We start from the raw sequence: 288,358 nt of genomic DNA, 5'->3' as shown, positions 1-288,358 counted from the left end.
CAAGAACTGCAGATTATTCAGCCCTGGAGTTACTCAGAAGAAATAGGTCATCCCACACCAGTCTGGCCAGCCCCGTAGAAAAAAGGCCGCAATGCAGATCTCCAGTCACAGAAAGCAAGAGAAGTCAGCACACCAGATTTCTGAGTGCCACAGGGTTTCAAAGTGATGACAGCCAGGATAGTAAAATGAAAGAAAACTGCTTCAAGCTTGTAACCTGTGGAACCACGTGATGCAGTTTGGCTGCCTCTGAGTGACTTCCACAGATGCTAGCAGTCTTTCTCCCACTGAAAACTCGTTGCTCGCATTAGTTTTATGAACTGGGATTACACTGCTCTGCCTTAAAATAAATACGAGACAGACTGGAGATGGAGTAAGAAATAAAGCATTTTGTGTATCTGTCCCTGTTGTGGAAAGGAGTGGGAGTAAGGAGGAAGGTGCTAAAGAATTTCATTGGTTTGAAAATTTTTTTTCTTAGCTTATCATTGACCAAAAAAAAACATCATTGGACAGTTTTAACCCACAACAAACGGAAGTTAGCATGGGCTTAGAGAAGCTCCACAGGATGAGAAGACTATTGCACACACAAATTCAAGAAAGGAAGATTTTCTGTCTCAGACAAGAAATTAATGAAAAGCAAAGAAGCTCGGGGCAGGGAAAATGGTGGTAATCACATCCTAAAATATCTTGTCCAAAGTTCTTGGGAAACCATTTTCTGTGGGTAGTCGAAATAGCTCTACAAAAGGTAAGAGAATCCCAGCCTTCTTGGGATGTAAATATTCTGTTTTCCTGGAAAAGCAAGAAGAAAACATTTTCACAGTGAAATGAACAAATGATATGGATAAGCCATTGGACCAAAGATCTCTCAAACCCAGAGTTACACTGTAAGAGATAGAAACCAGCTTTTCCATGTCACTTCTCAACAAATAAATCATCACTCCAAATTTCCCCATCAAGATAACATCAAAGTCAATATCCAATTACTAATCATGAAAGCTGGCTGAAAAGATACTTCCATATTTGCATTTAAATCCCATTTTTACAATGTCTGCAGAAAACCCAGTCTGAAGTATCAATATAATGTCAAGTTCCAGATTAAAAATAACACTACTGAATTCATTAAGTAATCTCAAAGCATGGTCCAAGGGTTGCAAAGCTGTGCCCCAGAGGTGAATGCAGAAAAAATATAGAGTGGGGACTGTCTTGAAACAAGAGAGAAGCAGACAGGGTTGTCGTGACAACAGTAGGATTACTCCAGGTAACAAACCAAGGCAGGAAAAGAAAGAACAGCAAGACAAGATTTAAGCAGAAAACAGTTCATTAATTGCACAGATACTCCAGCCTGTCTCCCTGTTGGGGGTTCATAATACAGAGATTGTTTCTCGCTGGGATATGGCAAAGGGAAGGACAGTTTTTGTTAAAGGACAAAGATAATAGCCACCAACGTGACATAGAGCAACAGTCAGAAATATAAATTAATAAATAAACCCATTAAAAGTCTGCTTCTTGATTCTCCTGAAGCCTTGGAGAGGAAGGGACTGGCTTCACTTGGACTCCTTTGTTTTTAGTCAGCAGTTCAGAATTTCTTTGATTAACTCGATTTTCTTTGTTTCTTTAGGTGCCAAACATCCTGACCTCCTGGCTATGAAGAAATTTCAAGGTAATTCCTCCAAACTCCTCTTTCAAGACTTTGTCTAGAGACAGGAAGTTGAAGACCATTGGGGGAAAAAAATATTAAAACTGTGGCCAGCACATTGCTAAGAATTAGAGCAAGTCAGTTGTAGGGGCCTGAGGAAGTCCATTTGTAAAGGTGTCCCTAGACCCATGCGATGATAGCATCAGTCTGAAGCTCTGTGGTCCTCTTGGGATTATCTCTGTGTATTCACAAACACCCGAAAGCCAGCCCTCTTAGAGTTTTTTGTCCATGCGTCGTTCCACTGCTTGTAGCAATAGCTCTGAGTACTGTTCCAGCAAAGCTAGTGTCTGCTCATCTCCCAAACTCTTGGGACTCGGTAGATTGGCACCACATCCCTCATTCAGTGGGCTACTGCTATCTTGTGGCTTTGCCAGCACCTCCTTAACCTTTGGAAGCTCTTCCTCATCCTTCAGAGAGTCCAGTTCTTTCTTCATTGAGGAGAATGTCTCTGTCAGGAGGCCTGCTATTTTATCTTTGTCAGTAGAAGACTCTGTATCATTTAACACCTGAAAATAGAGGGAAAAGAAAAAAAAAAAAAGAACACATTGGGGTTTAGGTAGAGCGCCAAGTAAGCAGTTTCAGCCCTTAAAGGAAGTGAAGCCATGACGATTTGCAGACCATTCAAGTGTCTTTTTCTTCAACATTTGAGGCTGCCAATTTAGTCATATAGCAGGGCATGCATCCAACACCACTAGTCATACAAAGTCCAGAGGCATTACTCCAATAGGACAGAGATGGGAAGCACATTTTTGGGTAGTGTTCTCCTTATACTGGGCCTAAGGAGGTGCTATGTTTCCCAGCTGCAGCAAAGGGTCACAGTCTCCTTTCCTTGCTGTCTGCCAGATGCAGCTGGGCACAGGAACAGAGCAAGGTCAGAGAGCTAGTGCAAGCACTAATGCCAGAGATGCAGAGGAACACATGGCAGAAGCTCGCTGTGGAAGTTTCATGCCTATTACAGGAGACTTGACAGATCAGTGCTAAGCAAAGAAACGAAGAGCTGTTATATTGCTTTGCATGTAACTCTGGTCTGGCAGTGAGAGGGAGAGGCGAGTGGTTGCATGTTCCCTCTCACAGCTGGATTCCCATGGTATCTCACATTTGCTAATCCTTTTCCCAGGCATCAACAGAGAACAGTTGGGGATAATAAAACTTAAACCTCCTTTAATACTTCGTATCTCTGAAGCACTGTATAAATATTAACTAATTCCCTAATACCCCTTTCAAAAAAAAGTGTACTGTTATCTTCAGTTTACAGATAGGCTAAACAGACCAAAAAGTTAATTGATTTGCTCTGAGTACCATAGCCAGCCATTGGAAAATCCAAAAGTTGGAAATCAGGAGTTCCTGACTCCCCGGTTCAAGCTTAAGGAGCGTTCAAGTGGAAAACCAGTCAGCTTGTGTCACTTAACACCCAGTCAAGAGAACACTTTGAGCCAGCAAGCACATACATTTGATGCTCCCAGGCTGTAAAGCCAACCTACTCTAACAGAGCCCGTGTCTGAGGTCACTCACCATGCGGTAAAGATGAATAGCTTTGCGCATGCTGTCCTGGAGCTCGGATACCACGTGCTCACACTGCTCTACGCTGATGCACGACTCTGCAGGGAAGGAAAAAATAAAAACCCAAACTAAGGCACAGACACACTCCAATATCTGTGATCTCACAGTTGGGTAAGAAAACATTTTTTTTTAATATATATTTGAAAGACCATGTGCACATACTTCTTGTTCAATTTTTAGGGCTGGTTTAAGGCAATCATTAAACAAGCAAGTTCTACGCGAGATTTCCTTCATACCATCTAGAGATGCTGCTTATTTTAAACCCTCTTATTTGTCCAGTCTTTAGCCTCTCTAAAGTCAACAATGTTTTTTCTCAGATTGCAAATTTTTGTTACAGTCAAGGATAGTCACAGACTACCCACACCATTCTCACTTATAATTAAACGTAAGTTTGAATGAAGGCTTCCAGTGGCAAAAGGGACTGATCTGAGAAACCTCTAATTTATCCTCCACCTAGTCAGAAATCTACACACTCCCCTTAATGCATCCATCTGCACAATGTACAACAAAGCACTGAGGATGAAGGATTATACTGAATTATTATAGTGTTCTCTAGTGAGGACTGAGTTCCAGAGGAGTGTTGAGATACAAACCCAATCACAAGAGAATCACATTTCTGAGCAACCCAGGATATGCGCTGCTGATACACCACAATTCAAAAATGAAAAACAAAAGCAAGCAACTGAGGAACACTGTTGAAGATTCCTGCCTGCCTCCGCCATATATTATCTCCAAGGTATCAGAGTTGAAGGCCTGCAATGTTTTAATAAAGTTAACACTCTTATGAGTTAGACATAAACCATGAACAAAGACATAGACACACACACAGTCTGCAGTTATCTTCAATTTGCAAAGGCCTGGACAAAGGCCATTCAAGTTCCTTTAGTAACCTAAAACCAAAACTTGGTCACATTAGCACTATTATTTCTGCACTTCTAAGAATGTCATCTTTGAACAGGCTGGAGGGGACCTTAGTTAATTTTATGAATACATGTAGATGATGCATAAACAAATACAGCTAGAAAAACATCTCTTTATATATAAACAAACACATCCAGAAGAACAAAGGGGCATGAACAAATCCTTCCATCTGCTTTTTTTGTTCCCAAATCACCCAACCTTGTAGAGTTTGAGCACAGTGGGTTTCAGTCCAGTCCAAGATTCATTTCTTGCCTTTTATTTTTTTAAACTTTTTTTTTTTTTTTGGCTGCTCCCCTCCTCTCCTCTTTTTGTTTTAAACACAGCTGTTTCTTCTCATGATCATTTCTGGATTTCTCCTCTGATCATGCTTTTTATGCTGGTCTCCAGCTTTGTGAGATGCCAGTCTGGAGAGAGGTCACAAACATAATACAAATGCTTGAGTGACAGGCATTTTCTGCCTCTCGGGTGTGCAGAGCAAAGCTCTTCAGAAACCAGCACAGACTATTAAACACAGCAACAGTATTAAGCACATCTACAGTATTTTAACTGTAGATGTCAAAATGCTTTAACAAAAACAATTAAGTCTCTTTATCTGCAACTGTTATACAGGCAGGAAAACAGGACAGAAAAATTAAGTGGAAACCCAAAGTCACAGAGCAAGTCAGAAGCAGAACAGGTCTCTGTCAACACTGCAGTTCTAATTTAAACTGCCACACTATGATCCACAGAAGCCACAGTAAATTGTTCATAGCAATAGCCAACTTGGATCTATACAGCTTTTCCAGCATCTACCACTAAAAATTTGGGAAATGTGGTCTGCAAGAAACTGAAGGCTGGCAGCTGGATGTTGAGAAAAAATATAATAATTGGGGATCCACTGTGCTAAATCATCCTAACTCTCTAAAGGATGCTGCTAAATATTCAGTCAGGGTGTGTTGTGTATTGGGAGCTGCTTTAAAAAAAAAAATAAATAATCACTGCTGCAGAAGAATTGCTCTCTCCACACTATTTGTGTTAATTCTGCAAACAAAGATTCCTAGCAACTGACCAAAAACCATGTGATATGTAGCCTGATACCCGAGCCTAGAAGAGAAAACTCAGCCTAAAGAGTACAGACAACTGGATTGTAGAATGGGATACCACAGCTCCAGGGTTGCATCTGCTGTTGGAGGAAACCTCACCCCTGTGAGGGTAGGGTCTGAAAGCTTCAGACGCACTTGCTGTTCTACAGAGCAGCTACGCTATGCTATAAGAACAGCAGGTCCCTCCAATTCCTGTTTTGCATAAGAGTGCTTCAATCTTAGGGCATTTGATCCCTCTAGAAATGCAAAAAGGAAAAAATAAAAATCAGTGCATCAAAACCAGATTATCTCTCTGCAATGCTCTGGTGCAGAAATATTTCACTTAACCATTGCGATAAATGGCGGAACAGCCTGGCACCACAGAATGCTGTTGATCAGAGGATTACAAAGGCGTCACTTCTCAGGTATGAATAAAAACAGCATAGCGAAAAGGATTAAAAACTGTGCACTGTCTAGCCCCCTGAAGGTACAAGGCATCAGTGCAGTGGTTAACATCCAGCTTCCTACTGCACAACCCAGCTGAGTATTTCAGGAAGGTGTATTTTCCTTCAGGTTGTGACACAAAACACAAAAGAAAACCTTGTGGAGGTTTTAATCCCACAGCAGATGCTGTCAGACTAAACTGTGTCATTTCTGCCACTGGAGCTTTTCCTGCCTTGGAGGGCAGGATTTTTGCTTCAGTTTGAAGTTACATGCTAGTTTTAATTTGATTGAAGTACCTTAAACCAAAGCCTGTAACAGATCCAAGAGCTGTCGTCAGCATGTAAAACAGTATCCCACCTCATACCTTTTTCCCAAACTAGAGATAACTCAAAAATTAATCTGTGTTCTTTAGGCTCAAACCCAAAGGCTAGGCTTTATGTGCACTGCATACCCAGTTTGCAGACATGTCCTCAAAGCAGAGTGATAGCAGCACAGAGACTTTCTCACTCTCACAGGTGGCTACAGCAAGAAACCTTGGTCAAGCCTTAGCCCATGTGAGAAAACTGTATGCAAACCCTTCTGGATCCTGCACACTTGCACATTAACAAAGTAAAGCCTGAGCTGCCTGGCATAACTTCACTGTCGCTATCATCTGTGCTTGCTAGGTTCAGCTAGCACATGTTGGCCTGCACCTTCATCTGCTGGTCAGATATGCTCCGAGAGGGGCACCGGGGATGTAACCTACACACACTCATGGGGATTCACAGTATGTCAGCTTTTAGCATTGACTAAAAAGAGGTTTGAGCCCCTACAGGTAACTGTATGACTAAAACCACAAGAGTGCTGAAGTCTACAAAACATTCAGCTTCAGACATAAGACCCAGAGGAAATGGAAATTAAAGACTGAGAAAAAGATGTCAGGTTGAAGAAGTGTCTCACCATTGAGGGGATGGCTTATGGAACGAGACAGGTGCAGACAAGACGAGACAGGCCAGAAGCTGGACGTAAAGAAATGTGATGGGATCGTGAGGCGGTTCACAAAGACAGGAGACAGAAGGGGGAAGAAAAGAGATGGGTATCCATGCACACCTGAGACCTGCGCCGAGGCAGTTATAGATGTAGGAGACCTCGGCCTGATGGGGTCTAGTGGGCAAAGTCCAGGTTGGTTGTCTAGCACACAGGCGATGCCAGTGATCCTCTCCCTGCACCTGGGCAGCGTGCCCTCAGGAGACCTTAGGTGCCGGCCCTCTGACAACTCCCTCAGTTTTGGATTAGTGACCCCTGGCTCATCCTCACAACCCATCCTTGAGACTGGACTCTCCAGTGGGCTCTCCTTAGCAAGTCCTGTTGGGATCTCTCTACCAGGAACCAGAGACCCAGCAGTTTGATTCTCCTTCTTGGAGGTTCGGACCTCAGGAAAAGAGGGTTTCTTTTTACAGGCCCCAGCAGGTGACTGCGGAGACTGTGGCTCGAGGAGGGTTTTTGGTTTGGTAGTGGGTGAGAAGGAGGCCAGTGTGGGTCTATCAGGCAATGGCTTGGGTATGTCAAGAATCAGATGTGCTCGGTTTGATGATGCCAACTTGCTGTGGAAGGACTTGGGAGATGAGCAGTTCACAACTGGCTGAAGTGCTGGCTTCACTGGAACATTTTCTTTCACTGGTAGCTTAATCTTCTCAGCATCTGCTGTGGAACTAAACTGTGTCTTCTCTGCCACTGGAGGGCTAGTCCTCCCATCAGTCAGTATTTCAGTGGAGTAACCAAGGTACAGATTTTCCCCTACAGATACACTCCTTGACATCTTAGCCCGGAAGCTGGTTGTGGGGTTCATGTAGGACTTTGGTTTTGCAGCCCTGACATCTTTGGCCAGCAGAGCACCAGATCCATCCATCTTCAACATACTGGCTGATAACACCCTGCAATTGTTAGGTCTGGGGTCCTTCTCAACCACCAAAAGAGTCTGAGGACGCTGCTTGACAGAGGATACCACTCCAGGACCCTTATCTGTGAAAATTAAACAGACAAACATACCAAAAATAGACAAGAGCCTGCCATGAATTCCAAAATCGGAAAGTAACAGAGCTGCTCCTGTCTATATGCCTCAGCTCAGCCCCTGGGAGAGGTGTACTGAACTGCTACTTCAGGTTAGTATCACCAAGCCTCAACAACTTTCTTTTTTGTCCATCCCTCATCCTACTCACACACTGCTGCTTACCTGATGAGAGAGACTTGTTCTTAAAGCGTATGGCCAGAAGACCTCAGACCACTGTGACCATTAACTGAAGAGGCCAGAGGAAGCAGGCAAAAACTTACATATGATGCTGCAGTGATAAGATTTGGGGCTTTTTTTAAAAACAAATTGAGTGCTTATTGATGGTTCACAAGTCGATTGTTTCAAAAATTGAGTTCTTTCACACAAACTGCATGGATACAGCAAGCTCCCTCTTACTGTCTCCTCCTTCCCTTTTTCTCTCCTCCCCACCCTGGGGAGCTTCAGTCTTGGCCTGGAGCAACCACCCACAGCAAGACAGAATTTGTTTGCAAATAGTTCATTTCACCCTTGGCATTGCTCCTCCTACAGCTGCCAGACAAGTATCAGAGACTGATAATTAAGAGACCAGCATCTGCATTAAAAATTAAAAGTATTTTCCCTTGACAGGCTAAGAGTTAGAAGACATGCAAAGCCTGTAGCTCAGAACGCAGAAAGACATAAGCTTAATTTAAATTTCTACTCAAGCTCAAATCTCCCCATTTCATTCTTGGGTTTACACCATCATTCCAACCTGTGTTCTTACCCTCATGAACGAGGTCATGAACTGACTGTGCCTTTCTCATCACTGCATTCACAGGGCCTTCTGGAAAGGATGCAATAACCCGTCCAGGAGCCATACCAACTCTGCTGGCCTCCAAAGCTGATCTGCGTTTTTTCTGGACATAAACAGCCCTATTTGAATTTACACTCTCCAGGATCTGGCTGTTCTCCAATGCATCACCAGGATGGTCGCTGCCATTTTTCAATAGGTCTGGTGTAAGCCGATTGCTCTGCGTTGTTGGCTCGATGGGCTTTGAATCCAGTATCAGATTTGATGAAGAGAGTGACAACCGTCTAGAGAACACGATAAAGAAATCCCAGTTAAAACAAGCAAGCATATTGCTCTGGACAAACAGGCACATGCATTAAGCCAGCTTGTCTGGCATAAAGAGCCCTTCCCTATCTGGATTTTTTTTTTAAGTCAAAAATGTCCTAGACTCTTTATTCTACTCATCCCTGGAAGCACTGGTCTTCAGGCATTTGACCTTAGGCTATGAGACCACAAATACCATTGGGTCACTGTTTCCAGGGGGGTCACTGTAAAAGGTGAAAGCAAAAGAGAAGGAAAATTCCAGGCAGAGGGAAGACTGGGCAAAGTCAGGGCAGGTCTTTTCTCTCAGCTCACCTTACTAACAATGAAATCTTTTCAGTTCTGAGATACCCTAGAAGAAAGTAATTATACTTTCCTAACATTATGAAAGCATAATTACTAGGAAACCTGGTCAGTATCTTCAAGAGGTAAAGCCTAATTTCCTCTTCCTCTCCACTTCAGTTGAGCACAGTGGGCTTACTTCGCACAGGAGGCAACTTTCAATCTGGCATGTTTGAACAGCTGAACAGATTAAAAGCCCAGAAGTTTTCATAACCTAAAACTACTTCTTGTTACACCTCTAGAGTGTGAGTGACTTCCTTCACTCACCATTGCAACTCTCCAGAAGCTTACACAATAGCTAACCACTGGCTTTCTTCCCAAACATACAGTCCCAATGCAAGACAAAGAGGCACTCCTGGCAGCAGCAACTGCAGGTGAACACAGCAATGACAAAAAAATTTCCCTAACATGGTGAATCTAGACACAGCTGGTGAACCATAGAAGATGTACCCCAATCAGCTCAGTCCTATGCAATGAAATTAATTTGAGCTGAGATTTCAGTTTGTCATTTTAAAGGAATACAGGAGTATTTGTTTGTTTTAGACATTTATGAACCCAAATCAACAAAAGTATTTACCCTGTTTTTTCTTTTTTTGTTTCTTTGTTTTGTTGGGATTTCTTTTTAAACAACAAGGGAAACAGCTTGGAGAGGCCTTTTGGGGTGCTTTAGGATTCAAGTTTTTTTGGAAGAATAATATTTCCATGGGGCTTTGTATGAGACACCAGAGCACCCTGTGAAGGCACGGGACTGAGAAACAAAGCTGACTAAGAAAGGACTGTAAAACAAAGGAAAAGTTGACAAGCCTACTTTCATTGTCCAAGCTGAATGAAATGCAAAAGAATAAACAGAGCATAAACAGTGAAGAGTACATTAGATGATTAGCGATTCCTCCAGCTTAATCAATCAAGGCATTAATCATAAAACAATTAAGCACATTGTTGAAAAAGGAAAAAGAACAAAACAACAGTGTTGCTTTAGGAAGAAACAGAATAGCTAAAGTGACACAGGATGGTCTGTCCAAATCACAAGGGTCTGCAACCAGCCTGCCAGGTACTATGCTAACACTTTGCTGTGCCTGGGCACACCAAGGCCAGAAGTTTGCTCAACTATTTTGACCCAGGGCCTAGCATGAGACCTACTCACACTAGTGAAAATAGAAAGACAGAAACACTCAAAACAAGCAGAGCCATACCTGAGAGCCGGGGACTGGGAAAGAAAGCGAGAGGAGATGCTGAGGTTTTCAGTTCTTTCCAGATTCCTACATGAGCCGCCTAAAAATTTTGGTTAAAGGGGAGAGAAAAAGGGAGCATTTTAGTCACAGAACAAACATTCTGACACATGCATTTTCTTATCACAGAAACTATCAAATGTTCCCCCGTATCCAAGGGGATTTTTTTGAGCGAAAACCACAGAGAATGAAATAATTTCATTGCCTTTGCCTTTTCTGTTCTACTTAGATTACTCTGCCTTAAACTGCTACTCTCCCTAAGGGTACGCCTTCTCCTTTTTCACTTCCCTTTGTGTCCTGTCCTGCCTGTAGGACTGTGAGGCGCTGGCATCAAACAGAAAACAAACCAATCAAAGGAGGGGAAAAAAAAATAAAAGAAAACAGACAACTCACATAGTATTGCTGCCTGAAACTATTATAAATTCTAAAAAGATGCGCTTTTTTCTGGAATTGGTCGATAAAGAATAACAAGCTCCTTTGCCATTCTGATGTCTCCTCTTATTCTCTCCCTCCACCCAGCATTTCAGCCTTTTCTTTTGTGACATTTGTTATGCCTTCATATACCACTAGAGGCCACTGCACGTCACCTATGGGGGGGTGGAGGGGGATGGATTTGAACACACCAGTTAATACCCTCATAAACAAGAGGAAAAACTAGTCCGGGAACAAGAGAACTGCTCTTCAGAATTCCAGGGACAACACTTAACCCACACTGACACAGACCCCAATTCCATCCACACAAACTTACATGCAGACCGATGGAGTTATCAGATGTCGCTCTTCTTTAGACCTCTCTACATTGGTTCCCCATTTTTGCCCCCCTCATACGCCTTCCCCCCCCTCCCCCCGATGAAAGCTCCACAGAACTTGTAGGCTGGTTTGATTTATACAGGGGACAAATCTGGAGTGACCTCACAAAGTCCCCCCACCAAGCAGAGTGCTGTACCTTTTCCATCAGTGCTGCCCAGGGTCCCAAAATGCTGTTTAAGGAACTTCTCCTGATCAGGTGTCTGGGGTATTTCTCCCTCCGGCATGCTAGTCCCCACATCCTCCTCTCCTTCCTCTCCCTCCAGGTCTGAGACACCGTCCACACTTAGGGGCTCAGTGCTTTCAGAATCTGGGAAAAGGCAAAAATTCCAATGCTGTATTAGCATAATCACAGTAACATTAGCCAGGTTAATAAAAAGTCAGCAAATATGCTAAATTGAACCTAGAATGTTAAAGCAAAAGTCGGTCAGCATTAAGTGTAATTCTCTAATCTACCATATCCCACGAACAGCATAGCCTATGGGACAATCAGTACTAAACCTGCCTCCTCACCTAGCAAGGTAAAAGAAAGCCAAAGGTGCACAAGGAAAATGCACTTTAACCAACTCCGGTTTCTACAGTGGCTTCACTAAAGTGCCTATTCAAATGCAGCTGAATCTTCGCAGCAATGCTAGCAAGTCTAATAGGAGTGTGACCTCTGTTCAGCTCACGAAGAGGATCAAGTATTAGAGATCAGAATAGCAACATGGCACAGAACCACCCCAGCAAGTTTCTGCAGTGTTCCACATCACATGTAAGTACACTTAATACTGTATTTGCATCTTACCTTCATTTGGATGGTCTGGGCTGGACAGACGACTGCTGCTGTAATCTACAGAGCAGGCACTGTCAGGACTGTGTTTGTCTGGGCATCCATTACTGTGATATCCTCTACTTAGCTTCCCATGGGGCAATGCTTTTACCTGGAACTCACTACAAGAGAGACAGGAAAGATACAGCACTAGAAGAGATATTTGATTTACATGTAAAGCAGTACATTTTAACATTAATAAGGCCTTACCTGTGTTAGTAACACCTTTCATTACAAAAGTACGGCTTTAAAGAGAAAAAGAAGTTGATTTCTCTCATCATTACACAGTATATTTTTTGCATTTCATTAAGCTTGGACAGTGAAGTCTCAAGGGGACTGTCTGACTTTCTGGGCGTTGTCAGTTTCCCATGATTACCAGGCACCAGCGCAGCACTACCCTGGTTTGATTTCCAGCACAGGTGAGGAACAAATGTAGAGGTCTATGTAACAAAAAAAGGGACTAAAACCAGGCCTATACCTGCATGATAATAGATTTGAGCCCTAATATACTATTTTTTCCATGTGTATGACCTGCTTCTTCGGGCAACTTCTGCATTGCAAAATAGAGAAGATTCTGGGTTTGAGCAAGACTAATTTACTGAAGAACGTCATACAAAAATACAATATTGTAGGATAGGGTTCCTGATTTCTGTTGTGATTTTACAAGTCTTATTTTGTCAAATGACACCAGCACCCTTCTTTTGCCTAATGCCTGAGGACTTCAGTTTTCCACTTTATGATGTACTTTGGTTTCAGATGTACTCCAATGCAAGGTAGGATGCAGATGTCACTCAACAGAACTGAATAGCAATTACCCCTGGCAGCTTGCAAACTCGGTATACTTTGAGATGTGTCCACTCTGTATCCAATATCACCAGAGCACCTGCCTTTCTTACATGATGGAGCTGCGTACGGGTCTGCTCTGTCCAAATGTTATCATAATAAAATTAAAAATGTAAATAAAGAGAAACTGGGAGAAACCTGGCAGCTTCAACTGCAAAATCTTGGCGTGCACTCTTGCATAAAAGCCCATCTAAAGCTATCAGCCCACTCTTTGTAACAGAGCAGGAGGAGACAGAGGAAATTAAACAGCTATTAGCATCAGGTTAAGAGGGGTAGGGAAGAATAAAATTCAGGGAAGGAAAAAAAAATGGAGCACAGAATGAAACAGAAAATTAAGTGAGGTGAAATTAAAACAGAAAAAATGTCAGTGGAAGAAAAAAGGTCTCCACTGTCTCCAGTGTCCTTTTCAATTCCATCTGTCTCATGCAAGCCATTCTATTTCCCCAAAAAGGGTCATGACATACTACATTTGTCAAATTCTTGCCCAATTAGGTTTGAAATTGTCATAAATAATAGTGTCCTGTCATTTCTCCTGGGCAGATATTTCACTGCCACGTAGACACCAGTGTTGCGTGGTTTTCCAGCTTCCAAGCTTTCCTTGCTTATTTCAACTCAGATAAGGGAGAAAGCAAAAAGGTTGCTCTCAAGTTGTTGATTCAAGAAAAAAACTTGGAGGAGGCTGCTAATGTGCAGTTTCCTCGGAGGAAAGATTATTTTAATGGTGCCTTCTTAGCTGCAGACTCCTTGAGCATCAGGCTGGCATAAACCCCTCAACTAAACATGCCTGGCATCAATCAGGCAGTAAGTCAAATTATCCAAGTTACCACACAAGCTGCAAGCAAACTAAAACAGAAACGTCTAAGCCATGCTCAGCAGAGAGCTTATTTTTAACCTGCTAGGGTCTGTGGGATGGATTTCGTCTTGCTCAGGGTAGATTACACACTCCTCGCTCTCAGAAGGTTCCAGTTCCTGAGAGAAAATCCCCTCTTCACAAGACACAAGTCGAATCACTTGGGGTCGCACACAAGACCGGTTATCTTGGGGAGGTATTGAGCTGCCAACCTGGTTTAAAAAGAGCAAAAACTAGGTATTACCTGTGTTTTTCATTAAGTCAGCAAGAGCAGAGCTAGAAAGTATGCATTAGAGCACAGAATATGATCATAAATCTGAGATCAGAAAACACAGCACTTCTATGTCTTTCCTGTTCTTTATTTACTAAACTCGACAGACTACTGCCATAGTTTCTTATTTTGTTTCCTGTTTGTAATGCCCTAAAATTCTCTGGTAAAGTACCGTACTCCCCATCCCTCCTTGACCATACATCAGGAGCGTAAGCCATGTGGCAGCAGGTTCTTTCATTACCTTTTATAGACTGATCAGAGTACAGTTCAGAGAAGTCTGTGGGCCACAGCTGAAAAAACACTGATTTACTGCATGCAGCAAGCCCAATCTTCTTCTCAGTCACACAGTTATAAAGGAAGGAAAAACTCTAATGAAGTTAGGCACTAGGACAGACTGCTACTGGAAAACAGGCATTAGCTTTCTGAGGTATGAGCACATGTGACTTGCTGTGACCCATGAACACAAAGATTAAAGAGAACTTAATCTTGCACAGCGCACAACTAAGGAAGTCACATGAGCCACATTTCAGTGGCTACTTGAGTCAAGAAAATGCACCCCAGCAGAGTGAGCTAACAGGTAATCAGGTACACATCAGTAACACTGAGCTCAGCTTCTCAGCTTGTTTTTGCCATAATCATAATAAATAATCAGAGCTGAAAGAAAACATGAGGTCTTCCCTGTCATTGGAAAGAAACCTTGATCCCATATGGGCTCTGCTATAAGATAACATGTTGCAGAAGTAATGACTACAAAAGAGTTCTCTAAGCAGGTTTCTCAGAAGGCATTTAGAGCCACCTCTAAAGACAGAAAGAATGGCATCAGGTAGTAATAAATGTAGGTAATAATAAACAGAGGCAGGACAAATGCACTCAGAGTAGATTCACCTCCTCAGAGTAGTACTGCCCTTACTTTGTTGATGTGTACAGGAAGATCTGACTGCTCTTCTCTGTCGTCCCCATTGCTGTTTTGAGACAGCGAGTCTCGACTCGGAGAACGGGAAACAGAGAAAGACTCCAACTGACGCAAGTCAAGCATGGATTTCACAGTCATCTCTATGTTGCTGGTTGGCTGGGACCAGCGCCCACGTTGCCGGGGCATTTTGCTCATTGGTGCCTCTGAGCGCTGGATTGCTGCTATCTCTTTTGCCTGAAGGAAATTGAAAGAAAGACAGTCTTAGAGACTGAGTTCTGCTGATGGAAAAACAGGAAAGAAAACACAAGACCCACAGAAAAACACAATTATGGCCACCCCCATAAAAGCCTCAAAGCTGCCTGTGACACAGCTTAAAATTCCCCCCTCAAGTAAAGATAACACTTTTGTTGCTGCTTCTTGCATAACCGAACATTTAAATGCCTTGTTTGGGTCCAAGTATATGATCAGCTTCAGCACTACATGACATTCAGGCCAGAAATGAAGGGGACAAAAGCATGACATCTGATGAAAAAGATACTGATGTAAAAAACCCAGGTGAAATTGTCTCTTAAACTAGGCTCTATTTTACCATCCCAAGTTGTTCTTCACAGAGAGGCATCTCAATGGTTTCCCACTGCAACTGCACCTTTCCTACCAGTGAGAATTAAGTTTTTAATCTCCACGGGAATTTATTTTCCAGTTTCCCTATGACAAGAAATAGAACTTGAAGGTTTAGTAACTCACCCTCCGCATTTCCCAATGGGAAAGGCTTCTTGAGAGGGTAAGGTCTGGATCTGGAAAGAGGAAAAAAATATATACCTAAGTCAGCAGTCCAGCTTTTTAAAGATCTCTTACCTCATCTTTCCTCAAAGGCAGCATTCCTACACCTTTTGAACCAGCAGCCCACTGCCAACACATGCTTTCCTATAGACTACCGAATTGTTGTATCCAAATTTTAATGGAGACACAGTGTTTTACATAAGATTTTCATTGACTCAGCAGACCCACTGCAGAACACTTACCACAGTGCAGTGGCCCACCAAAGGCTTGGGAAAAAACATTGCTCCAATACACTGTAGCATCTGTATAAAAATATCTCAAGTTTCTAATGGTAGTCTCTATTGTAAGTTTTATCAGATGTCTCTAGAATCCTTTGTGAGATCTCCTTTGGCTTCTGTGGACTTCTAGTAGCTTGTAGACCGAAGGTCAGGACACTAATTCAAAATTTGATTGGCCAGTTGGAACTAGCAAGAAACTTGGCAATTTAACAACTGAATTTCTAATCGGAGAACTCTGAAATGTACCCCTCTTCAGATGCAGGAGTGGGCAACTCCACATTACCCATTGATGTTGATCCATCTGTTTCTGTCTTGGTCTTTCTCTTTCTGCCCGTATCTTGTTATCCCTAAGCCAGTGTCTCATTTTCTCCCCACTTCACATTCATGCCTTTTTTCTCCACCTCTGCCCATGCCCCTCTCCCATTTATACCTGAGTCTCTCTCAGTGTTGCAGCTGGACTGAATATGGAAAGACTGCAGCCCACGTAACTCATCTTCATCATTCCCTTCGTCTTCACCATCCTTGTCACTGTCTGATGAGAGTGCAGGCACAGAGGACAGGGCTGAGATGGATTCATGCCTGGGAGACATGAATTGGAAGGAGTATTATAGTCTCTCTCAAGAATTACCCACCATTTCAATCCCTATACCAGGCAGTTTTCCACTGTATCTCCATCCACACTTAGAAGGCTGCCTCAGCTCTCCCAAACAGCCATCGCTCCAGCAAAGCCCATCTCTGAGAAACAGGGGAAGTTAAACCCTGCACAAAGGTGTGCAGGGCCTGCCACATACATCATCTCATATGTGTGGAAGGATGACAGAAATCAGAAGTAAATGAGTGAGAAAGTTAAGCAGAATGAAACTTGGCCTTCCATTTCAGACCCCACCAATTCATAAGGTCAGGATGGTAGATCATATTTGAAAGGCAAATATTTTTCCCACCCTTAAGCATTTCCTCTTTGGAACTGTTTTACACATCAAAAATGCCATAGAGATAATCCCTGTTTGACAGCAACTGGGTATATGGCAAATTATCCCATAAGAGATAGGTTCACATCAAGGATTGCACCACGCAGAACCTGCAGGCATAGCCCACACACCATAAGAGTGCCATGCTGCCTTTTTCAGCCTTCAGGCACAAGGAATAATGTAAAATATATTTTGGGAAGATCTTTAATCAAAGTAGATAAGACAAGTGTTCCCACACAGACCTCAGAGCCACACCCAGCAGAGAATTCCCCAAAACCAATCAAGGACACTTACCAACACCAAACTCCATCTTCCCTCTTTCTTCTCCTCTTCCCCTTCCACCCCTCACCCCTTCAGTCAATAGAACCAAATAAATTAAACCACTTTGGACAGTAATTGAATAAATGAAGAATCCCTAATAAATAAATTTGAGTAGCGCCCACTCCATGGCCTTGAGATAGAGCGCCAAACTCCTCATTAGTGACATTTATAGGACATCACAGGTGGGTGTTGAGCGCCAAGCATTATTCATGAAATAAAAATAGCTCATCCACCAAACACAGAGCAGCCTGGCCAGAGACCAACTTCTCCTGCAGCTGACAGATAGCAGGCAATATTGAAACATGGTAACAAGTAGTTAAGGTATTTTAACCTTTTCTCTTCCCATATAGTGAGTGGCAGAACATTAATTTCCATTTTATTAGGAGTGGCTGAGCAATAACTACCCAACTCTTGCAGATGAGCTTTGAGGTGTTCTGGCAAAAAAAGGAGTGAAACTGACTGTAGTCTGCAGAGTCCTCCAGTGAAACAGTTTCATGTTGGCTGCCCTCATCTACTTTTGACATTTGAATTTGTCAGTCTCTTCATCTTTTCTACTGTCTCCTTGTGTGTCCATCTTGTCACTCCCAGGTTCTTGTGCCCAAGCAGGGGAATCCCAACAAAGCTCAAGCACCACAGTACTTTTGAGGTTATGCCATGTTTCATTCTATTTCTATTCATGTATCATTCTATACATGTTAGGCAGTATTAATTTTGTATCAGTAACTTCAATAGCATCCTTCTGCTTGTATTCATCATGGTTGTTTGAGGAGTTCAAGGAAGAAGGGTTGGATCATTAGACATTTTAACATCTAACTGGTTGAATACCTCACTATGATGAGGTGATATGGCAAGGCAAGGTTATTTGTTTGCAAAACTCCTGCATGTACTGTTATTGGTCTAAATTGAGAAGGGAGGTTTGTGATGAATATGTTTTATGCTACAAATAGAAAGATGGCCTCTGTCCATCACATGGTGACTGACAAAATTATTAAGGGGGGAAAAAGGGTGTTCCAATATCCTCAAAAGAGCTGAGTAAGAGAATGCAAAACATATTTTGGAAGTCAGATGGGTGTTTTTTCATACCTTGCAGGAAGTGCCAAACAAATTATGAAGTCACATGTGTCCGATACAAATGTAAGGTTATCTTGCATTATCCCAGCAAAAATTCATGCCCCCCTTCCACATCCTCCTTTTACAACTCAAATATGCTTTTCAAACTCAGTCCCGTGACTTGAAGAGAAATAACTGAATGTTTTTTTCAAAAGGATCTTAAATCCACTGAATTGAAACTGAGGTACTCCTGAAAATGAAACCTAGGTTTACAGGGCTTTGAGTGTTTAAAACTGTTGTGCTTGTGCAAGTCAGTCCCTCAATTTGGACTTCACTACTTTCTCCTTTCTTTCCCTGTCTTCCGTTATGTACTTTGGATTTTCTTCCAACCTCCTGTGTTGCACGCATCTCCTCAACACTCTTTCTCTGTTCTTGTTCATGCTTAAATGGAAGTCAGAGTAATGTAGGGTGAGGTTTCAAGCACAAGAACTGCCTGAAATAAGCTCCAAATAAGCATCCCGTGGGAGCATTCTGAAAGCAAAGGAATAAGACTTCTGGGTTTTGCTGAATTCCTGCTGAGAGCAGGTTGAGCCAAACCCCAACAAAGCATCTTTATATCAGAATGAATGTTTTAGAGTACTGTTCCAGAACAGCATGTACAGACATGTCTAACTCTCATGATACATGTGACTCAGAGCAAGGATTTTAATTTGCCCTGTCTTCTTCCTTTGCTGAGGAACTATCCCATTCTAGCACCATGCCTGAGCCTTGTTCTGTACAGATGGGAAAGATCAGTTGCACTTCAGCTACCACTTTCTGAAGGGTCTGCCAGTATGGGGTCAATGGCAGGGATGGACATTCAGTTGGAAAGTCTTCAGGACACATATATAGACTTAAAAGTGTCACATGTCTTTATGGAGTTCTAGTATTAAGACATCTGATATTAGGTACTCTCTATTCTTTTGCATGTCCTGAATTCAACCCTTCTTTCTTTTCTTAAAACAAAACAAAACAGACAAGAATGGCAACTATCCATTTAAAGTGGTATGTTGTCAGCATTCCCACTCTAATCTTGTGCTACTTCAACTCTCAGCTTTAGAGGCCTATTTATGAAACATCCTATGCGGTAGGGATCACTAGCAGATTGCCTCCCCCCACCCCCAAATGCCTAAGGGCTTTAAAAAGAAAGTTACCCTGCTTTTCCCCGCAGAAAGATCACAGTGCTGCTGACTTCAGAGTTTCCCTGGTGTTATAATTGCACTAGTTCAGCACAGACTCAGGCACCACTTCCGATCTGGCATCAAAAGACTGCCCCATTCTGAGCCCTGGAAACCTCACAGCTTTCCTGGGCTGGACCAAAGCCTCACTGAGCATTTGATAAGGAGCTCTTCTTTCCAAATATATCTGAGGGCACAAAGTACTTCTTCAGCATACGTATATTAGTTGGAGACAATTTAATTTGCGTAACATTTCTATCTCCTGCTATTTATACTAGAGCTTCAATAAAAGTCACAGAAAAAGTAACGTTTAAATTAAAAAAATATAAATGCTCAGCTAAAACATGACTATAAGCCCTACAAACATTCCACAGTAAAATCAGTTTAAAACTTTCCTTCCAAAAATTTGAGACAAGCTTTTCTAAACAGTAAATGCATACTTGGATCAAAATCAAAACTGTATTCTAAGGCTTCTACATGGTTCCTTCTCTGAAAATATAAATGCCTCAAAACCAAAATGTACCAGCAATATCAGCTGAGTACAAGCTCTATTGTCCCTAACAATCAAAGCTCCTCACGTTCATCAGATGAGAGAAAAGCACACATCTGCAATTATCACAACCAGAGGCAGAACTGAAGGCTCTCGGGGTGCTATGGAGAACTGTGGGTCATACAGCTCAGATCAGTTCCAAAATAATCCAAAGTCCCGTAAAGATGAGTCAGACAAACCCTTCAGGGGGAAACTTTAGACTCTCTACAAGTTTTTGGAGGGACTGAAAAGGCTGGGACTCTTCAGTTTGGAGAGAAGGTTGGATGAAGAAAGGTTGCAATACAGGTTTATGGAGCCATAGGGACTAGAGATAGCTGGATGCAGAACCACGGTTCACCAAAGCTAACAATATTCAGAAGCAAGGAGCTTTCAATGCAACTAGCAGGAGCATGGTTTAATATCAACATAAGAAGTCCTTCTTTCCACAGACAGCAGTAAACTCCTGGAACTTGTCACCACAGGAGGTTGCAGAGGCAGACAATATTACAAAGTTCAAAATGGATTTATACAAATTCAGTGGACGATGGGTCCCTGACCAAATACTAAAGGGAACAGGCACAGATGTACCTCCTAACATCCCTGGTAACAACAATTGAGCATGAGGTGAATGGACCACAAATGTCCATATAGCAAGGCTCACACAGTGTCTCACTAAATACCATCTTCCATTGTCACAGGCAGAGTACTGGGCTTCATGGAGAACTGGTTTGACCCAGAAAGGCATTTTTATGCTCCAGATGTTATTCACCTGGGCCAATCCCTGCCTTGCCAGTTGCAGCTGGATAGAGACAGCACTTTCTTAAATTGGAAATCTTCATCTCTCCACTGCCTCCTCAGTTCAGTTTCGTTTCCCCAGTATTATTTTGATTATGCATCTTGTCATATGTTCATACTATGAAACTAGAAGAATGCCCTACTACCCCCTCAACATTCTAGCAATACCATTCTAAAGAAAATATCATAGAACATAGACACATAACCAGGCAGGGACCTTTCTTATACTACTGAGAGTCCTTTTGATACAACAGTTTTACACCACAAGGTGCAACCCGTCTCCACTGCAACCTACACAGACAGACTTTGGAAACACAACCAGAACAGGTATAGGGCATCTAGCAAAACCAATCTTACTCAAGATCATTAGTTTTTCTTCTCCCACCTCAGTAATGCTGGTCCAATAGGCTCTTCCTCCATATTCAGTCCCAATCCAAAATGCTCTGCAGTTACGTCTGTGCTGATCTCCAGTGACCACAGCGGTCGATCAAAACTGAAAACAAGCTTTCAAAGCTGACCAAACAAGTAAATTCCAGGCTTGCAAAGAGGTTACCAAACAAGTTTAATAAAGTGCTGGGCTTGGCGTGGCAGTAACACCGCCCTTCAGCAAGCGCCTGTGACGGAAACAAGTATCACCTAATGCGGAAGAGGACTGTGATTATCTGTCACAGGCTGAGCCTCAGTAGGGTAAGGCTGCAGCTGCTGGAATAATGGAGAGTCTGCTATAAAAAGCACATTGCTTGACAGCTCCAGAATTTTGGCGAGAAAAAAGGCTTCCTGAGTTCTCCCAGCATCATTACCAAAAACATTTATTAGACAAAGACTTGTTTCCAGAATGAGCAGATCAAGACTTTCCCAACTGAAACTATGCAGACAGACTTGTTTCAACATTACTTGCTCCCAAAGGGAGTGGGAAGATCCTTGTGATACTCAACACAACAATCAGTGTGCAAGTCCTCCAATGCTTCGGCACTTTTATATCCAAAACTCAATTTGTAGTCATTTGGAGGAGCAAAGTTGTGGGACATAGCATCAAAAAAAAAAAAAAAAAAAAATCTGTTTATCCCTTTTTCCCCAATTTAATCCCATATCAGCTCAGTCAGGACTCTCTCCTGCATTGTGTACAGTCAAATTAGTCTCAGCTACTTACTAACTACAGAGAAAGCAAATACATTACGCTAATAATCCGTAATCCCCTGTCACTCTTGTTCTGTTTAAAAACAGGGTCTGTGTTTAAGCACCAGTTTTTAAAGAAAGGTCACCAGATAAATTTAGATCTATTCAGTTTGTAGGCTGCGGTAGTTTGTTTTTAGATACATTGTTTACTGAGTAAAAAATAATAATATGATTTAGCTGCCAAGAACTTTTCCCATGGAAATTATTTTTATGTTTATTATTTATATTATAATTATTTTTAGGTGACCTTTTTCAAAGCCTCTGGAAAATAGTTAACAAAGAAACAGTACAACTGTAAGGACTCTTTCAGAATTATGATCAACATGGCAAACTCATACACCTCACAGGTATACTTCAGTACTGACACTGCAGAAAACAGCCTTTAAATTGCATTCAGCCTAGATCCAGAGAACTTTATTCATGAAGGAGCAAGGCTTCCCTGATGGGATGCTGTGTACCAGCCTCAGTATTGCTAGGTAAACTGCTTATTAAAGTTTCTGACCACATCATTAAACTAAATTAAGACACAAGGGGCACTGCATACACATTGCAATCATCGGAGGAACACTAAGTAAGGAAGCTCACAGTCTCGAAGATCACAGTCAGGTTTCTATATCCAAAGAAGGGAGGCACAAAACCCATGGAAATCCAACAGAAGAGTAAGAGAACTTTTGGAAGATGCTATCAGCAAAGACACCAGAAACCTTACAGTTGAATCCCAGTGCCACACTTTTCACATTAAACCCTACAAAGCCAGCCACCTCTTCTTAGTCTACTCTACTCACCTCATGAGTCCAGCTGTCTTGTGCGGAGAAGACTTTTCTGCTTGCTTGCCTCTCTGCTTCATGTCAGACAGTCGCTGCCGCATGTTGATGGTCATCTCTGAGCTCAGACGCCAGATGAAGATGCAGCTGAAAGAGGGAAAGGTGAGGCTGGGGTCAAGTCTGAATTCAGTTCATTGATATTATCAATTCCCATTGCAGAGGCAAACAAGAGCCCTTCTGTCTGTGGCAGGGACACACACGCAGAAACAGCTTCACAGAAACTCGATCCCATCCCAAGCCTCATGACAAAAAGGTAAAACCTGCCTGGCAAAGACTCGCTGTGGGCGAGAGCAACTGCAGAGATATTTGCACAGACTCATCTCTGATCCTATACTTTTATTTGACTATCTGACCAACTGCTGAAGGAAATGCCGTAGCAAGTCCCTCCACGGTCAGCAGGATAAGTGGAGCCTGCAATCCATTGTATCTTCTAACAGCAGATAAGCTCCAGCCTCTGATTGCAACTATCCCCATGGGCAAGGCCATCCTAATGCCTGCCATCCCATGGAGTCTCTGTTGATGTAATAACAGTTAAGCTTATGTTGCAGCACCTTTTGCAGTCAGGGTATTCCTAATATTTTATATGGACCCCCTCCAGGAACCTTCTAAGGAACTTGATTGAATTTGGTCAATGGATTCAAAATCATCCAAGAGAGGGAAACAGTGTGATCCCATTTTCTTCGGAAATCTGGCTAAAAAAACCCAACCAAACAAACAAAAAAACCTCATCACATTAGAGGATACTGTATCTCATCTTCAGCTACTAGAAAGTAAAAAGACTAGCATTTTCTTTGAAATTTAACCTCAGTGCTAACTAATTCTTTTCATCTCACCCATCTTTCCTGTCTATCTGGGTATACTTACACAGATGTAGAAACAGAGGTGGTGCTTTTACTAGCATTTATAAAATCCCCCACACTAATTTGGAATCCAAAGAGAATTTCATCAAGTTCTTCGAGACCCATCAGTGCCACCATACTCATGGGTACTTCCAGTTCACCGAGGAGTTTTCAGAGAGGGGCTTCCTTGCTAGTATATTTGCTCTGCCATTTTGAATAATGGCCAGGAACTTGGTCTCCTGGACCTCAGGCAAATGCCAAAAGCAGCAGGATGCTGAATGCCTGCATCTTCTCCATTTCTTTCCTCTCATGAGAAGACATTTTAAAAGGTTTTAGTTCCATGCCACATGAAAACAGAAACCTCACTTTGCAGTCTGTGGAGATTTTAGTGAAAAACTAATAATTCCCTTCTTGGCCCCAGTGTCACTCCCTTTGCAACAAAGCTCAGGAATGTCACTCCCAGATACTGAAGTCACACACAGACAGACACGCTTCCCATCAACAGTGAACGTGCTGTCATCCTCCCTCCCCAACTTTTCAGCCAGGAGAAAGTGGTGAGGCACTGCATTTGGGAACTATGGCAACCCAGGGCAGCCAGCTGCTTCCCCTCAAGCAGCAGCTCTCGAATGTTAGAGCAACCATAATCTGCTGCTGAGAAAATACTGAAAAGCAGGAAACAAATTTCAGAAAGCAAGCCTGGCTTGTTCATTCATCCCACCCCCACAGCTATCAAACCTGGAGATAAGCAGCAGTGTGAACTTGTAAATACATTAACATTCACCACAAAGCTCTACAGAAGCATGCTTCCATCTACCCCTTTTACTGCTTTTCTTTTTCCTTGCAATACTTTTCTTACATGGGTCTCCCAGTCCTTGTGCCCATCTCAATCTCCATTTCTCTTTCTATTCTCAGTTTTATTCTTTGCACATGCTGCTGTGTGTGAACAGACTATTTTGCCTGTCCTCCTTTGAAAAACGTGCTTCCTGCCCTCCTTCTTCATGAATCCTTTCCTTACTTCTCCTCTACCTTCTCCACACCCTTAGTAAAGAAAATGACCCTTTCGCTCATGGAAATGGTGAATAAGGGAACACTGCACTAAATAACAAGGATCACTGGGGACCTTCCATGTTTCTGGAATTTATCAGAAATCCACAACAAAAGGACTCTCTTTTCTGAAACTTTTGCCCTAATGTATTTACACAAATGAAAGATAAAGAAAGAGGAAAACCAAATTATTTACTGTTTACTGAAAGACAGAAATAACTAACTGATACGATTTAAGGTGATATATTGTATGTTCTGTAAAAATTCACCCTGTAAAACTTTTTACAGTTCAATTGTGGTTTATTAACAGAAAAGAGAAAACGAGAGAGAATCTGGGTTGCTCTGGCCTCGAAATAGCACTCCAGGAACCACCTTTCTCAAAGGAAAAATTTTATTCCGTTCAGCTGATTTAAGCATTCACTGATTCCAGAAGCAGTCAGTACACTCACCTCTACAATCATCACATTAGGCATGTATTCTCCTTTTCTCCTTGGGCTCAGTATGGTGATTACCTAAGCTTTTGGCAAGCTGATTTAGCTCACTAGACCAGCAGAAGCTCAGCTGAGGGGGGGCTGCTGACGTAGTGACCTGAATCAGCTTCATAAGGGGTCAGCCACACCACAGCTGACTTAGGGGAGCAGGGAAGAGGACCATCGGGACAGGAGCAAAGAGTGGGGACAGGCCTGTCGCTTTTGCTGCTAGACAGACTCATTCACCTGGTGAAAACTTACCAAGAGGAGACACAGTTTTGGCACCACTGATCAGAATATCACAAGCTGCATTACACTACAGACCTGAAGGCTGGTAAGGAAACAGGCCATGCATCTGTCTCCTTTCCAGTAGAGAATAGAACCTACACTCAGAAAACCACAAGGGAAGCATTTCACATGGGCATCTCATTCCATGGAAGGATAATAGAAGCTCTGTGAGCTTTGCCAACAGCATACATTTAGGATTCAGAAAGCTCTGAGGTTTCTTTGGAATTCATAAAACTTCCCTTGTTATTAAAAAAAAAAAAAAAACAACAACAAACAAACAAAAAAAAAGCCCCGCCTTCCTTCAGGACACACTTTAAATCCAGCGTGAGATGGCATGAGCTGGTATCACAGATAAGCAAACCCCTCTTACCTGTCACCAGAAACGGAGATCAGATGTTTGCAGTCATTACTGAACTTCATCCCGGTTACAATCTCTGTGTGAAATAAAGCACAAGAAAAAAAAAAAAACAAAAACTTCCCTGAATTATTGCAATGGACAGAAGAGATCATTAGCCAAACAGCCTATCTGTGCTCAGCAACTCAAATTCTGATTAAAGCCAACACACTTCACAGATCAATATGCCCCAATTACCGTAACTGTTTGACAAGGAATCTAGGCTTGACATAGAAAGGGTATCCCACAGCAAAATAAGCACGAAGACCGAAGTCTCTTTTTGTCTATAACAGCATAGCCCCTGCTGAGGGTACATCATAAAGAAACTTAATATACACTGAAAAACCAGAGACTACTTTATAGACTATTAGAAAAACAGTGTAAACAAATACATGGCCTGACAGGCATGTGTGTGCTTCTGTTTTGCGATGCAAAATAAGGTCTGAAAAAAGTTGAAATTGTAATGAAATAAGCTATTACAACTTCATCCAACCATAAACTACTCTGAAATACCCATTGGGTAAACCCTGGTGGGGCAGAACCTTCAGAAAGCTTTGACTAGAATCAGACCCTGCCATACAGTCATCAGCAGAAAAAAATGCACTTCCAGAGGTTTCCGTTCCTTACCCGAATGTCCATACATTGTTGCAACACACTCGCCAGAATAGAAATCAAAGATGGAGAGGTTCTTGTCTGAACAACTGGTTGCAATATAAAGACCAGAGGGATCCGTTTGCACCTGGTTTAAGAGATAAGATAATTGCAAAGACCTGGTGAGAACGTGCCTTCAAACTGCATGAAAATGGTCCAGAATACCCAAGACAGTCATAGTAATCAAAAGAATAAAATGCAAGTAGCTCCCACTGAGTACCAGGCTATCCAGCATCCCAGAACAAATCTCCAACCTGGCTAAACTGTTAAAACTATCTCCAACCTCATCAGAGACTAAAGGCACTTAAATTAAATGCCCTCACAAATGCGAAGGCACCATCACCAACAGACAGACTTATACCCCTCTCTCCTACCTCCTTTTAACCACTGGGGTCTTACTTTGCCCCCCAAAAAAATAATCACAGCTGACAGAATTAAGTGAAATATTAAAAGACTTCAATCTTGAGGAGGGAAATAAAAAAGAACTCAACAATGCAGAGAAACTGCCTTTGATAATGGTGCTGTCAAATCTCCAGCAGTTGCAACTCCCGTGTTTGGGTTGTTTTGGTTTGGGTTTTTTTCCATGTACACCATTTTTGTTGCTTTATCTTGGATCAAATATAAAACCCCCTCCAAATGCCTCACTAGCTCTAAAGCAGTGCTACATAGCAAATACAGCTACTGTCACTAAATATCCTGCTTTGTCCTTTGTAGAACTTTAAGGAACTGAGAGTGAAAATGTCTGGTATTTGAGGGAGACATGGTATTCAAATAATGATAACTCTTTTTGGTTATGTTTATTTTGTTGCTGTATCTTTTGCTTTGCATGCCACTGTTAGGGTTCTACTTGTTAAACTGCAATGTATATTATGATCTCAGAACAACATACCAAGAAAGTTTAAATTTCAGAGACAACCATAATCCCTTGGTTACATAATTGTCCTAAAAATGAACACAGCAACATTAAAAATAATTGAGATTCCCCACTTGAGCTACACATGAAAAAAACAAAACCATAAAGCATATTAAAAAAAAAAAATCCAGCTCCCAGCAACATTTCATGGTTTGTGGTCTGAGAAAGATACAATCAAGCACCTGAGCTTACCAGCAATAAAGCGTAGCATCAATTTTTCATTTTCATTACTCTGGCTTATAAAAAAAAAAATCCATGTAGGAATTACAATAGGCAAAGAGAAAGAGAACTTATCTTTCTCTGCAAAACAGAAGACGTGACACTCAATGAAGCTGTTTGCTTTCCTCTCCCTTTTTACCCAGTTATTTACACCCGTCAATAATACTGCTGGCCTGTGCAGCAGAACAGAAATACTTGGTTTAAAATGTAGAAAAATTATCAGTGACAACAAATACAATGAAGCAGCTTGTTTGACAACTTAACTTGAGAGATATTTTGGTTGTGTCAACTGCTCTTCCCCCTTTAAAGACAAGAATGCAATTCTTCCACATCCCAATATGCTGGCATCACTCTTAACGCTGAATCTTTAACACATGTGGTTTACCAGAGGAAGCCCAGGATGGTGGCAGAAGCGGGCATGCTACCCTACCCCACGGCCTGGATGCACTCAGCAGGTGGGAAACATGAACAGAATCTCTCTAAGAGGTACCCGACTTCTCCAGCACTCCGAGTTCCAAAGAATATGGGCATTCCAAGGCAGACGCTACTTAATTTCATTAACTCGTAAAGAGTTTCATTTGTATTTGCCCTCTGGCAACCACAAATTTCTCAAACACTGATCAACAGGCAGCTCCACCTTAAAAATCCTATAGTCAAGAAAGCAAGAATGAACTCTCTGGAGCAGAAAGTAAAGTATTAAGTGGACTAAATCATCTCCTGACAGATGTTGGTGCACTTGTACTTGCTTTTTACAAGCATGGGCCTGTGCCTCACTTCAGAAACAGGACGCAGAGAGAAGTTATACATCAACTTCAGCATTCATCAACTCTTCCTGGTTTAGCCTGATGGAACCCAAATACATTACCAGCCCTTAAGGATGGAGGTAGAAGGAAGCAGCAGCAGGATAAGCAGGATAAGAGACAAAGTATGGTGCAAGCAAAAAAAAAAAAAAAAAAAAAAGTTACTGTGTTCAGATTTGTAATTCATTTTCTTAGCCCTGAGCTGCATTCAGAAAAGCTGGAAAAAAGGAAAAGGGAAGAAAGAAAGAAAACAGCTTACTTTGATGAGGGTGCCATCTTCACCTTGGGATCCTTTGTAAAGCTTCTTCTGCTTCCCACTGCTTATGTTGAAAACCCTGAGGTGGATGACATAAGACAACATTGCTCATTTTGCCCAGGTACTGCTCTGTGGCTCTTGTCACCAGGATGCTTTTCTCTTTCTGCTCCTCATTGCACATGAGATATAGGGAACAGGGGCAAGCCACAAAAAGTGGAGAAATGACCTCTACAAACTATAATCACCAATCATTTAAATGGTTCAAGAAACAACCTCAAAAGTAATGTAGGGGCACAAGACTGGATGACATGATATCAAGCATATTATCTGAATTAAAATTAAGGCTTGATTTTCAAGCCAATAATCAAAAACAAGTATAGCATCATGGCACTGAAGGAGAGGTCAAATGGGAGGGAGAAAACCTTGCCATGCCTTGTAATGGCGATGCATGGTTATGTAGCAGGAATGGATCTTAATAAGCTTCAGTCAGTCCTCCCTGCTATAAAAATACCTGTGGCTCCTTCATACTAAAGGAAAGGGTTAAGAGACCAAGACCTTTTATTTACATTAGAATATAAAACCAAATTACATTCAGCAGTGGTATTTAGCTATGACCCCAAATTATATTCAGCAGTGGTATTTAGCTATGACCAAAACTCTTGGCATCTCACCCAGATACAACAGGAGGAGACACACAACTACAGTCTTCTTTGCTTTGAAGGTAGAAGCAGACAGATTGGAGAAATGGATAAAAAGGGAGCAGAGAATGGACTCCACTTGTCCAAAGACAGTCACATCTAGCTCAATTTTAGGTTCCTACAGTCCCAGCTATTCCACAGGACCTCACAGCTTCTCACTAAACATACCTTTATAAGCAAAAATTACCACAGTGCAGAAGTTCTTTCCCCACAGCTCAACAACATGCCAAGAAAGGGGCACCTGCCCTCCCAGTAGAAAGGCTTTGCTCTGCAGAGCAACCCACCAAGAAGCCAAAAGTCTCGTGGGCATTTGCATGTAGCCACAGCTTTTTATCAGCAAGGGGAAATGCAGAGTTCAACCTTACAGAGTGTGAGTTGAGGCCTCAGATCTGCCTGAAAACACCGTGTCAAAGAACCTAGAGGAATAGCGATGGAGATGGGGCCGCCCTGACCAACTCATTTATGACTGCAAAAATATTTTCAAGATGAGAAGTAAACTAACCTGATGTTACGATCCTGGCATCCAATAGCTGCATATTTCCAGCTGGGGTCCACATCCATGTCATACAGAGTGGTCTTCCTAACGATGTGATGTGTTCGGGTAAACTGAACCCCTTCTCCTGTCTAAGCATGTGGGTAAAGACTGTGTCAAAATCAAGCAGTTAACCCATTATTAAAAACCTCTATATACAGATGAGTCCTCTCACACACCCAGCACAAACCAACCCTTCCCACTAACCAGATCTGCTAGGAGCAGCTGGGACTGGAGGCACAATGAACTCCTCTCCAGCCCATACCCTCACCACTCCTCACAGTAGCTCTGACAGCAAAAGAAAAGCAGATATCCTAACAGTTCTCTACTTTGCATCTTGCTGAGAGAGGTCAAGCTGGGAGCAGCTGCGTGCTTCACAGAAATAGTTCTCCGAATGTAATCTCTTGCACTGAGTCAGTAGGAGACACTGAAATAGCAACAAGCTCATACAGAAACTCTGATATCACTCTTTAAAGTAGTTCCTTTGTGGAGAGATTATTAAAAAAAAAGTGCACAAAAAGCCGTAATAAGGTTACCTTCTGCGCAGTGCGGAAATAGATGCTCTTGTCTGCCCCACAGCTTATCATTCTCACTTTCCCATCATTGGCTGGAACAAAAAGGCAGAAGTCAATCAAAAGATAAACACAGATACAAGATGGAGGAAACGTTTCAGTTTATACCACCACTCATTTATTCCAGTCCTGATTAGCTAAGACTGACTCTGACCAAAGCAGCAGGATGCTGCAGCAAAAAAAAGGCCCATTCTCAAGGACAGCATTTATTAATGCTATGAATGCACGAGGCCTTAATATAGAGGCTTTACACAACAGATTATGATGTAATTCTGTCTTCTTCCCCAACAGTATGCTCATGTGCTCATTCTCTATCTGCCACAACACTCTGTGGCAATACGACAAGTTCATACTCAGTACGAGCTGAAAACAGGCAATAGGCATTTTGCAGTTCTCAAAGTCAGTCACGTGTTTCTTGCTGCCCTTTCTTACTGCAGGGTCAGGCTTTCCCTCTTCCCCTAGCACTCTTTTGTAACCAATCTGCTCCTTCAGCAAAGCAACACCTGATAAAACTCCATGTAATGAAAATGGATCCAATATCACACAAGTCCACTTGAAGTCCACCCACTTAAGAGCAGGACTGCACTTAGCTTACAGACTAGCACAAAGCCCTTCCCTGCCAGGGCCTTGAGCGCAGTTCCCCCATCTCCAAGGAGTTTAGCTGGCTGCATCCAAGGCCAGCTCACTGATAAGGCAGACCTGCCAGAGAAACTTTCACTGGCCTTGGTGCTCCTTAAGAACGAACTTGAAAAAGCCTCACAGCAGCTTCAGGGAGCCTCTGATACGAAGCTTCAGTAAGGTTCCTGCCCTTCACTTGGGAGCTACTTTCAAGCTGAGGTTCTCATCCTTGAACCCCAACTGAGCTACGCTGCAGCAGCATTGCAGCCACACCTGTGCCTGGTAACAGACCCCACTGATCTGAATCCTGACCCTGACCCACACACTCAGCTTCTGGATTTGAACTTGAACCTGCCTTGCTGCCATGGGCCTGCCTGGCAGGCACTGAACTGTGGCTGACCCTGCTCACTATCTCCGGACCGATCCTTACCTTGAATTGCTGTCCACTACGGATTGTCTCACCACTACGGATTTGTCTGGTGATCTGGACTACTGGCTGGATCTAGTTACTGTCAGTGGACTTGATCTGTTCCACCTTGTTCAGGTACAGTACTGTGGGACCTTCCCATTGCCAGTGAGGCCACTACCTTTGCGTGCCTTCCTGTCACATTTGGCTACTGACTTCCCCTGGCAGAGCAGCCAACCCTTGTTGTTCCCCAACAATAGCACAATACACCACACTGATGCCTGACCACCAGTAGCAATGAGTGCTGGGGATGCAAAGCACTCCATTACCATGAATGTAAAGTCTTACAGTGGTTTGCAATGACAAATTTACTTGTCACTACTTAATCCCAAAACGTTTTTTGTGGGTTTGGGGATTTTGAGGATGACTGTTCTACAGTTCTCACTAAGAACAGCACGTAGCCATCCGACATCAGTTAAAGGGAGTAAAGGGAGTAAATCATTACAGAAAACAGCTTTCCAAAGAAATGCCGAGGAATTCAATCAGGAGAGGTTTTTTGAGTGGGGAGGAAGGAGCGGAGAAAAAAAAAAAAAGGGAAAAAGGCAACTATTGTCAAATATCACCTTCTGTTACAACTGCAGCTACAGAAAATGACAAAAAAGGAGCTGCAGCTTCAGCCTGGCCTAACCCAGTGTTTAAAGCAGTTAAAATTACTTTACAGCCACAATGTGAAAACAGCAGTGCTCAAATCCAGCTTTGGAGGGAGGCCATGATTCTCTACCTGCAAACTTCACAGCAGTGATGGAAGAAGAATGTTCATCCAGGGTCTGCTGCAGGCTATAGTCCTTTCCAGCATCCAAGACATGAATCAATCTATCCCGACTGGCCGAGGCTAAGAGTTTTAAGCCTGTCAGAAGGTTAAAAAGAGTGCAAGACCATTACCAAAAAGTCATTTGCTCCTCCAGACACTATTGTAAAACAGCTTCTCAAATCATCTTAGGGACAAAACATTATCCTGTAGATAACTGCATGGATGAACACAAAGGAACACCCCTGGATTTCACACCATAATAACAGACAGAACAATCTCAACCTACAATATTCCAAGAAAAAGCAGGAGAAAGAAGCCTTTTTCGAAGTCCAGCTCTACTGGCCCAATGCTACAAGCCTGCTCTGAAATCCAGGAGTAGCTCACCACTGGAAGTTCTGACGTACCATGGCTGGGCATTCTGACTTGCTCAACACTAGATTCATATGCAAAAGGGAAGAAACTCAACTGCATTTACCTGTATCAGGTTTGGAGTACTCCAGACACAGGATCTCAGAGTCATGGGCTTCCACCTTCAGCATTTCCCTCAGAGACTGCAATTCATATATCCTAAGACACAACACGGCTGATTTCAGTATGTTTAATACAATTAGCAAGACCTGGTTTTGATTCTCATGCCTGCCGAGCCCGCAATCTGCAAAAGAAGCTCTATGGGATTACCTGAGAGTGCCTATCCTGTCCCCCGAGGCCAGGTGCTCCCCACTGGGACTCACACAGACAGTGCGTATCCCCACCTTTGTATCCATTACTTGTGCATCAGCTTTGTCTGCACTTCCTGCTGAGTTGTAATCAGTGTCCAGAAGTACCTGAGTGTTGTCATCTACATAGATGATTTTCATCAAGTCCTGGGGATACAAGACACCCAAAAATATTAACTAGTTACAAGATATTGAAGTGAACCATCTGTCTTAGAAACTGGGCTCCTGGCCAACATATACACTTCATTGGAAGCAATGTTGTAATTGGTGGAATCTTTTAGCTAGGAGCAAGCACTCACCCCCTTCACATTGTAGGATGAAGGTTTCACAGCTGTGTGTGATGATTACCCTTTGCAAAAGATTCCCCTTCAAGCTGGAAATGAACAGTATCTCCCACACAACAGACAAGCTCCAGGATTAGTGATTACAATGTAGTAGGGGACACAGCAGGAATCTGAAAGACTTCTGCGGATCATCCAAGTCAGCCCATGCCTTTTGAGAACTCTGACAGAAAAAGGTGGAGCTTTTTCCACCATGAGCAGATTGCTGAGAACCGGCAGGTCAGTGCTGCTGTGCCCATGGATCTTCCAATACAATTGAGAATAGAAGCAAATGTCCATAAGTAACCACTGTTCTGTATGAGTATCCTCCCTGTTATATAAATGAAGTCAGTGTAAATTGTTTCGCATTCAATTCTCCCAAACCTCTGCCTCATTGAATGCACCTTTTAGAAACAAATCTTAAAGTGGTTACATATTACAGAGATGGAGAAAAAGAGAAACAGCTCTCCTGAAGCACATAGCATGAGCCATTTTGGAAGAGACTAACCTTGGTGAATCCTTGGGTGGTTTACGGAAAAAACAACAGTCCCCAGGGCCATTTCAGACAAACTGTTTTTTCACCTGATACTCCCTTCATGTTTCTTCAGGTTCATACATTTTACCAGACTTGCACTCTGTTTACAGAGAAGCTTGTGTTGACTTAGCAATCCAAAGGAGTTTAGGCCTTAACTTGGGAAAACCTGTGCATGAGGAAGAGCAACCCCAAGGGTAAGGAGGTGATCAAAGCCTGGGACCTTACATTGCTGAGGATGTTGCGGTGCAGGGCTGTGCCGTGAATGTTCGAGCTCTCGGTGTTCCACAGACGAATGGTGTTGTCAGAGGAGCAAGTGATGAAGGACCCAGGGGGTAGGCACGACTGATTGTTGTCCTTCACCTCTGGATACATCTAAAGGCAGGTAAAATCAACGCCTGAATGAGATTGTCTGGTACCTGTCACCCTAGATGCTGGTAGCAAGTTTCAAAAGAAAATGAGATACAAGGGCTGTTCTCTCTATTTTGTAAAGGCAAGAGCCAGCCAGTTCTCCTCATGAAAATCTGTTTGCAGACCAGAGCTTCATATTCACTTCAAACAAATGTTGACTGAGCTTCCCTGAACATAGAACATGAAGCATGTAACAAGCCAGCATCCTTTGTTTCTAATAGTTCAAAGAGAGCACCTCAAAGACCATGCAACAACTGCCATGCAACAACCACCTTGCACTGTTGTTCGCAACTTTCAACTACTACTGTCGATTTATATCCAGAACAAAAGGGTGAGATACAATTAATAAATAATAACAAAAAGAGTCCTCAACCTCTTCCCACTTCTCCCTTTTCTGACCACTGTTGGACATATTTCAGCATATTACTGATTACATTGTTTCCTATACCTCCTTTCCTTCCCTATGTCCCTGGGAGGGAAAGCCAACTAGAGAGACTGGAAGATGACAGCCACTTGAGAAGCTAATTCAGGATGTCCTGGTAAACAGGTTAAGAACATCAGAGTTGAGATCTTATCACTTGTTTCATTCTTTTGAATTTGGAGCACTTGCTCACCACAGACCTCAAACCATTTTTTTTTGAGGTCCTCAGTAAACTCTTGCACATTTTGTGAAAGAAGCCCCTGCATTCAGCTTTGTCCGGTTCTGCTCTTTCACCCACCTCTCACCTTTTAATGGCAAGATTTTTTTTTTCCAGTAACACACTGCATCTAATGCATTTGGTCAGCCATTGCAGTGCAGCCAATGAACTGTTCCTAGCTCCCAACTCAAGCTCCATAGCAACCACATTAACCACAGGAGGAAATTTGAGCCAATTCTTTCTCCTGGCTAAGTGTTTGCATTCAAATTTGGCAGGACTTCCTCAGCTGCAACTTGCAATCCAACCCTTGTGTCTGCAGACAACGTACCTCAATGTTCCACACGCAGGAAGAATGATACAATGCAGAGTACACCTTGCCCACTTTCTTCGGGTCTTTGACATCCCACACATACAGGCTGTGGTCATTGTATACACAGGAAAGCCACTGGTTGGTGGGGTCAAAGGTCAAGGCAATTGTGTCTGGATACTTTGCATCAGCCATACCAGAGAAAAGACGACTGCACAAAGAGAGAACAACAGCCTGGTTAATTTGCGCTCTCTTGCAGTCAGAGCAAGGAGGTGAAGCATAACAGCTCAGATTCTCTGCAGGGCGCTGGCAAGGTGAACAATACACTGTGGCATATATAGGTAGAGAGAGTAGCTGGCTCTTGAAAAAACAGAGTCCCAAAGGAAGCCTGAAAGTCCCGTGGCAAAAGTCATTTTCCTTGCCATCCAACCCAGAGTCCCACCACAGACAGGCGAATGACTTTCCCTGAAGAAGGACCAAACAGGACACTTGATCATCAGTGGAGATCATCACCATTTATCCCTGCATAACCAGGTGGTAAAACCCAAGTCAAATAATCTCAAAACAAAGGGGAGGGGCAGGATCATCTTTTAGTGGGTACTATATTTTGTTTACTGAGTGCAGCAACTACTCTTGTGTGTGACCAAGTCTTGAGTAAGTACTGCACTCAAAAGACAGAAGCACACCAGCACAAGGGACAAAGGAATGATTCATTTCAGCGATCGCTTGTCAGACACGTTTCACTTCCACCCCCACCCCCTATATACAGGCCAGCTTGGTGCTGCTTACAGCAGCTCATGCGACAGGCAACTGCAGATGGGTACAATCCTTTCTAGATAGGCAAGCTCTCTGATGCAAATTTAAAAACAGAGGAATTCTGCAGAACAAGGAAACATCTCTTTCCTCAGGTCAGACCATGATCACACCATGTAAACCCTGTATCTCCTATACAGGGGTCCTGCTGCCATGCATGTAAAGAAGGAGCTATGCTTTTGACCTGCGGTGAACACAGCCTTCCCACAATGCTGCTAATGGTATCAAGTAAGGTGCTTAGTGCTCCAGGGTGCTGAGAGCAGGTAATTTAAAAGGACCGATGGAGATACAGGGATGAGAGTCAAAGCATACGTAGCACATCAGACAACTGGAGCCTCACTTCTGCAAGTGCAAAGCTTTGAGGGCTAAAAGAGCACAGCCCTGATCCTATCGAAAAATCAAGTCATTGATATGGTTGTGGGCAGTTCGTTGCGGGCAACTGGCATCCCACAGAGAGGCTCTGGCATGCATGGGAATATAAGGAGTCTTGTGTTTTCAAGCTTCTTTGAAAGTAAAAAAAAAAAAAAAAAACATTGTTAAGATTGCAATCAGTGCTACAAATACACGTTTAAGAATCATATGAATATTTCTGCTCTACTGATGCATGAGAGCAGCAAGAGTATTTTTAAAAAGCTCATGTATGCAATTGCTTAACTTTAGCACTACCAGAAACTGGTAACATTTTAAATTGAGAGAGTTCCTTTTCCAGCTCCCTTATTGGAATATCATTATCTCCTGCTGATCTTCTGAAGGAGGACTATACAGTGCACTGTTTGAATCTTTACTTCAAGTTCTCAAGAAAAGCTTAGAGAAAACCTGTTTAAAAACAACAAGGAAAAAAAAAAAGAAGAATTAAAAAAAAAAAAACAGAAAACAGTATGTATCTGTAAACACGGGAACTTCATATATCCAGTGGAATGATGGCTGGTGGATTCATACACCTTTGGATTTCTTTCTCTACTAATGAAAGAGGGCAACAGAAGAAGATTGGGAAAGCCTCCAACCAGGAGGCATGGCTAACAACAACACATGAAGGGTTTTCTCTAGCATAAGCCTCTGCAAGCTGGTAGACAGAACTGTACGGAAATCCCATTACCCATCTCAGAAGGTGAGAAATAGAAAGCCAAGGTAGAAAATACCAGAGAAAGTAGGAAAACAAGACAACAGAATGCACAAAATAGAGGGAGAAGAAAGACTACAAACAACTGTAGGAGATTTGGGTCTATAAAAGATTGCACGGGAGCCTTTGAAAAAGTGCCCCACAAGAGTCTGAGCATCTCGTAGCAACATCACTATATTGCTACAGAGGAGAGTCTTCGGCCCTTACCAGGGATAAGGAAAGGATGTGCCATGGTACAGGACCAACTGAAGTGTGCCACAGCATCCTGTGCCCTCTGCCTGCTTGCTCATAGCAACCAATGTCAAAACACCACCAGATCCAAGCAATCCCAGGAATATGAGGAGCAAGATATGCTGTGTAGTCCAGCAACCAGCTTTGGGCCGTAGCCCAGCCATGCAAGGCAAGGCTGCAACAACTCAGGGAGATCTGCAACAGGCTGCCAACTTAAATCCATAAAAAGAGCACACTCCAGATGGCAAAGGTCTGGGGAACAGTTCTAACCCCCACAAGCCTCCCTTGCTCCCTTCCACCTCTCCACAGTACCTGGCCTCAGTGACACTCGCGATGTCTGTTCCCAGGAAGTGCGGCTTTGGAAGTGTGGTGACAAAGTGAAGGTTCAGAGGGTTAAAAATCCGCACGGTGCCATCAGCGCAGCCACAGAAGATGTAGTCATGATTGACAGAGATGCAGTTTGCCACAGTGGTCTGAGGAGGACACAGCACACAAGAAGGCAAATAAGCAATGCACTCTCACTTCAGAGGTCACCAGACACACGACATGGAGAACAGCAAAAATTGACAGACAAAGGAGTCATGGTCAGAAGAGCGGAAGTGAAGTGAAGTCAAACTCTGGGAGTAAGGAAAAGCCTAAAAATCCAATTTTCCTTTCTGAGGAGCTTCCCAGCCAAGGTCCATTGCAGATTCCAAATGGTTAAGGAAAAAGCCCAGTTCCTCTGCCACCCACTGTGGCGGGAGATCAGCAGAGCTACGTATTTTCTCCAGCTGAGTCTTACTCTGAACATTGGTTTTTGCTCCTCTATGACATTCAGCACCACTGGCAGACCAGCAGTACCTCACCCTGTACTAGCACACCAATACATTACCTGTCACAAGGGGATAAGAAAAAAATGCATTTTCTTCCCCCTCCCACTGGGATCTGTACAAATGGCAGAAAATGGTACAAAATGGAGCATGGTGATAAGGGGATGAGTTCAATCCAAAACTTTTTTCCAACTTACTGTGAAGCTGTCTGTATTCTGAGCGATAGTGAAAGGCAGATTTTAGACAGGAAAGGAAAGAAAAGAAGAGGCATTTCACTTGAGTGAAAGCATGGAAAGATTTTTCCCTTGACTTTAATACACTGGATCCTTTCAGGTGGGCATCTTACATTCAACTGAAAGGAAAGTAAGCATGATCACATTCTTAACTATGGGCCAACCTGATGGTTTAGAATAGCCAAACAAACTAGCACCTTGGGAATCTGCATTTGAGATGCCCAAGCCAAGTAAGACACTGCAGCGTGGCTACAAATCAGAATCCTAAAACTCCTACTTGTGCAGGCCAAGCCAGGAGGGACAACATAGGGGTTGCCAAAGCTACATAAGGACACTGCTTTGCCAGAAGGGCAGTAGCCGTAACGGTGAGGCTTGAGAATGAAAGAGCCTCAATGATTAATAAAATCCCTTTGCCAAGAAGTAATGCTATTTTTGCGCGGCCTTCCAGAGTAAATCACAAAGTGGCAGAGGCCCAATGACTTTCATTGCTGGTGGTCAGCTTGCACGCCCTGAGTGCCCTTATTATTTTTTGTTCCTGCTCTGCTTCAGCAGGCACAAATATTGCAGGACAGGAGGACTTAAAACTCACCCTCAGCTCCACCCACTTGTCTAGCAGCCTTTTTTCATTGAATTCACAGAGCAGGCCTGAGGATGTGATACAGAAGGTGCTGTCAGCTTTTTTGCCCCTTCCACACGCTACGTCGGCAAAGAAGTTGTTCCTCAGTTCTCCAAGCAATCCCGAGCGACCTAACAAGGGGACTGTAGCATTGACCTACCAATAAAAAACAGTACGTTAGAAACAGAGCAAGGCATTCCGGGCAGACAGACATTTTTTTAGAACATCAAGCCTTGAGTGCTGAATTGCCGCAAAGAAAGAGAGCTGCAAACAGCCTACATGGAGAGGTAGTGACCTGTTTTTACTTGCTGCAGACCCATTGGTTGCACAGTGTATGGAGACGTTCAGTATTAGCACATCAGTGGAACAGAACACTATTAATGCCAACACAACTGCATATTCAAACATATGACCCTGAGACAGCAGATGAGTCACTGGAAGGACAACCCTTCTGTGATTTATACTAAATGCCAAAGCAGGGTCCAAGCATGAAGTAGGAAGTTCATGAGCATGCAGAAAAATTACCATACGTGGATTCTGTCCCCCAGAGACGAATAGAACAGCTAAATGTTTAAACACTTTAGATGACATGTCAAAATAACATTCTCAACCTTTTGATATGACCATACCAACATCAAACAGCTCTCCCTTCCTCTGTGCTTCAAGAAGGTCAATGACTGCAGCTCTTCTCTAGTTTTTTTGTCCTTCAGTATATGTGACTACTAAAGAACAAGCATGCTGCTACAGAACTCCAGGAGCCATGCCGCTATCTCAGCGCAGGATAAGACAAGCTTTTGGTGCCTTTTGGTGCTACCAGCCCATAGGGAGATTGAGACTTAAGAGCCAGGGATAGATGGCTACCCTTGAATCCCAGAAAATCCAAAGAGTTCCCACTTCCCACAGGTCACTGAAGCAAAATCCACCCTGCCACGAGATGCAAATGCATGTTCACAGCTTGGCCTTGATGCACCTTCTCTCACCTTGGAGGTTTTGCTGTCATCCAGGTACCAGAACTTGATGTGTCGATTTCCAGCAGTGACAAAGTAACTGCAGTCTTCTGAGAATGACACAGCTGTCACTTTACTTGAGACTTTGTTGGCTGCCACTACAATGTTTTTCTGGAAACATAATTGTTTAGATAGCTTAATTTCTTTGCTCAGAAGCAAAGGAAACTCATTTCAATTACAGGCACATACTCAGTACAAGTGCTACAGCAGGGAAAAGATGAGGCCCAAACTATTCCCCATTCACCCCTGAATACAGCTTCCCCAGCATTAGCTGGGAGCATTGATTTGGCAGATAGCACAATTCACATTTACATTCAATTCCACTTCACAGTGACTGGGATCGAGAACAAATCAGCAGGCACTAGTGCCTGCAGGAAGTTGCCGTCTGGGCCTTGACATGTTGGTTTCACAATTACCGGGAGCTCAGAGCAAACCCATTTCCCTTTCTAAACAGCAAAAGCACACGTAGGCCAGCACAAGAAGGAGCTCTCCCAGCCTCTAGGCAACAATGAGGGCAAGGCACTCAAAATGAGGAACAGGTATTTTCCGCAGGGAAAACAGTACCGGTTCCTCCATAAATTCTCTCTTCTCTTTAAAGACATGACGCTTTATCAAAAGACTCAAAATGTAAAAAGACCATGCCTGTATTGGAAGGGACAAAGTAAAATCTGCTACACCTCAAATGTGTACCTCAAAATGTCAAAGAGTTTGGGAAAGGAGGAAGAACATGGCAGGGACAGAAAACAGGAAAGGAGACTGTCCAAGCAGAAATGGCAGGAGCAACCTGTTCACAATACCAATGCTCAGTTTTCTGTTCCCTGCCTTTCCCCAGGGAGTGGTGGAAATCAGAATAAAAAGTTTTCCCCTCTGCCTGTGGTGGGTTTCCAACCACTCAGCATATGGTTGACAACACTGCACCACTTGTGATTCTTGCTCTGTTTCCTTTACCCTCCTTTTAGGGACTTGGTTGTTCCTGGTCTTCCCGACACAATGCCCTAACCACATAAACCACGTCACACTGAGGGCCCCGTCAGACAGCTAACAGAACTGAAGAAACCAGTAATAGAAGAGTCTAGGCTGATGCACCATCACCACGGAGGACCTTCCAACCCAGACTGGGGAAAAGCAAGGGAGACAGCCATTAACATCATTTCTCTCAAGACAGCACACAGAGAAAGGCTTAGGACCCTTGCAGACCTCAACATCTGGACCATTGTTGTGGCTGTTCTTCAGGGAAGCAAGGGGATCCTACAGACAACATGGGTTTTCTTTTCCATCACAGTCAAATGACTGAGCAAATCTCCCAGCCAGGAAAAACAGAGAAATCAAAGCAGCAGCACAGTAGACAGAAGAAGGGTTGTGGCTAAAAGTGCAGGAAAGTGCTTTGGGAGATCTGTTCTCACATCTTTTATTCTTCTTTGACTTTGGTCGGGTAAAAGTCTCTCTAGTTTTGATACCCAGCCTGCAAAACAGGGGCTAGCTGGACCTCCCAGTAGTCACAGTCTGGAGCATATGCTTAAAGTGTCTGTTCTTCAGCACAGAAGAGTGAGATAGTCCTTACCTCACAAGCTCTCATGCACATAATTTAAATAGGATCACAGTGAACAGAAAAACCTGCATAAGCAAGGGAAAACAAAGCTACTTGTACTCAGTCCCACACATGCCATGCATTATGACCATCTCCAAGTCACTACTTTCATTTGTATAACTAGAAAGAACCAAAACGCTGAACACTTGATTTTCAACACTGACATACACGCTTAGGTTTTATCACCACACAGTTCAGCTATACAGCTATAAAAAAAAAAATAGCAAGGTCAAACTTCAGCTCATGCAGTGAGATCTTAAATTACAGCACAGGAAATGTGGTGAAGAGAGTAACATACTAAATGAGCACAGACTTACAAGCTGCAAGAGAAGAGAAGGCTCCGGGGAGACCTTATTAGCGGCCTTCCAGTACTTTAAAGGGGGGCCTACAGAAAAAACGGGGAGGGACTCTTTATCAGGGAGCGTAGAATAGGATGAGGGGTAACGGTTTTAAACTGAAAAAGGGTAGACTTAGATTAGATATTAGGAAGAAATTCTTTACTCTGAGGGCGGTGAGACACTGGAACAGGTTGTCCAGGTAAGTTGTGGATGTCCCATGCCTGGAGGTGTTCGAGACCCAGTTGGATGAGGCTTTGAGTAACCTGGTCTAGTGGAAGGTAGGGAAGGAAGCCCTAGATGATCCCTTCTTTGTTTGTTGGAAGGTCCCTTCCAACCCAAACCATTCTATGATTCTATGATCATGAGAGATTTAACCAATACATTTAAGTTTGATTTAAATTGCATCTCTTTTAGAAAGGGTTACAGGACCTGAGGTAGCAGGAGCTAAGGACGTGCTTAGCATTTATTAATCCAGAAGACTCCAGGTCTACTGACAATAAATGTTTCTTTTCTTATATACAACAGCACACACTTAAATGTTTTCTAGAGGATAAGACACGGGCTTTGTTTCCATAGAGTGCTGCCCCAACCCAGTGGCAGACAGCTACCTCCATCAGCTTACACCCCCTGCGATTTCTCTATGTTCCCGAGACCAAAGTATCATAAACCCTGACACAACAAAACCAAAACAAGCCAAGAACATCCACTACACCACAAAATAAATCCCGGGCTGATGAGCATTTCCTTCCTCAACATCATAAATTAGTTTTAATAAGCCTCTAAAAAAGCACAAGACATTGACAAGGTTTCAAAGCGCAAGCTTTTCTGACTGGACAGCAAGATGTCGCATGTCTCCAAGTATAGAGAATATCCCTTCACTGAAGTGACTTAGACCTTCCCTAAGGGACCATAGCATTCTCTCATGTCCAAACTTGCCTGCATCTATAAACGTCAAAAAACAAACAACATCAACAGCAGCAGTATTAAAACAAAGTAGAAAGCAAGATGGAACCAAAACAGCTTATGGACAGACTGTCCACTCTTTATATTTTAGCAGCACCCTGTGGTCCGCCCAACCCCTGGAGAACTTACCTTCCATGACCAGACATTGACAATCATGTCATGCTGGTATCCCACTGAAACAATGTACTTGGAGCTGGGGGAGAAGGCCACGCAGGCCACGCCATACTTGTGCTCCTGCAGCTCAGCCACCTGGGTTCTCTCGGCCACATCCCATACCCGAACTGCTGGCATATGTCCGCTCTGGAGGGGACAAGAACAGACACAGAACAGGATACGTAACCACCGAGGTCAGTTCTGACAGACTGAAGCACACAAATATGTGAAGGCTTGGAAAAAGATGTCTAGATGGTGTGTTCACAACAGGGTTAAAAGTCAGACCTCAGTTCCTTCGACTCTTTAAAGCCCAGGTTGAGACTGACAACGTAAGGAGTATAAGCAGGTGTCTGAAAGAATGAATACGATCTCCCCTGCTTTAATCTGTTTCTTATGCTACTCACAAATCAGCCAGAGAACAGAACAATACCTTTAATGCACATACCTGATCTTTACAATGGGAACTCACAGCCAGCTCATGAAAAGGATTATAATAGATTGTACCTCAGGACTCAGTGAACCCAAAGGCCCTCACATCCTCTGCTCTTAACACAACGTGGAAATTCAAGATCTCAGGCCAGGTCATGCCTTACAAAAACATGACATGACTGTTTTGATAACTATCACACACCATTTGAGAGAGGCCTCTGGGAGAATAGCAGCATCATTTCTGTCACAAAGGTAACAAACAGATGCATCCTACCTGATAGAGTATGGGCAGGGTAGCGTCAGAGAAAAAGACATTGAGGGAACAGAGCCTCTCATTTTACGCTTGTTCTCCAGAGAAACAGAAGGTCATAGACTTCAGAAATGCCAGTTCAGCACCTTCTGCCAGACAATTCTATTCTTTTAATTGTTATTAAACCAAAATAAAACAAGGTGCACAAGATGAGCTGAAATGCTGGCCAAAAATGTGCCTGAGGGGCAAATCCTACTCAAGAGCCTGCTCATGATTTCACGTTGAAGTCTGTCAAAACAGTAGCTTGCAAGATAACATATCCATGGCAACATGGCAAAATGTTACCTTTTCTGATCAGTTTTAAGCAAGTAATTTGTGTGGGAGAGGCAAGTCTGATCACAAGGAGCAGTCAAAGCTTTAAAAACTCAGAATTGTGCATGTTTTAATTGTCTTGTTCAAAAGCTTTGCCAAGTGACTGCTTGTGGCCTGGAAAATGCTGTGGTCAGATTTTTACTGCAGTTGGTACAGTTCTCCCTCCTGCGAGGCAGAGCTCAGGTCTCAAGGTGGCCGGCAAGATGTTACAATGAGCTGAATCAGGTGCTCTTCAAATCAATTGCTGTACTTAAACACATACACATATGTGTGTATATGTATACACATATATATATTTCCTAGCATCTTAGCATACACCCCAAGACCTTAATAAATTTAATTCATATTGCATCATTTAAAAAAATGCTCACCAAAAGCGAGCTCTGCGTGATTCCTATGGATAAGGAATCTATGCCTCCATGGGGAGAAAGGGGGATAAAAAAAAAAAAAAAGAGGAAAAAAAGAAAAAAAAAATCCCTCTGTATTTCAAATATTCAAAAGACATTTAGTATGTGTGTCAGCCAAGGACTAACTTCCCTGGTCTCCTTCCTGAAAAGCCAGCCATGCAGAAAACTAAGGCATCACTAAGCAGAATTACCATGAGGCTGCTAAAAGTGCGCATGACAAAGTGAATTCAGAAAGCATTTCCCTATGGAATCACCCACAGGACAGAGGCTGAACTAAGACAAGACTGCTGACACCGGCAGGGGACACTACTACACCAAGCAGTAACTCAAATATCAGACATGTGGGAGGATACTGAAAAGAGAAATGGTCTTACAACAGGGTACGAGGAGACATGTTTTGCAACCAGGCAAAAAAAAGCCTTCAAGTATAACTGGAAAGACTTTTTTTTTAAAAAAAAAAAAAAAAAAATCTTGACATTTACACCAATGAAGTTTCAAACTTAAAAGTTTGGGTTGTCGGCAAGAAAAATACCCACTTCATTTTTCACCTCTTTTCCTACTGCACATGAAAAGAATAGAGCACCAGAGATTGAAAGAAAAAAAAGAAAGAACAATAAATGAAGGCACCAAAATAATCAGAACTGAACACCAGGGAGAAAAATAAATATGTATTATATATATTTATATATTATAATTTTAATATAAAGGGGTTTTTATTACATTAAGACTTTTAGAGTAAAGAGGCATTAAAAAAAATACAGCTATAAAACCCCATGCTTTCACTAAAAAGCTAATAACAACAACAATCTCTGATGCTCCAAAAGAAAATTTGTATGTACTTTTTTTCCAGTGTCAAGGTAGCCTCCATCCCAAAACCATGTTGTTTCTATGCTTGGCCTGATCAATGCAGGATTCAGGCCCAGCTTGGGAGCCACTCAGTGACATGGCAGCTGCCATCACAGTGGCTGCACTAAGGAACCTCTGAAGTGAACAGCCTCCGCCTTGACAGCTCTGGCACAGGGCTGGGACTTACTTCTCTTCGTTGTGGCTGAGGCTCAGAAGGGGACCTGTTTCACACATGCTCCCTTCCCACGTTTTACAGATGCACAGAGACTAGTAGTAAATTACCATTAATCACACACAAGAGCAGACTGAGCCCAACCATATGGGGGACAGTCAGCATTTCTGTGGATTTCTAACATCCAGCAATTCCAACCTCATGACACATCTTGAACTTCTAACGCAGAACAGACACGAAGTGCACTCATCCTTATTTTCCCCCTTGGTCATGTTTGGAAAGAGGAAGCAATTGTCGCCCCCAGCCAAACATACAATGCCAAACCACAGGCACCAGCATCTTCTGTCACTATTCCTAAGGCTCCATTCCACATGCACTTTTCACTTTTTCCACAACACTGTTACTGGCTTCAATTACTTCCTGAAATTCTAAAGAGATAATGCTAAATTCAGACCAAGATTAAGGACCATCCAACAACTCTTTATTGATGCTACAGCAGAGCCAAGCTGTGTGTCCTTCCACTTATTTTCATGCTACCTTCAGCCCACAGACACCACCACAGAAGATCCATCCCCCAAGCTGATGAGAACACACAGAAAAGCTGCCAGCAGGAGCACCCAGTGCCACCCGTAAGCCAGTAGGTCCACCAGGAGACACACCACTGAAATAGATTTGCTTGTGTCAAGGCAGCTCACTGGCTTGTTTCTTCTAAGGCACCCTTCTGCTTGGCTTCCAAATGTGATGGACAAGGTACACCCTCTCTCCTCTCACACTTACCTCTCCTGTAACCAAATATTTTCCATCTGGAGAGAAAGCAAGTGCTGTAATTGTTTTCCTAAAACAGAGAAAATGACACTGAGAAACATTTCCAACATGTGACTTCATTTCAATACATCATGACTGGGGAGTAGGTTGGGACGAACTGGAAAGAGGCTAAAATCACACATAATAGCCTGACACAACGGTTTTGCTTTACCAGAGGCCTAACACTTGCCATGGAGATTCCCTGCTGCCCAAGTCTCAAGGAGCAGGCCTACAGCACCAGAAAAGTTACAAAAGTCATGGTTCATCATTCTGTCTTTATTCCAGATGCAGGACCACATTCTAGTCCTGGCTTCAATAATAAGGTCATAGTTTCAGATGGAGGGGGAAAAAAAACAGATACCATGGAGTTCTAGTAAGACTTCTTCCATGTGCCTGTTAGCAGTTCCTCTTGGGATGACAATGTTTACGAGGTGGTGCCTCATCAGCAATAACACCTCACATTAGCAGCAATAGCACCTCACATTAGAAGGAGCTGGAGTCAAACCAGCAGGCAGCCTCTCCCCAAGGCAGCTCTCACTGAGGGGATTTAGCCTGGAGCAACAGCAGCTCCTGAACTTCACTCAAGCCGTAAAAACCTTGAAATTCACCTCCCACAGAAAGCAAGCCCAGCTTAAAACTTCACTCACCTGGAACTGTTTAGAATATGGTGTTGCTTATTTTTTCTAGGGTTGAACAGCACAACAACACACCTAGATGGAGGAAAAAAGAACAAAAAGAGTTGACATGACCTTGTACATAAAGGAAGCCAAAGAGTTATCTCTACTGGCAGACCAGCAGCAAAAGCAGCCCCAAAAAGCTATTTCATCACCTAACCTCACAGGCTGAGCTGGGGTTAACCAGAAATTGCAAAGGAAAAGAGCAGCCCAGAGGGGAACCACAAGTCTCTCCCACGTTGAGGAGTAACATGTGCTGGTACCATAAATAACTACCTTTCTAGCACCTGGGACCCCTGAGTCTCTGATTGCTCAAGTTGGACAGAAAGGTTAACCATGAAAGTTTGTGCAATGGCCCTTATGAATTATGTCCCCTGCCATAAAAGTGACCTGGGCACCAAACCAGCATGCCTAGAATGCATTAAGGAGGTCAGGAAGAAAGAAAGAGTGGATCTTTCAGAAAAGCTCTTGGAGGGAGGAAGAAGAAGGGGAGGTAAAGGGGCTAAATTTCTGTGCCTGGCCATTACACTATGCAGGAGAGAAACTGTTGAGTATGGCACAAGAGGTGGCTGGCCTGTTAAGAGGTGAGATATATGATACCAAAAACTACTGACGCAAGACACGCATCTGAATAAACAACTTGCACAGGGGCTCTGCAGAAATTTCTCAGCAACATGAACTGCAAAAGCAACCACTAGTAAACTCCTGGTAAGCAATGTAATCACCTCCACTGGGAGCAAAACAGTTGCTGACTCGGGGAGGGGGGGCGGGGGGGAGCGAAGGGAGGGAGAAGAGGCCCCACTTCCCCACTGATCTTGCCCATGGCACATTGCCTTGGTGCCTCAGTCCACCACAAGAAGCCTGGGGCAGTCCCAAGGATTGGAGCCTTCCCTGTTCCACAAACACCCTACACACACAACAGCACTTGTCTCATAGCAGAGAGCGGTAGCCACCGGTAGCAGAAAACACGTGGCCCTTACTGCCCCCTCCCAAAAGCGTAACTGTTAAGTGAATAAAAGGAAAGGAAAACTGGTCTCAGGTAGAACAGCAATTGCTCTAATAACCTTGTGCCCTATCTCTCACTTCATCTCTGAAGCAGAAGTTGTGGGTTTCGCCTGCTAGTACACACTGCCAGTGCTGGGAGAGTGCCGGCTCCTCCTTCACTGCGGTGCCAGGGGAGTGCTGTGGGATGCCCCTGCTCCACTGCCAGCAGCCCTCGTTGCGCCGGAGACTTCACTCACGTCACCATAGCACTGGCGCTCGCCTGCAACATATGCCAGGCTACAGACATCAGTCAGGGGGAGGAACAAAAGGACTGAGAAGTAGAGGAGTTGGCTTGAGGCAAGCAAGCAGAAAGGCAAAAGCTGAAACATCACAGAAACCCATTGCAGCACCTCAACTACAGACCTCATCAACGTTTCAACACAGGCAGGACACACTCACATGCAGGGCTTTAGCAGGACTAAGAACACCTTGATGCCGTGCTGCCCGTGACAAGAGGCATGTCCTTCCACGCTCCCCTCCGCACCCCCAGCAACAAGCAGGGCAAGCAGAGCTGCAGGCATGGCTAGGGTTGACGGGGACCTACAATGTCTCTGGCACCTCCTCACCTAGCCCAGGCAGCTAACCTTTCCCTTGATCTGACTGGGCTACCCTGCCAGAACTGGTGTAAATTTTGAAATGGAAAAGAGAGCAGAAAAGAGGACTGACGCACCAAGACTTTGAGCTCAGAGTCCTTGGCTGAAGCTGTCACAGTCCATTAACATTGCTAGCTCAAAGCGGACACCGGCAGAAGGTACCAAAGCTTTAACTTCCAAAGTACCAACTATTGAACTATGCACCCTCCCATTAGACTATTCTTCTCCACCCATGCCCTACCCAAAAAGCCAAGGCAATAAAGGCACCAAACTTTCTTAATAGTTAAGGCAGACAGCCATGGTTAGAGAGGTAATTTTGTGGAAGAGCAGGGAAAGTGTAAATAAGCAGTTTTTTCAGACTGGAATTGATCCTTCTGCACTTTTTACCCTGGGGAACCAATCTGGAGACTTTCAAGTCAAAGCTATGCTATATATTTCTGAGGGATTACTGTAAAGAAGCAGGTGGTTTGTGATCCATTAACAAGTCAGGGGAGGTTAAGCCTTGCAAATCACAAGATATGAAATAGGAAGTTAGCAGATGTGAAAATCTATCTAATCCCAAGCCTCTGGCTAATCAGAAAAGCAAAGCAAAACCCCATTATGTGGAGTTGGATAGGGTTAATGGACCAAAATCTTGCCGATTTATGACAGGGATGAATTGTGCTCAAAATAAGCTTAAAAAAAAAAAAAAAAAAAAAAAAAAAAACAGAAAAAGATAAAGGAAAGAGACAGAATCCTGGCAAAGACTTTCCTGTGCAGCTCTTAAATTTGTTACTGTTTTATTGTGAGGAACTCTGCAGAAAAACAGGACTTCATAGAATTGAACGCGTCTAAAAACACAGGAAAGATGCAAAAAACAAACCATAGTCTTCAAATCAGGAGAGAAAACAAACCACTTCCTAGAATAGTATAGTGATCCATGAAGGTCCACGGCTTTGCCATTATTAACTTAAACGACAGAGCCTTTGGCCGCTTACAATCATGAATTTTAGCTCAACCACACTCCAGAGTGGGCTGTCTGCTGGCACGCATTGTCCCTGCTTCCAAGCCCTTGGCCAAGTCCAGTCCTCGCAGCGGAGGTAAGAACCACCCAGCTCACACAGCAAGGCAAATCGACAAACCAGTCCAAGAGCCACATGGCTTCTAGTGCCAGAGCAGCAAACATGGATATTTTGACTGTCTTGAGACACCCCTATGCACAATTCACTGAGTTTGACCCATAATTAAAAAACTCTATCTGGAAGGGGCCAGGGGGGAAGAGGGAAATAAACCACAGTATTTGTTTCCTGGTCAGCAAGCATTGATTTATGCCACAAAAAGGTATTTTTAACTCATAGACTCAGTGAAATAAGATTGCACATGGTTACATTGAGTTGGAAGCTAACAGCTAACATAACTTGCTAATTGGTTATGACCTTCTGTACCAATAAAGTCATTTAGCCAGGATAAACTAGTCTTCTAAACTGCTTAAATTAGCTGCTACCCAACAAAAGCTACCCCATTGCTATGCTGTCCCACGCTGATTTTCCACCATCACTCTCCTGTGTGCCATACACAAGGACAATGAAGACTCCAGCCAACTCCAAAGACACATTATCCAGCAGTATGGCAGGCCACAAACCGCAAATCTAACACCGGGACACAGATACTGTTCTGGGAGTCAGGAGCACCCGACTTCAAAAACTGGCTCCCTCTCAAAATGCTTGAGAAGGTGTCTAGTTCACTCCATCTTAGACAGCACATCTCCTCAACAAGCAGAAATTAACTATTTCTAGCAATCTAAACTCTTCTGAGTGTTCAGGGCAGGTTCAATTGACTGCTCAGACACTCACAGCTCAGCTCAGTGTGGCCCCAGAGCAGCTGCCTCCATCTCACGCAGCCAGCAAGTTGTTCTTCAGCAGAACCTGCAGCGGTTCCCCAAACAAGGTGGCTCAGAGCCCATTAGTACTCTGGGCGTGCTCTGTTTTAGCAAAGGAAATTGGTCTAGCAAAATAAAGGGAACGGAGACAATGAATGGTCAGATCACTGACCCACATACTCCACGCTGCCTCGAAGTCCAGTAAGGCTCCCAAGCCCTCAAGAGACTCAAAGTATCTACTCCTTTCTGGTTTTGCTGGCTTTAATCTTACAGCAGTTAAAATAATAATTACCATGGAAAATTAATTGCATACAAGAGCACACACCCACCTATCCACCCTCCACCTTTGTCTGCTCCTTTATAAGGCTGCATTCAGCATTTTACAGCCAGAGGGATGGAAAGGACGTGAGGGAACAGAGCACTGATGTTTTTGTTCCTAGTTTCCAGTTGTGGATGTAGATGAAGCAAAGTACTTCAAACCTGCACTTCTATAACGGTCACATCACATCTTCCACCCACCCCACCCCTTTCCCAAACTGAAGCTTTCAAAACAAATTCAAGTTCTCAAGACACCTTTGTCTGAAGAGACCTTTTTAAATGCTAGTGCCAACATGCAAACTAAGACTCGCTCCAAAAGCACCTCACATGGGACCTACAGAGAGAAACACTGACCCTGGCACACACTATTTAGAAGGCAAACATTGTTAGCACCCTTGTTTCAGCACAAACCCTACCTCCTCTGCAGTTGTGGGCAGCACTTGATGACCACAGCACCTTTTTAATCCACAAGTATATTCTGATTTCCAAGACATTTATAGAAACTATTCACTGCAGTATGGATTACTGCTGTACAAACCATCTATCAGCCAGCTGAGATCAAGTGTCCTGTTTGTTTGCATGCTGGTTCCTGCCGAGGCCGTTGTCAATGGCAAACATATTTAAAGGTATTATTTCTTCGTCTATGATGCCACCCAACCACCTTTAAGTACACCTTCCTGACGCAAGCAGCTTTTAAAAACAACTTGGCTGTGGAATCTCTCCCAGTTCTCCTATTTCTTGTGGGATGTTCAGGTGACCTCAAACACGAGGGAAGGACAGAATCAGCTCTCACAGCAATGTCAAAGGTTTTTGCAGACAGAATCAGCTCTCACAGCAATGTCAAAGGTTTTTGCAGACAACCTGAGCTCTCTCCGTCAGGGAGCCCATTTGGGACAGCCAACCAGAAAGTGGTGAGACGTTCATTGTAGAGCTTTCCATGAAGGCACAGCCCTATCTTATGTGTGCACCATACATGCAGATAAAAAACTGGTGTTGTTTCAAGGGGAGGAGTGTCAGAGCAGTTTCCATTGGCTCCAGCAAGAGGAAAAAAATAAAACAAAAAATAAAAAAGAAGCAATTTCCCTAACCTAAATATAAGAACAGGAATGGACAGGAATCGGACATCACTATCACATTTACATGAAGTATCTGACTCACTTAAGTCAGCAGCAGTGGGTGACTATGCAGCTCCCCCCACCTTTACTTCTGCCTTTTCCCCTACTGGCTTCACTCTTGCTCTTCCCCAAATCCTGGTTCCTGGGCATTTTACTCTTCTCATTGTCTTCCTCTTTCTTTGCACATCTCTAGTCTCAGCTGCCTTCCCCCAGCCACCTCCTTCTTCCTCACCCTTCTTCAGCAAGCTAATAAGAAACATATTTCTGCAGAAGTCAGTCTTCCTCTTTCCTTCCTCTGCAGGCCGGCCACGCTCTCCTCCAGGGTGCCTGGGAAAATTAAAAGCCTGTGGTAGCATTCCTTTCCACGTTATCCATCAACTCAGCATTGCCCTGTCTTGTGGGACACATGACTGGAGGCAGAGTTCATGGGTCAAGTCCTCCCCTCTCCTCCCCTCCTAAATGCATGCAGCCTATGCTATAAAGAAGATGCTGTATGGAGGAAAGAAAATTCCATTAAGATGTAAAAACAAACGTTGGCTTTCTTTTTTTCCCCACAATATATTCCTTTCATGCTGCTGCAAGAATAAATGAAAAGAGCAAACAGTCCCATCCCTTCAAAATCAGTCCATTTCTCAATTTCTGGCCCATACTCTGCTCTCTTCCCCCCACCCAGAGCTATTCAAATGAGAGCGCAATAGCTTCCTACGCACTAAATGCATGAAAAAGAAAAAAGACATTGATAAGAACAAAATCTTTTTTACACTGCACTGGTTGCCAAGGGAAGCTTGATCAGAGTGAAGCAGTGTCTACAAAAGCTGGTGTTAATTTTCTATGTGGCAACTCTTCCTGCCAAAAAGCTTCTTTAATTCACAGCCAGTACTGGGAGTGGGTTAACAAGGAGGAGAGAGGATGTGCACAGTGACTATGTAACTGAATAGGTATTTTCATGCAAGCTATATTAATTAAATGCATGCTGAGAAGAAAGATTTATCTGTTGAGAGGTTAAGATTTGGGTGTCGCTGCCTGAGCAGAAAAACCTTCAGAGCTCCCTGTACCAATCCATGATCAAGAAGATTGGAAAGGTGGGAGCCTGAGAGATGCAGCTAAATTCACGCTTCAGAAACCAACACAGGCTAATGAAAAGCCATGAATACTGAAGAAACCTACTGCGTAAAAGAAAGTGAGCAATACATTTAGAATGTCACTAGACTAATAGTATAGGAATTTCTGATTGCCAACCAGGGACACATTTGTTCTGTTTAAAAGGCTGTGTGGTGCCCAAATCTGCAGCAGTGGGAGCTCAAACACACCATAGAACAGGCTCTGCTATAAAAACCATAAGAAGAATCAGGCCAAACTAAAGTCCAGTATCTTGTCTCCAAAAGTCCAGGCCTAGGGAAGAACAGGGCAGATTTTAAGATACTTGTCCAGACTATTCTCACAGCCTCCAGAAATTTGACATTCAGAGATATCTTAAGCCAGTGGGCACGCCCACACAAGAAGAGGGAGAGCAGCACAGTAAATCGAGCAGAACTGCCAAGAAGGATTTGTAGGGATAATGCCCAAAGGGACAAGGGCAGCCTCTGCTCCCCCCACCATTTCAGCCTACTGAATTCACATCACCCATTGCATTGACTGATAGGGCAGATGTGTCCAGTATGAGGGAACACAAGATGAAGGAGCCCAACAGCCTCTCTCTGTCTCTGCCCAGTATCATTTGCTTTGCCCAGCCACAGGATAGCACTCCGATCAATGTCCTCGGCTGAGGTAAGGTAACACCAGTGACAGCTCACTTCCCATTCAGCCTTCAACAGACTGAGATAGAAGAGCAAGCCATGCAAGAGAACAAATACTATATCCCCAAATATAGGAGTCTCAAAATGCCCACCACTCCCGCAAAAAAAAAAACAGCAGTGCCTATGTGATCTGATAATATTGAGAAAAACAGGCAACGTGCTGTCCCCACCACCTGGCAAGGATGCTGCCATCCTCGTGATCTGCTGCCTCCAGAGTGGTTCGTGCCAGTCTACATGTACAGGTTCTGCTGCAGATGAGGGGACAGGGCTGAGTGCCCAAAAAGCTTCTCCTCAGTTCCTGCCTTGCACAGGGCAAACACAAACTCCTGTGTGCGTGACCAACAGCTTCCACTGGCAACTCTCAACAGCGCCTTTACACCTGCCAGACTGTATCTTTAAAACAACCAGCCATGTCTCTGACCTCAAGCTGCAGATGGCAGAGAACAGATGCACAGATCTGAAAAGACATTCAAAACACTTTTAAAAGACTTTAAAAAACGCAAGACATAAATAGATTAAAAGATACAATAAGGAGCAGAGATTGTGACTGTACACTGACCAATCCAGGCCCCTCTTCTTGCATACACATAGAAACCACTGAAGTTTCAGATTTACCAGGAACACAGAGGATAAACTCTGCAGGAGTCCTCCTGCCCACCTCCTGCCAGAGCGAAGGTGCTGCCTGCCCACAAGGACTCGCTGCTGTGATTTCAAGCGGGTCCAGCTGATTTTACTGCAATGCTTCCTCACCCCCCTGGAACTATCACACATGGAAAATTCCATCTCAGCGTGGAAACCTCCAACACTAGGTTATTTCATGGTTTCTTTTTAAGTGGGCAGAGCAGAAGAGGAGGACGAGGAGGAGTTTTAAAACCGGTGACCCTTCTGACATTGGGCAAACATAAGGCAGAGTGATAATTCAGGCTCAGACTCCATGCTTCGCACAAAATGGATGTGGGGACAAAAGACAGCCTGAGTCCTGTCTCCCGCCGGGTAAGTTGTACGCAACTCCACAGCAGCCATGCTGGAGCCAGAGACGCAGTGGTAGTGCCCTCAGGAGAGTGATGACTTTTCAGAGCCGCACAATAAGCAGGCACCTTTTCTGGGAGGCAAAGAGCTAGGCCAGACAGAGATTGTGAAAGACCTGGGCAAGAAGAGCGTGTGGGGAAAGCAGAGGGGAGAAAAGGGCTCAGAGGAAAACCACATAATTTAAACCAGCTTACCAACTGGGAATCATTATAGTTGCAAGGAAGATGAAAATGATTCCAGTTAATTGTTATGGCTCATGGCTGCCTAGTCACCAGTGATTCAGCAGGAACTTCACCTTCAAAACAGCCCAATTCCCTTTGACACTCCAAAACCAGGAAAGGAAAAAAAATCTCATGGATGAGAAACCAGGAATAAAACCCTGCACCAGCAGAACTAGGGACGGGCCATCTCCCCTGCCTTGCAGAATATCCCATCTCTCCTCCAGCCTGCAGCAAATGTAGGAGGAACAACGAAGCCATGCAAAGTGGCAGCTGCACATACACACACTGAATTGCCTATCAGCTTGCACATCTGACAAGCTTTAAAGGACATAAGGCACTGACGACAAATGCATGTGCACACACACATATATGTGTGTGTATGTAGGTATGTATTCAGACACATGCATACATATGGCTCATGGCTGACTATAACACACGCATATAGAGTCCACGTTTCTCCCTCCCTCTCTCCAAAACCACTCAGTTCCCCAGGGGCAGGGAAGCAATGCCAGCAATACACCTACATGAAGCATTAAATCAACTGGGCTGGGAGTGGGAGTTACAGAGCTGCGTTTTCTTTCAGCACTCTTGGCAAACACCCACTAAACACTGCAAGTGAGCAGCAGCCCCATGGGCTAGAGCAATGGGCAACTGATGATAGGAAAGCTGGAGGAATAAAAGGATCACCAAGACAGTTCAAGACAAGAAAATGTGCTGATCAATCACACAAGAGAGACTGAGAAGCAGTAGAAAACAGAGCCTTGAGCAGAACCTGACTGGTCCCAGGCGTGGCCAAGAGGGAGGAAACAAACAGCCTGAACATGGCTGAAAACCTGAAGAGCTTTGCATCAAGGCAGGGAATGCAACTTTTTCCAGGATGGATGCTACAAAATCACAGCATACTATGTTAATACTGGAGAAAGGACTTGTGTCCATATGCTGAGGTCTCCTCCCACAGTTACGGCTGTCACAGGCACATCAACAAGTAGAAGAGAATAACTCTCCGTTCTGACAGACCAGCCAAGACACCTGCTTCGGGGATCTCTTGCTCCCCAGTTGTGCTCCACCCCTCCACTTGTTCTCAAGGTCCAGCCCCTCTTCAATCAGCATCTGGCTGACAGCCCCTGATTTGCCATTCTCAGCAACAGGCCGTAAGCTATGTACTGAGTCTGAAAAGCCTCGAGGTTCCTGGGCTTGCTCGCTCTGAACTTTTCTTGACCTGCCTGTAGCTCTGTTTTACTTGGTTGAGCTGTGACAGCAATTTCTCTAACTGACCAGGCGTCTATGGCTAATTTGTTTTGCTTCTCTTTATCTTTGTGTGATACAACCGTAGTTTCATGTAAATAACAGTAACAGGCAGTTATTTTATGTAGACTGAGATATTTACGACTAACACCACAATGTAGTGGAAAGAAATGCAGGCGTGGTATGATAGCAGAGGCCTTGAGACGTGGAGATGCGGGATGCAGTGCAGAGGAGTACAGGCATGGGGTGATAAGAGATGAGGCACATGCTTCAGCGGCAGAGACCCCATGGCTGTGAACAACTCACCCATGGTCCGTTAAAGAAACACAGACCTGGAGCTGAAAAAAACATATCCAACACACATGAAAGACATTATACATAGTGAATTCAGAAGCATCACGGAGCTGCAGACTAACTAAGAAAGAGAAAGGTGTGAAAGTGTTAGCAAACATATAGAAAATGACCCAGTGGACCTTGGAGTGAGAAAGAATCCAGTAACATCCACATCATACTCCTCCCAGTGAAGGGCTACAAAGGCTGAAGATTTATGGTGTTACCCTCCAACACCTGACTTTAAGATCCAGAGGAGCAGCACAAGGGTGAGTGTAGCACCAAGAAAAACTAACAGAAACGAGAAATGTGTTACAGTTTTAGTTGCGTTATCACAATTATTGAGAGTTTTTCTATACAGAAGTATTCTAATTCATTATGCTTTCTTCTTCTGTAATAATTAGTGGTAGAGCAAAACAATTCTTGAATTAGAGTGGTAAGAATTCAGCTATACTGACAATACGTTCTTGCCTTTTTTATTTATATATATGGGCTGTATGTGTGTATAAGGGGTGCTTCCTCTGTACCTATAAATAAGACTGAGTGTAACAAAGCCCAAGGGGAGTGCCTTGGAGAAAAGAAAATGCACAGATCTAGGAGAAGAAGCAGCAATGAAAGACAAGTTGAAGAAAAAAAAAAAAAAGGAAAGATTTAAAAAGCCCAGGAAAGCAGCCGTTCAGAGGGAAAGGCAAGAAAGACCTAGAGAGAAGCAAAGTTTAAATCAAATCTGCCATCAAGTGCTGAGCAAATTTAGCTTTTCAGCTCAACAGTATAAGGAGCAAAGATGGAAGCCCCCTCTGAAGTAACTCTCCTGGGAGCAAGCAGCTCCCTGCAGAAATGTGCAGACCCAGCTGGGCTTACATGGGAACATCTGGCTCTATACTTCAGGTCTGCACAGGCTTCTCTGCAAGAGCAGATCCCACCACGCCACAAAGCCTCAAAAGTTGAGTAAGTGTCTTCCTTTAAAATCAAGTCCTACAGGAAAAACATACCCTGCTTGCAAGCAATTGGTCAACACTGACCATTTTGTGATTCTGTAACACCTCCGTTTCCAGCAGCAAGTGCAGCCAGAGTATTCCCTCATTGTGCCTGAGCAGCTCAGGAGCAGGGAGAAAGATCTATACATCAAACTAATCATCTGGGGGAGACAAACATGATAGCACATGGCAAATGCCTCAGGGCTTTAATTGTTTTACCATGAGCAAGTAGTGTAGTCAATATCAAAGTAGCATCAATTCAAAGGAACAATACAATTTAACTCTCTCCCTTCTCATCTAATTAACCTTCAGAAAGAAGCAGACTGAGGCAGGTCTGTCCCTCTCCCCACCACCATCTCCCTGGAGAGGATGGCTACACAGAGGGTCAGGCACTGGGCAGGCCCCTTCCAGTGCCCATTGACCCGGTGCTGATGTCTCCTGTGTTCCAGAGCAGACGGCAAAAGCCCCCACTGCAGCAGGGAAACTGGAGCACCTTTTCCCCTTGAATGCTTCAGTAAGCATAATCCCTGCTGTATCTCTGTAAGAGTGTCACAAACAAAAAACAAAACAAAAAAACCCCACACAACCCAAACCCACTTCTTCGAAAGCATGGAGTTAAAAAAAATCACCCACTCCAAACGGTCAGTTGTTTTCGGCTCCTCTAGGCATGGCAAAGCTCACAGTTGCCTTGGGCAGCAGGCTGCCAGGGCCAGCAAAAAGGCAATAAAGCCTCCTGCCAGCCCTGCCTATTCAGAGCCCTTCGAGGTCAGGCTGGCAGATGCTGGAAGAAGGGGCAGGGGGGAGCCTGCTTCTGCCCCCAGCTGTTGTCGGTGCCACAGCCCACGGGAAGCCTGCCATGGCTCCCAGGCCCAAACGCCCAGACCTCTCGCTGGCTCCCTGCCTCAGCCCCACGCTTCTTAGAGTGGGAACAGCTCAGACGTTACCAGATTGGTAAAATTCAATTCTGCCCGTGTTATCTTTTTAGGAACCTTGTGACAGCTCTAGCTTTAATGGAAGATGAAAAATTACCTCTGCTTTTCCTATATCTCAGCATAATATAGAGCATTTTAAATGCACTAAAATTTTTCTTCAGAGAAGCTAATGAGCATCAGTTGTCAGGAGATCTGACAAGACAGCTTTCTTGGAAGGAGAAGCAATCATGATAAAATCTAGTTTTGCTTTCTCATCTATCTACATCTCCTGTCACAGGGAAACGTGGCTGGGTTAGAGTCCGAGACTAAGAAGCATTAGGTCAGCATTGCAAAATCATAGCAACTGATACCAAAGGCAAGGAAGTGGCTGGTATGAGCTCTGTCAGTCCTTGACTGCCAGCCCAAAGAACCAGGTTCAGGTGCACAACAGGCCAGTGTACGTGCGTGTGCGTTGCGGGGCATGGCTTCCAGGGCAGGGCTTCCAGGGCAGGGCATGGCTTCCAGCGCTAGCCCAGCAGGGAGGGCCAAGTCCGACATCTGGTTCCTAAGCAATAGTCAGGGCATTTCTGGGCATGCTTAAAATAAACAAAATACACCGCTTCCCGGCGCTTCATAGCTATCCTAACAGGATGCTCTTTCACCTTTAACTTGTTGCCTGTCTGACACAGACTGAAGTCTGAGACCACCTACAGTGCCAGATTTTCCAGGAAGAGGAAAAGGATGGACTCCCCGTTGTTCACACCTGGTGATGGCACATGTCCTTTGGATTGTACGTACTTCTTTTAAGTTAAACTCTGTGATTTGTGTCAAGGTTGCCAGGAGACACAGGGCCTGTTTTGAGATTCTTAGAAAGGGTGGAGCTCAGCTGAGGCGGCTGGTATCTCATTTTCATCCCAGACTTTGCTATTCAGTCCCCATTCCCCCCCTCCTCGCTCTTATGCAAGCTCAGGACTTGGCTCAGGAGCAAGTCCTGTTGCCGCACCAAGGCACTGGTTGCTAAGAGGTATAACTGCTGGAAAGACAGAAAGCAGGTAGAGGAGAGAGCAGGTCGCTACCTGCAGGTACACAAGCTTTCAGGCTCTCCTGCTCTATGCCATTCCCCCTCCCTTCTCAGGCAATGGACAAACCCCAGGGGCCTGCAGAGTTTCAAACTGAGAAAAGGCCTACATATTCCAAAATAGCCAAGGCAGCAGTTTTGCAACCACTCCTCTTCCCTATTCCACTAGCACACAGAGGCTTTCCAAACCTGTCAAAGCTTCCCACTTGCAGAGCTCTACCAGAGTGTTTAGCTCTGTTATTAAATAAAGCAGACATGCTTGTTCTCTCCCTTCAATTTCTTTGTGCATAAACTGCAAGTGACCCTCACCATGGGACTGCTTTTTCTTCTCCCCTCCCCCCCCCTTTTTTTTTTAAATAATGACTTCCCTTCGGTTCACATGCTGGTTAATGCGATCAAAGCACAAAGTAACAAACTAACCATCTACATGGGTCTACATGGGATTATTTCTAGCTTGCCTCACAATTTAAAAATCAAATTGGTATGACTGGCACAGTGAAAGATTGAGGACAGCCAGCGTTTCTCTTAATAAGGCAGGTTAAAGTCAGATATGACCAATATAATCATTAAAACAGCAACTATTGTAGCTATTCTGACAGGTATGCTAACACTCTCCCTTGAAGGAACTGCAATATTTGCCCTGGAACTAGTAACAAGCACGTGCTATATAGTTCCCCCTAATACGGTTTGTCTGGCAACCCAAACAGCAGCAAACTTGCAGGACACCCCCAAGAAGTCCTACCTTTCCCTGCTCGCAGCCTCAGGAACCTAGCACAGGGTAGCTTTGAGGGCAGTCAAGTGCTTTTTCTTTGTCACAAGAATTTTCATTGCAGCTTTGCAAAGATAAAAGCATTCCCATTCCCCTGCTCTCACTTTTTTCATCACTAACATTTTTGGCAATAGCAAGAATCCACACTCTAACATAAATTTTCTTGAGAGCTCAGCTAATACTACCCCCCAACACACACTGCACAAGCAGTGCCTGGACCTGCCACACCAGTTGTGTGAGGCAGTGTGGGACTGAAGCTACCTAACGAGACTGGCCCTACCCACACTACCAAACTTTATTTACTGCTCACTCACACCACCGCAGCATCACATATGGAAAGAAACCCCCTCTCCAGGACTTCCCATCACTGGAGGTGAGAGCATATTCACACTGCCTGCACACACACTGCAGGCAAGGAGCCTTCCTTGGCCCAGAATAAGGGTCCTGCAATTCATTCTTAGACTAAAAACCATCCTTGACTTCATCGTCAGTTAAGCACAAAAGTTGCTTATAGTTAACACAATTGTGTGCCATGCTGTGGTACTGAAGGGTCAGAGTTCAAAGGTATATAGTATGGCAGAGGAGAGGGGTGGAACAAGAAAAGCTTTTACTTATTTCTTTGAAGTAATCAAAGAAATTGCAGGTCAAAACGCTCTGATGTTCAAAAAAATGTAAAATGCACCACTGAAGAGGTGCCTATGCAACCTCCATCCAATTTCCTTCCACAAAATCATCCTGGGAGCATTTCTTTCCACCACCACGCCATTGTGTTCTCCTGTCTCTGTCAAGAACTGGCCTTGCTCAGCACCGAGAACAGGTACAAAGGAGGACACAGAGGCAGTGGATTCGGCAGCATCTGATGTTCTTAGCTTTCATCACATCCTTAACTTTCTGTGCATATACCTACCACTACGTCCCCTGAGCTTATGTCCCATGTGTGGAACCAGCTGTGTGATGTTCAGCAGGAGCATCACACTACAGAGGTTCTTAAGAAGCAGCACAACACATCTTTGTGGACTCTACTGCCTTAGGGCTGGCTAGTGTATGATGTTCGGAGAAGAGCATCCAAACTAGCAAGGGTAAGGATTGCTGTAAAAGACAGCACTTTTTAAGTCAATTTTTTCTTTTTAAGTCACCTGTTTAATACCCAGGTGCTATTATCTATAGCTCTACAAGGGAGAAAATAGAAAACCGTTACTCTTATTTTTAGAGAAAGGTACAAGCTGGGAGAAACAAAGTGATTTTCTCTACCGTCCAGTCCCAAGGCAGAATAAAAATAGAGAAAAGAAGTCTCAGTTCTCCATGCCCTACAATACATTACCTCTTCCCCATTGCTGGCTTTTTTCAGAAGTCTTCCTGTCCTTCAAACAAACTCTCACTATCATCCCAAATACAGAACAACATACAGGACAAAGAACAACATACTTCTGGTGAGACCCCACCTACAGTACTGCATCCAGCTTTGGAGTCCTCAGTACAGGAAAGACACGGACCTGTTGGAGCTGGTCCAGAGAAGGGCCACAAAAGTGATCAGAGGGCTGGAATATCTCTCCTATGAGGACAGGCTGAGAGAGTTGGGGTTGTTCAGCCTGGAAAAGAGAGGGCTCTGGGGAGACTTTATTGTGACCTTTCAGTACTTAAAGGGGGCTTACAAGAAAGATAGGGACAAACCTTTTAGTAGGGCCTGTTGCAATAGGACAAGGGGCAAAGGTTTAGATTAGATATAAGGAAGACATTTTTTACCATAAGGGTGGTCAAACACTGTAACAGGTTGCCCAGAGAGGTGGTAGATGCCCCATCCCTGGAAACTTTCAAGGTCAGGCTGGACAGGGCTCTGAGCAACCTGATCGCGTTGAAGATGTCCCTGCTCATTGCAGGGGGATTTGAACTAGATGACCTTTAAAGGCTCCTTCCAACCCAAACTATTCTATGATTTTCCTGCCCTCAACCCTGTAATTTTGAAGGTGGGGAGAGGAAGGAGGAATAGCGTTACCAGCTTATCTCTGAACTGAACTCAATTTTCTGCTCAACTCAAAAGCAGGATTGCCCACATCCCAAGGAGATGTTCTCAGGCAATTTGTTCTGGGGAAAGGCACCTGCTCCGGCTCTTACACTCCCTCTCTCTACAGTATCCCTGGTGAATAAATTTGTGAAACATTTCCAAAAATGTTTCATTGCAATTGGACCACTCCCTTGAAAAATTCTCAATTCAATCTAAATGTCAAAAATCATCTAGCAATCTAACCAGGTCAAGACTTCCCGATGTGGCTTTTAGGGGGTTGTTCGGGGCTGTTTGGGGGTTTTTGTTTGTTTGTTTGGTTGGTTTTTTTTTAAACAGCAGCAAACTCTGCTACCAAGGGTCACCAGACTGCAACTTCAATTCACCCCTGAGCCTTGAGAGTGGGTACTGCCTGTCAACAGGGTGGGTCCTTCCACTGGAAAGGCTGCAAGAGTAAGCAAAGATTGCTGCTCCTCACTAGGGGAGGGTTCTATAGCAACACCAGGATGCAGCAGCACATTCCTATGCTGAGTGCATCTGCAGAGTCCAGTCCTTTCCTGGTGCCTGACAGGAGGAAGCACAGAAGCATGGATGAGCACAGATAGGATGAGGTGTACAAAGGAAGAGTTTTAGGAGAAAGGGCTCATATCATGTGGCTTCTGTGGAAGGACAGGAGATAAATGGGCACATTGGCACCTAGCGGCTTGGGGGAAGATCAGACCTATTGCTGCTGCCAGATCCTCAAATCATAACTGTGGGACAAAGCATCACATTCCATCTCTATTTGTGCTGGGGCTGTAGCAGTTGGCTACAGAATAGCGACCCATCCCCTTCTAATGTGAAGGCTGGATTAGTATATGGCACTCTGGAGAAGTAACCAGAAGCTCCACGTACAACAAAACAGCAGCTCTATATACAGGAAAACAGCAGTGTGTCTCAAAGGGAGCTGGCAAAGCCAAACATCAGCACTGCCCTGACTAGTTTTTCAATACCAAGTGTGACACAAGGTACAAAGTCACACAGGGACTGAAGCCAAGCATCCCACAAGATTCCCACTGCCTACCACGAGCTTCAACCTACTCCACTGCTGGCAAAGATGGCATTAACCACCTCCCCGGCCAGCAGCTGAGCTCTCAGAGTCAAGGGCTCACACTCCCAACACCTTCCTTCCATCAGTCTGACAGAACCCCGATGCTGTAGTCTTCAGAGCACAGACAGCAGCCCTTCTGGCAGGGACTTGGCACAGTCTCCCTCTGGTTTAAGTATGAAGCTTTTCTGCCCAGCTATTTTGAGGTTTTGTCCTATTTTTCTCCCTTTTCTGCTGAGCAGCAGGTTTGCTGCAGGTCTGGAGCTTTGCAGCTATCTCATTATTTAAGATTCTACCAAATGCTAGGTCTCCAGTTGTTCATCACAGGTAAAAACTTTAAATTAATTAGACATGACATAAAAAGCCCCACACACATACACGCCTAGGGGCTGGCTGATAGAAACTGCCTGGAAGTCAATTTGACAGACTTGACTCCATTCAGGTAAGGAACTAAACCAGGGGAGTTTGCCCACAGCTCTAGGTGACCGCTAGTACTGCTTCATTTGCTTCTTCATCTCTTCTGCCAACCCAAGTGAAGTTACTGCTGAACTGGATCAATACACAGCCGTTCAGCAAGCAACTCTACTTTTTAGGTGCAGTTTTATTACAGAGACATGGACTCAATGCGGAAGAGTCTCCAGCACTCACAAAAAGAGAGACCAAGCAAAAAACAATGTAGAAATTCTTGCTTAGCTGTATGGGCATGTGGAAACAAATCAGACTAGTAAGACTGCACCTACTCCGTTAGGCAGGGTCTTTTCTGTCTGAAGTGCAATGATGGGGATTCAGGATTGGACCCAGCTGCTACCTAGATGGGAAGAGGGCATTTGCTCCAGGACTGCATGATTGTTACCTGTGGATCTCAAAGGCCAACAGCAAGAGAGCAGGGGAAAGGTCATAGCCCCCTTAAATGCACTTCTGCAAATTAAAATATCAAAGTTACGATTCCTTGGCCTGAGAATAAAGCCCTGTTGCAAAGGGGATCTCCACTCTCTTGTCCCAAGTACAAAGAGCTTGCTCACTCCCCAGAAACTAAGCCTTCCTCAGCCCACCCTCCCTGTCCCACCATCCCTACATTAATAAAAGCAAGGAGTGAAAGGAAGTATTTTATACTTCAGACCTTCATGCCTCAGTGCATATATGCTCCTTTCCCTCCAGCGGGTATTTAAGACAGGGAGATTTAAGAGTTAAACAATGTACCCTGGCTTCTTTCTGAGAGATCTGCCGTTGCTGGAGAAGGAAAGAGAGGGAAGGGTTTGGTTACTTTTCATCATCTTTTTGGACACTTTCAGGACCCTGAAACCTGGTGTTATTCCCTCTTGGCACAGAAGAATTTGGTTGTAATGGCCCAACTCAAATCCAGCTGCAGTCACAGCTCTTCAATTCAAATTGTATTTAACAATCTCAGTGAAGGGGATTTTCTTATCTTCCTCTCCGGGTCCACCACCACAATTGTGCCAGCTGGAAAGTCTCCCCACGTGGCATGTACGAGCACAGTAGCCTCACAGAAGAAATGCATTCACAACAGTCCAGACTCCTGGGACACAAAGAGGGGAAAGAGGTCTAACCCTTGAAAGGCAACTGTCTCATTTTAAAGAGGACAAAGCAAGCTGCCTCTGGTGTGGCCAAAGGTGCTGAAATTTGCTTTGAACCATAGATGGGAACTTCTCTTCATTTTAGGGTAGGTTTCTACAGTCTTTACAACACCACAGAATTCTCTTTTAGAAAAGAACATACAAAGAAGGTCCAGAAATTCTCCTTCAGAGGTTTGGGTAAAGTAAACTTGAAGGAGCCAGCACCAGCAGAACTGGATTTATCTACTGGCAACCCAGCAGTTCGAGTATTTCAGTGCCCCTGTACCCATTCAAGCTGCATTTGGGATACAGCCCAATAGCATTAGCATTTATGCTAGGGAAAAATTAGCGAAGAATGGTACCTGCACAGAGCAGTAGAGCTTTGCACGAACTGCACGTGTACCAAAAGTACACTGGGTCTATAAAGAAGTGGATTCCTTCTGTGTACCTACAGCTTTCTAAAGACAACTACCATTGTGGCATCCAACCAAAGTGATCAATTAGTTAAGGAAAATGTGCTCTGAAATAAGGCAGGAATACTTGCCATCCTACAAATTAGGATTTCATTGTCCATGTAACCACCAATTCTAATCTGGCCACAATGGTCTTAAGTACTGAAAAAATCCCAGTTCAAAACACCATTTTGCCTTGTTCAACGGCAGTCGTCTACTAGATCTGCCTCTCACAATTCATTCCTGTACCCCACTGACCAAAACCTTCCACTTTAAAGAGAAAGGAAAGAGCACGGCAACATCATGCCTGGTAAAGTTATACAATGTTTATCCTAAATGTTATTCTTCCATTGTGGGTTATATGCAGCTTAAGGTAAAGGGAAATTGTTCTAAGCTGATAATAAATTATGTTGTGCAGTAATCTATCTATATAATGTTATTATTAAAGTTATTATAATGTTATTATAAAGTTATTATTAAAACTTTCCAAGAGACTCCACATGTGGATGGGCTGGAAACCACTTAGCCTTACAGCCTATCTATTGGATCTGGAAAGGGGTACTTGGGAGCAAACCAATGACCACTTCTGGAAAAGAAAAATCCTCACTCTTTCAGCTTCCAGTGTGATTTACCACTCAATTGTGTGAGACAGCTCCACACGTGCTGAGCAGACGCCTGGATGGATTAAAAACAATTCACTCATTTCCCGCTGTGCTCCTCCCCTTCCTCCCTTTCCTGTGACACAGACCATAGTCACTGCCCTGCCTGTGCAGGACCTGACACTTACCTCCGTGGATCAGGACAGGGAGCCAGGAGTGGTATGACTCAGAAAGGCTGACAGAGTTGAGAGGCTTCCACTCAGTACTGCAAACCAGCCAAGGCCAAGGGGTAGAACAGGGGGACACAGTGAAACGAGGAGACTGTGACTCCTTTCTGTTGCAGCACACGTTGGCACACGAGACACCACTGCGCTGACATCCAACGTGCATGGCACAGTAGCAGTAGAATAAAATGTGACCCAGACCAGCTGTGCAGTTTTCTGATTCTGAACACATCATACCACTATTCACTTCTGAATATTAGTTGTCCTATCTCAAAAAAGCCTCAAGGTGATAAAGCTGAAGCAAGAACAAGCCTAGCTCTTGAACAAGATCTTGGGGCAAAAGGCAGCAGGAGAAAAGACTTAATATCTTCGTTTTAACTTTAATCATATAGCTCCTTCTTTTATTGACCCTCCCTTCCTATCTACAAATAAGGGTGATTCACTCTGAAATGGTACAGAACATGGGGACATCCAAATAATTTGTTCATCAAATGTACCATGCACACACATAGCTAGCCAGGGCTTGTGTCTGTACTGGCTACAGTAATTTCTGAGATAAACCCAAAGAATTTCATTTCACTAGATCTCAGAGAGGATTCGCTATATTAAACTAGTGTCTGCCTTTAGCAGGAGTTGCTTTATGTGAAGAGCTATGCAAGAGTGCTAAAGAGGAGGGAAGAATATGCAAGCTGAGACTGATTAACTCATTACATGTGCTATGTATCAAATACCAATTTCCCCAGCACGGAACACTAATGTGAAAAATCCCTGACTTCTATAAGAGTGCCTGGGAATTGTTGAGCAGAGCTAGAGAGAGGCTTAAGCTGGCCAGAACACAACAGTATAGTGTTTAAAAGACACTGCACACTGAACAGCACAAAGCACTACTTTCCTGCTCCTTCGGAAGAAAAAGCACAGGCTGCTTCCTCAAGCAGGCATGTGCCTCACATGGAGACAAGGTTCCCAACCAGCTATCATGACCAACTGAGAGCCAAGGAAAGAAGGGTAAAGAGAAGCAAAATAAATCAGTCAGTCACACCAACCTACAAGGCTTAAAAAACAGCAGCAAACACAACCCCAAAACAGATAAGCTGACTCAAGCTATCTGAGCAGCTGGTCCAGAATTTAAATGGATAGACATCTTCCCCCTTCTCACCCCCTCTTCCTCCCCCTCCCCCCTTTTTTAATGCTAGTCATCCTCAGAGGATTTTCTTAGCTTTGTTTCCCTTCTTGTTTCTAGGAAACAGAACCTCCACTAGCTACTGAAAAAAAAAAAAAAAAAAAAAAAAAAAAGAAGAGAATAAACCAAAACAAGAGAAGGGCAGGGAAAAAGCAAAGGGGAAAAAAAACTGAAAGAAAAGGAAGACAGAGCATCAGTCCTGCCAAAAGAAGTAAAAAATTCAGTACATTTCTGTCCCCCCTCACTCCTCCCACAAGACTGACTTTGTTACTCACTGCATAACCCTAACAGATCAAATTAAGCAACTTTGGGGTTATTTCACTTGCCAGCATAAGAACAGGCGAGTGCAGGCAGCAGTTGCAAGACCTTCAAAGAGGATGTAATTTTCTTTCCCATGTTGTCTTTTCTCCCAAGGCAACAGCCTTATACGAAATTGGTGGCCTAGAATATCTGGAGCACTCCATGCCTTCAGCCTTTATGGCAGACATGGAAGAAAAAGCCTCTGATAACACAAGCATCCCACCAAAACAATACCAGGAACTGTTGCCACACACTGCCCACGCAAAAGCCTCATTAGGGTCAAAGAAGAGAAAGGGTAAAAGGTTCAAAAGCCAGTGAGAAGGAAAGAAAGTAATAATGTAACACTCAGCTCTTTGGCACTACTGTGGAGCTGGAATGAGCTTCGGTTGTGTTAGGAACTGCTTCTTTCAGAAGATTCAGAAATTTCTCAGGAGATTCAGAAACTCCAGGAAATAGAAAATCCAGAAAAGCGATCGTATTAAAAAAAAAAAAAATACTTTAGGCAAACCAGAGACCACAGTTAAGATTCTGGTCAAAGAACGCCAAAGCTTCTCATGCACAAGTCCTCTTTCACGTACACATTCATACGCCTGGTGTGGATGTAGTCAGGATGCCTGGGGCAATTGTTTTGATCTCAACCAAATGAATCTAGGTATGTTGAAAGTGTTCTTAGGAAAATACAGAGTTGTTACGTAAATTCAGCTTTTAGGGGTAGGACAGACTGCAGGAGCAAAGCATCTGCATGTCAGGATTGCAAAACCTCAGTAGATGAGCAGAGGACTGAAGAAATCACTGCAGGACCTAGAGGACAGCTGAAGACCACAGAATGGTTTAAGTTAGAAGGGACCTTAATGATCATCTAATTCCAACCCCCCTGCCATAGACAGGGACACCTTCCACTAGACCAGGTTGCTCAAAGCCCCATCCAGTCTAGCCTTAAACCCCTCCATGGTTGGAGCTTCTACAACTTCTCTGGGCAACCTGTTCCAGTCCCTCACTCCCCTCAGAGTGAAAAATTTCTTCCCAATATCTAATCTAAATCTACCCTCTTCCAGTTTGAAGCCATTCTGCCTTGTCCTGTCACTATATGCCCTTGTAAAAAGTCTCTCCCCAGCTTTCCTGTAGGCCCCCTTTAGGCACTGGAAGGCTGCAATAAGGTCTCCGCGGTGCCTCCTCTTCTCCAGGCTGAACAACCCCAACTCTCTCAGCCCGTCTTCATAGGAGAGGTGCTCTAGCCCTCTGATCACCTTCATGGCCCTCCTCTGGACCCAGTCCAAAAGGTCCATGTCCTTCTTATGTTGGGGGCTCTGGAGCTGGACACAGTACTGCAGGTGGGGTCTCACCAGAGCAGAGGGGAAGAATCACCACCTTTGACCTGCTGGCCACACTTCTTTTGATGCAGCCTGGGATATGGTTGGCTTTCTGGGCTGCGATCGCACATTGCCAGCTCATGTTGAGCTTCTCATTAACCAGCAACCCCAGGTCCTTCTCCTCAGGGCTGCTCTCGATCCGTTCTCCGCCGAGCCTCTATTTGTGCTTGGGATTACCCCGACCCAGACGTAGGACCTTGCACTTGGCCTTGTTGAACTTCATAAGGTTGGCATGGGCCCACCTCTCCAGCCTGTCCAGGTCCCTCTGAATGGCATCCCACCCCTCCAGCACGTCTACCTCACCACACAGCTTGGTATCATCAGCAAACTTGCTGAGGGTGCACTCGATCTCACTGTCCATGTCACCAACAAAGATGTTGAACATCATCAGTCCCAGTACCGACCCCTGAGGAACACCACTTGTAACTGGCCTACACAAGAGATGACCAAGCTGCATGGACAGGTCATGAACCAACTGTGCATGAGCCATACCCAGCCTGCTATACCAGCCTCACTTAAGAAGCTTCGTGTCCAGTAAATTCAAACAAATAGAAGGAAAAATAAACAAAATAAAGCCCTTGTACCAGAAATGCCAGGATTTGTGCAGATCAAGAGAAATTCACTGGAAATGAGAATGGGGGGGAAAAAGAAACAAAAACCAGCAACAACAAACTGAACTTGCATCAACTTAGTAAGGTCTGCACCAGTACCCCTCTCATGTTTTGACTCCTTAACTAATGCTATTTTTCTTAGAGATTGTCTTGACTGCAGCAAATCACAACAGCATCACAAAACAGGCCAGCCGTGGCAGAAAAGCAGCAAGTCTTATAGGCCATTAAACTGTTACAACACACATCTGGTATATTCCATAGGTCTCCTGCCCAGGCCCTGAGATGTTACCACCAACAAGTAAGAACAGGAATTCCCCTGTAAAGCCCTAAGGAACTACATAGCCTTTTAATTACCCAAAAGAATCCCCAGGTGTCCTCATGCTTGATTAAATCAATGTTAGGCACGCACAAGCTCATCAGAGGACATCACTATTAACAAAACTGGTCTATCTTTAGCTATGCAAGAGCCCAAAACATCTGTTAACTGCACTTGTTTTATTCTCTCTCTCCTTGCTCTCTTCAAGCGTGAACATATTCAGTGTCAGAAAAGATGCAGAGGAAGAGGCAACACACACTGGAATGTATTTGCCTGGCTCCAAAGAGTTCAAGCATAAAGGCTGCTGTCAAGTGCTGACGTGGATCTCGAATTGTCTGCAGTTTAACAGACTGCCCACTGACAGAAGAAGAGGCAACGGGTAGAAATTAAAACACATGAAATTCCATTTGAACACAAAGGAAAAATAAAAGAAAAAAGCAAAACAACCCACTTCTTTGTTTTGTTGTTTTGGGGGTTTTTTTGGTACTGTGCGAGTAGTCAAACACTGGAACATGCTGCCCAGAGAGGTTGTGGAGTGTCCATGTTTGGAGATATTCAAAAGCTGCTTGGCCATGGTCCTAGCCAACCCTCCTTGAGCATGGGGGTTGGTCTAGATGATCTCAAGAGGTTCCTCACAACCACAACAATTCTGTGAACTAGGATATCAACAGGATGGGCAAAAATTTCTGGCCAGTTTTACTTACCTCATCTCTCATTTTGGCCACAAACACAGAATCCTTAAGTGTTGCTAGCCTTGTTCTTGTACGCTTGAAAACGTCATCTATAATTATTGTGGAAGTTCCTTTATTCTAATTCCAGCTTTCATGTCTTAAGAGTACATCTGTGCAATGCCACTTGGAGATACTGCCCTTCCTCTTCCCCTTTAGCTTGCTGACCAGCAGAATAAACAAGCTCAGAGGAAGATCCAAGCTCATATGGACTTCTGCAACCCAGCCAGCTGGAGTATCCCCGTGTCGTGCTACATTAGGCAGTGAAGGCTTTTCCTGAAGAGTCGCTGTTCTCTCTTCCCAATCTATTCCCACTACAGCATCATATCTTTTCATCTAAGTCATAGATATACCCCATCTCAACAGCTACGCTTCCACTGGCATGGTAAAATGTTTTTCTTCCCCAGCTTTTTCAAAATGCCATCCATTATGAGACCTCTTCCTGCATCTCTCATGGTCCCTTTAAAATTTTTCAGGGAATACATTCTTTCAGAGAAGTCCCACCCCACAGACCAGCAACTCTGACCTGCTCTGCTCCTCCATGGATACGTGCCCTTTGGGTGAGCTCTACCTTCAGCAAGATCAGGATCTGGCCCCAGATGTCTATGACTTCGCTAAACATGTAACTCACAAAGCAACCTCTCCAGCCCTCAGCTATCTCCCTCTAGTAGCTCTTTTGCTGTCCATCAAAGTCTCCTTCTGGATATCTCTATCTGGACTTAGAAGACTGCGGTTGATGTATGTGGATTCTCTGGAGTGCAACACATCTAAGGGGCTCTCAGCCTGAAATCTTTCTCCACATTTGGGTGAGGAACATGGTAAGTCATAAATTGTAGGGCATACACAAGAAGGCTTTTGTCAATTCATTGAAGCATCACTCGCTCCATTAGGTACTCACTGGCTTGAGAATCACATTGAGTTATGAGTAAGTTCACCACACTACAGAGCATAGTCAAAAAGTCCACAATGTATTTAACTTCCATCTTAGAGCAAGAGGAAGGTGCGGGGTTCCATTAAAAGGGATCCCATTAAAACTTGACAGGTAAAATGCAATCCCTCTGCCTTGCCAATTACACTAACAGTGCTGAGTCTTGTCATTCTCTGGTGTTTAGAGAACAGTAAATAGCCTCCCTATAGAAGACCATAGTGGAAACACTCTCCATCTTTATGTTGATGCATCAGTCCTGGTTTACCTTAGCTTAGAAGAATGTGATTAGTGACTCACCCTGCCGGATAAGCAACGAGGCCAGTTCTGGGGTCACAGGCTAATCCTCTGCCTCCCGACACAGTTATCCCCAACACCTTCTCCAAAGTCACCTAGTGCATATGAAAAAGAAAACAAGAAGTATTATGAAATATGAGTGCTGTTCAAATGGACTCATTCACAGATGCGGATGGTCTGTTTCACACTGGCACTGAGCATCACAGCTCCTAGAAATTCACTAACAAGGACACAGGTACAGAAGCAATCCTACTCAGTTTTCACATAGGCACAGTAAAATATGGCTAGGGTACAGAGAAGGAGTTATCAATCCACTGATTACTTTGTCCACGCCACAGCATTGCAAAGCATTACAAAGACAGAGGATTGCAAGCAGCAGATAACACTAGTGAGAAGCTGGGACACATATTCACTGCCCACCGATTCCCATCCTCCCAGCAAGAGCACTTAACGACTTTCTCCAGAGCTCTTTCCCAAAAATTGTTTCCAGGTTGACCCTTTCTCTTTATCTCCACCATCCAGTGGTAGATGGTTCAGCCTGGTCCCGGCCTCATATTCCTAGGAACTGAATAGTCAATTTTTCCCACAGTGCTTGAATTGGAAACCACATCCAGTGGACCAGGGCATCCCTCCCCAGGAACCTCAATAGACAGAACAGCTTACATGACTGGGTTTGCAAGCCCGCATACCAATGACCCATGCAAGAAACAGTAATCCAAAATGCTTGCTTCTTTCCCCCCTGAGCAAAGATCTCAATTATTTTTAGGAAAAGAAAAGAAATGCAACTGGCAGAGTTACTTGGACGATACAAAGATTGCCAGGACTCTGTGGCAAGAAGCCATGAAAAGCAAAAACAAAAAGGGAAGGGAGGGGGACAGACAGACACAACACAATATTTCGGGGAGCACTCCTTGATAGAGAAAGCATCAGAATTTAGCAATTACCCCAAAAGCAAAAGCTTGCAGTAGGATTACACTGCACAAAATTTGGTTTGTGGCGTGAAAGGACTCAACCTCTGAGCACAAACCAGTTCTCAGCCCTGGGGTTGTTTTGACCGACACAAAATTATTCTCTTTCCTTTACATTTGCACAGCTTTTATTTATTATATATTTAATGCATACATTCCTCCTCAGCATTGCTGTCCCTGCCAAACTCATGGATTTTACTGGGTCACAGTCTTCTGTTTTTAATTATCATCATCTAAGTTATATTTGGTTACTGCCTTAAGGGCATGGACGCGGCATCAGAAGTTGCTATTGTACTAATTACTACTAACTTTAATAGCTGCCCTGAAGACGAACATCTTGTATTTATACCAACGTGGTGCACAAAAAGCAGGGGCAGGGCAGGTTCCCCACGCCACCCTTACCACACAGCTTACCAGACCTGAGGCTGTAGGGTGAAGAAACAAGGTCTCACTGAGCTCATGGCCCAGGTTACTAGGGAAGGTGACAGAAGTAACCCCACACAGAGAACCACCTTGCTTCAACAGGTAAAGCAGTGCTGAGGTGCCACCATTTAAAGTGAGCCGTCCATGCTTCATCGAGTTCAAATTTGGCCTGCCTTCAAACCAGTGACACGTAAAGTGGAAGATTTCATATCCCAGTCTCTGGAACAAATTGGTCTTTTTTTCCCTTTTAGTAATAACATACCCCAGATACTTTGAGACAGTATGAGAGAACACCAAATTGTCCCCTTCCCTTGCAAAATAAGTATATCTGGAAATATGGCTTTTACAAAACTCCACTGGATTTTTGTTAAGTATAAGAACATACAATTAAAAACGCATTTACAAATCCACCAGTAAAGAAAGGAAATGTTGGGGGGGGGAGGAGTGAGGGAGGCTAGGAGGATATCTACTCTTCCAGGCTCATTAACAATACTTATCAAAACACATTTATTTTTAAAGCAGCCTCAAATATGCACAGAAAGAAGAATCCAAAGCTTCTGCCACTGAGATTCCAGCTCATATCAGCAGTTCCCAACCCATCAAACTAAGAGAGGTTTAAATTCCTATAGAAACCACATTCTTGACAGCGGAGGAGGAAGTGGAAGAGACATGCCATTCAAGTGCTCCAATCTAGATAAGGCACCAATTACTTGATGCTGTCAGCAAACATCAATTTAGCAATGCTGTGCTTATGCTGCTCAGCACAGGCTTTAGCTCAGGCTTGCTGTAATTGCAACTATCTTAAAAGGCACTACTTGACCTTGTCTATGCAGCTATTCAGCAGCAACTCAGCAACCTCGTTTCACCAACAGGTACCTTTTTGTTCTGCAAGGACGTATATCAAGTCTCTTGGTGTGCGGTCCTACACCACAGCTGAGCTGATTTTACAGCTGCATGCTCTGGAGAGGACAGTTCCTTCCTCCCCATCCTACTCATCCCAGTGACACCCCCCACTGTTTCCCTTGCACCAGCACTGGCACGACAGCTGCCTGCCCAGCAGGTCAAACCAGCAGAAAACCATGTCAGAGTTTTTGTTTTCTGTTTGCCAGCCTGGGGAAGCCACAGGGAGCTCAAAGCCAGGGAAAAGAAAAACTGTCCCATTTCACTCGCAACTATATCAATCCAGCTGTACCTCCAAACCCCACCCTGTACTTGGTGGTATGGAAAAAATCTGCCCTCTCCTAGTCTTTTAGAGGGAGAGAAACTGAACAAGAGCACTAACTGATTCATCTTGGCACTCTCACCCCACCAACAGCAAAATGTCACGCTTGCTCCAGCGTCTTCTCTCACTCCAGGGTCTGCGGAAGCCCCATGCTGCTCTGCCAACAGACTATTTGTGGTAATGATACAAGGTGGAAAGTCTACCTTGCTCCTAGGTCAACACACAGCTTGACACAAAAGGAGTAGCTCAGACTTCAGGTCCAATTATTCTACTGCCAGCAAGCATCTTCTGGCCTCCAAAAGATCACTCATTCCGTTAGAAAAAGACAACGACTATCAAGGCATACCACTGGTATTGATAGACCTAGTGCCACAGAAACAGATACCAACGTCCAGAGACTCATAACTAACTTTCTGAAAAAGACTCCACCTCTTTTGCTCCTAGTCTTAGCTTTAAAACCTTCCCAATGTCAAGAATTTGAAAGGCAACCCCATGAGCCAATCCAATGCATGCTCTTACAAGACCTCCACATGATAATCCTTGAATATTAAAAACAACTTGCTTCGAAAAGGAGTACAAGCAAAATTTAAAATTTGGTCTTATGAGATTTGTGAGCTCCACTTCCACCACCCTGCCCAAAATACACCTCCAGACAAGGTGACGTAAGGGCAAGAGATAGTCAGCCACTTGTCACAAAACTTGACAGAAGAATGAAAAACATTCCAGAGAGAAAAAACAATAGGCAACAACTCAGTATAAATAGGATTACTCCCAACTTGCCAGCTAAAACAAAGAAATTATTAATATAACTAATTAGGGCAGGAGTACGCCAATTTTAACTTCCTAATCTGAAATTAAGATTTGTCAGCAAAGGGCAAGTTTGTTGATACAGGTCTGCCATTATCCCACTTCTGAAGTTATGACTTACAACAAGGTAGGAACCCACTTCCTCATGTGGCAAGTGCAGTCTCCCAGTCCTACAGAGCCATAACCACTGCCATTCACACAAGTCTCCCAGGTGGTACTTCAGCACATCCCAATCAGAAATAAATTCCCTGACACACCTGTCCAAGTCTAATCTGAGCTAACCACAGGACCTGGAGGGTCCCCCTGCAGATCTGAGATACCATGTTCATTACCAATAGCTCCAATGTTGGCGTAATTTGCTTCCCACGGTCATCAGACATGTCACTGCTTGCTCAGGCCTTCACAGGCAATCAATGGGGCAACTCACCACCCTCATCCAAGTCTGGAAACAACTGCAAGATTAAACCTGTCATTTTGTGTGACTAAATTAGAGGTGCAGAGAGGAGGCCGGCTAGCCACATTTGTTATTTCGTCTTGAGACTTCTATGAATAGTATTTGGCACGTGCAGTCAAGGTTCTCTATGTGATTTCCAAGTTATTGAATTGATCCATGCGCAACGTGCTCCTGCAGCTCTCTTCGCATTGCCACTATGCTACCTGTAACCACCCCATCTCCATTCCTTTGAGGTCAGCTTTTCAAATTTGAAGGCTCACTACACACTCTTAGGCACCAAAGCCAGAATCACCTGTGCAGCTAACACCTGTCTTGCAAAACCCGATATTCACCCATTTTACAGGCTCAAATCTAAATTTGGCTGCTTGGAGTTGCACAAATGCGTGAAGAAATTTTAGTGCCTAAGCAGATCACTCACCCTTTTCCTTCCACGTCAGATCCCAAGATCATCAGATAGTTCCCACACCTGGTAGGACCAAACCAGTAGAGTCCTGAATTGCAGGACTGAAGGTACCAACAGGTATTCATGGCAGCCAGGCCTTCCCAGGGACAGGGGCCTTGCTGCAGCCCAATCCCACCTGGAAGTCAAAGGGCACATCTGAGAGCAGCCTTTGCTTCCCTCAGACATGGTCCCACACAACACAAAGGGAAAGCCCACGCTTGCGTGACAAGGCCACCTCTGCCTTACTACTGGAGATGCAGATAATCCTTTTGGAAAGGCTGGTCTAAACAGCCCCTGCCAGCCCTGTTTGTCTCTTCAGGAAACAAGATGCATGACCAGCTGCTCCCAGCTCTTAAGAGTGAGGTTCATACTTGCGTGAGCTACTTCTGTTGTTTTGAGGAAGTTACCACAGGCAATTTTTTCCACATGCTAAAAGGACAACACAGAAATCCTTGAAGGATTAGCCCAACCTCACCCCCCTGCAAACACTCTCCTCCTTCCCGTTGTTTGTGTCCCTTTGGGATCGTCTACACTGCAAAGCCACATAGAGGCCAACACTGTGGCCTGCACATCTAGGCAGCACACTGTTAGAAAGCAGTAGTAAACACACCCAGCGCAGTAATAATTTCCACCAAAATGGGTGCCAAAGGGGACAACTTAGTCACAGTGACAGTCCTGCCTGACCTGAGCACACAGGCACTCTCCTGCACAGTTTTACTAATGAGCCACCACTGTTGGATAGGAGCTCCTATGTCTATGCCTGCTTGCCCACCAGTAGACTTCTGCAGTCTGACTTCATCTTAAAGAAAGAGAGGAAAAGAACATATCAAGAGGAAGTCATTTTTTAACACCAAGTATCCCTCAAAGAGTTTCAATTGTAGACTGAATTATGCTGCTACTCACACCATCACCCTCCCCAGGCCAGCAAAAGACTAAGTAGGAGTTCAGTAGTATTTTACCCCCTCTTCCCCATACGCATATGCTCAAGAAATTAAAGAGTTTTCTGACTCGATCGCCTCACCTCCTGCCTTCTAATACTATTCACGTTCTCTTCTGGGCCAAAAACCTCATCGTTCTCTACAAACAAGCTTTATTTAAGCATGGAAATAAAGAAGAAAATGTTTGTGAGGATACATGCAACTCTCCAGTGCTCAAAAATACCACCGTGGGGAGAAAAATGGTGTTACTGTACAGGGCTGCCCATATGTCCCAGTACCTACAGCACAAAGCAGGAGACTACAGTCTGGGAAAACCATGGCCAGCAAGCAGATGCATCTGTTCCAGACTTCACGAGACTGGCCATCTTGGATCAGACACCAGCATCTAGCCCTGATTCCTGGTTCCATTTGCAGCCATAAGTGAAGGAGAAAAGTCAGGAAGAACAGTATCATAAACAAATGCACGGATAAAGTACAAGAGCAGGGAAAGCAAATTTGATTCTTTCTCACCTCCTGTCAATCTCCCAGTCTCAAAACAGATATTCTGAGACTGGGATAGGTTTTTAACCTATTTCAGTAGAGTTCCCTACCATGAACTTATCCCTTATGTCTATAACAGCTTAGCACTCACCACATCTTTTGGCAAGGAACTCCACCAGTCTGGTACATGATGCAAGAAGAACCATCTTTCATTGCTTGTTTTAAACCTCACTTCTATCAGTTTCATTTGATGTGCCCTAGTTCTTATACAGGAAGAGAGAGCGAATAGTCAACCCCGTCTACCATCTTTAGGTGGCTCATGATTTTGTAAGAAGCTATACTATCACACCAAATCATCTGTGTTCCAAGTATAAGCGTCTTCACTTACTCAATTTATGACTCTCCTGAAAGCCATTTCATATCTTTGATCAGCTCTGATGCTCTTCTGTGAACCACCTTCCAGGTCCGTTATATCCTTCCTGAGATGAAGAGGAAGCACCAAGACCACATACAGCTTGCAAGGTGTAGTCACAGCAAGTGTTTACAGAGCAGAATAATATAGTCTTCCCTTTTGTTCTCCATTCTTTTTTCCCCCATTAATACCTTACACTCTATCTGCCTTTTTGACATCTAAGATCATTTACAGACAGCAGCAAAGAGAGCACCCTGCTCAGCAAAGTCACAGATAAGAACTCCTGCTGCCTTGCGCTTGGAAACTTACCCCCCATTCTCTCCTCTCTGCTCTGCTATGGAAAGGGAAATTCTACTCTTGAATCAACAGTTTGATTTCAACTTCCCCCTTCCTCTCCATACCTTTGTGAGCACTTATTCATGAACAAGGGCATCCTCAGAGGGAGTTCGTGCAGCACAATTATTCCATTCCACTCCAGAATGGCTGCTTCAATAAATGTCCACATGCAGACAAGTTCTATTTTAAAAGCCTTCCCATGGGCCTGTGTATAACACAGTTAACGTTTGAATCCATTTAATTAACTAGCAGCATCGAGTCAGCATGAAAAGACAACATCCATCAGAGTTCATCTATCATCCACTGCACAATGTGCCTGCCCTCATCCCTCTCTGCCTGAATGTGGGCCATATTAAAAATGTATGTGCAAAAGCATGTGCTCCTGAAAGCAGTGGACACAGAAATCCTAGGGATACATAACCCATGGGGCTTACTTTGGAAAGCCTTTCCTAGTACATTAAGTAATCACTTACCATCTCGGCTGAGGAGTGGCTACATAATCATCTTGCTTTTGCCTTTAAAAAAATGCTTTTATAGCTCGACTTGAGACCCCAATACTTTTCATTCCTGACAATACACTGATACAGGGAGCTCCAAAATCAAGCCCGAGCTTCACAACAGCACTGTGGTTTCCACCGTCTCCCTGTATTCTCTCAGAGTTTTCAGCACCACTGCAACAGACTCCGATGTGTTTTCTGTGCTGCAACACTGCAAAGTCCTATCAATGCACTCTGGCATCCAATACGTGAAAATGCATCCTCGCTGTACATTGTCAGCGTCAGCATTTAAGAAATAGCTGTCTATTTCTTACATAAGTGAAATTTGATACAGAGCACCAAACCTCACAGCTGGCCCTGTATGTACATCTCTCCTGCTGCCCCTGAGCCCCACCGCAAAAAAAGCACGTTCAACCTCCAGGGACCAGCGCACACATTGTAGGCTCTAATCCACCGTCTGAACACGCTGTCTGATCTCCTGTTACTGCTGCAGAAAAACAAAGGCTTGAAGTTTTACATTTAGCTCTGTTGTGCTTCCTTTGGCACATTAAACACAGAACACTTATTGCAGTATACTATTCTACTTAAGGGGCTGTCAGCATTTCCACTGCAAAGCCTTCATTTCAGGGCTTTATAACACAGCTGTGAAATATTCATTTTGCACTTGAGCTTAACATGCAAAGGCCTGGCTTTGGCCCAGGTTCCTCTGCCTGTTTGTTTTTTCAGGAGTTGGGGGTTTTGTTGTTGGTCTGGCAGGGGGAAGGCTGAAGAGGGGTGGATGGAATTAACTGCAGGGGATGTTTGACTTACAAGAGCAGACAAACAGCAAAACCATTCAGCTCCACAGTTCATTTCTGTCCCCCACCTACCCAATGCCTCCCCTTGTTTTTGTACGTGCACACAGAATATGCACTTTTTTTTTTTTTAAGTGGCTTTTCTATCCTCTCCCTCCTCTCTAGCATGAGCCTTCTGTCCCTCAGAAACCAATGCTAGCAAACACTACTGTCTTGACAAGCCTGGGGACTGAAAATATTCCACCTGCAAAAGCAACACCAGTAAGCTGAGCTCCAACACACGACCAATTCAGAACGTCTGTGTCTTGACAGAGCAGTCTCCATGCCTCTCGCAGGAAGTCTCACAAGCCTTGCTCACTGCCACCATTGCAGACTCATACCAATTCCCTAACCAACCCTCTAAGAACTACTCCAAGACCATCAAACTGGTTTCATGCAATCCACCACACAGACTTGTTGCAACATTTCAAGGTGTTTCCAGCCAATGCTCAATTTGAGGCAGCATTCGTGGGGTGAAAGGATTCAGAGCTATGTCTGACCACTGAAAAAGCACTCACATTTTTTTTTTTAAATTGGTTAAAAAGAAAAACAAACAAAACAAACACACACCTGACCAGAACATCATCATCTGCAACAAGCAGTTGCCAATTCTAGGCAATTTGATTTCAAGATAAACATTTTAAGAACATCAGGGAACAATCTCCCACAACACAAATTATGAACGATGCACCTTGGCACAAGAGTGGCAAGGGTAGAAACTGACTTGCCTAGGGCTTGAATCGCTGAGTTATGGGAAGCATTACATTACATTTGTAAACCTGCATAAAGGCAGAGGTGGGATGCAGGGGGAGGTGTCTTCTGATGGAAATGCTGAGCCTCAGCTCTAATGGCTCTGCCAGGTGTCACTACAATGGTTGCACAGGGGTGTGCATGCATTAATTAAAAATGATCCAGGCAGTTGAGAGAACAGGGAACAAAACAGGGAGTGAGTTGGAAGAAAGGGAATGTGAGCAACCCAGGGTCCCTGCAGGCCATCTTCCCATGTGCGCCTGCACACACCATGCGTGCATTTGTCCATCTCTCCACACAGCCTCTCTTGCCTGCTCTCCCCTCCTGGCCTCCCCACCGTGCTGGCTGCTTTCAGCCCGATTCCAGCTGTCAGGACTGCATTCCTGACCCATCAGCCCCAGCTGTCGGGGGCTACGTGCTGAATCTGCACTCTGCCTCCTTCTTCGTGCACCTGGAGTAAGGCAGTCCCAGGGAGGCCATAAATACCATTGCATAGCCCCGGGGAAGTGGGTGGGAAGCTATTAAAAGCACCTCTACCAGGAATCATTGTGAGGGAACTCAGAACTGACAGCAGCACACATCTGCAAGTGTCCCTGTGGCCTGCAAAAGAGGGTACATCAAGGGTTAATTTCCTACCAGCTTCTGCAGAGTCATTAAATAATTACCTTCTGTTTCTTCACTTAACACCAGACTGATCCCCCAATTTTCTCTTCCCCACCCCCACACCAAGGTCCAGTTTCTTCTAAAATACTTCAGGGATGAGAGGCACATGTAACTTTATCAACCCTGGTTAACGACATGGCAAGCAGCAACTTCTCCTCCTTCTCCCCTTCAGCCATCATCCTCATCATAAAAGCAGCCCCAACTCAGATTTTCATGACATTTCACAAAACCTTCAGAGTATCCGGCCTTCAAAGATACAAATGCGGTGAAGGGACAAGGGGTGGAGTGTGTGTAAATTGTCCACCTTTGTCAGTGTTGTGATGATGGATGATATTTTGACTTTGGTGTGGGAAATCCTTTTTGTTGATGTAAGCAAAGTTTGTAAAGATTGAGTGATGAATGTATACTTTAAAAAACAAAAAGGAACATCAAACAGGCTACAGGTTTGCCAGCACATAAAGAGTCAATCCTTATTTACTCCAGACTAAGCATCTGCACGTGGAATCAATGGGACCAGCTCCACCGGCAGGCGAGCCCTATGGGACACAACAGAGAGACGCATCCTGCGTGGGCAGGCTTCAAAGAAGCCATTCCTTGAGCTCTCAGGACCTGGAATTGTGCAGGATCACTTCTTCACAAGGAACAGATTTTTCCAATTTGCAAACATGCGTTACTTTTTCATAAGGAAAAAGAGCTGGCAAGATACCAGACTTTATGTAGGGGGTGCTTCTGCCCTCCCACATTAGGCAATTTGTCCAGTGATTTTTTTCTTGATAGTAGAGAAAAGGAACCAATTCACCTTGCCTGCACAGGGAACTACCTGTAAGAGTATTAGGTACAAGCGAGGACTTGCAACACTCCCCCATTAATCTGTCCCAACGGTGGAGATCAAAGGAAGCAACTTCTGACTTTCTGGCAGTGTTATACACTGGTCTCCTCCAAATCCATGCACGGGGCCTGAATATAGGCAAAGAAAGCGCTTCAGTGAGAAGAAGTAGTAAAAAAAAAAAAAAGTAAATACAGCTCCCTTGAGCAGTGTTTCAGTTACTCATATAAGGGTCTGAAATCAAGCAGGAACAAACGGTTCTCTAAGCGTAAGGGTCACTGTTTATCATTGTTAATCATCACTTCCCAGATAGGAAAGGCTCTTTCTCTCTGTTTCACCAAGGCTTTAGCACTCAAGAAAAGCGAGAGACAAGAACAAGGAGAAAAGTCAAACAGGGATGTGGGCAAGGGCTGGCGAGGCTGCTCCCTCTGCAGCTCTGCCAAAGTCCCTCCCCACAGCCCCGGTCCCGTGCTGGGCCTGCTCGTAAATACAAACAGAAAACAGTTAAATGTCCACAGCTTCATGTCAGAGACAGGCATCCGCTCCAAGGAAACTGTGGCAGCTCCACATAACTCCTGACTCCAGAGAAGTCAAACACATGGGCTGTAACACAGCATTTCTAACACTGATACCACCATGGCAAGGAGCTCCGTCCTAAATCACCTCCTGCTGAACTCTATAAACACCACAAATGTTCAAACTAAACTTGGACACAGGGAAGATACACTGAAAGAGAGGGCACAGAAAGCCTTCCCCACAGTTAACCCTGCCAAGGGGAGCCAGAGAAGGAAAGCCACATCTCAGCGCTTCCAGAAAAGCACCATGTTACAATTCCCTTTCCCAACTTCCTTCATTTCTTCTCACCAGCGCTTATTTTTGGTATAAACAGATCAGTGCACTGTTTGTCTGAGGCTTAGAGGGGAACCTAGTAATTAACCTTAAGAACAAGAGTAGCAACACATAAGCTAGAGCTATGCAGGTTATAGAAAAGCCTTTTAATCAGTCTGCCTGGGGTGACACTCATAATTAATTTGTGATTTCTTTATTTATGCATAATGCCCCATGCCACATCAATCTATTTTTATCCTTTACCACTAGTTTGCACAACAGTTCTGTCCTAAAAGTCATCAACTGCCACTTCTAAATTGCAACTCTACGTCTTGTCTGTACCTACCCAGCCCTCATTGCTATGCAGGCAAACACACAGGTCTTTTGGAGAAGGGGTCAGCTGTAAGTAGCATATTTATGTCCCCAGGAAAGATTTAAAGAGATTGTCTGTATGTAAAAGCCTCGCCTTTTTGTGCCCAGATTCCTTACACAGAGCAGGTATCTGTCCCCTCCACAGGATGTCAGAGCGCTCACCTCTTCCAGTTCCTGAAGGCTCCTGCCTGTAACGGCAGAACTAGACACCTTGTCCTCCCCCCCACACATCTCCCTAAGACTGCAGTGATGCTATGGGGGAAAGTACATACTCGCATCCTCAGGGGATTAGAAAATGGTTTTGTTGTAAGCCGATTTAAATTATATTTTAAAAAAGCCAAACACTTAACAGCAATTTAAAAGATGCTAAGATTGGAATAAATACAACAGGAGGGACAGAGCGAGTACACAGCATTTATCACACAGACAACACCCCTACAGAAAGAGTCAGGTGGTAAAGAGATTAGCATTCATTCTTTCCCTAAATATTGTCTGGACTATTTATTATTTGTTTCACAGTACTTGCAAGAAGTCCCAACAAACATGAAGGCCTTCGTGCTTACAGCAGGTAGGAACACGTACTCTCAAACAGCTTGCTATCTATAACCAGATATAAGAGGACTGGACGGCAAAAAAAACAAAACAAACAAAAAAAAAAAACCAGAAGCACTGAAGTAAGATGTCTTGATCATGGTCATGCAACAAATTAGCAGCAGAGCTGGGAATAACCTCACCTCCCTCCCAAATTCCAGCAGCTATCTACCGTATGGCCAAGGCCACACCACTGCTGTATCTCACTTGAGATACACTGCTTGAGGTTAGGGACAACATTTTTGAAAAATGCTTAAAAATGAATCAGAGGAAAACATGAGAGATTTCTTTTTCCCCCAAGCCAATCAGGATATACAGAAGGGGTCACCCAAGCTTCCTGCCCACCCCCAGCCACCATTCGCCACCTAGCTCTCAGCAATCTCTTCCTGCACTCCCTGCCCTCTGCCCTGAGGAATAAGCTTCTTACAGAAGAGCCTTTATCATCATCTGCCCTTCGTGCATCCTAGAATTAAGGAGCTCTTCACATCTGTCAGTCAAGATGCACATTGAGCACCCAAGAGATTTCTCCTGTCAGCCAGAAAGGAGACCATGTCCTCCAGGAGAAGCGATACATACAAACGCAGGCCAAAGACCAAGGAAACAAACCTAAGAGAACAGCACAAGCACTGGTTTCCATTGTCTCCTCAACAAGCCTGCTGCCACTTCCTCCCGTTCCACTAAGGCTGGAAAGTCCTCCACCAGTAATATGGTATCCCCATCACTGCACCTGCTGTTCAGCCACCGTCACGGACAACTCCAGCAAACCCACATGTGCTCACTCAGGTACGCACAGCAGGGCCATCCTTCTCCTTCAAAGATGCAAACTGGTACCACAGGAGAGAAAATCATGATTCACAGTCACAGCTATCCCAGATGCAGAACTTGGTTTAGTCTTTTCCAAACAGTTAAAATTTCTTGCAAGTTTTATGGCCTAAACCCAGCACCCCGAAGACGTAACTCCTCCTGCAAGTCAGCAGCAAGAAACACCATCAGATCCTCTCTCCCTTCCACACACACACACACACACACAGAGGAAACCACCACTAGACAATAAACTGCACAGACAGACAAAAGGTTATAAAGATAACTACAAAGCAATCCTAAACAAACTCATTAGATCATTCATTCAGCCCACTTTCCTTCTCCACATACTTTGCCCTTAAATGACTTCTTCCTGTGATTTTTCCCAAGCACCTTTTCAGTTTCTTTTCCTGAAGGAAACCAAGTCTGTAAACAAGAGGTACAATAGTCCAACATAAGCTGACTTATTTGAGGAGTTTGTTAAAGGTGATTTGACAAAAAGAAAAAGGGGGCAGGCCGCCATCTAAGTGACTTAAAACCCTGAAACAGGAGGAGTAACACTGGAAAAGCAGGTTCCCTCTAGCCTACGTTTAGGCTCAGAAGCATGAGTAACTGGTAGAATTACCAAACGTGAGAACTGAGGAAGTAAAACCATACTCAGAAGAAGCAATTTTTACCCACGGGCTTAAAAAACCCTTTGTTTTTGTTACCACCTAGCTCCTGCTGTACTTCAAGAAAGCAAACCATTACAACTACTACCATTTCTTTACTGCCTTTGTTTAGAAATTCAGAAAGCGCTATGTCCAGGAACACAACAAACTCCTGTTCCTTCAACACCTCACAAAGTACTTCTGGTTTTACATGTTTCGTTCTCAGCAAAAATTGCTGCTGTAAAACGCAGAACACACACAAAAAAAAAGAGATTATGGAACTCCAGTCTTCAGCAAACAGTCAATGCTATCAATGCATAATTTTCCAGTCAATAGTTTTAGACGCATTCACCTACTGAGAAGCATTTAGCAGAATCTGTCTTGGTAGGAAATAACTTTGAGTGACACATGTAGTTCAGAAATACCTAAAGTACTCATTCTAAGCACATTTCTACGGTTTAAACAAACGATATAAGAAGCAGACAAGGCAAGCAGTAAGACTGAACAGCAAAGCAATGCTTAAGAGTCAGAACATTCATGTTGACTGTCATTTGTACTGAACCACAACGCTAACCCCTGCTCAAACTGCATTCCATGTCCTCCAACAGAAAGATAGCTATGAAGCTTATATATAGTTTCTGTCCAGTCCTTGCTGTGTGGTGCACTGGCAGCAACGCAGTGGACAACAGCTGGATACAAGCTTTACTGTAATCCGTGCACAGGAACTGGCCCCTGCATGAAGCCAGGCTGCAATTCCCATCACCGACCAGAGAAGATGTGTGGGATAAAACGGAGCTGACTGTCTGTCAGAGTTGTAAGAACGCAACTGATGATTTGGACTCTTGGAAAAAAAGGAAAAACAAACAAAAAAAAAAACCAACAAACAACACACCACGTTGCAGAAAGAAATTATTGTAGAGAATTATTCATGGAGCACTGAACCCTGAAAATGTTCCCACCTGTCCACAATCTTGCCTCTCTTCTAATTGTAACAGTCTGTTTAAGAAAAGACATTGCTACCTGCAAACGTTGTCCCTCTTGCTTCCTTAGAACACCACAGGTTGATACCTGCATAAAGTACTTAGCAGACAATATTGTGGGAGGATCTGTTTACGAATTAGCGAAGACAAACAAGTACTGAGAGTTTAGGGATGAAATTAACACCAGCCACAAGTAAAGACTAAAACTGGCTGCTCACGTGCTTATCACCACTTTCTGCTATTTCTGTAGAGGTCACTTCCTACATTTCTTTTCAGCAAGACAAAAATCTGTTAGTCACAGAAAAGGCGACAGAAATTGGCACAATCTGCTACGGCAGCCAAGCTGACTGAGCAAAGACTTGCACTAAACAATCTCATACAAAGAACCAGAAAAGTACTTCGAAATTGTAGAAGCTGTTTTGCTTAACAAGCACTGCCTAGGAGAAGTCCTATGCATGCTTCACATGATTCAAAAGATGACAGCAGCGTCCCAATGTACCTGTGGAGCACAGCCACATGATGATGTCACTTCAAAATACTGCCTCCTACAATATGTCATAACATGATGACCAAGGCACCTAGAAGGTCCACATGTAACCAGACTACTTGTCTAACAGCTAGAGGACAGAAATGTCTGCCAGAAGGAGTTCAAGAAAATTCAGTATCAGTTTCGGAGTCACAAGACCCCAACAGACTGCCACAGACCAAACCCCATGGCTTTGATAGACCAGGTCGCTGCAAACAGAACTCTGGGGGATTTCTGATGGATGTTCTACCACAAGAGAAAGAAGCTGGGCAATCATCAAGCCGGAAGCCAACGCTCCAGATCAAAGTATCTCACACTTTATGCTCTTCCCTGAAAGCTAGCTGTATGGCATTTTGTTCCTGCTTTCCCCAGCCTTTTCCACTGAAGATGGAGCACCGGGAAGTCTTCTCAAATCAGCTGTAAGGAAGGGAAGCCCTGGTGCCACCCCTTTCACCTATTTATACCAACAACATTACTACAACAGTTCAAACATATTTTATATATAGCTCTGTGGCTCATTTCCAGGCAGAAGTAACTCAATGCTGATATACATATGTTTAGACCACAGCAATTGGAAAGAATGTCCCATAAACACTGTTAACTCTGCTGCTCCACTGTGACCAGAACAGGCTCTACCACTGCAGAAATACAAGCCATGTTAGGAAAATTAAAAATAAATAAATAATCCACCCAGAAGCTAAGCAAGCCACTCGCCACCTGCACAGTACTGACAGACTTCCACTATAGCCCCAACAGATTTATAGCTGTAAGTTAACAGCCAGCTCTTGTCAGATCAAGATATAGTGCCTGACTGCCAAGAGACCACATAGAGGTGACCAGGGTGTGTGCCAGCATAAGGGCAGACATGCAATACATAGAGCATCTGCCAGTATCCACTTGCATTTTAAAGTAATCTTATAAACTCAAGGGCTGGACAAACAGATGGTAGTCAGGTAGCTCTATTTGCAATCCCTCCTTGTACTGAAAATATCAGTAGTGCTACCATATTTTAATGAGTCTGACCTTAGTCCAATACCCCTAAGCTCTGAGAAGAAACAAGAAAGGCACGGCACAGGAGCCCCAAACCAACATCCAAAACGTACTTCTGCTGGCACTGGTTGCAGGGACCTCAGCGACATGTAGATGAGGAGATGCCTGCTATAAACCCACAGGATGCTGATCCCAGTGCTAGACCTAGGTTTTAACATGACCCTAGGTGAGCCAAATCCCAGGCAGCAGCCCACAGAGAGACACAGCATCTGCTATATTCCCTCTCCTAAAGGAGGGTGGTTCCACTATCACAGCAGACAACTACCAGGTGATTGTCCCTCTCATGGGCTGCAGAGACAGCTCTGCCAGTCTTCTCAGAATACATTAGAACAATCTTTTATCACATTTTTCTCTGCAACAGCTAAATACTGGGGGATACTGGGAATTAACATGTTTTTTTAAAAAAATATTCTTGCCTTCTCTTATGTCTGAATCCAATGGCACTGGACTTTAAAGAGGATGAAAGTGTAATCAACACTTCAGAAGTATCTAAAAAGGCACAGCATCTTTGGTTATATGATGTGGAAAAGTTAATGACCACCATCTCAGGCCTTTGCAGACAGGCGTCTCGTGTCCTAGGGTATAAATAACCTAGCTTTATCCTTGTATAAACCTGTTTGTAACTTCAGGGGTGAAACTGCCCTTCCTGAACACATCAGGTCAGCTTCTTGCTTGGATCAGAGAAGGCTCCTTCAGGGAGGCTCTAGCTGGGGAGAAAAGGGGAAACAACGTGCACCATTTGGGGATGATAATGGGGGTACAAAAGAAAAATGGAATTTTTCTGGTTAACTGTTTATTTGGGGGATGGGAAAAAGGGAAAGAAAAACAGTCTCTGTTCCAGGCTTCACAGGACTGGTTAGCAACATGCCCAGGGAATGTGGACAAAGTGCAGCTGAGCTGGTCAAAACAACATGATAAAGACAACTGCATGATAGACATATATGGCATGCGCACACATACAGTTATGTGCATGAAATGAATCATCATACATAGACTCTGATCTTACAGTCGGCCACAGAGACACTGATCTTTACATCCCTTGGGTGAAATGGAACTACTCACACTTATACTACCTCACACAAAATTAAGCACATGTTTAAGCATCTGCAGGAGTGGTGCAGAGTTTGCATTCAGTTTTCTTTTAAACCCTGCAAGGTCATCATGACTGTAAAAATGTTACACAAAGATTTGTGCAAGACTTTGTGTACATTACAGCTGTAACACAATACCAGTGTCACTTTATAAGCAGGGGAAAAGAGTGGGCTGTAAGTTACTGTACTAACAGGCACACTAAGAAAAGTAACATACACTCAACCAGAACAGAGTATGTTCTTCCTATTAAACACACATACACACAGAAAAATAGAAACATACTCATACCATCATTCAGCCAGGCCGCAGCATTTCAGTATGCTCTACAACGCAAAATCCTGCTTGGCAGCTGTTTATAGTACTTTCCTTTCTGGGGATCTGAGAAAAGCATCCAACTTAAATCACACTAGAGAGTGGGAGGGCAGGACGCAGGACAAGACCCAGGCAGCAGACCTGGAAGTAAATCCCTCTTCCAGAGGGACGGCCACAACACATAGGCAGCATTCCCTCTTCTGCCCAGAGACAAGACCCGCTCCCCAGAAAGGGAAATCACCCACTTTGACGTTTTATAATGGATTTTGTTTCTAGGCCCTTCCTCCTGCCCTAACTGCTTCCACAGCTTATGTAGATCACTGATGATATACAGTTCTGCCACCTCCTCAGCACAAGAGCTCCTCAACTCAACTAATCCCAAATGCTATACAAACATGCTTCACGTCCACAACTCCCTCCCCAGCAGCCCAGGGCAGGAATACCAGCTCCTCTCTGCCGTGAGAGTTACACTGTTCTTTACACAGTCTCCTCCTCTTCTCAGCCAGGGCTGCTGGCTAGGGCGGGCCGGGTTGCTCCTCCCAGGACAACAGGCCCTAAGAGCCAGAAGAAACTACCAGTAGAAAGAAAGAGTTTCTGTTGCTTGCCAACAAGCCTCTAGGCAGTAGGTGATGAGTGTTCCCTATTGTTTTAAACCTCTGGAAAGCACTGACAGCAAAACTAAATGCCTTATCAGAACAAGCACTCTCCTCTTCCCACTGGAACATCACAGGACTCTCCACAGCAAGCAGTATTTCTCCACCCCTGGTGACCTCAGAGTTCCTCGGGTGCTAGGTGTCCTGTAAAACGCTTTTCTTTCCCAAAAGAAAGAGGCAGATTTTCCTAAACTAACAAGACAATTCAGTTCCCTCAGCAGAGATACAGAGCTGGAAGCTGCCCAGTGCATCTCATGCAACCGTATCTTCTACCACAGACCTGGTGCTCTCTTCCAGGCTTGCTGGTCAGCGTGGAACCCTGGTCACCAGAGCTCCACCACAAAGGCCCAGACCCTGTATGAAGACACAGACTATGAGCATATTATCACAGAACCATAGAATGGTTTACGTTGGAAGGGACCTCGAAGATCATCTAGGTCCAACCCCCTTGCCCTGGGCAGGGACACCTTCCACTAGACCAGCTTGTTCAAAGCCCCATCCAGACTGGCCTTGAACACCTCCAGGGATGGGGCATCTACAACTTCTCTGGGCAACCTGTTCCAGTGCCTCACCACCTTCATAGCGGAAGATTTCTTCCTGATATCTAATCTAAATCTACCCTATTCTAGTTTGAAGCCATTACCCCTCATCCTACCACTACATGCCCTTACAAAAAGTCCCTCTCCAGCTTTCTTGTAGCCCCCCCTTCAGATACTGGAAGGCTGCTATAAGGTCCACCCAGAGCCTTCTCTTCTCCAGTGGGTTTGTCTAGACTGGAAGCTTGGTTTGGCTGTTTGGTTTTTTTTCGAAAACCTGTGTTTAAATTAACCGGCATGAGCTTACCCAAGGGTACAGTCCCTGGGAAGAGCATCGGGACAGCACTGCCCAGAGGAGCCCTCCCAAACCAGGGGGGTAAATATAGCGCCGCGCACATGGCCCGCCGCGGCCGTCCGGGGGCGGGGCCAGGGCGCCCACACCCCCGCTGGAGCGCCCCGCCCCCCGCCCCCTATTGGTCGGGCGGCGTCTCCATGGCGACGGGAGGCCGCAGGCACCGCCCCTCCCGCGGCACGGAGCCGGGAGCCGGCCCGGCCGGAGACCGACCCAGCCGAGAGGGAGGCAGACGGGCGGGCAGGCAGGCAGGCAGGCTGCGGCGGCCGGCGCAGCGCTGGGAACAGCGGACGCGGAGGGAGAAGCGAGGGCAGTAGGGTGCACGCCCACTCCCGGAGCTGCCAGCAAGCACCGAGCGGGCAGGCCAGGCCGTGCAACTGCAGCCCTGGCGCTGCGTAGCCCACCAGCTCTCGCCTCCGCTCCAGGACGCCTTGCAGGAGAGGCCATAAATCAGCCCGCTGGCCCTTTTATTAACGGTCTTGTTTACATTCAGACGCTCCTGGGTAGAGAGATGTTCATTCCAAGGACCTGGAGTAGCTCTGACGCACAGCAGAGATAGTCCAGGCGCTGCATCTCCTTTTTTTTTTTCCACTGATGGCTCCATCAAAAAAGTATTTATCACAGGTCTCAGACATCAAAAAGCTTATCTGCAGCCCAGCCACAGAAAGTGGGCCAAGAACTTTGCAAAGCGAACGTCTATAAGCCACCCACCACAACAGTGATGCGGGAGACCCGCTCTTCCATAAGTTACAGCCAAAAATACAGCCAAAACAGGCAGCAGCGAGGAAGGTGAAGAAAGCTACCTCTAGGCCAGAGTACCCTACCCTCATCCTCCTCCAGCGCCAGTTATTCACGCTGCTGATTGCGTGTAAAATACATCTCAACAGCTTAGCGCAGGAAGCCTGCAGAGACGTGCAGCACAAACCGTGGATTATCAGGGAGGAAGATTATCCTCCTGGTGCAGAAGAAGGTGGAATCCCAATTCCAGCCACAAAAGCAGCTCAGGATTTTTGAAACAACTACGTCCATGGAGGCTTGTCGCATATTCATCAGAAGTATTTGTTAATGCATTTCATTAGGAGTGCTTTATGTCGTCTTGTCCCCATTCCCCTCCACCACCACTCCCATAGCGGGGTTCGGGACCCTCCAGCCAGCCCTCACCATCGGGCAAGATACACAGAACCCTTTTCGCAGCCTGTCTGGTCATGATTCCATCCAAGAAAACCAAGTGAGCTGGGACCAGATGGGCTTAAAGAAACAAAGCAGATCCAAAATTTGTCAGTTCTAGTTTACAGTCAGCAATGCTTTTGGACCCAGCTGCTCGAGCAGGATGACACCCCAAAGCAGTTTTGAAACAACTGCAGTTGGGACCACTATATCTAGTTCAAAACTGGGAGATAAGCCAAATGCAAGGAGTTACACAGCTGTTTTAAAGCCCTGGATGCTGGGACACTTTGCAGTAAGTGGATAAGTATCCTCCTGTCCGTTTTACGCTGAGGAAAAAAGAGGCTCAGAGACAGTCTGAAGAGCAAGCACAGAGCCCAAAACCATTAACTGCATTTTTAAAAAAATACACAGCTCTGTTTCAAAGTTTGCTCTACCTTTACGCTTTTCAGCAGTACAGAGGCGTTGGTTAGGGGCATGAAAAATGTCACTCGGCCTAGACAAAGCTCTTGCAGAAAAACCACTAATACTGATGCAATATAACTGGCAAAAATAAGTCCTTTTACTGGTATAGCCTGTTTCTCTGAGGGACAGGATCACTCAACAGGCTCTTCTGATGCTGTGTCACCATTAAGACAGCTTGTCATGGAAGCTCAGCTTGCAAATTGTTTGTAGCACAGGCAAGTGTTTGGCCCAGTGCATCTTTACAGTCATGCCCACTCTGGACACCTCCAACACCATTCCCATCCCCTTATGGTCCAGGTCATGGCCCCATGGCATGGCCAGGGCTGAAGTGCAGAGCACAGCAAGTTCTGAGCACCAAGAGCAGTCACCAAATAAGTAGGCAGGACTTGCACACACTCCTTTCAACTTCAGTCCTATTCAGTGTTTCGGCAACTCCGGCACCTAGATTGCGTTAGGAACCATGTAAAGAACTCAAGCTCCTTTGGAGCAAAGTCCTGGGCTGAGCACGGGTGCTTTTTTTTTTTTTTTTTTTTTTTTAAATGGCAAATGAAAGCATCCCTAGTACAAACAAGACTTCAAAGGCAAGCAGCCCCTTATGCGCCACTCAAAGGTGAGCAACCCATTTCAAAGCCCTTGGGAGAGCTCAAAGGCTACCACTGTTGAGCACAGGAGACGAAGCTAACACTTCTGTACTGCCACTTCAAACAACTGCCCTGTGCTGGGCCTGCCTGTCACTAGGGAAGGGTTTCCGAACAGGCAGTGCTGTTTTTCACAGTGCCTACTTGGAAGAAAAACAGGAGCAGAGAGCTTTACAAGTCTGTATCCTTGAATCTATTGACACTGCCATAAAGTTGCTTTCTCCTTCTTTCAGAAACTCCTCCATCTGCTTGCTCTCAAGGCGTTTGTTAATGTTGTGACTCTCTACTGCTATGCAACTCCCAACAATCTACTTTATTCCAGAGAAAGGAGTTTCTCTGGATCCAAGATGGGGGAAGTTTCAGCCTAACTATGCAAAGTGTTTGGGAGATGCAGAAATTGAAGAACCATCACTGTAAGGAAGGAATGGTATTTTTTAAATTCCATCAGGTAGAAAGTCTCATATTAGTCGTTCAATCACATTAGCCTTCCTAAACAATTGTGAATTTTAATACTGTATTTGGGAGAACAAGCGGGACTGGCTTTTATTGCTATTGGCTTGGAAACATTGAATACAACAGCAGTTCATAGATTTTTCTATAGTACTATTTTCAAACAGAGTTTCCCCACAGTAACTAACAACAGTACTGGTCTCCTGGGACACTAGCAAAATTACAAGGCTTACTGGGGTTTCCAGAGCTCTAATTCATATGGTGCTTAATCTGCTTGAGCCTGTTGGAAAGTCATCATCACCAGAGCTACTGAAATCATTAGTGACAATGGAACCAAGTCAGCATTTACAACAGCACGGCTTGGGCACTTTTAAGGAAATAACCCTAAATGAACACACAGTCCTCACATGGGAGAGGTGAGAAACATCCCTGGTAATCTGCAAGAGACTGGGCTTTGTGGCTAAGGCTAAGATTTGCTCTCAGAGGATCAGGATTCAATTTCTAGGTCTGCCTCAGACTTCCTGTGGGAGTTTGGAGCAATGTCTGTATAGAAAAAGCATGTCCCACTCCCCCCCCACCTTTTTTTTTTTTTTTTTTTTTTTTAAGCCTGAAGCTCCCCTGGGCTGGGTCTACTTTATCAGGTCTGTCCACTGCTCACTCACCAAAGCAAGGTACAGATAGCAGTCTATGGTCATATAAATATTAGCAGCAACTCACCTTTATACTAATATTTTAAGACAGATCACATAGCACAGATCCACCGCTGGTTACAACAGCCGCAGGCCTCAGCTAAATTTTCCTTGCACAACATGCAGGCACACTCAGCGAAAGGCTAAGCAGCACTGTGGTGAAAGGAAATAGTGGGAGGTTTTTCTGAATTGCAGTAGCCACCCTTTGGCATGTACAGCCTCAGCAGAGCCCGCAGGATTTCAGGCACAGGGACCAGCCCACATCTGGAGCTGGAAACCAGAGCAGAGAGCACACCGCAACCCTGCTATGCACATACAGAAGCCCTCGGAAACTTCCAGCTTTGCAGAGGCAGGTACATCAGACACAAACAGAAGCCTGAAATGACCGAAACTAGGCTTGGTGCTAGTTAATTATTCAGACCTTAGCTGGGATCACTCAGCACCAATATCAGGGCTTCATTCTGCTGTTTGCTCCCCATGTAAGTGCCACTCCCTGCCCCAAACATCAAGACAAGAGACCTTTTAAAAAAGCCAAAGACTAGCTAGTACATGGCGTTTGCTTTCACTCTCACAGAAAAAAATCTAATTGAATTTGCTAATCAAGCAACTTCTTCCTAAGACCCGATGAACAGGAAGCAAACTACCTTCTCAGATTTGCTGACCACTACTTTCTCAGCTGGAAATGGAGGCGATGACCTGCAGTTGCTTTCCTCTAGAAACAGAGGACAGTGAAAAAAATATACAAGTCACTGAGCAAACAGTGGTCCAACCTGGCCTGACTCCCAACCATCACTTCAACTGTTTTGCCCTTCTGAAACAAATGTGGTGATACACCACAGGTAGCGCCAAGCACACAGCTAGTGAAACAGATGGTAGGTACACTGTCATGGTTTGGGCCAGACTGGCCACTGAGATGAACGACAGATGCTCTCACCCACTTCTCTCTCCAAGAAGAGGGAGAAGAGAAAGAAAGAGACTTACAAGTTTAGAAGGAACTAAACTACTTTAATTAAATATTAATAATAATTTATTAAAAAAGTGAAATATATACATAAACCAGTATCAAGCTCCCAGGATGACAATCACATCCCCAGCAGGCATGGGGTAAGTCCCAGACTGGACTCAGCAATGGATGGGAACTGGATTCCAGATTTGGATTCAGGAATGCACGGATCGGGATCAAAGGCAGACAAACAGACAGAGTCCTCCTCAGACGTAGGCCACTGAGGGAAGAGGACTGACCCTTTGGTCCCTCAGCTTTCATACTGGAGCATAAGGCAGATGGGATGGAATACCCTGCTGGTCAGTTTTGGGTCACCTGCCCTGTCCACTCCTCCCCACAGGTGGGACCCCTCTACGCTCTTCTGCTTCCAACCCTCCAATGGGGCAAATAACAAAGTTAGCTGACCCTGGTTGTTGCAGCAATAAGTATAAGCAAGAGCCTCTCTGCATACCATTCCCTGGCATAAATTACAGCTAATCAGGTCTTATCATTCTGAGAACAAACAGTGCCTCCACAATATGCTGTTAATTTCCAAAAGTTTCAGAGTTCAGTTAGTTAGAAGAGGTTTAGCTGCAAAGTAAAATTACTGAACAGAAAGTTGGTTCTGTTTTACCTCAAACCAGGACATACACTTTGGAGGAAGTCTCTTTCCACTGTGTCTGTGGATGCCTTTCTCCACCAGCCTTCTCTGCACCACACTGAACAACAGCTCTGACCAGCAAGCAGTACATGTACCACCTGCAACACCTCTGACCAGCCCTGACCTCTGCTATTTTACCATCCCAGCCAGGTCTTTGGCAAAACACCACATGCTTCACAGCTCACTGCAGAACAACAGCCCACAAGCAAAAGGGGGTCATCAGTCTATATGCGTACAGCTGCTCCAGCACAGCAGGGACAGAGTAAAACCTGCTTACACATCTCTCCGGCCAGGTTAGCTAAGTCCCACATGCCTTCTCAGAACACCCAGCTCATCTGAAGCAGATGAAGAACAATATGCAAGCCAAGACTTCAGCAGATCTAAAAGACCATCCAGGAAAGCAGTGTGTGACCACCCAAGGGAGGGCATAACCATTTAAACTAATTCAGCAAATGACATGGTTTGTGTTATTTATGTGAATGCATCCCAGCTGTCAACACATCATCACTCCCCCCCTGCCACAGAGGGGTCTTCCTGCTGTCTTTCATGGTAAAGACAGCACATTACTTAGCAGTAGACAGAAGGGTGGATCTTTCCAGCAATCTTGTCTCAGGATTGGCAAGAAGGGTCACAGTGGTTCATGAATACAGCTGCAGGCTACAAACCCAAACACGCTGAATTGCTATATGCTTTTATATCCACCATACTTCAAGAACCAGAAGCAACTGGTCCTGCAGTGCACCAGCAGAAAAACTTTGGCTTTGATATGCCCTGTGGCTAAGTCACATTTAACACTCATGTTCGGCTCCAATTCAGGCCAGGAGAGCTAGCCAGATCACCCTGTAATTTCAGGACAACGCATAACATACATAGAGTAGGAAAACCTGTGTGTGAAATTGTTAACAAACACAGGCTCATCTTGAGCACCATGTATTTAAAGATAAAGGAAAAGGGACCAGAGCAGCCCAGTAGGGAGGGATTCAGCCCCTGAGCTATGGCAGTCTCAGTTGTTCCACTGACTCTGTCCACAGATATGGATATGCCACTGAAATGCACATCTGGCTATGAAGAAGCTAACTAGCCTTTGTCCTCTGCTTTAAGAGACACCGTTATAAGCCTGACCAGAGACAGACGTGAAATCCCTTCTATCTCCGGACAGCAGTCCCTAAGCTGTTGAAGCAATTGGGTGTGTTTAGACTGAGTGGTGCAGAGCTGTGAGAGATCCCTAGCTATCAACTAGGGCCAAGCAACATTCATGGATAGAAGCTTTGAAGCAGAACAGGCACAGCAGCAGAAGGCCAGACCAGGGTTAGATGTATCCTCTCAGCTGTGCTACTGGCCATGCTGATCCCAGAGCTGGTGGGCTGAGCACTGCTTGGACTCTGATGGAGTGGAGAAGGGGAATATGGCAATACCGTGCTGAACAGCTCCTCAAAAGCACCATCTTTATGTAAAAAAACCTTCCAAATCCTGCCAAAACATGAGCTTGTGACAGCATGAGACAGGCTGCTCTCTACCTCACCCACACAGCCAGGCTGCTCAGCCCCACATCCAGCTCCCTGGGAAATGCTGCCCACAAGGAACCCAGCAGGCTCTGTTGCTGCAGGACCAAGTTGTTCCCGAAGACTTACAAAGAATCCCACTCCGCAACAAGCCTCAGCTGCACCTTAAACAATTTAATAAGAGGTGATGACTTTTGAAGCATTTATATCAGTGAATCAAACTTGTGTGTTTTTTGGTTCTGTTCCAGTTCAGGTTCAGCAATTCTCAGCTGATCCAGTTAAGACCAGTAGCAGTCTAAACTGATTCACGTTGGAAGCTGTATTTTCAAAGAAAAAGGACCGTGTACTGAAGGCAGAAAGCTACAGCCAGGCCAGAAACATTACTCCACTCTCCTGTGTCCAGGACATCTTGTGGTCCTAGCCAAGCTCTGCAGTTTCTCAGGGAATTGAGGAGCTGGAGAACTGTATTGGGAATGCGAGTGGCATAACAAGGCATGACTGGTCTCAAGCTTCCATGGATCTGCTTCCCTCTGAAATCTGTGCCTATGCACATCCTGCTCACCAGCAGGAGACAGAGGCAGGCATATGTGTTTCTGCTGCCCTAATCAGGGAGCTACCATCAGGCTGATGGGAGCCACCATCAGGCTGATGGGAGCCCAGAGGCTGGCAGTAAGAACAGACCACACCTCACCAAAGGAGGACAAGAAATCTTGTCCCACTAGGAACAACTTAGTCAGGGCTCATTTTCAGAACAAGAGCTCTGAAAAAGGTTTTGCAGAGCCACCCAGTCCAGCCCAACATCATGGAGTGGGAACAGGCATTCCAGCTGCACATGCTTGCAGGACACTTGGTGGGGAGAGATCACAATACAACAGCCCCTGTGCTGAATGACTTCCTGCTGGGGAACGTCAGGTTTTAGTCAAAGCGCTCTTTTAAACTGGCAACTTGAAATATTTCTGGCTTAGAAAAAACAGTAGAGATCAAAGAAACAAGCAGCAAATTCCAAATGTGCTTCCTTAACTCACTGGCTTACAGTTTAGGGAAAAGCCTGTAGCAGGTTTTGTAGCGATTTGTTTCTACATTGACATTCATAATCTGGTTTGACTGAGGATACCCCCCACACACCCTAGGTGTGTAGGCACACCTACATCACTTAAAAAGATGCTTATATTACAAGAGTAGAGCTTAACAATATGAACATCTCCTGCAGGAACTGTACTTGCTCAGATACGTTACTTCTGTGAGCAGACAAAGATTTGTGTAGCCAAGTTGCAGCGTACTACAGCAACCAGGGCATTTTAGCAATGGGAGATGGCTCAACCCTTATCTTCCCCACTGTCCTGATAGTGCCGCTCATTCAGGGTGACGGATGCTGCTCCAAAGGCACTCAGTGCCCAGTTTTTAACTCTGTGTCTCTACTGGAATCACAAGCACGGTGAGCAGATGCACGGCTGGGATTCTGGTAGGGCTAGTAATCCTCTAGAAATTGAACTCAGGCCAACCAACTTATATGAGGAAATTTTAGCTTCCAGCCACCACACTGACATGTTACAATCCCAGCAATCAACAGGCCTAGGCGTAAGTCACTGTTAAGAGTACACTGTTAGAGGTCTATATTGGTTGAACACAAAAAATGGAGATCTGGAGAGGACAGGAAAAGTGCATTCAAGCCATGATCATCAGAAGACACACACACAAAAAAAGTCTAAACACAGAGCTAGTAACACAGCAACAAAAATCAGGACTCTCACAAAACAAAAGTTATTTCCAAAAAGCAGCAACAAAACTAAACACTACATCCAATTTATCAATTTACCAATACTTAAAGAGCTCCCTTATTTTATTTATTTATTTATTTTAAAAAATATCCATGATTAGGTATTTGTTCCTCAGTTTTACTCCTGCAGAGATCTCCTGGGGCTGCACAGTAAAACCATGCATTAATTATAGGCAAGGAATAAGTCCTAATAAAAGTCACAAGACAAGTTCTCTCTTGTACAGCTCCCAAGTAACACGCTGCATGTCCTGCACAGCCCTCATGCAAAATATCTCTACTTATCCACACTCCCGCTTCCAGAGCAATGCACAAACAGGTCTCTGCGGAGCCAGCCTCCCACAGTCTGCCCACATCCAGCCCAGCATTACACGGCTGCTTCACTGAAAGAAGCCAATTTTCACAGGGCTTCTCTTCAGCATGACGAACTGCCTAAAGGGGTCTGTCCCTAACCACTGAGACAGCCTGGCATGCCTCCCACCACCAAAGGGTTGTTTAGGAAAGAGCAGGGACACTTTCCACTGGAGGGGAGAATCACAGCTCACGGAAGTCAAGGCAGTGCCACGGAGGGTGCTTGTCCATCTTAAACTGAGCAGCTGGTTGCAGTAAAAGCCTGAGGGACTCAGAGGAACCACAGAGCTGTTGAGGGCTTGCTCTCCACCTACATCTGCATGTACAAAGCACAGTATCACCTTTCAGGTATTAATCTAGGGCAATGGTCCTGCTCCATCCTGTATAATCAAGCAGCATTCAGCAGAGATGACCAGCCAAAGCTACCAGCTTCACAGGCCCGTCCATACTTCCACGTGACTGGAGTCACATGCACCTCTTGGAGCAGTTATTTCTCAAAAAGTCCAAGAGACAAAGATGCCTGGAAAAGCCCTTCCTGCAGGTCAGCAAAGATCCTCCAGGAGTGATGTGTATGATGCTCACTTTCAGTCCCAAGGAATTTATACTCATACCAAATAGCAGACTGAGAGGATCTGTTTCCTGCTATTTTAGAAAAGCAGAGCTGCTCCTCACCTTGGAAGGCAGAGGAGCACACACATGGCAGAGGGAGCATCTCCACATATATCAAACCTGGGAAGTTCTTCTGTTGGATCTTTGGTAAGGAGCCTACTCCTTTCTGCCTTGCCCACCCCAGCTGTTCCACTGAAGACAGGACAGAACTCATTTGAGAGAAATTCAGAGCAGAATGCTTTGGGAAACAAACGCCAGCACTCCTCATCATGACAAATTGGAAGCAAACTCCCCAGCAGTTCCTTTGAATCTCACTTACTAATAAGATACACAAAATCAAGCCCTCAAACCCTAATTTGATGGTGCAGAATGAATCTATGGTAACCCCGGGGGATCAGACAGCACTGGCTGCAACCTGGGAGACAGCACAAGGGATACAATGGAGCTCTTCCAAAAGCCATGTGCAAGGTAAAAAAAAAAAACAAAACAAAACAAACAAGCAAACACAAAAACAAACAAACAAAAAAACCACCAAACAGGTACCAGAGAATACCCGGGGTTTATAGCAGCAGGTCCCAACTCTGAAAAGGAGTGGGCAGACCTCAGCTCCTTTTCATAGAGCCAGAATCCAATGCCCACTGTACGTGGTGGTACAGGTGGCTTTTGGCTCTTCTGACAGGTCTCTGCAGAGTACAGATCAACAAACTGCTCTTCAGCAACAGCTACGAAGCATGTTTCACTGACGGTCCACAGTCTGCATTAAATGCAGCACATGCACACACATGCACATACCGAGGTCATGCACAAACACCAAGGACTCGACTCTAGACAGCTTTGAGGAATCCGAGCAGGTTTTTCGCTGGCTTTGCAAGGGAAGAATATTGTGTTCCTTGGTATTGAACAGCCATCTCAGGGGACCTCTGACCTGAGCCACAGTTTTGAGAACAGGATTTCATGCTGGGGACAGGCCATTTAGATAAAGCATTATTTATTTCCCCTGCAGTTTTTATACACTGTTCACTCCAGCAGCTAACTTCTGAAGCACTACTATTTTGAGACCAATGAATGCACTTTGCAGTCATGGATTACAAGGACTTCTTATTTATTAGTGAGTCTTCACAAGGGGGGAGGGATTAAGTTTTCTATTTATGGAGACAGAGAGCTATGCAAAGGCTGAGTGATTTGCCCAGGGCTACAAGTGAATCAGTGGCAGGGACAGAACAAGGTGCCCTGACTCAGAGGCGCCTGCTGTCAGCACAAGGCAATGCCACCCAGCTCCTGTGCTCCCTACAACCAGCATTAAGTCATCCTCCTCTTCTCATGACACCAGTCAATTCCCAGTGAGTGACTATCTGTCAGGAATTCTGCGCAACACCAAGAAGAATGATGGATTTTGAAGTAGAAGCAATTACACCCCAGAGAAAAAATCCCCAAGGGAAGGGGGTCTAAGGCACACTGAGGAGAAACACAGAGGAAAGTGCATCCAGGCCTGTGGAACACAGACCCCATGTGAACAGCCACCTCCAAGAGATGTCTTGCATCCTCCATCTTTCAGATCATCCTACCCTTCCCCACATGCTCACAGAACACTCCTTCGCAAGGCTGAGAGCAATTACTTGCACAGAAGAACAGGTCTTTGTGTATCGTTAGCTGCTGGTAACGCAGGTTAACAGTTGGAAACATGCAGGAAGAGGCAGCATTATGCTTTTCCTGTCAGTCATCTGTAACAACTCCACACACTAGAGTGGGAAATTCCAAAAGCTTTCTGATACAGATTGGTTACACACCACACAAGCAAAAAGACTGTGTTTCAGAAGAGGGATCTGGGCTTTAGCAAGGATCTGAAGCACAGTAAAGACCCCAACTAAAAGACAGACTACAGTCACGTATCAGTTGCTCTGCACCACTCTACAGTTACACCAGGTCTCCCAAAGCAGTATTGTTAGTGCAGATGGGACCTTAGGCAACAAAGTTAAAGCATGCTGGCCTCACCACACAGCACTCACCTTGCTGCCTATATCTTCACGCTTGTTCCCAGGCTTGCTTCTCCTCAGCTTAATGGAAGGGGAGCGAAGTAGATTTTTGATCCGACTTGTTATTGTAGACCCTTCGACCGACATCATCTCCAGGTGCCAAGAGGGTATTCACCCCCCACACAAACTGTGCCTGGGGAACGAGCCCAGGTTTGAGGCAGAAATACCAATGTGCTTAGCTTTGCTTATGCTCATTCACATATCTCTCAGCGATTCTGCTCGGGAACTCCACTCCTGTTACACTGCAACGCTATTCACAGAGGCTGGCAGACTTTCCTTTTGCAGATTCCAGAGGATCAAATCAGCAGTAATCTAAACTGAAAGATGCACCCGTGGGTCAATACGACATTCACAATAAATTCTAGCCTCATTCTTTGCAAGAAATGCCAAATGCATTTATAATAAGGATGGGCGCAGTATTACTTATTCTCAGAGGCTTCCACAAAAATTATCAACCTTTTAATATCAATTAGCACACCAAAACCAATTCCCAGATCCAAAATTTAGATGTTTTACACTTCACTATCATCTTATGACAAAGACAGATATTCCCACCATTGGAGTCCATTAGCGGGGTCCATCCAGCCCTGTGCTTTTACTCCGTACACCATCCGTTCCACCTTAGGCTTCACAGTCTGGAAAGCACAAGGCTGTACTTGGCTATTAAACACCAAGTCACAGAAGCACACCGAGAATAAACACGAGGGAGCTTTAAACTCTCCTGAATTTAGCTTTGCTTTACGTACACGCATATAGTGGGTGATATCCGATAATAAAGGCATGTAATATTTCACATCCCCGCACCCCCTATTTATAAAGGGGATCAAGGAGGAGCTGTAGCTGCTGCCAACGACTACAGACCCCCGGCCAAAACCTTCACCTTTCCCGAAGCCCCGGCGGTGGCCGGAGGGAAAGGGGGGAGAAGAGAGATCCAGTCAAAGCCGGCAGTAAATCATCCTCCCGGCTTCCGTGCAAAATGGGGGCGGGGGGAAGAGAGAGCGAGAAAGAGAGAAGGGGAGAGAGAGAGAGAGAGAGAGAGAGAGCAGAGGAGGAGATGAAGCGAGGGAGAGAGAAACGTCCAAGCCAGCACAGCCGCCAGACCCTCTCCCTGCGGCGGCGGCGGCAGCACCGCGGGCTGAGGGGACGCGTCTCTTCTACGCTCCCCCCCCCCCAGCCTAACCCGCCGCCTTAAACCTCTCCTACCTGGTGCCCAGGAGCGGCTCTGCCGGCGAGGCCGGCGACCACGGTGCCCGCAGCGCCTACCCATGCAGCCGGCCTCCCCCGAGGAGGGGCCGCGGCGCGGGCCGCCCTCGCGGGCGGGGCGGGGGGCCGTTCCCTCAGAGGCGGCGGCGGCGGTGGCGGTGAGGGGGCGGCTCCGCCAGTGTCAGGCCTCGGCCAGAAGCGGGGGTCGAGGCCGCCCGCCGCGCCCCGCGCCCGCCCCGGGAGCCCAGGGGCGAGCGCCCGCCCGCCCGCGCCGTCCAGCCGCTCCCCCCGGCGGCCGCAGCGCCTCCCGCATCCCCGGGACGGCCGCCCGGCCACGCTACGGCGGCCCGCGCGGGTCAAAAGGCAGCGCGGCGCGGCGCGGAGCTGGGGGGCGGCGGAGGGAGACGGGAGGGCGCGGGGAGGAGGCGGAGGGATCGTAGCGCGGAGGTGGGCTGCGTAGCAGCCGCTAACCGGATTTGGGGTAGGGGCTGGCGCTGGCCAAGCACTCTGTCATGAGGGGAAACTGGAAATGCATCTCCCACCCAAGAGAGAAGCGGGACTGGAGGAAGCCAAGGGCACGCAGAGACCCGCTGCTGTCTCCGCCACCCCTCGGTTGTGTCCCTCCCGCCACCGACCCCGTGCCAGGGGGCGGTTTGCTGTCGGCGGGAGTGTGGCGCTGGTTGGTCTGCCCCACACAGCTGGGCAGCCATGTCTGGCTCTGTGCCACAGCCTGCCTGTGCTGTCAGAAGCCCTCTGGGGAAGCGACGGGGCAGGGGACCCTGCCACTCTGGGGTGGGAGAGGGGACAGGGCCTGTTCCCATGTGCTGTGGGACAGCCCGGTTGGCCTCGCCACACACAACACTGCTGTGACACCCACCGGGTCTCTGAGCCTTTTTGAGCGCAGCAGTGCTCAGGGCGATTCCGGAAAGACATGGGTCCTGCATTTCGCTATGGAGGTGAAAAAGTTATTGAGTGACCGCCTTACGTCAGGGTAGCCAGACTTTGATAATGCACATCTAGCACTATACATCTGGTGTTTGGATCCTTTACTGGGGCTACAGTGATCACAGAGCTAGCTGGTGCGGCGGCTGCTGGCAAAGTTAAACCCATAGCACCTGACCTGGCCGTTACTGGATGACCATGGGACTTCACAGCCCCACGGTTGCATGGTAGGACTCCACAACAACTGGTCAGTTCCCAGCTATGAAGAAGTCCTGGAGCTCCTTCTCCCCTCAGCTCTCCAAAGTTTTTGCTAGGAGTCTGGCAGCCCACTGTCACATCAATGTGCAGGGATGGCGCCCATGGAGTCAGAAATTTGGGTGCTTGTGTGCTGGCTTATAGCAGGTAAGAGCCTAGAACGAAACATAGAATTATAGAACCATTTAGGTTGGAAAAGACCTTTAAGACCATTGAGTCCAACCATAAACCTAACACTGCCAAGTCCACCTCATGTTTTAGCTTGGCACAGAGAAAACTGAACAGTCGCATAGTGTAGATGAAATCATACACATTTTTCCCCTTCTGATGAAATACTAAAGAATTTTATAAGCTCACAACAAAACATACACCAGGCCAGCAAGAAGGTTTTGCCCTGGAGCTTCCTAATAGCCGTTCCCCATGGAAGAGTTCAGAAGCCACTAGACTAATTCTTGTGCTTCCCAAATGGGAACAGACAGCAGCCCTGCCATCCCATGGCAGGTACTAACCACATGAGAGGAGGCGGGGAGGCAGATTTCACAGGCCACCAAGCCTGAATTGATATCAAAGGGTGTACATTTAGGATGCAGCACTCTCTCTAAGTTCAGAGAGACTGTATGGGGCCACACTGGCCTAACATCTCCACACCAAAGCCCTAAAGGGGAGAAAGGTAACCAGCATTTCTTGGGGTGGAAAAGTCCTGTTAGCACCCCCTTCCTTAACATGCTCTGCTATTTATTGCATTCTGTCTTCTGAGCATCTTTTTGGCTCCCTATTTCCTGTTGTGGGTGCCCTCTCCCCCTTCCCATTTTTGGTAATTGTCCCATCTTCAGTGACTAATGCAAACCCAGAGTATTCATAGCAAATGCAGATGATCATTCCAAAAATACAGTCCATGAAAATTTGCTGAAGTTCAAGCACAGATTTACCATGACAGACGATCCACATGGGGCTGTGGTCTTCCCCTTAGCGGTGTCCATTGTGGCCAGCACACTGCCACCGTAGGCTGGTGACTCCGTGAACCTGCGCCACCTGAATTTCCAGAAAAGATCGTTTGCATTCAAAGTGGGATGCTGAGCAGGTACAAGTGCTTGCAGGATTAGGATCTTAAGGCTTGGCTGGTCAGAAACCTGCATGTATTGATGAAAACACCCAGAGGCATAACACAGGACATCTTTCTACTCTGTCAGCTCCAGTCATGCCAGAATAACCTGCAGGAATTCAGGCTAAAATGTCAGTTTCTAACCTTTGTTAGGCTTTAGTTTTGGTACACAGGTGCCATAGAGAAATCCACGCTTTGTTGCTATGTCAAAAAGTCACAAGTTTCCAAGAACTGGGGCTTTCAGAAAGATAAATTTTGTGATATTTACAATAAAATTACTAGACTTGGTCATGTTGCAATTCTTTTTAAAAGAAAAGTAATTGAAGTCCATGGGAGCTAGGAATATAAGTATCATAGTTTTCAGACATGGCCTGCAACCCAAGAAGTGGCATGTAACAAAAGGATTCTTCTAGAAAATGTGAATGTTGTCCATTCCTACCGACTCTATTGTCCTATTGCTGAATAACATTGCCCTGTTGCTAAGGGTGAGGAGAAATCCATGAAGGAAACCAGAGCTGCTGCTGCAAAAATAAAATCCCTACTCTATGAAGATTTACACATGTGCTTAGTTTCATCCAGACTAGGATCAATTCTAGCGAGTGGAACTACTCACACTGGACATGGAGTTAAAAACATGTCCCAGCCTGTACAGAACTGGGACCTGGGATTGCACAGGGGGAAAAAAATGTAGTTGACAGTTCTTAAATTTCTGCTGTTCAACAGTAAAACATCAGAGTCATCACATTTGGGAGAAACATGCATACATTTGAGAAAGAACTGAGGGATGTCTTTGAAAACAAGGGACAGCTGAGATGTTTGCTTGGGAGACGCTGCTTAAATGCAACTAGCATTGTTCTTCTGTTGAAAGCTGAGCACAGCATAATGTGATTTGTGATTACAATTCTTTGTGTCTGTGAAGCGACTGAAGAGACAGGCTAACTCTGAAACATCAGTGGACTTCTAAATTCAGTGAAAAGGAACTGGGACAGGGAATGGATGTTTCTGATTTTTTTTACCAAAGCATACTATCTTTCTAGTTATTTTTTAAGCAGGATGAAATGTCACTGAGTTTCTTCAGTTCGTCCTAAAGAGAAGGACCTTGCCAGTGATTTGATTTTTAAGGAAACTTTTTCTATAGTTCTATTAATACAAACACTTGCTCTTTTTTTTTCTTTGATCCTGTAATACAAAAGGAAAATAAGCAGGAATCACCAGATTCCTCGAGATATTGCAGTACAAGTCTTAACACACACCTGTTTCATCATTAGAAGGGCCCGATTTTCCAATTGTAATATCAAACGTACGAAAGGCTAGTGCAAAACCCTTGCACGGACTCTACAACTACTAGAGCTTTAGCTTGGGTGAAACTGGAGTAGATGATATTATCCTGCATGACTTCTGTTCTCCCAGTCCTATCCTCCAATAAATACCAAATAACTTGAAGAGAAATAAACTTCTACTTTTCATCCAGTGGCATGGTAAACCCATTGCTCCGTGACGTGCCTCCTGATGTTACTCTTGCTCGAGATGTCCAAAATAAACGCTCTCCCATGGCAGCAGTCAAGCTGGTAATCTGCTGGCCGGTCATTCGCTGCTTCTCCTCTGTCAAAGCTCATTAAAGGTACACGTGTGGCTTGTAATGGTTTGTGTGCTTCTCACTGTGCTCACCCACCCCACTGATTACTGCTGTTCCTTTTGTTGTGCCGCTATTGTCTTCTGGATGTCACTCACCTTTTTGTAGATTGCCTTTACTGCAGAACAAGGTTTGTCTTTTACAGTATGCTACTGTAGGGCCCATCTCCACCTTGACCGAGATCAGTTAACGATAACCAAAGGCAACAAGATTTTCAGCTTCACTGTGGAGGTCATGGGTTCCTCCTTGCCAGAAAGGACAACGTAGCATGAATAAATTCTATCATTTTTCTTTGGCATTTGTGGCATTTGCTCTTTAATGATGTGTTCTTAAAGTAGTCTTCTGAGGGATGTCATAAATATTGAGAGAGTTAAGTGCTGTAGTTTTAGGCATCAGGTAATGAAGTATCTCAAAATGTTTCTCTCTGTTGCAGAAATCCTCTGTACTTTTCTAAGAAATAGCATCTTGCAAATAATTCTGTGATCCTCCTGTAGGGCTCTGAGCAAAGGAACACTTTAGAAGTGATTTTAAATAAAATTATTTTCCTAGTCAAAAATGTGATAAAAAAGAGCATGTAAAAGAAGACACAAAGCAACAGAGGAGAAGTGCTACACGAGTGCTTTCAGCATGATATTAAAACCTGTCCTTGAACTTTCTCCTTACACACAAAGCTCTTCTTATCACCTGTGGCCAGGCAGGGACATGAGGTGACTCCAGCCAGCCGTGCTGACATGTGGAGGGCAGCCATGGTCCCATCACTGGATCTGCTGAGCACTGCCCAAGCACTGTGTGACAGGGACAGGAAGGTCCTCCATGCCTCGGAACCCCTGATGGGTTGATACCACACTGCAGCCGTGACCCAGGATGGTTGCTTGGTCAGCTTGTTTTCGCCATTTTTTTACTGATTTCTTAGTCAGAGAAACAGATCTGAGAAAGGATTTCATTTTTTCAGACACCGATGTTCCAGAGCTGACCTGCTCTCCTGGTACTAGAGGGAGGTCCAAACTGGAAGTTTTGGCAGCCGGCATGAGCAATTGAGGCCAGCTCAGAGACCAGGTGAGTTAGGGATCAACGTCACATTCATGCAGATTCATGGCTTCCAGACAGCTTAGAGCATGGGTTGAACTTGCTCATTTGTATCTGCAAAAATAGTGAGGACAGACACCACACCCTCATTGCCACTTTCCTGAGCAGCTTTCAGGACAAGTCAAGAGCAGAGAACACATTTTTCCCACAAACTTTGAAACCCTATGAAAGAAGAGCATTCAGTCGTCATCTGTAAGAGTCGTCTACCCTTCTGTCTCCAAAGGACCATGGTGCTGCTTTCCAGTTAGGCTAACGGCTATCATTTTAGCCTTACAGGATGTTGATTCATCAGGGTCATAACGCTTTTTTCCACCTGTTGACTTGTTAGAACAGTGAACAGCAGGTAGTCAGATGGGGAGAGAGGGTGGAGGAGGAAAGATAAACAGCTCTGGTCTAGTTCAGAGTAAAAGTAACTATATTAGAAAATAGAAGGGTAGACGGCAAGAGAAGAAAAGCAGTTACCATGCAGTATATAGAGGGAATTTTATATTTAATTTTTCTCCAGCTTTGAAAATTACTGCAAGATTAATAATAATTTCATTATTAACCTCTTAATTAGATATGAGGTTTTGCCCTGGCAAAATGCACCAAGGATTCTTTACAGGACACACAAAGGTCTCCAAAGCTCAATGTACAGCATGTCAGCTGATGAAGCCCAAGCCGACTTAGTTGTTTTTGTTGACGTGTTTTCCACCAGGGAGCTTTGTCCCTTCCTCTCTCTCCTTTATTGCCACAGCTACAAGGGATAAGCAGAATGAGTTCCTGGAAATTGTTTCCAGCTGTAGCCTGGCTCATTTTATCAGGCTCCTGGTACCTGACATGAAACGTTTAGGTTCCAGCCAGTAGTTACACAGGATCTTTCCTTCATGTGTTCCCATGGAAAAGTCATGTAGACATCTATGGTTCATAACACATCCAGGGAGAATATGCTTATATCACAGATCCCAGCTGAGCTTTAAAAAAAGAAAAATATACATGCATGAATGCCATTCAGCTGGCTGCCAGGAAATTGTGCTGATAAAGAGAAACCATTGGGAGTATGAACAAAATGTGTAGTATAGAAATCCCAACTGAAGGTAGGAAGATGCTGCTTAGAAAAGGCTTGTATCCACCAAGGATGGATAATTTCTGTAATAAGACAAAAGGTACACAGACGTACTTTGAAATCCCAAGCACAGCTACATTGATTTTTTTTTTTCTGCATTAGAAGAATGTGCCCTAAACTGAAGGAAAAAATTACAAATCCATTTAAATTTTGGTTCTGCTATTGTAACAGGTGAACTACTCCACTTATGTCTCACTCCAGTATTTCAAGGGATCAACAAAATCCATGCCCTCATTTAAAACTATTTTTAACATAATTAGCAAAGTGCGTACATGTGTCCATTCAGCCGTCAAACCGAGGCCACATTCTGACTCACCTGGTGCCCGAGGCATGTGCGCATCCGGTGTGCAGTGAGGAATGCTTCCAAGCTTGCTGTGAAGTGTTAGATGTGATTGATTAAAAAAAATCTGGGCCGGCTGATTTAAGCCTGGAGGAATGGCTGCGGGACTTCCCACAGCCACCTCTGGCAGCACGTGCTGTCAATGGTCCTCACAAGAGCCTCATCAGCACTTGGATGCCACAGGGGCGGACAAGCTGCCAGGGCACTGTGGGGGCCAGCGGCTCCCCAAGGGCGATGCCATAGCCCTGGTACTTCTGTTCCAGCTTCCCAGCTAGTACAGCACTTCGTGTGAACAGTTATCCCCACTAGCTGTGGCCTGGCCCACACGTGTGTTAGCCAGCTTGTGAAGGGAGGTAAATTATGTTACAACCCTATTAAATTTTTTGCCAGAAGCAAGACCTGTCAGCGTTCATTTTTCAGTGGCAGGGGATCAAAATACCACGCGGTAGCCACTGAATGTAAATGCATTGTGCTTCCTGGTGTCTACATGGAGGCTATCAGAGAGGACATCCAGCAAGTACTGAGGCAAAACTCAGCCCAGACACTGGCTGGGTCCTGTGAACTCCCCACCATTACAGCTTTGGCTGGTCAGATAAGCCATGATGTGTTCCCCAGGCTAATCCACAGGGGTTTCTTGAAGCTTAGATCTGAGTCTGGCCCGATTTACACGCACGACCAAATGGTTTGACAGTCTCAAAAGCCCACAGTGGAACTGCAGTCTTGCGTGAACTCTGTCTGTTTTAGAGAGTAGTTAGCTGGGACCTTAGACGTGGCTAGAACGAGAAGAGCAGCGTGCAGATAGGAGAGGGCTGTCTCTCATTGACTGGCCGAGCGCCAGGGCTGGCAGGCACACAGAGATTGCATGTTGGATACAGAGGTCCCTACTTGCAAGGGGAGTCCAGAGCTGAAAACCACATGATAGGAAAGCATTTGTCTGAGCTGGTACTTAAATAAGGGATGCCAAATCCTTGTTCCCTTTTGTAGGAGTTATTTGTGTTCCATTGTTCTCCTTAATTACTGCTCTCTGGAAATATGAAGCACAGGATGAGCTTACCATTGAACTCTGCGAGGAATGATAAAGGTTTCCCTTAGAGCAGTCACTTTATACCTTTCCCAGTTTTGGGGCCCGTAAACATTTTGCAGCGAGTGGAGGTGCAGACACCTACACACGTCAGCCTCTTGGCAGCGGGGTTAGGGGGATTGTGAAAGGTAGTTGAGAACAGCTACCTTTTGCAAACATCTTAAAAGTACTCACAAGGGCTCACTGGGCGGAGGTTGAAAGGTGCTGCCTTACTGCTCTGAGATCACCCAAGGGCCTGTTTGCTGTAGAAAGGCTGGGTTGGGTTATGTTGGGTTAGGTTAGAGAGAGCTCCTTACCATTACAGACACAAAAAGGGATCACAAGATACATTTTCCAGCATGTGTCTAAGCAACTTATCGTCCTTCACTTGTCCTCCCTGGGGCAGCATAAGAGTGTACAAACGATACCGTTTTCACTCCAGAGCTGTTCTGCATGGAAAGCGGGGGGCTGTTATTTTCCAGGTCTGCCCTGAGGCTCAGGGAAGAGATCCTGCAGCTTCCTGCGGGACAAAACGTCACAGGGGAACAATGCCTCTGCATCACTTGGCTGGTGTCTCCCTAGATGTCCTTACGTGTTTGGGCCAGCTCTGTGCAGACCGCAGGGACAGCACTCGGTGCGCAGGCTGGCCCTGGCCCAGGGACCTGAAAGGAGAGAAGTGTGCAAACCCCTCTGGTGCTGAGCTATGCGCTCCCCACCGCCTGCTGTCTAACCCCCCCCTCCCTCCCTGGGAGTATGTAGGTCACTGTTGACATTGTTTTCCTCTGAGCCCCTTCTGCTCCTGTTTTACCACTTTGTTCGCAATTAACCCGTACTTTTGTAATTGACCTAAATAAGCCTGTTTGTTTCATTCTCCTTCATCCCATGCCTTATGTTTCCAGAGAGCAGTAATTAAGAACAATGTAGCACGAATATCTTCTGCAAGCCCAAAGCAGACAATGCCCCGACCAGAGATAGTCTTGCTCTTGGTGATCCTCAGCAAGCTGTCAGTGTAAACCAGAACTCAGCCAGTGTTGGGTTTTGCTCTGAGAAGAAGGCGGCACGACAGATCTTACAGCTTGGATGTGCTGTACGGCTGTCTGGCATCCACAGATACCTTTTGTTATTACTACTGTTAGCAAAATTAAAGAACTACAGCAAAACTGTTAGCGGGCAAGCAAAAATGAAAGTCCCTCTGATGACAAGTGATGTCAAAGCGTTATATTGCAAGCTATGAAATTCACCCATTTATATTAGTTTTTGCAGCTGCTCACTATGTCTCCTGCAATCGCACTGAGCACGTTGATGATGTTCTAAATTTCCTCTCATGTCACAAGCCTGCCATTAGTGCTTAAGTATGAATGTTGGAAAATCAAATGCAGTGGAACGTGCAAGTTATGGCTCACTCTCTTCCTCACATGTTGTTGAGCAACGCTCAGCTGGACAGGTTTCAAGCACTGCCTTTTGCCTCAGTTTCCCCATCTGTTCTCATGAAGTTCTGCCTGGAGGGTGACATCTCATGAATGTTGCCTTTACTTGCTCTGCTTTTTGCCTTTCACATCCTTAAAAACAAAAAGCAAACATCAAAACAAAACATTGTAAGTTTTTTCCAAAACTCCCTGCTGTGTCCCAGACCCTCCTGCAGAGATTTCTGCTGCTTCCCACTGGGGTGCCCACCTCTGTGTCCCCCTCCTGCAGGCAGGGCTGTGTTAGTGTCCATACATCGGGGCAGTATGGAAGTCACCACGGAGGCGCCCAGGGGTTGTTACGGAGCCTGTAGGGGAGGGCTTAGCACTATGGCATCCCTGAGCACCAAGCTCCATCCTCTCACCTCAGAGATGCTGAAATGAGGCACAGGGTCCGAAATGCAAACAACATTTCATGTTGTTTGGAAACCAAATACCAGAAATGCTGGCACTGCCTCTTTGTGTTTTTCTGGACCTGTTGCCAGTACCCTGCCCAGCCCTACCTAGAAGTACGCAGTTTCTGTCAGTCCCTTCACTTGTGCTTGTTTCTCTAGAGAGATTGGCTGAGAGGACTTTGGTAGGTGCCTGATGCAAAGCACGACTCTGTCCCAGAGGAGACTCTGGCCAGAAAGCATGGAGATAAGCACAAAAAGAGCTGTGGCACTTGGCTGTGGAGCTGGAGTTTTCCAATAAGCCTAAATTTGGTACCCGACTCCAACTGCATTTCCTTGTGAAGTAGGGCAACAAATTAACATAAACCCCTTTCAAAATCCCTGTCAGTTCAACCCTGGGCTCCCTGACACAGACTTTGAGAGCCATGTTTCCCCCTTCCTCTGTAACATACCTTGGTTTGCAGAATTCACCACGCAGAATTAAATTTGACCTTTCCACTACCCATGGCAACCATAATTCAATTAAACAGGACAAACCTGGGGCAGCAGTTGCCCTCAGGACATGGCATACTAAATATGATACAAGCGGGAGAAGAGTGAAACACAAAACTCATGAAACAATCCTGTCAAAAGAGAGTTGGCAAGTGGGTGCCCTTCAGGACAAGGACACACACAAACATGCACGCTCTCTCCTTTCTTTAGGACAGTGCACTTTACATAGATGACAACAAATAGGAAGGACTGGGATTACCGGCAGCATTTGCATGCGTGTACGTCTATCTGAAGAGCAGTCAAGTGCGTATTTAACTTGCATGTATGGATGCCTTTGTTCCCACCGCTAGCGTGCAAATATTGTTCTGACTAGGGATGATTTCCTAAAGCAGTGCCAATGTGGGCAGAAAACAAATGTCAAATACAAGAAAATACAGCCAATTAGTCATCTGGCAAGATGACTGACTGAAAGAGAGGGAAACGTAAAAGCCTAGCCAGATCTTAAGTTCACAGGAGAAGCTCTTCAGATGTCATGGTGATGAGTATGGCATCAAAACCCTCAGCAGATAAGGGAATGCAAGACAGTGGTGTGGCCTGTGCTAGTATGTTCATGAGCAATGAAGCGACGCGTAACAACCCTGCAGGCAGAGAAAGAAATCAAAGTGGAAGGGAAATTCCTCTTCTGGATAGACTCATGGTGGTGAAACATAGAGCGCACAGTGAATAAATGTCAAAGACACAGCAAACCCAAAATATTATTCCCAGAATGGCTGGAATTAGGAAGGCTGGTAGCAACAGCCTAGAAACATTTCCCAGGGAGGTGGTGCCATCCCCATCCTTTGAGGTTTTCAAGTCCTGGCTGGAGAAAGCCCTGAGCAACCTGGTTTGATCTCACGGCTGACCCTGCCCTGAGCAGGAGGCTGGATTACGGATCTCCAGTGGTCCTTTCGCACCTGAATTTTCCTATGATCCTATGAGTGCCTATGATTTGTCAGACATTGCCATGACAACAAACTGGGTTTATGCTGGTGTTGCAGCTTCCTGCAAAGAGAAGAGTACACGCTTCCTTGAGAGAAATGTTCTCAAAAAAAGTGAGATTTATGGCACTAGACTCATTTGAGATTTGCTTTCAATCTGAGGGAAGAATTAATAGGTTATCAGCTTGTTACAGAGTTCGTTTCTGCTTCTGTTTCAGGTTTTTTTTTAAGATAGAGGGGAGAAAATTACATGCAATCTTGCAAAAAGAAGATAATTACATCCTCCCCCTTGGGGACACAACCAAAATGGCTTCAGATAATACTCCCAGCGCCGGGGGGAAGGTGGCCAGCCAGCAGCCCGGGCCGACTGCATGTGGCTCATCACAGCCAACCCAGCGCTGTAAAACATATTCCTTCAATATTCACCCTGTCGTCCTCCTAAATAAAAACACATGAAGCAAAACGCTGCCAACACTTTGCTCAGATACTACAAATGAAATCACAACTGCGGCAACTGGGATTTGAAAACAGGAAAATTCTAGGCTGTGGCACTCCTGCGGCACGATGTCACCCACCCGGCGAGCGGCACTGGGGAGCCCACCGCCCGCACGGGTCCATGACTTGCCACAGGAGCGCTGCACTGACCTGCTCCGAAGTGCCTGGGTCAGCAGGCAGAGGACAGGGACACGTGAGCCTGCCGCCACAGCTTCTGCCCTGGCAAACGCCCATTGGGGAGCTTGGAGACAGGAGGGCATCGGGGTCCGGGCATGACGCAGCTGCAGCGATGGCTCTCAGTCCCGCCATGGCGAGGGCTGTGCTGTCTGCCTTGCCCGCCTTGTGCCAGAATGCCGGCTGCGCATGGAGCAGCTCCGAAGGCAGAGGAGCGCCTGGTTTCCCGCAGGCTTTCCACTTGCACTGCCTCACTCCCAGCCAGAGCCAAGGATCCGGCCCCCTGGGACCCACCTTCAGCCAGGAATAACTTCTGACTTGAGGCAGTTTTAGTAGGTCACTGAAGCCACTGGCTTTTCCCTTTGGCAGTTATGCCTCTCTTTCTCACCCTATGAAAATCGAGTTTTCTTTCAAACATGAATGTGCCCCTTGTAAGCTGATCTGCAATATAATTATTTTCTCCCTTGCTCAGCAAAGTTTGTGAAACTGGACATTTTCCCCGTCAAAGCCAGACAATGAGGCCTTGTCTACGCTGGAGCACGGTAGTAAACAATTCCCACTGTGGCTGCCATCAGTTCAGCGCGCCTGGTGGGAGCCGTTTATTAAAATTTCTTCCTGGAGACTAAGCCTCCCGGTTCACATTGATTGCCCCCTATGTCAGAGCCACAAAACATTGGTGGGGTGAGATTCTGCAGGAAGACTTTTGTCTTTTCTTTTCGCCATAGCCATCCAAAAGCTGAGAAAGCAAATTTAAACCTTCACAAAGCTGAAAGTCTGCTTGAGCCATTTTTTAAAACCAAAGAGTCATTGAGACCACTGGCTGAGGAGCAGCAGTTAATCATTACTGTTGCAAAAGGTTTGCAGCCACCTCCTTTTTCTGTCATGCTTCTGCAGCCAGTCACCTTAATGCAACTTGGAACGTGATCACATCAGATGTACATCCACGTTATCCATCTCATACATAGAAACATTCATGTATGTTGGAACTTTGCTGAAGCTTGGCCCGTCCAAATTTACCCAGCCCCATAACCTGTCCCAGGCCCTCAGAGAGCAGCTACCGGCCATCAAATGGCCCCACCGCCGTCTTCTGCGCGCCCTGTATCCAAAGCCCCGCCAAGCCCGCAGCTCTTCCTCACCCCGCATCTGAGGAGCACCTTCTGCGGGGGCTCCCCACCAACCTCCCACCCATCCCAGCATCTCACTGTTGCGCGGGGCTGCCTTGGCGGGAGTGACCTTGTCTGGGCCCTGCTGCCTTTGCAGGCTGAGCGTGCAAAACGTGGCTCCAGCCAGGCCCTACAGGGACACTAATGGTTTATCGAATCCTGTTTTACTCCAGCTGCATAACGTTGTTTTACAGTAAAGTTCAGGTCTAGCACATCTCAGAAATAAGGCATAATGTTAGCAAAGGTTTTCAAAGCTCAGCGCTGCCAGTGCTTAGGCAGGGACAGACAAAGTTGCCTAATGGAGATCTGTGCCCCCATGCAGAAATAGCCATGGGCTCGCGGCTGGGATGGCACAGCTTCAGCCACGCCAAGCAACAAGCAGCTCCTCTGGGAAGAGGCTGCTGTTTACCCAAACAGCTCCAGCCTTCATTCCATACCGAAAGAAACCAGACACTTGGTCACTCTTTTTTTCCTTCAGGAGAAAAGCAACTGAGCAAGGAATTCCGGGATCCCTTCAATAATTTTATCGTTGTTTGAGGACACCTCAGGGTGGAAGATATTGTGTGAATAAAAGAGAACAAGTCATGCGGAGGTCAGGGCGAGATGGAGGGAAGCAGAAGGGAGCAGAGGGCTCACCCTGATCCTGCTGCTCCGCCAAACTCCAACTGCATAGACATGATGGAGGGATTGCACGATGCGCACTTGCTGGTTGCGGGATAGGCATCACCTGAAGGAAAGCAGGATATAACTAGATAGATACAGAATACAGAGGAGGCTGGTGCTGTGGATCCACTGTTTGCAACTTAGTGAGTGACTGGAGCTCCACTCATGGGCACAAACAGGGTTCTGCTGTAACGCACTCAGGCTGGGAGCCTGCCCCAGTCTCACTCTCAGAAGAGAAAGCCCAACGTTTGCTCGGCACTTGGCTTTGAGGCACTGTTGTGTGTGTGTCATAGCAGACCAGGGTGGAATGTAGGAAGCAGCCGGGTTTGAGCCCCTTTTCCTTACGCAAAGAACGAGGACTCAGAGGTCCAGGCCCAAGCAGGCAAGCAGAGGAAGGGGAGGATGAGGAGCACCTGCCCCTTGGGCCAAGAGCAGTTTGAGCAGCTCCTAAGAGGGAGCCTGGCGCACAGGGCACAGCGGAGGCAGTGAGGGATGGATGGTGCAAGAGCTGGCATTGACTTCCCCAGTTTCTTCTGCCAAATTACCCTGTCACCTCCAGCACAGACCCACCCTTCTCTGACTGCTGGGGGAACCCCGGGCAGGTGTTCAACAGGAGGCTACGGAGGCACGTGCTGCCGCAGCAGCCGCTCTCAGTCCTTGGGAGGAGCAGCGGCATGATGTCCTAAAAACACTCGTAAAGCTGTTACTGTCCTGCCAACTGGCCTCTCGTTAATGAGAACAATCATGTAGCTACAGCTTAAACAAGTCTTGATGGTATTTTCATGCTGCAGAAGGTCCAGGGGAAGGGCGGGGGTCATCAGAGTCGGCCAGTCCCCGTGGGCTGAACACATGTTGTGCTATTCCAGAAACCAGCGCACTTTTGTCATACGCTCATCCTCCCATTTAGTTTTTTCATGAAGATTAGATGCAGCACGGCTTAAAAAACAAACTCTGGTGTCTCTTTTTTAAGCTAATTGGTGATAACACTGTGGTTATTTTGCCTTTTTTTTTACCCCCCTCTCCCCCCAATAACAATCACAGATGACTGGATCCCAAAGTCCAGGGATCCAAAGTCCGTTTTCCAGGTCCTTTGGCACCTCTGGCCATGTGAAGCATTTGATAGCCTCGCAGGGCTCAGGCACCTCAGCTGCAATCGCAGCCCGTGGCTAATGCCAGCGGTGCGGGGCCACGCGGGCCTGCAGACCTCGTCCCAGCGCCCAGTGCCACCCCTGCACCGGACAAAATGGGGGTCAGCGCCACCCACCTCACGCCCTTCCCTGTCCCCAGCAGCTGGTCCTCAAGCCCCGGGTTTGGGCAGAAGAGGAGCAGCTCGGGAAAAGCCGAGTGGTTTCATTACAACTGTTGTCCGAGGAGTTAATCAAAACATAAGCCGCTAAAAATGGCTATAGGTCTTACGTCCGCGGAGCTTTTTTTAGCTGCCGTTTAATTGCCGGTGGCTGGCGCCCCCGGGCGCGGCGCTGGCGAGGGGCACCCCTGCGCGACGGACGGGGGAACTACAGGGGCCCGACGGGGCAGCCCCCAGCCCCAGCGCCCGCCGGAGCCAAAAAACAGCCAGAAAAGGCCGTCATCCTCCCCCTCGGGGCTGGTCCCAGCAGGCTGGCACAGGGGAGGGAGGGCGGGCGAGCCCTGCTCTTGCAGCACCGCAGCCCGTCCCGCCTACAGCCACGGCGCCCGTGAGTGCGGCCGGACAGGCACGGCTGTCCCCGCTGACCCCCCCTCCGCCAGGGGGGTGTAGATACACAGCCCCCCTTCATCTCCACATCTGGCACAGGTCCGGCTGGCTGCTGCCCTCACGCTGAGAGCCGAGGAGGAGCAGAGGCTGCAAAGACAGCCTGTCAGAAAGTCACCTCCGGGTTCAAGTCTCAGCTGTGATTTCCAGCATCTGCTCTTCACTGGAGAAGAGTCAGGGCCAACAGCCGTAACCCCGGGGAACAAAAGTCCTACAAAAAACAGGGAACCCTCATGAGAGCAAGATGGAGCAGGTAAGTGAACACAGTTAAAGCAAGGAGAGATCTTCCTTTCCCCATGCTCCGTATCCCAGGAATGCTCTTACCAGCAAGGGGCTGTTGGAGAGGACCCTGGCTGGCCCAGGGGAGGGCAGGAGCATTCACCTACACACTAATGCAGGTGGGACACTCCAGGTTGGTGGGGTGGACATGTAAGTGGATTACCGACAGACACAACTGTGGGTCCCCGAGGCCTTGCTACCGTAGGGACATGCTGGTGCTGCTGAGCACACTGGAGGTTGTGTGGCTGCAAACGTGGGGCAAAAGGCTTTCCAGTTGCTTGAAGTGCTGCACAGTCCGTTTGTGCCAGCAGCCTGTGGGGCCCAGGTGGGTGGCTGATGAGAATCATAGAATGATTTAGGTTGGAAAGGACCTTGAAGATCATCAAGTTCCAGCCCCCCTGCCATAGACAGGGACACCTCCCACTAGACCAGGTTGCCCAAGGCCACGTCCAGCCTGGCCTTAAACACCTCCAGGGATGGGGCCTCAACAACCTCTCTGGGCAACCTGTTCCAGTGCCTTACCACCCTCAAAGTAAAAAATTTCTTTCTAATGTTTCATCTAAACCTGCCCTCTTCCAGTTTAAAGCCATTGCCCCTCGTCCTATCACTACATGCCCGAGTAAAAAGTCCTTCCCCAGCTTCCCCAGAAGGACAGACTACGGCTTTCTTCATCAGAAGACTCTCAAACAAGTGGAGACTCCAAATCTTTCTAGGGGTAGAATTGCATTAAGAGGAGAGACCTCCAAAATAGCTGTCACAGGCCTCCACCTCCCAAGAGACCCAAGCCAGACAACAGAGGTGCCAGCTGAGGGAACACAAAATTAAAATGCACTGGAACAGCCAAGTATATATTGGTGTAACAGCACCTTCTTGGTCTGCAGCAGCAGTTAAAAGGCAAATAGATGATATATAGAGCTTAAGTGCTTACAGACAGCACCGCAATTCCTCCGCTACCATGATCCCAAATGACAGCAATTAATTTAGATTCCATTCATTACTAATTATGGACAAACTAGTCTTCCACACATTTTTAGGTTGCATTTACGGACTCAAGTCTGGCCTTAAATCAGTTACTGCAAAGGCTCCCTGTAAGTTTTCATAGTCAACTGAGTTTATTTGTACCATCATCTGTGTCTCCAAGAACACAATATGCTGAAAAACACAGGTCCCCAGCACAGACCATCATGGGACTGCCGGCAAGTTCTTTCCATCGCAAGCCTGACTGGATGCACCTTATGCTTACACTTCCTTTCTATTCCAAAAAGCAACTTTACCCCATAACATAACGAGTCACGGGATAATGCCTTGCTGAAGGGTTTCATCACAAGTTTTCAAAAATACATTACTTGACTGTATCGCCCATTTTTATTCTTTTTCTCCTGTGAGATCTGATCTTCCTCTTTAAAAAAAGAAAGTAAATCTGCGACATATTTTCTTCAGTCCATCACTTACCCTCATGCATAATTGTTCTCTTAATTTTCTTTTCACAGGTCTGTAAGACAAACTCACTCATTTGTAGATGTTTACTACTTTAAAACAAACAAACAAACAAAACAAATCACTTAGCAACTGTGTTATCTTCCATTCTATGGATACGGAAGTAAGACTTACAGGCATTTTGTCTATTTCTTCTAAAAAAGTGTCTCCTCTGACACTTTACTTAGAGTCCGATCTTCCACCTTGTTCCCATGCAGACAGCTGTGTTGTGTAACTTCTCGAAAGGAAACACAAACAAAGGGTTAACCTAAGTTTGGGGTTGGGGGAGGGAGTCTGGAGAGTGATCTTATGTGTACTTACATTTTCAACTGTTGGGTTGGTTTTTTTCTTTTTATGCCATGATGGAATGCTAACCCCATTGGCTTTCTGCTTAAGATGCGGTTTGGTGAAAATAAAACCCCTTAAGTACCTTTTCTGCATTTAGCAAGTCAAAATCCCTCTTTACAACCATTTCCTGCGTACTGCTCAAGACTGAGGAGAGAAATCTCCTCCAAGTTGTCTGATTACTTGAACCAAAACCCAGATGGTTTTGTTGCCCAAACACCTGCCTCAGAGCACAGGTGTGTTATTTGCTCAGGTCCAATGCCGCGTGCCACCAACAGCACACCACCATGTCATTTCTGCTCCCTCTCCCTCCCAGTAATAAACTTTCAAAGCCAGTTTCTAGTTGACCTCGATTGCTTTATTTTAGTTTTACACTTTGTCCCTCACATACAGTTATTTAAGAGTCCTGTACTGTTAGATTTCTACAAAAATATCAATTTTTCAAAAGCAGAAAAGAGGGAAAGATATATTTTAATATATAAAAGGAAAAAAGCTAAATCTGACATTTCATTATATTCTTAAAAACATTCCAGTCTATTTACAGATGTGTAAAAAACAAAGAAAATTTCCAGGTCTCTTGGTCTAGTGAGAACGTGCACCTTGAAGGGGTTTCCTTTGTTCTCCTGATTCTAAAAATCTTTTCCTTATGTGTCATATTCTTGCATTATTGCCTCAAAAGACAGCATATATATTTTTTTAAAAGGTTTGTTCCAAACCAATGGGAGCTTGAGGGAAAAGTGAAAAGAAAAAAAAAAAAAAAAAAAAAAAAAGAGTCAGCATTTAAATTCATAGCAAAATATTAAGCTGCAGACATGAGACGGTGGAACACAGAGAGCAAAAACTAAGAGCATTTCAAACATGCTTTGTTGCCTGGTAGAACCCATCATAGATCCTTCTTGGAACTGCACCAACTACCCCTTCTCACAGCCAAATTTGGGGTCTGTTCTTAGTTAATTTAGTAATCGTGTTCAGGAACCAAAAATTTTTGCTGTCTTCTTTATACAGTACAGTTTTGTTGCAATAAAATTCCTAACTGCCCAGTGCCAAACAGAAAATAAATCCAGGCATTTTCCATTACCTTGAGAATGGACAAAACATCTTCAAAAGTACAGCATTTATTGTAATAGTATTTGAATGGTTTTCATGTTACAGCTTTCTCTGTCCCACAGAAGTGTGCAAAGCAGACCTACTTTTTAAAAGTATTCGGCTACGATTACCACACAATTCTGTAATTAAAATTAGCCACTCGGAACCATGAAAGGATGGGGTGCAGAAAGAAAGGTCAGTGATGAGGAATTTGAAAGGAATCACAGCACAGTTCTGGTTGCTGTTTCACGCATAGGAGGAAAAAAAATAAGCAACTTCAGCCTATTAGAAATGCTCAGAACCAGATTCCCAGGTAAATAAATTTAAGTCTGATGTAGTGCTACTGAACTAATTTAGTTACTCCAAGATTTCCACTGGTCTAAAATAAGGTTAAAATTCTTTAATAATAAGCAACGTATGTCTAAATACTTATTCATATTGTAAATTCCCTTTTCTAAGGCATTCAGTGACAACTCTAAGACCTTGCATGACTCTCAGGCTGACCCATATTCTCTTTTCCAAATGACTAATACAGGACTTGTATCAAATATTAAAATAGTAAATATGCAAAAGGCAATAAAGAGTTACATCTAACTCCTTTAAAACACACCATTTAGAATGGCCAGGTGAAGAACCTTTTTTATATAGGCTCTGGAGTAACTTTACGCATACCAAGCTTGAAGGGCTTCTCTCCTCTGCAGCATAATATAAAATCATAAAAAGACGAGGGAACACCCAAGGTACGTGTATGCCCTGGTGGATCTAACCTAGACACAGATCCAGAAGATCCTACTGAAGAGGGTGTGTGGTTGCACAGTGTACAAACACTGCTCCCTACCCCACTCTCAACACTTGCACAGCCTCAGTGCTGGAAAGATGAAATTCCTGCATTACCAAAGATGGGGAATTTCAGAAGGGAAATCCCAGCTGCTGTTGCTGGAACAGTAAGACAAGGGATTACATTTCTAAACATAAAGCAAAATGCATGACCAAATTCTGTGTAATTTTCATGGCAATGTTTTTTACCTTTTTGGAGCAGTTAAGAAGCCCCCAAAGCGCACCATAACTAACTCTCATTTACAAACTTCATAGGAAAAGATTGTGTATACACTCATTAACAAATCACCTCTCCTAGGCTGAAAATTTGTCAAGAAAACTATGAAAACAAAAATTGTGTACAAAAATATAAATATCTTTACAGTCTGTAGACCCTTCACATCCAACAGCTGAACAGTGAAGAGAATCTACAGGTTATTGAGTAAGCAGTGGCAGAGAAGAATAAAAAATACATCTTGTGATTCAATACTGCCCTATTTCCCTGGTAATGAGCATTTTTGTTGACTTTTTTTTTTTTTTTTGCTATACACAGCTTGTGCAAATGCAGTGAGAAACCTCTGAGTACCTTTCCTGAATTTATAAAGAAATGGAAGGTTTGAAAGATATACACATATTTTCATATATACATTCACATATACACCTCGCTCATTTATGCTTAGGCTACAACAGTCCTGAAAGCGTTCTGTATTTTTATGAAGCAACACTTCTATGAACATTCCTAGCCAGCAAATACATCTTCAAGAACGACAGGAGGAAAGAAAACAAGAACTGGGAGAACACTCAAGCTACTTCAGCAATGTATTTAAAGACATAGAAATAGGGTGCCCAAATTTCTTTCTACTCTCTGTAATTTTTCCTTCCAGTTACCCTATGCCTCAAAGGAGGGAGTGTTTGTATAGGGGCAGGAGGCGAAAGTGAAGGGTTATTTTTAAGTAGTTTTATTAAAGTTAACATACTGTCCTACTGCTAATTACACTGGGAAATATAATTTTCTTCCTCATGTAGTGAGTTATAGATGTTTATTATAATCTGTGTATAAGCTCCTAAAAATGAGTCTCTGCCAGAGAACTATCTAGCACCAAAGAACAGAAACCTTTTTACTTCAGCCCTCTGCACAGTCTCAGATTTCCCTTCCACTGCTCTAGGTAACACGTTTGAGAGTAACTGCAATCTAATTTCTGCACATTCATCATACTCTGCAAACATTAAAAACAGCAAATGTGAACAATCCCATTTCTGCATAGATAATTTGCCTAGTACAAAACCAAGGAATCAGATTTTTCCCCAACAAGACAGCTGCCTCCTTACTGGGGGGGGGATCTCTTTCAATAGCCTCGTTTTCTCAGTCTTTTGACGAACTATTTCTGTGAAGGACCCAATTTTGGAAGGATACCATGTGGCCAGCAATGGTTATAGATCATCTTCCTTGTTTTTTGAAGGGGAAGGAGAACACCCAGAATACAACAATGAGGTAAAAATATGACAACATGCTTAAAGTTTCATAGCGCTTATTTCTTAATTTAGGGCCTGCCCTCAGATGAAGAGAGTGCTGATGCCATACAGAAAATGAGTGTTGCAGATAGGGGAGGTTGCTGAACTCCAACACTGGTTCACGCTGCTCCAGATCTCCACTCCGGTCTCTGATAAAAAAATATATGCCTTTATTTGCCTGCTGAACTTGAAGGCAAGGTCCCAGTAGTATTCAATTTTGTAACCACAGGTGCTAACGTGGGCATCACTTTGTTATCCTGTCCTTCTTGAACAGTTGAAGGTAATGAAGTTTTTACCCCACTGGGTGCCAGTTTTGCAACTACAGGTGCCAATAAGGGCATAACTTTATTACTCTGCCCTTCTGAGTCCACTGGCAGACTTGCCACTTTTAAGCCAAGTGGTGCCAGCTTGGGCATGGGCCTCCACAAAGTGTCAGCATTATTAGATTCTGGATTAGTTTTCATCTGCAAAACTGGTGGAGTCACATTAGTGGTCTCTGCCAAGGTTGTTACGGTTTTGCCATTCCCACCACTGGTTACGGACAGATTGGGAAGGGGGTCCTTCATTTCAGCACCTATTACTATCTTTAACACATCTGCTTCAGATGAAGGCTCCCCAGAGTTCTTATCCCCGTCAGTAAGGTCATCATCTTCCAGGTGCAGCAGGAGAGGGCTTATAGAACCACCACCCTCTGGAACTTCAGAAAGGTCCTTAAAACTGCCTCCCAAATGGCCAAACTGGAAGGAAGACCCATCTGCAGCAGCGAGATCACTGGCTGTTCCCCGACAGGCTTCTGCATCTTCATGAGAGAAATCTGAGTTTAGAGTGCTGGGCAGTTCTGACATGGCTGAAGCATCATCGTTCAACTGCTGATTGAGGAAGGCAATCTCATTGAGCAGCGAAGTGAGGGTTTCATCAGTGTCATCACTCTCCTCAATGCTGCTCAGTAACTCACTTGCATCCAGTTCTGCTTCCTCCATCGCAGATGCTACTTTCCTCAATTCCATTTCTATCCTGGAATCTTTGATCTGCAGCTTGCGGAATGGCAGTTCTTTAGATTTTAATCTTTCCCCTCCAGGATCACCATCTTTCCTCCTGGCTTGACTTCCTACAAACTCACCAATGCAAAGTTTTTTGCTAAAGGACTCTGGAGGTTCCTTTGTACTCGATACGTTCCGGAGCTGTGGAAAGGCATCTTTATTTTCAAAGAAAACTTTTGTGGGACCTGTGGTATTTCTTCCATCTCCGCCACTGTCTCCAGGACATGGTTTGGCTTTTTCTTCTGAAAGGATGTTATCACTCTTCCTACTTTCAGGGGATGCTACAACCAAAGACTTCTCAGAAGCCTGAGCACCTGCAGCCGTTGTTGTATTAGAATTTTTGTTTCTGGTCAGGTTTAGACTCATGCTTCCCTCAGCAGCCAGTGATGTTACATTAACAATCTTTGGCATCATGAATGAATCTTCACTTTCTGCAAAAGGAAACACAGCAGCATCCATCAGGATCTATGCTAATTGCAAGGTAATTACTAATTAAATACAATTTGTTCACTTTCAGGTCTTCCTCGAGTAAGCTGCTATTCACAATGTAAACCGCTTACGGAGTTTTGGTCAAGTGAAGCCTTAAAACACTAATAGCTTAACTTTCAACTTGAAGAAAAAGAGCAAACTCCACCCCTACTATCCCAGAATCCAGTCCCTTCCTTCAGCAGGCTGGCACAAATGCAAGCAACTGTAATTCTTACAGTTCTGATAGTGATGCACAAGGAAAAAAGAGGAACAATCTTCTCCCTTGCTGTTTTTCACACTTTACTTTTATGCGCATATTTTGCAATGCTGGTTTTGTGCACAATACTACAGAGGCATTTCAGGGACTATGTGATTACTTACTTTTTGCCTCCAAGCAGGTTCCTATTTAGCACTCAGATTTTTCCCAGCCCCAAATCTGAGGTGAACTTTCCTTTTTCACGATGACCAAATGACTACAATGAAGTGAGTGGCTTGCTTTTAACGCAGCAGACAGCAAGCGGCACACTACTGGCAGGAACCACCCCACACCTAGACCCAATGTACAGTACTCTGTCTTGAAAAATCTCTCTCCAATGGGCAGCAGAGCTGGCAGGGTGTGGGAAGGGGTTGTGCCAGAGTAAGAGCCTGGATGTAACAGGCAAAGATTTTCAACAGCCCCACCACCACTTTGCACTGCAGCTTTCCCAGTAGGATGCATTACACTACAGACACATTCCAGTCCCCACTTATTCTGATTTGGCTGAGGGCAAGGAGGCTCAGCGAGTTGAAGGAAAGTTAAAAAGTTCTCATCTATAATCCCCTAGAGGCCTCTCTAAACTGTTCAAAACATTTAATAGTGATTTTCTTAGAATACCCAGACAATATTACCTATCATTCCTTCCTAGTGAGAAAACAATTTACCTTCATTTTTGCAAGGGTAATGTTCCCTGGCATGCAAGCAAAAAGATCCATAAAAACCAAAGATCCCACCTGAATGGGGCTCTGTAGCTGATACTACTGTTGAGGGCACTGGGTTTCCAGCAACAGTTGACAGTGTAATGGGAATGGTCGAGTTAGTAAGGATTCCTTTTACTTGGACAGGAACTGTTGATCCTGGCAGCTGAATCATCACAGAAGCAATACCTTATCCAAAAAAACAGAAGGGGGTGGCGAATAGGAAACAAGAGCCTTTCAGATACTCAGTCAAGCCTGGAAAATAAGAGCCTTGCACTTCTAAGCAAGGCTTTACACTGTAATACTATATCAAAGTGGTAAAAAATAGAAATATAGATTGGTTACATGATTAAGAAATCTTCCCTATGTTTCCCTAATTTGGGAATAGCAAAAATTTAACAGATTTTACTTACCTGTTGATAAATTGATAGTTTAAGTCAATTATATCAAATTTCTTATCTGAGTCAGGTTCTACCTCAGTCAGTTAGGTTGCAAAAAAAATTAAATAACATGTTACTTTTTAAATGTCTATGCACATCTATGAACAGTGTTATACTGACTTTCATTAACGTGTTCTCACATGGTCATACCTGGCTGCGCTGTCATGGTAGTACCGACAGCTCGAGGCTTTAATTCAGCTTGCAATAGTGTGGAAGGAAGAGCTGCTACCTGCCCTGGTACCAGCGGGCTCTTCAGCGTAAGCACCTGCCCCTGTGGAGTCATCACTAGGCTTGCAGCAGTTAGTGTAAGAGGGGATGAGGTGTCCTCTGTAAAAGAGAAATACATAAATCAGTGATTTGTTCTGGCACAGCACCCTTGATGGCAAATGATATCCTGCAATCCAGTGTTAAGTACAGTTGTGGAAGGAACTCCAGCTAGAAGGTTTACAACCACTAGGTTAGAAAGCTGTTACAAAAACTACGGAAGCTCCAGGAACCTCACCTATCCAGCTAGAGACAGGCTGTCCTATCTCTTCATGCAGTGTAACATAATCCTAATTCTCTAGAGTGGCATCCTGATCAAGTATCAGAGCGGTCTTGCTGAAATTACAAAGGGGACTCATTCAGTCCAAACAAAGAAAGGAAGTTCTCTCACCACATTCAAATTCTGATGTCAAACTTCCCCAGGACTGGACAAAAAGGAGGCTTGGGAAACCAGAATGACTGGTTGTTTATAAAAGTCCAAGATCACTTCAAGTCAGGTCTGTTTATTATTACCAAAAAAAGAAACATCACAAGATCCTTACCGAGTACTACAGTGGTAGTACCATGAAAGTTTGGACTTCTGCCATTCTTTCGTTCCTTCCTACATTTAGGGTGCAGAAGTCTCCATTAACACCGAATACTTCTCCACAAGTTCTTAGCTCCAAAAAAATTCTCAAGTGTCTGACAATTCTGTCATTTAATTCAAGAGCAAGTCTTCCACTACCTTGAGAGCTACCTTGCTTGGGGAGGGATGTTTTAAAAACTGAATCTATTCTAGCAACTCCAGTATTCTGGGGGTTGAACTTCAGGTTTTGAGCCATCAGAAAAAGCAGCACCTCTGACTCTCAGAAATTACTGCAGGATTGCAGTGAAACTCCATGAGACCAAAGGGCAACTAAATAGGAATTTACTGCCCAGCCTTCTGAAACTCTAAAGTCACGTTCATTTGAAGACCTCAGTAGAAGCCTCAGTAGTTTCATCCTTACCAAAAATAAATGGTTTCCACACCTATTGGATGGATGCTTTGTGGTCCTATACTCAATTCTGCTTCAAGAAAGAAGTTTCCTGCACAAGCAGGCTAGCATTTTGCCCTCCCATGGGGTGCTGCTTCAATGTCTGTCTCCCCTTTATGCGAAACGTGCATCGCTTTTAGCCCACCTGTGGCCCGGCCTCCTTTTCTGGTGAGTATCAATGGCTTGCCTCTTCTATTTGTCATAGCCATTTGGGCCAGCTCTCTGGAAGGAGCAGAAGATCCTTCTTGCTGTGTGCTAGCAGTTGAGGTTACAACAGATTCCTCTGGCTCAGCTTGTTTCTTCTTTTTTTGTGCTTTTTGTTTGGCATAAATATATTCTAGCTTCTTCAGGACAACCTCTTCTGTCTTCCCTACAGAAAAATTATCAGAGAGTCAACCTATCTTCAAATTCGCTTTCCAAAACTAAAGAGCTGAAGACAGAACTAAAAATCTTTTAAGTTGACACCATTCAACTAGGATACAATAGATAACCACCACCCCCACAAAGTAAATAGCAAACTTAAAAACAGAGGGAAGTAATTACCTATTTATTCCAAGATATTTTTTTTCCTTCAGAAACATCCGTATGCTTTAGAATTTATCTGCCACTTTGATGAGCAGAAATCAGCTTGGACAAGCACTAGCTCTTGGTGAAGAAGTACCATTTGAAAATACCCAAAGCTGTGAAAAAACCTCACATCCCTCCTAATGATAAATGTATGACTACCTTTACACAGTATGAAATTCCTTGGACTAATGGACCCTGTTATTCAAACAATATTTAGACTCACAGTTTACCATTGACGTGAAAATTGTAACAGTGAACAAACCCAAAGATTTTATAAATAATCTGTTTTCTGCAGATGCACACAATTTAATATGATCGAATTCCTGATTACTATTTGTTCTAATATCATGGTCTATCTTTAATTAAGTCTATATTTAACTAACTCTCCTGAAAGAGGATTCTTTCCTCATCAATTTTGAGGTACTTCACTAGGAATGCAAAAGAAAACTACTTTCTGAAGTTACTTGGCCAAGAGGCCTATGATACATTTCTGGATTAAGACGAGGGTTCACTAAAACACTAAGTTTTGGGTTGGTTTTGTTTGTTTTGGTTTTTTTTTTTTGGTTTGTTGTTGGTTTTTTTTTTTACCAAGTACCTCAAATATACATGAGCTGATTCACATAAATACACAAGATTTAAGTATCTTTAACTTCTACTTTACAGGTAGCGTCCTGTTTCTATTCTCAGACAGTAAGAAGATTACAAGAATAATTTCAATGTTTTGTTTCTTCACACACATTTTGGCACTGGCTGAGCACGTGTCACAGCTTTCCTACACCTCCCAATGATACAGAAAGACACAATAAGTATGACATGGTTTGGTCTTGAAATGCCTAGATGAGTAGCAGCTCAGAACATACTGCAATTTTGTTCTATGGACACAGCTGCCTTATTCTAGACACTACTAGCGCTAGTTCTCAGAAAAGCAGTACAAGGATAGTTATTTGCAAAGTTGACCAAAGGAGTCAGAGGTTTTGGTACGGATCAAGGACAGCTGTGTATACTTGCGAAGCACTGAGCAGAGAAGCCGTTTTGAGGAAAAGACCAATGACAGAATGAAGTGACTCCCCCCCCCACCCCCCCCAAAGCATACCCAATGCACAGGAACCCAAGCCTGTGGCTTGCAGCACGGAGATCATTCTACACTTCCTTTAGGCATAAAGAAAAATAAAAGCAGTTCTTATCAGCATGATGAGTGTATCACTGAGTCAGAGCTTAGCAAGTCTTTGTTCGGCGTCAAGAGTCTAAATTTTATGTGAACTAATGACTCACCCGGCTCCACAGAGGATTACTCCACTCGCTCCCACACTTAAAAAAGTCTTTTCTTTCATTATTCCAGCTAGTTTGTAACCAAAACCAGTCTCACCTGAAAGCGTGGATACTTTACGAATCAAACCATCCTGTTTGCGTCTCAGTAAGTTCTTCTGTCCAATTAGTTTATCTGCCTGATCAGTCAATCCTTGGATTTCTTCATAGGCCTAGAAAAGCGTAAGGAAACGGATTTATAAAGCAATGATACACAAAACAATAATGTAATTTTCCTTTGCAGAAACCTTTACAAAATTTTTTTTGACATTTTCATCATCTTGAAAAACTAGGATTCAGAGAAAGCATGTGAAGTTCCACGTAATGCTAGCTTTCCCTAAATGCAAGCTGAAAAGTGATTAACACTTTGTTCATCCTTCCTCTGAAGTTCAGCTATTTTAAAGAAAAAAACCCCAGCTTTTATCCCACAATTTCAAGGTACAGCTGATAAGCATAATTATATAGCTACAACTTATGTTTTGTTTCCTATCATTTACATCTTTACAATTTAGTTTTTAATGTCAGCATAATACTTAATGAAACGCTATCTTCTCCTGCATTAAAAAAGTAAGTCTTCAATGTATTTCAAAATTGCCCGATGTACAAAGTAAACCACTAAGGAATTAAGACATAACCTTCCATGCTTAAATTCACAAAGAATACAACAAGGAGAGAGCTAATCTGAAAACATGCACCTGTGTCACTAAGATTAAGCTTTTAGGAATCCAGATTCTTTCAGATATTGTTTTCTTCTAGAGAGTCCTGTAAAGGTGACAGTTTTCTATTCACAGTATCACTGGGATTCACTCAAAGAGTTCATAATAGCTTAATTACTCCATGCAGATTAAATGATTCTCCTCCTCACTTAAACTTCAAAATACCTACTTGCTTGAGAATGTAGCATTTGGAGACCTTGGGAAGGTTGTGTAACCCCAGAGTTCTCTTCAATTTTTCAAAGAGATCTCTCATTTCATTACGGCGCCGGCGTTCATTTGCTGTGTGTGTCTGGCGGTAATGAGCGAAAGCTTCTGCCTCTGTCTTCAGCTTTCTCTTCCAGAATTGAGGTTTCTGCTGGAGAAGTAACCACATTGACCAGTTTAAATAAAAACGGAAATGTAGTGGCAAACAACGTTCAAAGGCATGCCTGATTTACACGGTTTCTACAGAGACCTGAAGGTTTCACGTTGTATTATTCTGCTATTACATCTTCATGAAAGTTCAGTGTCAGAAGCACACACAATAAGCATGAAATGCTGACCAACAATAAACGACCACCATAATCACATCAACCCTAAACAAAAAGATCACGAGTGATCCCTTCTATGCATAAGCTTTCATTTTTTGCGATGTAAGACTACTCAGATAAACCACAGGATTACAGCAAAATCACATGTTTGAGCAAAATTTTTTGTTATTTGCTTGTAAAAAAAGTCTACTAATGAATGAAACGATCACATCAAATATAGGACACTTGAATTTTTCCCTGAAGTTAAACTAGTTTGATTTCTATTCTGTTTCACGAGTACATACCCATGGTTGGGGCTAAGAGACTTTGTAGGTAAAAATGTGAAAGATGGCATTGGAACTTATCACCCAGACATCTACCAAGAAACCAAGTGTTAAAGACAGGCTGATTTTGAATTTGCTTTCCAAAAAGGTTGAGTGGCAATAAGCATAATTACTAATCTCTACAGATTTGAAGTTTTTTTTTTATTTCATCATTACTTTTACAGGTTTTGTACAATTATGCTATTTATTTCATGGTGCGGTAATACTTAAAACGTAGCATTAACACACTTTTTACATCATTTTAGGCCTGCTCCAAACCCCAGCGAATCAGTGGAAAGACCCCCCAGGTCCAGTGATACTATTTCTGAGCCTGCTGGCCTTAGGAGGAATCTGAAGGCTGTCTCCTGAAACCTGGCTCTTGACATCCATGTTGCTCTCATAGGCAGACTGAGCACAGTAAGCCTGCAACTGCATCTGCTCTTGCTTTGGGCATTAGGTTCCTTTCAAGGACGGGCCTCATGTTGTAGCTTCAAGGGCAGAGAGAAGAATACATGGAGAAGGTGAGGCAGGCAGAGCATCCTGGAACCCATCTCCATTTCAGGCAAAAGCATACATACCAGTCTGCACTAACATACAAAGCATACACCAGGCTCACAGCCCACCTCAAAGCCCCATCCCACCAGGTAGCTCTAGACCTGATATAAGTACACCACAGATAGTTGTCACGGACAGTTAGCAAAACTGGCTTCAAAGCTGCCCTAAAATACAGCATAAGCTTCAGAAGGATTGCAATGAGTTTTGGTTTGAAAGGATTCTGTGTTATCTTTAACTTGTCTAAATACATACTATTTAAACTACTGTTTTCAGACATCGTTCACCCCGTACTGTGCCTATATAATCCTACATACTGTCGTCTTCAACACATAAAAACATTTCTCAGTTGTTAATTATGTTATGTGTGCTGTAAAAATTATTTATGCCAAGAACACAAAACCTAAGCAAACATACTAAATAAAGGCAGATATTCCTCCCATACATAAAGCTGAAACCCACTGATGCCAGTAACATCTCTTTAATGACATTTGGACTGAGCCCCTTCCCCCCATATACACATTTGGTTTCTTGCATTTAATCATAAATATATGGAAGGTAGATAAATCGCGTTAAGAGTTGCACTTGAGATGAAAGTTTATCTTTTAAAATGGAGGTGTGATACCAAAAGGAAAGAGGAGAGCAAACATATACCTTCGTAGGTTTTTCTGATAATTTTTCATCCGAAGAATTACGAGCATGGTATCTGGAAGAAAGGTAAAAAGTTTTTCCCAACACTACTCATCTCATGCACTCTATCCTCATTAACTACATTCCAATAGCCTAGAATTGCTCATTTTTATCCCTTTAAATTAACCCTTCCTTGTATAACTACATGAAAGCAGGATACCATTGACCTTTCTCAAGAAAGTGAACACTTATCTCCAATGCCATCATCCTGGAAAAAAATCAGCTGTTCTCAAAGCTGTAAAATTATCCTATAGTGCAAAAGACAAAAGTATTTCACTATATGCCAACGAGAATAAATTCAGCCTGTGACTGTTAGCTGCAGAAAATATTTTTTTGTAATTACGTTTTGGTTCTTTTTTAAAAAAACACAGATTCAGTACAGATGGCAGAACAATCCCTCCCCCACCAAGAACAACGATCCAAAATCCTCACATTTATTACTATCCTAATATATAATAACAGCTTCCTCATATCTCAGAACCTTCAAGAAAACAGAGAACGATACACATTTGAAAGAATTATTTTTTTTACAAAACATGACATCTGTTTTTTCTCTCTCACTGAAAGATCTTCACATTTTATAGCAAAGTCACCATCTAAGGATAAGGATTTTTTTTTTCCTTTTAAGGAAAAAAAAAAAAAAATCTAACTACCTGGGAGATATATAATATCACCAAACAGATTTTTCAAAGTTTCTACAAAAAAAAAAAAAATATCTTCAAACTAAAAGAACTAAGGATGTGACATTCCCCATTCTCTTATTTGGTGCAACTGAGAAATAGCCATGACCATCTTTACATATCCCAAGCAAGCCATGTTTTTACTTTGCATTTTGTCATTATAAATGCAAGAGCAGCAACATTAACAAAAACAAACAACAAACAAAAACAGAACAACAACAACAAAAAAGCCAAGCTATCCAACCATGGCAGACTATATGTAAATAAGAAAATACTTTCTTCACTGGGGCAATGGTCCCAAAGACAAAGCTTTCATTTACAGAATCAGGGATTAAGTCAACAACTGCTCCTGCCTAAAAATAACAAGTCCACCAGCAAGAATAAACAAAGCTTCCAAAATCACATTTAAAACCAAGATGACCCTGCTCATATTCAGTTTGCAGGAAGGGAGGCGATTCACTCATAATTTTGCATTACCAGATACACATCGTCATGAATACATTAATTTGGGGGAGGGGGGGAGAAGGCTAAGACACCTCAAATCTACTCTTAGTTCTAACAGCCCCGTCCTCACGAACACTGGGAAGCACCAGTGCTCAGGAAGACCTGACACAAGCCTTGCTTTATCTTACCATCACATTAAACCTGGTGTTTAATGGGTTCGTTCAATGCCAGCTCATCAATAAAATAGAAAACTGTAATGCTCTCCAAGGATGCTTACTTCTGTTTGGAAGGTCGGATATTAGCAGCTGTGGCCTTCAGACGGGCAATGTTAATCTTCTCTGAAAGCTCCTCCACGGTCTCAATGTCCACCTGCTCGTCATCCTCACTGTATTCACACGCATCCTGGAACAGTTTTTGTTTTGTTTTTTAAAATGAGTATCTACTTAGCAATAGAGCTCAGGCCAAAACAGTTTCACTTCAGTCTCAGATTACATAACAACATTAAAACCATTAAAGAATCAACATCTCCAGCTGCACTGGCCAATAAACAGTGCTAAGCAGGTGGCTGTCTTAACTGTCACCTCGAGGAAGTCTTCCCACTAGCAACTCCGCAAAATGAATTCGGGTAAGGGCAAAACCCATCTCTGTCATTTATGCTTTTACTATGGGTGAGATAAAAAGCTTTCACAGGGCAGAGCCTTCCTGCCTCCATTTTCAAAGATTAAACTGCCTTTACAACCTACTACTGCAGACTCTTGCTAACTAACATTTTTTTGACATAAGTTGAGGTAGTTATCACCTTGGTAAGGGTCTCTCACACCTGAGATAGCAACAGTCAGAACATACAACCAGGCTTCTTTGGGTCATACAGTAAACTGCTTACATGATGAAGACTGTGATTTTGGCTCTTTCCAAAACGCTGCCCAATAACTATTTTAAATATTTATGATATTCTGAAAAGCACTCTTACTCCATGCTTGCCTGGCCAAGAAAACTTGCTACCATCTGTGAAGAGAGTGGCAGTGCTGTAGCAACTACAAGCGTTAATATCAATCTTGTGGCCATTTGTAGTATCAGGTGATTCCCTGCTCCCCCCAAACAAACCTTATTGAAGCACATTTTTGTATTAGAGTTTTTATTGAAGTTTTTTTATAATATAATCTCTGGTCTGCTTACAGAATGCAGAACTCTTTCTCCTCAAGTAAGAAAATGTGATTATACTTCTACTCTGTACTCTATTTCACCCTGTTCCCTGAACTAACCCAATCTTGTCCTTGTCCTATTCTTCTCTTGTCTTTAATTCTTTCTCTTTGTCCTTCTTTTCTTTCTTTTTGAGGAGCTGCAATTTCCTTCTTCTCTGAACTGCATACTTACCTGAAATTGATGTAAACAGTTAACCACAGAAAACACTAAGTGCAGAACAGGAAAAAAAGGGCAATGTGCAATACCAGATCAGAAGTGGCCCCGAATAAATGTTTTTCATGGTACTGATTATTTAAAGTTATCTGCAACTCACACTGCTGTTTTAATAAATTCCAATTAGAAAAGAGAAAGTGTTCACTTACTCAGCTGACCACAGATTAGGCTACATATAGCACTATAACAAAAACAAACAAAAGCAGCCTAAATTACCACACAAGCATCACTAACAAGTGGTTAAGGATGCACATTTCCAATCAGTCATGAAATTTACACCTGTGAAATTTGCAGCTAAGTTAGTTTAAAGGGACTCAATTTATATCCTGACAGTAAATCTTAGCTGATTATTTCCTTTTTGACAGAGAAGCGCGATCTCTAATAACCTAATGTTTGACACAGTATTTGGCTTCTTCATACTGACTAAAGACAACCTTCTCTAAACCCAAAAAAGAAGAAAAGCACAACCCCGAAACCCACAACTTTCAGCAGGGCCATCTAAATTTTAAAGAACAACATAAAAATTGCCACCTTAGTTAATGACACCACGGAGCGACCACTCTCATCATGGTGTCAGAAAAAACTATCGGTATTTTTTAAACCTTGTGTAATACATCATCTCCCATGGATGTATGATTGAGGCTACAGAAAAGTGAAAACAGAATCTGTATGAAAAATTAAGCAAGTTTGCCCTCCTTTACTAAAGGCTACAGTGGGGATATAACCTTTTTAAAGTATAGCAACGTAGCAATGTGGCCTTTACCAAAGTATATAGTGAGTGTACGTGCACATATATTTACAGAAAAGAGCATACATATAAAAAAGTATGTGTGTATAGTACATATATTTTAGCGCCTACAGACACACACACGTATGCAATACTGCCTGTAGAATCTTCCAGTCTTTTAAGAAAAATGAAACCATGCAGCATCCTCCCCCTGTTAAACCACTCTCAAATATTCCCGAGTCTTCCATCACCTTCCATTCATGTCATGAGGGGTCCTACAAATTGTTGGTAGCATAGATTCTGTGTAGAAAGAGGTATAAACTGCTAAACTACTCACTTGCAGAGAAGCTGACACCTCTTCCTGTACTATGAAGTATCGAGATATTACTGCTGAAACAAAGAAAAGTGATGCTCAGATTATTAGCTATAGCTTCTAGATCTGAACAGAAAAGCATCGTTACTTCTACAAGTTGCTGTGCACACTCCCATGTTACCTACTATGTCTATGCTTGTAAAAAGTCACATCTTTTGAAAAAGAAGAGTAAGGAGAGTGACCTTAGATGAGAAAGTACTAGCCTTAGAGAACAATCTCACCCATTCTTTCAAAGATATTTTTAACATGTGCTGACTTTAAAGACACCACTCTTCTCTGCCCAGAAAAGCAGCTCTGATCTCTGGAGAGTTCTGTCTTTAGTAAGGAGATAAATAAATTATCCTACTACTACTAACTCCTGGGGTTTCTTGCAGCTTTCCTTCAGAGCGGCTATAAATCTGCATTATGCCATGACAGTTCTCGTTATCAGTATAAAGAGCAGCATGGACGTAAAACAAATTCTCAATCTGACTTTGAAAGTATGGTACTGGCCCTGGCAGGAACTTAAGAAAGTGCTGTTTCTCTCTGTGCATGAAAGCCCATAAAAGATTTGTTCCATCTTGTAAATATTCTCCCACACAGCAAGACTCATTAGCACCGGGATCAGGTGCAGCACAGAGAAAATGAACTGTCTTTACCAAGGAAGCAATGCATCATGTTGAACTTGACAGGCTGCTCAGAAGCTACATGCCACCACAGCTCCCCAAGACAGCAGGAGAACAGAAGTCAGGAGACACCACATCCCTGGGACCTTGGTGAGGTCTAAGCAAATACTGCTTGCAGTCTAGATCCAGAACATATACGCAGGGGCGACTGAAATTGTGACCGAGATAAGGTTATGCTGCCTTTCAGCATAGGTATTTCAACAACTTTCAAACACTGCTTGTGAACAGTACCCAGCTTTGTTTCGTATCTGTTGAGTGGCTCTATATGCTTACAGAAACTTAAGTTGTACTATATAAAATCTCACCTGGAGAACACCACTTATGCAAACAGCCAGCTTTTTTTAAACAACTCCTCCTCACACTTGCTTTACTTGGTACATACTTTGTCAAGATCCAGTTTTAATGAACAGGAGCAACTTTTTGGATGCATTTTTTTACCAAGCCATTAGGTTCTTAAGACAAGAGATGCATCCAAGTTGTCTTTAAGTCAATTCTGTAGCTTCCCCATTGAAAAGCAGAGACAGACCCACTTGCACAAGATCACAGAAAGGTAGGAAAATCAAAAACACAACTGAAGATTTCCGAATTCTCTAAAAGTCCTTAATTGCTATGCCAGGGTTCACTGAGCGAAATGGAGGATGTACTAGAGGGGCCAGAGTGCTGAAATTCCAAGAATTCCTCAGCTGAGAAGAACATAAGCTTCAATGTGTGATTAAAGTCTACTAGCTGATAAGAGTGGAGGGATGGGAAAGCAAAAGAAAAAGTTGGAAAATATCAAAATTACACCATGTCCCCAGACGCAGACCTTCCATTGAGCTATAACAGCTGATGTAAACATGTAGCATAGCTGCTTCCACAGCCTTTTTTTAATCCTTCTCAGGGCCTGACGAGAGAAGGAAAAGCATCATAAAGCCAGAGGAAAAAGAAACAAAACTGGCTGAACAAAAATTATTCCAAGAAAGATATTATTTAAATGACAGAATTACTGAATAGATACATGCCATTATGTTGAAAATATTACACGTGCGAGAGGTACAGGGTTACATAGTTTTAGCAGGTCACATTTTATGATAACGCAGTTGTATTTCATTATACATAGGGCACTTCTCATTCTTGCCTGCTCTCCTGGGTCATCCCCAAAACCTCCTTGATGCTGGAAGCCTCCTGATATTTCCTCTAGCTTTTCCATTTTATACAGCATCATTGCTGTGACTCTACGTGCAAGAGATGCATATTGTTTTTCTTCAGTGGGCAAGACTACCCTGTCTAAACTGCATTTGGACATCATTACACTGAAGGGAAGGGGGACATGCAGGGTAGTTCAAGAGATGCTACAATCCAGAGGGGGGGGGGGGGGGAGAACCAAACCCAGGTAATTAGTTTACTGTAGAAACACTATCATGGTAAAGCATTTGAGTCAGTCAGTCATTCCAGCTCAAACCACGACAATAAGTTACGCTGGGCCAACCAAAGGGTTGACAGTAATTACCCAGCTAGAGCTGTTCTCATGGGAGCTTTCTACATGCTATCGTACTAGAAAAACAGTGTTCAAAACCAGAGATGTGGCATTTTTTTTCATGAAAGACACGGAAAAAAATAGTAGTAAAAACTCTCCACTGCCCACCATGAATTTCACATCTTTAAGTTTAAAAATCCTGAATGTGGATATAAGTAAAACAAAAAACATTACTTTTTTCATTCTTACATCTAGGAACAAAGGAAAAACCGCTTCGGAATGGTAAATCTTTCCTCTCTACCTCTGACTTCCTAACAACAGGAAAAATATCACAATCATGAAAAGGTCAGAAGTAAGTCCACTGAAGTTCTGCCATAAGAACAGCTATTCCTATGTAAGTACTGCCAGCCCGTCATAGGCTGAACACTATTCGTTGCCTAGCATGACTTCTTGTCAAGGTGCAAAACTTAAAATGCTTGTGGAAGTCCTACCTTTCTAGCATCAGTCCTTCCACAAGTCCTGTAGTTACAAAACTTCTAAATGCCTTTGAGCTTGTAAGAGTAAAATACCTTAAGGAATGGAGACGCAAGAGGAACAATCCCACACAAGAAGAGAAGTTCCAAAGTTGCTACAGAAACGTGAGCACTTTTCCCTCTCTGCATGTCAATACCTGTTTCTAAGCACTCTCTTCTTTAATTTGTCTGTCCCTGGCAGCCTACACCCCTGTTGCTGGTTCCTGAAGAGCAAATTGCCTGATGGCAAAGGGCCCTCAGTGACAGTGCTGAGAAAGAAGGAAGGTAGATGACAATGGATGTCATTAGACTTTACCCAAGCAAATGCCTTATTTCTGGATCTGCCTTCTATGCTACAATGTCTGCAGGTTTCACACATGGTCTGTACTAAAAGCTCAGAACATTCAAGAGATTGTTAGTACTTAATTCATCCACAAAATATGTCACTTGCGCATTTTATTAAACTTACAATGTTATAATAATTCATAGTAGTTCCCTATCATTTTGATGTTCAGCTCAGAAAAAGAACAACTGAAAAACATGTTTTAACAACATTTAAAATAAAATAACTCACCAGACACAGAAGCTATGTTTAGACTAGTAAGTTAAACGGGACCACGTGACTATCTGTAGCATTAAAATACTAGAACCACCCCTGGCATGGTTTTGGCTTAAGCCAAAAAGCACTCACGTGAACAATTCACAGATACAGTCTGTGACTTAGCCCAGGCCAAGCAGTCATTCTCAACAGGAATTCTGTGTGCAGTCATCATGCCTTGGAGATCAGGAGTTTAACATCATGTCCCAGACAATCGCACTTGAATTTATTCAGACAACAGGTCTGATTAGTTTGATTATATAGATATTATCAGAAGGTTTTAATCATATAACTAACCCTCCTAAGCTTCTCGTGATGTAATTCAGGGTAGGAAACGCCAAAGGGCAACAATATAATCTCAGGAAGCTTCTCTCTTTTTGTTGAGTAGAGGAAGAGTCTACAAGAGTCTCTTAAGTCAAATACACAAAGTTAGCACAAGCTAAGAAGGCCATCTGAAGACCATTGATATGCAAAATTAAGAACAATGAAGTCATTATTGCAATGAGAACCAGTGTGGGGAAATGTACTAAAAAAGAAACAGTAGTAACTACTACAGATAAGTAGCAATCATCCTGACTCTCACTGGAGTTTTCTGGGTTTTTTTTAATGGCTACTTCCTTAACAACTGAAACCACTCCACATTCCAAACTAGCAGTGGAAGAGATGTCATTAGGATTTCCACTAAATAAAAGTACTAGTGGACACGCGTGTACACTTTGCTTCTATATTTCCACTAGCTTAATGAAACGGATAAATGCCCTCTAGTACTCTGTTTATATGATCCGACTTCATCAAATCCGACAAACAGTACCAGTGCAGCCTGTCTTATAAGCACTACGCTGATAAAACAGTACATCCCAGTGAAAAACAACAGAGATTTAGATATTTAGATTTAAAACTGAATTCTCCATTAGGCTAACTCAACTTGAAGGCAGCAGTCTAACAAACCAAGAGCTCACCCAAATTCCAGACAGGTTTTTACAGTCCTCTGAGATCTCATTCCTCAGCGTTACTGCTCTAGAACCAAAGCTAGCTCATACTCAGGTTTGTGTGAGCTCATGGTGAAGAGGTATACCCTTATATGGCTTACCAAACCATATTAGTCAAAACCTGCATAGTATGTTTCTTCCAAAACAAACACTTCTTAGAAGCCCTGATAATTATTTTTTCATTTCATCATCCTTTTGCAGGACAAAAGAAAATCCATCTTCAAAACATCACCCTGACAACAGACTACTCTGTGATCTAGACAGCTGTTGGCTTACCAACAGATTGCTACGACTACCTTCTCTGGAAAGTTTAACTGGGCATCGGGCACAAATTAACCCGGGTTCTCAAAACTTGTTCATAACTCTGCTGAAGTTATTGAAGGATACACTGTCACCATCTGACTCAAGACAAGACAGCAACAGCTCAGTTTTCAGCTTGGAAGAACTTCCAAAAATTTCACCTGCTTTCAGTTTCTTCACCTTCATGCAGATGAGATGCTACCATCTTGCCCAAGAACAGCGAGCTGACTAGTCAATTTTTCTGGAAGCTAAACAGATTCTCTAAAAGTCAGAGTTGCTGACTTAATTGAGTTACTCTGGATATGGTCCAGAAAAAGAAGTCTGCTTTGGTTTCAAGTGAGAGGGCTACAGTAACACAAAAGGGCTAAAAGAAAGAACTATGTACTTTCAAACTCCCAGAGACGCGAACATAATCTCTCACATTGTTCATTTCTTTGTTCTTCCATTCTCCTAGTTTAACCTTTCTTTTTCCACTTTTACCTCATCCCAAGAAACAGCTACCTTATGTCCATTTGACTGACTCATAAAACCACGACTTCATAAATGTTAAGTAACAATGCACTGTTTCTTAAGTCACATACTGATATATAAAAAGTACATCAAGGAGATACATGTGGGAATTTTTTCCTTTATTTTTGGGGTGAAATTTGATGGAAATTCTATGAGCCTTAAAATCTAAATATATCTTAATTACACTAACCACAATGTTTTACCCTTATTCTGTGACTTTGGAGCAATTTGTTTTTTAATGAATATGGAATGACAGCTTTCACACACTACTTAAATGTATTACTAAATATCAGGAGGAATTTAAGGAGAGATTTAAACAGTCCGTCCAGAAATAAATGTTAACTAAGGGCTACAAAAATTAAGTAGAAGGAAAGAGCTTAAAATAACAGAAATACTAGATTGGCTACTACATTTTAGGATCACAAGTCATATTACAAGGAACCAATTTGCTTGAGTAAATACTAGAGGAAGACAGCATGCAATGGTTCTATTACAGCTCACTCAATAAGTCTTGTTATCTGAAAACCAGACAATTTCTAAAAGGCCACTACCATACTACCTATAAAAATGCATGCAACTAAGAAGAAATAAAAGACGTTTCCACTTGGAACTCCAATCTAGACTTTCTAAAGGAATTGATGTCCAGAACACAAATATCATACTGTGTCGTTCAAATCCATGGATTTTGACATGTTAGTTGGTCAATTAAAAAAAAAAAAAAAAAAATCTTTTCATAAACAGTTAAACGCTTACCACTTTTTCAACATCTACTTCCTCTTCACTTGGGAAGTCAGAAGCACCATCCAGCATCTCATCAGCAGAATCATCAGTTTTTTCATCATCTTCATCCTCATCATCATCTTCCTCTTCTTCCTCTTCCATATCATCAGCAGTTATATCAATAGTGGCCATATAACCCTTTTTGTGATGCCTGGCCTCCTGCTCTGGTGTCAGGAAGTCACTTTTCTCAGATGTATCAGCTTTGTTATCCGCCTCACTTTTATTTTCTAAAGCGGGTACAATGCTAGATATTTTGCTCCAAGAACTGTTGACATGTGTTACAATGTCATGACCTGTTTTTATTTCTTCCTGAGAATCAAAAGCATCTTGCTCTTTGTTGTTACTGCCTTCCTGCCCAGCTATGTTTGCTTTACCCTCCTCGGCATCGACTGTATGCTTTTCTCCTGAAACATTATCCTGCTCTTCTGCAGAACTGATTTCAGGTTTACTTCCTTTTTTTTCGCTTATGCTTTCTGCTTCTGTAGAGCCCTTGTAGTCATTCCTTTCCATATCTGGCTGCACAGCATGGCCTTGGCATTCTTTTTTCTTCTGAGACAGTTCAGTCCCTCTCTGTTCCTTCTTGTTCTCCAGCTGTGTATCTTGCTCTTGTTGACTCTGTGACTGCCCAGAACTTGCCTTGTTCTCCTCCTTCATCTGTGTCTGTGCATCTCCTTCCTGCTCTTTCACTAGTTTCTCTTCCTGTTCAGCCTTTATTTGTCCCTTCCCATGGTTCTTTAACTGTGCAGTCTCCTGATTCTTGAGACTCTGTGGATGTGCACTATCTAGAGGAGCAACTAGAGACTGATCTGAAACTGTTTGTGGGTCATCAGAGTTAGCTGAAACAGCCTCCACTACAGTTTCAGAACTGACAGAATCCTCTTTCTCCTCAGAAGCCCCTTTTTCTTCCTCATCATTTGGCTTCTCACTGATGTAGGAATGGTCAGAGGATATGACATCTGCAGAAACATCATGCTGAGAAGAAGAGCTATCATCACAAGAAGTCTCTAGCACCTTTGAGTCCTTCTCCACCATCTCTAATGTAGTGGAATTTCTCTCAGGTGTGATTGTGCCAGATACTGACTCTTCTACATTATTTGACTGGTTAATTGACAACTCATTTTCTTCCTGTTTCCCATCTGACACTGTGACCTCGGACTCTGTAACTTCAATGTCATCTGAGCGTGAAGCCTTCCCATCCTCCTTCTGCTGAACAGCATCCAACTCTTTCTTGCATATTTTCCTGTAATCCTTCTTCATCTGAAGAGATGCAAAATGGTGAAGAATGGAGTTTGGCACAGTCTTCTGTCCTGGGAGCTGAAGTAAAGCAAAACTACCGGATTGTAAAGGTATGAGATTAGCAGTGGTAGCTGGCAGACCACCTGAGCTGCAGGTTATTTTAGACTCGGAGGCTGTTTGATTTGTCACGCTGCTAGCAGCAGGAGGAGAGATCCTCAGAGTCAGAGTGCCAGCCTGTGACACAAAACTTGTTACTGAAGGAAGAAGAGAAGATGCTTGAGTGGCTAGGTTAGATGTAGGGGATAACTTGGGTACCGTGGTTGGTACAGCTGAATTTGGGGCAGGAGAAGTGGAAGACACAGAGGAAGTGGGAGACACAGGTGATTCAGCAGGCTTAGAAGGTGCAGGCAACCGGATTCCTACAACAGATCCTGTGAGGAAAACAAAACATCAAGTAATACTTCCTCAAAATAGGTTTTTTTCTTTTAATTTTAGTATTTGATGCTGTACTAGAAGTAGCCAGCATTCTCAAGGATCACATTGTAATCGGGTATTTGATCACAAGTTCTCAGTGGAAGAGCTGGTACTGCATAAAAACATATAAACTGTTGAATTTCTATATGTAACACCCCAATAAAATACATGAGGTGGCTACTCCAAAACTAACAGATTTAATGGTAAATTCTAGCATTAAGCATTTTAATCAAAAAAGGCATTGCATTTAGGTGAAGTCCTCTGCATTTTACTTTCCTATTTAGTGGAAAACAGGAAAACTGGGATTTTCTCAAAAAAAAGAAAGAGATATTTAATTTTAAAATCCCTCCTTTTTCCCCTCAAAAAAGTGTTCCAAAAAGAAAAATTAGGACAAGATTACATGATTATACCACAATCTTTTTCAACTTAATGAACTCTTCTGCGGCGTTTCAGAACTCCATAAAACAAGGAGGAAAAACACCACCACTAGCAAGGAGTTTCTCTTGTACAGCAGAAGTCCCACAGCAGAAAGGAATTCAGTGAACTTTTTGACAGATTCTTTACTACACCTTATGCTCAAACCTCAACTAACACACAAGGTTATTTCCTCTGCTCCCCACAGTTTTGTCATGTACTGTGCTTGCTCTTGCCTCTCTCTTTTCAACACTATTGCTTCCCTCTCCTCAAGATGCTTTTTTATAAAGGGAGAACAGAAGATAAATCCTACTGGAAATGAAACATGCATTTATTATAAACATGTTTTATTTACAAATATGTACAACAGTATGCTCAAACATCCTATTTTCTGTCAGATACCTGCAATTTCTAACTCTTCGAACCCTGTCTTCAACTATGCACTAGAGAAACAGCTGAAAATAAAATTTTTTTCTTCTCACGCTCTAAGAAGGAAAAAACCCACCAATTTTGTACTGTAGCATAACATTCAATCTGAGTATCTACTGTAAAGGCACTAAAAAACCTGCAAACCAAACAAAAACAAAGCAGTGCATCCAATGAGATTCTTTTTAAGAGAATCTCCAACAAGAATTATTTTTAAATCACTAGATCAACAGAATTTCTTTTAAGTTATAATAGTACAATGGTCATGGCTCCATCGTCACACACACAGAGGCCCTTTTACTTGCTTCACACAAGTCCCAAATGTTGGTGACTTATTAACTGCACTTTCTGTGTTTTACACACATGGTATTTAAGTTGCTTTACACCTGCATAGTTACACTATGTTCAACTACTTACAAAGAACCAAATTAGAGTATTCAATTACTTCAGCAGGGGAAAGGAGCATCACAGAGACATTTATTACATTGTTCATTTCTGGGTAACACATCAGTCAGCCAAGAAAGAAACACTGGACTTTGTACCTGGATTGCGGAACATCACTGGCTGGACACTGGGCTGGGCACCTGCAGCTCGAAACTGATGCAGAGGGACAAGCTGAATTATTTGCCCATTAGGATGTCTGAACAGGTTCATACCACCAGTGTTCCTGAGAGGCTGAAGGATCATCCTCTGCCTCTGAGCAAGCTGTGTGTTGTTTACCGGTCGCAAAGCAGGAGATGCACCGGTCTGATGCACCGGAATCAGCAACAATCGAGGTCCTACACGTTTCTCTGTTCCAGGAGACATCTTCTGGGGAGTCGTACTTGTAGCTTGTGGAGTAGCGTCTTCTGAAACATTTTAAAAGTTATATAAAAATCAGCTTGAGATCAGCCTACATATCAGGCACTGTCCTTAATGAAAACAAGCACAAATACTTTGGAAAAAAAATGGATCTCTAAATTTGTTAGAAAGCATTTTTTTTTCTTTTTATTCGCAGAACACACATAGACCCAACCAGGCCAGAACAGTCTTTTTCATGCAGTTCCATCAACATTTCTTAACCATGACTCAGAAGACTTCCTTGTTAACAAAGACAGAGTAATTGCATACCTACTTCTTGGACTCCATGCCAACAGTGAAATTCTAGCAGTCATAACTGTGCTATACTTTTCTATGGGCCAAGAAATGATGTGAGGCTTCCAGCCCAATTCATAGGAGTCACTGACCAGATAGCTACATTTTTTTCCTCCTCTACCAGCTCAGGCTGGAATAAAACAAGCAACTTAAGAGATTACATTTCTTACCCTATTTTGGAAAGAAGGGTGAGGGAAGTGAATCTGTATTTAAATTGGGTTCTACAGCTGCAGACTGTATTCCAGCTATGAAACAGGCAAAATAAAAAAAAGGAAGTGTTTGCAGTAATAGCCCAAAGCACCTAAGCCTTACCTCTTTTTTGATTCAGTGAAGGACTTGAATTAACTCCTGATATTATAATCGGAACAGAGCCAGCAGAGGAAGTTGGTGTGGTCACCACAGATGTAGCTGTTACAGTTGTTGTTAGCACAACTGTAGAAGTAGATGTCGTGACAACAGGACAAGTAACAGTTGGTGGTGTTACTACAGTTTTAGGGAATGATGCGGTTACTACTGGTGCAACAACGCCTGTTGCTTTTGTTATGTTCACAGTGGCAGTAGGAGTGGTGGGTGAGGGAGTAGTACAGGTGTTGATTCCAGGTGTTGCAGGAGCAGCTGTGACTGTAATTGCAGGAGGAGAGCTGGCAGGTTCATTAGCTCTTGTTTGGCTAGGAGTGGTCACAGTAGATGCTGCCACACTGGTACTTTCCACAGTAACTGGAGTAGTGGTGGTGGCTGTAGTGACCCGAGGGGAGACTGCGCATTGAGCTGGAGATGGCCTTGAGGGAACCACAGGAGCGACAACCATTATCGGCATAGGCTTGATGCTGAACTTCTGCGGCCCTGATGCAGGCTGGCGTGTGCTTGCTCCAGGAATCTTCTGCTGTAGAGCTCCAGCTTTGTTCATCACAAACTGTGTGAACACACCACCAGGTGAGGGCCGGGCAGCTGCAAATAAAAACTTGCAGGTCAAAATTGTAACAGATTTCCTCTTTGCCTTTCATGATGTGCTACAATTGTAATTTCAGCATGAATTTGAGCCTCCATTTTCTTTGTACCTTGTAATTAAACTGCAACCTTTATGGCAGTCCTAAACATGCCTTACAGATTAGAAATATGTCTGCTTTCTTCCAGTTCTATGGCTTTTTGTTACATTTCTTCCTGGCCACACAACAGGATCAGGTCTTGAGGGGTTGTTCTTTATTGTGAAACTATGAACAGACAATTCTAATTACAGTATAAGAAAACAACACCTAAGTGAAATAATGGGCTCAAATTATTTTCTAAACCTCAAATTCTTCCTGTAACAGCTTGTGTGATCTTCCTCTCTTCACTGCTTCTTGGTTTTCATCCCCCTTCTACTGTGTCCACATCTTACACAGCCATGGGGGAAGAGGATGGGACGCAGATAGAGTTTGCCACGTCCCCTTCTCATTGCAGTAACATTCGTGCAACTGAGGACTGAATGGGACGCATTTAACCAATGGGAAGTAATGAATATTGGGAAGATCCTTTCCCTCATCCCTTGCTCTGCAAGGGTTCAGAATACTACACCTACATCACTCCAGATGCCTACAGATGAGTACAAGAGCACAGAGATTATGAAGCAAGCCCGACTTAAATATTGTAGTTATTTATGCGTATAGCATTTTTAACCCAGAATACGCCAGAATACTTAAATCATGTATGCAACAATCACTTCACCCATCAATGAAATGCAGCCAGCTCTTTAATATTGCATAAACACACAAAACAAGAAGTTTTATTACAGGACAAAACACCCAACACACCCATTTACATGGCAATGAAAATTTAGGCAGAAAGAAACAAAACAATCAATCAGAAATTAAAGTTTTGCCAGGACACAGGTAACATCCTCTCTTCTTGCAAAGCTTCTTCAGATCTTTAATTAACATGTGGGAAAATGTGGATGGGCACTAGTAAAGTGCAAAAGTGTAATAGCTAAAGGCACCTTCCTCTCTTGCCATGCCGGGGTAACCATTTCAGTACCAACTCAGACACAAGTACCACATGCTTCTTCCAATACTTTTTTTTTTTTTTAAACTCAAAGTGCTGACTAAGTCCAACCCTGTTTAGCTTGTGAAATCCAATGAGATTACAGGCCAGTGTGGTTATTGGCTGCACACCTGTTGTTTTGCTAATCCAGATTTGGACCATCTTGTCTTTCACTGCTGCTTTCACACATCTTTGGTGGTTACAAGAATTCCAATTATAAGTGCAACTTCATCAGAAAAAAAATAACAGCGAAGAGAACCACAGATTAGAGTGATCCTTTACTCATATTAAGTTAAATCTGTGTTTGATGAAAAACAATTAAAAATTATAGTAAGGAAACTCTCAGAACAAAAATCCAGGCTTAACATTCAGCATGCCTCCATCCACTCTTCCTTGTCTCTTGAAAATATGCTCTAGTAGCATTAATAAAAATAACTAATAGTCAACACCTGTAACCTTATTCTGAAGTCAAAATAAAACGTTCTGCTATAAAGAGATTATTTATTGCAGAGGCAGTTTAGGTAGGCAATGCAGCCATAGGCAGCATGCACTGTTGGATAGAAATCAACAGCAATGCTGTACACTCACTTTTTACTTCAGCTTCACGCAATTTAAAACACAGTAATAAGTTCCAACCTACCTATCTGTCTCTGTGCTGGGACATGGGTTTTCAGAGTCGTCACAGTGGGGGTTGAAGTAGTGCTGGTGGAAGATGTAGTTTTGGGAGTTGATGTTGTGGGCACCTGGACTGATGGTGTCCCAGAAGCAGCTGCTTTAGCATTGGATGCTACCTTGGAGATCACAGTACTGAGGATTGAGACACCAAGTACTGTGGGTCGCAGCCTGCCTGTGATATAAGCTGCTAGCCGACTGGCGGGATGTAATGCCCCCATCTGTCCCAAAAGCAGTTTGGCCTGAGGAAAGCTTTTATCATTAACCTGAAAAAAGTGGAAAAGGGAAATTTTGTGAAAAGAATGCTAATTCACCACCTCTGGAGAGGTGTTTCATTCCATGGGATTTCCAAGTGTCTTTTTCAAAAAAACCATTGCAATTCAGAATGGGAACTCCTCATTTCCTTGCTGCCCAGGAGAACTTCAAACAACTCTGTTATATCTTTATAATACAGATTTTAGAAGCTACTTAGACTCTCACATAGAATCACAGAGTCCAAAGGAGCACGTGAAATCACTGAAATTAGACCGAGTGAAGCTAGCACTTATTTTTCCTGTCCCTTACTTATGCTACAATTCTGAATAAAAACGGGTCCCAAATTCGAGGACAATTTTGGATAAAATTCTCAAACCTAATTAACACCTAGCATCACAGAAGAAAGAATACTTATGTCATATACATTGGGACAAAACTCTAAAGAGCATGTAAAAGATTTATCAGCTTTTTTCTTATCTGTACTGCCATTTGATACTGCAATTGAGGTACGATGAGTTGACTAACTTCAAATTCAGAGTTGTAGTGGTAACTGACTGCATGGGAGAGATTAAATAGAACATCTTTCTGAATGTTAGGCTTTATGCCTACTGGTCAATGGGAAGGTTTGGCAGTGTTGCATTTCACTTTCAGGTTGTAATAGCTTTTAAAAGCCAAATACGTTTAACGCACTACTAAATAAGGTCTTGACTCTTTTTATTGATCAACCTTTATTAAAAATAAGAAATCTCCCCCTACATTTTTCTCTCCACTAGCTTTTCTTTGTGAAGATGCCAGATCTTCAAAGTATCATGAAAATAAATTTTACTCTTATTTTCAATTTGTATGCCTTCTCTGGAAGTGGTATTACTATAAATACAAATACCTTTGACTAAAAAAGATCTTCATCCTAGCCCTACAGTTCCTATGACCAATTCATAATACCAAGTTGGCAGCATGAATCTGCAGGGAAAGAACTCACTTTGAATTCAGGATGATGAAGCCTCTTGATGAACAACATATATTCTATTTGCAGGCTATTAGTGAAGATTAACAGCAAGCTGTATCAAAAAGCAATTTAATGTTTACAGTTCCATTTTAAAGCTTTGTCCCAGTGTACGCTTCCTCAGAAAATATTCTTTTGTGGCCTCTAACAGCCATTCATTTAGAAGTATTATCTGTCAAATGCATCTGCAGGGAGTTTTCCAAAGCACCAAAAAGATCTTGAAAGAGATGCTGTGCTTGGGCCAACAAGGCCCAAATAGCCAAAAGGACAAGCTAAACCATCAGATTTCAGACTTCCAATCAGATTTCCTGTTATTGAATCAATGTTGGAAGGGACGCGCTTATGGAGAGGCAGGAATGCCCCCAGATACTAGGAATCCTTGTCTGGACAGGCAAAAGACTAGGTAGACAAATTAAAGAGTGTTCTCCCCTTCAAGGAGTTCTGGGATACTGGATGAAACTGAATCTAATCTCCACAGTAAAGGCAGAGAGACCCACCTGAATCAAGCCTGAGGGGCTCATATTAGCTTTGCGTTTGTAGACGACCAGCTTTCCCGCAGGAGAAATCCCTGCATAAAAAGGCAAGCCTTTGCCCCCATGCAACTTCTCCCGCAGTTTGTCCAATGTGTCTGCCCGCAAGAACTTTATATTTTCTGGGGTTTTGTGTGACGGCACTCTGCTATCAGGAGTCTTCAAGACAGGTATCTCAGGCTTCTCATCCTTGTCCTGGTAGGACGGCACTGAAATTTTGACTCTGGAGGAGTAGACAGGAGGGTGGTTCTCATCCTGGGCCTTGTGTTCCGAAGCCAATTCAATAATGAAGCTACCAACTTTGAGGCAGTGTGGCACGTTACTGTTGATATGTTGTGATAAGATGGTCAAGATCTTACTGTGATCTTCCTCCCAGTTGCAGTCAGAGATAATCTCGATAAGTTTGGTTGGTCCACCTGGAGTGGTGTGATGAACATAGGAGGTGGAGGAAGAGTCCCCCTCACTACGGGAAGACCACCAGCTTTTCTCTGAGAAAGAATTGAAATAGGTTTCTGCAATACTATGGCATTTTAATCACCTGGATATTAAAACAGTTTTATTCTGCCCACACCTCCACCCTTGTCTCAGCTGCAGGGCAACAATAAGTAAAAGAACTGTTCAAAGCATCACTTCCCCTTGCAGAGCTTCACAAGCAAGTAAAAATTCACTGCAAAACTAAAGTAACTTTCTCACAGTTCATTCCCTGCAGCCATACCATCTCAGGTTGTATCCCATTGCATCACAAGCTAAACAAAGCTGGGTTGTTTCAGTACATGGATGAAAGATCTCCAAGCAACACCAACATGCAGTAGAAAGCATCGCTGGTTATTCAAGAGATGGCACTTTTCTCTTGGAGTCAGAAAAATACCGTTATTGGACACTGGTCCGAGGGGCAAACATGCCACTAGCAGAATTGTCTTTTGCAGGAGATGTATAACAGAAGCATGACCTTTTGTTGTCATTAGAGATCCAACGTCACTTTTTGCAAAACTGTAAGGATGTTGAGCCCTGTGTCCTGGCCATTTTAATTTCACCTATCAATTCACCAGCGTTTTCAACTAGTTGTATTATCTTCCCATTCCCATCCTTAAATGTAGAGCGTGCTGTTGTATATATTAAACTGTGAAAAAATTCAGCTCAAAAAGACAGCTATATTTCATTAGTGGATGACACAATGCCTCTAGTATACGTCTCATTTTAAAGTTCTTAACATGATTTGGGCCACTTCAGACTGAATGAGAACACAGATGTCTAGCCTACTTCTTTATGAACTAGAAACTCAAACCCAGTATATATCATGTAGCAAAACTTCAATTCAACCTTTCAACTTGAACTAAAAGAATTCAACATCAAACAACTCCAAATATAGGCGCTTCTTTGTCCCATATGGTTCTAAGCAGAGAACATGAGGATCCCGTCCTTACAGGATCTCATCCTCCCACTTGGATCATTATTAATTCTTCAGTAACTATAAAATAATAGTAAGGAAAAAAAAGAGAGGGGGAAAAAAAAACCCAGACAAACCACGAACAGTGATCTCCATTCCTTCCCAAGTATCTGATTATCACTCTTGAAGACAAGTCTGCTGTACAATATATTTTATTGCTAAATAAGCTACGGCAATACTGGTCATGTTAACCTTAGAGCAACAGCAAATAATAGATATTTAGCCTACTGTATCTCCCATGTGACACACACACACAACTGCTTAAGAAAACAGGAAACTGTAAGCACATCATAAGATCTTTTATTGACAACTGTAATAACTCCCCCAGCAAATGGACTTTTGTTTCACCATTAGCTGCAACTTAAAAAAAAAAAAAAGGCAGAAAAAACACCCACAAAAATGTGGAACTACCAAGAAGTCGAATTATACTCAAGACTCGGCTCTTACCTCCTGATTTATCATTGTCTTTGTCTATCTCACAGGTTGCCTTCTCAGGAGGCTGAAGCTCTGGTTCATGCTCCTGCAGGAGGAAAGAAATGGAAGAAAAATATTCACCCTGTGTTTCTCTCTTCTACACTAAAAATCACATCACAAAATAAACTAGTTCATCATACCGTCACCCTGAATCATAAAACATACACTAATTTGACAATGTTACAATTTTCAACTTAGAACAGCTCTTTTAACAATGAACTTTTAAGCCTTACTTGATAATGCACTTGGCAACCAGGAATTTCCACATACAAGACAATTTCTATCATAGTAAAAAGATACATCTACCAGCACTGCCAGGCGATTTAGGCTCCGGGCCCAACAGCCCTATCACCATCAAATGTAAGTCAAGCCCTCACGTCACGTAGGAGTTCCTGGGGAAAAAATTACTTCAACATTTTCAGTATCTCTCCCTGTTCTATGATACGTGCTATTCACAGTGTAACTTCTTACCTTTATACTAGAACTCTGTGAATCACTTTTGTCTTTCTGTTGCTTTTTCTCCTCTCTCCTGCGTTCATATGCTCGGACCCTTGCACAAGTCATCATACTTTCAAAATACAAGTAGACAGGATCCTTGTCCTCCTCTCGAATCTACCAAAAAAGAAAAGAAAACCTCTTCATTCCATATGCACATTAGAAAGCAAAACTTCTCATGAATCTAACAACACTTCAACATTAATGCTTCAACAGTAAGTGTCAAAAGAAAAGTCTAGCATGTGAAGCTGAATCTGCTCTCTTAGTATCAGATAGCCCAGTCTACATCATGCTTCCAAATTACATATTCAGGGCAGTGGGGGGAACAGACCACCACCCTCAAAAACCCAAACCCACTCATATACTCTTTTAAGTGGGGAAAAGAGTCTTAAGTGCCACGTGTTGTCTAGCATTATCTGGTATACGTTAAATAGCAACACTGGAATGTTTGTTCTTCAGACATAATTAGACACAACTCTACAGATGTTGTTGCTTTTGTTAGATACTAAGGTGAGAGGAGAGGCAAATACAGATTCTTCCAACATTAGCAGTGAAGCCTCAAACAAGAACAAAAAAAGAGACTCCAGAACTACACTGAACACTGTGTGTCTTTAACCCAATTTTTTTTGCAAGTAACTCATTAATCAGAGAGACTTCACTACGCAGTTAACTTTTACAAACATTACAGGACCAGCAATCGTTTTTGCCAGAAAGAGCATATATTATTGCATTTTTTAAATGAGTCTATTAGTGAATCATAACCCCCTTTCACCATCTGTGTATTGCTCCAGTAAATTCTCAACAGAAGACAGACAGTTAAAGATTTACACACACTCAATTCATCCTAACTTACCAACATACCTATGGGCTGTCAGTCTTAGGCTTTCATCTCAAATTTCATACAAAATGGCCTAGCACAGAAGCTTTTGGCAGTGTTTGCTTTAATTTTCAATACAAAGAAAAACAAGTGCATCTCTTTTCCTTTCTTACCACTGGATTGGGTTTAGGAGTATACACTCTGCCTGGTTTCATTCCACTGGAAGATCTATGCTTAGTAGAAGGCAAAACTTCAGGGTTGGGCAGTACTGCAGATTTAACGGGTTCAATAACAGATGGCGTTGGTATGTAAATTGGCTCTGGATCTATTTCACCTTCTACTTTCACCCACAACGGGCAATTCCTAATAGGCTGTTCTGGCTCCGAGTCACAGATAGCTGAAAAAGAGGAAAAAAACCCAGCACTTACTTATAAACGAAACACCATTTAACACAGCAGCAATAGAAATTTTTGTTTGAGCCTGAGGTGTAGCCATGTAACAATCACTAGTTCATACTACCAGAAAATACTACTGGTGGTTTTTCTTGCCTCAAATTCTAGCCAAAATTGACTGGGCTTTGTCGACAAGAAAGAGGCAATGAAAATAGAAGTGATTCTACACTAATTATTCTTTCTCAGTTGTACGGTGATAGCAGATACGAAAAAAACCTTGAAGAATTAGTGATCTTCATTGATGCTGTATACTTAAAAATTATAAACACCCCAAAAAAAACCCAGACATTATACTACAGCTCTATGGAAGAATTCATTTATTCCAGTGGAACGCGAGATAACACCATGTTTGTGTTTAGCTACTGCTAAAAGTACTACTAGCAAGAAAGTAAAATGTAAAGTTATGGTCAATTTCTACCAATTTAGGTTTCTGAGCACACCTTAGGTCAGATTTGAAACTACCGTAAATCACTATATTTCCACTGAAGTCAATGAACTATGCAGCTATATACAGCAACTGATACTACAGGTCTAGATACTCGGTAAGAGGGAAAGGAAACAGCGCTATGACAGTGAAGATTACCAACAACGATAGCAGTAATTATATCCTTACTCTTTGAAGATATTTGGAAAGGTTAAGCAAGAGTTTAAATTATCAAAAAGAAACTCCAGCTACTTGACCACAATAAACAACTAAGTAGCGCTCAAAATGCTGATCAGCTAAGAGTTTAAAAAGAAGGAAAAGGTGTTATTTCCTGCTACTCTGCTATACAAAAGCAGACGTTACAGCCATCTCTTGGAATTCACTCTCAATTTCTGGATTTAGAAATGGCATCACTACTACATCCTAATAAAAACGTCCACCAAGATGAGTGGTTTCTCCAAAGCCGCAAGTAATCACTTTTGCCCAGCAATACTCACTGTATTCCACCCTTTTTCTCTTCTTCTTATCTTTCTGCTTCAGGTCATCCTCCTCCCCGTCACCCTCTTCTTCCACATCTTCATCCTCTTGCTGATCTTCTTGTGTTCCATAGAACACAAGATTTCCACGTACAGCCTTTTTCATTATTTTCTTATGTTTTGATCCTCCCTTCACCAGCAACACTCTTCTTTTCAAGCAAGTGCAACCAAACATACAATCTGGCCTGCGGCAGTGGGTAGGCTGACGTTTCTCCAGTGCTAGACTTGCACATATGCAACCCAGTCGACAGAAATCATTATTGCAAGGAGGTGCTCGTCGTCTTATTATTTTGTGGATAGGTTTGTTTTTGAGAGAAGCCTAAAAAAGTTTTAAAGAAATATACACTTCAAATTTTAGTAAGAGGAAATTTTAGTAAGATTAAATCAAGCATATGCAAAAATGCTATTCAAAGTTCATTTAGAATAACACTTCCAACTACATGGTTTACATATGAAAATTTGTCATCTATACTGAAAAAAAGCAGAACAGACAAGAGTTTGCATTTGAAGTCGTCCGAGAGGCAATATGAGACAGCTAAACCATCTTGGTAAACTAGGATGTGAAGAAATCAAAAGAGTTTATCAACATGGCCAGCAGGTAGAGGGAGATATTCTACTCCACTCTGAGATCACACCTATAATATTGCATCCAGCTCTGGAGCCCTCAACATGGACATGGACCCGTGTGAGAAGGTCCAGAGGAGGGCCACGAAAATGATCAGAGGGCTGGAGCGCCTCTCCTATGAAGACAGGCTGAAAGAGTTGAAGTTGTTCAGGCTGGAGAAGAGATGACTCCGAGGAGACCTTAGAGCAGCTTTCCAGTATCTGAAGGGGGCCTACAAGAAAGCTGGAGAGGGACTTTTTAGAAGGGCGTGTAGTGATAGGATGAGGGAGAATAGTTTCAAACTGGAAGAGGGGAGATTTAGAATAGATATTAGGAAGAAATTTTTCACTATGAGGATGGTGAGGCACTGGAACAAATTGCCCAGGGAAGTTGTGGAGGCCCCATCCCTGGAGGTGTTCAAGGCCAGGCTGGATGGGGCTTTGAGCAACCTGGTCTAGTGGGAGGTGTCCCTGCCCCATGGCAGAGGGGTTGGAACTCTATGATCGCTAAGGTCCCTTCCAACCTAAACCATTCTATGATTCTATGTGACAACCAAATTACCTGACCAGTATTTTTCTCCAGTTAGTTTAACCGAAAAAAAAAGAAAAAGTGACAAATAGTAAGGAAATGCAGTTACTGAATAGCAATTGTATTAACCAGAATTTTTAATAGTGAAAATTTGAGGTAACTCAAATTATTAATGATTCATATCAAGACACTTATCACAATTAGTTTTTTCACGTAATGTTAAGTCAGCACTTCTCAACTTTCACTACAAAGACTACACCACAAAGGAACATCATGCTTTGTCATGCTCCTTAGCAGCTTTAGTCTTATTTTCTGCATCTATATGCAACATCAACAAGTGCACAGATTTGGAAAAGCAACAGTACAGAAAGGAAGGAAACCATTACAGACATACCTGAGCTGTAAGCAGGGTTGCCAGAGAGATATCTGCTCGTTCTTCTGTAATATAGGTCCGTGGTTTGCCATCCCAGAGAGCACAGTCTTCTAAGTCCATTAACTTCACCTGAGATTTAGACAAACCTGGTGGACGAGTTGATTGTTGCTGTTGTGGTACTTGGCGCAAACTAATCTGCTTTGGAAGTACATTTTCATCCAGAGCTGGCACCACAAAACTATCTGCTTGGCTAGTCAAACTGCTATTTGAGACAGACTTAGCAGCCTTTTCCCCTGATGCTGAAGAGTTCTGTTTCTGCTTTGCAGGAAAAGGTGAAGGCAGTATAGGCTTGTAAGATGATTTTCCTCTGTTTGTAGATGTCTGTCTGTTTTGAGCCTTTGTCTTCCTAGAGGAAGATGACAGAGGAACAGGCTTGAACGTATAAGATGTTGATGGAATTATGGTGGACTGCTTCTTTAAAACACTGTCAAGTGTTCGCACATAGCTAGTGCTCTTAGTAGGAAGCTGATACACCACAGGAGAAGTGGGAGTGCTAGAAGAGAATCCCATACTCGTTTCCATCAACTTCCCTTCATTTTCCAGGTACTCATCCAGCTTGTCACTACAGAACGCTGAGCGATTCTTCAAGGAACCTTCTGAACTGCCACCTAAGCAAACAAAGAGCACTTTAATTACCTCCTGGGAAAACATACTGACAAATCTTGTAATAATTAAAAAATACAGAAGAGGTAAATACCTCTCTAAAATATATATATACACACAATTCTTTTAGAAAAGTACAACACAGGCACGCCAAATATAATCCACTCTGAAAGATGACCAGCTGTCTGAACAACTGTTTTTGTGGAGATTTTACACGTGTATTCATTAATGAAAATAGTAAGCCTTCAACAGGCAGTGCTTCTAAGCAACACACTTCGTCTTTCCTGGACATCTACCCTACCTGGTACACCACAATATATCTGGAATATCCCAAGACAACACTGTATGAAAGGGCAGAAAGTACAATATAAATATTCAATCTAATTATAAAGTAAAAATTGATGTATTGCCAAATATCCATTTCTCCCTGAGGCAGGGTAAAGTAATCAAATACGTAAGGAATATCTATTCTAACTGGGGTTAAAAACAAAATGATATAAATGAAAATCACTCTAGTTCATTAGGGTCCCTGGGGCAACAGAATTCTGAAACTACCATACTTCCAAGTAAACTCAAAACTGACGAACAAAATCAAAACTATTACAGCTCTGATCTCCCCTCAAGCCTTCAGTGTAAAACATAACACGCGTTTTTTTTGTTTTTTTCTTAGAATAGGTTTCTCTCTTCCCTATAAACCTCCATTCTGACCATGGATTCAATGCAACAACAACAAAAAAATCTTTATTCATGACAGTTTCAATATAAAAAAAATAAAACCTCTCATTCAGACACACACAATTACCAAACTGCAAGACCTACGGAACGGCAAGAAAAAGGTCATGTGTTGGAAATATGTACATTGACCTCTTTTTTTTTTTTTTTTTTTTTTACCTTCATTTCTAGAAGCACCGTGAAGCTTCCCTCGCCAGCCTTTGATTTTCGTGAAATCATTTGTCTTTCCTGTCCTGGAAACAAAAGGAAATCCGGTATCTGGAAAAGAAGAAACTAGCCTCAGTTTATGAACCAAGCTTGATTTCACCAATGTCCTAGCAAACTCTGCTTATTTCTTGTCAGGGACAGACGAACCATAGTAAATCAAAAGGCTGAATAAAGAGACTTGATCTTTGCTTTTTTTTTTTTTTTTAATTAACAGAATACTTAACAAAGCCAAGCTTCCTATAGAGTTCTGCTGCATGGCCATGCATCTGCTATCCCATACAAAAAAAGATGTCTTCTCCTGTATTTTCAGTTTTAGTCTCCTTAGCAATGGTGCAAGCAGTTGATTCCAAAACTCAAAACGGGTAAATCAGCAAGTTAGCAGGCTAAAACAGAGCAGGCAGGTTTTAAGCTGATCCTACAACCTCTCTCAGTGAGGAAAGTAATTTGAGTGTTTCCCCTCAATAGAGCCAATGACTTTTATAAGACCTGTAAAAACTTTTGATGTTTGCTGTTCTGCCAAATTCAGCTGAGTATCAATTAAGGGTAGAAACAAGGAATATTCACAAAAGGCAAACAGCAACACCTCTGTCAAGTTATCCATCAGCTCTGGGAGCTAAGTTGGAATGCAAAAATACTAATAGGGATCTGTGTGGCTGTTTTACATATTGCTAGGCTAGAAACAATCGCGTTTGACACTGAGCTGACTGAGGTCTTCTGAATTGAATCTACCTCTTTTCCAGTGTAAACAAAGCTGAGATACAACGTCTGCCTCTCTATCAGCTCCCAAAAGCAGCAGACACAGTAATCAGAGTATTAAAGTAGGAGGAGGAGGTAAGCAGGAGAAACATAAGCACCCCTATACTTTGTCCAGCCAGTTTATTATTAAAAACAGTATCTACTAACAGTATTAGACTCATACTTGTTTGGATACCAAATAAGTTTAAAAAAGCACAATTAGTCAGCACTTTTGTAATAAATAATTATCATAAAGTTATCAGTTAGCCCTCAAGTGGCACTTCAAGCTCTTCTGGAAAGTTCTGATGCTCAGCTCTGTGAAAGACAACTTTTTTGTTTCGCACGTGAGCAACATCAGAAAAACATAGATTGCTTAGGCTTTTTCTGAGCCATTTGAGAGTAGTTAGTGTGCACATTTACATTTAGAAAAAACAGCTCAAATTGACAAAACATGCCATATAAAATAAGCTAGACAGATACTATTACTGGATCACAACCACCACAAAATTGAAGGCTAAAGACAACTGGCCAGAATCACTTAGGACTCCTTGGCCAGTAACCACATAATGATTTAAAGAAATTCTCGCATTTTGTCATTTTAGTCTGCTTTAATCTCTTTAAGATATCAAGTTCAACCAAATGTCCACTCCCTCCTCCTGATCCTTGACAATGAAAAGTTAATACTTGAGATTTCAGCAAATTCATATTCGACCCACCTGGAGAATTGGGATTGGTCCCTGGATAGCTCCACAAGGAGTAATTTGAGTAGGAAAGAGGAAGCTGCACACCCAGGTATTTCAAGTCGATGCTCATGGTTGGGTCCACAGAATTCAATTTCAGTCCCACTACAAGAGGCAAGTATCAGTAAATGTCTCAATGCAGCAAGATGTTAGGAAAAAGAAAGTCAAGGTATTTACCAAAAAATAAACCGGCAAGTTACATACAGGGTTTTCTTGCATTTACCCATCATTTTAAGAGACCTGAAAAAGAGCAGTAGCAACTATATCTGTTAGTTACACTGGATTTGCAGCAGGTACAAACTAAACAGTATTTTAGGGAATGTGAAATCAAGAAAAAGATGGAATTACTTTTCAGTTTTCTTGATTACTACTGAAGTTTCCACAGAAATTTATTAACGACAGTGTCAGTGTTGTAATAACTCTTGCAATAAAAGTTTTTTGCTTGTTCATTTTTTGAAGTTAGCACAGTTTACATCCTTGAAGGCTAGAGTTACTGCCTGAACCCAACCCAGCTGACTATTTGACATTTCATGACTACATAAATTATCAATCCTGCCAGTGATACTTACACATCCCATTCTCTACTGAAACCTATTCTTGTGTAAGAACATATACCACTCATGCTTCAGTTTCAACCAGCAATAAAAGACAAGAGCAAACCACATTTTAGTTCTGAAGAAGTGAGTGTGCATGTTTTCAAATTACGATATAAGCCAAGTTGTATTCTGACAGTGCTCTCAGGACTAATTCATCATTCATCAAATGATCCAGTTCTCAGTAGGTTATTTTATTCTAGGCTTAGCAGTTCATAATAAAACACTTTTTTCCTTGAAGCATGGGAAAAAAATGCTATAAAGAAACTAAACAATCCATGTTGTTGATGCCACTGCAAATGCCTGTAACATCTTCCTTCATCAACTCCCCCAAAAATACTCAATTTGAATGACTTCACTTGGTCACAAAAGGTATCTTTGTCCATGGCAAAACAAATACAGAAATGCTGAGAAAAAAGAAGCTAGCAAATTTGACTTAGTAGCTTTTTCAGAAAATACTGTTACACTGAATTCAAGAAATGACTTCTCAATCAAATACAGCTTACAGTCTGGAGTTGAGAACATCTGTTTTGCTTTCAAGCTACAGAAACCTACAAATGTTGCTCCTGTTGCCAACAAGTCTGAAATTCATGTATTAAATATGTGAGTTTTGAAATTGAAAATGTATGACTTGACAAAGGCTCAGGACGCATAAAGTAGTATTTTCACATACAGTAGAAACCTTGTGTTGGTAGTACACGTTTATGTTCATAAGTGGCAACACATTGATCTGATTCCTGGCAGCCTAAAACCAATCAACATGCAACAAATCTCAGATGTGGTTGTTTAAAGGGATACTGTTATCAAAGACAGTCTAGTGAGATATAATTTTCAAATCTACATAGGGAAAAAAGCAGCAAGCAACTCAATCCAGCATTTTGTATAAAAACATGTCAACTGCCAAATGTCAAGATGCCATCCATTTCTTTTGAAACTCAATTTAAAACAAAATGTAAAGAGCACACAATTTATTCTTCTTGATGCTCCATTTGAATTATTCTATCTTCAAAAACAAGCCTAGCTTTGTTTAACACTCAAACAAAAATAAGAACATCACCCATACACAAAATTGACTATTTCAGTTTAGGATCATGAAGTAGAAAGCACCCAGAAAAAAAACCCAGAGGATCACTCTAACAAATGCAATATGGAATGAATGCAGACAGCCTAAAGAGAATAAATGGTAACAGTAAGTATATGTCAGTACAGACATCACTATACGTGAAACGCGAACTACCATTTTTATCAATTTCTACCATCCCCAGTATTGCTAAATTTCAATTGTTGTAATCAAATAGTAGCAAATGAAGAACCATCTCCTTCAAAACTTTCTCCTCTCTATCAGATGCAGCTGCTAAATCTGATATACAATGCTTGAAACAGTGCCTTTGATTTCCAGGAATATAATAAGGAATTCAAATCAGCTCAGACAGAAGAGACATCCCATAGCATCCCAGTACTCCAGCAGGAGCTTTTCTTCTAACACGCTTAAGTTGAATTCCCTTCTTTTTGATGCATCTTCTTCTTGCAGTCCTGGTGTCTCTAAAGATCTAGTTAGCCTCAACCACCATTTTCTTAACTTCACAAATCAACAGCAATTGTGGGGTTCAGATACAGCTCCAACACATCCTCAGTGAATCTCAAAAAGAAACTTAAGCTTCTCAACTACACTGTTTAAAACCAAAAGGAGAGTTAACATCAAAATTGCTATGTCCATTTCCCATACTGCAGTGAGGGCAAGAAAGCCAGTAAGCTTCTACAAAATGGCCGAAAGCACATTGAGAAACACACGCTTCACATCTTCCAGACCGAAGAGAACCATGTCTCTTTGCCTGTTCTGTAGTAGATGACAATACTGATTAGTCATGATCTGTGGCCAAGAAATTTTGGAGAATAAGTATCAGAATCAAGAAGGCTAATGAGGCTGCACTAAGCTCCAGGATGCTACTTAGAATCAGTATGTCTGGGAAAAGATACAGCCCCTAAGTCTGGCCTAGAGGCATTCCTCAGCCGCCTTCTTATAGAATCAGAATTGTCTAGGTTGGAAGAGACCCTTGGGATCATCGAGTCCAACCATCTACCCTACTCTACAAAGTTCTCCCCTACACCATATCCCCCAACACCACATCTAAACGTCTCTTAAACACATCCAGGGATGGTGACTCAACCACCTCCCTGGGCAGTCTATTCCAATGCCCGACCACTCTTTTTGTGAAAGATTCTTTCCTAATGTTCAGTCTAAATCTACCCTGTTGGAGCTTGAAGCCATTCCCTCTTGTTCTGTCATTAATTACCTGTGAGAAGAGACCAGCACCAACCTCTCTACAGTGTCTTTTCAAATAGTTGTAGAGAGCGATGAGGTCTCCTCTGAGCCTCCTCCTCCTCAAACTAAACAGTCCCAGCTCCTTCAACTGCTCTTCATATGATTTGTTTGCTAGGCCTTTCACCAGTTTCGTTGCCCTCCTCTGCACTCGCTCTAGCACCTCGATCTCTCTCTTGTATTGAGGTGCCCAAAACTGGACACAATACTCAAGGTGTGGCCTCACCAGCGCTGAGTACAGGGGCACAATCACCTCCCTACTTCTGCTGGCCACGCTATTTCTAATACAAGCCAGGATGCCGTTGGCTTTCTTGGCCACCTGGGCACACTGCCAGTTCATATTCAGCCACTTGTCAATTAGAACCCCCAGGTCTCTTTCTGCCAGGCAGCTTTCCAGCCACACTTCCAAGCCTGCAGCGCTGCATGGGGTTATTGTGGTCCAAGTGCAGAACCTGGCACTTGCCCCTTGTTGAAACTCATACCATTGATGTTGGCTCAATGATCCAATCTAAGTCTCTCTGTAGAGCTTCCCTATCCTGCTTAACTTGGTGTCATCTGCAAACTTGCTGATGATACACCCTATGTCCTTATCAAGACATCAATAAAGATGTTGAACAGAAATGGTCCCAACACTGAGCCCTGAGGCACACCACTTGTGACCGGCCACCAGCTGGATTTAAATCCATTGAGCACCACTCTTTGGGACCTTCCAGTTAGCCAGTTAGCTGGATCAAGCCAGTGCTTGATCCAGCGGATCGTATGCTCATCCAGGCTGTGCGAAGCCAGTTTTTCCACGAGAATTGTATGGGGGACAGTATCGAATGCTTTTCGAAAGTCCAGGTATACAATATCAACAGCCTTTCCCTCGTCCAATATTCTGGTAATCTTGTCATAGAAGGAGATCAGGTTCGTCTGGCAGGACCTGCCTTCCATAAACCCATGCTGACTAGGCCTGATCCCCTGGTTGCCCATTATGTGGGTTTTGATGGCACTCAAGATGACCTGCTCTATAACCTTCCCTGGTATGGAGGTTAGACTGACAGGTCTATAGTTACCTGTATCCTCCTTTTTGCCTTTCTTATAGATGGGTGTTACATTTGCCACCCTCCAGTCCATTGGGACCTCCCCAGTTAGCCACGATTTGGCTATGATTATGTCTTACTGATGATGTTGTGGGGAAAGAGAGAGAAGGGGGAAAAAAACCCCAACCAAACACAAAAAACAATCCCTCTTCTCTCCATTAACATCATTGTCTTCCTTCCCCGATCTCAAGTCTGCAATGGAAGGCAAAAGATCTGTAACATTTTGGAAGGAGAAGGTAATCCGAATAAAGATTGATTCCAGTTCACATGCAGCAGCTGAAGTCTAACAAGTATATGTATTGTAATTCATTTCACAGCCTGATCAAATTACATTTGTATCTGCCTGTAGTAATGCTCTCACTGTGAATAGTCTTCACATAACTTCTTTTCCCTCTAAAAATTAAACAGGTGAGGGTCATTCTCTTCATTGCCGAATTACAATTTCCCCATTTAACAGGCTCAGCAGATTACCATTCAGCACTGGAAATGATGGCCACAAGTGGTCAAGTCAAAATTCTTTAGATCTTTTTTTCTCAGCCTGATGCTTGACTTTTCTTGTCCATTTTGTAGTATCTGTGACCTGCTCAACACCCTTCAGAAGTCACCACACACTTAAACCACCACTCATCTCGAAGCTAGAGCTAAAGCACGTGCGTTTTACACGTTCCCAGTTTCAGGATCACCTCATGAGTAAAACAGCCCTCGGTAGTGTTGTGGTTGCCAACATACCATAATTTTATTATACTTTTCTTGGTGAAGATAACACCTAGGAGGCCCACAATGTAATGCTGAAAAGCCTTAACATTGCTCTAACATTTGCTTAGCGCTGTATCTAGCATTGCCAGCAGCTGATCGCAAAAGGGATTTTACCACCATTCTTGAAATATGACAACACATGCAGACCAGTGAGGGCACGTTGGCCAGTGAGGTCATTAGAAAGCAGGGCCACCTATTTCTGGAATCATAGGAGGGGAAAACTGCATTTAGACATCCACAATACAATCATCAACATGGATGCTACACCACTGAGGTACAACTTCACTGGGGATAGGTTATCTTGTTTCATTCCACCACATCCCCGACAGAGCTTAAAGAGCTCTCTACTACCCTTCTTTGACTGCTTTGCAAAGGTGGAAGATAGGAACATCAGCTCAACACTAGCAAGATGCTAAGGCATCCCTTAAAATGGTTGCTTGCTCTCATCATACCCCATGGATAAACCATTCAAGATAATCCAGGGTTCTTCACAGTAGAAGCTATGTGAGGACCCAAAATAACGAGTATCAGAGTCAAGATCAGTACTTGGAGTCTGAATCCCTACAGCATTACAGTTATATGTTTGGAAAATTCAGGGCCAGAACCTCAAGAGCGTGAGGCAAGATGCTTCCATTTGGATCAATTTCTTCATCATCTGCTCTGATGCCTTCTTCAAAACCACTGGTCTCAGGACTACTATGGCTGAAGATTCTCAACAGCAGAGAGAACGCTAAGTTCTGCTGTGTTGACCCTTGACTTTCTTTCATCTGACCTCAGGATAATATTGTATATAAATGAAAGATCACAAACTAGGAGTACCTAGCTTGGCCCTCTTATGTGGCTAGTGAATGTGGATCTACAGTGACTCAAAGAAATATGGACTCAAACATTGCAAATATAGCCTTAGTTAAGTGTTTCTGGATCTCTAGCTCCTCTACTACCAGGAAATGGCTATTTTCTGTGGAGGAGTAAAATCAGCTCCATCTGCTCTCTACAAGGATCAGCTTATTACAAAACAGGCACAGCCTCAAGTCTGAAGGCTCAGCATCTTCTGCACAAGGCATACAATGACATGCAGCCTCTTGCTCTGCTGTTGGAGAATTCAGGATTCATCTTTTGCCTCCTCCACCTCTTCCAGTTTGCAACATGAATGTGTGAAAACGGAAACATCTTTGTTGGCTGGCTGAACCTACTTTTAAAGCCTCTAAGAAAAAAACTGGGTCAGACACCACAGACTCTCTCTCGTTGCCACAAGTGACGAAGAGGGAAACTAACAGTTTCACACAAATTTCCTTTTATACTCTCACATTTGTACGTACACACCTATATGCTTTCTTGCGTTTGGAAAAAAAACAAAACAACAAACCACAACAAAATCAGATCCTGGCTGCATTGGGCATGCACAGTATTACATCCAGTAGGAAATTTTCAATTCAGTATGATTAAGTATAACATACAACCAGGTGCAACAATATGTACACTGCCAGCTTACCTTCCTGAAGGCTAGGATGTATTACTTGCTTATGCCTCAAGGTCTTCAGCTCTTCCATCAATTCCTTTTCCAGTACTTGTATTCTTGCTTGACAATCTACTCAAAAAATAAAAAAGAGATAATATATAAAAAACATTTACCATGCAAAAAAAATGAGGCAAATGATTAATTTGCAGTGTGTTTTTACAAATTCCCTTATTGCAGGGAGTGGCCGTGTACAAAAAATACAAAAACGTACCTGGATCATTTGTAGCCAACAGGGGAGCCTGAAGATTCTGCGACTCTTCTCCTCCAGCTCTATCAACAGTGTGAATGTCAAGAGCTTCCTACATACGTAAATAGCCTTGGATAAGATACCTTAAAACACTGACTTAGATGCAAACTAGGCCACATCAAAATATCACTGAAATACTCAAGATCGTTTAATAAACAAGTATTCTTTTATACAGAACTCTAGATCCCAGTATTTCTCCCCAGGTTGCTAAGAAGTAAGAAAATGTTATGATTAACATAGGGACAAGATAACAACAGATTTGGGAAGAGGCCATAGATCTCAAAACTCAGTTTAAAAGAAAATATACCTTCAGCTTATACGAACAAAGGGCTTAAGAATGAGACATTAGAACATGTTTTGAATTTTACTCAAAACAGTTAGGTTTTACCTTTGATGCAAAGGACACAAAGAGGACTCCATCAACATCTTCAAGGTCCGGCTTAACATCTGGAAGAATACTCCCAGGCCCCAGAGAGGTGTTCTTGCTTGTTATTACAGCTTTTCCTATACCTTTAGGTGGTCGACCAGCCTTGGAAATTTTCAGTTTCCGTGGCCTTCCTCTTTTAGTTGTAACTGATGACAGGGTGTTTTGACTGCTGCCAGAGCCCTTCAGGGACATAGGATTCTTCAGTATGCCAGGCCTTTTTCTTCCACAGATCTCTTTAGCTGAAAAGTGACAATCTACTGAGCCCCTGAGATTAAAATTAGATGATTTAGATAGAGCCCACTGGGCATCTCTGATTGAAGAGTATTTCTGTGACATTTTATTCCCAGGAGATTGTTTTTTCATAACTAACTCCTCAGTTACAGTGGCTGTGCCTGAGCAAGAGCCTTTGTGATTTTCAAAACACACAGGCAAAGAATCCAGTATTGCACTCAAAGGGGATTTTTCCTTCTTGCAAGAGGAGAGCATGGTCTGCGGCAGCTCAGATATTTTCACTGTGCTCTTTGTGACTGCACAAGGTTCCAAATAGACCACAGGCATCTTCCCACTATCCAGTTTTAACATTTTTGCTTTGGCAACACCTGAAGGACTGGTTAGCACACGCTTCCTAGACCTGAATTCTCCATCAATTCCATCTGTTTCAGTGCGTCTCATCAGGTGTTTTTGTAGGATGGGATCATCATCATCAGTGTTGGAATACTCATCAGTTTCTTCATCTGTGTCTTCCTGTTTCACACTTATTCCTTGTGTGCAAATACTTGACTCGTAGTCATAGTCATCTACTGGTTCCTCTTTAATGACCACATTGAAGTGTCCATTTGGGTCCAGTGGGGATGCCACACGGGAACTACTTTCATAACTGCTAGCAATGGGACTGGGGTGGGAGGGAGGGGAGAAAAACAAAATACAACACAAGATCTTTATCAAAACCCTTCCTTTACCGAAATTCCATCATCTCCCATAATCCTTGGTTACATATTATAAAAGACTTCCAAAACGGCCCAAGACATGAGTCTGCTAAATAAGCTGTCATTTACAAGCTTACATTTTTAGAAGTAAGGACTCAAAAAAAAAAAAAAATATCGCCATGATTAAAAACAATCCAACTTCTTATCTGAAGGCAGCAGCACAGTTTCCTTCCCTAGTGTAACAGCAGGGTGACATTTGCACTTTTTCCTATTTGAGACTCATCGCGAACTCATGCTAAGCTATCATGTTCTAAATGCTCAGAAGTAGCCTCAGTTTGCTGTGTATCTCATTAAATCACCTTACTAAAGCCATTGTGCTTGTCAATAAGAAGCCAAGTGAGTACCTAATGCACTTCAATTAACTAAAATTTTAATTAATTCATCCTGAAGCCACACACAGACAATTCCTCAATTCAACTGTTGTGGTAATGCTTACAGAATGTTAATATCCTATTGAATTATGCTCCATCTTCCACTAAGTCAGAGTATTAACCTAACCAAAACTTGACATATCTTGCATTAGATACTGGAGATTAATGGTACAGACAATTACACTGATGATGGGCTTCACTGAGAGACAGACACATCAGTCAAAAAACTGCAGTCAGCAGTTTTGTTAAGCGCATCAGAAGCTGGCTCCTTGTCATAAGAGGAAACAACTAAGATATGAAACATATCCGCAATGAACCTCAGATAGTAAGTCAGAACTTATTTACTAAACATATCAGAGTATTCCAACATTCCCTTTATATATATTTTGTAAGATACTATACAGAAGTTTAATTATGTTAAATTATTATTCAAATTCTGTTAACCTTATGTTATTAAAGCGTTATTAAGAAAAACAATATTTGTTAAGGTTAGTTAATACTAACATAATTTCAAATAACTTAATTTTAATAACAATATATTATATATGTAGGGAACATTGCTTTATATATTGTGCCTGTATGTGTGTGTATTTTATTATTATTATCCACCCACCACTCACCCTCATGGCCTTTAAAGAATGACTATGCTCAGTTGAACCCCGGACTGGGACTGAGGAAGGGGAAGATATGGAGGGAGAGGCTGCTTCTGCCTCTTTTAGACTGAGGACATACTTAAGGGAGAAAAGCAGGGACACACAAGAGTCACAACATGGAGCTGGCAGTCTCCACCTCATGAAGACAGACTGCACTGTTAAAACAGGGAGCCGACAGTCAAGACACAGATTTATATATTTGCACATAAAATTCCTAATAACAAGACACAACCTATCTAGAAAACCTGTTGCAGTTCAGAAGGACACTAAGTAACCAGAATTAAACCTGAAGCAAAAACTTGCCTTGTGAGGGAATAGCAGGCAATGGGAGAGTGGCATACCAGTCCTGCTTTGTCTACTGGGTTCTCTGGCCAATGAGTTTCCTATTAGAAAGTTTCTAGCTTTCATTTAATTAAGAATGCCAGATGTAAGATTAAAAAGCCTTTGTAAGATTAAAAACCCTTTCTTCTTCAGTGAGTTTACTGTGAAAGAAATTGTAAGACAATCCACTTATAGGTTACGGGCAACTCAAAATCCTGTCGTGTTACAGCGAGACACTGATTCGGTACAGCGTATCTGCAATTAAACTGAATGCTATTAAGAAGACTGAGTCATCTGCTCCTCTATCTTAAAATGCTCTAAAATAAAGAGACAAAAAACCCTAATAAACTTGCTGGCCAGGAATAAATTTCTCATCTGAGTTCTACTGTTTCCAGTTGGAAGCCCAGTAAAGCCTCGACTTCTCTAGCCATTTTCCTTTACCTATTGCAAGATGTACCCTCAAGATAAGGATTACCTTTCTATTAGGGATCTGGACAGCACCCAAAACAAAGAAGCCCTGCTGTAAAAATGAAAATTCTAGACACAAGTGTTATTTTACTCTGCATATTACAACCATAAGCCAGATGGTGTTGAAGTGAGGTATTGCCCATCTATGTGTATGTATGAGAAGACAAAGTATTTGCACAAAATGCTGAGCAGCGTTTTTCTAGATTTTTAAATTCAGATGCAATTATCAACTTTTCAAACAATAAAAAAAGTTGCTTTTTAGCACTGAAGTAACTTTACAAACTAAGGACCAATTGGAATTATGTGCAACATAAGCAGTCACAGAAACTTAAGAATCATGCAAGTTTGTCCTGTAAAAATCCTCAGTTTAATCTGAGATTAGGTAAAAATGGTGTCTTAACTAGCTCGCTCTTTGCCTGATATGAAACAATGCTCATATTTAAGCAAACCTCTTTACACTCCAAGTAATGTTTTTGGTACCCTCACAGTAAAACAGCAAAACGAGAGAAATCCCTTTCTTGCGTTTTGCGAAATCAGAAGCATTTAGCTGCTCACTTATTGAAAGTACTGACATACGTGGAACTTTTTTTTTTTTTTTAAACAAAGATCACTTTAAAATACACCGTGGGGAAAAACAAGCAAACAAAAAAATCAAAAAGCCACAACTGATTTCTTTTGGAATTAGTCTCGTAATCTGCAGCTGAGGTTTGAAGGATGATCACTTGCCTTCCTCTTCCAAAAGGAAAGCAAGGAGGGAAGAAAAGTAAACTGTCAGACTAAACACAAGACAACTACATTAGAAAAACAAGACTACCAGAGCATTAAAAATCCCACAGTATTCGCATTTTTGAAGCGGGAAATTCAAAAGACTTTGGAAGGGAGAATGGGTCCATTACCCTGTAAGACTGAAGAACCAGTAAAGTTTACTTGTGGTTCCCTCCAAGCCCCTGATGTCTGAGTAGTTCCAGGCATAAGCATTCCTATATCAAGTGTCCACAACTCAAATTAAACACCTATTTTCTTTACAATAGACGTGATGAAACTAAACATACTACCAGGTCACAGGAAAAAAAAAAAAAAAAACAAAAAAACAAAACCACCCCACAAAACCATACCACCTTGCATAAAGAAAACAGTCCTTTATTTCCAAAGTGTGCTAATAACTCAAGATTAAAGTTATTCTCAGGTACCTGCAACCTTTTACATAGTTCCATTCTCAAACATGTCAGAAAAAATGAGCAGTGGTGGGAAACATCACACACAACATCACTAGGAACTCCACTTCCTTTGGAGAGCATTATCTGATCGGCAGCAGTTCCCACCTTCTAAACCTCACCCAAATCTAAACTCAACAGAAATCACTACCCTGCATAAAAGCAAGATAGTGTCTATCAACTACCAGTAATAGCTTGCTCATGACAAAAAAAAATGCCCAGTATTCTTTAATATGTAAATATTAATGTATCTAGTTTGATAAAGAAAAATGCCACTCTGCAACGCTGTCCTTACAAGGCTGACATATTCATGAATGGATCTCAACTGCACAGCATGAAAATATTGCCAACCGATCTGAAGGAAAAAGGAGAACTAATGTTCTGAAAAACTCCAGCACATAAAAAGACATTTCTGCCATTTCTTGGATGAAATCCATTTTTCTCTTTCCAAGTTCAGAATCTGATTTTTTTCACATAGATTACAAAAACATAAACCAAAAAGCTGGACAATGCTTGAGGGTGATTCTAGGACTGTGGTAACATTTATTCATCAAATGATAGATGCCTCCTAGATCAGAATAGAGAAAAACCCTTTACAGTCATTCTCTGTCTGTGCAGCTTTTAGCACATTTCAGAGATAAATTGTCTTGGAGGTGAAACCAGGGAACGCCTCTAACATGCTTTGGACCAAAAGAAATTAAGTCTGCCAATTTGCATCATCTGTTCTTAAGGAAGGTCCTTGAGTCCTTAAAACAATGGGGTTTATTCCTTGGGAAAGAAAGGAACGAAACCACCTCAAACTGTCCAAACAGTTTTCCAAATCATTTGCTTCAATGACCCCCCTTCAGGCAAACAAAGTGATAAAAATTTTAACTTTTTGAACTGCAGCTGACCCCAAGGAGAGAAAAAATATCACTTTGAAGACAGAACAAACATCTCGGTAATTATTTTCAGAGTTTTACTGTTTTACTTCCAATATGCAAAGTTATCCAAACATTTCTCCATGCTGTATTCTTAGGAACTAAAGAAAGCCCATCCTCTCTGATATCAGTGTAGCTTCAGTCTTCAAGATGTGTTCCTCTAGAACAACATTTTTGGAGAATATAAGAAGTCTAGAAGACGTTCTTCTTCCTAATACACTGACACTGGAAAATACTGCAAAAGAAAGGTTAGGGCACTAGATGCCAAAGCAATTGCAGTACTCTTAAGAATTATTAAAACTAAACTCAATGAAGTCTCAAAGAATGGAGAACTTTGTAATTTGAAGTTTTTCAGTAACTCAAAAGGCAAGGACATGCTTTCGGCAAGGAAAAAAAAAAACACAAAACAACAAAAAACAAAACCAAACACAAACAATCAAGGAAAGCCCTGTCCACTCTAAAACACATTGAAGTAGGATAATAATACAGCCTTTGAAACAAACTGTATAAATTATTTCATAAATACAACTCTTTTTTTCTTTTAAGAACTGACCTCTAGTTACACCACTAACATCACCCTGATACCCTGGAGTTAAACAATTTCTTGGTGTACTGATCCACGTAAGGCTGCTTTTGTCACTAAATCTTCAGCAAATTAAGTCTGGTATTCATAGACAGACATGAAGAAACATGGCAGGAGAGAAACCTCTTTTCTAAAAAAGAAAAAAGTCACTTCTTCAGGTTCAAAATATCTCTAGCATCTCTTGACACAGATTAACTATTCACTAAATCTGCTCTATTCTATTCCTTAGATTTTGGAAACTAAGTGAAATTGCAGAAAAATAATAGGTTTCACCAGGCTTGCTTTACCAACATGAACGCTTACTGGTTAGCGGGTTCCATACTACAGGTAGGCTCTCAATATACACTACATTGCTTTACTCCTGTTTGTGTGATACGAATAAAATGATTCAAAAAGTCAATACTGGGTAAGTAGGTAGACAAACTCCCACAGAGTAAATAAAGGTCTGAACAGTGTAACAGTTATTCTGAAGTACTTTCGCAGATGCAGACTCTCTTACCTCACAGCAAACATGAAGCAACTGACTACTGACAAGCAGGCCACCTCATACTACTTTGCGGAATAAAAGAATTCACACAAGCAGTTATTGATAAACAGGGGCATGCTGCCAGTTACAACTGCCTTGTAGCAATCCCTACACACACCCAACCTAAATACTCGTACACACCACACATCCTCACCTATCCACAAATGAAAACTGAAGATATAGAGACAGCACGTCGCTGCGCTAAGCAACCCTAAAAAGAAAGGTGATGTTCTGGTGACTGCAATGTGCTCTGTTTAAAACTCTGAAAAATTAGTCTTCTGAAATGCTAAGAGGGTTAAGAGAAATCCCCCAATGCTTCTTTAGAAAGGATGTTAAAGAAACATAGAAAAAATTACTGAACTCTTACACTCCTTGGACACATTAGAAAGTCCAGACTGATAGATGACTGTTTAAGCAAAGAAAAGCTTTAATAATACTAAGTCTTCTGCCATTTCAGGTCAGGCAAATTCGAGCTATAAATCTGTATACTGAGCCTCATAGTATTTAAGGCTTTACCAAATACGCCACTCAACCAGTATTTATTTGTATTAAAAACAGAATGTTAACCTACCTTTCAGAGACTTCTTGTTTTAGCTTTGGCATATCACCTAAAGACAGGTCAGTGTCCAGGAAACGCAGGAAGTCCCTTTCTGCATTAAAGGACTCTTTTTCCAGATCAATGTCTGATGGATTTTGACCAATGAATGAAGAATCTAAACTTCTCTGATGCAAACCTAACGCATCAACTTCAGCTGGGCGACCACGAATGCTAGCAGCACTAAGAACACCACCTCCTTCCAGTTCTAAGTTACTGTTTTGTTTCACGTCACGCTGAGATCGACTATTCAACCCATCATCTCTGAATCCTTTAGCAAAAGGATTGTAATCTATTTTCAGCTGGGTAATCTGGATGTTCTGGTAGGCTGTAACTGCGAAGAACTCTGTCTGTGGAAAGGTAAATGTATGGACATCAGGGCCATTCAGCTGAATGTATTCTGTGGCTCTGTCTGCAGGCACCAAGTGAAGTCGTGGTAGATAACGGTGCATAGAATGCAAGATTATATGACCTTCCTGGTCCAGGGTATTGTTGGTAAGTTTGAGTTTGTAGAAGGATACCGGCCGGTGCATCCAGTACTGGCCAGTGGAAGGGGATTCCGGATGAATAAACACTCGACCGAGAACATGCGGTTCTGCCTTCCCACTGGGCTCCCACCAACGGCCATTCCATTTGTATCGGTGATTGTCCACAGGGGATATGTCCATGACTAGGATGTACTTCTGACTGGCATCCAGACCTGTAATCCAGTATCGGCAGTATGGGAACATGCGCCTCCCCTGCTTTGTCAGAATCATCTCTGTGTTGCGATGGTAGAATTCATTCCACATACTGTTGTTATCTAGGGTGACAGTAATGCCCCCTGAGACACAGTCAGCTGGGAGGCAGGTCTTGACTTTGGATTTTATTGGAGTTGATACACTGCTGGCGAGAGCACAAGCATCACGGTTTGCTACTAGGATTCCTTGGTCAGCTTTACCGTTTCCCTGCTGTTGTTTCAAGATGACAAAAAAAGCAGGCGCTGCACCAGACACAGTCCCACCGTCCCGGCTACCCAAGACAATCTGCTGTTTCTCCATGATGAGCACTTTTACAAGCTCTCAAATCAAATGCAAATTCTCACAGTTCTGAAAGTCTTCTATGTGTGTTCATCATTCTGGAAAAAAAGGAAAACCCAGTTAAAATTATTCAAATACAGCCTAAGAAGGTAATTAAGTCTCAAGAGAAATCTTTTCTGTAACAGTTCTCCACATGAAAAACTTAAAAGATAATCAGTACTGTAAAAATCAAACACAATAGGGATTTATCAAATCAAGGTTGTCTGTGTGTATACAATTTAGGCCTTATAGATATGGAGGGTATGACATCTTTAAACTGCATTTTTCATGTAATGCTTTGCCACAACAGGACTCCTTGCTTTGCCTGATATTTCAAAATGCTCTTTGTTTGATATTGCCTCAACCCTTCAGATCATTTGCTTAACAAACAGCATTTGGCAAAACTGTGCAGAAGTTTTCAGAAGAGCAAATGGCACATCTCTGACACAAAAGCAGAATTCATTTGCTCTTGCCAGAAAGAAAGAGTTCCCAGAGGTCCAAAACTTCTCAAAAATGAAAAGAGGGAAAGAAAGAAAAAAGAATGTTAAAAAACATTTTCCTCAAGTTTCTTTATTGAAAAAGACTAAGTTTATGTGGTTGGGATTTCTTTGCTCCCCGCTGACCCTAAGAGCTTCTAAAGGTCTGTCCAAGGCAACGACAAAAAACAGAAGGGAAAAAAATAGTTCAAACAGATAAGCTTTGGGGAGAAACAGACAAACTAACCTACCAAAAGGCCATGCAGAGAAGATTAAATGGATGAACATGAAGCACCAGGCAACCTTAGCTACCTCTATCTTCTAAATTATGGAAAGAATTTAAATCAAACAAGAAAACATTTGTACTGTTATGATTAGCCTAATCACTGTTTAGGGAACTAAAAAAAATACCTTTTTCCGCATATACACAATTCCACTTTTGTGTGTCTACCTCACAGGTTAAGTATTATGTCAACACTCTAACAAAAGATCATTAACAACTTCATTTTTTCAAACAGCCTGTATATTTTTCAATGTGAGAATTTAAAGTAAGCACTTCTGGTAACTCACAAGAATGCCATTCTCACATTCAGATATTTGTACTTTGATCGTTATTATCTATAGAATACAACACTGACAAAAAATGATTGATTCTTGTATCAAATGTCTAGTTGGTGGGAACCAGAGGCAAGAGTGAATCACTAGCAATTAGCTGCTTGAAAACAATCATATTTCTTTCCAGAGAATTAACTTGGATTCACAAGTTTTAAGTGAACTGGATATTCAGTAAGACACATTTATTTTGTTAGAACTGGGATACTGTAGGAGGAAACACCCCTCTGTGCAAAGCAGCTGCCACACGCATGTGGGAAATTACCTCAAAGCTCAGGAGCCAAGCAATTTATACTCAAGTTCTTGACACCTAGGAAGTACAAGAGATCTACTTCCACACTTTAAACTTTGCACTTCAAAACTGCATGTAAAAGTTAAATTGGAGAAAAAAAAACCCAAAACTGTTCTGCACAGGTTTTGGGTCCCGTGAAGTTACAAGATCTGGTTTTCACTTCTACTAAGAGGAGGAAAAACTTCCCCACAAACACACCTACAACCACCCACCCACCCAGGACTACTTAATAGAGTCTGGAACACAAAATGAATTAGCTGTTCAAAATCAGCTTCATATTTTCTATTTTAAGAATGTTGCCCTGCTTTTTCAACAGAGCACATCTTAAGAGTCCCAGCAACACAAAAGCCTGTCCCCAAGAAGAGCTTTTTCACGTTCATCTATAAAAACACAATAGAAATATAAATCCCTACAAAAAATCAGATACATGGAATAGGGAGAAAGAAATCACATCCTAAGTTGTACGCTATTTTCCACCAACGTACCGTACCCTCCCTACATACACATACAGCATGTTTCTATGTATATTGAACATACAGTCATAAAGTGAGTTCACATTAATGCTGTGCAATATACATCAAAATTTTATTAGCTCATGAAGGAAATACACTATCAAAGCAATTTCAAATCTGGTCTAATATGCGCAGGAAGCCTGTAACTAAGTTTACTTGAGGTAGAACTTAGAAATAAATTCAAGAAAAGCTCAACAACCATGCATTTAGCAAAACTTCTACGCATACTGAGTCACAGTTTGTGTTTTCTAACATTTACAGCTCTTGCATAGCACTGTTGTAGCTACTTCTACCATAAGCACCGCTCACAGTATCAAGTCAAAGATGTGTGTGGTTACAATGTGATTATGTGCAATTACAGTAGCCAAAAGCTACATTATTTCAGCACTAAGATGCTGTATTACAAGAACCATTTCACACGTTTTATTGCACTTGGTCATACGCACTAGCCTATTTTATTATAAGCATGGAGTTTCTAAACTAGTATTTCAAGGAAAATGTGGGTATTTGTAGAAGTTGAAGTTCTAATCAACTTATGATACTTCATTTCTCTACCCATATACAGGCATTTGAGGAGCAACACCTAGCTAGACAGCACTGGCCAAAAGTACTTAAATTTGCACCGAGATGTGCTAAAAGCAGGAAGATAATCAGATGTGAAAAAAATCCGTTAAAAAGAAAAAAGAAAAAAGAAAAAAAAAACACCAAACACCACGCGAAAAAAACCACCAGAAACGCCCCAACCCAGACACAAGACCGCGACTTATGTACACCACGCTCACAGCTGCGGGGTTTCTCGTGCCGAAGGACGAGCACCGTTAGGCACGGCAAACCGATGACGACATCTCGCTGCCCGCATGAGGAGAGCCAACACGCAAGCGGAGGGGAGCTGCGGAGCGCGAGATCCGCGGCACAGCCCGCCAACCGCCGCCGCCGCGTTGCCGACGGGAGCCCGGCGCCGGGCCCAATGGCAGCGAGCGCTGAACGCGCGGCGCTGCCGTTCAACACCGCGGCAGCGGTGCCGCTCGCCCGCCCGCGCAGCCTGAGGAGCGGCCCCGGCCCGGCAGTCTGCGCCCGGTGCGGCGAGAGGCGAGCGCCCCGCCCGGGGCAGGTGGCGTCATGGCCACGGGCCGAGCGGCGCACTTGTCGCTTTTAACGCTCCCCCCTCCCCCTCCTCCTCCTCCCCTCCCCCCGCCCCGCCGGACGGCCCCCAGCCGGAAGCCTCGGGATGGGGGCAGGCAGCCGCCGCCGGGAGCCACCCGGGCCTTTCCGGGGCCGGCAGGGGCCGGAACCGCCGTCTGCGGTGGCTGGCGGAGAGCAGCGGGACCGGTGCACGTGGGGAACCCGCGCCGCTCTTCGCCGGGACCCGGCCCGGCCCTGCCCGGCGACAGGGGCGCGGCGCGGCACCGCTGGCGCTCCCGAGGCGGCCCCGCCCCCGCGGCGCCTCGCGTCGCCGCCGGGGAGCGGCCCGCAGGCCCGGGGCCCGTCGCCTCGTGGCTGCGCCTGGTGTTAATTTTCGCAGTTGGGGCGGCGGGCGGGAGGCGCGGGGGGGAGTCGCGAGGGGTTCGCGGCCGGCGCGGCCCGCGCCCCCGCCGCGGCCCCGCTCCCCGGTAGTTACCGTGCGGCGAGGCGCGGGGCCTCCCCCTTCCTTTCTCCTCACGCGGACCGTGTGTCCGCCAGCTGGGGACAACGTGCGTGCGCACCGCGGTGACGTCATCGCGCCGCAGCGCGCGCAGGCGCGCCGCCAGCTCGCGCCCCCCTCCCTCCCGCCTGCCCGTCACGTGCCCGCGCCGGGCGGCAGGGCCCGGCGCCCGGCCTGGCCCGGCCCCGCGCAGCGCCGCGCGCGGGGAAGCTTCTCGAACGGGCACGGGCGCGGCGCTCCGCCGCCGCGCGCACCGCCGGCAGCCGCCGCCGCCTTCGAAGCCCCGCGGGGCTCCGAGCGGCAGCGCCGCCGCCGCGGCCCCGCCCCCCGCCGCTGCCGCCCGACGAGCGCGGGCGAGGCGGGCGGCCGCACCGCACCGCTCCCCTCCCCCCGGCGGAGAAGCCCGGCCCCGCCTCGGCTTACGGCTCTGGCCCGGGGCCCGCCGGCGGCGGGGCCACCTTCCGCGCTGGCACTCGACGGCCGGGGGGCGGCGCCGGCGGGATGCGCGCCCGGCGGCCGCCCGGGCCGGGCAGAGCCGGCGAGCGCTGCGCCGCGCCCCGGGGGCGTTAAGGGAGCCTCCCCCAGCGGACGGGCCGGAGTGGCACCGCACCGCCATCCCCGGGACAGAGGCTGCCTCCTCCGAGAAGCTGCACCGTTCTCCTCCGAGTGACCTCCGAGTCACTTGGGAGAGAGCTGGCGCCGGGGCACGAACGTGGGTACCCACGCCGCCCGCCTCCCTGGGGAAAACGCCAGCCCGGGAGGTAAGGCTACAGCCGGGATCGGCATCGCCGTCCCTCTGCGTTGAGTTTCCACTGATCTGCCAACAGTCAAGTCAGAATTTGACCTGACACCGACACGGGTGCAGGAGTGCCCCGTGACTCTCTGACAGCTCACACGAGCTCGTCAAACCCTGCCCCAGGGGAACCGAGCTCCCAAAGCCTGGTGCCCCATGGGTTCTCTGGCAAACCAGGTACCAAACAAAACCTGCCTCTGCACAGCCTCAGCATAACCTTAATGCAGTCTTCCCGCCCTCAGCACCTAACCAAGCAGCTTGCCACCCACCCCTAGGCTGGCAGTCCTTCACGTACGTCAAGGAAATTACATTTTATAAACCAGGCACTTCTGAGGATAAGCCCGCTAAAACAGAATTCTGAATGTTACGGGTATTCACACCAAAATGCAGCACGGCTGCAGGTAAACACCTCCATGAAGCCACCCAACGCCCTTTTTCCATTAAGGATATTCATTTTACAACACCACATCCATTATGGAAGGACAGATGTTCAGACAGTGGTGCCAAAAAGTCAAGGCATGAGGCTGATGCCAAGGCCCAGAGTCACCAGTAGACCAGAATTCTGTACTGACTGCCGCCTACCACAGGCTGTAACTCCACCCAGGCAGCTCCTCAGTTTAACTAACACAGTGGTGCCTTTGCTGTCAGGATGGAGAAAATGAGCAAAACAAGAACAGCATTACAAAGGCCAGCACACCTTTGAAGGTTTCTTGACAACAGAAATTTATGCTGTGGGAGCTGTGGGAGATCATCTCAGAACCACATAGCTAAAGAAAATACACTTATAAGACACTTGAAAAATGTGCATCCAAACAGTAATATAGGTGAATCCGTACAGAGAAGACCATGAAGTATTTTTTCCCTTTTAACTACAAGAATGAACTCAGGCTGAAAAAAAAAAAAAAAAAAAAAGAGGATTAAACACATTTGCCGTACTGCTTAAATACAAAATCTGGCAAATATGAAAGAATGTAAGATTGTGATTTTGATACTTCTAGCAGTTTATAAAGGAGAGGTATGGCCAGAGGCCAAAGGGAAGCTTTAGGCCCATTGTGCTGGTTTTGGCTGGAATAGTGTTCATTTTCTTCATAGTAGCTGGTATGGGGCGATGTTTTGGATTTGTGGTGGCAACAGTGTTGGTCACGCAGGGATGTTTCAGTTATTGCTGAGCAGCACTTAGACAGCATCAAGGCCTTTTCTGCTTCTCAAACCACCCCACCAGCAAGTAGGCTGGGGGTGCACAAGAAGTTGGGAGGTGACACAGCTGGGACAGCTGACCCCAACTCACCAAAGAGATATTCCATACCCCAGCAATAAAAGCTGGGGGAAGGAAGAGGAAGAGGGGGATGTTCGGAGTTATGGCGTTTGTCTTCTCAAGTAACCATTAAGCATGATGGAGCCCTGATTTCCTGCAGATGGCTGAATGCCTGCTTGCTGAAGGGAATGAGTTCCTTATTTTGCTTTGCTTGTGTGAGCAGCTCTTGGTCTACCTATTAAACCATGTTTACTTCAACCCACAGGTTTTCTTACATTTACCCTTCTGATTACCTCCCCCCTCCCAACTAGAGGGAGCAAGCAAGCAGCTGTGTGGTACTTGATTGCCAGCTGGGATTAAACCACAACATCCATATACTAGATAAGGTTGGCACGGTGGAAGGGAGACACCCAAACGCTGGCAACAGCAGGCTTGGAGAGAAAAAAGGTTCAGAGGAATTAGAAGTAAGGAGATAAAAAAAAATAAAAATAAAAATCATCACACAGAGATGGTATCCTTTTTAAGGGTCATGTTCAGTCATTCTTGACAACAGCTTCACATTATGGTTCTCTCTCAGAAGTTTCCAAAATATCTTTGCGCAAGAAAAAGCCAAGGCTAACAGCCAAGTGTCTTCACATGTCATATAGCAAAAGGCAAGTAAAGGGAAGAAAAGAATCAAGAAAGCATTCCAGTTTAGCTATAAACACTGGGGGGGGGGGGTGGGGGGGGGGGGTGCAGCTCGACAAAGGGACCAGGGGAGTGCCACCAGCTCTGTGTGTGTATGCACATCTGTGCCTTTAAAGAGCAAGGTCATGTGGGGAGGAGGGGTGTTGGACATCAGGGAATCACGGCAGTCCCAGCCAGCCAAGAAAGAGACAGCAGGAGAGAGAGACAGCACATACCAGCACCTGGAGCAGGGCTGTGGCCTTGGAGGCTTAAGGATCCAGAAGCCAGCAAATGGGGATACTGGGATCCAGGAACCAGCTGCTGGGCAGACTGAGCATCAAATCACAGCTGCTGCAGGGAATCTACCTTGCACACATCTATACACATACATATGTGTGTATATATATAAAAAACACACACTCTCACTAGCAGAACTCCAACCTGCTCAGATAGGGAAGGGAGCAGGACAAGGTGCTGCTGCCTGTGTGCTTGTGAGCATATGTATCTCTGCCTGATCTGTGTGGCCAGACATGTATACATGTATATGTACGTATACATGTGCTCGTGCCTACCAGGAACACATTTTTAGTCTTACTACTGGTTACACCTGGGGGCACGGAGCTGCAGCAGCCTCAAGCTGTCAGATCCAGCACAGTATTCTTCCCCTTAACAAATCCAACCAGAATTAATTACACCAATTAAAAAAACTAAGCCATGTTGTCCAGGATTGATCAGGAACAGTCATTTTATACCTACAGTAATCACATATTAGGTACAGCAGTTGTCAAATTTTAGGGTCACATGATACATCGACGCTCTATTTTGTATTGAGCAATATGTTTCTCAACAGTGACAATACAGAAACAAGTCAGTTTTCTTCAGCAAGAGGGCCACTTGTACGACTAAGAGCAGCTGCCCAGAAATTAATAACAGACAGCGCCACATTCATGGCCCACAAGCCACATGTTCCACTGATAAGAGAAGCAACAGCAGAGATTGGTGACATTGCCAGGGATTGCTACCATTTTACCTAATGCAGGTAGAAGTCCTTGCCTGCAGCAAAAGTAGAACCTCTAGTCTGTCACAAGAACAGATCTACCAGTAGAAGTCACAGCAGTACCACAGATTCTCACGAGCTTAAGTAACCTGGTTCTGAACAGGTTATAGCTAACAAGAAACAGGAGTACTGCAATAAAAAACTACATAGAATCATAGAATCCTATTTAGGTCAGTACAAACACCAGTTTTAAGGCCTTGTTTGTGCTAAACACCAGTTGGCAGCACAGAAATGAACTGGTTTGCACCAACTGAATACTGCTCTCCACGGTCAAAGGGAGCTACCTTATACTAACGAGTGTTAGTGACAGTCATACTTAAAATGCTGAAGTCCACTACCAAGAAGTACCCTCTTCCCCCTAAATGCTTCTCTCAGACATATTCCTTGCTTTGCAGCATCTTGAAAGTATGAAGTGCAGTCTTTACAAACTATTTTGGTATCCAATAAACCACATTCCTTCTTTCAGTAATGCCTACAAGCATAAAGCGCCAGTTCAAGCCTGCACACTACAAGTAACACAGAGCCTGTAACTTTCACCACACAGCAGTCCAGAGCTTTTGCTAGTTGGAGCTGTAGCAAAAAACTGTGTTCTTCAGCCACTCTTATTTCTAAACTGTCTCAAAAAAAAAAAAAAAAAAAGAGATTCAGTAACAGATCAGGAGCTGGAGGGTCACACGGCCCAGGCTTTGCTAAAGATCTGTATGTAGGAGAGCAACATATGTTGCAGACATAGTTAAACAGAATGTACAGTTGCCAACCTGTGGAAAACATAAAAGAAGTGCAGATCACATTTTTTGTTAGCAATCCCCTTTTCAGTTCAAATACAAAGATCGCTACTACACAAGTAGGTACACGACAGAACATTTCTGTCACACAGTATACTTTGAATGGCACTACTACTGGAGCATTACTAGCACATAAAGGAGCCTTTCAGCTCTCAAATTCACTAGCTAAAAATGAGCACTAGCTGAAACTAGACTCACGAGCTGAAAACAACAGCTATCAAAACCCACAGAGGCAGTCAGTCAGCAGAGCCTGGTCTACAAGTTTATTACTAACTACCGCCAGGCAGCCTTGACAATCAAAGTCCCAAGTTTTGGCCATTAAAAAAAAAAAATTTAAAGACCTGAAAATCTAGTGATGCTATAGTCAGAAGTGTTCTGCAATGTACACACTAAAAGGGTTAAAATACAAAACCGTCCTTTCTTTAGCCAATGTTTTGCTACTTGGGAGAATGATTAACACAGTAGCATCCCCCAAGAAAGTCTGTTAATTCTGAAACTCCATATTGGATTAAACTGCCTACAGAAAGGTATCTAGTCTCATTTTCTATATCATAACCAGCTCCCCCCAGCCTCCAACTGCTTCTCCAGAAGAGTACTGGCCTCCCAGAGTTGAATGTTTGCTCTACACAGATGCCACTAGCAACTTGCAGCATCTATGACAGCTCCAGATCCCTGCCCTCAGGCAACAGAATCCTAGCCCAAATCTCCTTAAAAGAAAAAGTTTACATCATTTTATTTATGATAGAGAAGTATCTTATGTTCTTCCTTTAGCTATAGCGAGGCAGTATAATCCAGTGTCAAGAAGATTAAAGGTGTAAGTGGTGGCAGAATCCAGCTAAAAAACCTGAAATTAAAAAAAAATTAATACAAGAAATGGACTGTTGGGGGGCGGGGGGGGAGGGGGGAGAGAGAGCAAGAAAAATGCTTTTCCAGATTTAGGTTCTCTTGCCGATGCAAACATGCTAAAACACATGCTCCAGCTGCACACTGAGCGCACTATCCCTACAGCAAGTATGACACAGCTTGTGGGCCAGCAGACTTCAGCCCAGAGCATTACTTTATACTAAAACCAAATTCATTTGATTACTTTATACTAAAAACAAATTCACTTATTAACACTCAGAGCCAAGACTATTGCAGGACGAATAGGTGGTCGTTCAGAAAGTGCTACATCAACTGCCAGCTACACCCTTGCAACAGCTTCTATTGGAGGAACAGGGCAAACACTTTAGGGGGCAGAGGGGAGCACAGGGGAAGGAGGAGGGAAATACCTGCTTTACCTCTCAAATACTAATGCTTTGCCACAAGAGCCTGAACTTTCATTCCCCTGTGCAGCTGGAGCTTTGTTTACCAGCATTAATCCTGGAATGTACAGTGCACAATATTGTCCATCCCCCAAGAGTTACCTGAACATTGGGGAAATGCAGAAATCTTCCCAAACACTTAAGATTACAAAATGGAAACACACAATCCATTTATATAAAGTATGAACCACCAGTGAGAGGGGCAGAAGCCAGTGCTTGATACAAATAACTGCACTTTTTAATCTGTATACAACATATTATTATTTCAACATTTAAAATAAGGTATATTGCATTACTTCCCGTATTTTATCAGAAAGTTGCTGATATGTCCACTACTCATACGTTCAATGACTGCTGTATTTTGTTCAATACACTATTATTTCAACTACTGAAAATTACAAAATAAAATAACAAAGCAATTTTTCATGCTTTTTGCCACACAACAGTGGCAGACACAAGCCATAATCAGCAGGAGTAACACCATTTTGATGAATTTCATTCCCTTTATGGCCATCATGAGGAACGTTCATCACATACAAGCTGGGGGTCTTGTCCACATCACAGGAAAAAAAAAAAAAAAGAGAGAGAGCAAAAAAATAAGAAAATCCAGCAAAACAACTCAAGCAATTAAAAAAAGCCCTCACCTGAGCTCAGGACTATCCTACTCATTCAGATGTTGTCTTATAGCAATACTCATTGCTATAGAGTCACTGATGGTTCATCAAGTTAGAACTGCCATGGAACCTCTATTCCCCTTTTAAGTTATGGTAAAAAGGAAAGTAATACCAATTAAAGTACCAGACTGTTGGTGATGGGTTTATAACCATCTTCATTATTGACTTACACTGTGGTCAGGCAGACCACACCATATTAGCAGAAAGCACTGTACTGCAAGAGTTAGCAAAAGAGCACAATTCCATCATCACAAGTATTTATTTAACAGTAATTAGGTCACAATCTTGTCATTCTCCAAATTGGCTTTTCCTGAAGATAGCAACTGCAACAATGAATGCAAACATTTTTATTGTAGATATGTTTTATCTGGCTCCCACATTCATTTTCTGTCTTCTGTGCTGTTCACATCCCTTACTGCCTTTCTGTTTTGGGCTTGATTTAAAACAAAACAAACAAACTTTCTTCTGGTTGCTTCCTTCTCATGACAAGCCTTCATTATTCTTCTTACCCATATCATTCTCACTGCATTCTTCCTTATCCAGTTCAGAAAAAGATATATCAAGGATTTATCCTAGGTACTAAAAGCAGACAGAATTCAACAGTGAAAGCACATTCCGTCTTTCTGCAGAGACAAAAGAGCAACTCCACATATTTACTCACCCAGTATTAAAAAAAAACCAAACACACACACCAAAAAACAACGCACATACAAAAAACCAAGCAAAACACACAGCACACCACATCCTTAATTATAGAAGGACAAGACATCAAGGAAGCCTTGCTGGTGTCACAGCTAATGTCACTGTTTCCTATGTGCTGAATTTTTTAGTAGATCCTCTGCTGTCTATAAAACAACAAATGGACAACAGCCTCTTCTTAGATGACAGTTCCTTCTCACTCCTCTAGGCAGAGATCTATTTCATTGTGTTTGTAAAAGAATGTCTTGGTCTTCCCATTCCTTTGGAAATTAGGTTTTAAAAAGTCAACATACACAATCACCTACTAGAAGCAATCTAGTTGATTTGAGTGTAAATGAAGAAGTGGCATTAGCTCAAAGAGAAAGAATTTCAATTTTTTTTTTTATGATAGGTGACCAAACAACTTTATTCACAAGTGGGACTAACATTGGTTTCCTCCAGTTGCACGTTTCCCTGCGTGGCAGGCACAACAGCATCTGCACCAACATTGAGCAAACAGTAGGTGAGGTTAATAGTCAGCTGCTGCCAGAACACGTAAGTGAATGAATGCTGCCCATCTCCACCAGACCTAAGAACTATGCTTTTTTCCACACATAAACACACACACGTGCCTACAAAAATGCTCACCTACGGCAACATTTTTCAAGCAGAACCAACTCCCCTTCCAGTTCTCAATACAGACTCAAGGAACTGTGCCTGAGGGCACTGAAAGGGTGCTGCAGCCCTTAAAGTGGCAAGACCAATTCATCAGCCTGCTCTCTCGTTTACACAATCCTTGGTTTTCAAAGGCTGGAGCAACTTCAAATCTTGAGGGCTTTAGTCCACTCCGTCAAGTGCAATTAAAGACGACCCATGAGTTCGGCCACTATGTGTTAGGAGTAAGGCAGTGTCAGCTTTGACATCTAAGAAGCTAGGCAAGAAACTCAAGCCACATTATTGGAAACCACTCATCTAACCAGGTTGATGAAATAGCCACTAACCCTCATGCGTACCAACTACAGACTGAGCTCACCTTACCATTTTTTACTCCCCTTTTAAACTGCTTATCAACTACCGGGATACCGAGGGCTACCACCAACCGCCGAACCCACCACCGGCGCCGCACCGCCCTTCCAAGAAAGCACCATTGTTTATTTATCCGGTTCCCCTCGGCGGGACCGGCAGCGACAGCCCCCGGCCGGCCGATCCCGCCGGCAAACCCCGCCACACGAAGCGGCCTCCCGCGCCACGCTGACGCGTCCTCGCCACGGCGGCGCTCGGCCTCAGCCGGGGAGAAGGCTGGAAGATACCAGAATGACGGCAGGCGCGCAGCCGAGCCCCCGGTAAACGAGCGCTTGGCGGGGCAAGGCCGGGCACGGCGGGGCGGCGGGTGAGGCGGGGGGAGGGGGGGGGGGGCTGCCCCCTCCCGGCACCAACGGCCGCCTCACGCGACGTGCCGAGGCTCACGCGCGCCGCCGCGGGCCAGCGGCCGCCCTCGGGCCGCTCCGCCGAGCCGTTACGCTCCGCCCCCGGCGCGCCTGGCTGAGGGGCCCCGCAGTCGCCGCCGCCACCCTCTCCCCTCACAACCCGCTCCACCCCCGCAAGCCGCCCTTCTGTGGCGCCAAGCCGGCGGAGGGGCGGGCACGTCCCCCGGCACCAGGGCAGGTCCCCAGGAAAGGCTCTCCCGCCGGGGCGGGACGAGGGGCGGGCAGTCCAGCCCCGTCTCACGGGTGGCGCTGGCCACGCCCCACCGGGGGACGGTCCCCAGGCGCGCGATGGCTCTGGGAGGTGGCAGCTGCTCGGGGCCGGGCCTCACCCGACCTTTCCCGGCCGGAGAGCCCGGATGCGGAGCCGCGGGGCTGCTCGGTCCCTTTAACCCCCCTCTCCCCCCTCGCCGCATCAGGTGACCGCCAGCCACTGCCCAGCCCCCCGTCCATCCGCGACCCCGCAGGAAGCGGCACGGGGCCGTCCGAGGAACGAGGGCAAGCTCCCCCCGCTACCCCCCGCCCGCCGCTCCCGTCTGGGGCCACCCCGGCGGGCCCGCGGCCCCCTCGCCTCAAACGCGAAGGGGAGGGAGCGCGCACGTGTGATTGGGCCGCCGCATTCACGTGATGTGCACACCTCACGCCACCTCCTCGAATAAAACTTCAAAAACGGGGCAGGGGAAGGGGGGGGGGAGGGTAAAGGAGGGGGTGAGGAGGGGGGAGCGGGCAGCGCCCCGGGGGCAGCCGGTTCCTACCTGCCTCTCGCCGCCGGCTCCACGCGGCGCCGAGCAACGCCCCGGCCCACGCGCCCCGCTCGCGGCTCCCGCGGCCTTCGCCTGCCACGCGCAACCTCCTGCCGTCCTCATTGGCTGCAGCAGCCCATCACGTGGGCCGCTCCCGTTTTTCCTGCCCCCTCCCTTCCTTTCGCTTCCCCCCCCCACCCCACCCCACCCCACCTCCGCGGCGGGGCCGCCCCCGCAAGGCGGGTACCGGCGCGGCCGTCCGGGAGGCGGGCGGTGCTCGCGGGTGGGGGGGGGGGGAACCGCAGCCGGCGGCGGCCGTGGAGCAGCCTCGCGACGCCCGCCAGCGGCGCGCTGCTGATTGGCCGGGGCCGCCCGCCGACGCAGTTCCGCTCCCCTCCGCCGGGCCACGCCCTTCCTGCCCCTCCCCCGCCCGTGTGCGAGGCAAACACGCTGCTCGCGCGTGGGCCGCACGGGGCGCGCGTACGCCGTTGGCGGGCGGGCGGTTGCCCTCTCCGGGCCGGCGCCGAGGGGTGACCGGCCACCGGACCGGCCCTGCGGTCCCCGCCGTCGCCTCCCGTGGGCGCTCTCCTCCCGCGGCTGCAGCGCTGCCGGCAGCCCCCTCACAGCGCCCGGGGGCCGCTGCTCGGCCGCCGCCGCCCGCCCGGCCTGGCGCCGCCTTCCTGGGGCCTCCCGCGCGGGGGGGCGGGCGGTGGCGAGGCCCCGCAGCAGCAAAGCTGCCCCGGTGCAGCAGCCGGTACCTCCGCGGCCTCGTCTGTCCTCCATCCTTCCGCCCAGCGGCGCCTGGAAATGGCGGAAAACGGGGGTTCGTTGGGAGTCACAAGCAAACGCCCGCGGTGCTGTGAAACGCCGTTTGTCAGCGTTTCTGTGCGTTTCCAGCGTTGCTCGCAGAAAAGCTCTGCGCCCAGCGGAACTACCCGGGGGCAAACCTGCTGGTGGAGCGTCCGCAGGGCTTAAATTAGTGGTGCCAATTACAGAGTTGGCGGGGAAGCTGCTGACAAACAAAGGCTGTACAGTCTTTGGCATGGGGACCTGTTCAATAATGCATCCAACACCCCTGTGCCTCTTACACAAAAGGTAGTTCTGGATATTACCATCCAGAAAGTCTATATTTGGTCCATGGTAAAATAAGGGAACAAATGCAGAAGGAAAAAAAAAAATTAATAGGTAAACAGAACCTACAGAGCTGCAGGCAGCGTGGGTAGGCGAGGGTGGATGAACTTGGTGGCAATTGCAACCAACAGAGTGTGGTAACTGTGCCGATGGAGGAGAGACATCTTGCACAGGCTTGAAAAATAATTTCAGGTTGACTTGGGTATCGGCAGATCACATGGAATGGAAAACAGAAATGGAAACAAAAGGTGAAGGTAAATGGCATCATGATGCTGCCCTGGGCTGAAATTTCTGCAGTGGAGGTCTTGGCCTGGAAAGGCAGCTCCATTATGGCAGCAGTCGGCATTCCCCAGGCATGGTAACGTTACTGAGAATTTGTGACAATACGGCTTAGGTGTCCCCGAGGGATGTAAAAAGGGAGGTGTCTAATTAGGCACTTTTACAAAATTGAACTTCCATTGGAATTGAGACTGAATTCCAGTGGAATTAAGTGGGTGGTTCCCAGATCGCCGAGAAGCTCAAAAATACCTTCTCTCACCTATCGGATAAATATTTTTGAAGAATCCATGTACAAAGGTTACAAACATATTAACTGGGGCAGAAGCTAAACCTTTGGTGGGCTTTTGCAGTCTTGCAGCCAAGGTTTGGGAGCGCTTGGGTGTGAGCTGCGTACACACTGGTGGGTTTGGGTCCTCTCTTTTTGGAGTTCCCGTGCAGATCAAGGGAGGGCCGAGTTTCAACCCCCTTCTGGGAAATTCCTGCTGCTATAAGGGATGCGGTGCCCAATTCCAGGCTGGGAGATGCGTTTGAGTTAACAGACCAAGCAGAGGAAAAGTCACACAAATGAAATACCATTTGACATTAAATGTAATGATGTTGCAAACCCAGGAAAGAACACAGAAGCAATGTGAGGGCAGTCGAAGATGCTGCGGCTCTGCACAAAGATAACACGTGCAGGGGAAGCGGGTCATTGCTAGTCATTTCTCAGGGGGAAAAAAGACATTTTGACTGGAGCAGTTTTGAAGGAAACCTGATGGTGTTTATGAATATTAGAGAAATGAGCCAACGGTGGGATATGGCTAAAAATAAATAATAAAAAAAAAAAGTGTTGTTTTGGTCTCTGAAGTGCAAAACCCATCCTTTATCTGAGAGAGGCAGATCTCATGACTGCCCTGCTGAAGACGTTCCTATGCAAGTCAGATTTGGAAATCACAGAATCACAAAGTGGTCAGGGTTGTAAGGGACCTCTGGAGATCATCTAGTCTACCCCCCCTGACAGCGCAGGTTCACCTACAAATTTCAGTTTTGAAAATGTGTGTGTAATTTGAAGCAGAGATGCCCAAATAAGGTGGTGAGGTTTCGCAGAAAAATTCTTTGCTGCTGGTTCTGTCTGCTTTTTTTTTTTTAACAGTCTCCTGTTTGTTGGCTGATCGGGGTTTTTTTGAAAGCTGGGTATTGGGAAGCTAGAGTTCCTTACAGATTCAGGGAGCTTAAGTAAGTGAGAAAAAGAATATTCCTCCTCTCTCACTCCTTTCCTTTCTGAATAAACCCCTTAAAAGGGGAAACTGGGGGGAAGAGCAGTACCTGTTCTTCCAGGGGTGTGTTTGCCTAGGGACCGCACTGCTCTTCCCCATCACCAGCTCCCCACAGGCTCCCGCTCACTTACTGTCCCACTTCTCCCTGCTCTCCTGGGCACAGATGGCCCACTGTGGGCTTCCTCCCCAGCTTTTTCAGCTCTTCCATTCCTACCCATCCCAGTAAGGGTGATAAAATGGGCCTGGAAACCCATTAGGAGAGTTCCCACTGAGGAACATATTTAGGAAATAAAGGCATATGCTTATGAAAACTGAGCAGAAACAGGCACATCCTTTTATAGGAAGAAATTATACAGGTTTTGAGTGGGCTGAACTCGTGGGAGGAAGGAAGTGTGATACAAAGAGAAAGGGCGGCGCTAAATCTGGTCTATGCCTAAGGCTGGCATTTTATTGCCAAACTCATTACCTGGTGTGTTTATTCCTGATGACTGCAGAATTTAAACCCCGATAAACAAATTTTTTTCTTCCATTAATAATATCCATTTATAATTAGTCATAATGTAAAAATAATTACATTTAAACAACAATAATTACGTTTAACAACAACCACCACCCTTATGTTTGAAGTATGTTATTTAAATGCTTTAATCAATCATTCAAAGTCTGCAAAATGTCAGAACTAAGGATGCAACTTCCAGGCACCAAATGAGTCAGGATCATATGAAGAAAATAACGTGTGAATTTTTCATGAAATCAGCATTACGCACATGGGAGCCAGATAAAGATTGCTGAGATAATTGTGAAGGCTGGCATTTCCTAGCTTTCTAGTGACAATTTTGCATCCCAAATAAGGACTTTCTTATCTGAATACATGGAAAGGGTTCACTGGTGGTGGTTGCTTTCCGAGAGTTCCCTACTGTTGTTTTTATTGGGCAAAGTTTTAAAAAAGATCAGTTGTCTTGGTTACGCTTGTGCATCATCATTGTGATTTAAGCCTGAACCTTCCCTTTATGCCTGTCACCAGAGCTGCACAGGTACCAGTGTCATTGTACAGCAGGAAAGGCTCTTCTTTCCAAAGCCTGAGGGCAGGGATCAGCTGCTGGGACTGGAGAAGTGAGGTTAGGAAGAAGGCCTGTCTAGATTTTCCTAAGTAATTCTGCAAGGAAAAACTGGCGGGCAAAGCGGAGGGCCTGCCCCTACCTTTGTTGTTGGCTTAGTTTCACCGATGTAAGAAAGCCCACCAGCCGCTCACCTGAGGTCTCCAGATCGCTTGCCCCAGTAGCCTTCCTTCTTCTGTCTTCCTGACCAGTTGTTGGTGGTGAAGACACCCCTCTGTCTCTGGACACACGCGAGAGCCCATGCTGCTGAGTCCAGGCTCCTGCTTTCTCTTTTACAAAAGACTGCAAGATGGCCAAGTCCTCTCCTCCACAGGAGGTCTTCCCATCCCAGCTCTCCTACACAGGGACCAGGGACAGTCGTGACCTCTGAATTCCCCAACAGTCGCCCTTCCCAGTCCAAAAGAGGCTGAGCAGAGACAGAACTGCCCTTTAGCCCCTCACCCTCTGTCTTTCCAGAGAGAGGAGAGGTGCCGCAGCACCCAAAGGAGGGGAGCTGCTGGCTGCCGCGCATCTCTGCACTTCGCTCCTGACATCGTGTTTATTTAAAGCAGAAACCTCCTGGGAATGTATCTGTGGTGAGACGCTTAGACTGGGCTTTCTTGCTGTGGGCCAGTTCCTAAGGGGCACAAGCTGCCTTTGGGATCCGGGAACATCCAAGGACCCTCCCAGCGCTGCTCTCCCTTTCACCGGAGCTTTGGGTCCTCTGCTGCCGTGAGCCTTGCCGAGCCCGGTCTTTTTTCCTTCTTTTTCCCCCCTTTTTAGGGACCACATCCAAACCAACCCTTCCCTGCCCGACTGGCTAAAAGCCACCGCCCCCCCGGGGGGGCAGGGGCTGTTCTTGTGCTGCCCCTTCCCCGTTGCGGTGGGCGGCCCCGGGAGAGAGGGGTTAACCCTCCCTCCCGCCGGAGCTGTGGGGGAGGAGGATGCGGGCGCAGCTCTCCGCGGGCAGATCGTTATCGCAACCGCGTAAACCCGAGACCTTTTAATAAATAGGGGCAGGGCGGTGGGAGGGATAAACCTATCCTGACAAACACCGCGGAGGGAGGCCGGGTCCCCAGCCCCGGCCCGGTGAAGGCACACACACCACACACCCCCCACCGCCCCGGGAGGGGGCCAGGCGCTGTGCGCCGCCGCTGGGGGCTCCATCCCGCCCCGGGGTATCTCCGTGCACAGGTCCCCTCGCGAGGGGACACCGCGGGGACCCAAAACGCTGATGGCTCTTGGTCCAAACGAGTGGGAGACCCGGCAGAAAGCACCGGCTGCAGCAGCCCCGACACGCATCTGTCGGCAGCGGTGCAAAAGCAGCTGCGGTTTGGAGGCACCTGATCCCAGCGCTCCCGGCTGACCTTCCCGTCAGCGCCAAAGCCGCTGGCGGGCTCCTAGAATTATTTCCCTGTCAGCTGGAAGCGCTGCCGATTTCTCAGATATGTGAAGCCGGCAGTTCTCATGCTGCAACATCCTAATTTAAAGCAGCTTAGAGAGCCACAAATTATATTAAAGATCTAAATGGCACTAAAAGACAGATTATGTCCTCGCCCTGCAGCCTCTCCGTCCCACCTTACACCGGTGCAAGGAGACATGAAGCGGGCACAGCTCATCCCTCCTGCGAGGGCCAGAGTTCTGCTCCCGCAGCGCGGGCTGCCACCCGCCAGCACGCTGAGGCCAAGGCTTTGGCTCTTCCCCAAAGCGGGAGGCCTCCCTCAGTGTGTAACAGGGAGGAAGGAAAAGGGAGAGAGAGGAGAAAGGGAAAGGGAAGGGGCAGGCGCCAGGGCCTGGGGCACCACTCAGAGAGGCAGCAGTGAGGGCACCAAGTTTGCTGGATGGGTTGGAAACCATAGAATCATAGAATGGTTTAGGTTGGAAGGGACCTTGAAGACCATCAAGTTCCAACCCCCCTGCCCTGGGCAGGGACACCTCCCACTAGACCAGGTTGCTCAAAGCCCCATCCAGCTTGGCCTTAAACACCTCCAGAGATGGAGCTTCCACAGCTTCCCTGGGCAATGTGTTCCAATGCCTTATCACCCTCAGAGTGAAAAATTTCTTCCTAATATTTAATCTAAATCTACCTTCTTCCAGTTTGAAGCCATTCTCCCTTGTCCTATCACTACATGCCCTTGGAAAAAGTCCTTCCTCAGCTCTCCTGTAAGCCCCCTTCAGATACCGGAAGGCTGCAATAAGGTCTCCCCAGAGCCTTCTCTTCTCCAGGCTGACCAACCCCAGCTCTCATCCTGTCTTCATAGGAGGGGTGCTCCAGCCCTCTGATCATCTTCGTGGCCCTCCTCTGGACCCGCTCCAACAGGTCCATGTCCAGAACCATCTTCAGACCGGGCTATCTAGAGGCTCCAGCACATTTGCAAAATTTTTGCTGTCCCCAAGGGTGTGTGAGCAGCCAACAGTAGGCAGGGGGACCCCAAGGCATCAGCCATCCCCCTTGTGCATGGGAGCCCCCTCTACCCTCCCCTGTCTCCCAGCCTCAGCAGCACTGTCCTGGCAGAGCTAAGCAGTGGGACAGGCAATTTTGCCACCCAAAGCAACTCACTGCCCTAAGCACCTGCCTGCTCAGCTGCCACCCATGTCCTACCCCAGAGGCTGATGCAAAGGAAAAATAAAGCTCCTGAGGCAGGTGTGTAACCCAGAGACCAGCTTAGACACCCAGCAGCAGAGCAGCAGCCCACACCGTCTCGCCCGAGGCAGGGAAACTTGCTCAAAAGCTACCTTTGCATCAGTGAGTAGTGCAGCCAGAGTGTATTCATGGACCAAATCAGTTGGCGCTAGCAACCCGCTGCTTGTGCTGTACCCGTTTGGGGCAGGGATTGTTGCTGCAGTCCAGCTCCTCTCCAGGCCTGGAAACCAGCGGCCCTTTGGCATCCTGTGAGCAGTAGGTGCATTCCCACGGCGCATCTCCCAGCGGGGCTTCAGCCAAAACTCCTCAATGTGTGGTGAGGAGGGACCAACAAGACATTCACTATGAAAGCCGCATCCTTATCCAAAGCAATGACACACTAAGGTGTCCACTTAAAGCCGGTGCTCTCACATTATGTATTTCACCGAAATGTATCCAGAGAAATTACAAAGTGGCACAGACAATGCAACCATCAAATATGCCAAGCACTTTCCCCATAGATGCTGCTGATAAACAATATAACCACGTTGCAAAACTGCATAAGCACCCTCGGGAGCAAACATCCAACAAACTCTGCATGGACTGAGAGCTGGCACTTGTCAAAGGTGTTTCTGCATCTGTCCTAAGCCTGTTTCACTGTTGGCTTCACAAGGGAACTCCCTAACTGTACATCCAGAAATCTCAACAGGTTTTGCATGCCGAATGTCAATGCAAAAGCAAAAATTACTAGTTTGGGGCCAAACTCTCATTCCAGTTGCTTCCTGTAGTTTTGCAGGAGTCAATAGGTGTAACTGAGCAGAAGCAAGTCTGGCCAAGAAAATCACCCAACTTTCAGACTTTGTGGAGCCAGAGACCAGAATTTTCTCTCTCTCAGCAATCTGCTACTCCCTCTTGACAGCTGAATCACGTTAAAATATATATTCAGAAACCTAAGCAGGATTACTCTTCACTGTTCACCAGCAAGACTGCTAAGCAGAGTGGAGCACCGAGGCCAGCCAGGGGAGCGTGCCTGCTGCCTCAGACCCCCAGGACAGTTCAGTGGCATGGTGGAAGAGGTTTTGAATTTGTCAGCAAGGCAAAGAATCCAGCCAGGCACACACACCATCTTCACAGGTGGAAATGCTGCTGGGGCTCAGGGGCTGCCATTGGTGCTGGGGCTGCCCCAAGCCCAGCAGGATGGCTGCTGGCTGTCTGACTTGGGGCAGGGACATGGATGAGAATGTGGCCGAGGTGTTGAATTTGCATTTGCAGGATGCGAAATAGGTTTTTGTGGCCGGACAGGCAGGAAGGCAGGCTGGAAGGAGAGCTGTGGGGGAAACAGGACCTTCTGGCCAATGGTGAAGGGCTTCCCTTATAGACCTGCAGGTCATTAAATGAATGGCTTTCTGAAGGGCCCATGTTCAACCACCTTTATGGCCGCATTTCTGAAGAATGTAAACAATGCAATGTGAGGGATTTTAAAAAACAGGACAAAGTCTGTTCTCAGCCAAGTCCGTAGAGCAACTCTGATTCCTACTGTAGGAGAGAAGGCCGGCATTTCTGAGACACAAACGTTGTGCTGCAGAGGACAAAAATGTCCCCCATGGGCACATTATCCCATCACTGCCCTCTCTGAGCTTTCCCGACTCTCCGCTGAAGCAGCTGACGCCAGCTTCCTGGCTGGCCCTCTGCAGCTGGCCCTGGGGGGCCAAAACTGAATTTGATCCCAAATATCCACAGGGTAAAACCTCACCACTTCAGGCTGCCCTGGGGCATTTCTGTGCACCTCAGGAAGGATCCCACTGCCAGTGCTGGCACAGCCAGTTCAGCTCCTGCTTCCAACATCCTCCAGGCAAGCAAAAGCTCAAGTGGGAAGAAACCAGACAGTCGCCATTGTCCGTGCATTCATCTGCACCGAGGGAAAGGTACATTGTGCCCTTCCACCACACCTGGTGAAAACAAGGCAGCACTTTGCTTCCACCTGCGATAGCAGGTCCAGGAAAAGAGATTTGTGGGGGGAAGAGAGATACACCTCACCCTGCTAATGCACAGGAAGAGCACAGAAAGCCTTGTCTTCTTTTGGTTTTTACCCGCACTCGCACTAATTTTGAGCTAAGAACATCTTTTGCTTTATTTGCCAAGCTCACTGTCAGCAATGCTCTGTTGCCCAGACCATTTGTAAGATGTTTACTGAGAAAATAAATCCATTAACTTTTTCTCATGAACGTCTAGAGCCTTCCTGGAACGAAGGCAAGTGCAGATTTTCTACATTCACAGATTTCTGATGCCAATAGAAATTAGTCTAGAAACAGGCAAGCTGTAAAGCACGATGTTGAACTCTTGCCAGCCTTGTGACGGCATCATCCCCTGGACTTCCGTGAACTGCTGTGCATTGCCCCTGCTGTGGGATCAGGGCTCAGCGGTGCTAAATAATGCTTCAGCGGCTGAACAGGCACGAGGAGGAAAACTGATGTCGTCCCAGCAAATCATCTTTACCCAGGAGAGGTCAGGGCACGGTATAAAGACAGGCTGGGTGCATTTCCAGATTACAGACTACATCCTTCTCTCAGTTGTGTTGTTTTCTTGCTAGGGAACCAACCTTTGATGATCTCAGTGCTTTTTTCACTGATTTACACCAGTATCAGCAATGGGTGAGTCAGGCCCGTGGTGCAGAAGGCCTCTGGGATAAGGTCTGCTCCGCTGACACAATGACAGTCGAATGCGAGAGCATAAATCCCCAAATAAAGTCCTCCTGGGCCAACTGTTGCCTTCAGTTACAGCACTGCAGCCCCCTACCTACAGCTTGACAGAGCTCGGGCGACTGGCAATATTTCCTGGAGTATATTAAGAGAGAAAAAGGAGAAATACCAAGCCATGTTATTTTCTGCTATAAATAGGTTCAGCTCCTCTCATTTGGATCCTTGCCTGATGATGCCTGCAGAAAACGTTGGCCTGCTGGCAGGGCAGCAACCCTCAGCAATTTCAGTGGTGACCCAGAGCGATTTCTTCAATAGGTGGAAAATATGGCAAATATTTCACACAGGGAGCCCAATCGTTGCCTCGGGTACAGCCCAGCTTACCAGCTTCAATGGAAGCGCCTCGGCGTAATTGGGAGTGTTGGCAGACACGCTGGAGTGAATCAGACTGGGGGGAGGGAGTGCGAGAAGTCACCGGCTGTTTGCTCTGCCGGAGATTTCCACCCCCACAGCAGTGCTGGTAGAAACATGTGCCTGTGCTTCATCCCTTTTCTGTGCATCGTCTGCTGTCTTCGCTACCTTCAGCAGTGCCAACATGGCTGTCCCCAGCCGCCAGGATCCCAAATTCCAGCAGAGGGGGAGCAAACAAATACTGGGGAGATGGGTCTTAAACTGCCCCAGATGCTGAGTTAACGCCAAGCCTTGAAGTCGGGATTTGACACAGGGTTTTTTAGTACCAGGGGTTCTGGAAACAGCTAAGTGCCTGCTTCGTTCCGGGGGTGCAGTTTGGGTCCCCTTGCATAACCCCCAAGTCCGCATCTTCCTTTGCCCTCACGCCCTGCAGCTCGGGTACAAGGTTCACAGGCACTGAAGGGCTGTTAAAGCTCAGTCGCAAATCGTTCGCCCAGCTGCAAGCCTGCAAAATATTTCTGCTCCTGTTTCTCTTTCTGTATCTTTGTGCAAGAGGAGGGATAACGTAGTCAAATAATACCAGGAAACGCATTAATTAGGTCTGAACCTTACCTGATGATAGTGCAGGCATGCTGCTTTACATCACCCAGCAACGTGGACCTTGGGGTTTTTTAGCTTCTTTTAAGGTAATTTAATAAGAAGAAACAAGGAGAGGCAGCAGCGAGTGACCAAAGGGCTCTGCTCCAGCTAACACCTGTGCCACACCAGCAAAAGTGGTTGTTGCAGAGGCATTCGTTGGTGCAGCAGAAGTAAAGAGGCAGCAGCCATCATCTCCCACGCAGCTCGGGTAATGACAGGGTAGCAGCCTGGATGGTTGTTTTATATATTAACTAAGAAAGCAGAGACCTTCTGAATTGGCTGCACTAATTGCCACGTTGCAGTGCACAGAGCGTGCCTCTCTCCAGGGCCCCACCATTTCTCTCCGCTCCCTCTTTTTGTCACCTTTACTGGCGATGTGTTTATCAGCATGTAGTGCAATATCTTACATTCCCAATTAGACCGTTTATACATGCAAACCCTCTTTCCTTTTCACGAATTCCTGCTTCCTCACACCGCGGGCTGGCAAGAGCCAGCTCCTATAAAGACTCTTCTGGAAACTAGTCCTGTCCCGTTAAATCCCTACTGAACTCAACAAATCTTAAATCAACAAGTGCCATCCATTTCCTGAGGTCAACTGTTTCTTTCAGTTCTATTTTAAGCCAGTGAAAAGAAACTGGAGGAAACAAAAGCTGTTCAGATACTTTCCAGGCTGCGACTGATGGCTCATCGGAGCGACCGCCTGGAAAGCTGGGCTCAGCGGGAGCCAGTGACCGTGCTGCTGAAACACCCAGCTCCTAATTTCGGTCCTATTGTCAATGTGACCAAAAGATGTTCCATTTCGCCAGCCTACCCGCATTTTGGAATGAATGGGCTTGGCATGCCTCGAGTTGGAGGATCCACAGAGTAATTAGTAAGTGAGGAGCTGATCATATTTGTTTTGTCACTAGACCTCAGTGCAGTGACTGAGGTCTGATTCATACTGACGCTGAGTTCCTTTTATACGACAGAGCAAATGCAATCAAAACCCATGTCCGTCAGTCTTTTCTCTTCTTGGACTAAGTAATTGATTTTTAGCTTGGTTTCCCATGGTAACAAGGCTTTCTGATCATCAGCTGCACGTGTTGGCCCTAATAGCTTTTGAATCCACTGCTTCATTTCAGCCAAATGTGACGGCAAGATGGAGGTCTGAAGGATAATTAAGTTCCTACAAGTTTTCTGAAAACAGGCTGCATGTGGCAGACCCTGTTAGTGCCACATCAGTGGAAATTCGGTGACTTTGTACTGGACACCAGAGACTCCATCAAGGGAAAAGCTCTTGTAAGTACCTTAACTAGGGGCAAGCTGTGCCCGGGGCTTGCAGTCACCTGTGGGATGCAAATCCACAGGAGACCAGGCTTCCTTCACTTCAACTGTTCATAGAACAACTTGCTATTGTAAAGGAGCATGATGGGTGTTAAAATAACGACTCAGTATAAAATTAGGACTGTTTATGTGGGTCCCTCACAGAAATCCCCGGTAGAAAATATGGGAATCTGCAAAAACTGGTGGCTGTCTGGGCATTAGGGGAAAATGAATAGTGCCAGCAAAACAGAATGTGGATCAGAAAAATATGTATGTGCAAACACTGTTCCTTTCTCTGGTCAGCCAGGCTCAAACTTTTACACAAAATTAATTGCATTTTGCTTCAGGGAGGGTTTTTAGTGAGTCAAGACTGCAAAACTTCCCTCAAAACACAGGTCAAGAAGGAAGGTGGAAGGTCCCAGGGTTGGTGTGCCTTAGCTCCGAGGTTTATCCACACACTGCAGGCACCTGCCGAGCCATCAGCCCTGAGCTTGCTATTCCCCATGCCATGCAGGTATTGGATCGGGCTGGAGCATCCCTGTATCTGCAGGCTGAGCTGCCAGCACAGCCCGTGGTCTGGGGCACATCACTCAGGTCTGCCACTGGAGCTGACTGAGGCATCTCTCCTCGTGGATTAACTACCCCTACGCGACACAGATGGTGCTGTGTGCTTCTGCTGTGCCGTTGAGGCACCATGGGGTCATGCTGCCTCACAACTGAGCTGGTAACTGCCCCAAGTGGCTTGAGCCTGTGTTAGAAAGGAGGAGACCCTATCCCATCTTCAGGAAGGTGTGGATGAAGGAGTGCGGCCAGGCTTACCAGTGTGGGACAGAGGTTGCTTCGGCAGAGATGTGCAGTGCCCCTTGGCTGTCCCACCGCTGGGAATGGGGCAAGGTCTGCTGCTTGGGAGGATGGGGGGGACTGCACTCTTCTCCTAGGGCAGAGGGAAAAAAAAAGTGGTTGTGGGGGAAATCTTTGGTTTAGTTAGGAAACCAGTGTGCCAGACCAGTGGCTAAATCAGAACTTTTAGGCTAAAGTTTCCTTGGGGTCAGGGTTACAGGGCTGTCATGAAGCCGACGCAGAGCCAGGCCAGTTGCATACAGCCTCTTCATGATTGAGGAGCAACAGACTGCAGGGCACTTGTGCTGGACCAGACCATCTCATTCTTTACCAAAACACAAAGCCAGCCCCTGCCTCAGACCCCTGCCTGGTCCCAGCTGGAGCAATGCCTTCTCTGTTCTGGGATTTCATATGTAAAATTCCCCATCTCTGCTTTCCCACTCCCTTGTTTGCTGTCTTCACAGCTCATCCCATCTGTCCCCATTTCAAAATCTCCTTCCCTCCCTCTTTTCTCACTAGCTCTTCTTCTGGTGTCACTTCTCCCACCCACAACACAGCCTCATTTGTACCTGGTCTGACCAGGCTTGTGTGCAAAAAGATTAAATCATCATTTGAACCAGATTCAAGGGACATCACTGGGCAACGGAACCTTAAAATCTTAACTAAATCAGCCGCTTTGTGCTTCGGAAGTCATTTTTCCTGCATTGCAGATGGGGGGTGAGTGCGCGTACGGTTTACAATCACTCTTCCTCTCTGTGTGAGCTGGCAGGCAGAGGGCGTGCAACGTGCTGTTTGCTGATGAAGAATAAAAGTGTGAGGTACACCTTTTCTTGTCTGCGAGCTGGAAATCCAGGAGCTCTTTTATGTTGCGCTTGGAACATTTGACTCAGCAGCTGAATTCTACCCACCGCCTCCAAAACTCTCTTCCATAAAGAGCACTGCCAGCAGTTGGATGGGTGGCAACAGTTTTCAGGGAAGAACTGGTGCAGAGGTTTCGCATTCCCAGGTAGGATGCAGCACATCCCAGTAAGGGCTTGTCTCCAGATTCCTGCACAGCGGTGGCCACAGAGCCCGTCTCTTTGTGGAACCACTGGCCTGCGCCCATCAGATTTCGGCCTTCACAGCCTCAAGGTTGGAGCAACGCAGAGTAACTGCAGCCTGTGCAGGTCAAACATGTCCTTTGCCTCCTGTCCTGTGCTTTGTCCTGTGCTTGGTGAAGGGAGAAAGACGGCTTTCAGCTGGGGCTGACACATTCGCTATGACCCCACCCAGTAAGTCAGAATCATCACAAACTCTGCCACAGATAAAAGGCTGGGACTCAGACACAGTACATGTTTTATTATTAAAAAATGCATAAAAAGTAAAGACATGCTTCCCAAAGTGAGAGTCTATATGTACATCTGCGCTTCCCAGGCAGCTGCAGGGAGCATAGCCTTCTGACCTCACTGAAAACGTGCACCACACAGGTTTTTGTTACCGCTTGTTAGGTGTTATCTTCTCACCTGCTTTTACAGCATTCCAGCTAGATGAAGAGAAAACTGTACTGCCTGGGGTATAAGACGGTGCAATTTGTATCTGCAACTGAGAAACTGTACTGAACTTCGGGAGCCATCTGTAGGACGTTGCTGTTCAGTGTGAAACTTTACAGAAAGGACCCATGCCCACACCCCAGGCTGAAAGTCCCCTTCCCTCAAAAGTGTTCTCATTACGGGCTGAAACTGGACCCGAATTTTGTAGTTAGCCCCAAACCTTACAATAAGCAAATATGGGGCATCGAAAGGTGGAGAGTTCTGATATCAAGTCTGCAATCTCGTTTGACTTATTGGTCCCACCTTTGCCAACTCAGCAAATGATGACATTTGTGGAATTAGTTTCTGAGGAAGAGCAATGTGGAATCCTAAGTCTTGTGATACTGCCGAGTTTTCAGCGCGTTGGAAATAAAATAAATTAAGATCTAGCAAATATTTAGGATAAGTAGCATAAGATGTAACTGCACTTCCTTGCTGGGAACCACTGCACAAAACAAATGCTGATTTACAGTAAAATATTAAATCATTAAAAACCACACAAGCGCTTGCAGTTATAGTGAGTAGGACATGCTGATTGGAAAACAAAACAAAACCCGAAGGGCAAAAGCATTAATTTTGCCCTGTCTGGAATGCTGCAGTAATACTAGTCTATGTTCTGATGTGACTTTTACAGCATGCCAGAAGACCTCAGTAGAAAGGCCAGTGGTTCTCAAGCTTTTTTATCATGAGGACTCTCTCTTCAGAAAGAGATCTCCCAGTTCATTCCTTCCTTGCAACTCACACACCTTCCCAAAACCAATTTCACACCTTCACTACAGCAGCTACAGAACTTGGTTATTTGAAAAAGTCATAGGACTGTTAAAGACTAAACGAATCCTATTTTAAAGCAAATGCTGAGTCCTGCTCCCGCTGAAACTGAAGCAAGTCTGCCATTCTGTAGCTATGCTGTCTCCTTCCTCTCCTGGAGGGCAACACTTAGCGTTAATTAGCACTGTTTCCCCATACTGCTGTTAAGTCCTCTCTGCACTGTTTCCTTTCCATCCCTTTGAAGTTGGATTTTGTCCTCACACATGCCAGCTGCTCTCCCTCTCTTTGCATTTTAATGCCAGCTGAAAGTCTGGTCAGGCCTGAACTGGCATCAAACAGAAGAAAAAGAAAGACATAAAAGAGGTATGTGGGGTGAAGAAGGATGCTGGGTTTTCATTTTTTCCAATTTCATCGCTCACCAAAACGTCTGAAACTCTTAAAAGAGCCCTGGACTGAGGCAGCAGCAAGTGTCACTGCATGAAATAAGCCAGATGTTCAAATTCAGTGCTGGGCAGAACAAGATCCGCAGGTCAGTTTGAGAACCACTGAGGTAGGCAACAAGTCTAAGCAGTACTGCTGCGTGAACACAAGGGGCATTTTGCCCTCTTGTCTTGAATGACAGCGTAAATACCCACTACTGTTTTCAGAGGTACCAGTCCCGAAGTCACGCAGCCAGGATCGAAGACAACATCTACACAAGAGCAAGCATTGACTGAACAGAAGGTGTATACAGCTCTGCTCCAGCAGTCAGTGAGAAGGAGAAGAGCATAGACTCTGACTGCCCACCTTAGCTTTGAACTCCTCTCAGCAGGATGTGATCAACCTGTAACCCTATTGCCCCCCTCCCCCAAATCTAAGGGGTTGTCAGGGTTGCGATCCTTCCAAGCCATCTGCCACTGCAGCCCACACAGATGGTGAAAGCTTCAAAAGCTGCCCAAGAGGTCTGGCCAGTGCTGTTCAAAGCCATTCCAGATCTGGCATCAGAGCCCCAGGCGATACGGCACTGTGGCTGCACACATCCCATCCCAGGGAAGCAGTGTCACTGCTATGTACAGGCTAACAACTTTTCTCTCCTTCTGTCTCCAGCTCATACAGAAGGCTTTTGTCCTCCCCTTCCTGCCCATCTGGATGCCTTTCACCCTCAGCATCATCTCCAAGGCACAAGGGGCTCATGATGTAGCGATAGTCACTTGTGACAGCAGCAGCTGCCCCAGCAACAGTCTCTTCACCGTCCGTGTTTCCAAAGGAGGCATGTAGGGCAGGGTCACTCGCAGACATCTCTTTGTCCTTCCCAATGTTGACGTAGAGAGGATCTTGACTGGAAGAAAGTATGGACATCCTGCCCCGAATCATTTCCAGCTGAGACCGGAGCACTGCAAAGCTGGGGCGTAGCTTGGGCTCAGGATGCCAACATCTGCACATGAGATCATAGCTGCAAAATAGAGGGAGACAAGAGCACTGAGAAGCAGAGCAGCCACCCCCTGCACCTCTGAAGAGGGGCTCTGTGCAGTGGAGCTTAAAAAGCACAGACACTTTCCTGAAAACCTATCAGCTTTGGCCTTGTACAGGTGACAGCACGTGGGCAGCCATTATGGATCTAATTCCTTGTTCCTTCCCATTTTCAAAGGCATTCTCATGTTGGTCAAAATAATTATTTAGGCAGTACCAAAAAACCCAAAAGCCCTGTCAAAGGATGCTGAACTTCTTGGTAAAAACCTTTTTCCACTGTCTCTGGAAAGCTAGAATAGGACTTTGAGTGTGACATCACTTAGTAATAGCTTTCGAATTTATTCACAAAAGGCATCCTGACAACCTCTGCTGCGGCTGAAGCCATCCCTCCAAATTCTAGTTCAAGAGCAGATAAAACACAGGAAGAAAGAAAACAGAGGTCCAACTGTGGGAGGTGCAAGTTATTTCCAGAATACTCTTTTTTGACACTGTCTTAACTCAGCGCTCCCAGCGTAATGGAGGTGTGCTGCTATTGCTGCCCCACAGGTTGCCAGTGGGACTGGAAAAAGGCACAGTGGGTTTGTTTAGAGGGCTGCAGAGGAATGGTCAACAGCTTCACTGCTGGAAGAGGGATGCTGAAACGGCCTTTCTGCTACAAAGGCACCACCCCTACACAGAAGATGTGTTCAGCGCCATCACCAGCCTCAGGCCCCGTCCTGCCGTGTTTCTCTTGCAGTCAAACGCCGGCCACATCAGCTCTGGTTGACCCAGGGCCAGTGTGAGGATACTGTCACTGGCTCCGATGGCCTGTGCTCAGACAAGGGGCAAGGAGCTCTGCTCCCCAGTGGCCACCTTTGCAGCTCAGTGCCTGTGCTGGCTGGCCTCCCGCCGGCTAGGCCTCCCGCCGGAGCCCACTGGGCTGGAGCGCGGCCAGAGCCATTGTCCTCCTCCTCTCTGTGCATCACCCACAAGACTGGCAGCTGCATTCCTATGGCGTTATTGTTGCCAGTTCTGCAGGGAACGGGAACAAAGCACAGTACTGGCAGTGAAAAACACCGCAGACAAATGAACCTCAGTTAAACTTGTAAATGGAAAAAATCTGATATGGCCTTTACTGGGAAATAAAGCATTTCATGATGGCTTTTATTTTACTTTCTGTGTCCCTTGCTTGCTATCAGCTTTACAAGACTGTTTTTGATCTCACACTAGTTTTACAGAAAGCTTCTATGGTTCAGTTGTCTTAATCCTGATTTACGTCCCTCACAGACAGTAGAAATAACTCTAAATGCTCCAGGTAAAAGAGAAACTTTCTATTCTGTAGCAAAAAATTAAATACTTTCTTTTACTGTCTCTGGCAAACAGCAGAAATTAATTTGAAAGAAAGCTAGAAAACTACTGGCTGTACTCAATTAGCCCAAAAGTTCATTTGCCCCAGTACCCCGCCTCTGACAGTGGCCAGGAGCAGACGCTTGGGGAAAGCACATAAACTGAGGGTCAGCGTGTAGTGAGATTTCTGGTGTATTCTCTCAGGTCTCCTGAGAACCTGTAGCTCAAGAGCCTCTTGAAATGGAGGTTGTACCTTTTTAGTAGTTTTTGATGAATTTTTCTTCAATGCCTAGAAGCTTTTTGAATCTCTTTTCTACTCTTGGCATCTATAACAACCTATGGCCATAAGCTCCCCAATTTGGAACCAAAGCTACTCACAGCAGTCAAAATGCAGACATATAATGAATTTAAGCAGTGGTATAACGATGTTTTCATTTAAACTCAGGAACAATTACAATGAACTGCTGAGAAGATAGACATGTACAGCTTTAATAACAAGAGTACAGATTATTCCCTATGTGGAAAAAAGGCTGGAGAAAGGAAACCACACGAAATAATCCACTATCACAGCAGGAGGAAAGAGGACTTCATGTTGTCCATTTTACACACAAGGAACAGCTTGAAAAGGGCACTGAAGTTAGTGTTCATAGTTGTCTCGCTTTGGGCAGGACAGGGAAAACAGAGACTTGCTTGAGCACTCAGTGAAATGATTTCACCTTGTCTGGACTAGGCAAGCTTTTACCCTGGGAGAAGTTATGGTGACACTCCCTGGGGGACCTCAGCCCCACGTGTGGACTCCAGGAAACTCCAGCCACCACCCATGCAGCAAGGGTTCCTCAGCAAACATTTCATGTAACCTGCTGGCCAAGACTGGTCCCTTGACCACAGGACTAAGGCAAGAGCACAGGCTGCAGTATGTGGCTGCCTGCTCCCTATTGGGCTGCCTGAGTCCTTTCCGCAAGTCTGAAAATCTCTGAAACCAGTATCTGCAAGATTGGCCCAGTTTTGTTACCACCTGTAGTTTAAGGTGGGACACTGATCTACAGAACCTTAGATCCTCTTATCTGCCCTCTTCTCTTTCATCCTGCTATTTCTGTGAGTAGTAGATCCAATTTTGAAAACTGGGCCCAGCTTTGAAAGACACACGCAGGCCACTGCCTCTGCAATCCAGTTTCCTCATAGTCTTGCTAGACTGCTTTTCTATTCAGCCTTCAGGGTGTGCCATGAAACTCATCTCATTTCTCAGATGCTGGCCTGAGAACCTAGGGAGCAGTGAGTTTCTGGAAACACAGTTATAGCTTCCACAAAGCCAAGAGCTGCTAATGATGACACTGTTCAAACCTTTGAGCCAAGTTAGCTGCTCGTGTAGCTACCACAGGTTCCAGGAAGCTCTGCCAGCAGAGAGTATCTGGTAGCTAACCCAGAGACTTTCTAGTGAATGCCTCTGTGTACTGGGAAGTGGATAAATTCAGATCAGCATCCCAGCCAGCTGCCCCTGTTACCTTCCAGTGAGCCAAACTTCTCAAGGAATCACAGGGTGAGGAGGTACTCACACATCTTCCAGGCACTCCGGTGGCTGCTTCAGCCTGTTCCCGCTAATGAGGTAGTTGTAGATTTCTGCATTCTCAATGCCAGCATAAGGGGTTTGCCCTCGGGTCACAATCTCCCACATGGTCACCCCGAACGCCCACTGAAAGGGAACAGCACACAGAAGAAGTGAACAGACAGTTCCCCGATTGCTGGGGTGGGGCTTCAGTATGCTCAGATGGTGCCGACCCTCCCAGTCCAGGGTAGTGCCTTGTGAGCAGCTATGATGCAAGGACTATCCAAACTTTAGCTAGAAAACAAAGAAATGACCCATCAGATGCTGCTGATCCTGACACACCATCTTGGGAAGCAGCTGAAGGCCCTGCCTGGCCCCAGCCTGCAGTGGAGCAGGTGAAGATTTGGGAGCTACTGCTGTCTTCCACCTGCCAGCCTCTCCCAAGCATCTCCGACTCGTGGTTCTTTAAGGTATGTGCTATTAGTTTTGTGGTTTCCACCTACAAGAAGATTTTGGTTTGGGGGTCACAAATCAGTTTCTTAATTCATTGAGCCAGATTCTGAGTTCCTGGAAATGTACAGGCACAAATGAAAACAGAGTTTAGCCAATAAGCAGGGCAAGGAACAGACCCCTCATGGCTCATGTTCATTTGTGCTCTACACTGCAACAGTTGTACTTGTACATTTCAACTAAACTGCAAGGTTTGTTAGTTGCAAAAAATCATTATTTTCATAAGCAAAACCCTGTCTAGTGTCTACTGTAAACTGGCTAAACTAGCGATCACCAATCACTTTACACTCTCTCCAGTGGTTACAGCAATCACTGGCAACACAGCAGCCAAGTTACAAGGCACTTTTGGTACTCTTCAGAGACACTGTGACATGGATAACCGGGAAGGCAAGTCCACAAGCCTGAAGGACAAAACTAGTGTGAAACCAGATCAAAAGGCAGCAAGGAAGAGAGGAGAAAGTATCAGAAGAAAAAAAAAAAAAAAAAACAAACAAAAAACCAAACACAAATGGAAAGGAAGCAAAAATTTCAGATGAATGGGTTTAGCCTCACCCACCAGGGGCGAAGTTATGGAAAGGAGTGTCTAAGCACTGATATCTTTAGAATTTATGAAGTTCCACCAATGCCTTCTGTAGCATAGAGTACCTTGGCTGCACTTGTACATAAGTGTGTGGGTTATATGCATTTCAAATGTCACCTTCAAATTGTCATGCAGAAGAGAAAGGAAAAAGAATACAAGTAAGAAAGAAGAGACTGCACAAAGAGAGAGGAAAAGGAAGAGGAGAAGGGGAAAGGTGAAGGAGGGGATGGGGATAAGCATTGAAAAATGAAGGAGCAAAGGACAAGAGCAAAAGGGTTCATATCTTCTGCCATAAACCACTTGCACATATTTTTAGGCTTGAGCCCTGACAGCACCCAATGCAGCACTGTCCTTCAAACACAAGGCAAACTCCCTTTCCCATCACCAAGGCATTTTCCCACCCTCAATGAATACAGGATTCCTCCACTTCACCAGGAATACAGGTGGTCCCCAAATGCACCAGAGCAAAACTCACCACATCACTGTGTGTTGTGTACAGATTATCTGCCAGACTTTCCAGAGCAAGCCACTTCACTGGCAGCTTGGAAGCACAGCCCTGACGGTAGTAGTCTCCACTGTAGATTTTCTTAGAAAGTCCGAAGTCTGCAACACTCACGTTCATGTTCTCATCCAACCTAAGGGAAAGTTTTAATGACTGAGAGAAGCATTTACTGGCTACCTCAGGCAAAAAAGAGGTATGTCCAGGACTGTCTGGCCAGGGAACTGAGGTATATTGTTCACCAATTATTGCCCAGAGGGATGACTTCATCTACTTGATGAACAATGTGAAATAGTTTAGTGGACTCAAGTCAGTTCCTTGAGACTAACAGGGAGATAATAAGGACTGAGGAAGTAAGGAAACAGCCAGGCTCAGATGGTCTACTCTACCAGCCAAAATGAACTCAGATACTTTCTGTAGTTCCCAAGATTACCAGAAGACACCTGTAGGGCTCATTGCTACCACTAAGGCCTACACTCTGTAGAGGCAATCAAAAAACATAGGTGCTTGCCTAGACTGCCTATTACAACTGCTCAACCTACATCTGCAAGGTCTTCTCTCCAGACCTGGTTAATGGTCTGAATTGCTGTCACCCACTTAAAACCTAGACACCTTGGTAGACAGTGCAAGTAAAGCCCACAAAGACTTCAAGCTCCCAGGTCTCATAAAGGACTCCCTGCTTCTCCCAGAAGATATGATGGAACAGGCATTCAGCTTGCTCTGAAGAAAGTCTGTATTAGTTTAAATGTTTAAAAAAAGGAAATTGGTGTGGATTTCTCATAAATGTCAAAGCAGGCAAACCTATCATTTTTCATTATGACTGTAAGGCTCCTGCCTGTACATCTGGATGTACAAATGCCTTTGGAAATCTGTGTCTCATTGCGGATTTTAGTGGTTATCGTGGTTTTCTTCAGAGGCTGAGTTCTGCCTGCCAGAATGGGTTGTTCCTTACTCCACTCTCAGGGAAGAAGCAGAGGGGAAAGGATTAAAAAAGGACTTTTCTTCCCTTCAAAGCAGGCAAGGCAGTCTGGGGACAAGAACAGCAATGTGGAATCGTACAGTGTGTTCACCATGCAATTATTTCTAAAGGCATTCTCCACATAAGCCAATCTTACAAGCCTTTAGGGAAATTCTACATTTCTTATATTGTGATAATCAAGTCCTCAAAATAGATACAAAAAATACAGACTTCAGGCTATAATGAAAGTTCCTTTCTCCTAACACAGCCAAACCCATTCTGTCCTGTTGGATACATTACATTGTTGAACAAATAGCCTATGCTGACACACAGCCATTAGAGTGACTAATTACAAACACATATTGTAATCAACCCTAGGAAAATATATGTGCAGACCAACGATGGAAAAGTTCTTTATAAATAGGGTCGATTTGGAAGCTCAGTGGGACATTAGGGGTTGCTCCCTGCCCCCAGCACCACCACCACACACCCTCACGCTCATGGCTGTGGCTCCCCTATGCCTATTGTCACTTGAATGCAAGGATTGGCATCCTTGGACAGGATCCCTCCCCATTTCTGTCATGTGAAAGGCTTCTCTTCCCTCTCTCATCCTCTTTCTTTCCTCTAAAAACTCATGGGTCACTTACATGCAGTTCCGAGCTGCAAGGTCCCTGTGTATGAAATTTTTTGAGCTCAAGTACTCCATGCCGCTGGCAATGTCAATCATGAACTTGAGGAGTGTCTGAACAGGCAAATTCTGAAAGAAATAACAGTATAAGTTCTGTTCCTGGAAGCTTCCAAGCGTGTATGGCAAAACTGCAAGATTTGCTGCTAGATTACTGAGCAGGGACGGGGGATACAGGGAGAGGACAGAATGGAGGAGTTGGTCCTCAACACGCATGGAATTAAATACTTCAACATCACATCCCACAACTTCCTCTGGTACCAAAATCCGTGTCATCTGCCAATGCCTTTGGGAAACCAACCCTGAACTGACCTGAGTACATTCTCTGAAAATCCATACCCTCCTAGAAGGAAGTATACAGCAAGACGGACTTACAAAAGGGTTTTCCCCAATCCGTGACATCAACAGAAAAGCATGAAGGTCTCCATGCTTCATGAAGGGCAGGATCACCATGGGAATTGGGAGACGGCCCTTGGGACGGCTCCGTAGACTGACTCCTAATGAGAACACACACAGCAAAGGGGTTTTTAGCAGATAGGTCAGTCCCGAGGGGAATGTTACGGGCTGCTGTGGCTTTCTCTTACAAATCTGGAGGAAAACATGCACTTTTGGTGGGTAGGTTCCACGCTTCAAGCTCCGTTGCATGGCTTCATGGAGCAATGCTGATATATGCAGGACTCCAGGCAGCACAGGCACTGCTGTTGGACAGCAGTTGGGGTGAGTATGTGAGGCTGTGTGGGATTGTGCAGGAACAGGAGGTGCTCTGTGTCACCACAAGCAGCAGTGCTGGCTTACCAATCAGTTTAGTGACATGCGGGTGGTCAAACTCCTTCATACATGCAGCCTCTCGCAGGAACTCCTCAATGTCAGTTGAGGTAAAGATGTCCGCTGGAAAAAAAGTGACTGTAAGTTTTCTTCCTTTGTGGGTGGCTCCAAGGGACTTGACAGATAATGATTATCAGCAGCTTGTTCTTTGTGGCACAGCACATCCTCTCAGACCTACAGCTACATGAGCCAGTTTACAACAAAGCAGAGCCTGACACTTTCTCCTGGGATGGGCCGCAGTAAGCACACATCAGGGACATCTGGTAAATTGGTTCTTGGCAAAGACCTGCTGATTAGCAGCTCTTTTCTCAGTAACAACTTCCCTTGTAAGCCATGCAAATCATGTGTGGGTTAAAGATGTAAGAATTAATTAGCTAAGAGGACCTAAACCACAATGTTGGGGAGAGGAGACGTCACACAAAATTAAAGAAAACATTGAAACTGAGGAGATGGCACAGCAGACCCCAATTCATCTCTGACAAGGATGGCATGAAAGATCAACGTTTTTATGTCTCTTAGCATGATTGAGTCTTCTACAGTGCAAGAGCTAAGGCTTCTTAAATAACCACACTACTGGAGAGCTTGGACCGAATTCAGCAGTGACAGAAATCAGCATAAATTTTCAGTAAATTATTTCTCATTGCTATTATTCCAGATTTATGGAAGTATAGCAATATAATCAAGAATTAGTGCAGTGGACTACTTCCCCTACTGGTGCTGCTGAATTTGGCTGGAGTCCTCCAGTCCTGCTACAAGATCAGACTCAGACCTGTAGGTTAGTATTAACATTATCTGCTTTAGGCAAGTAATTTAAATATGATTCAGAAGACAAAAGTAGCTTCCCTTTTTACAGTCAATGGAGAAAGGAAGGTGCCTCTGGAGTGTGACAGAGAGTTACCAAGTTAGATGCCTGACGGTAGACAGTCTGACTACACAAAAGCTTGCAAACTGATTAGAATTATTGTTGAAACTGGATAAAATGATGCAACTTACACTAATAAGGTACTAGTATATTTAGTACAAACTGGTAGTATGTGGCAGCCAAACTCAGCTCCAGAGATAAGCGAGTGTGACACGGCTTTAAGTCAGTCACAGTTAATTGTTGCCTTACAGACAACAGGGGTGAAATAACACAGGCTAACACATATATACATACATATACACACGTACTTGCTTTGACTTATACCTATCTATTAATTGCTTTTCTTGTTACAGACTTCTGCCTGATGAACATGTTAGTTGCCCTTATTATGTACACTCACCAAATGACAAATCAGAAGGGAGTTAGACTACTTAGTCAAATACACCTGACTGAGAGGAGTTAGCTTGTCACTGCGTTAAGCCCAAACACTATTCTGTTTATTCTAGGATATATGCTCGGAGGAATACCATCTTTCACTGCTGAATTATTAGGGCAAAGCAGACCTGTCTGAGCTGTCTGTGCCACATAAGACAGTGCTGTGTTGAATCAAACCACTGAACAAGATCCTCTATACACAGAAGAAGCTGTAGCTATGGCTCGGTTTTGGTTGCACTCACCATGTGCTGGGTGCTGTACAACCCACTAAGGTGGTATAAGTCCTTCCCTGAAGAGTTTCCACTACAAGAAGACTGACGTGAAAGGGATGGGAGACAACATGGGTAGAGTGGTTGAGTGGGAAGCTCAGAGAGGAGTAAAGAGCATCAGGGAATGTTTGCTGGAGAACAGGACAGACAGCATTTAATCTTTCCAAGCTCTTTTCTCTTAAGTACTTCAGGTAGCCCTGCTTCCACTTACCTTTCAGCATCTTCACTGCCACTTTCTGGAAAGAGCCATCATCTAACTTCAGTAGTGCCTCTCGAACTGACCCAAACTCCCCTGTGAAATGACCAGAGCAGGCAGTGAGGTAACAGCTTCTTGTGAAGAAAATATGATTCACAGCAGGTTCACTCCAGATGTCACTGGCAAAGAAGCTGAATAACCACAAGAAATGCAGCTACCAGCTTCATTTTTCACTCTGCAGTTCCATCCAGCAGCATTCAGCATATGTGTGCCTAGAAGAGCTAACACTCCCAGCAGACAGAGGCCACTGTGCTGGGAGTCCATAAGGCAAAGGAAAACGAGGGAAAGAAAGCAATCCGCTACCATATGGACAATGCAGAGTCAGTGTATAAGCTGGGATCCCAGGCAGACATTTCTGGGGAAGCCATATCAATGTGGGACAAGTCTGAGTGAGGCTCTGGTCAGAGAGGGGGCTATTAGCTGGAGCAGCGAGTGGATGGGTTGGCTGAAGAAGCTCTGAGCACTGACAGCCATCAGAGCTGAGTAATGGTGCCAGGACTCAACCATTTGAGACACAATCAGGCCTTATCTCTCAAAACTCAGGGAATGACTTCCGTGAATCACAGCTGACTAGACAAAACATAGAATACCTACTTATGCGTGCACAATATGCTAATTCTCATGTGGAAATGTTTACCCTGGTGTTTTCTCTAAGTGAGATAAGAGGAAATGCAACTGGCCAAACCCTTTTCAAATTATTTTAGCCTGAAGTGACTTTATACCACAGCATAACAGCCTCTTTGCATTAGTTCTGGCTCTAGATTTGCTCTCCCTAATTTTGTAACTGCTTACCCCAGCCAACATGCATCAGTATAAGGAACTCTGGTACTGAAAAGAAGGAAGCAAATACAGCACTCAGGACACCTACCCCAAAAGCATTATCTTTCCACTAGCTTTTCACCAGTGCCCTTCACTACTGTATGGCACATGCTTATTTCATAATAACCATGAACAGTGGATCTGACCACAAGAGAGGAAAATGGGAAGAAGCAAAGGCAATTTGTACTGCTTCCATATTATGGAGCTGTTGCTCAGCTGCAGAGTCAGCAGAGCCCAAGGTAATGCAGTCATGCCATCTTATAATCTGTATATTGCGCATGGGATTGGGGGAATGGGGCTGACAACACAGACCAGATCCTGCCAGCTAGCATCCTCTCACCAAGGCCATCCCCAGGGGCCCCATTGCAGCTGACTTCCAGTTTGTTACCTGTCATGGGGACAGCCCAGAAGGCTTGAGGCAGGATCCCAGAAACTGGCCAAGAGCTGACCCTCACAAACAGATGACACAGATGTTTAATTACTTAGCATTGTTAAGCCCTCTGAGACCACTTCTGCAGGAAAGTCATTTTCCTGCTCTGAAAGAAACGCATTTGTTCTAGGAGGGATGGAGTGGAAGAATGCTCCCAGTGGGAAAGGGTCAAAGAAAACTGCAATAAAACTAGTATTATAAAGAAAAAGGAAGCCAAACACTTCAGCTTCCTTTTGCTTATGACCCCTGAGTTATGCTCCTCTCTTAGTGGCTTTATCATTACACATTTTCACTTATTTCTAGAGATTGCCATCAGCCTGAGAAGTAGGGAAGGATGATTCAACAGTTAGCACAGTGGCCTGCCATTTGGGAAATCTAAATTCAAAACCGTCTTTTCACACAGAGTTTCTGGGCCAATCTTTTAGCTAAAGTTAAGTGAGAAGCATCCCACCTTTACTCTGCCCATCCCTCCTGACCTGAAAACCTCAGAGAAATGCTAGGAGCACCTGTGTGGGAGATCCAGATGGAGATCCACAGTCAGAAGAGCTCCTAAGAACCTGAACTAATGAGGACAAATGTCAGCAAAATTCAGTACAGGTTCCAAATATGCCTCTATAAGAGCCCAAACTAAAATCTGGAGTCAAACCGCCCCAGATGTTGAGAATATTTGAAACTGAATCAACAGTTTTTTTGAGGGGTGGAGTGTTTGAGGTAGATCATCTCTGTCTCTGTATTGTCTCAGCCTGTTTAATACTTGACGCATGCTTATGTAAATGGAAGGAATTCTATAGCACCACTCTGTTAGTAGAAAGAGCAGAAGTTTAATTGAATATTCCTTTGTTTAAATCTCTGAAAGAAATTCACACACCAGTGAATCAGCAGTACTTAGGAAAGCTGAGCATAGACTGCAGTTCATGACTCTGTAGAGCCATATTATAGAAATGCCTTAGCCAATATCCTCTTAGTTATGCTAAACCTTTGAAATGTTTTATCCCAGCGGAAGGGAAAGTTCCATTTAAATTGCCACCTACCAGCAGAGGGAGAGAAAACAGGCTGCTTAGAATTACTTCTCCCTACTCAACAGTAAAGGTAACACAAGCGGGACTTTCAATGCAAGGCCTTGTCCAGTTTTGGTTCTTACCTTTGCCCAACATTCTTCCCAAGGTGAACTGCTGTTCCTGGATTAGGACATCTTTGAGTTTCGTCTTCAGCTCATCACTGATCCCTACACTCTCCACTGGAGAAAAAAAAAAAAAAAAAAGGAAGAGTCACATAAGGGATACTTAAATATTCTGTCACAATGTCAAGAGTCACCTGTTCTAATCTCCATCTCCAATCCAATTCTCATACTGTAAGCAGGAAAACCTGAAAAAGACAGTTCCTTTCCATGTCCTCTAGCCTCACCACAGACAAGAGGCCAATAACTTTCAACCACAAGAAAATGCACCAACAGTACTGAAAGAGAGAAGGTGTGATAACACCACCCTCCAACACACCAAGAGCAACAGGAATACAGAACTATTGTAAATAACGCTGAGACGACAAAATCCAATTGAAAGGTACACTAATAGATACTGGCTCATACAGCTTCATTTAAGTTGATGGAGCTGCACCAGTTTTCAGTGGCTGGCTCTCAGCCTATTTTAAGTACAGTTACAAGTCTCACAGTACCTGGCTGAGAGGGTAACATAACGTTCAACAGTTTGTTTGGTTTTTAGTTAGATTTAATGGAGAGATGTCCAAACCCAGGGGAGCAAGTCAAAGACAGCTGGAGCATCATCCTAACCCAGCCACGGAATGCTGCTACAGAGAGCCGTGCCCTTGCTGAACCAGGAGACAGAAATGGATCACCTTAACTCTGGCCATTCCTGGGACTCAATCTCCTGTTTGAGAAGTTACTAATTCCTGGCCTTCCAAAACTGATTAATTGGTTCATGCTTGTAGCACAGCTCAGCACACTGAGTTTAAAGCATACTGCTAATATTGTTAAACCATATTTTCTCACTGTTGCATAATACTACAGTCAAAGGAGTCCCTGTAGTGTGAAACTGGGGCAAGGGAGTGGCAAATTTATGCCTTGAACTAATATACATAATGACTGTAGCTGTAATTAGCTAGTGCTACGTAATTGGTATGGCAACAGCAATTCTGGCCTTTCACCTCTGCCATCCACAGTGTCTAAGCCTCCTTGTAAAATCATCCCATGTTCTTGATCCAAAACATCAGTTTCAGGGAAAACAAAGAGAGAGCATAGTACATGCATGAACACAGCTTCTCAGGCAGAATCACTCAGGTCATTTTACTTACATGTCGCTTCAATGAGCTCTGGGCCCTCCCTGTTGAAAGACCTGGCAGCTCTGAAATGGACTGCTGGATCGCCTCTGCCAACCACACTGCCAAAGGCATGGCTAGAAGGCAGAAAAGACACACAGGGCCACGATTACATGGGCCGTTCACTTCTGAAAGGGTGTGTTGAACAGTATGGATGATTTCTCACCCCTTGCCATATATATACCACAGACCGTTTTGTTAAAGAGGGTGTAGCTGATGACGAGGAACGATGGGTTTATGCTGCCTTGCTGCTGCACCTAGAGAGGGTGGGAGCCTTCCGAAAGAGGGGAATCACTCCTCCTGAGTGCCCGGGAGAAGATGCAGGTTGAGGCAGGTTGCAAGAGTCACATAAACAGAGATGCCGCTGTGGGAGGGAGGTATGGGAGACTCTGAAAGAATGGGAACCTTGCTTGCAGCAGGGAGCAACCCACAGCCAAGTGTCAGAGGTGATGGAAAGGAGACTCTTGGGGATCCAGAGGGTTCTGGGCAGTCAGGAAGTTACAAGCAGCTGCTAGACTGACAACCAGCATGGAATAAAGAGCCCAGCCCATAAGAACATGGGTGATTAATCTGTGGGTCTTTTCTCTTTGAATATCTTAAGCTGCAGTGCTAAGGACTTACAGAATTATCTTGATCTAGTTTATATTACCATATTCTAATAAAGCCCAGCTATCGATATTTTTCTACTGTATTTTTAGTGTTCTCATTTTGAAGAAAAGGTAGCGCACTTTCCTGCTAGTCTTTAATCCAGGGTTACCCCCAAAATTGTGTAAAAACAGTTATCCAAAGAACGTGCTAAAGGTAATAAATCCACAATGCTTTTTGAGAAATAATTGAGCCAGAACAACACTAGAGGAGAAAGCAAAGATCTCTCTAATCAGCACAAGGAGAACATCCCTTACCCAAACCGAGTTTCCTTTCTTCTTTTTCGAAGGAGAATAAGAGCCAGGGCAACAGCTGTGACCAGAGCTGTCAGAATGCCCAATGCCACAGGAACCCAGGACGTCCCATAAGGAGGTTGTCTCTGGCCACCTAGATGATGGAGAAAACACCAGTCAGGAAATAGAAGACTGTCAATGGCAAACAGACCATACTAGGATATTTTTTCTTTTTGCTTTTAAATGGAAAAGCCATGCTGCTGGATCTGGTGTACGCAGTGGATCACTTCTACACTGGAATTTGGCATAAACAGCTACTCAGTCAATCATCAGAAAAACTAGCTGTTTCATTCAGCAAAGGCAGAGCAGATGCATCCAGTTATCAGAACCTATTGTAGTTTTGAGCCTCAAGAAAGTAAAAGGCACTGCTCCAGATTATACTACTTTACATGAGCTCATGATCTGAGGCACTTTAAACTGGAGTCTCAGGACAAAAAAGTTGCTTAATACATGCATTTTCTGTGCAGGTTTCACCTTGTCCTGTTTGAGGCAGCCAGCAGAACCTTGACCAGGCTACACAGTATTGCCTGAATGCCAACCAGATAACATTTTGAAAGACAATGGAGAAAGACAATTGCCTCATGGCAATCTGGTTGAAAATATTTACATTTCCCCTCACAAAGAGAAACACCCTGTGGGACTTGGTATTGGCTGTAACTTCCCAATGTTATTCATTGGTTGTAACTTCTCAATGTCCCTCTACCAAAGAAAAAGTGAATTTTAAAAAGTGTCTTGCGAGTCAAGAAATAAGTTAGCCAGCATGCAGCTTCCAATTCTGGTCCAGTATTTGCTCCCAAAGTACGTATATTTTTGACTACAAACTGTCTACAGAAGAAACAGAGATGCTGCCAATCTGAGTAAGCTGCCAGAGAAGGAAGATAAGCAATATGGTTATGAATAAAAGAGTATTATCTATGCTTGGCAAACAACAGATAAATTAATCCAATTCCCTGAGAGATTTCTTCTCCAAACACAATTACTAAAGATCAAATGTGATTTGAATGGGTTTATTAAAATCTAGGATAACCCTCATATCTCCAAATTGTTTAAGAGCAAACAAGAACAGGTAACAAGGCCCTAAGCACCTCCTTCATCTGCATACTCCCTTGCTCACCTTCAGCAGTTGACTGTGCTTTACCAGAAGCTAAGGAAGAATTCATCTCTGATGATGTAAATAATACTATAATGTTATATGTCATGAGAGCATAAGTAAAGCTCTCTTTAAAAGAGATGTTATGTTAATGGGATGAGATTTGGATGAACCTTTGCACAGATGTATGTGAAAAGGAATCAAACGTCCTTATTGGCTAAGTCCTGGCAGACAAAAGGCTTCTAAGGCTTGATCATGAGTTACCTTGTCAAGCCTTATCATCTAAGCTTTTAAAGAAGCAACGTTAGTATAATAAACAGGTAGAGCTTAAGGAAACAGAATTCTGGACCATTGAGGGAGCAGACTAGTACTTCTCCTCTTGAAACAAATTATCAGAGCTTTAGCACCTATTTTCCAGCATCTTATCTCCTTCAGTGTCTCATATATTTTCTTCCCACCCAGAAGGCTTTATAGGCTCTGGGTTTTATGATACTCCTTCTTACTGCACCTTTTGACTTGGCCTTCAAGGCTGCTTATGAGGAGGGAGAGGGATCAGAAACAGAAGTGGAATGAAAATACAACGAAAGGCAACTCCAACCCTCTCCACAATTCCCAAGCCAATCACTTGGGCTGTTCCTGCCAAACAATCAGGGTAGAAACAATAACAGTGATGTAAAAGGTCTTCCCTGAGAGTTAACAATAAAGTTTCCTTCCCCCTATGGTGAGACAAACCTCTCCTGGCCTATTTTTCTACTCTGCCTAATAGCTGGTCTGGTGAGAGAGCAGGGATTTAGGTCACCTTCTGGGGGGTCCCTCCAAAAGGAGGATGGATGAAAACAAAACAAAACAAAACAAAATTATTCTCCCTGTTTCTAAACCAGTAGGAATCAGGAACCCATCCCACAATTTATAGCAAATGTGTCAGAAATAGAAATGAATGTTGAAATTCACTGCTGCTCCTCCTCTGCCCCACAGATCATTGCTTCCCACTCGTGCCACAGAGCTAGAAAGGATGGCTGCAGCCCAAGTAAAGATCGAGGTGCTTCTCCTCCCCCAAGTCTGTCTCCTTCTCATCTCCTGCACCTCCCTTTTCAAACTGGCATATGCCTTAAGACTGCACAAGGCAGAGAGAAGACAGTATTAGATGAGCTTAAATGAGTATTTAGGAGCCCTTTGATGATGAGATAACCCCTTTTATTTCTGTAGCAGGTTTTACATCACAAAGGTGTGCAAAGAATGCAATCTAAGAATCTTCTCCTGCATATGATCATGAAGATTACAGATAGGAAAAAGCTATTCGACCATTCTGTTCCTCTCTCTGCAACGAAAGAGAAAGGTTTCTACTGAAAATGTTTCTGAAAATATTAAAACAATCTCTGTTAATAGTGCACAAGATCTCTGCATAAGCTGGGTGGAGCTCCCACTAGCTTTGCTGTGATGACAAATACGACTTAAAGTTTATACAAGCTTAGTCATCCTTACTGCCGCACTGGGAGCTGGTCATAAACCACCCCTGGCATTTCTCACATAAAGCAACCACTGCCAGTTTGCTATTTTAGGAAAGGAAGCAACTTATATTTTCTACCAGGCCTGAAACAAAACTGCAGTCTTTCTGCAGCTCTGCTGTTTAAGGCCTGTCAGTGTTTCCACAGTGAACCTTTATTTCCAGGCTGTTATGCTTGTGAAGAAATATACGTGCTTTCAGACAGCATTTGTCCAAAACAAGCACCACTCCTGATGCTACTTCTTTGAAGTGGTTTGTAAATAAAAAAAAGCAAACATTTTGTGCTTTCAGGATTATCCCGTTCCAGCTCCCTGCAAAATTCAAACCCTGTACATTCCCTGGGGTTTCTTGCTAGTGTTGGTCATCTTCCAAAGGGATCTTCTAGTCCTTTCAGGTACTTTTCTCTGTATTTGGGTGCCACAGAAAATAACTGAGCAAAAAGCAGGAGAAAAAAATTGATGGAGCCAATGCTCAACCTCTAGTAGAGTCAGCTCTGGACTTCTGCACCCCTTCATTCTGCTTTAGATAACTTGAGGGCTTCAATCCCACAGTGACTGTGTGCTCACACATAACCATCAGTACTGACTTTATCACAAGAACTGGGTTGCAAAAGGGCTTTTGTGAGTAACATGCATTAGATGCACATTAAAATAAACCCAGCATTAGATGCACTACTGCAAGGTAAGGCTACAGTTCTCTCCTGGTTACTCTGCCTCTATCCCCCACCTCCTGCTTCCCTGGGAACCCCACTCTAGGTTCCCCCTGCCATCCCTAAGTGTGGAGGGATCAGGAGTGATCAATGTCCATGTGATTTCTCAAAGATATATGGGCTGGGAAGACAGCAGTGGCAGGTGGGTCAGCACCAGAGATTAGAGATTGTTGTCTCGTCCTGCCACATGCGCTGGGAACAAAACCTCAGGAGATCGTGGGATTTTTTCACAATCACACCTCACTGACTTCTTATCACCAATCTGTATTTTTATTCTGAACATCTTCCTCTTAGTTGTTTTACAGTTTCCTTCACAAGCAGCATTCTTCTGTCTCTTTTACACATCTCCCCATATAACATCCTGCCCTTCTCCATAGCCTGACTCCTATTTCCCATTCACTGTGAAATACAAGCAGCAAGCAAACCAGCACAGATGAGCCTAACTGCCATTTATCACTAGGAATGCACTCCACACATGCATGTTCTTTGCTCCCAACAAGCCCTTCCACATGGTCCAGATTGCATGGTATAGCTTCTGTACCATCATCTCCCTCCTCTACGAGTAGCTCAGCTTTTCCATGGAGAGAGCTAAACTGGTTTAATATGAAGACGTTCAGTAAAACCATTACAAAACCCCATGTGGCCATGGTTTAAATCAGGCTCAACTGAAACTAGTCAGGAATGGCTTAAAATTAAATGAAAGAAGAGAACCTATGTTAGAGGAATTTTCTGTCTCATTTACTCTTGTAAATTTGTGTGACTTAAGCCTAAATGAAAGATTTAAAACCTTCATTTGCACCTTTTCTATTGTCTCCCCTTGGCCTGCTCTGCATGAAGCACAGCAAAAGCCCATTAAAGAAGACACAGTAGTGGCCAGAAGGTGTTCTGTTTATACCAGCTCTTTAAATATTATTTAATTTCTGTTCTGCTTGATGAAGTGTGCTGTTGTATAAAGCCAAGTGTCTCAGTCAGCTGTAAGCACTGAAAGGGGAAGAGTCAGAGAAAAACAGCAGTCCCAGCACTTCTGACTTTTTTTTCCCCAAAGTGAAGGGAAGGCAGTGGACACTCACCCATGACCTCTTGAGCTTCAAGCAGGAAAAGGTCACTCCAGGGCCCACATCCTGCAGAGTTCAGCACACACACCCTGATGATCAGGTCTTTGAGAGGATTCCACGTTGTGAGATTAGCTTTTGTATCCTGTACGATCATCTCCCCCTGAGAGCAAATGGCAACAAACTGTAAGCTGTCTTAAAAGGAATCTAGTCTAAAACTTCACCTTTAAAACTAAACCAGAACATTACTGTGTACTTCATTGGTGCTATAACAAGGGTTGGGAGTTGTGACTCCTGGGTCCTAGTCTCAGTTTTGCCACTAACTTGGGCTATCATCTTGGGTTTCTCTTCTCAAAAATTGCTAACAGTTTCCTAGGGCATAGGGAAGATATGAGCATCTGACAGTTTTAATCCAAGGGAGGAGTCTGTCTGTTTTAATTAGTTGACCAAATCCCAAATAGCTTCTGAATTTCATGGCCAGTTTTCACTTAGGATGAGCAACGCCAACATATTTTCAGTAATTTTGTGGATCTTCTTCATACACATCATTTGCAGTAAATCTACGAAGATTTGGCTGCCACCATGGACACAATGTAAATTCAATGGGAACTCAAAATATTGTCCTTCAAAGCCACTGACGCTGACCTAGTATGAAATGGGTCATGCACAAAAGGAAATAAGTCTATTCCCTCTAGCTGTCTATTATTACAGGTTTGTTCATCATTAATAAGCACTGGCTAAATACATATTAAGAAGCGAGAAACCACAAGAAATGCTGTGAACTTCAAAGGCAGATAGATACCTGGGAAAGGTCAATGCTGAAGAACAAATGAAAGGCCTTCTACCCTAACAGGGTCCTTTTAACTCCCTACATATTGAAAATGAATTAAAAGAATCCGCAACCTTCTTTCTGTGATTTACAGTATAACTCATTCACTTGTTAAATACACCTTTGTTGTTAGGATTTGGAAAGCCAAGTCCCAGTCATAGGAGAAAGCCCAGATCCCGCACTGTCTGAGCAGCCTTTGGGACAGCACTATAAAGAGGCAGAGATGAACTGGATTTTCTCTATATTGCCCTCACTGTACAAGGAACAGCAGAGAACTGGTCTGTCAAGTGAAGGAATTCGCTTCCACAATGCCACAAACGGAGAAATGGGCCTAAATCTTGAGGCCCAATACTAAGGAGTTGTTGCAAATTAGAATAGATCAATTTACACATAAGCAATGCCAGCAATTCAGTCCCCTGGTACGGATAAGGGATGAGGGACCCTAATGCCTAGAAAATTTAATATGAACATTCTCCGACTCTGTGCCCAATGGGTCAGCTCCCCTCTCAATCTGTTACCTGAGTTACATTATCCTGAATCCACTCCAGCCTGTATCCTAGGACGTTTTCTTTCAGCACATCTGGAGCTACACCTTCCCACTCCAAAATCAGACCAGGATCTCTTTGGATAACATGGATATTTTGTGGGGTGCTGCTTGGAGCTGAAAGCAGAGGACAGAACACAATCACTCTGTGCAGGAAAATAAGGCACTACCCACAGTGAAAATGGATGAAAAGGCAGATTCTCCCTCTTTCCTGAGATCAGCTGAAAGAGCAAGCATGAAGGGAGAGAACAACTTCTGCAAGCCATCAGCACTGTGTTTGCTTCAGGCAAAGAAGAGAAGGTTGGTTAGTGTCTCTCATTTCTTTCTGAGATCCCAAGAATCTCAGAGAGTGAATGGGACATACACCCAGCATGCAGAAGCCCTGTGGCTGGATCAACTTGTGTATCATGCATCATTCCTGTAAACAGCATCTGACTGCATATTATTAAGTGTTAGGAGACCCTTAGAGTGGACAAGCAATCTGACAGTATAACATTTCCTGCATTTCAGAATTAGCAAGGAGGAGTTCAATGCAGTTTATCACTATGTCTTTTTCAGATTCAGAACTAGTTTCCTGTTCTTGTCTGCTATTTGCTTACTGTTATGGTTTGAGGAACCTACAACAATTTATTGTCATTTAGACAATTATTCTCTCACCCAATGACCCCTCCACACCCAGGAAGGGGAATGGGGAAAAAACAAGTAAACCTGAGGGTTGAAATATAAACAGATTTAATATAACAAGACTAGATAATTAACATTAATAACACTAAAGAATCAATATTGATCCCAACACCAATACAAAATATACAAGGACTATACTCAGCCAATTTTGTCAGTAGGAAGCTGTGCACTACAAGCAGTGAACAGCAAATGTCGGACACTGCGAGCACTATGGCTTCGGGAGCAAGGGAAGGGCTCAGGAGTCCAGCATCGGGGCAAGAAGTTCTCAGGATGGCAGCCATCAGGGAAGAGAGAGAACTTTTCAGCAAACTCTCTAATTTATATTGAATGTGACATTCGTGGTATGAAATAATTCTGTCGGCTAGCTTGGGTCAAGTGCACGGGTCTTGCTCCTCCTCATCTCTGCATCGGGCTAGTTCAAAACACTGAGACCTTGAAACAATGAGACCTTGAAACCCACAAATCATAGCTGTCTATAACATAAATATTTTCACAAATTCAGACATTAGAATCTTCTGAAAGCATAATTTTCCCAAGCATTAGAAAAGACTTTACTGAAAAGCAAAATTACTGAAAGAGAAATTAGTCCCATGTCGCTCAAACCAGGACACTTACCAAGCTCCAGGGTCTGGAAATAAACCCTGTCGGTGAAAGGGGAGCTGCCCATCTCATTGCTGCACTGCACACGAACACTGTAGTTGGTGGAATGCTTCAGGCCTTGCACGCCGTAGGCAAAGGGCGGCACTGGGGTGACTTCAGTGGAGACCTCCTGGCCATCTGGTGACTCAGCTACCTGTGCCAAGGACGAAACAGAAAAGACTGTTACCCTAAGCCATATGACTAACAGGTCTATAGGGATAAGAATCCATTTCATGGTTAGTTTAGGAATGTGTAAAAATAGATATGGTACCAGTACAGTTTAAAATACTGAAAAGGGAGTTGTCACACTAAGAATCATGAGCCATGCCTTTATTTGATTTAAGTGACATCACTCTCCTAACTCTGGCAGTGCAATATTTTCCACCAGCTGAAAATTTTGTTCTATATTTTAAAATATTTCCTACCTATGTTATAAATTCTACAGTTGATTATTATTTCCTTTAAGGAAAACCAAATGTGCTTGTTGCTTTGAGTGCTAGCGGCTGGCTTCTGAGGCTTGTCTAAATTCGGGCAATGGAAATTGGTAGATCAACTTCCCTGTTGCTTTTAGTGTCACCTTTTTCTCAACTCCTTTTTCAGAAGTTTGTATACTGTCAGTTTTGTAGTGGATTAAAGACATGGTGGACATTGGTGGCTTGGTTCTACTAAACTGTTTCAAATTAAAGTGAAAAGAAACTTTTTACCACTCCTGAAACCCCCCTTTTTTTTTTCCCAAATCTGAACTTTTAAGCAACATGAATGTTAATTTAAATCTGGTATCACTGTGTACTTTTAATGCATAGACAGGTTCAATGATCCTGCTTTTGTACTGAAAATAGCAGAAATCACTGCATAGCTCCCAGGCTCAGCCTATTTGTCTCAAGTGCATATGAAATAGCAAAGCTGGGAGTAAAAGTAAGGTGTACTGACAAAAGTGAAATGCTCATGTGGACTTTATATTCTTTATATAGCAGTCTTTCTCCCTTTCTCCCTGCCCTTCTGCTCATTCTCACACACAATTTTGGCCCACTGATTTATTTGGCTAATAAAAAGGAAGAATCTCAAGTTTCCAAAACAGAAAAGCATATTGTTGTCATTATCAGTGTCATCCAAAGAAAGGAAAAAACAAGCAGCCTTTTGTGTAAAACCCTGTCAATTTGATGATGTGTTTCTGTTCCAACAGTCTGAAGAGTTGGTGCTCTTACATCTGCCCCCTTTATGCCCTGGAACATGGCTTGTGCTAACAGTCAGTAAACAGAATGATTCCCCACCCTGTCCCCAGAAGCAATCTGCCTGTCTGAACATGGTGCTCTCGGGGCACCCGCTGCAGTTCCCAAGTGCTAGAAAACCACAGGCAAGTTTCAATCCCCCTTCTCTTTCTGAGAGGCTCTGAACAATTATGGGGAGCCAGGAGCATGTGCATTTTCAAATGGAAATGTGGGTCAATGTCTCTCACAAAATCTCTCAATGTGGGAAGCACGACTTCCCACAGTGGAGGGTTATTACCAAGTCAGCCTGCTCCCAGATCCAAATGCAGGAACTTTGTCCTCCCCAAACAGAACAGAAAAGGCTTAGAAAAGGGGCGAGAGACTGCTGAGTGGACAGAAACTGAGCTGCTCTGATTCAGCCTCTTTTCCACATGTCCCATCCCCCCCACCCCTGCCCCTGCCAAAAGTGAGAGGGAGAACTCGAAACCCAGGGTGATTAGCATTGCAGCATGCAAGCCAGGGAGAATAGGCTGTTCCAACTGGAGATAACTCGCATTGTAAAACAGCGGAAGAAAACAATTTTCGACTGCGAACAAGAACAGAAGCAGCAACAAAACTCAGAGACCGAGGCCAGCTATATTCAGACATTCTTTCTGCCAGTGAGTTAAAACAAGATGATGGTTTCTTTTACTTATGAAAGGGAAAAAACATCAGAGCATGAAATATCTGGTTTTCTCCACAAATAAAAAGAGGACTACAAGTAAATTAGCTAGGCTGCTTCCAGCATACCTTGTGTTTACAATCATCCTCTCCATAGTTGGCAACACCCCACAGAAATTCCACTCCAGCTTACATTGCTGCTGAAATCAGGTAGGGAAAGCATAGGGGCCCAATATTCACACCTGGCAGATAAATCTACGGGGAATGTGCCTACCTGTGTTTGCACAGCCTGCTTCCGGAATCACCATTTCTTTTTGACACTCAGTTACCAGCTGTTTGATCTGATTTTACAGTTAAGTGTGCAAAGCAAGAAACTAATTCTGCCTGAAGCTGGACACATACCATTGTTCCCAGAAACCTAAAGAAGCAGTCCAATTTTTCAGAGATGTTGAGTACTCAGCACCCAGTAGAGCTGAATGGTATTATCACCCTTGATTTCCTGTGAAGAATTGGTCTTTGCCAATGGAAAACCAATCAAGATTTAGAGGCAGGGCTTAAAATTATTCTGAAACTTGCAAATAGGTCTGACTTTGTATCCAGTATGTCTGGATCTCAGCGCTTCCTCTGGCACCGCAAAGCACAGGGCTGAGCTGACATGGGAGCCACAGGCCACTGCACTGGAACAAGTTGGCATGGGCCACCTGCTCCACGCTAGCAGGATGCGTGAGCACCCTGCTGCCACACAAGGGCACTTCCCACACAGCAATATCTGCTTCACATGTGGTGCAGTGTACAACTCTGCATGGAGTAGCTGCCACAGATAACCTGCCATGAGGGAGAATGAAGCCAGTCACAAATTCTCAAAAACTCGTCCTGCTGTTTGGCACCTACTTATGCCCCGAGTTGCATCCTGTTAAGTTGCCATCTTTTAAAACTGTGGAATAAGAATTCAAACACTGCTACAAAGCAGCGAGGAGAACAAAAGATGGTCCAAGCAGTGTCGTGGCTCAGGGGAGTCCCACTTGTCATGCAGGGCAGGGGACAATCCAGAGGGGCCATACCTGAAGAGTGCAAGAATGCAGGGGTGCACGGCCATCAAATCCTGGCACCCAGACCACGCTGGCATTGCTGCTGGTGACTTGGCTTACAGTTACATTGAGAGGCGGGAGAGGCATGGCTATAAAGGAAACAAAGAGACCTTTCAGTATACACAGGACTGAGCAGGTATTCACATGGAAATGGCAAAGGTTTGAGGTTAGAAATTATGCAGTGAAATGACTAACAGAAATGGTACAATATCACATCTTTAGAGAGCATCTCTGACTGTTGTGAATGAAACTATTATTTTAACATTGAACAAGCTATTAGCATCCATTCTTTAACAGTCCAGCATACTTGCTTGATGCATACAGGCGGTGGTTGATCTCTGATAGCAATGCCAGCGTGTGATGTTTACACCTTTGCTACTCAGCCCTCTTCCCTGCCCCTCCATTGCAATGCGTGACCCAGCCCTGCGAACACAACTGCCTGTGAACCTACATTGTGAACCAAATCAGGGCTTTAAAATCCCTTCCCTGGTTCTCAGTCCAGCCCCTGAAACCAGCTCTGCCAGCACCAATCGATGGTGGTTTGCTGTATTAATCCAAATACGCTGCAGCTGGATTTGCAGTAGACTTCTTGGTGTTCTGAAAGTGCCTCCTCCAGGTGTCCATCACAAACCCTTCCTAAAGTACCCTGGGATGGAGTCTGGACTGAAAACTGAGCCTCCTTCAGGCTTGGGATGAAAAAACTCAGAAAGCACTCTGTTTTATAGAGTGGCAATTTGAGGCAAAGGGAGTGCCTATTACATGGCTGATACTGCATTACAAATTAAGGTCAGATCCAGGAACAAAATCAGGATTCCCAGACTGGCCGTTTAATCAGATGTTTGTGCTTCCTACCGCCACAGAAGAGCTCCAGAACGCTGCCTCTATGCTCTCACTCTGACCAGACACCTCCATCACTGCAGGGGCCTTTAGTATGTTGTCACATTAACCTGAGCTCTTTGGCTTCCTTTTAGGATCCTCAATGCTTCCCTTTGCCTTCTCTTTTCCTCCCACTGTAATTCCACATGATTACCTCCTATTCTTCCCGATATAACCCTCACCATCTATCTCACCATCTCTTTCTCGCTCCTGAGTCTGTTTTTATTTAAGCACCTCACTCCTGAAAAAATTGCCAGCTTCATGAATACTAACCCCTCCCCAGACCTTTTGCTGATCTAAAAAAATCCTATGCTGCTGCCATGAGTAATACTTTTCCTGCAGCACCTTGACAGATTGTACCCTCGGGAGTCCTCTTTCAAAAACGCAAAGGTCCTCAGGACAAGGGTCTGTCTACAGAATGAATTTTCCACCTGTCCTGTAGCCAGTGGAAAGGAGCAGTGGAAAAGTAATTGCAAACCAGGATTCCTCCAGCTGCATCTTCTACTCTGCCAGAGAACACCTTTGGCTCTCGCTGCACCAAGGACCACCACAACACTGCTTTCAGCATCTCTGTAGGGCCATCTTGCAGGAGAAATGCTTAGACCAAAGCCCCTCCCCAGGTCTTTATAGAGGGCCTAGAGGAGAGGATGGGGCAGGGAATAGATGCTGCCACAGATTAACACTATAAAGCCTTTGTTGTCTGGTTAACTAGTTACCAGGACTCAGGGCAGGGGGCTGCCACCTAGATAAGAACAGTGTGAGCGGGTGGGAGGTGGGGCAGCAGAGCACAGGTCTGGGATGGAAAATGGGCAATGAGTTCTTTGCCTTTCAGTGAAAGGCCTTTGCAAGTTAACTTAGACTTTTCTGTGTCTTGGTTTCTTTCCATTTTGATGTTGTGTATTCAGGTTTGTAAGCTCTTTGGGGGGGGAAAACAGCTTGCTTTCACTGCTTACTTGGGTATCATTGAAACACTGCCCTTAACTCAAGTCTTTTGTAAACAGGCTCATTACTTTTGGGCTCAGCGACATGCAATTTTCAACACTGGATAGCAAGGCCAAGGGAGGTAGGGGCTGTACCACTAGAGAAAATAAATGATCAACTGCCAACACATCCACTCTGTAACGGAGACAGCCCCTGAAGAGGGTCGGCTTGAGAGCACCTTCCCCTAACTCTGCAATTTGTAAAAGGGACAGATGCATTTCCCCACCAGGTGCTGGAAAATACCCTCTGGGCGGCTGTTTCCTGTTGTGCTCTGAAACAGGGGATAGAACCATAGAAATCTTAGCCACACACACTGAAGGAGAGCAAAGCCAGTCTGAAGACAGGACCTTTAGTGTTAACATAATGAGAGTTAACTTCCTCCATGCATGTAGAGTGTCTGGAACAACAGGGCTTTGTACACGGCTGGGGACTGTGGGCTACAATAACAGTAATTTTCTGCTTGGAGTACACCCAGCACATTGTGGGCACTACAGAGAATAGATAATGAACAACAGCAGCAAACAGGAAGAAATGTTAGCAGTTTGTAAATGTCCTAGCAAAAATATTTGCCTCTGGAAACACAGAAGAAACAAATTGTTTAATAAATTGTAGAAAGTCTTGAGAATCCTCATTAGCAGATGGTTCCGTGTAAGAGAGGAAGGCCCTGATCGTGCATGTACAGACAACTACTCCCAGGAGTAATTTCATTGAAGTCTACATGTTCGTAGAATCAAGGACTAAATAAACATTATCTGGGCCTGTTCCTGCTAATGTCCTTGTTAGGAGCTTTGCTTTAATTTCAGCAGGGGCTATATGAGATCTTCAAAACTTTTGTTGCTTAGATGAGCGTCATCACTTCACGGAATCACAGAGTTTTCAGAGTTGGAAGGGACCTCTAGAGATCATCTAGTCCAACTCCCCTGCTAAAGCAGGATTGCCTAGAGCACATTACTCAGGACTGCATCCAGGCGGGTCTTGAAAATCTCCAGGGAAGGGGACTCCACAACCTCCCTGGGCAGCCTGTGCCAGTGCTCTGTCACTCTCACCGTAAAGAAGTTTTTCTGTGTATTCAAATGGAACTTCCTATGTTCTAACTTGTGCCCATTACCCCTCGTCCTGTCACTGGGAACCTCTGAGAAGAGCCTGGCTCCATCCTCCTTCAACCCACCCTTTAGATACTTGTAAGTATTAATAAGGTCTCCCCTCAGTCTTCTCTTCTCCAGGCTAAAGAGTCCCAGCTCTTTCAGCCTTTCCTTGAAGGTATATCTAAAAGTAGTTATAAACTTGACATATTACAGTTAGAACTTTTACGACTACAGCACTGGCCTTGCTCTTTACAACATCTTTTTTTATCTCTAGGACATGCCTTGTACTGGTGCAACATTTGTCGAATCACTTAAGCTTGCTCTTCCTCAGCTCTAAAAAGTGGGTGTGTACATACACCAGTATGTGATGCTGATACATCCCTCCCAAATAGGTTGTGTGGATTCATTACCTGATGATTAGCCCCTATAGAGCACTTTTGGCTAAACGTAATTGCTGGGAAATGTGAGAATTCTGAGGCCTTTACCCCATTATCTTATTAATGGTTAAAAAAAAAAATAAATCTGTGTTAACATTAAAAAAAAAAAAAAGCTTGTTTATACTAAATGTTATTTCGAAGTACAGCTTGATGAGATGTTTTAAAGCATAACAGCTTTGTGAACTAAATTCTATCCCAGGATAAAAATATCCATAGAAAATATATACCACAATAACTAATTCCCCTGTGTAAACAAGCCTTTAAGGCAACAACTCAAAATGATTTTAAATTAAGTTATAAATCTTACTAGTCCAGCATACTGCATTCTTGGCATAACAATGCCAAGTAACCACAATGTCCTGAAGAAAAATACACCGTAAGAGCGGTAGATCTACAGCTGGATTTTAAGCTATTCTTTAATGAATATTAGCTAACACAACTGTGAGTTCTGATACAGACATAAATGCTTGCTCTTATTTGCACTGAGCCATAAGCTACCACTTGGAACAAATTATTTTTGTGACATGCCTCTCCTGAAACTGATAATCATGTCATTTAATGCACATTAAAGCACGACTAAAAATTCAAATGCAGAAGCATCTCAACATGAAGAGGAGGGGAAGAACTGATTGCTCTGATTATCCCCATTTCAGTCACCTGGAGGAACAGAGGAAACGTGACATCAACTTAGGGACTTCCAAATAGCAACTGATCATGCAAAGGCTAGGAATTAGTTGTTTTGAAAGAGTTTTTAAAGAGCAAAGAATTAAAAAAGAAAACAAGAAAACAAAATCCATAAAAACAGGGTGGATGAGCAGACTTTACTAGCCACTGGTAAACAACTTCCTTGTCTTTTTTCAGCATCTAATGTGATGCCCATAGAAGCAAGCAGGAGTCATGGCCTCTTTAGCTCTAACAAGACCCGTCTATCTCCAAGAAGGAAAGATTTCCCCAGCTACAGATTTATACCCAGTTTTGTCTCTCACAGACAAATTGACTGCTCTGACTCTCTCCTTTTCAAGGAAAAAACTGTTATTTGACATCACATTTCCACTCCTGGATCAGATGTGGTTTATTTTCAACAGCCTGGGATACAGCCCTTCATAGCAAGGGGGAACTGCTGTTAAGAGCACAAAGCATTATTTCCAACTGGTCTGGTTGCCAGCAGCTTTGAGACAGCCCCTTACATTAAGGAGCCCTTACCTTCCCTCCCCAGAAAGCAAACCCAAGTCCCTTACCCATTGTCTTGCACTCTCTCACCTTTAATTTGAACAGTGGCTGTCCGAGATGAAGACAATCCCTTTACGTTGTGAGCTTCGCAGGAGAAAACTGTGCTTTGATTAATACCTGGAGATCAGCCAAGAAAAGGAAATGAAACACAAACATCTATATAATCCAGCTTCTACCTTCAGCAGAATTTCAATTATCTGTGACATCCAGCTCAAGCTGTACAGGCACTTGGAGGGCTGAGCTGGGTGTCAATCAAAGGCACATGGAATTCAATGTAATTAACGTGCTAAACACATTTTTAATGGAGAGAGCGTGGCAATGTAGAAAAGCTTCCATGCAAGCTTCAGAAAGCACTGAAAAAGAAGGAAGAATCTGGCAGAATAGCAGCTCATAGTGCTTAGTTAATAGATGTCCACTTGTCACTTTCCGGTGAACATCTTTCAAGCAAGGACTGTGCTGAACCATGGGCTTAGACAGTGCCCAACCCTCTGGACCTCAGCCTGCCACCTGAGCAAGAACCAACTTCTACCTGACTATAAGCCCAGGCAAACTTCCAGCCAGACACTGCAGATTTCAAGCTAATGCCCACCTGTCCCTCACCTTGCATTGGACTTTTGAAGACACACAAAGGAAGTACAAGTCAAATGATACTGCATCAGCGCTGATGCACTTTCCAGGGGTGATACAATGCAAGTGAGGATTATGCTCCCTCTCTTCTGTGAGCATCCATCCATCCCGCAGGGCCTGAACACAGCATCACACTGATGTCCAGCTGCTCCAAGTTGCATACAGGTATTGCTAATTAATCAGAATTGAGAGAGATTTGAAAAGCTGTCTGGAGAAGTGTGTCTAGCATACATTTTCACTCGACTTGGCCCTCAGTTGCCTTATAGGGCTCTATTTGAGAAGAGTTAAGGATTGGCACACTAATTTAGGAGCAAATAAGACTTCAGAACTGCACAGAGCAGCTTGCGCAGTGTCTGTATTTGCCCTTTGATTCATCTCCCAAGCCTGAGACTAACAACATTGCAAAGAAGGTGTAGTGGAAGAGAGGAGGGACTGCTATAAAACGAAAGAGCAAAGTATTTTAGCTTCTTCCACTCACACTAACGAGCCAGAGGAAAATGCTGCCAGCAGGCTGAAGCCAGGCAGCAGAGGAACACCTGATGTGGTAGGAATGTCCCAAAGACAGAACCAAACACAGTCCTGCCCTGAAGAAGACACAAAACACACCACAACCCAAAATCTCCTTACTCTGTAGCACTATTGCTAGCACTGCTTTCCAAGTACAACAATCTTTTTACCAAACCAACCTTCTAAATGTTTGCTTTCTAGCCAGTACTTTATTATTTTCTTCAGAATTTGATACTTTCTTTAGCTAGAAATGCTTGTTTTCTTGCCAACTGCCTTTTTTGACATGCTTTGGCAATGTGACCATGCAGCTTGTGTCCTGCTACATTTTTTCCATTGCAAAGACAAGATCTGCCCAAGGGACATTGCAAAGAACACTGAAAGAGGCAAAGAAAGGCACTGGTGACGAATATATACAATAGCAATTAATTTGGAGAATCACTAGGAGCAGATGCCCTTCTTCAGGCTCCCATGCCGCTGCCCCACGCGACATAAGTTTTGTGAGGCACCCTGGAATGAGTTCAGTGGAGGAAGGGAGACTTTTTTTAATTGTCTTTCCCCTCTCAACTATCAATCTTTTCAGTTTCCATTTCAACAGGCAGATTATATCATAAGGGAGCAGTTTTCATTTCCAACTTGGAATAGCATCGAGTGGCTATGCAAGAGAGGAAGCAGATGATAAAACCATTCCGAATCACAAACCAGGATTTGATTTACATATAAATTAGGTTCTAAAAGCTTCATATGATTTGATAGCTCAAAGGATGGCCAAAGATATACAGAAATAAACTCCCTGGGTGTAACTGTATTAACAGTGATGAAGAGGCCCCAGAGATGACTGAGTTGTAGAACAAGCTATTTAGAAAGAAAAGGTTTAACTTTGGCTCAGAGCTGCTGAAAATAACAAAATAGCAGCAGAGAGAAGAAGTAATACAAAGCTGTTGGACAGCTAACTAGAACGAAATTAACCTTAGGAGGTAACTACAAGAATAGCTGTGGTCAGGTCCTAGTAGGGATACATCGCCCCTTCCCTGGAAGTGGGCCGAAGAGAGGCCTGAACATGTACTGGCTCCTGAGTTCTTCAGCTGATGCTGCTGGGGAAGGCAGTCTTACCACCACGCACCTAGTGCCCGCTCTGGGGCAAACCCTGGTCTCAGGATATCAACTAGCCCACTTCAGCACCAATACGATGACTCTAAAAGTGTCAAACAATTACACGAGGCTGTCAGGTTTTAACGATAAGAGCATCCAGCAAGCCTGCAACAACACACAGGGGTAAGAGAGGAGAAAGCAGTGCGTGACATGGCAAAGAAGGAGGAGGTGGCATCTGTTACATGTGAACGCTTGGAGATTTACAAGCCAAACGTCACCAGAGTCACTTAATATAATGATGAACAACCTCCACGAGGTGGAACAAAAGAGGCACCCAATGCATCATCTGTCCTGTAGCATCTTTACCACAGTGCCAGCCCCACCCAAGCTCTGGAGAGCCTGTGCACCTCAAGCCAGCAGAAAATACAGAGAGCAACAATCACCCCTCAAGATGACCTAGCTTTGTATGTGATCATGATCTCTCAGCCCTTAATGTACAGTCAAAGACCATTCTCACACTATGTGGCTACCCAGTGCCACTTAAGCACAATCAGAAGAGAGCTCTCCTCCTCTTCTGATGCTCAAAGTGCTCCCCTGCGTTGGCAGCAGCCTTACCTGACACATTTAAGATGGAGGGGGAGATGTCTGGAAGCCCCACTCTAGAGTCTCCCATCCACCAGACAATTGTCACTGGTTCAGGGGGACCAACAGCAGCACAGGCCATATGAAATGGGGCATTAGGGGACACGGACACATCCTCAGGTTCCACAGTAAAGTACGGCACACCTAGAAAAGCAACAGACAAGTGATAATAACTGGAGAGACTCCTTCCGTCTCATGTATTTCCACTAATACCAGTGCCCAACACTGGACACCCACCTGCCCTGCCTCTATGCCTAATCTGTCTGCCTCCAAGCCCTTCACAAGAATCAAGGGTCAGATACGCTGGATCACCTCAGGACATGAATGTCTACATAATCCCACTAGAAGTCAGAGAGAAAAGAGTGTTTGCTTCCCAAAATGCCTTTGAAAAACCTCTTTCACTGAGTCTCCTTCAAGACTGCCCTGTGAAGTAGCTTTTAGTGGCAGTATTTGCTCAGTTTTTCAGCTGGAGAGATTAAAGAGGCAACGATCAATAACTTTAGCAGTGGCAGACACCACTTTAAAAGATATCTAATCCAGCTGCAGATAATTCTTGCTATGCATTAAAAACTGAAGCTTGTGAATGTGTTGAACTAGCAGCTGTAACAAACCCATGAACAAGGAAAGAATCCCCCAGGTGAGAGACTGGGATCATTTACAATGCTCTCTCTACAGCTTAATTGACTGGAGCCACCTTCAAGCACGCTCTGACACCACAAGAACCAGGCTGCCTTGGAGTTTGGGGTAATTTGTTTCAGAGCTTAAAGCTATCCATGAACACAGCTCTCAATAACTATCTGTTCCCCACTATGGAAAGACTCCTGCTTGGTACAACAGGCCTTAGATCAGGTCCACAGGGAGCAAAACATAGCTGCAATACTAACTACGACAGGTCATCTCCTAAGTGGCAATAGCTAAACATAACACAACACCACCAGAGATCTGGTTCCTCTTTTGGGCAATGCCAATACTCTTGTGGTTTCAGTACTCCAAACCAGTAATACAAAACTCACCAGCCATCAACACCAGCGCTGACCCCGCAGAACAGCCAGCGTGCACTTCTGGCGGCTGGTGGAAGAGCTGAAGGCCCAGAGAAATGCTGAGTTCCCTTTCATACTCAAAACTTTGGGTGTCAAGCCTAGCCACTACCCACTGCATCCACAGCAAAATCAGATATTCTCAGCTGGAAAAAGTGTGCTCAGGAAACTGCTGATCTGCTGCCTCACAGAAAGAGAGGAATCAACAACATTGTGTATTCACATGCCTAAATTACACTGTCTGTCCTTGGCCAAAGATGACAGGCCCAAGTGGCTCCAGTTGGTGTGGCAGATACTGAGCACCTCTAACAGCAGGCAATTAATGTAGGTGCCTAAATAGGGATCTAGAAGCCTAAGGCTTGGCATTTCCCCTACACTCCAGCTGAAAGTGGTGTCCTCAGTCTTTCACCGACTGTTCAGTCACTGTTTGTGTCTTTCAGGTGGCAGTTTCTCTGTGCCTTCCTCACCTCCTTGCCACTCCCTTTAGATGTGTAAGTAAACAAACAAACTAAAACACTTCTAAAAATAGGTCACTTCAGGAATGATGTACAAAGACTATTACTCAGGACAGGTATATTCATCATCATGATTTACTGCCAGTTTTTGCTTATATGTTTTACTTCTTTTTTTTATTGCAGTCACACAAACAATAAAAATGAATAAGCTTTCCAGATACCAGCTGTGACACCTCTGCCTGCTTTACCCTCCTTCTCCAAGGAAGATTAGAAGGGAAAATATCATCGTTTCTTCTACCTGTGAGCAGGATCCCTGCCTCCTGTCCCTTTGCCATGGCACCCGAGGTAACCTTTTGGGAGGATCCTGCCCAGCTCAGCAGGTTTTCTCACTTCGGGAGCAGCTAGCCAGATTAGACAAGACCACAATTAAAAACTCTTATAGTTCAGGGAGTACAGCTGACTCATCCAGGAACTTGCACTGCCCCTGTACATATGTTACCTGGATACCTCACTGTCTGCAACACATTTAGCCTCCCAGTTACTGGTACAAGAGACGAGTGCTGGCACCCCTCTTTCACAGATGCACCATGGAGGCACTGAGAAGCCAAAATCCAGGAAATCGTTGGCAAAGCAAGGAAATGAGCCTGTCTATTCCCCGTTCCAGGCCAGCATCCAACCTCTGGGGCTGATTTTTGTTCCTACAGCTCAGTTTTTAGACAGTGTTAATTCAGGGGGACGTGTCCGTACAAGCGTGGCTGGGGCTCTGACTGTCGCCACAATAGGGGCTAGCAGCCCCAGGAACAGCTGCACGGCCAGAGGTGTAATTACAGAGGGAAAGTTCTGTAAGAAACATAATCTGTATTTTTCAGGTGGTCACGGTCCACAGTGTGCCTCTTAGATTACCTCTCAGAGCATCAAATGCTATCATGTTCTCGGTAAGGTCAGAGTCTAGTTTCTAAACTAGAAAATAGTTTCCAAATAATTTTGTTTCTGTAAATTCTGAGGAGTGTCTCATAAGATCAAGTGTTTTAGCTGTATTACAAAGACAGTTCAAATACCATTCTGCCTGATACAGACTATGTAAGTGGGTCTCATTAGACAGCACAGAAATCCATTCGAGCTCACTTTAGTAGTTCACACTTGTTTCATGTGGCTCACTGAAGGCTATCAGCACCTACCGAAGGCTGCAAAAGACCAGAGTAAAGATCCTCTCTCAGTCAAAGAGGATACGGTTGTTATGAAAATAACACTTCTAGACAAAGCTGATACTCCCAGGGAAGAAATACATACAGCGGTACAAGTGACAGTGGGACAGATAGGCTTTTGCATTCCCCAGTGTTTTCTTACGCTAACAGCTGACACATTTTTAAAAGTCCACCCCTTATCATTACTTGTTATTTTTTAATTTTTTCCACTAACTCCCATGTCACGTGATTACATGCTCAGTTCAATTTTAACTAGTTTCTGCTGTACTTGCTTCTTTTCAGCTTCTGCTGTAAGCTTTGGCATTCATTCTCAACACTCCCCCTTACCCAGCCACAGCTGTTTTGTGACTTTGATATTTCTTGCCTGTGCTATCCAGAAGGGCTCCTTTGTTTTTCACACAGCTTCACACACAGAGCTACCCAATCACTCCTAACGCACCCATCACACAAATGCAGCCACCTCTGGAGTGGGCCATGGTAATTGGACTAGAAATAGAAACCTTGCACAATAGAGAGCATTTTAAGCTGTAAACAACATTCTCAGTTGAATCTGCACCTGAAAATTTAGGTGGCTAAAAGCCTGGGACTTATGGAAGGCAGCAGGTAAGCACTCCTCTTCCCATAAGAACTGCTACGACTGTTTCCACAGCTCTGAGTGAGTCCTTTGCTGTAAAATACCCAGACCATGCCACCTCTCACGACATCCCCCCTACTCCCTCTCTTTAAGACTGTCAATTCAGCTCTGGCCCAAAATGTTATCAATTACATTCAAAAAGCCACTTCTTGCTGCAAATGCACTGTTCCTGTCAACTTCCTCACCAAATACTAAGCCATCCTATGACTACTAGCTTCTGAGGATCTAACACAACCATGGCTCAAGAAAAATGAGACAGTAAGAAGCCACTAATCCACACTGCCATGGGCAACTTTTGGGCAACCATGTAGAAGTTATTCTGTATCAGACAAGACTGGGCAAAACAGTGCCACATGGAAGAGTCACAGCTATGAAGTGCTGATGTATAGCACTTCTGAAACTCAGAATTGGGCTAAAACTGTATCGTGCCCTCAAAGACCTGTTTGGTTGATACACAGAACCAGGCTGTGACACTGCTTTTGAGAAGTTGGTTGGATGAGATGATCCCCATGGATCCCTTTCAACCTGAACCATCCTGTCATTCTACAAATTATTTGCAGACCAAAGCAACAACTGACTAAGGGGCTGGAAATAAATGTGTGTGCATGAAAGGATCTTTCACTTGTTTCCTAATGTGCCAAAATAAAACCAGAAGGTAATAAACTGACAGGTCCTCTCCTTGAAGCTACTCTCCTACCACTTCTTACTCCTGCTCTGTAGTGATCTCACTGCAGTTAGCAGCAATGGTTCAGAGCCAAGAAGCCTGTCACTGGAGCAATCTGCTCTCACCACTTCCACCTAGAGCATATTGGTGGGTCAGCCCTGAAAGGAAACCAGCACCACTACTACTACTCCTTACCTTCCACTATGAGCCACACTTGCTGTGATTCTTCCTTCTTCCCCCCGTTCTCAACCTGGCACCAGTACTTCCCAGAATCTGTCCGCTCGACGGATTTCAAGCTGAAAAAAGTCAAAAGCCATATCGATATTTTATGTGGATAAAGCATGTTTTTGCCCCCAAAGGACCCTCCAGTGTTTGGCAAACCAGAGGCATGGACAACACCCACGGAGACGCAGCCAGCTCTGGGGAGGAGGACAATAGCTAGCCACCAGAAAGCGCGTGGCAAAACAGCGGAGACAGGAGACTCCTCTCTAAGTGGGTGGAGGGAATCCTCAGCAGAGCAGACAGCACAGCCAGCCTTCCTCCGAAATGTCATCACAGAAAACCTGTTGTTTGTGTCCTTTGAGGATAGGAAGGGGTTGGTCATCTTGATCTTGAATCGTGACTCTAGCTAGCCTTCAAGAGCGGCAGCTTGGCCTGCAACATCTGAGCTAGCAGGAAACTCCAAATCACAAACCTCCAACAAGCCCGACTGTTTTGCCTCAGTTAAGTGACAGGACTGGTGACAGGCTCATACGGGAACAGATGGGTCAGAAAAGCCCCCCCATCTCAACTGCACTCAGTGTTATCCCAAGAGCGCTTCACACTGTAAAACTCTTTGAGCCTCTCGATTGGTAGTTTCAAAGGGTTATGCTGCCCTAGTCCAGCACAGGACCTCACCCTACGAACTCTTCTGTGCACTCCCTTGCTCAGCAACAGCTCCCCTCCTGACAAGATGCATCCAAGCAGGGGAAGGCAGCCACAGGGACTGAGCAGCATTCAGGTCACAGGCTTCCTGTTCAATGGAGGAATTCTGCTCCTTGCTCCACTGCTGGAAGCCTGCGGTATCCTCACTGCCATTAGCAACACGAGGCTAGCATGGTGAGTAAGGGCAGAATTTGGTCCCAAAGCGACATGGTCTCAGCTACCAAAGGCATCACTGTGACTCTGAGAGCCTGTCACTGTACAAACACTGATTGCCCCCTGTGGGATGTGCAGCCATGCTCCTGCTGCCATGCAGGGATCCTCAGCAGATCTGATGCCCGCTTTTCTGACACTAGCAGTCCACCTTGAGGAAGAGGAAGAACATCCCAGGAAGGAAGACAGAAAAGGGAGAGTGTTTCCTGAAACACACAGAATAGACCCACTACAGCCTGATTTTCAGAGCTGTACCTTCACATGGCATCAGCTGTCCTGCCCATCCAGCCGCATGTTCTGAAACACAGCAATCGCAGCAGAGTCACACAGTGGGTGGTAGAAATGATCACTTTAGGAGAAGAACGGAAAAAGGAGAAAAAGATACAGATACATCCAGGTTTAGCACCGTATACTTAGACCTGGTGCTGCAGAAAGTTCTCAGAGGAAGAAGATAAGAGGTGAGAGAGAAAATCAGACTGAGAGACTGTGAGGGGCAAAGAGTTAACTAGGGAAACTGGGAGGGAAGTAAATGGTATAGTTTCAAGACAAACTGTTTCCACAATGTGATGTTATGCAATAGTTTTACTGGGAACAGATCTTTTTCCTATCAAAATGTTTGTTACAGACAAGCTTTAGCACAGAGACTTTTAGTTGCTGGAATTGAAGAATCCATGCAATGTCAATTCAAGAAACCTAAGAGGAGATGAAGCCAGAGCTCAGGGAAGAGTGGTTCTCAGTCAGTTAACAGTTTTGAGCGCTCATAGTGATGGCACGCTTGCTTGTACAAGCTCTCTTTATGCATAGAAAAAGCCAGAACAGAATCTTTAGTCTTGTTTAACTCGGTACTTCCAGAACTACCTGAAAACAAGGCACAGAGAGCTGCTTTGCAGAAGAGAGTTTTTGTGCCTCTGAGCGGGGCAGGACTGATATCGTAGTGTAAATGCATTAGGAAAGTCTCTGCAAAATGACTCAGGGATGGTTCAGGTGACAAACACTCCTCCCCAAAGAAAGGAAGGGGATGTAGTCCTGGGAGTCTCATTTCAATTAACAATCCTCACCCTTTAGGCAGACTGACAGCTTGAGAGAGAGTAAGAGAACAGAAGAAGTATGAGAGGGAAAACCTATTTACATAATTCAGACCTTAGTCTTCCTGGTGCATGGCAGAACAAGATGAACAAACAAGGCAAGAACATCCTTTCACCTTGAAGTCACATCTCAAGCATCACAAGCATTAGCAAAGCACCTGTCACCACAGTAGTCAGGAAACCAATATGGTTCTTGTGCATAAAATCTCAGCCCTCAGTGGCTTCAGTTCTGCTTTCAGTTATGCCCTCGCCATGCGCTGAACTGCAGACCCAAGGACCCTGCCCCGCCAAGGGCACAGTAGTTGCATAGATATAGCTGACAGCAGAAAACTGTACAATAGTTTCCGCGAGACTCTTCCTTCTCTGTATCTGTTGTACCTGAGGAAGCCGATCCAGTGTTCTTCATCTACTGGAATGTACACCTGGTCTACGCTTTGCACCACTGCTCCGTCCTTGATCCACAACATCTCAGGATCTTCCATTCCCTCGAGGCTGCAATTTAGTTTGACGGGTTGACCCTGGGACACCTTTAATTTGATTGGAGATCCTGTAAATTTCATACCTAAAAAAAAAATACTACTCCGCCCCACCCCCAGAAGAAGGGGGGTTGGAGTACAGCAAATTACTCTAGGTTGGTGGTCTGGAATTACATACCCTACCAGCACACACTGCAGAGGGGTCTGTTAGTCTCAGTACTGCTCTACTATGTCTGCTAAGCAATAGTCAAAGGCAAGCACTGAAAGCACGATTGCTGGAGAAAAGTGGTGGCTCAGTCCGTACGTGGGGCTTTTTTCAACTCATGTAACAGCAGGGTGAGCTTCTGCAGAGCAGTGCCCAGGCAGAGCCAGACAGAAACACTGGGAGCTTCATTGTGTCAGTGATCCAGCACTGCTAAGCGCGTTCGCTCAACACGGTACCACAACTCCCTCTTTTCCCCAGGCTTGAATTTCAGCTACAGTGTTCCAGTGCTGCTAAGAAATCATCGTGCTTGCTCCATTGTATGCATTTGTAAAGAGCTGGGATATGAGAAAGAATCAATTATGTCTCATTATTCAGCGTACACTGTTCCTCTGCACTACAGAAAGCTTCTCTGCAATTTGCAAAACCCGTGAAAGCAAAGCCTATTCCACAGCATACCTCACCGAGGAGCAGAACTGTTTACAGAACAGATATTTCTGTTGCGTGATGTGGGCGTGTGCTCAGATGAGCCTCCCTGACCCTTCAGTCCAGCCAAAGGACCACGTTATACTCAGAGCTATGTAGTTGTGACCCTAAGGCAGCAGGGCCAGAGTCAGTGGAGCTGCTCAGGTTTACACTGACACAGAAGCGATCAGAATTTGGCCCGGAGCACTGTTACATGTGTGGGTGGATGGGGAGTGTTTCCCTCAAGCAGAAGCGAATATATGGAATGTGTTACCATGAGAAAACACGGAAGCCAACTACATAAGTGCATTTAAGGAAGAAAGGCATATAAAGGAGGAACCAGAGGATCAAAAGAGACCGTGGGAAAGCAAGAAGGTGGGAAATAAATGTAAGGCTAGTTCTGTTAGGGAGAGTGGCCATTTCCTATGCCGTGGCACAGGACTGACAGACCAGAACTTATTGAACTAGCTTAGTTCAATATTATGCCCTAGCAGTGGCCTTCACATCCTTCAGAAACAAATGACTCCATCACTTAGCTGCCCTTGCAAGGCCATGTATCACAATACAACTTCACCCAGTTCACTGGCTGGTCAGCTTCTCACAGGATGCATCGTTAGCCTAGAGTCAGACAGAAAAACGCCAATTGTGAAATCCAGAGCGCTGCTAAGTAAGCAGCCCTGTTGCTCTCAAACTCTGTTACAGCCTGACGGGTGATCAAGTACAAAGATTCCTCATGTGCCACTTCTCTTCTTGCCAACACACCACCCTCCCACAGCCACGAGGGCACCACCTCACAGGGCAGAACAGCAGTGGAGTTACTCACAGTGTGGTTGTGGCAGCTGGAAGAAGTGGGAGCCAGCACTGAGAGACCAGCCGGTGCTCTGCCACTGGCACCTGGTACCCGGCAGAGCACCAGTGGTCCAGGAGCAATCCCAGGCCAGCAGGACCTTATTCCTTTCCTTAACAAGATCCCCCAGCCTGTTAACAGCTGGTTTCCCACACTCAGTCTTCAGCCTTTCTATCTGCTGTTATTAATTTAGGAGATTCACAGAGAGCACTGGAAAACTGGTAAGATGATAATTTTAGTTTAGTTGCTACAGCTCGTTTGCTGGGCTAAGGATTTAATCACCTTGGGTGAGGATCATCTAACCTTGCATTACTTAGCTCATCTGTAACACAAATTACATGTCCCAGTGCATGCCAGAAAGCATCCTCCCCTTCACCACTCACAATATTGGAATAAAACATGAAAGCTTCACAGCAGTTCCCTCTGTGTTACAGAAAACTGATGTAGCCAGGCTGCTGAACACGCACACAAATTGACAGACACTTTCGTTACAGGTGCCTTCACGGAAAAGCAAACTACTCTGCTCTCCTCAAACTGCCCTCCTGAAAGAGTTGGCCATAAACTAAACAAAGAAGTGCTGTTAGAGACCTTTTATGGTTATCAGTTCCCATACAAATTAATGATGTAGGAAATTAATATAGAGTACAAGTGTTCAGCCCAAGTTGTAATTCTCCACATCGCCCAAACATAATCCCTCTGTCAAGATCAACTGAAATGAAGAAATACAGATTAGTGATTTTTAATAAATTCACAGGTTTTTGACAAAGATCCAGTTTTAGCTGCAGCATCTCTTCCTGCAGGTATCAGGAAGAAGCACATAGGAGGCCAATATGGATTTTAATTTCCATCTATTCCTCCTTCTACTCTCCCACTCATGATTTCTCATCTGATAACATTCTTGCCAGCGCATGAAATAATCTCATCTGAACAGGCTCCTCCAAGCCTACCTGTAAGAGCTGCAGGAGTTGAAACGCATAGCTAATAAATAAAATTGTATTCAATTTCTTATCAACCAGTTGTAAGCCAGAATTGACAGAAAATTAACATACCAGTTGTCAAAAATAGATGACATATTTGTTTGTGGTTTGTTTTTTTTGTTTGGTCCGTCCCCCCCCCCTTTTTTTTTTTTTTTTTTAAACTTGTCACCTCTGAATGATTCCTAGGCACGGTAGCATGCTTTTTGTGAAGTTATTTGGGGAGTGGAGAGAGGAGAAGATGTCTACCAATGCACGGCAAGGGAAAGGTTTTTCACTACTCAGGTTCCCTGGAACCCCGATCTAGCGATCCAAGCCGTACCGCAGCCCCTCTAGCTGGGTGTCACCCCATGCACGTCGCTCCACAGGCACCGGCGGAGCCCAAACTCCCGGGGCAAGCCGACGGGAGGCTCTCCTGGGCGCCGAGCGGCTCTCACACGCTACCTCTCCCTGCCGACTCGGGGGGTGAAACTTGGGAAAATGAGTTCAGGAGGGACGGGAGAGGAAAAAAAAAAAAAAAAAAAAAAACCACACACAAACCAAACACACAACCAAAACAAACAAACGACAAAAGCCACTCAGGAATGCGTTATCGCCCGGCTTTCCTCGGCGGCGATCCGCGGTAGGCAAATACCAGAGCAATGCCTCCGCAAACAACGAGGAGGATTACCCAGGTTGCCACTTAATACTCTGTGCTTGCCGGCGGGCGGGCGAGGCTGGCAGCACCCCGCGCAGCCCGGGCTCCCCGCCGGGCGCCGCCGGCTGCCGAGCGCCACGTCGCTGGCCCGGCTGCTGGACCCACGGAGGCGGCGGAGACCCTGCGCCCAACCGCTAAGCGGGAAGGGGAGGTGAAGGCGGGGGGCGGCCCAAAACGGGCCGACCCCGACCCCCCACCTGTGGCTGCCCGAGGCGCCGCGGCCGCCACACCGGGCGGACCCAGCGCCAGGCCGCCCCTGCCCGGCCACCGGTCCCCGGGGCACCCAAGCGGCTGCCGGCGGAGCGGCCCCGCGCTCGGCCGTCGCCCTCAGCGGGCTGCCGACACCTGTAGAGGCGGCGCGGCGGGGGCTGCCCGCGGGGGGACCCGGCCGGCGGAGGGGCAACACACCACCCCCCCCCTCCGCCCCTCACGGCCCGGCGGCGGGAGCCGTGCCCCGCTGCCCGTCCCAGCGGGGTTCGGGGGAGCACTGCCCCGCCGGCCCCGGCCCTCAGCCGCGGCGACCAGCAGCGGCCCTCCGCCCTCCGGCGGGTTGTCCGCCCCTCTCACCTGCCACGGAGGCGATGTCCCGGAGCGCTGCAGCCCACAGTCCTAACAAGAAGAGCCGCGGGATCGCCATGCTCCGCTTCAGCTCCATCGCTCCCGCACCACCATCCTCCCCACAGCTCCCGGCGCCGCGGGGGGCTCCCACCGCCCGCGCAGGCGGCGGGGACGATAGCGGCTCAGTCAGTCCCGCGTCGCCGCCCGCCAACCGGACTCCCCCGGGAGGCTGAGGGGACGCTCAAACTTCTGACTGCGGTTCCGGCCGGAGCGAGGGGCGCGAGGCCCCGCCGGGGGCGGGGGGACGACGGCGCGGTCGCTCAGGTCCGGTGAGGTGAGGTGCGGTGCGGTGCGGTGCGGTGCGGTGCGGGCGCCGCTGCCGGGCGGTCTCCCCCTGCCGGCGCGCAGCCGCCGCGGCGCCGCTCGGCGGCTCCTCCGCGCGGGTCCGTCCGTCTCTCCTCAGCCGCCGCCGCCTTCTCCTCCAGGAAATGGCGCTCTCGGGCGATCACCGCCCGCCGTGCTCCCCCTCTGACATCACGCTCATGCATATGCATGAGCCGGGCGCCCGCCGCCCCCGGAGCGGCGAATCACCGCGCCCACCGCCCCCGCTCCGCCGCTCCGCCGCCCCGCGACGGGACAGGACTCGGGGACGCCGCCGACCCTGCCCCCCCACCCCCACCCCGCGCCGTGCCCGGGGGGTCGGACCCCTCCGGAGCGCGGGCCGGGGCCGGGGGGCGGTAGCCGAGGGGGTTTCTAGAGGCGGTGCCCCCACCGGGAGCTGCTCCACGGGGCGGCCTGGTTTCCAGAGCGCCGGCGGCGGGTGACCCACATCGGCGGGAGCTGCCGGGGCACTGGGCGGGGGGGGGGGAACCAGGTCGCTTCTTCCCCTACCTACATATGGAAGCAAGAGGCCAGCCTGGCCCCTCAGGAGGCCCCGTGCGCCCCGCAGCCCCCCTCCTTGGGTGGTGGGCTTGGGGCCACCACCACCGGGGCTCAGCGCCCCCCACCCCAAACCAAGGCGAGCAGCACCTCGCCTCGTGCCCACAGCACCCACAGCCCCATCATCTTTCCTGAGCGGCCCTCTCTGGCTCCTCGCCTCGGCCGTGCTCTCCCCCCCCCAGCCGGACCCCGGCTCCCGGGATGTCAGCCACCTCACGCCGGTGCCTGATGTGTGGAGGAGCACTGGAAAACGTGAGGAGATGCGCCCGTGCCCTTCAAGCAGCATCGGCTCGGCCTTGCCCTCTTTTTCCACTTAGTGGAAAAGTAGGGAGAGGTCTGAGGAAGGAGATCTCTGCTGCCACCGAGTTAGTAGCACGGTGTGGAAAAAGTCACCGACAAACAATTTAGAAAGAAAAAAAGAAAAAAAAATCTGGTGCTGCCTTTTCGTAGGAGTTACGGTGAGAATCTGGGTTGAAAGGCACCATAAGGAGCAATATCATTACAACACGACACAGCTTGCAGCTCTGCCACAGCCATCGGTGTGCAACGTTTACCCAGCGGCTCCTGCAGTTCTCTGGAAACCTGGATAAACGGAGGAGCACGGGGAAATGGTGTTAGCCCCATCGGCGGTGGGGGGTGGAGAAACTGAGGCACAACAAGCTCTAAGTAGTTCCCTCCCAAGCTCTGATCTACACCACCACTACCCCACCAGCCATTTGCATTTCTAATAGGAATTCCTAGGGGACTGGAGCAGCCAAGAAGATTTAATGACTGTAATGGAAACGTCACTCTCTCCTCAGTGCCCCTCCACTGCAATGTGGTGGCTGGGAGGAGGCACTGACAAGCCATCCACCTGAGAGCTTGAGGGAAGCCTGGGTGCTTTTGGAGGACAGGAAATCGTGACATGCCTCTCCCCAGGATCACGACAGCTGTTGGGCTGAGAGCGTTTGCGCTCGTGTTTGCTAAAAGCTTCACGCGCACTTGCTGTTTCTGCTCTCTCTCCCCCGTGTATCCATATATACCCATCCAGCCGAGTGCGTGGAGTGTTTCTGCACTTACTCATGGCGGTAGCGCCTTCCAGAAAGTAGCTACTTTTGCAGATTTTAGTTGTCTCATGAGAAAAAAATAATGGCCATTAGCATAACACTGTGTTTCTACGGTGTTTTCCTTCTAAGGATTTCTTCCAGCCTCAGAATTACAGAGGCTTACAACCCTATCCTGGCCCTGTGGGCTCAGGAAACGCTCTGGTGTACAAGCAGGAGAGAGGAGGTACAGGCAAGTGCTGTGACTTGGCCAAGACCATCCAGGGAGGCAGTGGCCCAGAGCTTGACTTCATGCTGCATGCTTGGAGCATGTCTCTACCTCGATGGGTCCAAATGTCATATGCAGTGCTCCCAAAGGCTTTGGGAAGCAGGAGAACAGGAAAGAAGTTTTCATCTGCAAAGAGGAGTACGGGATAGGAAGCTGTAGCACAGCACAGACTCTGAGACTCTCTTGTAGAGGCCAAACTCTGAGAGGAAAGATGTGCTGGAAGCAGTAGGGACCAAAGGGAATTTTCGCCAGCAGGGAATCTGGCTTCAGCTCTTCTGAGAAGGGCTTTGTGTCAACAGTGATAGGCAGGAAGAGCCATATGAAAATTGGACTGAAATCCTGCACGCGTTGCCAGTTGGAGTGCAAACTGCTGTGGGAAAACTTACAGAGGAGTGCAATATTACTATGCAGAAATCAAAGGAACTGGTGATTCTGAAAGGCTTTTAGGAACTGAAGACAAATAAACTCTCCTGGCCTCTCGTGCCACTGAATTAAGCAATGTGGCTTTGTTCTACAGGCCAAAACACCAGTGCCAGTGCTCACTGCTCACACGCACAGGACATAGCACAGTGGCTTATAAATAAGCTTCCTGGCTTACATCCTTTCCTTACTACTGTTGTGATAGTGTGTTGTTACATCTCACTGGACCTGCTGGGTGGTGTAGTCATGTTCTGGAAAGTGCCTGAAGAGCTGCACAATAATTAAGAGGTGAATTCCCAGTGCTGGGAGACTGCTGAAGATGACGGAGAAGGAAAAAGGAAGAAAGAAAGAGAGGGAGGGAGGGAAGGAGGGGAGAGAGAAGGCAGGAGGGAGAGAAGTATTTACTGGACTTCCTCACCTTCCTCTGCTGTTCAGATTCTTCTAATTATTGAGACCCAACAGGACAAGGATGGGTTATCCCAGTAAGAAAGCACCCCAAAACACTAATTTCCACATGAGAAGACATAGCCCTAAAAGTTCAGCAAAAGCTGCTGGCGCACGCCACTACTCCATTGTCGAAGTAGCCTCAGTCTGCAATTGGGTAAAAAATTCTTCAGGTTTTGTACAAGGCATTTTCCATAGAGCTGCCTGGTTTGCACTCAGATTCAAGAACCTGTCTACTCCATCCTCTGACTTGGGATTTGAAGAGCAGCGTCACCATTGCTAGGGGGCAGACCCCTCATCCCTCATCAGGAAGCTGTGGCAAAGGCAAGACCGATGATGAAGTGGCATTCAAGGGTCACAGGAGTAGTTCTGCTTTACGGTGTGGGAGTCCCAGGATGGCTGTTCAGGTGCTTCCTGAGTGGGTGATCTGTTGAACCCAGCATATTCAGCCCCAGGCCAAAAGAGGAGCTGCTACCAGCTTTTCGGTCACCACCAGAGGTTACAGCAAGTGACAGGAGGGAGCTCCATGTGTGAGGGCTTTTGCAGCTCAGGGATGGCTTCTCAAATGAATGCCCCGAAGTTGGGCCAGAACACAAAGAGTGAGGAAGCAGAAACCCCCTGGGCTTTCCAAACCTTGCCAAGGACACAGCTGAAGAGCTGCTGGATATTACAGTGGCTTTTGAGGACACTGAAAAGGTTACACTGGGCATAAACTGTCTCCATTCTCTGCCCAACCCATCATAATAATGGGATTGCCAGACCTTGTTCATGTCAGATAATAATACTGTTTAACGTGGCCACTTCTGAAGACCCAAATATAACTCTCCATCTTGAAATATATATGGGACCAAATTGGCCATGCCAAGACCTTGGACATGGCATTTAAAGCCACAGGTGGCTGCAACAACTACACAAGAAGACTGAAGCTGCTCCTGCCTGTGTCTGGGCTAAGCTTGCCATAACTGAGTTATGCTGCTCATTTGGGAATTATCTTAGTTGCAGCTGACCTCTGTTCTTTTCTAATTTATATTATTTTACCATCTCTTCCTTTCTCCTTTCTTGTCTTCCTCCCTACCACCTCCTTCAGTAAGAAAATGTGTTGAAATATTCCAGCCTCTCTGTTTCGTGAAGTTTCAGCCTCCTCCAGCTCTTGCATCTTCCATATGTGCTGGTTTTAACTTTCTGTGGAAATAAAGGTAAGGGCAGGGAACCATTTTAAAGACTTGCATTTACTTCGTCTTCAGAATACAAGTAACTCAGGGATGAGTCTGAGCTTTGAGTTCAGGCCTGATCCTTTCCGAGTTCCCAGACTCTGCCAGCTCTGTCTGGGGGTGGTAGGTGGCACAGTGTAGATGGGGGACTCGGACTGGGTCACTGTAGGGTGGATCTAAGTTTGGATTTTTCTCTAAGTTTCAATGTTATCTAGTTTGGCCCCAGCCCAACTATAATCATTTACCCCAAGCCCAAACCTGGTTCCTCCATGTTTCTGGGATGGTTATTTTTTTTAGAGGTGATAAACTAACACATCATATGTGTTATATATCTTTTGCAATAAATGCCAAGCTGTCATAATGAAAATGTCACATAAATCATACATAAAGTATTTACATTAAAAAAGATCAACTGATATGAATTTAAACAACCTTTTTCATGGTGCCATCATTTGCAGCAGGTTAGCCAGGTATTGCCAATGTTTCTATTTCTAGAGTTGAAATAAACACAGCACATGAAAACCGAGTCAACAAACCAAAACAAAATGTATTTAACATGGTGCAACAGTCAATGCCATAAGAAATCACCATATAAGTATGCAGAGTTATATATAATCTACACATACTAATATGACTTTACAAATCTATTACATGTAGATACACACAGAACAGACTTGGGAGGAAGCATTTGTTGCCAGCCCCTCTGGGGGCTCGGTTTCTATCCTACTTGTTGTAGGGAGTGACACCACTTTGTTTTTGAAAGTGACTGTATTGCGATCGTATTGCATTCTCCTGTGAGTCACGGTGGATAACAATCTTCGTCATCCACAGGAAAAAATGGTAGGCAGCTTGCTCAGCATATCACCATCACCTGTGGGATAGAGGTTTGGCAGGTGCGAGGTCCCTGGTGGGTCCTCAGTGTGGCCATAAGCTTCTTGGGTCGGTCCCTGGCTCTCAGGGGGGTCTCCGTCTGTGCCAGGAGGGCAGCCCACACCCCAGAGTGCAGCGATCCGTTCTGCCCCGGACTGGACACCTTCTGTGTTTGTCATTGCTGAGACTAATCCGATAGTTTCTGGAAGGTGCTGCACCTTCCAGGGGAAGCCTTGCGAGAAGAGCCGGCAGAAGCGGCCGGTGAGGCTGGCTCCAACCTGTGCTCCCTGCCCGGGGCTGGGGTGGCACCGCATCCCGCCTGGGAAGGTGGGAAGGTGGCAGTGGGCTACTGGCCAAAACCCCTCCCCAGGGCACAGGGAAAGCTGAGGGTAGCGTAAAGCAGTCCTGCAACTGCTCCAGTAGATGCTGTGGGTGGAAGAGCTTCCTAACAACTCCAGGCTATTGGTGGGAGGGTTAATACCATATTTACCTTTCCCTTGCCAGCCCCTCTCCTCTTGTCCAGACCGCGCTGCTCTGAGCAAGTGGTAGGAATGAAACAACCACAAACCAGACCCACAGTCCTAAAGATAGTGGCACTAACAGGGCACTGATCTACATTACGGCTCTCAAAGGTTGCTAACAGGGGTGGAGCTGGACAAGGTTAACTATGGCTGGAAACACAGCAGCGTCTCCGCTGCAGACCAGGCAGGGCAAGGTGAGCAAAGGGCTTTTTGCTTTATTGGTGTATGACACTGCTCTGGAAAGAAAGTCCTCATCATCTCTCCAGGGTGTAGCCTGTGGTTGTGTCAGCAATCAGTGACATTTGTGCCATGAATTCCCTATTTTTGCCCAATGGAAAAATAAGGAAAGACATCCTCACCAGCAAAATCCCAGAAAAATTGGAAAGCAGGAGTAAGAAAACTGAAAAAAATGAAGATGAGGGTAGAGTGAGAGGAGAACATGAAGAAATGAGAGAATAAATGACAGAAGAAGAGGAAAAAAAGACTGGTGAAAATAAAATAAATAAAAAAGCACCTCGTTTCTGGTTTGCAGGAGGTGACTCAGCGCCTGCAGATCTGACTTCTCCTTCTGACTTGACTCCGGCTGGCCGCGTGCCTTTCGCCTTGCTCTATCTGAGTGTCTTATCTTGCAGGGCATCCAAGAGGGCAAATATACTGCAAAGCACAGGCTTTATAAATCCTCCAGTGGCCACAGCAGTCAAACGCTGTGACTGAAATGGGAAAAAAAAAACAGACTAAGGGTGGGATGGGAGGAGAGGCAGTGAATGGAGGAGCAGAGACAGGGTGAGGAGTGAAAGAGTGAAAGGAGGAGGGGAACAAATGACCAGGGAGACCAGCCGAAGGAGGGGAAGAGGGTCTTCGAAATGGGGTTGGCTGTTGGTCGGAGTGACCGCATCCTCTTGCAATGGCAGAGGGAAGAGCTGAAGCCCATCCTGCCAACCTGCTGTGGAGATCGATGCTTGCAGGCTCCCTGCCGGCGGCACCTCTGCAAGCCCTGTCCCGGGGCAGAGGAGCCGAGAAACCATGGAGGGCTGTCACAGAGAGGTTTCTAGACAGGAGGAGCGCCTGACATAGAAATGCCGCCCATCGTGCCCCTCCGGCCTGTGCACGATCAGGACGGGGAAGAAGCGGGCGTCATGGTAGGTGGGGGGGTTCTCATTGACAGCCAGCTGGCTGGAGTAGGAGCAGCACTGCTCGTCCTGGCAGCCCCGGTCGGCGATGCTGCTGCTGCGGCTCCTCCAGAGGCCTGTCCTGTGGGAGCCGTGGACGCGGCAGAGGGAGAAGCGGCTGGTGTTGAGGGAGAGGCGGGAGTTGCCGCTGCAGCTGTGGAAAGCGTGGCGTGAGAAGATGGAGGAGGTGCTGGAGGCACGGTTGCAGCGTTCGCAGCCGTGGGCTGTTTCGCCGTACCGGCACACCGCATAGCTGTTGTAGGCCGGGGAGTTGGCCAGGTCCATGAGCATGGCCTCCGAGTAGCTGGGGATCAGCTGCCGGTTGGTGCAGATGTGCCACTCCAGCTCGGTGCTGTCCTGCGTGGCGTCTCGGGGCATGCGGTAGCGGTACAAGGGCTCCTCTGCTGCCGTGGGCACCGTGTACTCCAGGCCCAGCAGCTTCTCCACGTGGTAGTGGACATAAGCAGTCCGATACTCTATGAGTACCCTGAGCGGCCACGAGATCATCAGGATAGCTGCCACCCAGAAAGCATAGTGGGACACGTACCACGGGAGGTGATCCGGGTCCCCGTAGGCCATCATAAGCTCTTTGAAGTCCACGTTTTTGAGCTGCATGCCTTCCCTCACCTCCATGTAGTCATCCAGCCCTTCGATCTCCGTGAAGAAGTGAGCCCTCTGAGTCAGGTAGGAGTTCTCAGACTCAATATTGGCAAAGCTGAAGCACTTGGTGAACCTCAGCTTGGTGGCTGTGTAGCTCTCCAGGCCCAGAAGTTCCTTGGAGATGTCCTTGTATCCACAGTGAGAGTAGTCAAACTCAGCTTCAGCCACGTGGGTGTTGACCCTCTCATGGTAGACTTGTGTGGTGGTGTAGGCGTCGCCATTGCGGTACCGGGTCACCTGCCGGGTTCGCCGCACGAAGTGGTAGCTGATGGCCTTCCACCAGATGCATGGAGTGGCTTGCTGCATGCGGTTGATGCACTCATAGACACTGTCCACATCTGCCTTGTACTGGAGCTCTCTCTTGACGTGGCAGTGCCAGCACTCCACCAGGTACACCACATACAGCATAGAGAGGAAGGCCAGCGGGATATAGACATAGCCATCCGAGCATGGGCTGTCATGGTAGATCATGGACTTGCCCTTGAAGGAGCTATCAAAGCTGAGCTTGGTGACCCGGGCCAGCTGACACCAGGCCACTGCACCCAGGCAGCCATACATGAGGATGGAGAGGAGGAGACATTTCCAGTGGGACTCTCGGCACATGCAGGCGCTCAGGGACTGCTTCACGGGGCGTTGCTTCAATCACACCATCGGGAAGGGGGAGAGAAAGACAAAGAGATCAAGGAACCTGTCAGTCACACCACTTTGCACTATGCACATGGTGACTGTTGCCTTCAAGACTGTGTCTGGCTTTGCTCTCGACTGCCTGATGACTGGGACACCACCCTGTTTCATATGAACATCAATATAAACAGAAACACAGTGCTGGGGACAGAGGTCTCTGGACAAAACTCCTTCCTGGCTTCTTCCTGGCTCTGGGGAAGGAAGTTGTTTGCGCAGCAGTGACTTGCCGTGACTGTGCCCTGGTCAGACAGGCCCCTCCGCAAGGGGTGAGAGACAGGTCCCCATCTCCTTCTCCCTGCCTGGAGCCAGCATCATCTAAGGCTGAGGGCTTTGCAGCATATGAACAGCAGAAAGCGTGGGGCTGTGGACTTGCCCCTTTGCTTTGCGAGTGCCCAGCACCTGGGTTCCTGCACCGTGCTGCTGGGGAGGCTCGAGAGCAGCATCTGTTGCAGGGCTGCGGCCCCACGGGTCGTGCCAGCACAGGGGGACCAGCACTTCGTGGAGCTGGAGCTGCTGCCTGACTCAGAGCTGACTCACACCCAACCCTGAAACCTACCAAATGATCGACACCATTTTTCTTGGAGGTGAGCCATCGGGAAAATTACTAGATTCAAGCACATTTAGTTGAAAAAATTGTCAGGATTACCGCACAGTGCAGCATAGCTTCAGGCTGGTTAGAAGACTAGCTCTGACCTAAAATACCTGAAAGCTTAAGCGTTGGAGCTAAGGGTGTATGCGTGAATATTTAAAACACAGCACATCCCTTTCTTTCAAGTCCTGAAAGTTGGGCTGGGAGTAGTGCCAGAGTTCGCACTCTCGTACTCTCACTGCATCCCCGGAGATGGTGTGATTGCAGTCCTTACCCTCGCCATGGTGCAGTGAATCAGCTGCATTGTCATGCTATGTTGGGCTCTAATAAAAAATGCCAAATTGAGCCAAGCAGCTAGCGGATATGGAGTTGCCTCCTTGCAAAGAGCAGCAGCAGCATGAGTTACATTACTGGCTGACAGCTGCCCGTCTGTAGAAAGCACGTGAAGCAAGACCCCCCACTGCCCTGATAGGTAATGTGGAGGGCTGTCTGCATCCTCCTTGTTAGCGCCATCTCCCCACTAACTCTGAGGAAACGACAGTGAGAAAACAGATACACACTGATATTCATGCATCATCATGCCCTCTGCCGAGCCTGATTTCATGCAAAAATAGAAGCACACTGTTTCTTCTTCTCCCAAGGGGCCACCTCTAATGCATCAAACTGCTCTGTAGATGCCAACAGATGCTAGGTTTGGGAAATGTCTTCTCTTTCTTTCTCCAGGGATAAAGTTCTCTCCTAGTATAGCTTATCCCAGACCCACAGCAGTTAGGATTCAGTAAGTAATCTTGAACCAGAAAGGAATTTAAGGAGCAGCATCTTATGACTCACGAAATAAGTGCAGCACCACTAGAAAGAAGAGTTTACTGTCTTCTGAATTAGATGGAAGCATTGGCATCTAACCTTGCAGGGCTATGAGGTCAGATTTAATACTGCTTTTTTTTTTTTTTTTTTCTGGGACAGAGAACTACTTCCAAGTAACCATAGAGGGTTTTTTGGCTTGCTGCGAGCACTGCTAAACTAGACTTGATGCGGTTTGGTTTTGATTTCATAGCTTCTAATCTGACACTGTAAGTGCAGAGTAATTTTGTTGATTTTAGGGAGCTACACCAGTATTCTTCTGCAGGGACGAAGGGCAGAATCTGGCCCCTGATTCTTCTTGATGCATCCAGAAGGAATCTGTAAAGAATTTCTATTCTTATCCCAATCCTTTTGTATGTGTGTATGTGTCAAAATAAAGAATAATTATTCTGGGCTGTATCCTCTTTACAGTGGCCAAAATGGGCGTAGAGAAGCTAAGTGGGTTATAAAGGACATGGTACATAACTTCTCTGTAGGTAGGGCAGTGAAAAGACTGTAGTATGGGTAAGAATAAGGCTGTTTTCCTTAGCCTTTTGCACAAAACCTTGAGGTAAGCCACAAAGTGGCTTCAGGAAGTCCCTAAATCAGATGAAAAATAACTATGGGAGTTTTGGGGGTGAATCCCTGAATCTACGTGCAGTCACGGAGAGTTTCATCTCTTGAAACTCTTGTCAAATACCCACTGCTCTGTCCCAGTGTGGTTACTGCCCCAATGCAGGCTTCTGCTCCAGCCGTACACTGGACCCCAGGTTAGAGCCCTGGGCCCTCCTGACTCCTGGAAACTCCACCAGGAATTAGTCTTCTATTCTTTGTCTTTTCTTGACATGGACCTAGAGTTTTTAAGTGCTATAGTAATGCAAAACTACAGACTGCAATGAAGAATTGCAAACCTCTACCCTTTTTTTCCCCCTGAAGGTTTTCTGACGTAAAGAGAATTCTAAAAGTGAACATATCCCCACTCCAGTCACTGGAACTGTGCAGAAGAAAACAGCTGGGCAATATTCTAACACGGGAATTTAAGTTCACAGTCAGGTTTCCACAGGTACTTCTCATGTAAAATAAGATATGGTTAATACTGTGAAGAATGCCAGTGGACCCAGCAAAAGATGTCCAGCAGTCAGTTTTAACGTAAGGTGGTTACTTAAGTACTCCATGCAGCTCTGGGAACCCTGATTTTTTCTATGACTTGTTCAAAGTGCTGTCAGCCTGGCCCAGGGCACAGCCATGTGAGAGGGCTGTCCCACGTCAGTTATGACACTATTTGCCAAAGGCACTGCACTCCCCACCTTCGCTTTATCTCACTTCCCTTGACTAACAACTCCTCCGCTCTCTGCAGCTCTGTAGTCCAACTTACAACCCACAGGTTTTCTTCTGCCCAAGGGGTGATTCAACCAGCCTTACTGGTTAGGGCTATCAGTGGCCATATCGGAGTGGGCAAATGCCTCCTAATGTGCTTATCTCCATTAAATGCCATCTCCCCTTTGGGGGAGGAGGTGGCTCTGGTCTCACCAGTCCTGCAGCAGCACTGGGCTGGGTTGGCAGCAGCTCAGATGCTTGCAGGTCTAACATGACATTTCTGTATGCAGCCTCTGGAGAGACTTCAAAAATGGTCTTCAACCCAATGCACTGAAAAGGCTGCATCGGCCCAAACCAGGTTACCTCCACTATTCTTACTGCAGCCTATAAAAAAGGCAGCTTCTCCTTGAATTAGTGAAAACATGCAGCCATAGAGCCCACCGCCACATCTCTGATTCACACACCTACCAGTCCAGTTCAGCAGGGCCTTCATGTTCAAAACCCTTTGGGAAAAACACTTTTAACACTTTTTTTTTTTTTTTTTCTCCTGGCTCTTCTGATCCACTGCCTCATACCCTCCTTTGTTTCTAAGCAGATCCCACTCTCTGCAGGTCCTTGGTTATAAAAGGATCTCTCTTCCAGGGTCTATCCCCACGGCTCTCCCTGCTATTTCAAGTTCTGAATATTTTCGTCTGGTCTATATTCCCTTATTTCTCTTTCCCTTTGCTGAAATAATTATCTAACACAATTATACTGTTAGAAACATTATTAAAGTGTTTGTAAGAAAGACACGAAATAGAACATAATTACAATAAAAATATCAGACATTCAAAAATCTAATAAGGAAATATATCTTTCCATCTCTCTCTGCATAGCAAATTCATTAATATGTTAAACTAGTGGCTCCCAGACTTTATTAATTAACATACCACCTTCTTGCAAGCATGATGTTTGTGGTACTAAGTGGAATTTTCTCCTTTCTGTGCATAGTGTTTCAGATCGAAACAGGGCAAGCTTGTATTTCGGGATGAGTACAATAAATGCTTAAGGAAACTAATAATTTCCATGATAACTCGGGCCAGCCAGTGAATGGGAGTTGGGTCCTTTGAGGAATGCTGCGGGATCTGTGTTGTTTGATGTGGAATAAAAGCATAACCCCTGGAAAATGTTAATAGAGAAACATAATTGAAGAAAGCAAAGACAGAGATCCTGACAGAAAGCCAGAGCCAGAGACCATCCCAGAATAGATGGAGGCTCAGTCATCAGGTACTTTCCCTGTGAGCTAGGACTTGTGGATTTGGATCTCTAACCCAAATCAAGAGAGGTGTCCTTCCTCTCCTGCTTGTTGGGGGCTTCGCGCTGGGGGGCTTTGCTTCCAGCATTGACCTAAGAAACCTCCTGACAGAAGATAAAACAAGACACAGATTGCCAGAGAAGTTGTGGATGTCCCATCAATGGAAGTGTTCAAGGTCAGGTTGGATGGGGCTTTGAGCAACCCAATCTAGTGCAAGATGTCCCTGCCCCTGGCAGGGCGGTTGGACTAGATGATCTTTGAAGGTCCCTTCTGACCCAAACGATTCTGTGATTCTACAACCACTTCTGTGAAGAGGGATGGCTTTGCCAAATCAAATGTTTCACCCAAAAGGTCCCAAACAGCTCTGATGACAGTACAAATTGTAAAAATCTCCTGTTTTGGATGCAATATTGTGAAGAAGTTCTGAAGAATACTGAAGCCGAGCTGTCAGTATTAGTGTTTATGAATTTCAAGTCGTGTTAAAAACGCATGCTGTAAGTAACGTCTTGCTATGCTCTGGCATGCTGCTGAACAGCTTTCAGAGGCCTCCCTTCTCATCACACCTGATTGGATTGGGAACTCCTGCTAACTCTCACCCAAGCTATCCATAAGCACAAGCCAAAATCCACTTTACTCTTCCACACTTAACAACAAAATATTCCCCAAATTCTTTAGTAGATCCCAGCATGAATGAGGAAAACGCCATGGTTAGGAAATGACAGGGAAAGAGGTCGGCAGGGCTGGGGGTGCCTGTGCTGGGGGCCTTATGGAGAGGGACAAGGGTTGGGGACAGCGCTGCACTGAGCTGTCCCCTGCCCCAGGCGGTTGGCTCCGCAGTGCTGCTCCATGTTTGTGTTGGGGTTTATTTGGCCTGTCATTCCCAGAAAGCTCGGGCAGAGCATAGGATCAGCGTACCAGGTAAAAAGAAGAGGCAGCTCCATGTCCTCCCATGGTGTGTTTTCTGCCTGGTGGCGCGGAGCCTCCTGAGACACTAAATGATAGATGCTATTTAATTTGTTGCTAGAAAATAGTCTGGAAAGCCCTAACTGCCAACAAAGAACTGGAATTTCAACTGACACCTGTAGCAGACAGGAGTTTCCAGGCTGGCAACATTTCGATTATTTCTCTTTCAAGAAAGTTCCGTGCAAAACTTAGTTTGCAAATGATAAAACATCCAGGCAGTGGCTGAAAGGGCCACTGCCTTCAAAGACACCCTCCAATGGCAGATGCTCGAGATCAAAAGCAGGTATGCAAGGACTGGCGTGGAGCCTCCCTCACGCAGGCACACACACCCAGCGCTCGCCCTGGCTCATCGACAGCCAGGTCGGGTTCTGGCGGCAGCAACCATAATTAAAATCATTAAAACGTGCTCTGTGTTGTAGCAGTGTGCAAATTTGGACTGTTAATTTCCCCTACTCTAAAGGGGTGGAGAGAGAGCTGAGAGGGAGTGCACGGTCCCCTGTTTAGCAGCTGGAGCCGAGCGTGCTCTGGTGGCAAGAGCAAGGGACTGGTGGCCAGGGTTTCGGCTCTCTGACCCATTCCTTGACTTCTTGCAAGTGACTAGAATTAAGATGTAGGCAGGTAAGCTGTAGCTGGTAACCACTCTAAATGAGCCTGCAAGTGACTTCATTGGGGGTGGCCAGGAATGCAAAAAATTACCTCCCCTCAAACCCCGAATTTCTCCTTAAAAGGCATATTTGAAATGTAAGACTGATGCTAGAGAACCAGAACAACATATTTCTGGGTGCAGAAATTGTGCTTGTGTCTCTAGATCCCTTCCTCTTCACGAGTACCTAAGAACTACGGTACATAAGAACCACTGAATTTCCTGGGGCACAGGTCCAGGTGGTCTGGGTGTTCCCATTCTTCCAAGCAAGCCCCCCTGTTAGCAGGAGGAGGAAGGGCCATGCTCAGAGAAGCTGATTCCACCAGCTGAGGTTTTTAGGTGCCTAACCTGAAACTCTGGCTCCTGTTTTGCCAGCGATGGCTCGCTGCTTTTGTTGACCTCTGGATACAAGTACGTCTGATAGCAGGACTCACCCACTAGCCATGCGGCTGTCCCTCAGTGATGCTGGGGATCCTTGTCATACAGTAAGCAGCCAGACGGCTCTTTAGCACTTACAGGCAATCATAGAAATTTCTCCTCTCAACTTTTCAAGGCTATTCTGGGTCAGGAAGGTTCAGCTATTACAACACAAACTACATTTACACCTCAAGACTGGGAGACACTACACCTTCTCCCCGTAGCTCCTGTATCCCAATTTCACTCTACAGTCCTATGTACAGCCCAGTAACTAGTGGTTGGTAAAAGCTCATCCTCCATAAAGACACTCTGCTTTAACTGATAGACTAAAAGAAATGAAGAACCTGCAATCCCTTTTGTAATTTGTTCTGGCGATGACATTCTACTGCCATTGTAATTTTGTCTCACTTCAGCCCACATTCATGGCAGTGGGGATGCCCATTCTCTGGGTGACGAGACTGCCTTGTCTTTCTGAAGATACTTCTTCATTCTAATTATGACACCTCTCAGCCTTCTTTTTGACAATTTAAATGGGTCAAGGTCTTGAAGTCCTTCACTGCACAGCCTTTTTTCTAGCTCTTTTTGGTACACTGCTCTCTCTCCAGCACCTTGAGATCCTTCCTAAATGTGTACCCTGCAAGTGGATACAGGACTTCAACACTTATCTCACTGGCATCATATCAAAACATAAAATACCTCCCATTCCCACTCATCCCCTTTTTTCCTGTCTCCAAGAGTTACATTAGTAGATTTTTGCCCAGCACCTCTCTGGGAGTTCATGTTTAGCCATTCACCTGCCTTGCTCTCAGGTATTTTTTGAGTCACTGTTTCTGAGGACAGCTGAAGGGTTGGCTGCACTCTCCACCCTGAAATGTGTAACTTCAGATTTGGCTTTGGATTGAATAATGAAATTACCAAATGAAGCAGATCCCTCTGTAGGACTGTGCTCGTCTCATCATTATAGACCAGCCTGCTAATGTTTGTGCCAACTGTAAATGTTACCAGCAGTGATTTTATGCTTAATTCCAGTGGATAGTGTCAAATCTGGTAATTATTCTGGCAGAACTCTGCCAATCTAATGGCTAAATACCCCATTAACTTATACAAGACAGCTGTCTTCACAGAGCTAAGTGTCAGTCACAAAAACAAGGCTGTGGGCGTTACGTGGACACTGAGGCGCTCCTCACACTTCCAGTGCTCACTGCCAGGAGTAATCCCACATGCAGCTCTAGATACAATACTAAGAGAAACCCTCCCAAAGCTTCAGTGGAGCACATTATCACCTAGCTTGCTGTTGCTGTACGCTCTTCATCAGTAACTGCATCTTACCTCAAAAGTAGCTGTATGGGCAGTGTGGGCTTGAAGCATCTCTTCTTTTTCTAGATGCCTCAGTACTGCTTACGGCATGCAGATGGTTATGGTGACAATGATAAACCTCTTGTTTTGTCCACTTCTGATTTTGACTGGCAAAATAAATTTGAACTGAAAGTTGCCAAACTGACCCCAACAGAGGGGGAGAAATAGTCTGCAAAGTCCAAAGGATATAGACCAATCTATTTTGGAGTTACAGTCTTTAAAAATTTGATACATAATTTTGCCTTATGTTTACTATTTCTCTGTAGCTCCTTATTGACAAAATGGATTTTTCCTCTTCTGTCAGACTTCATGCTTCAGTCTCCTTGAAAACTCCAGCATGAGCTGTATAAGCAGAAAATATGCTGCCACAGCATGAATTTATTCTAATGTTTGTTTTGTCGACAGTTTGGGGCCCAAGTTTGACTGTCTCTGATTCGCAGAGAGATATCTGGGTTCCCCAATTTCAAAAGCATTAAAATTCTCCTTCAGGGAAATCATCCAAAAACATTTCCTGTCCTTCTAAACCCCACATGTAAACGTGTTTGCCCTTGGTGGCTGACCTCAAGAGCTGCAATTTTGCTGGAGCAAAATGCTATCATGTCTAGAATGAAAGAATGAGAGAAAACAGAGGTTAGCGGAGATGTGGCCCGAATGGAAATAAAGAAATGAGAGGGAAACACAGGGGGTGCCACCGAGGCAGGGGAAGGGCGCTGGCAGGTGAGGATGAAGACCAACCATCCTGGGCAGGGGCAGGAGGGAATCGGACCCAGAGAAAGGACCTGGGCAAGGTTGAAATGGGGGAAACACTGAACCTGACAGCACCAAAGCATCATACGAGCCAGCAGTCCTCCTGGCCCACCTATGACCTGGAAAGCAGAACTCCTTAACAGCTGCTTTCTCGCCATTGGCAGCTTCTCCAAAAAACAGATCTATGCCCCTATCTCACAGCCTGGGTGGTGGGATAAGGTTGTGCTAAATTGAGGTAGGGACTCCCATGGAAGCAACAGCGTGTTGCAGGGCTAACACTGCAGCTGCGTCTCAGCGAGATGTGCAGCATCACAGCCTGCTCCTGCTCTCTGCCAAGACCTGGCTTCAGGGCTACAGGGTGACTTTATCACTGTCTTCAGCAACAAAATGACCCCGCAGCTCAGGATGTGAGCAAAAAGTCAATCTTATATTTTATTTTTCTCTTTTATTTAGCAAGAATAATCTTCCCGTTCATGGGGAAAAAGGAGTGGGGGAAAGACTGACATAGGGCTGGAAGAAAAGAAAAAGAAGTAGAGAAGCAAGAAGACAAAAATATGGATAAATTAATGCCAGTCACAATTTCATTTGTCTCCGCAGATCTATATAAGTGAGGAATAGATCCCAATGAGATACATGAAAGGGAAAGAATAATCAATAACCCCAAGGCACACACTTTGGCAGGTGGTGACCTGCCTGGATGAAAGCAAATTTTTGTCTATACCTACGAGACCTCTTCCATCTTGATGAAGAGAGAGAAGTGGAAAATATTCCACCTCCTGATGGACATGGCAGGACATAACACAGAAAGGACCACCAAGTGAGTCCTTGCTTGGCAAGCCCTAGGCTGTGCTGTTAACTGTAACTGAGGTGAGCTCTGACACGAGGACCAACCTCTGGTGCTGAGAAAAGCTTCACCATTTGTGCAGTGGACAGGGTGATGCAAGAAGAGCAAGGAGATCTCTACCCTCCTTCCCCAAGCAGCCATAACAGACATGGGTGCAGATATCTTCCAGCTCCTGAGGTGATCCTGGTGAAAGCCTGGCGCAAGAAGTCTGGGGTGTCCAGGGAGGAGACAATTGCAGGACAAGAGTCAGAGTACAAGCTCTTACTGCCTTCCGGGGCCAAATGAACTCCTAGGTTAGATACTCATTGGTATGGTGAAGAAGGAGCCTGCAGGGCTGTGCTAAACCAGACGTTGGTGTATGATGGGCAGAAGTGCTCCTCTCCACCAGGTGACCCGATCTGGGCTCTGCATGGGGCATTGATAATAAGGCCTGGTAAGGGAAAAGGGAGATATTACAACAGTCACCTCATAAATCCCTTCCTGGGGAGCCTGAAACAAAATTCCTCCTGCTATCCATCTTGAATGGCAAGAAGCCCATTACCCCTAGCTCACGCTGAGCCAGCAGCAAGTGCTCTCAGCGTGGCTGCCACCAGGGAGGGAAAGGAAAATATAAGGGATAGAAGGCAACAGAAAAAGCCATTTTGCATCAAAGAGAATTCCCCTCCAGTCCTTGAACACGTAGCACATTTGTTTGCTGCATGCGTGGTTTGGGTACGCCATTTGTTCTGCCATGAAACCTTCTGTGAGAATGAAAACTTCCTGCAGGTGGGGGCCATGACGTCAATGCCAAGCAGAAATGATGTTACTTGGTTTAAAAAGAATAACCTGCATACACTCCACGTGTTTGTAGCATCACTGACGCAGGCATTCGCTTCGGCAGTTGCCCTCCTGTGGTGAGCACTGATCACTTGGTTTCTTGTTGTTTAAGTCACTGCAGAGATTTAATCTCATATTTCCATTGATGGAGCTGTCAGAGGGAACATCTCAGGGTGGGAAGGTGCACAAAATGATAGCATTAAATTCTCTCCCCAGCAGAGCCTATTGCAGGACAAGACAAACCTTGAAAAGGCACAAATCTTGCTGATTCATCTGAATTTCAGACACTAGGACTCCCCCTGAAGTACTGTACAAACGCAGCCTGTTATTTCACACCATTCACCCTCATGAATTCAAGCCACCATCTGAAGAAGAGGAAAGCAGAGGTCAGGACAGGAGGAGCCTTCAGTCCTCTAAAACGTCAGATTCAGCAGTAGCTCTTGCAGGATACTTTTGCATTCTTCAAGCAGAAATAAAGGAAATCCCCCCCCAAAAGAAAGACATTTGGATCCCAGCCAATATATCGCAGCACAATGGGAAAGCTGCTCAGTAAAATACAAGGGTACGTATGTGAGTGGCGTGAAGAATTTGGCCTTAGCCACATCTGCTGGTGATGCTCCCACATGCTGCTCCAAGGAAAGCCATGCAGTTGCATCTTCAGTGCCAAGGAGCCTAGCAACACAGTGGTCACCGTTTGCAAAATAGAAATCAGGGCTATTTTTGTAGCAGCTTCCTACAAGCTCACAAAAATGCTACACTAACAAAATTCTCCCTTTTCCCCCCAAATTGCTGATGTTGCTGCCACTGGCTTTTGACTCAGCAGCAACACAAAGAGCATATTCTGGGGGCAGAGGATTTTTCCCAGTACCGTTAATGCTGGGAATGAGTTCACTGGGAAAGAAAAGCTGGGATACGAGCTGCTTTAGAGCAAGTGAGAAGCTCCAAGAATGGTTCTTTTTCCTACACTTTAAGCATACCCATCAGACTTAGCTCGTATTCCCTACTCCCCCACCTTGCGTATCAGTGGTTCCTAGTAGACACAGGGTAAATTTTACAGGTATAACAATGTGGTTTACCTCAACCCTTATCAGTCAACCAATAAAAGCATCACATATCCTCAGGAAAGCTCCTGGGATGCAGTTCCCAGCCACTGCCAGATTAGCAAGACCGAGTCACTGGCATGAGCCATAGCTGTGCCGCTCGGTATTTTGCAGCTTGCCTCATGCCTAGCCAGCCACTTGCCCCTCACCGTAGCCAGCGGCCAGCCCTGCTGCACGCAGGTTTCTGGGCAGGTGCCCTCGCCCCTGCTCCTGCACTACAGGGAGCTCCTGGAAGGGCTGAGGGCAGTGTGCGTCCGTCCATCCATCCTGCAGCTGAAGAGCAGAGTGATGCTCACCTCGGCAGGAGCAGGCTCCAGTGTGGTCCAGCCTGTGAAAGCCAGACCCAGCTCCCTGCACCCTTGGACAAGCCACAGGGGACAGAGAGGTACCACAGCCCCTGGGGATCAGCTAGGTGCAACGTGCTGATGGCACTGGTGTTACCCACGGCTTCGTAAGGGAAAACTGACACCAGCAAAGGGAAAACAGGAGGGGTGGTGGGACCAGCTCCCATCGCTTCAGTCTGGGATGGATGGGGACAGCAGGGACGGGAGAAGGGCAGAGTAGGTAGCTGCCGGCTTCTATGTGCTTGACGAAGTCCCAGCTGGGTTCAACAAGAATCCTGTAATACCTATTCTGCACCCATCTCTGCTCACAAGATGCAGCGCTCTGAGGGAGGAGAGAAGCAAGCGGCGAGAGGAGGCTGGTGGTGCTTGAGCAGGTGTATTTTCTCCTGGGCTGTGCAAACAAGCAGCCTGCAGTAGTGGATGTTAGAGCCATAGTTCAGGGGTGTACTAAAGCTTGTTCCTTCCCAGTCCTGGGTCCCTACGGTCGCAGGTGCTCTCCCCATTTTTGCAGAGTGTGTGTCCTCTGCTCTACTGTTCTCACCACTGCCACAGTGTGTCCTGATCAACCTTCCCTCAGTCTCAACATGGGGAAGTGAGGGACTGACCTGGAACCAGGCTGGACAACAGCCACAGACCAGTTTCCGGAGGGGGAAAGCAGGGGGGCGGGAGGAGACAGCCTTGTGAGGAGGAAGCCTGAGGAGTCTTAGTTCCTCACCAGCTATTTGCAGCTTAGTCATTGAATGCCTCCGTTTAGAGACTGAAAATGAGAAAAATAGTTCATCATTATTAATAGCATTTAATCTTTGCTTACTCTGAAGGAACACTTTGAGATTTAAATGGGGGATAGAAATATCTCTCGTCATCTGAACAAATATGAGCTGGGATTGATCCAAGCTCCAGGGAAGTCAGGGGAAGTCTTTTAAAGTGAACTGTGAATCAAGCTTTGTCCAGAACCACAAAGTTTTGTTTTTATTCTCACTTTCTTGCAAAGCTGTCCTTTTACCTAGCAAAACCAGAACAACGTGGCTCTGTGACTTGACCTCTCAACCTCCAGCCTTCCCATTTCCCACCTGTGACCTCCCAGTTGGAGCCTACCAGCCCCGCTTCAGCAGAGGACCTGCCAGCCCCGCAGTGCTGGGCTGGTGTGGCTCAGGCTGTGGCCGTGCCAGGTCCCTTGCACTGCTGAGCTGAGCATCCCTCACAATGACACCCAGCCGCTGCTCAGGCTTCACATGCTCTGTCAGATTTGGGGAGTGTTGTTTTCCCGTCTCAGCACCTTTTTGAATGCAGCTGGGACCTCAGTGCCATAATTTTTTTTTTTTTATAATGATGCTCCTGTTAAGATGAGGTAGTATCCCAGCAGCTAATGCTTCCCTGTGAGAAAAGAGGCTTCATCATAAATACCACTTCTCTCTCCCTCTTGCTTCTCTCTTCTGCCTCTGCAACACATTCTGCAATAACATGTGACAGCACAGCAGGTGAAAGCTTCTCTGGAAATTCATTTAAACACCTAATGGTTAAAAGGGATCCTGGGAGCCAGGACACATGGATTTTATTTCTTGACTTGACTTTGACCCATGGCATGGTTTCAGCACACCTTTTTGTACCCCCTGAAGACACTGAAGAAACAGCATTTATAAAGTGATTTCACATGAGCATTGCAGCAGCACTCTCCAGAAAGACGTCTCATCTGCATGTGAGCTGTCACATCCTGTGACTCCAAGTACCAGCTGGTGGCAATCAGAGGATTTAGCTCCTGCCCTGGCCTGCTGACAGACAGTCCCCTGCAGAGGACCAGGGCACACCTCAGGCCTGCAGACAGACTGTCATTCCCACCCTTTCAGCATGTGCCCTCACTACCCTCTTCCTCCATCAGGCACTGGCACTTCTGGCTGGCCACCTCACCTCCAGGCAGCCACAAGGGGGTCGTTCTCCATCTTTTTGGTCCTCAGAAGGACCCCCATACTGGCAGGACCCTACTGGCAGGTGGTACCACCCCAGCCTCCATGGTGGTCAGTGCTCTCCCTGCCCATCGCAGGGTGGGGAAGATGGCACGGCTTGTGCCTGTGGGTGCTCAGGCTCTTCTAGCTCTTGTCCTCCAGGACACACTGGGCTGGTTTGCGAGAGCCACTCAAAGTAAGATGCCGATGCCTCATGCTGAATCACTTTTGTTACCACACTAATCGAATGTTGTACTCCACAATTCCCAGTCCAGCTCCTAAGGGCAATCAATCGCATGGGTATGAAGACAGCCTCCAGCCATAAATGCGTTGCCACAAATCACTTCTCTCCCGCAGACAAATGCGCTGTGACCTGCAGAACTCTCTGACTGAGACCATCCTCTTTCCTGGTAAGGCCAGGTTATGCAGACTCTACATCTGCAAGTCACCCCAATTACCTACCGTTAGCTTCCTTGCCAGGAGCGTGGCCCTTCCTGACCTAGTCTCTGCCCTTTGCTGTCAGCTCCCACCGGTCCCCGCTCTCACCAGCCAGCTGTTTCCAGCCCCTGTCCTCCCTGTATTACCAGTCTTTCCTTAACAAGGCCTCCGCTGGCTGGATGCTGAACTGGGATGTGCAATACCTCAGCCGTGTAGAAACAGTGCTTCCGCGTGAGCTGGGATTGCCTGTACGTCATTCACCCGATGTAAAGCCACAGAAGTCAAAACCTCAGGCATTTCGTGGGGTGTAAGCCCCTCCGTCCTCTCCCGGTGGCACACGTGGCACTCTGAGAGCGGCTGCCAGGTACACCAGACACCGCTTCACAACCTTAACTCCGCTCCGGGAAGGCTGCCAGCCTCCCGGTGCTGCCGAGTTGCCGGCGCCACGCGCAGCCAGGCTCCTCCAGCCTTCCCACTCGCCATCTGTCCTGCTCGCTTCAAGGCACTCTTCCTCCTTGCTTTTGCGGACGCGGATGAGACGTGCATTGGGCGGAGTGGGCAGCGCCCAGGGAGGAGGCGGTTATGGGGGGCTCTCAGAGACAGCCCCTACCCCTGACCGGCACTGTGGGCTCCTGCTGGCAGAGACCCTGCCAGCACGGCTGCAGGCAGTGTCCCCGCCGTAATGCCTCGTCGGCCATTCTGTGCAAAGCTGTTTAAATGAAGTTACCCGGTTCGTGTTTTGGGTAGTTAACAAAGCCATTATATAGCAAGTGACCTCAACAAAGTTTCACTATGCGCTATTTTTAAATTTATAGTCCTTAAGCTCAGAGGAGCCTGATGAATGATTAGAGTCTGAAAATGAACTATATTTTCCATGATTAGAACTTAAAAACTAATTAACTACTTAACCATGCTTTTCCGAAAAGTAGAACTCCTGCTTTAAGTGAAAAATCAAACACAGCCTTGTCTGTAGTGTCACAAGTGTCACTGTCACAACTGAAAGGCCCTTATAGTGCTGACGATAGCTCAGCAGCCACTATTTTTGGTGTTAACTCACTACCATGTGTTCAGACACACCTAGAAACAAGTATGGACTACTCGGGGACATTTCACTCTTTTAATCTTCATTTCCGCAGTGTTCCTGGTCACTGGCGATGCTTTGAGCTATTTTCTTCCAAGGCATAGAAACAGATGAGAGGACGCCTCCTGCTCTGTTCCCAGGGAGAAGATACCTCCTACCCCACTCTTGCAATGGCTTGCACTGATTGAAAAGCATCCTTGGTATCTACACTTCCCTTCTGGTGGGAGATCATCCTCTGGGGTCTCTGAATTAAGAAAGGGAGAACAAGGAGAGTATTTGGGTCTTCAAAAAAGTGTACAGACCCATTGCTTTTCCACTGTTATCAGGTGACTGTCCATCCACCTGAGAGAACAGCAATAGAAACCAGGTGTGGAGAGGACCTACCACAAAGTCACCTAGTTTCTCCTGTGAGGCAACATCTATATACTTAACAGCTATTTGTCTAAATTGTCCTTATAACCCTCCAATGGTCCAGCCCAGTGCTTGACCGAGAAAATTCCCTTGCTGGAGGGAATTGGGAAAGTCAGCCAGAAGGAGCAACTCCCTTCAGTCTGCCACGGCGGTGAGGGAGCACTATCTGTTGGAGAGGATGGAAGACTTTGCCTGCAGAAGCTCACACAGCTGGAGCCCAGGCTGCCCTTCAGAGCTCAGACACATCCATTTGATGTTCCCTATCTATTTTTTTAAAACTCTTGACAGCTTCTCATGTGAAGTGCAGAGAAGACAGCCAACTTCAGGGCACTAAGAACAGACACGTGATCAGAAGGTAAAGTGGGACAACAAAAAGAACAAAAGCAGAAAAAAGATGCAATGCCTCAGCACGGATTTTTTTATGACAGGATCTGCAATGCAAATATTGCCTGGAACTGCAGGATCATGAAAAAATGCTTTCCAGTGCCTCCGATGCCACTACTGCTGCACTTCGTCTCTATGAGAGCGACCATTTGGATCAAGGAATGAGATGCACTCCTTGGTTTATGTCAGCTGAACGAATGGGCAGGAGAGGTAGAAAGGGCTTGTCCTGTTTGACCCTCACACAAGAGGGGAATACTGTGCACTGCATAAAGAATAACTAGTCAATCATACTCGCTTGGGATGGTGACAGTCTTCCACCAGACTAACCAGCAGCTATCATTCAGGGTGTGAGCTGAGCAGATCTCTTGCAACAGTTTTGGAAGAGCTGAGGGGAAGGAAAAGCGGAGCTTCCCCAGAAGCCACATCTCATGTTTCCTGCTCTCCTCTGAGCAGAGACCATTGGGTTAGTGTCCTGTGCAGCTCTTGGCAGGGAGGTTTACAAAAGAAATAGCCCCTCTCTGGTGACTGGTACCCAATGGTCCCATGGCAGGGAACAACATTAACCTCTATCACAGGCCCTGTGCCCTCTCATCTCCATCCCCTGCTCCTGGGTTCATTTCTCTTGAGCACAGAAGTCTTGGGGATGACAACAAGCCTCTAGAGGAAGAGGAGCTCTCCAGAGAGGCAGTGGGGAGCAAATGCACTCCTGCAGATCTACGAGGGAGGGGAGCTCATCAGACCATGGGGATCTGCTGGTGGAGAAGGTGTACCTCCAGCAGGCCTGATAAACCTCAGGGGGTCACTTCTTCAGTTGGTTGCTTCCTCCCCCATACTCTCTGCCCCATGAGTATGCCTCAACCCATAGATGGGGACAATTTAAAGCTACCCGGTCTAAGTTCTAAAGGGCTTTATGCCTGATGTTTTCAATGCCATAAAATAAGCCTTGACAAATAAAATAAATAGGTTTGATGTTCATACTGGGGGAAAGAGATAAAAAAGCTGGAGAACTAAACGGAGTTAATCCCTCAAGTAAAGAATCTCTCCAGTGGCATGCTTAAGATGAAAGGATCCAGCTATCTTTTGACCTGACAGTCCGTAGCCTATAAACAAGCAATATAAGTATTTTCTTTACTTATAACAGCCCTTGGTGCTGTTGTGACCACAAATAGCACTTTTGAAACAAGCGCCTGTTGCATTTTGCATTGGCAATAAGAGGCAGATAAGACAGTTTTAAGTGGCCTCTCTCTGCTGTAACATCTCCATCGGTGAGCTGATGACCATGGGTTTCAGGAGCATCGACCCGCGAGGCTTTCCCCCTTTTATTTAAATAGCTTAACTGATTACATTATGTCATGCCCAATTAAAGTTCTTACATACAGAAAAGAAGATAAAACCGGGCATGGCCAACTGCTGTTCGACTCTGCTGGTACAGACAAGACAAATACGTCTTTCAAAATGTCAAGTGGCTGCTTTCAGCTTTCTTCAGTGATTACTTGGCTATAGTAGCAAATAAATGATGTTTGTACTCACCGGCTTCACTTTCCTGAAAAAGAAAAACAATTTCCAACTAAGTTTTAAAGATTCAAGTATTCAAGACCATTTCACGATTGAGGTGTAAATTGGCAGAAATGCAGAAAAGTCCCTACCAACTCTTCAGTGTAGGTGTAGGCTGTCACAGTAACAAGTAAGAGAAGAAAAACCACCAGCCCACAGCTTAACTGGGGCAGTACAGAGCAGCAGGTTCTGCTACCTCAGGGAGGAAAGAAAAGGTAAATATGTCCAGAGAATCAATCTACACCAGTAACTGCTGAAATATTTGCAAAAACACGTCCTTTACATTGCCTCCCCTCAAAGATCTTGATTCTTTTTTGCAAGAGTTGATGGAATGGTAAAACCCTACACCACCACCAAAAGCACATCTGTTCCAGATCATCCAGCTCGAGCAATCGATATCTTAACAGGAAAAAAAAAACAATCCAGAATACTGGCAGCTAATCCGAGGGCTTGCTCTGATGTTCAGTAAAGTCAGCAGTAAACCTAAGTGGCCCTTAGCAGAAGAGGACGAGGGCCGTGGCAGGTAAGCGAACTGCCTCTCTCTTTCTTGCTCCACAGCTGCACTGTCCTGCTTTCAAGAATAAAAACTTAGAATTCAGACACATTCTCTATTACCAGCTCAGGGTTTTATCTCACACTGATTTATTGCCCAATAAAGGCAATTTTTAGTCACTGTTAAGATTTAAGCCCATGCATTTGATCTAAGTGAAATCCATAAATGACAAGACTAATAGAGAAGTCCATGAAATGCTGATTTAATAGTGGGCATTTAAATGCAACTGCAGGTCCAAGCACAAAAAGACTATTTACATGGACATGAAGAAAGCATGAGGAAAAGACCAATATTGTAGGACTGCAGTGTTAAGATATCACTGTCACAGGCATTTGAGATATAGACTGAAATGTGCAAATGTTTGTGTTGGAACAGAAAAAAAACTGAGAACAGGATGAGTGAAGCAAGATAGAATGTGCTCAGCAGAGAGATCAAGTGCTCTCATGTCTCGAAATGGCTTGGATGTTTTTACGGTGGACTACTTATATTGGAAAGCCTTCTGTAGCTCCTGGTCATAGACCAAATAAATCAAAAAATCCCTTCCAGCATTAACCGTCTATTGATCTTCTGCAGGGCTGTAATTACATTGGGGAGCTCTACCGTTGGAACAGCAGCTGTATTCTGGATCCAGCCACAGCTCTTCGCAGTGAACTGTGTCACAGGTGTTTAAAAAGCAATTGTACAGGAGAAAACCCTAATTTTCACCCAGGGAGGACAGTTTTTTCAACCTGAGCTGCAAAGTCAATTTTCTGTTATAGGTACTTTAAAAACTGCTGCTTGGTTTTAGCCTAAGTATACTGCAGCTTCATATAGGCTTTGTTGAGGCTACTGGATTCTGAGTACAGGACTATGAGGCTGTTGATGAGCCATGGGACCCCTTAACAAAAGCTTTAAGTAGACTAACTGCACACAGCAATGTTCCGGGGTTGCTTTCACTTCTGTTTTCATTTTTCTCTGCCTGCTTTGAGGCTGCTCTCTGCATCCCTGGGAGCAGGTACATTTGTTTTTAACTCCGTATTATGAAGAAAGTTCAGTCAATTTCATGATTGGCACATGGATTACAGGATGTACATGGCAGACCTGTCAAAACAGTTGGGAGTGAAGGCTACATTAGGTGTAGAAGAAAATCTCAGGCATTCCTAAGAGAGGACAGCTTGCTGTCCCGAATGTGCAGGATTGTACATGCATTGTCACCTACTGCCACAGAGCCCTGCGGTTCTGTCTGGCCGATGCCTTGTGGCTCAGGATTTTTTTGTGTCAACACTCAGACACATCCGTCATTCCCTCCCTATGATGTGCAAGGCCACGGTAAGCGCTTCCCAGCTGATCTGAAGAAACATATTAAAGCCGTATTTCCTACAGTGTGTTTTCTATCGCAGATCACGCAACAGGAATGCCTAGGCCCCAAGGGAAAAGGAGAGGGACAACCTCCTCCTTTGGCCCAAAACACCTGAAAGCCTCGGAGCCCCGGCTGCAAACCCCTTCTCAGGCTCAGTGTGCCCCTCCTGCCAGTTACACCACCGCCTCGCACAGCTCCAATATTCTTGCCCGTTTCAGAAGTCCCAGGGCAGCAGGAGGCTCTCCCAGCCCAAACCTCAAGGGGCTTATCTACCCCAGCTTCCACTGGCCAGGCCCCCTGTCGCCGAGGTCCGTCACTCCCCACCCCCCCCCAGCCCCCCCCCCAACTGCACCGTTTCGGTGCGGAGCCGCTGGCCGAGGGGCCGAGCCGCCGCCCCGACCCCGGCACCGGCCGCAGGGCTGCGCACCGGGGCACCGTCGGTAAATCCCCGCATCCAGCGGCCGCCTCACCGGCCCGGGGTGGGATGGGGAGGCTCGGCGTGGCCGCGGGGGCGGGGGGGGTCCCACCGGCGGCCCCGGCACCGCATCGCGCACCGCACCGCGGCGCGGCTGCAGGTAGCCGGGCTGTGGCTGGCTCCCCCCCAGCTCCGCAGACACCCCCGGTCGGGGCACCCTCCTCCTCCCCCCGCGGCTCCCCGGTTTCTCCCCACGCCCGCCCCGCCATCCCGCACCCCCGGCCCCCGCGGCGGGGATGCCTTTACCTCCTCCCCACCTCCCCGCCGGTCTCCCCCGGCCCGGCCCGGGGTGGGGCGGGCGCCCCCGCCGCCGCTCACCTCCTCCCGCACGGCGGCGGCGGCGGCGGCCCCCGGCGCAGGAGTGCTGCCCGGCCCGCTCTCAGCAGCCGCCTCGGCTTCCCCCTCCGAGGACATCCTTGGCCATCACCGGCGGTGGCGGTGGCGGCGGCGGCGGAGGGGGCTGTGGGGCCCCGAGACGGCGGTGCCCCCCGCGGGCCGCCCCCCCGCGCCGGGGCCGGGGCCGGGGCGAGCCGCCCCCCGCGCCCAGGGCCGCCCCGCCGGGTGCTCCCGGCTCCCTCCACCATCCCAAGCAGGCGGGCAGGGAGGGAGGGAGGGAGGGAGGCGGCGGAGGGGAGGAGAGAAAGACGAGGCGGAGGGGGGGGGTGCCCCTGCCGCTCCCGGCCCCCCTTAGGTGGGCAGGCGATCGCCCGGCGGCTCCCGGCGCTCCTCTGCGGGCGGCTGGGAGCTGCGGGATGCCCCCTCCCCTCCCGAGGGACACGCCCCGAACCCTTACCCTTCCCGGGGCGCCCTGTTCCTTCCCCTCCCAGGGATGCCCTTTCCTGTCCCCCTCCCCGCGGTGCCCCCTCCCGTCTCCTTCTCGGGGCGAGCTTCGCACCCCCTCCCCTGCCTTCCCCCCCCTCCCCACCGGGCACCCCCCTCTCAGCGCATCTTCACGCCTTCGCCGCCCGCAGCTCAGCCCCGGCCACCTCTCCCGCCTTTCCCCGGAGCCCGCACACCCCCCGGGCTGGCGGCGGCACCCCTCGGCGGGACGCGGCCGGCAGCAGCAAGAGGAGGAGGAGAAAGAGAAGGAGAAGGAGGAGGAGGAGGAGGAAGGAGGAAGGCTGCCCCGGGGGAGCGCTCCCGCACGGAGCAACCAGACAAACTTGCCGGGCGCCATCCGGAGATGCCCCGCTCCCCTCCCCGGTCGCACCGGGGGTAGGAGGGCGACGCTGCCGGGACGGAGCCCTGAGGCTGTCCCGGCCCCTCCGGGCTGAGCCGGGGAGCAGCAGCAGCGGCCGCCTACCCCCCCGTCTCGTCCCCATTTCCCACAGTGGGATTTCTGCTGCCCCCGGTGCGAGAGCAGCGTTGGCGCGGAGCTGCCCCGGCCCTGCTGCCCATCTTCACCTTCTCTCCCCCGGAGAAGTAGTTGGCAGAAGACACGGAGGCACCCTGCTGCTCCTGCCCCTTCCTCCCCTCCCTGCTGCCTGAGCTTTTCCTATTTCATCTTCCTCCAGCACAGGTCTCCCCGGCACAACTGCAGCCTCCCGCAAACTCCCTGCACCGTTAATATTTCTTCCTCCCACCTGCATCCTTGCACTCAGTGCATCCAGTCATTATCTGCTCTCCCGCTGACCAGGGCTGGTATACCGCACCATCTTATCTCACATGTTTGCTTCATGTTTCATTACACTCTTTACCTTGTGAGGCTTGTCTCATTTGATCCGTTTCTCTCTCTTGTGCCCTAGAGCAGTATGCATTTTAAATGCTTCATAAAATCTTGCAAACAGGCAAGTGAGCACACTTGAAGCATCAACCTTCACTTTAATATTCGCACCTCAACTCCTGCCACGACATGCTTGCTGCTTTTCAGGCGTGCTGCTCTGGAAAACTCCACTCCAGTTTCAAGGCACTCAGGCTGCCTAAGAGTTTGGTTAGAAGGACCATAGAGCAGGGAACAGTGCTTGGTGTGTGGATGTAGAGAGAAAAAAGCCTCAAGGCTGGGATTTTGTAGAAGTGTTGGGGTCTGCTAAATCTGAATTTCGGGGTATTCATTGCATTGGACAAGTATTGGCTGATGCCAGATGAAGAAACTCACCCATTTTTGGAGGTGCAGTATGTCCATGAGAGACAATCGACAAACTCCTTTTGCCTCCCGTGGCTCTGGATCACACTGCAGTGCATCTACTGCCCCTGTAGCTACAGCCGTATGTGCCTTGTCCTTCCCTGATGACACCTCCTCCTGGCAGGAATGGTATTTGCTTGGCTGCATCCAATATATACGTACAAAGTAGTTTGGCTTTTGCTCCTGTCAGCCCTGCTGGCTGCATATAGTGGAAGGCAATACAATGCAGGTTTATAAACCACACAAAAATGCACATTTAAAATACCCCATTTCCTTTCTGTAAGCAGCACAAGGGGAAATGATCTCTTGGGAATAAGACAGCCAGCAGATGGGCAGGGAGTGGGTCACATCTGGGACACGGGAAGGAGCTGTAAAGAACGCATAAGGAGTGCCGGTCACTTACCCACCAAAATCTATAGGAGAACAGAGAAATTAAAACCCTGCTCTGCTTGGTCAGCCCATGTATGTCTGTCTAGATGGCTTCAGTGACCTTATATACACTATGAGGCAGGTGTCTGTGGCTGTGCTGGGGCATGATGGAGTGCTGTGGTTAGAGGGGAAATGTGCCAAGCCAGAGACTTGTGCACTAAGAAATTTGGGCTTAACGTTCTATTTGTGCCAAATTTCTACTTGTAGGGACTGTTAAAAAGCAACAGTTAAAGGCACCATGAAGGGAGGTAGAAAAAAAATGGGCTTCGCTGTATCGCAAAGCAGCTGTGAAGAAGCACCCTCATTCAGTAAGGCAGAAGGGGTGGCAGTTTTCTGAAGTTGGGGGCCCCGTTTGTACAGACAGCAGGGAGAGGCTGTGCACCAGAAAAGTGTCAGCCGGAGAAGCCAAGCAGCCCAGCAGCAGGAGCATCAAATTGAAAAGCTGAGTCAGACAAGGACGGAAAACAAAGACCTGGCAGAGCTCAGCCTGTCAGATTTGTCTGCCATCCCAGTCCGAACAGTCGCCTCTATTTAATAAATACATCTAACACCCACTGGGCTTTGGGGCAGCCTGAACAGCTTAATGAAGGTTTTTAATTTATTTTCATTTCCACAGACACTCTGCTTTTGATGTTGAATAAACTGAGATTTATTTCATTTAAACCAGTCCTGACTGTTGCTTGGGTTATGGCTGCAAGCAGCCCCAAGGACTGGCTAGTCGGCCCTTCCACCTTTAAGGGATGAAGTTGTCTCTGAGGGTATGTAGCCCCCAGTTGAATTCAGGCTTTCAATCTGAAAGGCACAGGCATGTACGTCTTCCCACCTGCCACGCTGTTGGTGTTCTGCTGGTACCTGAAACCAAGACGTGGGGAAAAGCCTAAAGATGAAGGAGACCTGGAGAAGAGAAAATGAAGGTTGCTATCCCAGAGATTTAAGCTTTGGAAATGTCATCTCTCACTTGGTGCCTTTATTTCCACCTCTCTAGCTCCAGATGCAAGGCATCAATCTCTGTCATCAAGGTCGTCTTCACAACCTGAAGGAACAGGGGAAAAAAGGAAGCTTGAATTCCAGAGAGCACTGCAAAATCTATGCAAAGAAGCTCATTTTTTAATTTCAGAAATGCAGAGGATCAGTGTCACTAGCATGAGCTGCCTGAAGGGGCTATTTTTGTTCTTTAGAAGCTTTTCCCTCTATTGTAACACAGATTAATTATGAATATTTATGTATATAGCCCCAAAAATGTGATAAGCAGTTTGCAGGCTGGCTTGCAAAATATGTATACCATGTTGCAAAAATTAGCTCTCTCTTCCGGGCTTTGTGCCTGGTCACTCACTCTTTCCAAATAGCCAGCAAAGAACAGAGACAACATGCAGTTGTAGCGCTGCCGCCTCTGTTCAGAGCAAGGAGAAACTGGTGCAGTCAGGAACTGCAGTTGGTGTTAGTTTTTAAGACCGCCCCCCCCCCTCACTCAGAGCGTGACTCTCTTAAAACGTTGACAATCCTTTCTCTGAGCTCGGCTGGGTCATCGCACTGATTTAAGAGGCAGGATTTTGTTCTGCTCTTTGGTGAGACACAGCATTTAGGCTAAATTTGCAAAGATCTGGTACTGTTTTAAGATATACCTAGAAGCTTGGTGAAACCCGTAACAATTTATTGTCGTTTAGACAATTATTCTATCACCCCATGACCCCTCCCCACCTGGGAAAGGGAATCGGGAAAAACAAGGAAATCTGGGAGTTGAAGTATAAACAGATTTAATAGAATAAGATTAGATAATTAACATTAATAGCACTAAAGAACCAATATTGATCCCAACACCAATACAGAATATGCAAAGATTATACTCAGCCAACTATATCAGTAGGAAGCTGTGCACTCCCAGCAGCGCACAGCAAATGTTGGACACTGCGAGCACTATGGCTTCGGGAGGAAGGGAAGGGCTCAGGGGTCTGGCACTGGGACAAGGAGTTCTCAGGATGGCAGCCATCAAGGGAGAGAGAGGACTTCGCAGCAAAATTTCTATTTATGTGGTGTTCATGGTATGAAATAATACTGTTGGCCAACTTGGGTCAAGTGCCTGGATCTGGCTCCTCCTCATCCCTGCACCTTGCAAGCTTGAAAACACTGAGACCTTGGAACCCACATAGCATAGCTGGCTGAAAAGTAAATATTTTCACAAATTCAGACACTAGAGTGTTCTAAAAGTGCAGTCTTCCCAAGTATTAGAAGAGAAATTAGTCCTGTGTCACTCAAGCCAGGACAGACAGCTATCAAGATCTTGAGCATTTCTGGCCATCTTGCAGAGCACTTTATTGAAAGAGAAACATTAAACCTTCTGTCCAGGAAAGACTCCTACCAGGGAAATTGTGGTATGATGACTTCAAATTACTTCTCTGCTGCTCCAAAAAATAGTGTAAATTAATATATGCTGTTAAGGAACTGCCACATGCTGCCCCAAAGCTGACAGTAATGGAAGAAGTATTTTTAATACAGATGGTTCGTTAGTCAACTTATGCAAATAGGCGTATTGGAAGAGAGGAGCTATTGCTAAATATAAAGTAAGTCACACTGTCCTACGACTTGCATGAGCTGCCAAAGAACTATGCGGGCTATCCGTAAGGAGCAAGTCCAGTGATTTCAACAGGCTTTCAATCAGGCTTTTAATATAAAAAAAGAAGTGTATTCCTAGTTAATAATAAGCTCTGCCTTTTTAAAATTACAAATCCAAACATCTATTGGAGTCACAAATATAATTTCCTTCACTGTAGCTGTTTATGAGTCTGTAATCCAAAACATGTCTATTATCTTTTGCAAAGCCTGTAAAGAGAGAACAGTGCATTGCTTTAATATTAACGCTTAGTGCAATATTTGTGAATTAAACTGTGGATATAGCAAAAGAGAATCTGTCTGGACCATTCACAAAATGAGCTTTGATATCCTTTTAGTAAGTAAAAAGCTGAAGGGAGACATCAATAATTTATTAGCACTTGGATTACATCCTCCGGTGCTTGTAGTTTGCTGCCTTCTTGGAGGAAAAGAGGACAAAGGCAATATTGTCTCTTGGGTTGTAAAGTCTTTACATACTCTAATACGTTGGTGCTGACACAGGATGCCTCATTTTGAGGGCCATTCTGACTGAAATAATAAAAATGACTCTCAACTTGATGGTCATAGCTCCAGAGACCACAGTGGGACGAACAATTAGCCTGTTGTTGTGTGACGCCTTTCCAATTAACAGCTTGAAATGAGCCATGTGGTGTTGGTACCACCCCAGCACACAGACACCCCTGGTGTAAGCAGCCGGCTCGGTGCCCAGAGAGGCCTGGGCTTTAACAGCCAACGTACAAAGCCTCTGGGGCTTTGTGGGCTGGAGAGCACAGATGCCACCCACACAGACATGAGGCCCAAGACAAGGACCATCTCTAGAGGGGTGAAGTGCTCTTCATTCCTTGTTACCTCCTGTCATTGTCACCTCCTGGTACTGCTCATCATCTTCTTTTTAATTCTCAACCGCTCTAGGCTTTTTGCTTCCACACTGTCTCACTCCTGTCCCCCTAGATGTCCCTGCCCTGCCTCCTACCATCTCTTTCCAGGTGGCACTGATGCTTACTCTCAAGCTCTAGGCTTAGTAATGTTATTGCCACGTTGGGCAGACATGCCAGAATTTGCACTGACATTCACTCTTTCCTCGCAGAATGAAATGTTCTCCCTTCCCATCTATTCCTCTGGCTTGTGCCTTTCAAATTTGGCACCTGTCTCCTATTTATCTCTTTCCCTTATCTTGCTCCTTCCGATATGCTATTTCCAATACCTGAACAATCACCATCCCCCACAACTCCTTATTTCCCAGCTTTTTCTATCTTTGAGTCCTGAGAAACCTTTCCTAGTTCTGTTCCTATCACTGTCACCAAGAGCTGCATCTCCTCTTAGAGCACTCCCTTGAGTCGTTCCCAAGAAGCGCTTAGAAATAAGCAGTTCCTCTGCTAACTGTATTAGAGCAGAATCCAACCCCTCTTTTGCTGCTTCTTCAAACTGTCATTCTTCCCTTTTGGGGCTGCTGGTGCAGGAGGACATCTCCAACCTCCACTGACAGAGACAGAACAGATACTGTCCTTTCAGCTCTAGGTAGGACATGGAGGACCATGGGCACCATGAAGGACCTAGAGCTGCCTCTGCCCTTCTCTGTGCACAGGAGTTTTGTTTTCTGCAGGTGCTGACATTTCCCATTTCATGTATGCTGAACATACCTGCACAAAATTGGGCAGATGCTCTGAGAGCCAGGCAGCAGCAAAAGACCATGCCTACGATAGTCCACCAGCATCCTCTGAGGCTGCTGCTGCTGCTCATGTTGTGCCAAGCCTGAGCTGATGTACCCTGCTTTTCAATGGGAGTAGGTAGCTCAGCTTAACGCTACCCAGGTCGTGTCCACAAATTGCTGTGCAGAAAATGAGGATAAAAGTATTTTTAAAAGTATTGTAAAGGCATCACAACTTTAATGGGGTGCTATGGACAATGACGGGGAATTTCAGCCCCCAAATTATCTCTCCTCAGCACTGAGAGGCTTTGTAAATCAAAGGGAGTAGCAATGGAAGAATCTGTTCACAACATTTTGTTATCCTAAATAGGAAAAAGAGGTCCTTAGACAGGGTGGCTGACCAGAGGAGCAATCCTAGGCTAGACAAATCACCGGTGGCTCCAAGCACCAAAATATGGCGTGTATGGCTGGAAGAATAGCAAATACCTCTGGTCCTTAGCAGGAATTACCTAACTATCAGGAGGCTTGGCCAACTTCTTTCCCAAGTTAAACTTGGAAGCCCAAATCTATCCATTGACCTCCATGGCTCACGACTTCTGATGCAGAACAGCCATCTGGGCAGTGCCATTCCAGAGCCAAGTCGATAATTTGGAGAGTTCCCAACATTTTCCCATGGGAAGAAAGCTGGGCAGTTGCTGCTGCTGTATGTCTCTAGAAGGCAGCCTGCCAGCGCTCAGGGCTGTTGTCCAGTGCCAAACAGACTTTTAAAATGCATGGCCCTCAGTGACAAACCAAAATGAAAAGGTGCACACACGCATCTGAGCAATCAATGCTCCCGCACAGTGACATTGAGCAAGCACTGGAGGGATCTCTGCTGTCTCCCCCGAAACTGCGCCACTGGAGAAAAAGGCTTTTAAATGTTGGTGTTGCTAGTGGTGCTGCTTGCCAGTAACAGGAGAGGGGCTCTCTGCCTGTGAGCTTTCCTCTGGCCACCGTCAAGTTCTTTGCTCCTGACGTAGGCAACTGTCACGAGAGATCACAATAGCTGGGCATCGCTCTCATCCTGCTCAGGCGCAGAAATATAAGGTTTTCCCCATGATACAACAGTAAATAATCTGAAGAGAAGAAAGGAACAAATCCTGAATTGCCAACAAAACAGGCAGTTCTTCAGGAGATTTGCCATGGAGGATAATCATCTGAGCATATCCAGTGCTTTAAACTGTCTTAAATTGCGTGAAATATCAGGCTCAGGCACTTTGACAGGCTTCCTTTAAAATCTATGACAGGAGACTTGAATGCATCCACTACGTCGCTCAGATTTTGGCAGACAGATCCCGCAGCAGCAGCCATGAGAGGCACTGTCCTCAGCCCGGAGAAGGTGAATTTCAGAAACGTTGCTTTCCTCAGCGATAAGCAGGGGCAGAGGGCATTGTCGGGCAGGGTCAGCTCAGCGACTGTTTTCATTTAAGCCTTCTGTGAAGCAGTGACTGTCAATGATGATGCATTCACCATCTGTGCAAACACCGATTTTCACCTGCAATACCCTTCAGAGGCAGTGTTTGAGTGACCTGACTTGAGAAACACATTTGCTTGACTGCCCCTTCTAATTTCCACAGCAGTCTGTTCTCTGGAGTCTCAGCTGTACAGCAGCTCACTTTTAGCTGGGATTTATTTCAATGTTGTGATGAGGAGAGGAAAATTCAGTGTGATATGGATATGTTATATGGACTGAGCAAGAAAAATCTTTATTTGCTGAAGATGTGTGTTATTTCAGGATATTTTCATTTAGTCTGATAAAACCGGCATTTCTATAGAAACAATTGATAAAACAAACAACAAAGAGGAAATCCCATGCTAACTGTCAAAAGCCAACATAATGTTTGGCAGATGCATTGCTAGAGATGAGTAAATATTCTGCTGTTTTGTGCTTTTATAATACACAACCCTTCCCCCACACTTACATGCTTAAATCAACTCACATTGGGCGTGGATGCATGCTTTTTACTGGTGAGAAAGTAGAGGTTTGATCTAAAACATCCCTGCTCCACCTAGTCCCAGGGATGCCCAGCAGCCTTTGCTCGGTAAGGTGTTACTGCTGCAGAAACCCAAGGTTCCATCCCAAAAGTAGACCACATCTGCAGAAAAAGCCACTCAAGGCTCTGTGGTTGGATCTCTGAGGATATTCAGACACACACATGCCGTCTCTGCTCACCTATCATGTTCTCCCCCCAGCAAGAAAGCCACCATTGGTTGCTCACAATCCAGTTTTGCGCTCATGCACGCACATTTCTTTAAGAACAAGTGTAGCTTTTTCTGCCACAGAGAGTCCCGACATGCTGTGCACGACACCACTGTGTATAAGTCCCTGCTATGCCGGCTCAGGGCTCTCACTCTTCCAGGTGGATTCCTCCAGACATTGTGTTGATGTGCAGTGCAACCACTCCTTTGAGGCATGATATGACAGGCTGAGAGAGTTGGGGTTGTTCAGCCTGGAGAAGAGAAGGCTCCGGGAAGACCTTATAGCAGCTTTCCAGTATCTGAAGGGGGCCTACAAGAAAGCTGGAGAGGGACTTTTTGCAAGGGCATGTAGTGACAAGACGAGGGGTATTGGCTTCAGACTAGAAGAGGGCAGATTTTGATTGGATATTGGGAAGTTTTTCACTGTGAGGGTGGTGAGGCACTGGAATAGGTTGCCCAGAGAAGTTGTAGATTCCCCACCCCTAGAGGTGTTCAAGGACAGACTGGATAGGACTTTGAGCAACCTGGTCTAGTGGGAGGTGTCCCTGTCTATGGCAGGGGCGTTGCAATTAGATGATCGTTAAGATCCCTTCCAACTTAAACCATTCTATGATTCTATGATATATTACCACTCCTTCTGAGTTCAATGCTTAGCCCCTTGCAGAGTCGAACCTTTAGCACAGGTGACAGCTTACTACTGAACACTTTGTCCTACCAGACAACTCTTTTTTACAAGGGAACACAAGTAAGGACTTGTATCTTGGACCAATCCCTTATTTTATCACCTGTTGTCCATTCCCAAGCAGACCTGCATGCTGCCTACCACCCTGCTCTCCAGCTACTCTGTTCTCGACTTCAGTTTCTGTCTTCTGGCAACAAACCACTAGGATTATGTGTCTCCTTGGTCACCTGCTTCTTAGACAACTCATCCTAGCATTTATCATCTCTGCAACACAGATAATACTGTTGCATTTACAGATTTACCCTTTCTGATCCCACCAAGGCCACTGCCATATTGTCTCTGTCATTCTGATCCCTTCCCCATTATAAACCAGTGAGAATGCATTTGGCTGTGGGCTCTCATGCTTCTCTCTGCTTTGGAAGACCAAACCCATCCTCCAGAAAGACACGTGAAACTATTCGCTTGTGGCAAGCTAGAAGAAGGAGGAGAGGGAGACTGTCTGGACTTGCGACAAGACTGATGACCTTTTAAAATCTCATAAAATAGCTCTCCTTAAGTGAGGAATGTTTGAGTTCACCTCCAGTGACTCTTAGAGATGCTCTGGTGGGAATTTCTTTGCTAGAATAGCTTAGCAGATCCATGCAAGTGTGTTGGTAGTTATAATTTATAGGATAAATATGAAGACGCACAAGCATGATTTATTGATAGAGCATAAGCTATATATAGTGCCCTTAACTGTATTATTAAAACTGAAGGTAAATAATTAATGGAATGAAGAAAAGATACATAAAACTCTGGCAGTTTTGATAGGAAGCATTCCTGTCTTGCAGTAATTAAAAACAAATATATTCTGAGTGTATTTTTATATGTTTCTGACAAAAAAGATTATTTGCCCACTTCACATGCATGCTAAGAGTGACTGTGGGTGGCCGCAGAACCTGTGCAGCCAGCGTGAGAGAAATAAGGGAGGAAAAATGCTTGTGGCTGTCAGGCTTGAATGCCACCCTGTGCTTAGGATAGGATTACCGTCTGTGGGTATTGACCAGTTCTGCCTGGTTGACCCTCAGATTAGTTTCAGATTAGATATAACTCAAATAACACGTGTTAGTTTTGCTAAGTTCAATGCTGACCATTCACATCGGAAATATTACAGAAAGGTACAGGTTTACTTCAGCAGAAATCAAAAGACGAAGTTAACATTTTTTATGATTAGAATCAGAGGACTACTCAGGCAAAGCAAAATTCAGCTAGCAATTGGTTATGTCTCCATAGGCACCTCTCCTGGGTTTAAGAGGAAAAGATGACAGGTGGGCCACCCTGAAGAACCATAACTCAAACATGCCCCTTCATGAATCAAGATATCTAGTTTACTGAATTGACTCAGTTAAAGACACATAGGGTTAAATATCCTATAATGCCTTTACGGTATCTTTTTTTACTGGATGAATAGTCATTCATTTACATAATTTCTATACTAACAACATTAGTAAGGTCAAAGTGACCTTACAACTAGTTATTAAATTCCCTGGAGTCAGAACAGCTCAACCTGGTAAGCAGTTGTCAGTCAATCTAAACAGTCCCAACACTTAACCCAAACATGTTCCAATGCAACCAGTGCCAAGGCCTCCCTGCTTCATGGTCCAGGTAAGGGAACCCAAATGTCTTCATCAGGGTCCGTGGAAAATCATTCCTAAATTCAACAAAGCCTCAGAGTGCGACAGGTCTTCTACTCACACCTGTGCATCTGCCAAACCCTTTTGTATAATCAATGTTGCTCTCTTGTCCAGTCTGAAGATGAACAGTGGAAGAAACTAAAATATTAGTTCCACCTTTTGCCTCAGGCAGAGGCATAATCCATTGATTTAAATTGATTTTGGAGCAGTCGTACATGACCAACAGGGTCCTGGAGCTGCCAGCAACGTTGGGTGGTTCCACACAGAAAGGAGTAGAAACTGCTGCTCCTGAGGTTTAACTGCAAGAAACTTGAACAATTATTTCACATTGTTTCTTCCATCCCAAACCAGCAAAAACTGGGAATGACAAAATTAAGTGGCTGATGGTAGTGGTAGGGTTAACAGTTGATTTCAGTGAAACATAGAATTGGACATCCATTTCTCAGCAGTCACTGCTTTTTCTGAACTAGGTTTGACTTTAATTTGATTCCAGTTCCTTCAGGGAGTGCAAAGCAAAGCTCCACCAGCTGATGAACTGCAGTCTGGCAGGGCAGCATCAGAGAAGCACTCCACTCTTGAGGCTCCCTTTTGAGAATCTCCAAATGTAATTAAGAGCAGCTCTATTTATTCCTCCTGCTAGGAGCACCTATAAGCACCAGATGTAACAGCAGTACTGCTCAAACACCTGTGCCAGAATCAGGTGGTAGAAAAACGTCCATTCATAAGGTTAGAACTGGGGTCACTCTTGGCTGCTTAGTCAGTTGGTCTAATGGGGCATCTTCAAGTGATCTTGGTGGTTCATATTCAAGTGCTCAACAACCTAAAATAGTGCAGTTGTCAACTTCACCATCTCAGAAAAAGTGCTCATTGGAAGATGCACAGCTGAGGAAGATGTTTTCTGCCCAGCATTTTTACTGAGAATTTCCATTTTGTACAAGCTCAGCACAACGCCGTTTCCCTGCCACTGTGGTTAAGACTGGCTGGCTGCTGACAGGATAAAGGTTTATCTTAATTTCTACAGCTTTAAGTGCTTTCAATGCTCATAACAAATAAAACTTGTGTCAGGTGGTAATTTTGCTGTAGTACCACACTTTTCTGATGGGATAAAACCAACAGTGAGTCCTTCCCAGTGGCCTGCTCCGTCCAGCCCAAGCCCTCTGATCTGCATCTGTACTCACGCCCACAGAATTCATCTCCCAGGTAGAAAGGCTGAAAGGCAACCAAGCACCAGAACTAATGACCAACATTAAAATCAATGCTCCTGCAAGTTATAACAGCTTTCCAGCAGTTTTTAATAAAGCTTGGCGCACACATAATAAGTGAGTAATCAGACATGAATAACAAGTTACAGCTATGTTTATATAGCTTTATGTATCTGCTCTCCCAAAATACCTCATCTCAGGCACATCAACACCCTCCAATAATGAAATAGCACAGATCATACATTTACATAAACATGCTTCTATATGTGCAGACACACGCTATTGGGAAGCAGCTGCCCTATATTCAGATCTAACGAAAACGCCTGGGAAAACCTGCACAAGCCAAGGGCGAGCCTAGGGAGGTAGTTCAGCGGCGGGACTTTCTTCCCAAAGCACCCAGCCGCACGGGCAGCCTCCCCACACCTCCCCGGCCAGCGGGGGAGCCGGCACGGGCCCTGCCTCAGAGCCACAGCAGCACCGTGCCTGCTATGGTGCTCCACGAACCCACCCGACGGCAGAACCCCCCGAGGAACGGCTGCCTACAACCCTGAGGGGAGGGAAAATGGCGCCGCCCCGCCCCCGCCGGCGGACAGGTGGTGGCAAGCCCGGGCGGAAGTGACGCCTTGCCGGGCGGAAGTAGCTGCCGCGGGGCAGAGCGGAAGTGCTGGCGGTGAGCGGCGCGGTTCCAGCGCAGGTGAGGCGCGGTGTGGCCCTAGTTGAGGGGGCATTGGGGCCTTGGCCCGCTCCTTGAGGGTGCGGGGTCCCCTGGGGCGGCGGTGGAGGCCCGCTGGGCCTCGCTTAGGGTAGACAGCGCGGCCCCAGGGCTTCGCCTTTACTATAGCACAAAGAGGAGCGCGGCTACAGGCGCCGTGCGGCCTCCGGGGCAGCGGCAATGCCCCCCCCTCCCCCCTGTTCCCCGGGCGTGCTGCGCTGCGCGGCCAGGTTTCGCCGAGTCCCTCCCCCGAGCAGTTCCCTATCAGGGAGAGGCCTCGCCAGGCCTCTGGGCTCAGCCTACGTGTCTGTCTTTAAGGCATCGATTCAGACTCGTTTAGGGAAAGGTGGTGAGGGCTGTGAAGGCGGTGGGAGCGTCGGGACGCATCAGCTCTTTTAGTTTGTTAATAGCACCATGTTGCTTTTAATTTTATTTTGTGCTATGATGGTGCTTCTTTATTGCAGAGACTCTTCGGGCAAGCTGGGGAAAGCAGTGTTTCCTGAGGCAAGGTGCTGTGTATGTGTCTTTAGTATGTGTCTGACAGGCAAAGAAACTGTCACGGAAGCTTACGTGACCAGCGTGAGCTCTGGAGCCTCTTTGAGGAGGCGTTCTTGCAGCCTTTGACTGGGGTTTTCCTTCTGGGAGGAGGGTCTGCCTTCTCTACGGCAGATTAAAGTTGCTGCCTGTCTTGCCAAACCTATATGTTTTAGACTGCCAGTTGTTACAGTACATTGTGCAGAAAGTGTTTTTGTGACAGAGCAGAGCATGCATGTCACTATTTTGCAAAGTAGCCAAGAATCCAAAGTGAGGCTTTCATTGGCTGCTAATCTAGAGCAGAGAAATTGTACCCTTTCATTGACTGCTGAGCTGCCTTGGTGAGGCTGAGATGTGACTCTGCTTCTCCTTTTAATTCCTTACCTTAACCAACAAGGTCTGAAGAAATACATTAATTTGAGGCACTGATGTGATAGCCGGTCCTTGTATTCTTCCTTGACCCAAACCTGATAACTTTAGCAAAAGAATGCAAAGTTGTAGGCTTGAGGATGGGGGGAAAAAAACGATGAGATTCAGAAATCAGTAGGCGCCAGAGATGATTCTTTGCTTTTACATGTACTTGCTACCTTTTCTCTTTTAACTGTGTCTAGTTCATGGCTGTTGTGATGTAAGTGTCTCTTGGGCTGCAGGCCTCTGCTGCTGCAGAAGAAAAATGGAGTGTAAATGCAGATGGGCTAGAATAAAATGAAAATCATAACGATATTGAATTATATCAAGTAAGTACAGTTTTTTATAGCCTGATGGCACCTCTAAAAACCTTGGACAGGAGTGGAGGGCTGCTTTGCTCAAACAGATGCTATGCCTGATTCTTATGTTGTTTTATGTTTGCTGAGAGTAGTGGCAGAGGTTGGTAACATATGCCTCAGAAGCTTAAATGCTGCTTCTGGAAACCATTGGAAGAGTATTATAAACCTCAGTTTTTCTGTAAAGTAAATACCATCCTCTGTGAAACATTGGTGCTGCATTAATTGGTGATTAGAGTCCCTTACTGTCCTAATTGGCCTCCCTTCTTAGGCTTACACTCGAGCTGAAGGTGGTTAATCCAAACATGTATCTTGGCACTTGAAGAGGTCTGTGGCTTTATTGCCTTCAGTGCTTTTGCGTCTTCTTTTAGTCTGTCTTAGACCACTAGTCCCATCTACATTTGTAAAACTTCCTGCAGCACTGACAAGTATCCATGGAAAATCCAAAGCATGACAGAAAACTATTTATTGAGACTCCTAGTACAGACAGGGGATACAACAGCAGATGACAGTGTGTTCACATAATCACTATGTTCTGGTGTGTATAGGTGCTCATCATCCTTTGACAGCACTTCTGATCCCTTATGTATGTTCCTAGGACAATATCCTAGGCAGGTTGCATGTGGTGGTCCCTCTAGGCAAACAGTTTGTGTGCGGTTAGCTTTTAAGTAGCCGATTGCAAGATTGGAGATAACCAGGTCATATGATGCTGGTGTTAGTGCTGATCATCAGTAGTGTGTTGTTTTTCTTGCGTGTTTTCTCTGACCGCTGGTGGATAAGAATTACAGCTTATGATGGCCAGGTGAGCATTGCTAATGGGCTTAGATAGCTTCCAGAGGGCATGGAAAAAAGTACCATTAGAAAGCACACTATTTCCACTGTGTTCTGTCTGTCTGCAAGTGCCATATGTATGTAAGCAATTTCTAGCTCAGACTCCATAACGCCCAGTTCAAAGGCCTTGGTTGTATTAAATTTCTAGATCCAGTTAGAGCATGGAAAGCACATGTTTAAAGCTTTTATCTATTTTTGTACCAAACTAATGCCCACCTCTGTATTACCATCTTGTAGCTCTTTACAATTGGGTGGCCTCTGTATCCATACGGAGGAAGGAGTGACTTTGAGGAAATGGTTCCTGGAACAACATTTAACCTCTTTAGGCGATGACTGCATAGTTGGCTGTTTGTGCCTGACAGTTCCCCAGACAAATGAAGACAGTTTCAAGGTCTGCTATATTTTTGATTAATGTTTTTAATACACAGAGACTTGGGCAAGTTTATGTATATCCCTCTGTGGAAGAGGCTTATTGCAGAAAGATTAGCAGAACACTTTGCTTATAACTGGGTTTTTTGTGTCTGTTAATCCTAGCATCATTTTCATTTGGGCTTTGAAGCCTGTGATGATAGGGCATGAAACACTTGGCTTCTGATGCGTGTGGTGCTACTTATTCATATCAGAGGGACCTATCAACTGAAGTATGACTATTGGAGCCCCTGTTGTGGCAGAAAGCTCCATAAATAAAGAGCGTTAGGTGCGTGCTTAAGCTAGGAGTGTACAAAAAAGGAGTTCTCTACAGAAGTTACGATTTTTGCTGTGCAATTGCAAGGGAACTGGGCTG

At 45.2% G+C, this 288,358-nt stretch overlaps 4 protein-coding genes across 4 annotated transcripts; all 4 read right to left on the bottom strand.

The window, feature by feature from the left end:
- Nucleotides 1-1,824: 1,824 nt before the first annotated feature.
- On the bottom strand, nucleotides 1,825-102,210 carry MAPKBP1 (mitogen-activated protein kinase binding protein 1; the record flags this gene model as incomplete). The annotated part of the gene is made up of 31 exons (XM_082485506.1): nucleotides 1,825-2,199; nucleotides 3,206-3,291; nucleotides 6,769-7,680; nucleotides 8,472-8,782; nucleotides 10,334-10,412; nucleotides 11,316-11,486; nucleotides 11,964-12,109; nucleotides 13,723-13,892; nucleotides 14,862-15,098; nucleotides 15,609-15,658; nucleotides 16,353-16,501; nucleotides 22,764-22,889; nucleotides 25,814-25,877; nucleotides 26,465-26,576; nucleotides 28,680-28,755; nucleotides 29,877-29,998; nucleotides 30,443-30,513; nucleotides 32,284-32,409; nucleotides 32,789-32,880; nucleotides 32,992-33,176; nucleotides 34,110-34,256; nucleotides 35,259-35,448; nucleotides 37,714-37,874; nucleotides 38,408-38,425; nucleotides 39,033-39,215; nucleotides 40,040-40,177; nucleotides 43,085-43,255; nucleotides 46,362-46,419; nucleotides 47,036-47,098; nucleotides 72,012-72,103; nucleotides 102,094-102,210. The coding sequence occupies 31 exons, from the start codon at nucleotides 102,208-102,210 to the stop codon at nucleotides 1,906-1,908; spliced, it is 4,917 nt and encodes a 1,638-aa protein (XP_082341632.1). The 3' UTR covers nucleotides 1,825-1,905.
- An 18,647-nt stretch (nucleotides 102,211-120,857) lies between these two features.
- On the bottom strand, nucleotides 120,858-187,306 carry MGA (MAX dimerization protein MGA). Its single transcript, XM_082484742.1, has 25 exons — nucleotides 187,232-187,306; nucleotides 173,165-174,305; nucleotides 166,513-167,443; nucleotides 166,089-166,176; nucleotides 165,851-165,946; nucleotides 159,584-159,712; nucleotides 158,085-158,183; nucleotides 156,552-157,198; nucleotides 154,987-155,344; nucleotides 153,787-154,010; nucleotides 152,773-152,913; nucleotides 152,275-152,347; nucleotides 150,348-150,868; nucleotides 148,561-148,858; nucleotides 146,217-146,852; nucleotides 145,313-145,618; nucleotides 142,194-143,887; nucleotides 134,172-134,296; nucleotides 132,735-132,786; nucleotides 130,866-131,051; nucleotides 130,042-130,153; nucleotides 128,254-128,478; nucleotides 126,982-127,158; nucleotides 126,428-126,580; nucleotides 120,858-125,400 (listed from the first exon to the last, which is right to left on the bottom strand). The coding sequence occupies exons 2-25, from the start codon at nucleotides 174,226-174,228 to the stop codon at nucleotides 124,100-124,102; spliced, it is 9,636 nt and encodes a 3,211-aa protein (XP_082340868.1). The 5' UTR covers nucleotides 174,229-174,305; nucleotides 187,232-187,306; the 3' UTR covers nucleotides 120,858-124,099.
- Nucleotides 187,307-200,816: 13,510 nt separating this feature from the next.
- On the bottom strand, nucleotides 200,817-244,555 carry TYRO3 (TYRO3 protein tyrosine kinase; the record flags this gene model as incomplete). The annotated part of the gene is made up of 19 exons (XM_082485201.1): nucleotides 200,817-203,261; nucleotides 206,158-206,294; nucleotides 207,713-207,872; nucleotides 209,342-209,451; nucleotides 209,755-209,876; nucleotides 210,175-210,267; nucleotides 211,982-212,062; nucleotides 214,417-214,512; nucleotides 215,583-215,683; nucleotides 216,509-216,638; nucleotides 220,918-221,062; nucleotides 222,247-222,389; nucleotides 223,572-223,749; nucleotides 226,525-226,640; nucleotides 231,191-231,277; nucleotides 233,999-234,169; nucleotides 238,216-238,316; nucleotides 240,618-240,801; nucleotides 244,468-244,555. 19 exons carry the CDS (start codon nucleotides 244,553-244,555, stop codon nucleotides 202,886-202,888), a joined length of 2,619 nt encoding a protein of 872 aa, XP_082341327.1. The 3' UTR covers nucleotides 200,817-202,885.
- Nucleotides 244,556-251,208: 6,653 nt separating this feature from the next.
- Nucleotides 251,209-272,546, bottom strand: LOC309673774 (transmembrane protein 151B-like; the record flags this gene model as incomplete). Its single annotated transcript, XM_082485637.1, has 2 exons — nucleotides 251,209-252,639; nucleotides 272,451-272,546. The coding sequence occupies 2 exons, from the start codon at nucleotides 272,544-272,546 to the stop codon at nucleotides 251,209-251,211; spliced, it is 1,527 nt and encodes a 508-aa protein (XP_082341763.1).
- Between the last annotated feature and the right edge of the window lie 15,812 nt (nucleotides 272,547-288,358).

Source organism: Vanellus vanellus, assembly GCF_965231255.1.
Source record: "Vanellus vanellus genome assembly, chromosome: 6".
In the NCBI taxonomy this organism is placed as follows: Eukaryota; Metazoa; Chordata; class Aves; order Charadriiformes; family Charadriidae; genus Vanellus; species Vanellus vanellus.
The sequence above is the reverse complement of the archived record's forward strand: the minus strand, read 5'-3'. Positions and strand labels throughout refer to the sequence as shown.

What these genes read in the sequence shown, in the direction of transcription:
- MGA (XM_082484742.1), bottom strand. Translation starts at nt 174,228, where the DNA reads ATGGAGAAACAGCAGATTGTCTTGGGTAGCCGGGACGGTGGGACTGTG. An exon ending in GCCCCTCAGGCTTGATTCAG is followed by an intron (nt 148,859 to 150,347) that starts GTGGGTCTCTCT and finishes CACTTTTTTCAG; the next exon opens with GTTAATGATAAAAGCTTTCC. An exon ending in TTCACTGAATCAAAAAAGAG is followed by an intron (nt 145,619 to 146,216) that starts GTAAGGCTTAGG and finishes AAAATGTTTCAG; the next exon opens with AAGACGCTACTCCACAAGCT.